The sequence below is a fragment of the Platichthys flesus genome, chromosome 3, assembly GCF_949316205.1.
Source record: "Platichthys flesus chromosome 3, fPlaFle2.1, whole genome shotgun sequence".
NCBI classification, from domain to species: domain Eukaryota; kingdom Metazoa; phylum Chordata; class Actinopteri; order Pleuronectiformes; family Pleuronectidae; genus Platichthys; species Platichthys flesus.
In genome coordinates this window covers 20,003,725-20,292,082 of record NC_084947.1, presented here as the reverse complement: position 1 = coordinate 20,292,082, position 288,358 = coordinate 20,003,725, and the positions used below count along the sequence as shown (strand labels likewise).

Sequence of the window (288,358 nt, the reverse complement as noted above, 5' to 3'; positions counted from 1 at the left end):
AACTTTTTTCTTGAAATATTACGACTTCATTCTCGAAATCTCAGACTGCTACCTCCTTTAAGTGGCCTAACTACTCTTGTATAACCCAGATTGCTGTGCTGTCCATGGCTGCACTAACAGGCTGAACTCCTACTTGGCTCTGTATGTGCTTTGACATAGACAAGGCCGTCTTCTAAATCCTTTAACAAAACAGGTCCAGACTTATCACAATGGAAGGAGGATACATGAGCTACATGGACAAGCTTATGCTAGTCTTAATAAGAAGTTACATTGGAGTGATATCAGAGAGAGAGAGAGGACAATGATGTTCTATGTAAGTGCAACGGCTTACAGCAGACTCGCCTCCTCAGGTTTGTTAAGATGCTGCACAGTACTCTATAAACCTTACAGCCTCTCAGTTTGTTAATCAGTTCCCTGTCTGTCGCTACAGAATCAATAAATAGCTAAATATAACACTGTACATTATCCCTCCTCTTCAGGTCGGAACCTTGGCTGCAAAGTAGAAGGCTGAAAAAGAATCACATCATCCTGTTTCAGATGTAAAACTTTGTCTCTCTCTTTCTAACTCGCACACACACACACACACAGACTCACACACTCAAACACACACACACACACACACTCACACACACACACACACACACACTCACAAACAGACGCTTTTGTAGAGCCTGGTCCAGTATTGCAAAAGACGACCGCTCCACCAAGCCAAAATCTCTGCTTAAGTGCCGGAGGAATCAATGAATCCAAAAATGATGAAAGACTTCTCAGTGTTATAACTTTATGTTCTGAGCTTTCGGATAAAACTCAGAGATTACATTTAAAACACTGCATAGCAGAGTGAGGAGATGTCTCTTATCAATTCAGACCTTGGTCCAGTGAAAGAAATAATTCCTAAGTATTCTCTCATGGGGATAGGAATAACACATGTAAATTGCCTTATCATTCTTAATTCTTAACTTACTTAACTTTTGTTAAACCGGTAGGTCAGTCAATGCCTGTTACCTTGGGTTCTTGTTTTTTTCCATTTTCACAGATTTCCCAGGAAATAATTAATGGATCTTGATTAAACAACCAGACATAATTAGGGAACAGATTTCAATCTGTGAGACTTGATTGAATTAATGGAGATGGTTTGGCCTTGGTGGACATGAACGCTCTACTGATTGCCACACTAGTTTAAAACTTGTATCTATGAGATGGTGTGTGGCTGGAGCTAGTTTCTTGTTGGAAGAATCCCTGAAACAAGCCGAACTAAATCTTAAACGCAGTTGAATGTAAAACTAGGTTTATTGCATTGGATGGAGTGGGGTGGATTGATGGGGAATTTTCACATTGCATAGCACGAAGTGTAACTATAATCCTGAAGGGAGCATGTGTCTGGTAAAGTGAGTGGCAGTCAGCCTTTAATACAATGCCCACAGACACAATACCGGCTTAACTACGCCTCTGCTCAGCATAATTGATTTGTATTTTCAACAGAGTGTGGCATTGATGGAGATGGATTCTGCAACTATTTAAATAGCATCAAATTGACAATGCGTTATCCGGCCTCTCAGGTCTCAGCACCGAGAGCAGAGACAGTGACTGAACCAGCTGAACGGCACAGTCCTTTCAGCTTAATTTAATTGTTTACTGACTTTTTCTTTCATGCTATTTCTTTCACCTCTCGTACCAACATGCTCCAGCTCAAGCATCAGCCAGCATTTCAAACCGGATTCCTGTGGGTGTGTCTGCTCTGCTCTGGAGATCTGTGGAATCAATTCCGTGTTCCGAGCTAGATTAAAGTAGTAATCTTCACAGAGTAAAGATGAAATCCTTGTTGTGGATGTGTTTGTGAGTAGGCTTTGTGTCTGATTAACCAGATGACAACGTGTAAGGGTCTCTACAAAAATAATCAGGGGGCAAAGGGAGGTCAGGCAAGGGAGAGGGTATTGTCATCTTTCTTTCTTTCTAACCACAACCCTTCAAAGAGCAGGGGGGGTTCTTTATATTTTTCTGGTGCCTATATCGTGTTCCAGCCTTGCTTAGTAATTCAGTTAAAAGCTACATAAATAGTTACAAAAACAGAAAGACAGCCTCCACTTGTGCCCTGGTTCATAAAGGTGCTCTTTGCCACCAGGGACAGCAACAGTCACATCATTGTATCCTCACAGCAAGAAGGCTCTTAGTTCTTTCTGTGTGGAGTCTGCATGTCACCACGTGTCTTCTCGTGTCTGCGTGTGTTTCTCGATGTAATACGATATGACCTGGCCAGGGTGTACCCCGCCTCTCGCCCAATGTCAGCTGGGATTGGCTTCAGCTCCACCTGCAACCCTCAAAAGATATATGGATTATGAAGGGATGGATGATGTTTTCGGTACATTTAAGGAACACATAAGATGTTCCATTAATATTAGGTTTAAATTGGGGTCTACTATGTTGATTTACGTTGCACCGAATAAATATTGTTATATTGATATTATATTATTACATACTCTGTATATATAATATAGAGAAAAATGTTCAAAGAAAACCTTCACAATGGGGAAAGCCTTACTTTTTACCCTAAGTGAAAAAACGGTTTTAGCCCCACTCTCTCCACACTGATAATGTTTGCACAGTCCCTAAATGACACGACAGAGAATTGAAAACTAATATCCAACTGTAAGATAAATTTAATTTGTGAAATGGCGGCTGCTCTAGCTTAATATTCATTTTTTTTCTTACTTCAAAAGGCTCAATAATGAAAGTGGCTTGAAAAGAGACAAATACAGCTATGAGTCACGGGACATTTAAAAAGTGGATGCACCTTTGACCCTGAAAAGTATCAGGAAAGTAGTCGATTGCCTCGTGTTTAAAAAATATACTAGTTGCACCAGTGTCATAGTGGGCCTGTGAGATGGGAAAGGTAATCTTAAAGTGTGGACATAGCAGAAGTTTAACTCTCCAGGGAAATCAAAGCGTTCACAGCTGCCCTTCCCGGCAGCAGCTGCAACACAACTCTAAAATGACAGGGCAACGTGCATGTCGGCGTAGACACACAGAAACTTGCGCTTGACCTTAAAATCAAAATACTTCAAACACACCATAAACTCCAGGGTGAAGCGGAGCAAGAGACAAAGATGAATACACTGCTGCTGGAGGTGCAGCCGCACATGAAGGCACCTTTTCCTCTGCGAGGTCTGACATGAAGCAAACAGCTGTAACTCTTTAAAAGGTAAATAATCCCATTTGTTTCGTTTCCCACTCTGAGGGAGATAGCAGACTACACAATGAGAAAAAACATCTAGTGTTACTAGATTTTTCATTTGAATAAACAGGTGCAAAGAGTTATTTGAACCGGAAAAAAGTTTGTAAAGAAGCGCAAAAAACAACCCTGAAAGAAATGAACCCTTGGAAATCATCTAGGTTTTCCTAATGTTTTGTAGAATGTGACCTGATCATTGGAATCGCAAGTGTACAAAAACACAACATGCTATAATCAAAATTTCTTTAATAGTTGAATTAAATAAACGATTGAACCTCCTTTGGCAGCAACACTTTTAAACCAGAGATGCTCAATCAAATCCCTTCACCTGTGGGATTATGTTTTCATGTTTCAATGTAAATCCCCCTTTATGTCACACATAGTGCTGCATGCACCCTAAAGCTGTTTTCAGTCATGAAGTGTCTTCACATATGAGCAACGCAGATGGAGATTGCCCGGGTCAGATGTGAGACAATTATCAGGAATAACTGACTTGGAAATCTTTCTCCTCACACAGCTCCTCCAGACAATTTCAGGAAAATTCAGTGCATATCTAGAAGCAACTTTAGTTTCATCAGCCCACACAATATTCTCTCAGTACCATTGTAGAAATACTTCAGTCACACTGCGATGGTTTTCTTCAGAGAGCGGTGGTCTCTCTGTGCCGTCCTGCCGTGGACACTGTGCTCCATCCAACCAGTTTTTGTCTATGGGACTTTGTTGTGTGTGACTGTGTATGAACAGTGACATTATCCAGCTCCAATTTAAGCCTTTTACTGCTTTACTCTTTTCTACATCATTCTGCTGTGTGCCTTTGGAATAATCTGAGGTGGACACCTACAGAGTGAGTTAAAACTGAGCTAAATCATCTTGCAAAAAAATGTTTAAACTGTGGATTCATTAATATTGTAACTCTTTGGAGTCACTTTGTAATCCTCTGCAGTTTTTTTGCCAATACAATGCAGCTCATCTTGCCTGTAAATCTGAAATCTCTTTTTGTTTAAGGCACAGGTCACATCAGCAGATGCTTTCTGTGAATAGTCCACTCATGATAAGTGAGTTATTATTATTTGTCAAAATTGGTTTCCAATGAAGCCGGTTAACTCTTAATACATTTAGCTGAGGGATTCATTACAAATGACACTGAGAATGTTTAAATAATTGATTAACATCCTACACGATAACAATTACTCTTAATTGTTAAAGTCAATGGTATATTTCATGATTGTAAATCTGATAAAGATTTGACATAGTTTGAAAACATTTATACTTAAATTTATGTGAGGGTTGAAAGGTTATTTTTCTTGCTTCTGTAAAATGAAAAAGCGAACCCCCCCCCGCTCCCCGGCTTTTCATTCATAGGGGCTTTTATGAGTTTTGTAAATGTGGAGAGCTCTCTGGATGAATCCCACAGACGGAAGATCACTGGATGAAATCAATGGAACAGAATGAGGGATGACAGGATTTTAAGCCCACATAATATAAAGTGTTACATTGTCTGGCTCACTTTGACAGCTCCAAGGAGCGAGAAAATAGCTTGTAACTGCTTTCCAAGAAAGTGCCAACAGATTGTCAGAGGGACCACTATGTTGTCCAAATAGATAAAATGTCAAGTGAATAACAAACCAAAAAACATCTCTTGCCATTACCGTGACACTTTTCAATTTTCTGAATTAAGCTTGTTATGGGATATAATGTCAGTCATCCTTTGTCTGGAGCTTTTTGTTCCTGCACTGTGCAGGCTCAGACAGAGTTCTTTACAAAAGGATTTTCCAGAGTGACCTCTGACATAAATGTGAATACTCAAAATTATTTAATTTCATTCTGTATTCCAGGCTTTTGTAATCACAAGGTTTCAGAGGACGGCATCTGTTGATTTGAAAAGATTCTCCCCATCCCAAAATAATTTTGTGATGTAGAAAAATGTCAAGCAGCAGTGCCTTGGTTCAGGCAATCTCCAGATTGTCAATATTTCGTACTTCTCTTGTGTTTCTATGACTCAAACAATTGATTTAGGATGTGATAATTACTTTCCCAGTTTGTGAGTAAATTTGTTGAGACAGAACTGCTTCAGAAGTTGTTATTGATGCCAGTCATCGGCCTGCTGGTGTGAATGCCTGTGAACCCGTACTGTTCTGTTGCATCTCCTGCTCGTCCCTGTCCTGATTCTCTCACTCTTCTGAACACGTGAGGAGAGTGCCATGCATGCATTCCATCAGTGTCGTTAGACTGATTCCTCTGTGCTGCGACAGCGCAGTTAATCCCCCAGCAGCATGAATCTGTCATGTGTCAGAACGTGCAGGTGTCATAAGCTGATATATTTTCTGCACTTCCTTTTTTTTTTACCTTTCACATTGGAACACCAGGCGGAGCATTTACTGTGTCTGTTGTTGAAGATTCATTGAAAATCTGACATACAATTATGCACACAGTCAAAGCTTCACTCATTTGTAATCATGATGTCGGACACAATCAGCTTTAAAATATTCAGATTACACTTTATGCATGATTGACAGAGCCTTGACAATGACCTTGAAATGTAGCAGAATATTGTACATCCCTCAACATGTTATGTCCCCCTCAGGAAATAAAAGGAAATGAATTCTCTATAAAATTCAAAAAAGCAAATATGTGATAAATTCATCAATATGAAAGATATTGATGCCTTATGTCACATGTTCATAAGCAGTTTGTTTGATGACCAAAGAAACATTGTGAAAAGACATTCAGCACTATATAATTGACCGCTGGCTAAACTTTTCAGTGATAATTGGGCAGATTTAATTGCTACTGTTCTTGGTAATTCAATAAATAGGTCCGTGATTTAAACAGTAGAACACAAAATAAGCCTCTCATGTCGTTACGGTGAATATTGATTTTTCCCTGTTGAAATGATGTTGTTAGCAACATTTAAATGTTATTGCAAATTTGATTGTGTACACAGCCGGATATAAAATTCTACTAAATCACTGAAGCCGAAGCTTGTTATCTCAGGCTAAACTTCAGAATCCTCACCAGCAAATAATCAATGCAAATGTAGAAATCAAGAAATTTAGTAGTTCTTATAGTGTATCAAGTTAGCCCTTGTCTTGGATATATTTTTATAACAAATCTGACATAACAGTGTTGTTTATGCAAAGCAAGACATAAGTTATATTAATGCTTTATTGATTGTATTTTTGAACTAGTGTGAAGTAAAGTATGTGTCACTTTTAACCTAAAAAGCGAAATTCAGAAGAGGACGGTGCTGAAAATAATGATCTCTCTGGTGGAGGATTTGGTAGATGTAACTGTATGATGACCCTAAATCCAACAGCACAACAGCTGTTGAAAAATACAGAGAGGACAGAGCTAATAACGTTACTTCACTAGGTCAGCATCCAAGACTGGCTTCCATGCAGTGGGTAAATAGCATACACTGGAAAAAAAGATGGACGACATGACAGCTTACAAAAGTGAAGCCAAAATACATCTGCAGTGTAAGCCTTAAACCTTTCCTCCTTCATATTAGTGGCTGGGACATGGACCAAACTAAAAAGTCAATTACATATTTATCAAAGAGGGTTTTGGTCATTTTAGGTATAGCTCTTATAAGACTGATGCTTGTTCAAATGCTCATATTTCTGGCATATGCTTTTATTTTGTTATTTGAGGCTATTGGGGTGAAACATCATGACTGACAGAGAAGACTGACTCTTGATCCGTGAAGCGAGTGCATCAACGTGAACGCGTAGACTGTGAATATTGGGAGGAAGTAGACTCCATCTTAGTTAACTAATAAAAAGCTCCTTGGTCTCTGGAAGTATGATCAGTACCTGTCTAGCTAATACGCTATTTAGTCAGGTAAACTAACATGTGCATTTTTTTTACATACAGCAGATAAAAACACAGTTGAAGAGGGTTAGGGTTAATGCTGGGGACATTTTTGATCTTGTTTCAGTTTTTTTTTAAACTAAATTAAACTTGTCAAAATTGTCTAACTCTAATATGGTGCGTTACAGGTCAAGGCACAATGTTTCAACATGTGCGGACATTTAAACCTTGAAAGATCTGCTATGACTGGACTATTACTGTTCAGGAGAAGGGTTTAGCTAGCGGTCAATTCTCTGCCGACAAATGTTCCAATTTTATCTTTTAACTTTTAATGGCCTACTGTGTTGTGCATGTGTGAAGAACATGGAGTCGCTGTCTATTGATATTCAAAACCTTAATTGGGTACCGTGTTGAACACAGGCTGCTTCCCTGGTATAAAAGCCCATGAGTTGAATACACCGTTTTACATCAGATAACAGTCACAGACGGTCACAGGAGGAGGAAAAAAGCAAGTGAAAGGTACCATCAGGGTCTTGATCACTCGGGCATCATTATTATACAGTCTTGCCTTCAGTGCTGTGCTCTTCAGTCGCTCCAGCCTCCTACGCACTGTCTAAATACAGCAGACAGTTGTTTGGGCTGATACCACCGATCCTGATGAAAGATACTGTTACTGGTCACTTAACACAGTTTATTTACCAAATATGATCATATAACATCTCGTAAAAACCACACATCTGGGTATATGAGTCAGATAATTTGTTGAATATCACATTTTCAAGAACAAAAACCATTAACTACAAGTCATTAAAATGGTTGATGAAAGTAAATATCTGCACGTCCCAGCGCAGCAAGATCTGTTCTCTGTGTTTATTTTCCGTTTCTTCGTCTCTCAGCTTGATTAAATGAATCATAATGTGATCCACATCACAAATCATTAAAGAAATCAAAAGTCACCATGTAATTTATACTTACTGCCAGCAAGATGTATAGGCTGTACATTGTATTTGACAATTAGTGTCCACTTTTTTCTGACTCGTTTCTCTCGTCTCGGGTAATTGCATTTGAGTGGCTCATTTCTCAAGTTGAAAAACGCTACAGGGACTTGAGTCAGGGAGGGACCTCTTACTGACAGCGTGATTAGAAAAAGCAGCAGAAGACGTCTTAGCTTGGCTGATCTTTCATTTGTTCTGCCACTTATTTGCTTATCGTGCTGTTTCCCTGGTCTGTTTATAGCATTTTGCATTTGATTACTTTACCTGACGTAAAGCCAAGAGGTGCCCAGATTAGGAGAGGTTGAGGAAATATGTTTAATGAGATTAAGGAATCATTCAATTATTATCCTTAGTACTCCTTAAGAGGCAGGGCAGAGCGTGGAAAGTCATGCTGCTGTTCAGCATCCTTACTAATTGAGGACATTGCGGGTCAAGCAGGTCATATGCTCACTCATCAATACCGCTCTACCCCGTTAGTTCCAGGGAGAAATATTTGAATTTTCATTACCCTGGTTCCAGGATGTTCTGCGTTGCATGAATTGTCTCTTTTGCTTCTTTACCAGTCCCAGTTCCCTCCCACGCAGACTGGTGTCTCATTTGGGTGGTCCACTGATTGTGTGCAGCACACGGACAGTATTTTGGACACATTGAATCACAGTGTGCACAGCTCACTGGTGGAGGGAGTGGGTCTGGGGGCAAGGCAGCACAGGCTTGGAGGGGATTATGCCCGGGTGGTACTCGGCTGGCCCCGGACCTCCAGGCGCCTGAGTTGGGGGTTCCATGCCCACGTTGAGCTGCAGCGACAGGTGGGCATGGCAGTAATCCAGGAGTGACGGCTCACACCTGTACAACGTCAGAGCACTCAGCTGCCGTGGTATCTAGACAGAGACAGAACGCAGAAACGGGAAGAAGGGAGAAAAAGAGCAGAAGCACACGTAAGCCTTCTGAGTCTGCCAAAAAAGCCTGGGCTTGAACATTTTATCTGCGCTCCGATTATTAGGAATTGGCTTAATTTACTTCATGCAGCCCTGGCACCGCACTGTCATTAATGCAGCCTCGGCCAGTGATACAGTGCACGCCCTAAGACCCGAAATCTGTGGTGCTTTAACACCCACTTTCAGCTGGAGTAATTTATATGCAAGATGAAAGCCTTAAGCAAGAGTGCACACATATTTTCTGCCCTCTTTTAAATGGAGTCAAGGCTCCATTTAGAAGAGAGTGCTTATTACATTACAAGCACTTTGCTGATTCAAAGACCCCCTCAGTTTTAGGTGCTACTGTGGTCTGAATTATGTCAATTAAATGGCATAAAGCTGCATCACAGCCTGTGTGATATAGATATTAATATACTAATGTCTATTAATGCTCTCATACGATGCACTCATGCAGCTTGAAATGGAGGACGCGACACAATACAGTGTACAGGAACATTAATATACATAGGATCAGAACATAGGACACGTGAAGCCCATGAGACAATGACAGTCAACTTCTCTCGGCTGTGATACTCACCTCTCTGCTTCTGCAATAAGAGTTAGGAGCAGAACATCTATTTTTTAATAGGTTGTCTTGCATTATTTCTATTTGCTTAAAGCTGTTTAGAGTCAGAAATGGCTTTTCGATAGTATTTCTCTCTTTCTGTTAATGTCCAGATTCACAGAGCTGTCACGGCTGAAACACAGCTATTTAAAGGCTGTAATTTTTTTTTTCCTGTGACTATCAGGGTCTATTTGTTCTCCACTTTAAGAGGAAGATTAGTTGAAAACACTCTATTGTCTAATTAAACAGATGAATTTTGCACAGTACTTCAACAGACTTAATAATGAATTCATGAGCAACAATGCTCTGAATGCGAAATGAGATAAGTGTGTGTGGGACCTGGGAGTTCTCTTTACAAAGTATAAAGGGGGAAATGCTACATCGAGGACTTGTTTTGTCCAATTATCGCAATAGAAACAAACATGTAAGTGGTAAAGTCAATATAAATTTGGTTGGTTGGCTGGTTGAGACAATAGCCCTCGGTCTCCATCGCTCCTGTGTGCACTCACAACTCTAAACTGCAAGTTTTTACGAAATAAGAACCGCAGTTACTGAGATATAAAATTATTTATTTCATTTGCCCATTGCTGCGAAGCTCTGAGGACAGATCTGTAAATAGATAAATATATATATTTTAAAAGGTATAGTGCTATTCTTATAGGTCTTCTCACTTTAAGAGTATGAATAGTCCAGAAGGGATAAAAAGACTCATGACCTCTAACACCCTTACAAATCTTTCTTTGGTACTAAAAATAGCATTTTATGATTATTGAAGGGTTGTTTATCAAAATCGTCAAACGCAGATACTGTTTTGTTTGTTGTGTCAGGCTGAATCTGTTGTGCCACAAACATGAAAAGTACTTTCTCGTTTGTAGATGTGCATTCTGCGTCAAGTAATGTCAAGGCCTGTCTCTGTTTGAAACAGCTCCTTTCAATAAGCAAATACATTTGATGTGAGTGATTAAGCATAACATCCAGGTCCAAGTCACTTTTGTAAGGGTCCAGTTTGAAGCAACGTGTGCAGTATTGCCACAGCTTGGCCTGAATGCTGTAATATTGCCACATTTTCATCCAATAAGTGGATACTTGGAAATCTCATTTTCAAAAAAGAATGCATGGAATTCTTTTGGTTCATTTGATATAGATTCGTATTCTTGCATTATAAAAAGCATACATAAACATACACTCAAATATATGCAGTATTACTTGCCCGCAGCAAATTAAGTGATGAACTCGATAATAAAAAAAAAACACAGTACATCACAGCCTTTTTTATGTATTGCCTCCTCCTCAAACACTTTAGTCAGTTGAAGCCTTTTCCTGCGTTTTGCTTGAACTATCACCTACTGTAGCTTACATAAAATGCACTCTCAGCCCCCAGTTCACTAAGTTACACTCACATTTCATCCACATGGAGCCTCTCACCATGAATTAAACTATCATTTCTATTTCATGGGCAATTTTTTCACTTACAGTGGAGAGGGTGGTATATCTGCAGCTTTTAAATGTTGTGCAGTCGAATTGAAACAGATGACTTGCTCCAGATCAGCCCTCTGAAGTCACACGCCACAAATGCTGTACTGTTCATTATATGAATTCATTGGGTGTGAGGCGTTCGACAGAGTTGTTCGATTCAGCACTTGTGACTTCGAGTGGCATTCAGTGAAACAGCAGCTGCTGGAAGCTGGGGCGCCACACATCACAGTATGAAATGGCCTATCAACCTTTCCTGATCGTCCTCTGCTCTGCTGCATATCTCAGCACGCTCTCATATACAAATATTCGGTTGTAATCTCAGACAACAATATCTGGAAAGTTATCATAGTGGCAATTATTTTATCTTTGTTATGATGGTCATGAGGTGAAGGGTAGACCATTTATGTTGGATAACGATGGAACATTTGCATTTCATTGATCGCATCAGCCAGTCTTGATGCATTACAGAACAACCTGACCTGTTGATCCCTCTTTTCTTTTTTTTTCTGGACCCCTTTGCATTTCATTCTGTTCTAAAAGTCTGTGAGGCTGTTCACTGCAGAGGACTACAAGTGTAATGTACATATGAATTAATAAATAAACGTCATTGTTTCTTCTAGGAATTTATGCAGCAGCGGCAACAAGTCAACAAGAGTATCTGCTCCTCTGCTGTTTTCTAATCACTCACTCTTGATCTTTGTAAAAACCCGTTGAATTCATATTCATGTTCATGCAACATGAGGTTAAAACCCTGTTTTGCGTCTTATTTTCTGCAGGAAGAATTTGTTGCCTGTCTGCAGGAGTGTGTTTGTCCGTCTCAGTCTCTCGATCAAAAAATGATCACATTTATTCAGTAATTAATGAATGATGTCGGATCGTGAATCCAGATCGTTCCAGTCACTTTAACCCTGATGTCCTGGCTGTGTGGTTCTCGTCTCGTCTTGTGTTGTATGTAGCAGGGGATCTGCACATAAAACGTTGGACTTTTTTCCAATGGGTTTAAAAACATGTCTCATAAACAAACACAAAGTAAAGTTCAAGTACTTGTATGTGTCCTAATAACCTCTATCTGATTAACATGGTGTTTATTGTTAAAGTGTAAAGTGAGCACAAGAGCAGGCTACACTTTGAAAAACTGACAGAAGAAGCCGTAACTCGCTCATTAAAGCCTCTAGCTGTCGCCTGTGCTTCAGCAGCTTATGTCTCTTCAGCTGAAAACTCCGGAAATGTGTAGTAAGAGCACGGCAGGGTGGATGCCGGCAGGCAGGACAGTTAGTGACAGGCAGGTTCACCAGCCAATCATTTCATTTGAGGATCGGTCTTGCTTGTTACAAGGTGCCACTGCCAGGTCCACAGACACCAGCTTTTTTTCAGACAACTTAATTTATTGATGGTTATCAGGATGTGAGGAGGATTTCAGCAGAGGGTTAAAATTTTTTTTTTCAGAAACAAATAACCAACCCAACCTTTAAACTATGATATGATGGCATTCTGTATGTATTTATGAATAAATACATTTCAATGAAAACAAAATAGTTACGAATTAATGAACTGCTTTAATACTTTTGGTGACTCGTGGAGCTTCACTGACCAACATGACCAAGCCACAGATAGTCTGGTACGGCTGAATATTATCAATGAACGTTGCAGCTTTAAGACGTTATAATTACAGATGTGTCTGGTGTAGTGATTATAAAAACACTCTAACAAAGTGTTGCTTTTTAAAATTCCTACAATGTCTTAATATCTTTAAGTCAGACAACCGATTATTAAACGTTTCCTCCTCCAGTGTTTTTGTGCCAGATATTAAACAGCCTTTCTCCGTCATTGTCATTCACTGCAGATTAAAAACGTCAACTAAGGATTAAGATGAGTAAAAAGATTTCTCTTAACAAGTGTGATGAAGTCTCCAGTTGAGTGTAATTATAATCAGATAAATAAAAAAACTGTGATATTGTAAATCACAAATCAACACAGCATTCAAGTAAAACAAATTCAGTGTATTTCCCATTTCTGATGAGCAAGATAAAACATTTAAATATCTGCATTTCTAAAGCAGTTCACTCAAAACGTATCCGTTACGTATCTTGACATAGATTAAAAGAAAAGAATAAAAGCCTTTTTGGCCAACCCGAGCAGAGTGAGCATTCAGGTTTAATCAGGAATATTGAGGAGATGCTGGCTGTTGTGGATGGAGCTCTTAGAGAGGTGAGTCATTGGCTAGCGTAGCTTGGAAGGCCGCCAGCGGAGCTGCTTAGGGCTGAACGCCGCATTCAGTCGGATTTCGCCGGAGGCACGATCACCATCTTTCCTCAACTTTGATGGCTCAGGAAGTCCTTACCAATCGAGTTCTGCAGCACCCAACCGGATAAATGTGAGATGAATTCAAATCTCTTGATTACAATGGCTATCTGAGAATAGCCTTGTTTCCTCTTGACAAGTGTAAGTCATTATTCAGTGAGTCACTGGCCACCGGCCAAAGTAATAAAGCCAGCATCTGGCATCGGTCCGATCTTGTCCTCACTTTATGTTAACTGTTTAAACTATAGCTCAACATATTTACCCTCAGGTAGAGAGAAGAAAAAGAACTGGGGACACTAAACCATTCCTCCTACACCCTATTTTAAATTTACATTGTAGAAAGCAGTTACACCTGAGGTGGGATCCCATTTCAATTTGATCATATGCTTCCCTTGTTGTTTCATCTCCCTCTGAGCTAATGTCACCCATCACTGGAAATTTGTTGAGTTTAAAATGATAAGAAATGATATCAGTGGGTCTGCAGTTTGTCACCTGTTATTTTATCTCATATAAGTTTAGATCTTTATGGGCTGATAATACAAAAAAATGAAGTGGCTAAAACTTTGATAAAGAATAGTATAAATTACATAAAACATAAAACGCAGGGGGAATCAGCAATAGATACAATTTAGAGAAAATCTATTGCAGTGAGCTGGATGTAGAGACAGAAATTGGCCTCTAGTGATTGTGTGGGCGTCATACACTTCTGGTCTGCCCTCAGCAAAACATAAGCACTGAAATCCCCACCCCTCAGGCTATAACACAAATTATGCCCGACCACTTCTATTGAGCATTTCTGCTCAACACGGTTTAGCACACAGCAACTCATTTGGTGATTTCACAGAATTTCTGAAACCTGTCTAGTTATTCACCACCAATGTGTAAAAACATGAGACATTTTGGGAATTCTTTTCTCTGTTTCCACAACAGAAAATGTATACTACTTTTGTGTCCCTTTAGTAAATGTGCCCTTAAATATAAAAAAATATATACTATAATATAGTCTGAAATAAGCTTCACATTTTTCCAACTTGAGACTAGGGGAAATGAACAACTCTGAAAATCTGGAAACATTTTGGCGGACAAGTTGCCGTGATGCTTATGTCATCGCTTTTAAACAATTAACATAATGGCACAATCAGCTTTAAATAGTAGCTTTTGGTGCGAAACTTATCAAATATTACACTTTTGACACTTGTTAACTGCATGTACATCTCTCACTAGCACCTAACATCACTTTTTAGCTTATACAGACGTTTTTATGATAGACAGGCATACAGTACATATTGAATTATTCATACGCCTGAAATATGCCTCTTTGTTATAGTGGATGGAGGTGTCAATGTGTTGTTTAAACACATAAATACAAAACACCGTGTTGACAGAGTCAATGTTTTTCCACATTTTGACATCAAAGCACATGAGAACATGAGACGTCAGAACAACGACATAGAACCTTAAGCATGTAGAGTATAATAAAAACCTTCAATGTTACATTAAAAAAAAGCAGATTTAGAGGAGGACAATAATAGAAACTCATGTGACACAGCACAAAACAATTAATACTAATTCCTGAGCTAAACATTTGCATATGTGCCCCCCCCCCCCCCCCCCACTTTGCCCTGCTCTGAATGTAGGTCAAGCTGCAGCTAAATGATTCCCAATTAGGTGATAGGCAGCTGCACCATGCCAGCATGCCTGAGACTGGCACGGGAGGCCCGAGCTCTCATTGGCATATTAACAACATCCTCGGCCCGAGCTGTGCTGCTGCTCCCTGTCAGCAGGATAATTCACTCAGTGGTCAGCGCTGCGGCGGGGGAGTGCAGACAAGCCTCTATTATCATCACTGTCTATTAGGCTACACACACACCATGGATGCTGAACGGCAACGGCCACACAGAAGACCCCCGTCCCTGGTCGTTGATTAGCATGAAAAAACTAGCATGGATTAATTAAATTATGTAGCACATATTGTGGCTACAACACAAATTAAGATTTGACTATTATGCATATTCATTAATACTAATGCTTTGAATGTGCTTGAAAACCTAGGAAGGATTTTGCACAATAAAAGATAATAATTAATAAACCATACAACAAATATTACTGAGAGCAGTCCATTAGTCCCTTCACAGTGAGGTTTAAAAAGTAATCAGCAGAGAGAAAAAGGTCACCATAAAAAATAAATCTGAAAGGCAACTTAAAGTCTTTCATTGTAATATGGTCTATGCTGGAATTCCAAAAAGATCATCTTTCGCTGACTTTAATATTCACCATGTAATTACATTTCTATTTGAAAAGCATTTTGCATTCGTCAAAATAACCATAATCCTTCAGATGTGAGGATTTATCGTCTCCTAATGCTGCTCATCCCATTTTCTGCTCATCAATGTTGGCAACGCATACTTAGATTTACAGTTATTTACTGGATGGACAATTTACTACAGAGCCTCTCCTGATATATGTTGATTTAAGTAAACTGAATATAGAAGCCAAGTAATACAGATGCATTGATTAATCCATATATAGCGAGCAGGAGGCATACGGTGAGAAGATGTGTTTGTGCCGCAGTGTTTGGTTCATTATCGCCCCACACAGTCCTGAGTACACCCACACACCCACAGACACACACTAACACACTCACACACTATTTGCTGATGCTGCTTGTCAAAACAACCATTAAATGGCTCATTCCTGAAAAAATTAAAATATCTCACTTCTGAGGTCACAGTTGTTTACTTGGGAGGGTGATGCTATCACAGAGTGGTTTAATGCTCTTTCATTTTTTTTTCTAGGCTTCATAGGTGATTTATGTAACAAACATTGCACTTCTTTTACTCTGTGACTTGCATCGCAGTAGGACTAAATATAGCTGTCCTTGATGCGATCCCACTAATCTTTTTAACAAGAAAAAAAACCTACAGTATAGGTTGTTTTTATTTCATTCAGAGGAGGAACAAAAGTAATCCAATTTGACAGTAGGACAGATGTTGTTCTAACATACCCACAGTGTACAACATGCAACATGGAATATAAACTGTGAGGGATTTTTGTTCGTAAAGTACGACTGCTAGAAACTTATGTCGGTATTATTTTTTTTTAAATATAGTTTCATGAACAGATGAAATCTGATTTACAGACGAAAATGGAAAAAACTATTACTATGGCCGTGGCCTGTCCAATAAATCACTTTTGTGATCAGTTCTTCTTTTCTAAAGCGAGAATCCAAATCCAGTTACTCACTTGATATAGCAAGTTGTTTTCAGACTCATAGACTTATACACCCAAGTGCAGGTGTGATATAAATGGTCAAAAAGAAAAATAATTACACGTTTGAATGACAAACGAAATTGTCTCTTAATTTAATGACAGTGAAATGAAGCATGTGACAATCCACCTTTGCAGGTGGATGGATAAAAAAACTATCCAGAGCATTATTCAACATCAACTCTTATCACAGTAGATGTGACATTTTGCTTGTTTTTCCTACATTATTCTAAAGTTTAAGTCCATTGAGTATGACCTAAAGTTTTGGTATGCTCCTGCAGACAGAGTGTTAACCTAGCAACAAGGGTCTGATAGTGAGGCTTTTCAGCTGATCTGAAAGAATAGCCACTGCTGGTTTCTTGTGGAATAGGACTTTGCTAAAGTCTCTTTCCCTAACTAGACCTGTTGAATAGTCTTCAATGTAATTTTAGAAACTTCAAAAACACCATCTAACAGAAGCTTCCTGGAGTATTTAAATATTACAAATAAGGTACACTTAGTTTGGTATTTAACTACAAACTGTGACTTGTTTCACCTGCCTATAAGCAACTAGACTGGTTAACTGGTATTTGGTACATATTTCTACATATTTCTTTGACTTCTAAAATGTAATCTATTTATCTTTGAGTCCAAGTGACAAATGATATAAAGTTGAGGAAATTCCCTGAAGCAGTCTTGAGATATCACTTTTCAAGCGGCCACAAACAGGCCCTGTGACGTTTGACCACCAAAATACAAACTGTTGATCAGTGAGTCCAAGGCAATATTCATATTTGATACGAATAGTCGTATCAAATTTGAAGACATTCCCTCAAGGCTTTCTTGAGATAAGATGTTCACGGAAATGGGACAAACAATCAGAAAACATAACGCCCACTGACTGTTGCAGACGCAGGGGCATAAAATTAAGATCAGAAAAGAGACTAGGTGAACAGCTGGAAAATCTTAAAAGGCAAACAGAGTCAGTTTTAACTGCTTTATAAGGGTGAACCAACCAACCAACCGACCAACCTACGTATGTGCCTACCTACCTACGTATGTACTTAAAAGATCAGTCTTCTGTTTCTTCTGTTTCAAAATTCTACCAAAGGCATCCATGTATATTCGTCTCATTAGCCAAAATCCCCACGTTCCTTTCTGGTGTTAATAGTGGGAGGTCTGTACTACTGACAATGTGGGGAAGAAACTTAGGACACACCAGTTACCAGGGCTGTTACTGTTACGATTAATGCAACACAGGGAAACCTTCCTTGTGTGAACACTCAGTGGACCGGTCTGTTCCTTTTGGACATTTCTTGACCATCATTGGTTTTGCAGGAAGAATTTCATCTGACACAGTGGCAGCAGGAACAGGCAGAGGGCAAATCCCTGACAGCGCCATTTGAGAAATGGAGAAACAGATTTTCCAAGAGGAAAGACAACCATTTCCAGTCCTGTCTCCATCTAGCATTACACTTGATGGGTGCGGGACTGGTCATGACCGTCATTGGTTCTACGTTCTTCTTGGAAATCCTGTTTTCCATTTCTCAAATGGCCCTGTCAAGGATATTTTGCAGGGATGTTTCAAAGACTGACAGGGCATGATGGTGGGATCATCTGTATGATCCAGAGCTGAGAGCTCAGCAATGTATTTTAGATGTCTGTAGACAGATGGGCAGGGCCCCATTTTAACATAGAAAGGTTCATTGTCTTTCCATAAGTATTTTGACCTACATTACAGCATTTCTCTGCGTCAAAAATATGCAATTTATTGTCAGAATGACAACTACAGACATTCCACTTTAACTAGCAGAAATTACATTTCAAAATCTACAACATTATTGTGGTAATTTTAACATTAAATTGCTCCAATGGATATGCAATTTATTCGTAAATATATCAGCAATTGCTTTGTTTTTTTATTATTATTATAAATTATTCTCAACTTTTATTTAACCGGTCATAAAATAAATTGTGAATATCCATAATTTCTTTCTTTTTTTTCTGCTCACAAAGTATGATTGATATTCAAAATCACATTGTGGATATCTGGGATGGTTTTTCATTATGGACGGAAAAGGTTTAGTATGTGTATTGTGGAGGAATGAAATTGAAATCCCAATAGACAATGAAAAAAAGTTATTTCATTTGTCCTGGGAAGAATGGCATTATGGAAATCTCAAATGTTTCTTTTGTAAAGGAAGAAGTGAATTAAAGATATCCACTACGAGTATCAAATGTAGAGACAGTGTCTCGTTCTTTTTAAACATTTTAGCATGAACATTTTATTGAATCTTTAATTACTATTCTGACTCCTGGATATCTAAATTATATTAACAAATAGAGTGTGGTTTGATTAAATGTTAAGCCAACTGAACTAACGTGTGTAACAAGAGATTATGCACCTCAGTGATCAGACCAAACAGCTTATCATGGGTCAGCACGAGGAGTGATTGATAAGTTGGTAGTCTGAAGTAGAAGGAGATGAGTTATAGATCTCAGGTTACATGCTGCATATGCAATTCAACTATTTGAGTGATTCTGCAGAAAGTTTAAAGCTAATAACTTTTGTGGTATTTCTATTTTTTCAGGTAATTGAACATTTCAAGTAAGAGCTGTCTGAGAAAATGTTCATCGGCATTCGTGCAGTCATGCGCTACATTGCTCTCAAGGGCTTCTTGCTTGAGGAGGTCCATGAGGACATGGCAATGCTAGAGGAGGGTGCACCTTCGGCAGAGGGAGCCTGGAAGAGACCTCCATCATACAAGTTCAGTCATTTTCTGGAGGTCAAAGACGCTGACTCATACAAAGCAGGGATTCATAAGTCCCACAGCTAAATAAATAATGATTAAAAAATGTGCTAGGTTTTCTAAAATCGACTCTTTCTATCTCAGGTCATGAACTAATCATCTACCCTACTATTCCAAGTGACCAGTGGAAACTTCCCCGTCTCCAAAGTCTCAATAGCCAACTTGTCAAGTGAGTGTTCAATACTCGTTAGCATGTAGGGACGGTCGAGTGTGCGCTAATCACGGTCCTTTGTTCACAGGACTGCTGTTTTGCACACTGTGCGGAAATGCTCCCTTGTGATTTCACTTTTACGCTTAGTATCCAGTGTGCTTGTATCATGTGCACATGCCTGTTTTCTATGTGTGGGGGTTTGGAGACTAATTAAATGATGTAAACACCGTGCAGAGGATGATGTTGCTTCAGAGCTCTGTGTTTGAGAAAAGGTGGCGACTTCGGTGGCTGCGGGCTGACCACCCATTAGAATTCCGAATTTTAAGGAGGGGCAGTAATGCTATATCTGTCCTATTTTTTCACTAAATGAGCAAGTTGTTCAACAGAATAACATATTTTGAGACTCAAATGCAGGAGCAATAATTTTCACATTACAAGTCGAACAGAAATGGTGCAGAGAAAAGGTAGCTAATTAAATGTGAAGTTTGACCCACACAGTCAGGAAGGTAACACCAAATAGGAGAGTGCCATGACTACACTAGATTTCTGTCAGATTTTGGTTACTTCAGCAGGAGCCAAAAAGAGTGTTACCAGTCAGGCTACACTGGATGTACTGAAAAAGCGGACTCCTTGAAGCATGAAAGAACTCAGGTAATACCTTTAATCCTGCCATTCAACCATCTGAGAGCTCGGGACGGATTCAACACAAGAACCAGTTTGGCTACTGATGTATAACTGAACGGTGCAGCTGAGGAATTCCCATTACTGTTGTCACTGTCACATTTCTTTCGATAGCATGACCTCTTCTGACAACTCAGGCTTAACTGCATTTACTCAAGAGAGAGAGAATCCACACGTTTGGTATTTCAGAGGAGTCGAAAGGTAGTTTATGCGCCGTGGTAAAACATCTCATATAAATTTCATAGAGTAGGACCCAGGATGTTGACGTGCCGTCGCTCCGTCCACCGCAGAACAGGCTCTTCACTCCTGTCCAGTTTCCATGGTGATACGTCTAAAGAATGGGCTGTATGTCTAACTCTTGACACTGTGGAAGATTGCATGGTGCTCACACGCATCTGTGCATGCCACGTGGTATTTTACATGCTCTTTCATTATGTGAATATCTCCTTAAGTTTATACTCAGATATTATTACTTGAGGAACACATACACACACACACATACACACAATTGTCCTGCCTTAGATTTGATTTCTCTCCTGATGATTGGTTTAAGAACCAACGCATCGACGAGGAAACAACTGTACGATCTACTCACGATATAATCATGACAATGAACTACACGAGAGCAAATATCAGACTTTGTTAATCCCTGTTCGGTTTCCTTCAGAAGGGGCCTAGAGGACAGCCATCTGTTTAAGTGCTAGAGTCTGAAACAGCCTCTGAACTTGAACAGACTTGTCCAATATCGATGTTGGTGAATATGTGAGGCGACAAGAGATGAACTGCAGCCAGCTGTTGGCCTCCCGTGATATTTCCACAGAAGAGCGATGTGCACCAGGAGGGCCGGCTTGATATTAAAGAAGGCCAAGGCCCGAGCAAAGCTTCATCTGCCGTAGTGAGATGTGAATATTGCAGAAGGCTAATAAACGACTCGCCAGGCCGGCGCTGCGATACAATGGATGCTGTGTGGAACCATACGTTAGCTTGTCATTCTTCTCCCTGTCAAACAAAAGGGGCCGATGTTGATGACAGCGCGTTGCCCCACTTTTAGTAGTTTCAAACTGTCATCTCCACAGAACTGATCTGCAAGATTAATATTTATTCAATCTCATTGGTTCGTGAGCTTCCTTGGAAGCCTGGGACATAGAAGGACATGTTGGGCTTGTGGTTACTGCTATTGCATCCACAAACAACTGTTTAACCAAACAACTGTTTAACCATTATACTGTGAGTGGCACTATTCAATCATGTACACTCTAAATAACCTGTCTTCCTCTGCTTGACATGTGAGGTCATGCAATGAGCTAGACATACACACACACACACACACACACACACACACACACACACTATGTACTACAGACATCTTGCATTTTAGAGGTCAGCCTGTTAAAATATTATTTTTTATGTAAAAGCACATAGGAACCACAATTAGTGGTATAATAACAATATTATCATAATAATATTCTATCGTTCTAATTGACCGCAGGACTCGAGGAGCAAATTACTGACAAAACACAAACTATTAGAGAACATTTAATATTATTTATCTTGCTGTATAAAGCGGTTTTGCTGCAAAACATGGCAATAGAGTTAAATCTGAAGATGCCCTTACCCCATCAACCACAGCCTGACCCAACACACAGATTGGAAATATGTAGCACCAGTTATAGGTGAGTTTGTTGAGCGTATACAGTGTAAATTATTCTGGACTAGATTTAGAGCCACAGATTCCCTTAACCAACAGTTTGGGGCTCCGTCAGAGCCCTCGTCCAAATGAACTACTTCTATCTCTACCCCTGCAAACTACAGTTACCCGAATACTTTGTGCTGAAGCTCTCTCTGTGCCAAAAGCTTTTCACTTTCCACTCATGGCAAACCCCAGAAAAGGCTTTCACTGTGAAGTAGCTTTGGTCACCACGGATAGCCTCAAACTGCTTTCCTACTAGTTCCACACAGGGGAGTTGTTAGGATCATGAGACATCGGGGGCTTAGCCCAGGGGCGAACATTGACTTTCCTCACTTAGAGATGGTTGCTATCTATGCCAACGCAATGTGGATATGCTGCCCGTTCTATGGCCAGGGGAGAAACTGGAGCAATTCATCTAAATTTTCTAAAACATACATGACTGCTTTGGAAAAACGTTTGCTTTATAATCAGCGAATGTTATCGCGGGGCTATAATTAAAAAAAAAAAAAAAAAATTAAAAAAAAAAAAAAAATTGATGCGAAATTGATCCGGGGCTATTCATAAAACATCCGGGGCTAAAGCCCCGGACGCCCAGGGCTAACGACGCCCCTGGTTCCACACATATTATTCAGCACCAAGATGGAGACATCCATGTGTGAGGTGCTTTCTTTCAGGTCATCAGATCAGTCTTAACAGAAATAGAGGGGGAAGCAGCTGCTTGAGCCTTTATCTCATGCATCAGTGTTTTAAGAAGAAACTACAGTGGCTCCTGAGGACAAAGCACAAGAATGTAAGAATGAACAGAAGTGATGAACAGCTTTAGGGTTCTTGCGTACTGAGAACTTTTACAGTTTCAGAAATAAATCTGCAACCACCCTCACCACGGGGCCAAGCAAACAGTCATGTTTAGAACGGCTCGGATGTCTTCAGATATGTCAGGGCGGGGTCATCTCAGCTGATCCCAGTCCAGATTTGACTGGCCTTTCAGAGTAGTGCCGTCACCAGGGAGTCTTATCTCCAGCAAGCCCCATGGTATTCATAGCTTTTTGAAATAAAAATAATTTAAGGTGAAGCTGAGTGATCAGAAATGCAGAACTTTGTTCATTGAGAGGTTCTTCTCATGTGTGCATATATATTACCACATTTAAGTCCTGGAGTATTGCCGCTAAACTCTTGTCCAGTGTGTTTTCCCTTTTGTGTTTTGGTATTTGTTGCCTTTTCTGAATTTTGAAAATGTTTCCCTCAAAGTTTGTTTTTTTACTCTCATATGTGCTTTGTTCTTAAGGGCCATGAAAAACACCCACTTGCACAGGTGTTTTTCCTTATTAGTATTCAGGTTATTTTTTCTATATCCAACATCAACTTATTCTTGTTTTTCCTGTTTTCTATTAAAGTTGGTGAATTTCTAGCTTCTGTCTGAGGTGCTAGTCTCCTTTTTTGTTCACTGCTTGTGCTAACTGCTGAGTATTTATTACCAACAAACTGCTGGCAACATAAAATGCAGCGTTCCCTGTATGCCAGAAGATGTCTTATGGGAAAGACCTCACAGACAGTGGGTGTTTAAAACTGGACCATAACTGTCTTCCTGCAGTGACAACACTTTGAATCACTGCTGTGCCACAATATGTCAGCCAATAATGTGCAGTAGCACAACACGTTTTTTGCTTTTTTTAAATGAAAGTGTGACCGTTTTTTGCTTAGGAGAATAATTGTGAAGCCAACCATTTGGGAGTTACATTATTATGTGCAGATTGAGACAAATTGAGCTTTTCTGCTAGGATGTTACCAACAGGTAAAACCTGTGTGGCTGAAGCTGGGAGTAACTATACGCTTTGTTTAAGCCTTCCCCGTCATCCCGTCTGCTTCACTCCTCTCCTCTCTCTGCCTCCCCGCATTTCTTCCTTCCTCTGTCTAACCAGCACCTCTGCAGCCACATCAGTTTGATGGTCCACTTTATTAAGATGAATGAATCTCATCCCTGTGCCGCCTTCCTTCATTTTGCTGCGGAACATTCCCCGTGTGTTGTGTGGACATTAGATGCTCAGCTGTCACCTTGGGTAGCCTGACAACATCTCCCTGGAGGTCACCTTGGGGGATGGAAGTTCACAGTCCCAGTGCAAACGTTCTGTTGCCCTGACAAAACTGCTGCAGCATGACTCAGTTCCACCGGCTGTCTGCTGAACATGGTGCAATGTAGCCGGCACAATGTATCAGTAATAAATCACGTAAAGAACGAGCGGAGAAAGAAGGGAACAGGGGAGTGGAGGTCAGCAACCTCAATGTTTTCTGAACAACATATATTTAAATTCATTGATATGGTGAAGGATTCATTGAAACTGATGTCGGTGGGGTCTGTCTGTGTCCTGCAGTGTTATATGAGATGAGTCTGGGTTTTCTGAGCGAAAGCACAAACCCGGCATTTGTGCTTTAATCCTGGCAGGATTGGAGACAGTAAATGTAACTGAACACAATATCTAATGGTTCAGTTTGATTTCAGTTTGATTATCATGTGGTGCTCACAATGGGGAATAAACAACAAGCAGATTAAGGGTTGACTCTCTACTTTGCTCAGCAATCACATAAATTGAGAAACTTCCGCCACTGCTGTGGTTTGAAATGCTTATTTTTAGTCATGCTGCTGGCGTCACAGGGGGGGCGGCAGAATAGGTCGGCTGATTTGTCAGTACAACCTTAAGCCTGGAGCTGAGTTAAAGCTGCTTTGATCCAGATTTTTGTATTAAAAGTGGATCAAATGAGGATGTCCAAGTAATGAGGACTACCTCGTAGTGATGACTCCACAGAGAGACGGCGTCCAATATTACACTTCACCTCAGCTCGACAGCTCATTGTAGTGCAAACCTAAGCTGCTTTCAGACATGACCTCCGGAGGAACTCTGTAAAATTGGTTCCCGGCTTTCTCCAGAGTTTGCCTTTTACACATAAACAACGTGGCTGGAGGTTCTCAGACGCTTTCACAGCAACACAGAAATCTCTTGAGCATTCACGCGTGGGGTGGAGCAGCAGATGGAGGCACGACGCTTAGTATTAATTTGCTGCGGAGATCACTTGATTTTCTTTACATCATGTCGATACAGAGGCGGCTTCTATCACCACGAACTCTCTTGACATCTTTGTCTGTGTCTTCTTCATGGGTGGCTCTGCTTTTTAACCCTGATATATTTGTTTTATTTTGTTAATTTTCATTTTTGCGTCTGTTGTGTGAATGAAACGCCATCAACCCCCCCCCCTCTTGCTCAGAGAAAATCCTGCAGAGGATCCCCTGTGCTCTGCTCACTCTACACTTGGGGGCAAGGCAGAGAAAGAGCGCCGGAACCCCGGAGGCTCTAGCTTGGACATTTGTTTAGTGATCAGAACCACAACTCCAAATGAATGTGACTTCATTCCTGTTTGGTATGTAACATGTTATAGCTAATGGCAACATCTCTGTGATGTTATAATATGTCATCAGTGTGTTGGCAGCTTGCGTTACTGCCCCAAGTAGCTTTAAAGAAAAATATGAAATTAAATATACTCTTTTCATGTGTCCTGTTATTTATTGCATATGCAAGGAAGGGATAGTTCCATCTGCGTTTGTTTTGTTTGTTGTTTTTTTGTCTGTCAGTTTCCAGCATTGCACAAAAACTACAAGTATGGATTCAGATCAGGAGAAGGATCCATGAAATATATTTTCACATTCCTTTCCATTGCAAAATGTTGATGTTTTTAACACTTTCCCAGATATTATATTATGAATCTGAATTAAATCAAAATGTGGGAACTGAAACCTATGAGTGTGTTCAACTTGAGTGAATTTCAGGGGACTGTTGGGCCTTGGCGGAGGTATGTGCTCCTCTGAATGCCTTTATACGTTATTCATCTAATTTATCATCCATCTCTTTTTGCTAAAATCTCTTTTCTCTTCCTGTAAAATCTTACAAACCCTCAAAGACTTAATATGTTGAACTTGCAGGAGTATTCACACATTTATTTAATCAGCATACAATATGCGTGCTTAGGTCAAAGTAGTCCAAAACATAGACACTTGTATTTATATCAGTAGTTTATATTTCTTAGGACTGTGGTTGAGTCAGGATTTTTTTATTTCTCCTTTATCTAAGGATGATTTAAAGAAGCGGTTTATGGAGGTGTAGGTGACGACCTCCCTAGTCCTCTTCATTTGTTCTGTTTCACTCAGTAATACGTTTCCTTTGAATGGATAAAGATGTTTCAAACTTCTTTAAGTTCTTTAAGACCTTAAGTCTGACATTGTGAACTTTCCACGCTGCGTCTCGTCCCTGTTGTGTGAGGATCTGAGAGCAGCGGAATTTTTACATTTTTCATCCCCGGATTTTCCTTCCTTGTGTGTAATGAGCATTAAAGTCTCACATGGGCCTCTAGTGTGGCTATCGACTTCAAGCTTTTTAATGCGATGAAAACTGGCACAACAGAGCACTTTCATTAGCCAGTGTCTAAATTCTGTGTGCATAGTCTATTAATTACAAGATTACAATGCCTGTTCCAGTCTGTTGTAGCAAAGATCATGGAGTACTGAAACGAATATAACAGGAGAGGGGCTTCGGCTAAATAGATACATGTGAAGAATACAAGCAGCTATTTGTATCGTACAAATAAATAACAATAAGATGTTAAAAAGCAATTAAATCCATCTGCACCCTCCTCCTAACAGCAAAGGCCAACAGGCCTAATAGTTATAAATGATAGAGATCAAGAAGGGGAGAATATATCCTGCTTAGAAATAGGTTGTCTGTTTTTCCTGAGCCAAACTGGGGGTTTGTCCTCTCTTTCTTTCTCTCTTTAGCTGCTGTCACACACAGCTGACATTAGTATTCTGATAAAGCCTCCTTCGAGCAGTGTTCGGTGCCAGCCACTTAATTTGTCATTTATTGCTCCATGACAACTGAAGTAATTGAACCTCTTGCCCATGGATGAGATCTGCCAGCCTCGTGGCCATTTTCTCTCATTCTGGGAGAGATGGATCTATAGGACCTTGGTACAAATAAGGGCACAGATCTAATTTTATGGGGCATTGAGATGGTTAGTCTGTAGCCAGGCCATGAAGGCCTTTGAGGTGTTTATTACATGCCTCAGAACTCCAGCAGAGGCTAAGAGGGCTTCAGATAAAAGGAGGAAATTGGAGAGTATAAGAAGCTATGAAAATAAAGGCGCAATAACACAAGAGATAAAAAGGGACCTTGTGGTTCTTTTCAACAAAACGTTTTGTCCAAATAAATAATTTTGTAACAGACAATTAGGACCCAGGCTGATTATGTAACTACAGACTGGTTTGATTTAAATGATTATCTCAACATTATTCACCAGGAAATGAAATTGATTGAGCATCAGATTACGATACAAAGAATTAAAGATGAATCCCTCATCCGTCGATTATAATTTTTGTACTGCAAAGAGGAGATTACTTTTTGTGTCTGACCCACACACTGATCTCCGCTAGGGAAGAATATTCAAATAACAAAAATAAAAGAGCCTATTGATTTTGATGACCTCCGAACTTTGTTGGAGAGCTAACAGAGAGGCAAACTGTGATACTTAAATTATTCTGCTTGACTGTCTGCGAAGGTAATAACTATACTTTGTACATGTGTTCATCCATCTACGCAGCTCACTGTTGACTAAATTTGTGTTGTCATGCACCTTGAGCAATCAAATTATTTCTGGATAGAGATTAACGCTGAAGAAACCAGGCAGAGAAAAACACTCAAGTTGCATTAAGAGTGAATTGAAATCTAATTCATTATAATCCTGGAGGTGGTTTGAGACACATTCTAGTCAAGTGTTATTCTCTTCCAAATCAAGTTTGTGTCATAAAGCAACACAATTCAAATTTTAATTTTCTTAGTTTTTTACCCCTAGCTAAATTGCAGCTTCAAACGGATTTGTATGCTTCCCTGGCTTGGAATAGAAAGAATGGAACCCAAGTATTTAACTCGTAAAACCTCATTAATTAGCTGAAAGTTACAGAGTTAAAACTGTGGGATTTATTGTTTTGATTAGTCACCACAACTGACACGTTCTATATCTCACATACTCTCCTGGTCCAGTGTTAATGTAAAAACATTAAGAAGTTCAATTTTATTAAAGGTTATCGCTTGAAGCACAGGGACAACATGTTGTGTTAAATTAATGAAACTATTTACACAGTCCCGGGGAAATGATGTAACCCTGTATTGAGCTCCATTCAGAGCCAGTGTACCTAAATATAACCATGAATGAGATACATTCCCTTCTAGGGAAAACTGATTACGATAACAACACGTCCTGTAAAAAATACTAACCTTTTTCTCCCATTTTAGATGAGAGGGTCTCATCTCAGAGAAATGTATCAAACTAGGCCTTGGAATTTCTTTCTGCAAAGCGATGTTACATTTTCTTGTTTTAGGTTGTAATTTGCTCCCCCCCTTCGGGCCAGTCAGCCCTACTTGAAATGCTGAAATGCAATGGTGAGGATAATAATTTCCCCAAGGTTTGGATCAGTGGAGCTATTAGCACATATATTAGGAAACAAACCATATGCATCGCTTCAGGATGCATCATCAGCGATGAGATGCATTCTCCCTTCGAGCTAACGAGTAATCAGGTATCAATCAAGTGCTCAGAGAATCCAACATTTTTCCCAGTAAGCCATTACCTGCACAGTCCATGTGTGAAAACTTAGCCTTGAGTTTTGACTTTTTCTTTTTCGGACCAAAGGTAGATTGTGGCGCAAGTGGAAAGGTTGCAGGGTCACTAAAAAACAATTGTTATCCTTCTTTTGGGAGTATACGTGCAGCTGTGAATAAGCAGTGTTGTTTGTTTATCTGAGCTTTTGGAGGCGACATTGAAAAATAGAATAGAAGAATCATTTTTAATATATCAGTCACAAACCTTTGAAGCTGAAAGTTACAGCAACAAGTAGATGTAGCTCTCCAATATAACCTGCTTATGCTTGGATTTGCTCGGCATGTACTCAAATTGTGCGCTTGCGCTCAGAAATCTTTTGTTGCTTGGACAGATTTCCTGTGCTCCAATTTCAGCTCTTTCTCCCTAAACTCACACCTTTGCTCTTGGATTTCTCCTCTGCTGATTTTTCAGTTAGCTTAGTTCTTTAAGAGACCCATACGTGCGGTTACTTTAACCGGCTAACTCTCGCTCTCCGCGGCTTGCATCTATTTCTAGTCAGACTGCTTGAAGAAAGAAACGTAAACTCGTTCATGGAGCAGGAGTCACACAGATCCCTGTTCAAGGAGCGACAAATGATGGACCTTGAGTTATTTAACTAATTGAAACACTGTTGCTAGTAACTATAAAGTCCAGATGAAAGCCATTCATTTCCCCCTGTATTTTACGGGGAACAGATCCAACAAAAGTAGCCAGAATCATGGTGGAACAATTTCATTCGTCATCCCTACACCTGGCTTTTCTATTGGTTGGTGAATTTTGACAGATGTTATGTAGAGTACAAGGAGAAGAGCTGGCTGAAGTAAAGGAAATATAAGCACAAGCAGGATATATTGGAGTGTGAGCTCAGGGTTTTGAGTGAGAGCATTACAAATTATTTTACAACTGAACTCAAATAGACCTGCTCTCAAACTGAAAGTCTGCGCTTTTGAATAAAGATAGAAAAATAAAAAACATAAAACACTGCAGTTTCAATTTGCTAAAATCTAATTATGAACAATTTCATGTAAGTAAACTAACAAATAACAGGAAGGACTGGGCTATATACAACATGCACTGACAAGATAAATGGTGATGAATGTGATAACAATGTTAGAAAATACTTAATAAACCTGAGACACCTTAAGGTCTCCATCCATCAATGACCGTGTAGCTGACACTACTTTCAACAAGTTATTGTTCTCACCATGTGCCATCCGGATGAAGTATTAGCCCTGTCTGTCATCAAGGACTCGAAGAAATCAAACACTCTGACATCTTTGTAGTCCAAAAACAATCCTAAAAACTTCAAGGCTCGATTCTGGCACAGGCATGAGTCCTCACATACTTTATTCCTTTGGCAAAGTCTCTGCACTCTTGATATCAATCACTTCAGAAAGACTAATTATCCCTGTGGTCTTGGCTCTAACCAAGCTAATCAGCGATGGGGGAAAGGTCGACAGAGGTGAACTGACTCATGCTTTTCTCAAATCACAAGATCCAAGTTGAGGACCAAGGGCCTGTCCCAATTCACCTCTAAGCCCTAACACTTGGCCCTGTACCCATTTTGTATGCATGTAGCTGTGAAGGGGTTAGTGTTGTTCCATTTCTCTATGTGATGGGTAGTGGCCCTCGAGCCCTTCCAACACCCCTTCAGTTCTAGTGTATCCAGGAGCCCATTTTTAGGGTAGAAAAAAATTCTGAATGCTTTATGAACTGATGAAACAAATCAACATGGTGACTGCAGCGGTTAAAATGCTCCTAATGTATATAATTTTGCAAAATAAATGAATCAAATAAAACATTTTAAAGGTCCACTGGTCCATTTTAATCACTATTCACGTCGTCAAACTGTGTAAACAGTCTGAGAGAGAGTAACGTTGACTGTGTATTGATCAATAAGTCAATCTGTCCCATCTGTTCTGCAGTTGTCAGATGTGTCACTATTTTAATGTTGGTTACTAACGTTGGTTGATATGTCACTGTGATAACGCTGTTTAGGTGCTGATGTAGCGAGTGGTATCCCCACTCATGGGGAAAATGTTCTTACCCTCTCCCTGTGGTTCCTCTTGGAGGACGGGCTCAGGCCCTAAGTCCCATGTCCACGTAAAAATCACTTGTTTAGTCCAGTCAAGCCATAATAAGATAAAGTAATGGAGCTCTGCAGAGATGCAGCTTATACTATTTGTTGCAGCCTTTGTCAAACCAGGCTAATTATCTGTGTTTGGGTCGATGATGAAACATTTTGGTGTCAGCAGTATATTTTCAGACAGCGGTGCAGACACTAGGACACGAGGTGAGGCTTGTTATCTTAGGAGCATAAAAGTGTGTCGATAATTATTTGATATGTCCATGTCTTGTTACTGGTGTCGCTCCAGACCCCTAACTCTATTTAGATTAATACATAATTATATTCAAGCTAGCCTTTCTCATGTGAAAGATGAGTTTGGTCTGGGTAAGGTGCATAGAGCTGATGATTTGTCCCTGAGAGGAGATAAGTGTGGACAGCCATTTGTCTCTTTCAATCCACTCCAAGTCATTGCATCTTTTCTGCTGTCGTTTCTTTGCTTCCTGTTAGCAGGAAGATAGCAAGGTGGGGGTTTTTGCTGTATCCTCACATCCCCTGTTCTGTACAGACCGACCAGGACATGAACTCTCACTCAATACCAGCTCTGCTAGATGAGAACAACAGACTCTGCTTTTTTCCACATTTTTTATTTGATTCAATTTTTTTGAAGATCACTGGCCCCAAATGGGTGTTACTTCACTTTCATGAGAGAACTGTGTGGGAGATGGACACGGTTTGTCCACCACTGCTTTCATCTGAGCCTTGTTAGACAGACCAGACATTTGGCTTCATTTCTATCTCAATTTATCTTCAAAACTATCAGCACCAACCAGATTATAACACCATCACATATAGGCTGGCACATTCAAAATCTATGTTTTATATGTTGTTATTGCTCCTAAAATAATTAATCTCATCCATTGAGTTGGACACAACATGGAGGCAACAATCAAGAGTGTGTTGGCAATTGGCTCACATTGCAACTGAGTTTTTCTCTCTCTACAGTGCAGCCAAGTGTTTGCTCTTTATGGGAACTGTTGGGTTTCTCTATAATTTTAACCTTATTATGATATATGCCATATGATAATGCATGTTGTATTTGGTGCTCCACAAATAAGCTGAATTGAATTGCATTCACATTTGTTGTAAAAAATGCATTATCAGCATGAGAGGAGTATCTGCTCTCACCTTTGCATGTTTTACTTTTCAAGATGCAAATGTGCTTGACTTGGATAGTACAACCTTTCCACAATGACAGTAAACATCTGTTTTCATTGTACTGCATTGTAAGTCCTATCCATGTCCAATGGCTGGAGCCAGTCCCAGTGTGCGCTGAGTAGAAAGGAGGAAAACACTGTGGACAGACCTCTTGTCCATTGTACACACACACACGCATACACACACACACACACTTGGCTCAGTGTCAGTGTTTGTGCGGGGGTTTTGTGAATCCATGATGAGATTCATGTCCAGTGTGTGCAGAGCAGGTATTGTGTGTGACATCAGCTCGACATTTACATGTGTGTTCTGACATGTTCCTCAGTGACAACAAGGAGCGCTGTTTGTTAATATTCATCGTGACAACCATTTACATGATGAGAAAACTCCCTTGTAGTGTGCTGCTATTAAACAGCTGCATGTCAGAGGTTATAGATGGAGGAGAAAACAAAGAGGCAGCGATGGGGACGTAGCTCCACTGTTTGTTCTGCTGCTGTGTTACTATCAGGAGAATTCACATGCTGAGTCAAACACTGGTGCAGACGCAGAAACGCCTACAAACATAAACCCTCTGAACACCTACGCTGATGAGTATAGCACAACACAGGAGAGGAGCAACTTCTTAACAAAGATTACATTTTTTATCTGTCAGTGACGACACACAAAGAAGAAAAATCATATAGATGTTTGAAATTGAGTGTCTCTGCTAAAATGTGAATTATTAAACACAATTAAATGTTTAAAACTTTATTGGAAGGGGATTTTAAGAATTTGGGAAATTAACAACAAGCTTTCACAAGTGAATGAAAAAAAAAGCGTTTCGGCAAGTGTAACCATTGGTAACAGAATTAAGAGAGAGGAGGAGGAGAGACAGAAATTTATAACACTGAAAATTCTCTCCATTCAGCATCTTTCAAGTACATTGAAAGCTGGGGCTCTGGGGCTCTCGCAGCCAGGCTTCGGCAACCTGACTCTGGTTCAAAACGATATAGTTGCAAGATCGTATCTTCGTCTCCAGTAGCCATATTTCTACAGAGATAATGGATGGCAAAAAATCTGGGCGCTTGTATCTCGTTAAGGAGGGGGGAGGGGAGAGGGGGTGAGGGGGGGGCGGGGCACTCAAAACAGGTCAATCTGAGGAGGGCTGTTTTAGACAGGGTAAAAAGGGTGCTGTTTTAAATTATCCTAGCGGTATTTTGACCAAAATATGTTACAGACAGTTCATTAAGACCCCAAGGAGCCATATCATATGTGGTAAAATGGGCATACGATAGGTCCTTTAACAGGAACATGATGAGGTGTCAGCTGGCCCCTTTGCCAACACAGAAGCTTTAAGGGCTGCTTTGGAGCCATTGTCCGGGGTTCCCAGTATCTGTTGCCGTAATTGTCACTGGTAGTGGAAATGCAGTCGGCACCAAACAGGACACTATGAAGGGTTTATTCAAAATTTTCGTAACTACGTAACTGCCGCCCTCCCCACTTCACACTACTCTTTAGTGATAAATGTTACTGTGATGTGTGTGTGGGTGTGTGTGTGTGGCTGAGCCAGTCAAATCCTGCATGAATCTCTGTAACTTGTGGTTTGATGTGAAGCAGATTTAAATTGAAATTCGGCTGCTCCTAACAAGTCACATCAGCAGCCATGTTTTCTGCTCACTGGAGACATCTGAATGCATGAAGCCCCTTTATCGTCCGCTTCAAGTGTGTTGTATAACCCAAATGTCAAGTTGGAGCAACAGGAGATATGTTACAAAGAGCTGTAACAGACCAAATGTGGCTGGAAAATCATTCAGATTTAAAGAAGTGTGAGCACCGTAAAACTCTGCTGGGACAATAGCTTCTACAATTGATCCAGTCAAATCTTTAACAAGAGCGTGAATTCAATATTTGTCTGATTAACTTTGACAGTTGATCGGAAGAAAACGGGTTTAGGTCAAAGGAAGAGCAGAAAACCTAGAACAAAAGAGCATGGAAGCCATTGCATTTGAGGACAGTGTCTGTCTAATACAGCGGGTCTATTACAAAAAAAGGGCCTGAAACAGCTTGACAGGTGGCTAGAAAAAAAGGAGAATAAACTACCTCAGGAGCAAGATAAGCACATGACCTCGCCTTTCTGCCACTGCTGCGAGCTCACACCTCTGTGCTCTGTAGAAATGGGGATTGACTGAGATCCAAGAGTCACCAAAAACAGGGAGGTTTCAGTAATGTCAAACATGCATAGGCCGAAAGATCAATAAAAAGTCCTGATCTCCAATTGATGAAATGCCTCTCCCCCTGGCTCCAGGGATAATCTCAGCTACTGATTTATCTGTGGTAGGAATGCTCTGCAGAACATGCACTATCCCTGCACTTTGTTCTCCTGTGTTTAGATGTGTGTGACACATCTAAACAACATCAAATTTAACATAATAATCACACACAACGCAAGTCTACAACTACTTATTATTTTAAACAGAACAATGAATGCTGCCAAATCTTTTAAAACATTAAAAGGACATTACTGTGTAACAGTTCGTGATTTGTGATGGTTTGAGGGTGCCTTGACAACTGAAACACAATATTACGCATATCGGGGGCTTCAGATCAGAAAATACTTAAATGTGTCATTTGGAAGAGAGTGACAATTTATATATTTTGTTATTCAGTTTTCGGGAAAATTGTCGTTTTGTGGCCTGTGTGGCATTTGTGTTTAAAGAAGACAAGCCAACATGTGCAGTACTGCAGTACACAAGCACATGAGGGAAAGAAATATATTGATTCAATTTATTTCTGGCACAGTTAATGTTCACACTGGCTTTTTATAAACAAACATTTTTACAGATGAACTTTCACAGACTGAAAAGTAACAAGTGGGCAGTTGTGCCGCCTGTTATCGTGCATCATCAGTGGTGCATGGATCCAATTGGGGAAATCAAAATAGTGAATGGCAGCTTCTCTAATGTTTTCTATTTACTTTCTCGCTGGTATAACGCAGAGTTCACAAAGAATTAGACTGCAAATAAACCCACGTTAAAAACAGGCAGAAAAAGGACGACATTTAATATACTTTATAAATCAGAAGGACAAATGTTCAGAAGTTCAGTCTTGTTTGACTGTCATCTGTAGTTTAGCTCTGACAGGAGTTTAGTTAGTGGCAATTTACAGACTGTGGCACAAGGTTTTCTATTTTATATCTATTCCTTTAGTCGACTCCATGTAAATTGAATTTTATTACCCTTAAATCATGTTCAGATTCTATTGCCCACGGCGAAGTTGTAAAGTACAGCATGGCATCAATTCTCTAGGTTCACTTTAGGAAATGTGACATTTTCAAAATGTATGTAAAGCGATTACATCTTTCAGCATCAGTGTTTGAAGAGTGGCTCAGAAAAACTGATATCCATTACATCATTTTGATGGGAAAAATGCAATGTGGCTGACTTCCCCTTAGAACCAAGCTCCTTCTCTACTGGCTCTCAATGTTTGTATTATAATCTTTACCATAAAGCAGAATTAAAACCAAGTTAAATTGTTTGAAAATCTGATCTAATCTGATTGTCAAGTCTTTTTACAAGTGGACCGAGGTTATTAAAGCCTCAGTTATGAATAACTGTAGGACCATATACACCTATGTTTGCTTTTTTAAGATAATTGAAAAGGCAGTTCTGTTTCTTGGCACGATGCATTTTTCTGCTTTATAGTCTGAATTTCAATCACAACATTCCCCTGAGATGACTCTAACAGTTTAAATTGTCATCTTAATAACATATTTGGGGTTTTGGTATGACTGGATCTCAGTGCTACATTTACCATGGTTGACTGTTAACTACTGCTTGACTGCAGAGTGGATGGGACTTTCTGACTCTTTTGCTTACTTTTTTAAAAGGTTATTTCACAGAAGGGACTTCTCTCTGCATGTCAAATACAAATCTGATCAAACACGCATGGAGTGCCTCAAGGGTTTACTCTCGGACCTCTTCTATTCACCATCCACGTGTTCCCCCTTCTTGAGACTAGAATATTACAACATAAAATATGCAGATGACATACAACTCTACATAACAGTGTCACTCGGTGATAACAAACCTGTTCGTCAAAGGGATGCATTGAATAAATCTTTAACTTTAATCTTTTGTAAATGGTCACAGTTGAACTGATTGAATGAAATAAGTTTTTTCTTCACAAAGAAAAAAAATGAAAATCACATTGAGCCCATCACTCTAAAATCTACAAATGAAGCCAAAAATATTGGGGAAGTTAATTTTCTAAATGCCTAAATTTCAATCAATAAAGCCAAGCTACCACTACCTTAAGTACAGTAGCATGAATTAAAGGATTTCGGTGAAAACATGATACACAAAAAAAAATGTCATGTATTTATTTTCAGTGGGCTAAACTACTGGTGTCTTTAGAGTTGCAGCTCACACAGAAAGAAGAGCACATCACTTGTCCCTAAATCACTGGTTCCCTGTTAAATCAGACAGACTGTTAAATCCGGTTGCTAGTCTGTTAGGGACAAAATGGTCTCAGGCCAAAATACATCCCTCAGCCCTCAGGTCGACTCAGGTCAAACCAAGCAAGGTGAAGCAGCTTTTGGTTTATGTGCTCCCTACCTGTGGAATAAGGTTGCTGAATACCTGAGGTTTGCTAAAAACTCAGCTCTTTTAAATCAGAGCTTACGTTTTTGGTACTGAGGCTCTCCACTACCATTACCTCCGCCATGATATAGTCTGTTTTCACCCCGGCTTTGTTTGTCTGGTTGTTAGAATAATAATGCAAAAACTGCTGAACAGAGTTCCATGACATTTGGTGAAAGGATGGGACATGGGCCAAGGAAGCCCCCAATGTTGGTTTTTAATGATTTTTTTTCAATATTTTTTTTTTTAAATGGATTATTAATGTCATCTTAATGTCTTGTTTTGGAATGTATTTCTATTGCTCTGAAAAGCCTTTTGTATTGCCTCGTTTCTAAATGTTGCTGTTACATTTTATAAATACATTTGCCTTGATTGTAGAGTATAATGGAAAAAACCTATGCTTGTCTGCAAGATAATTGGCTGCTCTCCTGTGAGTTAATTAAATGAGTCCCTTTTGCAAACTTTCATCAGCCCCTTAGATCTTTGCTTTTTGACTAAAGCACTATACTACACACTGTATATATCCATGAAAGTACTGTGAAGAGGAGAATACAGATTTGAAATCCTGCCGGTAGTCACAGCTTTCTGTCTTTTCTCTCTGTCTACATGGGGCAGTTTACTAGGTTTGATTCCCTGTTTTTTTCACTGACTGAGGATTGGTTGGAAGAGGACGCTGGTGAACAAAACACATCACTAAAGCATGGGGACAGGGTACCTGGGGAATGGTGAATTGAGGAGAAGGATCACCTAAGAGTCTTAACTCAGCTGAGGTCTGTTTAAATTCTGCTCAGTTTAAAATCTGCTTCTGCACCCTGTTGATAGTGTTGCTTTTCTTTTCTATGGAAAAGCAAATTAAGCATCATTGACCCAGGACGGAGATAAACATAAGTTTAATATTTGCCAAATGTTTTTATCCTGCTATCTGAAATCAAAACAACGTTTTAAATTTGGAGCCCTGAAGACCCCGGCTGATTGGAGAGCATTACATGCCTTTTAGATAGGGCAAGTAAAAATATACCGCTGGAACAAAGGGCTGACCCATTTGTTTGATTTTAAAAGGATGCATTGGCACACAGAGTGAAAACTGAGAGATGAATCCCTCCTCTCCCTCCACCTGTGCACAATATGTGTCACAACAAATTATACGGCAGCAAATATTCAAACATCTCTACAGCACTGGCTGTCATTTGCACACAGAAATAATATGTGACACTGGCAGCATCTCTCTGCCTGAGACAGCACACTCGGATCGCTGGCAAGGCTGTGGAATGTCTTTACAATTTAAAAACAAGACTGAGATTAGAAATTTGATAAATTTGGGGAACGAGGCTGGTTCTTGCCACCGTGTTTTATAGCCACACTAAACCCACACGAGCAGCATTGGATATCTCAACAACTATAAGACGGATGATCATGACATTTTGTACAAATATTAATGACTTTTCCTCGAGCATTCCAAGACTGGCATGTCGTTTTTTTGTGTGTGAAATGTCTCGACTTTTATGACTTTAGAATGGATTGCAGTGGTGCAGCATGAATCATAGTAACTGCTACCTGCTACATATTTTATACATCACCAGGCATTATCAGGTCAGGGTTTCAAATTGTCCAATTATTATAATTGTTATGGTTAATTTCATTATTAGCATGCTAATGTGCTATAGGATGGGGAGCAGCTGAGCCTGTTGTGGTGCTCACAGTTAGCTGGGACATTCTCTGGCTTTCACATAAGAACAACACAGCAGGAAAGTGCCCTGGTCAGACGTTTTCATAACCACATAGCAGTGTCTGGAAAATAATGCATGGTGTCTTCGTAGAACATGCAGGAGGGTGGACATGACGTATTGTAACATGGAAACCGTGTGTTTTTGTTTCAGCACATCAGGTCTTGTCGTCGAAGGATTTCGAACCTCATTGTCTCTCCAAGTTGTCATATTCATCTGTATCTTCTATGTGAATATGGCCTCCTGAGATATTGTATTCTTTTTAGGTTTTGGTTGGTAAGTTAAGATTTGTGTCGGTCGCATGTTACAAATGTCATCAACATGCCGACTTGCCTGCTGTGAATTCTCCGGACATTCACCTTCGGCATTCACACATTGGCTTTCTTGGACATGGGAGAATGTCCAGAGCAATTGACTCAGACATTTGTGTTCAAACAAACAGTCCCTCTGGATAATTTCGGTAAATTATCTACAACTCAGTTCATGTATGAAAGCATTATTCATCTTATTTAAGTGTTTCTTAATAATTGTTTTAATTTTGGATGTACCTTTATTGCGAAGAACGCTGTCACTAGTCAGTAGCAGAAAAGCCTCCGCTTATTGTGGGGAAATCTCTCCTCACACATCCAGCTGATTGACAAGCATTCACAGGAACTCAAGGGCAAGTTGGCCCGAGATGCTGCACCATTTTCAGACTCACCATTTTGTCGCATTTGACAGGTTGTGTTGTTGTAGCAACTCGACAAAGCATTTAGTTTCAGGGGAAATCACAATAGTAATCTTCTGGACTCAATATAACATCAAAATCCTTGCCTGTGGAAAATATAAAATAAACTGTAGTGCCTCTTTACTGAGGGTGGAGTTACAAATTACGGTCTACTAACTTAGTAGGACATAATGTGCCAAGTCAACGCTTCATTCTCCTGTAAGTATCACTTTCAAGTTTTTTTGCAGAGAAAGGAAGCGACGCAGTAGGCAGAACCACAGCCTCTCAGTCATATTAACTTAATTACCCTTATTAAATGATTTATAATAAAACGAGGAGCTAAGAATGCAGTAACCGCTTCAAGGTGACTTGAAAAATGTACATGGCCGCCGTGACCATAAAACAGCATAAAATGTTATATTTAATATTTTCATGTTATATTATTCATTCTGTCTGCTGTGCCTAATTTTTCATAAAGTGCTAGATAAGCTGTCAAATCCCATTACAGCAAAAATGCAACTGATTGAGTGAACAGAAGCTTATTTCTGAGGATATCCAGGGGATGTGATTACTGATTGATAGATCCGCCGTCATAATAGGACAGTCGATGTGGGATTCAGATTTCTGAGGATTTATTAGAAATTTACACATTTCTGCAAAAACAAATTTCAAAGGAAAAAATGGTCCAGACGACCCAAGAGTTAACATAGTTCTTTTGTCCCTCAGATCTAAGTTAGACTGAAGACTTAATAGAAAAATCCTCCCTTGGATACACTTCTACTGCTGTGTACCGATGCCCAGTGCATGCCAGGAGTAATTTAGCAATAAGGTGACGTAAATTATTTTCCACAAACCCAACTTCCCACAACTCCCCAGATCTGCTTCACCTTCAGTTAGTGACTTCCTGCACTTCCCAAATGCCTTTCGACAACCACCAGAGAGTGAGCGTGAGCTGGTTGTATTGCGCTGTTCGTTTTCGACAGAGATTATAGCAGCATTGATAGCATGTGAGAGGAGCAGAGTCCCACCCCTCACTCACACAACGGCACACGATGATGCTACATTACATTGTGGTCTATTGAGGCAGCCGTCAGAGGAGAAATTGGTTTCTGGGCCTCTTCTATAATCCATTTCACTTTTATGATGGATTGTTGAGTGCCAGTGTAAAATTGTGAGCCAATCTTTCAGTGTCTGACACAAAAAACGAGATGTTCACCTCAGAAGTTATAGCCAACAGGAAATTTTGCAGTAGATGAGACATTACGTTTTGAAACAGAAAAATCTGAACAATGTATATTCTTTAGCAGCGAACATTAAAGGTGCTTGATGAAATGGTTCCTGTGAGGGCAGGTATACACTGCAGTTTTAGGCTGTCCCAGATGAAATATGACCAATGTGAAATAAATGTGGCGGTATCCATTGTTATGGAGCCACATACATTTAAAGATTGGCCTTACCAGTTTTACAGATGGCCATTTTCACGGTCCTGCAAGAAAAGATAGCCTGAGACAAAATTATAGTAGTGTCAGATATTTTGTGTGACCAACTCACAATATGACTGCTGCTATCCCCTACGTCGATTAATCAACCAATAGGAATGCAGCATGAAATGACAAACTGAATGATGAAAGCCCTTTTCCCTGTAACCATATGAGGGCCATGACCTGGTCTACATTATCATCCTTCCCTCCTTGTTCCTCAGGGAGGAGTTGGAAAAATGTAGTTTGAGTCTGCATGCTAATCTGCAAAAACCACCAAACTGTAACTATAACTCTGATCATCAGTTTCATTTCAGCCATGCCAGGGACGTGTAATACTTGATGACACTGTTGATCAGCTTGACAGTCGAGCACTTCAAATGCACTCATCTATCTGCCAGCACAGACATTCATGGAGTCAAGTGGATGAATCCCAATGACACAAGGATTCCTTGACTTTTCATCTATGCCACCAATTCAAAGTTTTTATCTATCCAGTGACAAAGCTCCATGTGGATAAATCCTAATGTTGCAGAGTAACCACATTGTTTTATCTCTAGAACCAAAACGAGGTGGATATTTGAAGCATTAGATTGAAAACAGCTATAATAAGGTGTTCTGATAACTCTGAGGATCCCCTTGGATAAACACTTTTATCACCACTTTTACTTACACTACTCAAATTCAGTTTATCTAGTTCTTTAGTTTATGAAGAAAGACTTGTAAAACTAGTTCCCATGACGAAAAGATATACCTGTGTATAATGCTAAATGTTAGCATTCAAACAAGCTAAATTAGATGGGGAACATGATTGATACCTTCCCCATGTTAGCTTTTTCATTGACAGCACACCAGCATTAAGTCAGAGCATGGCTGTAGACTTTCCTGCTCATCACTTGTTTTCAGTGACGCAGCCAGATGATGATGTGCATCATTTGCTCTCACCATCAGAATGTGAGATTTTCCCTTTCAGAAAGGATTTCCAACAAAAGAATTCCTGCAATTAACGCAAAATTGGTTTTTGCTGGATTCTTTATTTCATGAACAAAATGGCCTTGAACACAATGGAGCGGGACGTTTATTATCACATTAAATATTCATCAGGGTTTGTGTGTGGCTGCAGGAGGGGATGGCCGCTGGAGATTGTGTGATGGCAAAGGATGAATTAGTTTGATTTATCTCATGCTCATATTAATTTATACCTAAATTAGTTAGGGTAAAAATAGGATGGATAAATTACCTTTCATAATATCATACGTTTTTTATTTGTACATTAAATTATACAGTGTATCCTAAGATGTACTGACTCTCCTGGTTGGCTGACAGATAAGTTAATTTCATCTTGGCTTAAGGTGATTGTTTGATATCAAATGCATATCGGAGTTAATGATGTTGTCAATCAATGCTGACCTCAATTTAAAACGGGGTTTGGAGGTCGGCAAAGCCATGACTTTCATTTATTTTTACTCTCAGCAGACAAATGTTTTGTGATCTACCTTCAATCATCGCTCGACTGGCTTTAGGCTCCTGCAAGATTCTATAATGATCAGTCAGAGACACAACAAACAAACAGCAGTTCATCGTACATGTTCTGTTAATAAGTACATCTAACCCAGAGTGAAATTCAATACTGTCTGTGTCGGAGTGTGGAGGAAGAACACTCATATTTCTGCCTGCTCCAGAATAAGCTATTAGTAGGCCAAGATATATGCTACGAGTACATGTTAATATGAACAATAAAATTGTGAAAACATCAATTGGATGAAAGAGGAGATGCTTTGATTCATTATTATGAAACAAAAGAATTGTCATATTCATTTTTAAAAAGCCGTTTTAGATTACCGAGTATTATTTCACAGATCTTGTGTTGCCTCTTCTCGCTGCTGAGTTCGTTATATTTATTCCACCTCCTCACCAGAGCAGACATCACACCTCCAAAAGGAACATCTGTCAAAAGTCTGAATCAGACATATTGTAGAGTATGTTTATCTGGAGGAGATATGGCCCCATGCACACAACAGCCTGAGAGCTGCTTAACACCAAAGGTAGGTCTGAGGTCTTATTATAAACATTTGTGTTAATGAATCCCACTGCCACGTTTTAACACAGCATGAAAACACAGCCTGAAGGGGGGTTTATTCTATATAAATTCAGCTGTATGAAAAGGTCTGGGCGCCCCTCAGCAAATTTCACATTTTGTTGATTTGTGAAGTGGAGTAAATACAACATCTGCGGCAATAAAACATTAAAAATGTGCTTTTCTGGAAGAGACTCTTCATGCTGTTAACAGCATCGCCCGTCTGATTGTTAAGCTTTCAGGAGGCAGTCAAAATTATGCATGCATGCTTTTTTGTTGATTCTAGTTTAGCTCTGAACATCCGTCAGCCTTATCTACTGATTCGGAAATGAAGCGGATGACAGATTATTTCAACCCATTTATCTTTAAATTGGTTCAGACAGATCCGTTCCTATATGTTAAGGTGAACACTCTCTATGACTCTAAATCAATCAGAACAGTTGCCCTCAGTTGTTAACAAATGCTAAGCATGTACATCCCAACCCACTTCCCACTTTTAGACATTAGTGTGATGCTACAACCACCTTATGTGGATGTGAAAAAAGCTTATGAGATGGTGTTTGACCCTCTGGAAGTATGTGACCATAACCTGGTGATTATCCACAACACTTCCATTAATCAGGTATTTTCCTGTAAGTGTCTTGGTCTCTTTATTCATTACTTATTCACCTGGCAAGCCCGGGTTGACAGCTTATGCACCAGGCAACAGCGGTTGCAAAATTTAAGAATACTCTGAGTTTGTGGGATTGACCAGAAAAAGGTGTCTGTCCATCAGGCATTTTTGGAAAGCCTAATCAGGTATGGGATACAGGTATGGCATGGTAACTTCTCAGCAACGTTAGTATGCATGCTTGTCTTGTTCAGACCCCCATGAAGAACACCAGCCCCTTCAATCTGTGTAAAAGCACTGAAAAGAGCACAGAGAATACTGGAATATCCATTAAATGTCTTTCACTCTGTGGATACCCAAGTGGAGACTCAATCATTTTAAAGTAATTCGTACCTCCTCTTATTAATTTTAAACATTAATGTCATAGTTTGAACCGTAGAGGCAATATTGTCCTAAGAGACATGGTGTTAGAATGGAGAGATTCTGCAATATTTTGTATTAAAGTTTTGCAATATTGTTTTCACTAACGGCACTTAATTGGAGATGCATATGGAATGTGGTTGACTGATCACAGTTGTTTTATAGAATTACAGAAGACAATCCAGAATCATATTATCTCTTATCCCATTGCATTGCTAAACGTATCGTCTTCGTACATATCGCACACTGGGGATTTTTATCATATGGTATTGTACATATTGAATTGTACAGATTTGTATTGCATCTTATTGCATAATACCGTATCACATTGGAAATGCATGGCATTTTATTGTATTCTAAATCTATGACCTATCACTTTTGTATTGATTGAAATAAGAGAAAACTGCTTAAAAGTGCCCGCTAGGCCTTTATTGTAACTGTTGGACAGAACCATTCTGCTCTAAGGTTAAGTAACTGGCTGCTCGATGTAGCAACACATGTACCATACACATGAAAGAAATATCACAGGAAAGAGACTGAATACATGTATTTCCCCCAGGTGTCTAACTGTACCTTTAAACGTTAAAATATGAACCATAACCCTGAGACTGTTGCTGTCAAGAGCATTTTTATTTGACTTGTCTGCCATATAAATATAGATATAAATATATATTAAACAAAACAGGAACAAAATCCATAATTATATGCATATCCCCAGTGCAACAAAGCACCTCTAATCAGTCTGATGTGCTTGATCATACACAGGAATCTGTTACAGGGATTAAGTATGTAAGTATTATCACTTAAAAATGGAAAGGGATACAGGACACAAAAAAATGATGTTGTGTAGGAGTCATTTCAGACTCTTAAATTGGGTTTCTCCCTGCATTTATGTTGCAGGAGAGTTTGAATCAAGTTGACCAAAGCCCATTTTTCACAAAATCCTCAGGCATGATAAAAGCTAAGTAGACTACTTCTGTGGGCCCATGGATCATTGCCATCCAGTCTTGCAGTTACAGTCATTTTCAATTCCACCAAAGAAGAGGAGAGCCAAGACAATTTTGAATTAATGGCAAAAGATATAGCTTTCCTACAGAATACCTAAAAACAAAGATTGATGAGTCTTTTTTTTTGCAGCGCTGTCATTAAAGTTGTGTTGAAGTTACACCAGTGTGTCCCACAGCCCATGGTGTATTGAAAAAGGACACACCATTCTCAGACACTCTCAGACACTCATGCGGTTACCCTTTACTTGGCAAGTGAATGACAAACACTGAAAGCTGTCAAACTCCCTTCAAATGATGGAAGTCTGCCTTCTGTGCATTTACGCATGATGAAGTGCAAGCTGCCATCTTGGCAAGTAGAGGCAGCGTATTTTGATTACTCATCGCTCTCATTCCTGACATTATGAAGAAAGCCTTCATTTTCTAGCACCTAAAAATTAAAACAAATGTTTGTTGAATCAAATGTACCCACAGCTGCAGGAGTTGTCCGGGCAAACATTCCCATATGTCTTTAGAGGCCATTACTTTTTAATATAGCCAGGAAGGGGACACTGGGTGTAAATCAGGAAAATGAAAACTAATGAATGCATGATTAAGGCTGCTGTTGGCAGCATTATTTTATTTATTTTAAAAACTGCTTGTCAGTGTTGACAGCCTTTCAGCTTTGACAATTAGTGCACTTAAAAACTGACATTATTAGTGGAGTCTCTCTGTCTTCTGTGGTGTCAGTTGGTTAGATGCACCAGTAGGGGCCAAACTTCCTTTCTCCTCACTTCATCCGCGCTCTCACAGCTCATTTTAATTATCTGTGAGCGGATCTCTGCACCTTGTTAATACTTGAATATTCTGCCCGAGCACTTGAAATGCCTTTGGCTAAGATCTTTGGGATTTTCACCTTAATATTTTCGGAACTAATTTCGCAGGGGATGATCTGTGGGTGGATGACAACTGCCGCAGCTGCTCTGTGAGCGCAGGGGTGGATGGCGTACAAGGCAGAAATTGGGCTCTTTTTAAAATGATGTGCCACGGGAAGACAGTGAAAACCACACAGTTCAAAGTGTTCATCAAAATTTCACATTCGGCGAGTTCAGTTTGCATCATCCAAGTCAACCTGCTGAGCGGTGCTGGGGGGACTTCTATAGAAACAAATTAACTCCAAGTTTGTAGGTCTGGGCATGTGCAGATGATAACGGGCTTAAATTACAAAGCTCTTTCTCCTAATTGAAAATGCAGCTTATAGCGTAAGTGCTGGTATCTGGGATAGCAAAAATAATGTGCAGGGGGCTCGCCGAGTTTAGGAATTTACAATATGCCTCTGACTGTGGGGTTTGAACCACGGAGCAGCTTTTTTCATACACTCCATCGCTCTCACTTTCATCATTCTCGACTCTCTCTTCTGCGTGCCATTCAATAAAACCTAAAACTCCTCTGATATATCAGAAGAGATTGTGCTGTACTGTCCTTTATTGTGATGCAAATAACCCTTGGCACTATCAATGCACATCATGGAGTTCTCCTCTCCTGCAACCTCTGCTGTATCAGATCAAATAATGTCAAACCCTACCAGGTTGAAAGTATAAATGCAGCACTCTAAACCTAAACATGCATAAAAACCTGATAGGGATTTTACTCTATATTCTTACTTTGCATTGCGGCATTTGGAACACAATATATGTAACAAACACTGGAAAAAACAAAAAAAATCCCATTACATTTTTAACAACTCAGGCGGCTCCCTTGAGCTGTAGAGGGCAAGGAATAACAAAGCAGAGGAAGTCTCGGCTCCTTACCTCTGATGGGCTATTAGTTATTCCAGCTAGTGGAAGCCCCATTAGGTCTGCCATTTAATGCTCCCACGCCACATTCTCTTATGAAAGTTACAAGATTGATAAGCTGGCCATCTCACCTCAAGCTTGTTTGAGAAATGTGCTGCCACAGATAATCTGACAAAGAGCTGATTTAGCTACCTGTGTACCTCGCGGCATGTGACATTACTGAAAACAATGGGACATATTTGTGCAAGACTCTCCAGTGACTTCAGGGGGAAGGACACAACAAGAATGTAAGTGGTGCTTCAGCTCGGCCCCCCCCGACGTAGAACATATTCTAAAATGATTTATAGTGTCCACGTGGAATATAGGAAATGAGCTGTATGGCAGTGCAAGATAAAACTTTGTCTCTGAGCTGCGCTGACAGATACAATGGAGAAGAAAGATGTCTCCGGCTCTCCACAGCGTGTCTGGTTAGCCTGACAAAAGGTGCAGCTACGATTCCAGTGACACTACATCTTTCCCAATGCAACGTGACTTGTTAATCATACTTAACCATACTGCCAAATGGGGGAAAAAAGCAGCCGGACAATGGTAGACAGATGCATGGAATTATAGAATTTTTTTAAAAGGAAAGAGTACACAGGCAATAAAAAAAAAGCCTTATTAAGCATGAGCAAATTGATTAGTCTTTCTGTCAAGGCTTTGTGTCTCAATCCCTCCTGACGTACAGTGGCTCAGAGTCACTCACGTGGAGTCTGGTGTTAGAGTGAGAATTTCAATTTAAAGTTTCACTTGCGTAACTGAATAGTTTCTTTCTCTTATAGTTTCCAAACAAAAGTAGTTTGTAGCTGCAGTAGCACAGAAAATCCAGATGGAAATCGAGCCCAAATGCATAATTTATCTTGTATTTGGCTTCAGGCCTTCAGAGCATTCTCAAGCCCGCGGTGACTGTTTGAACTTTGTAAATGAAAATAATCCCTAAAAGTATATGATTGCTGGAGGCAGAAAAAGCAGAATGTGGTATACGATCGGCTGGTGCAATTGTAAATATTAATATATTTAACACAGTACAAAACAAACATCAAAACTCACATGACTTGTGCGTTTGCTCTTACAGCTGCTTTAGCAAACACACAGGATAGAAGAGGACCACCAGCACGGTGACTTGATCCAATACATTTTGATCATTCTGTTCAGGACAGCAGGCCATTTGTGAATACATATCAGGCTGGCTGATAATACATAGATTCATCAATGAGCTCTTGTTGTGTCTGGAATGAAAAATGAATCTACTTTGTGTATAATGCATCTTACTGTATGTAAGTTATGCAGGGAGAGGAGCTGCCACTGCAGTTTCGGCTAATGGGATTCCTATTTTGCCATAAAACTGCATGATTCAGAACAACAGCTGTGTAATCACATGGAACTGAACAAACCCAGCAAATTTTGAAGCAAGTCACCATGCACTGACCTGTACCTCCAAATCCCCCAAAACAGACAAGTGCAGACGAGGTAAAGTGAAAAAAATTACTTTTCTCCACAGATCGTTGGGAAATTTACCTCTCATGCCTCGCAGTGGAAATGGATTTTTGGAGGGCAACGGTCATACCTCGCATTCCCTGGAGCCTGAGATGGTGTATGTGTAAGGTCCTGTCCCATTAACCAGCACATCCATAGTCTCTGAGTGTGAAGGTTTGTAGTCCACATAGTACTCTTGCAGGGGGGAATTAAGGGAGCGCTCAGTCTCCCGAGCCTTTTTCTGGCGCTTTTTAACCGTTGAGCGCTGCTGAAGCTGCTTGATACTGCTGGGATAGCGCTTCCATGACACATAGATCACCAGCAGAATAATAGCCACAGATAAGAGGAGAGCCACGCTACCAGCTATGATCTTGTGGAAGGACACAAACTCAGTGTCTGGCAGGGGGATAGTGGGGGAGACCTCGGACGAAGCTGGGGAGGCTGTCCTGTTCCAGGTCAGCGTCTTGTCCAGCACAGACAGCGTAGAAAGAGGCAGCAACTCAGCTGGAAACGAAGAAGTGAGGGGCGATGTTGTCGACGGGAAGGGACTCGGTGTCGCTGTACAGATTTTATAGGACTCCACCACATCAGTCACTTTCTCCCCTTGTGCCTCCTTAGGGGCGGCACAAATCAGAGTGGTCTCCTTGTTACCCTTAAAGGCCTTGAGCCAGGCCACCAGGGGACAGATGTTAGGGTTACAGTACCACAAATTACCAGCCAGACTGATGGTAGTGAGGGAGATCCAAGTCTCCGCCGTCTGCTGAGACACATTGGTGAGTTTGTTGGAGTCCAGATTAAGTGTCTGAAGATTAGGGAGGCATTGAAATGTACTTGGCTCCAGTTCTTGGAGATCATTTCCAGAAAGATCCAGCTTTTGCAAGGAAGTCCACATCCATGGCAGGCCCTGGGTTAGCAGCTTGATACGGTTCCATTGTAAATAGAGCGCCCTCAGGTTAGTCAGGCGAGGGAAATGAGCAAAGTTTATCTTGGAGAACTGGTTGTGCTCCAGATGAAGCTCGATGAGTTTAAGGAGCCCTGCAAAGGCATTACGTGTGAGGCTCCGTAGCCTGTTGTAGCCGATATCAAGAAACTCCAGGTTGCGACAGTCAAGGAAAACTCGCATTGGGACAGTTTTTAAGGAATTTGACCTCAAGTGTAAACTCAGCAGCTTCCGTAGACCCACGAATTGCTTGGGTTGGAGAACCTGCAGTTTATTGTAGGAAAGGTCCAGATTACGTAAATTGGGAACGTCATGAAATGTATTGTTTTCTAGCTGTGTAATCTTATTCGAGCTCAGAATCAGTTCTTTGAGCCTGCGTATCCCATGGAAAGCCTGGCCGTCCACAGCACTGATGTAGTTATGGTCAAGGTAGAGCCAAACCAGTTGACTCAGTCCTGCAAACTGGTGAGCTCTGAGGTCCATGAGGCTGTTGTAGCGCAGGGACAGACCCTGTGTGCCTACAGACACATTGCTTGGCACGCCATGGAAGGCATTGGATTCGCAGTATATTATTTTCCCATCACACCTACAGCTCTGGGGGCAGGGACGCTCACGGATGGCGCTTGGAGCAGCGAGCAGCCAGGTGGGCACCACTACTGTGAATACAAGCCATCTGTAAACCATGGGAAGTCCTGCAGACACAGAAAAGTGGCACAATTGAAAGCATAAATGTGGAGCAAAGACTAGAATAAGGGAGAATTGGATGAGATCAAATTGAAATAAGGATCAAAATAGTATCACTGTGATCTGAAGCACTTGGTAGCAGAGGGGGGTGTTTGCAGCCTGCGTTCATGGAAATCCCACACACATACACACACTTACATCCATTATTACACAGTCATGTTCCTGGGAGACAGGGAAAAGGTGATTGATAACCTCATGCATCAGGAATAATCAGTCAAACAGTTTCTGAGCAGGAAGCTTCCTTCAGATCCCACAGCCTGCAGTCATCATTCACAAACCGCAGGGGAGCACAAAATTAGCTTTAAGTGAATAATAATTGGCAAACGACTGAGGACTTAGCGCAGAAACGAAGGGGAACTGTCCACATACCCATATTTGCGCGGTGTCGGCTCCTCCTCATGCTCGGGGCTCTCTGTTGAATTTGTTCCGCGTCCACATGTTAGATGCACTCGGCTTGTGTTGGTCCGGATGGGTCCGGACACGCACCCTTGGAGAGCTTGTACGCACTTTGCGCCGCAGCCAGGTCCGCTTTGCGCACAGCCGCGCAACTGTCGGATGAGATGAGAGCAGCTCCAGAAGGTGAGCATCCACCTCAGCCTGTAGTTTCCCACGTTACCGCACAACAGCCCGAGCTTCAGGCATATTTGTGACAGCCACATGAACAAAAAGCTCTTGGATGGTTGCACTCAAGCTCTGTGTCCTCCCGAGAATGACAGTGTTCAGCGCGTGTTTTTTGAGAGGCGGAGGAAAGAAAAGAACCCATTTTAAACACCCGTGTCGCCAATTGTTGAATCTAGGTTTAGTGGCAGCTAAAAAAAAAAGAGGCTGGAAACCGACCAAGTGAAGAATTTTGAAAGGGATTAAACTGTGGTCCAAAGCCGACAAGTTGGATGTTTCCCAAATTCAGATGTGGATAGTGGGAGGAGAAGGCGCAGTCTGCTGTGGATTAGACCCGTTGACCGTGGCATCAAGAATAAATCAGTTGTATAGCAACAGGAACGATGTCGGTGGAGGATCAGACTGAGCTTGCTGCTGCTCGTTTCAGGACTTGAGATGCCCTCTCCTGGTCAACCAGTGCCTCTCCGCAGCCCACACTAAAGTAGACTTCATTGTCCCCAGGTACAGAGCCTGCATATCAATTCAGGCACAGGGATGGGACGTGGCTTTGCACCGCATTTACATATGTGTGAAGATACACTGCCAGCCATTGGCTCTCATTAAGCCTGTGTTCACATTCATGTCCCGCTCTTTGCAGGATTAGGATCCTCAAAATTAAAATTGAATAGAGATCTGAGACATGTTAGTGACTTTTATTGACTCCTTTTTAATAGAGGCAGGCATGACTGTGTCCAAAACTAACCAAAAACCTAAAAGTGAATGATCTATAGATTAATTACACTGTTGGAATATTCAGAGTTGTCACTATTTACCTGCTGTTTTATATATACGACTGCAGACTCCATCCAAATTGAGTGGAAACACCTTGGTACACATTTTCTTAAATCACTGAAGTAAATACACTGTCCATATAGTAAAATGTCTTAATATTGTAACATTGCATGTGTATGTCACTGTATCAGCATAATATGCCCCCCCCCCCCCCACACACACACACACATACCAATCCCCACCCAACTAAATCCAATTTATCCTCTTGAAAAATTGCAAACAGTGAAAATGTTGGACTTTACTTTGAAAAATCTCCAAATATATCCCGTAAAAATTGTTGATATTCATGTATGTAGGTAGTCAGGGAGGTCCTGAACACAGGCATATCAGTCTCTCTCTGAACTTATTGAGCAAAGTGTTTTTTCAGTACTCTGAATTATCCTGAAATGTTCTATTCCATAGTGAAAATGTTGGATTTTACTCTGAAAAATTGTAAACAGTGATAATGGTGGACTTTACTTTGAAAAATCTCCAACTATATCCAGTAAAAATCGTTGATATTCATGTATGTAGGTAGTCAGGGAGGTCCTATACACAAGCGTATTAGTCTCTCAACTATCACACAGTTTGAAAATGAACCAGAAACAGTAGAAATGGATTTCAGATACTTTTCACATGTGGGTATTGTATCCCTTTTATGTGGTTTTAAATGTTATACTTCAATTCATGCAGAACTGGGTAGGAGAGGTTCTTCTTGTCTACTCATTGTTGCATGTTGACACTGATATGCACCGTGTGTAAACAAAGGGTGCACTCAAGGCCTCATAATGGGACTTTGAGTCAGGGTCAAAATCATCACTTCTAATGGGTCCCCCTGCTTCTGTACTTAATGAGAAGTGTAATTACTGGTAATGGATGTTAATGAACATTTGAGTTCAAATTGCAAATAATTTGTGACAAAGAAATCGGTGGAAACAAAAATAAAACTGATGAATTCAGCACATTAATGCCAGGCACTGATTTAATTTTCATTGTTAGATCAATCAGCTAACGGGAGTTGAAGGACAGGGCAGGGACTTGGTCTCCCTATCTCTCTCTCACACACACACAAACACACACACACACACCAAGGTGACTGGAAGAGTGACAAATGCTATTACCAAGTAAACTGTACGCAGCTTTGAATGTAGCATAACCTTCAGTGTGCATCGTTTATTCTATCAAACGGGCTGAAGATATTACCAAACCAATCCTGGCGAAAAGCAACTGACATTGATTATTTCACCAATTTCATTCACTTTGGGTATAGATTTAAGTGTGTAAGGTACACACGAGTAAACTAAAGGAGAAACAACTTTAAAAATAGAAATTCAAAGCATCAGACTTTAATAACACTAAAACATCTTCACAAAACACAGAGGCATGTGTAATGCAACAGACATTAATGTCTCAGTCTAATATTACTGGCACTAAACTAAGAAAGATACATTTTGCCAGTTCACTGTTTGGACTGTTGCATTAATCATTTATTACATAAAAATGCACATATCTGTTGAACTACATTATATTATAATTTGTCAGAGCAAGAGAACTCTCATTTGTTGGATCCCCTTGGTCTCTTTTTTTATCATCCACACGCCAAACATGTCATTTTAATAAGCATATTGTTAAATCTTTATATAGAAAGGAATAGCCACAGATTCATATAGGGGGGGATGGGAACTTCTTTTATCCTATTGTAATACAAGGTTTCAAATCCCTGCACGTTGCTGTTGTGCTCTCATCCCATGCTGAGTTCCTGTAAATTCCCTGTGGTCTGCGCATCACTTCTTATTTATGTTGTTACAAGACCCACTTTCTGATTTCATTCAGCTTTTGGGGTGTTTGTTGTAATGACTTGTGCCAGCAATGCAGAGCTGCAATGGATCAATAATTGAGTTCCACAGTATATTTAAAGTCATCGCTCTTCGATGGAAAGCATGCCAACTTGTTTTAACTGCACCGACTTGAATATTCTTTTCTTACAGCTATAATTTGACGGCTTGTTAAAACCTTCTTCAAATAGAGAAATGACCTATGTTTAGATTCCATGACGTGCTGACTCATTAGATGATCGTCCCCCACCAGGTTCGTCACGCTCGTGTCCTGAAAAGCAGAGAGAGACAGACCGTAAACAACAAAGGTATAGTACCTCTACGAGCACTCACCTCACTTTGCAAATAAGACAGTCACCAAATTGCTTCCTATGAAACTTTAATGACTGTCTGTGACTGACTGGGTCCTGAATAATAGAGCAAAGGAAGGACCTGCTTTTTTGCAGTATAATGAATCTCACTGAAACAGGGAGCAGGGACGTCTAACTACTAAAACAATTAGGACAAAGAGAGACTTTAAACAGTGCTGAAGCAGCTTGCATTTACTCTGACCCTGACTTTTAAACTTTAATTACTCTGCAAATTACACAGACATAGCAACCCAGCAGCAGGTAGATATTTCGGAGACAGAGGACTGGTCCCAGAACATCTGGCTTTTTATCCTGTATATGACTCTAAGGAGAAAAGAAAATGCTACATATACTTTTATTTGTCTTTTGAGGTACAAGGGGCTGTATAGGTTTAGCTTTGATCTGAAATCTGCGTCTCTGCTCAGGAAGCTGAACTGAAGTCAGAGCACTGAAGAGACTCTTGAAATCTTGATGATTCATATTCTGTTTTATTCTGGGAACCTTTTTTCTTAGGATGTATTAAATGCATATTTTCTCTTTAGAAATATTCCATATCCTGAAACACAGAGGTGATAGAAGAACACACCGAACATTAATGATTGATAGCTGAATGAACAAACCATTAAAACACTTAGCTTTCAGAGGTTGAACCAGAACTCTTCAGTTTTTTCTGCAGGAAGATTTTACAGAATTTTCAAGACAGGCAGTCTTCACATGTCTGTCTGCCTTTTCAGATATTGGTCTCATGCATAAAAAATAAACACTTCTGCAGGGAGTTCTATGAGGATCAGTCGGTAATGCATTATAGAAATTATGGTAATGGGTTGCTACACTTAAATCAGAGTCAAACAACCTGGCCCATGAGCGATTGCGATAAGAAATCACGTCATGTTCTTGTTATAATTTTCAGTACAGTAACAAATGCAACTATAAAATAAAACGTTTATGTTTCAATCCCTTTCTTTTGTTGTCTTTTTGGTGTGCAAAAGATTACGCAAAAATTACTGAATTACAGAGTTCCACTTTTCTTGCTGAAATGATGGTACATTGGCCAAGAAAGAACCCACAATACTGGAGTGGATCAAGGATTGTTTTTTGTTTTACTTACTTTAACATTCACCAATTTCCCCCTGAATAATTGATGGATCTCCAGGATAAACATCGGCCTTGGTGGAGGTATGCACTCGCAGGTATACACACTGCATACAGTGTGCCATTCTAGTTTATTTTGTGTTTACTTTCTGTTACACTCTAGCTTTTTATTGGTGACTGGATTCAAAAAGCTGGCTGGCTGCTCCTATGCTGTTTGCCTTTTATGTGAAAATAAAAAATGCAATTAACCCCCGAGATTTAGCAAATGAGAGATATGTATTTGCATGAGCGACACACATTCACCCACCACACACACACTGGCAGTCTGACAGTGGGTACCATGGGTACTCTGGCCAATTCAATGTACCTTGTCTTATAGAAGCACAACATAAAAATTCCAAAGGTTAAAGTCATTACATAATATACACATAAGAAGGAAAAGTTCTTGGTGGATTACTGCAATGTCATCCCCCCCATCTCAAGGCAAAGGCCACTGACTTTTATTGAGCGATAAACTTCCAGAGAAGATATTTCAAATATATGTAAAGGTAGTCTTGAAATTATAGGGATTGATTATAATCAAAATTATTTTTGATGTTTGATTACAACATTGGTTCTGAGACTACTGCACTTCTTGGATTGGCAGTCATGGATTGTAAAAGGTCAAACGTCAGTAAAAGAGGGTTGGGTGGATGAATCAATCCAATTGCCCCTCTCTCCACCAATCTGTGTGTATATTACATTGGCAGTATTGACAAGTACTGCAGATACAGTACCGTGTGGTGCACAACTCACTAGCTAACCAGTTATACATAAGGATTCAGAATGCAACCCTTTATAACCTCCTTCAGCATTGTCATCTCGATTAACATAATGTAGTTAAGGTGGACTCACAATGATCTCACGTTATGGGATGTGATATTTCAATGGCAGTTAGAAGACTGTGGCTATCTGAGGTTGATTACGTTGTCACTGCTAATTGTCCCTCTCAAGATGAGGCTGGTGCACACGCACACACAGTCGCCGTCTATGCAGGATCCAGCTGATAAAATGATTGTGATCATTGTCAGTGCAGCACATCCCCCTCCACAGAGTGCAGGTTTCAGTTTCTGCTGCTCTGCCTAAATGTTGTGAAGCAGCCTCCCCTGATGGCGTGATTGTTGAGCAGCACTTCAGGTGCACATTTCTCCAATATAAGATGCCTCCCAAGACACATGTGAGACGGCGCAGCCTTTGAAGAGCAGAGTTTGTTGGACAATCAATGACACAAATGTGCTACTATATAAGTCTGAGCGGTATTATCTCAACAGAACGTCTCATTTTCATAGCTATCGCATTAACCCCTGCTGTGGTGCCCATGGAGTGGATTTTATAAGTACATGTAATCTTAGAGCAATCCACAGGCATCAGATGATTCATGTTTGACCAGGATTATTAAATGTTGATATGACTTCATCAGTGACCTGGATGCGGATTTCTGTCTTGTCGTTGCTGGAGTCATGATCAGTGTCAGCAGCTCTGAGAGCAGGTCATTCCTCTGTGTGTGCACAAGGGGTTGCTGTTAGCACACAGTACAACTCAGTCTCCCCAGTGCACCGCTGTCAAGTGTGCTGTTTTTCACACATCGTGTTCCCAAAGTGAATTAGGTTTTACCTTCTTCTCCTGCTTCAACATGCTCCCTCCATCCTCCATCTGTCCACTGCCCACTTCACAGGGGCCATTCATTTGAAAACCAGTAATCCCTCTGTTGCCTCCTCCTCAGCAGCATCTCCAGATACAGATGTGTTAACTGTTTATCTGCATAAACATCCAATCCATTGCTTGCCCCAGAGTGTGTAGATGATGCCTCGCAGCCTCGCACTTAAGCTGTTGCCATAATTATCATTTAAAGAAGCTGCCGAGGCAGGAAGCAAAACTCCTGATTACCCAGCTTCCTGCTGGTTTTTGAATGAATGATTGAAAGTATTAGCAAATAAATGGTGGTTTTGGATAATGTCACCTCCACATCTCGTTTAAGGAAATATCCATCATATGTAGACGATGTGTTATTCCATTGTGTTACCATCGTTATACTGTGCCACCACCGGTCAGCCTCATGTCAGCAAGCTTGGATTATACACAGATAAAACTGAAATATGAAAAACCTAATCGAATTTTACGCACTGCACATCACACATCAAATTTTATATCAATATGAACAATTTAAAAATTTGTATACCCATACTGAGTAGGGTGAATATAACACTTTATATTACTTTTGCCTACATGTCATTTATAGATGTGATGCCCATATAACACGGCATCAAACAAATGGAATTAAATAAAACTGATGATACATTGAGTTAATAAATGAAGCAATAGCTGTGTGTGTTTGTGTGTTTGTGTGTGCGTGTGTGTGTGTGTGTGTCAGAGAGAGAGAGAGAGTTTCGGATGGCTCGAGAAAAGAGTATGAGGCAGAGAGATGGGAGGGGGGATACATAGAGGAAGAGAGTTAGAGAGAGAGGGAGAGGGATACAGACTGTGTGGAGTGGAGGATTGCGCATCAGTGTATTGGCGCTCAGTCGGTTAGTGCGCACACAGCAGGCTCAACCATAGCGGCGACTCCAAAGTGTAAACGCGTCCTATTTCTGAGCGTCACAGAGAGAGAGAGAGAGAGACAGAGACAGAGACAGAGAGCGAGAGAAAGAGAGAGAGAGAGGGGGGGGGTGTTGGAGAGAGAGAGAGCGAGCAGGGTGCTTTGGACTGATGCGGTGAAAAACTTGCCTTTTTTCTTGTTTTCTCTACTAAGAGATGCTCAGGATGCGGATCGGCTCCGAGGCTGCGTGAACTGCACAGTTTAATGTGCTGTTCATCCATCTCTTGCAGAGGATTACTCCTTCCCCCAGCAGCGATGGGTAAGTAATTATGGTCTTTCCAATTTAGAGACAGTTTCTTCCTCTTGAGGCTTCAGCTACAGTCAGATTCTCGCTGGCAGATTTCTTAATTCTTCAACTTGATGTCTAACATCTGAACAATAAGATGATCTGCTCATCTTCTTCATTTAAGCACCACTTTGCATTGCTCTATTCCCTCCACATGTGTATCTGCGCCTGACACCATACCATAAAAGTAGCAAACGCCAGACTCTGCCATCAATTCTTCATGAAGCAGATCTGGTGTCTCAGACGTCAGCGCCCGAGGTGCTCCACACTACATTGTCTCCTGTTTGAAGAATGAATTTCTCACCTTTACTTATTTAAATGTCTCTGAGCACACATTTTCTAAAGCCGTGTCATCCCTTTGATTGCCTGTGCCTTGCTCTATACCCCCAACAGGTTCAGTGATGTTGGACTGGAGGTTATCGTGTCTTCTTCTGCAGGCAGCTGTGCTGCTGTTGCTCAGCAAGGGGGAGAGGATGTGCCCCTTGAGTTGTCGCTGTGAAGGAAAGATTGTTTATTGCGAGTCTGGCATCTTCCAAGACATCCCAGAAAACATCACCACGGGCTGCCAAGGTCTTTCTCTGCGTTACAACAATCTGCTGGTCCTGCTGCCGTACCAATTCGCCCACCTCAACCAGCTCATTTGGCTTTATTTGGACCACAACTCCATCAATGCAATAGACGCGTTAGCCTTTCATGGTGTGCGCAGGCTCAAGGAGCTGATCCTCAGCTCCAACAAAATAAGCCACCTGCACAATAAAACGTTCAGCGCCATACCAAACCTGAGAAATCTGGACTTATCCTACAATCAACTGCAGTCACTGCAACCAGAGCATTTGTATGGTCTGCGTAAGCTACAGAATCTTCACCTTCGATCCAATGGACTGAAACAGATCCTCATTCGATCGTTTCTGGAATGCCGCAATCTGGAGTTTCTAGATTTGGGTTATAATCGCTTGCGAAGCCTCACCCGTACAACGTTCTTAGGTCTGTTCAAGTTAAAAGAGCTTCATTTGGAGCACAACCAATTTTCCAGAATGAATGTCTTTATTTTCCCACGCCTTACCAACCTCCAAACTCTTTATTTGCAATGGAATCGTATACGATCCATCAATCAAGGCGTCCCCTGGACCTGGCATAAATTGCAAAAATTGGACCTGTCAGGAAATGAAATCCAAATCTTGGATCCAGCAGTTTTCCGGTGTATGCCAAACTTACAAATACTCAATCTGGAGTCAAACAAGCTGAGTAGTGTGCCTGAAGAAGCCGTGGCCGCGTGGACCTCCCTGAACACCATCAGCCTGGCTGGTAACTCCTGGGACTGCAGCCCCGGCATCTGCCCTCTCATGGCATGGCTCAAAACCTTCAGAGACTCAAAAGATATCAGCATGATATGCAGCAGTCCCAAGTCTGTGCAGGGAGAAAGAGTCGTGGATGCACTGAGAAACCTCTCGACATGTGTGGATGTTTCGGGTGTGTTTACAACCACAGCCCTCATCATCCTGACTTCTGCCCAGGTCGTGAACGCCACAACTCACCCCACTCCCTCTGGTGTTACAGATCTGACTCGTACTGAGTCACCGGCACAGAGATTAACTCCTTCACCTGTCCCCCATAGCTGGACGGCCAGAAAGACAACAGAATCCACAACCACGAGGTCTACATCGAACATCCCCCCTGAGCCCTCAACATCAACCATCCCAGAGCTACAGTTTGAACATATGGCTTTCCACAAAATCATTGCAGGCAGCGTAGCCCTGTTCCTGTCAGTGTCATTGATCCTTCTGGTTATTTATGTCTCATGGAGGCGCTACCCCAACACCATGAGGCAGCTGCAGCAGCACTCAGTCAACCATAAGCGCAGGAAAAAGGCCCGAAAGCAGGAACAGGATCTTAACTCTCAGCTGCAAGAGTACTACCTGAGCTACCATTCAAACTCAGAGACTATGGACTCTTTGGTGACCGAGACAAGGCCTTGCACATGCACCATATCAGGATCCATAGAATGTGAGGTCTGAGCTCCCGGCTCCATTTTAGGAGACTAGAAGTGCAATTGCAAAGCAGAGGTTAATGTTTTTTTCCCACTGGATTAAGTGATTAAGTTTTATCTCTAATGTGAGATGATAGATTCTGCCGCACTGAAGGAAGTACATCGTACAACGTAATTATGTTCACAGAGAAGAAGACTGGAGCGGAGAGATGTAAAGTATTCGGACAGAGCTAATTATCACCCTGACTGACACAGGAACAGCGGGGTGAGCCAGGTTAGCTCTGTGCAATTTCATGTAGCAACTGGACCTCTGCTACAGTAGGAGCCAGCTCTGAAGAGAGAATGACCATATTCTTAGTCAAACTGTATTGCCATGAAAAAACAAAGCCACTTTTACTTGCTCGTTTTTCTATTTTCTTTATTTTTTTTAGTATGTAGCTTGTAAAGCATTTAGGACTTATGTGTGCATCTTTGAGTGTATGTGTGTGTTAAGGGGATCATCTGATGATCTCCTGGTTTACTGACTTCTGGTAAGATGAGTTACAGAGTTACAGAGGCTGTTTGTTAAACCACTGTAGTGCAGCAATTAGAAGAAGCGCTACCACAAAACCAGAGGGAGCAATCACAGAGAGAGCATCTTGTCCTGAGATCGTTTGCATGAATTCATTCTCCTTCCTCTCTGTCCTATAAAATGATAATTTGTTATTGACAGAGAAACATTCAGTGTGGTCCCACACGCCACACAAACCTGATATGTTTAAAACTCATGAGTCTGATCTCAGGACTGATATTAGCCAAGCTGTAAAAATCTGTCAGGTTGATGTGTGGAAAGCGTTGATTTTTCATACAATAACTTTTGTATTAATTATTTATTTCGTTATGAGTATGCATTCTTTGTGTAAAGACATATTATGGATACCAGGCATTCTATGTGATGATGATTGTATAATTAAAGGAACCACTGACAATTGATGCCAAATTGTGTGTGTGATGAGGTGCATCACGTGTAGAAGAAGAAATCACTCCATATCCATGCATTGTTCCCCCTGATATTACACACTTCATTGGATTTGCTGCCGCGTCTGAGGGAAGCCGACACATTTTCCATTATGTGTCTTGTTTTCTGGCTCTCTTCACTTCTGTCGTATCCTGGCACTCCAGCTTCAGCAGCCCTAACGATTGTATCTGTGTTACGCACCTCACACTCAGGGAAGGGGGAAGGGCTCTGTGTCTGTCCCAGAGAAATAAGGTGTAGAAATTTGCTTTTTTTTTCTTTCAGTCCGCTTTTTGTCAGGGGCAGATCCAGGGGTGGGTCCAGGGGGCACTGGCCCCAGCTGAAATATGAAAACTGCACCAGCCCTATGAGCATAATTTTTTATGAAATAAACTAGTCACTTACCACCAATACTAACAATAAATATGAAAATGTACAGAATTTTTATTTTCTCAGCTTTTTACCCTAGTAATGAGGGCCTGGTCACACATATGAGAATGTAATGACAACATGACGGGTCTAAAGTCACCAAAGTTGAACTCCATGTGAAGCCATGCTGCAATTTGCCTCGCCACAGGAAGCAAATGTATTATTCTCCCCCTCGCCCGCACAGATTGGAAGTGAACGGAAGGGAAAGGTTCACCAAGCTGAAAGATTGGCGTATGTGTGACCAGCCCGCAAGTAAGTAGATAATGTGCTTGAACAAGGAACAGTTTTCAAATGTATTCAATGATGTGTGGATTTGCTCTCAGCTATAGAGCTAACAGTACACAGGGAATTACTTAAATGTGCACCTAATAGGACATATAATTGGCCCCTCTGTGTAAATTTTGGCCCCTTTATAGCAACGGATATAGAACAATCCCAGACCCACCACTGCTTTTAGTGCAAAGTAGACGATGCCTGTCTTCGCCTGTCAACGAGACAAAAAGAGTTTCCACTTCCTGAAACCAAAAACAGATTAGTAATCTGCCTTTATCTCCCCATGAAGTGTATGTCAGTTTTGAAATATTGCTCTTGTGCAGTGAAAGGCAAGAAAGAATCAAGATAGGCTACTGAGGGACAGTGGGTTTTATGGTTCATGGCAGATATGTTATTAAGAAGATATCACCCACCTTGGTGTGGCTCCCCCTGCTCCTTCCTTCCGTCCTATTTCTGCCTCCTTTCTTCTTAGTCTACCCGCTGTGAGGAAAGAAATTGTGTCAGGGGACACAATGTATTAAACCAGGTAGGTTTAGGTAGCGCCGGTGCCACCACATAACAGCTGACGTAACGGCATGTTTTTCCCTGTGTGAGTCCTGTTGAAAGCAATAATCCACAGATTACTACTGTCTTTCATATACATTAAACCACAGCTGTTAGCTCTTTGCTTTGGCTTGTTGTGAAGTAAACTGACACTTGTCTCATTATCATCCATTAACATGTTCACACATCTCCTGTGTAGTATAACGTTTGTGACTACTCAAAGGTTGTTCAGATACGGATTTATGATCTCCCACAATTCCTTTTCTGAACATGACTCAGGCGTTCTGTATCCTCCAGGCAGGCACAGAGGCACGCTGCCAACAGAATTTATATCCATATATTTAGTTTCCAGGACTAGCACACATGATGAATTTGTTTTCCAGGCCGACGGGAAAATCTGCGAGGTCCGTATGCAAAAAAAGTAACACCAGCACGACAAATGATTTGTTGATCTTTTTTTGTCAGATATTGTAATTAGTCTTTGATTTGTCATATTGTGACTGATGAAAAGCAATTTGCCCCGTTTTGAAATGTTTTGGTGTTGTGGAAAAATAACTGCTGTGGTCGGCATCTTGCAGATCATTATTGAGGGTATTTGTTTGGATGAAATATTGTGGTAGTGCACAGTATTGACTTAGAACAACAATGCACAAATAGAAGCAAACTCCACCAGTAAAATCAGAATCAAAAAGAAAATCACCAAAAACACAGTTTATGTTCTCAAGGAGGGGAAAGGTAATTTTGTATCCAATCAAGGCAGCTCACGTAGGATACCACGGGGCACTCTGCAAAAGAAAAACACAGAATCAGTGAAATCATGCCTGGAAACACCTCCTGTCAACACTCTCTGTGTGAGGTAACATGCTCAGCCCTTACTCACAGGCACAACATTTTGGATTTACATATCCATCTGTGGATCTTTTATAAAGTCACATGCGAAACATTGTGTTCATCTTTTCCAAGGTAACTCTTTCCATTTAATATTTGATTTGAAGCAATAACTTAACATCTACTTTCCATCTCAGAGAAAATTGGAACCATTCTAGTCGTTATCAAGCTGGAAACAGCAAACGTTTCCTCAGACAGAGCTGAGGAACCAAATCAGTGCAGCTGTACAACTAAATAATATTGACCCCTTTAAAATAAAATAAGGGAGAAAATCCGTTTTTTGTATTTGAAATGCCACATCCCCCAGGTCATTCAAAAAACTACTCAGAACTTGTCTTATTATAAATTGATATGACCAGATCTGATACAATCTTTCCTTGTCTTTGTCTCTGTCACTTTAATTATGTCCTCCTTCCTCACATATGCAAAGCGTCCTTGGGTCCCTTGAATAGAGCTTTACAAATTTAAGTTATGTTTTCATAATCTAAATCAATATGTGGCAGTCATTGTTGATATAATAGTGCATGATCACAAATAAATCAATCAAACACTAGGGCGAACGGTGGCAGGGTAGATCCCTGAGAACTTCGTTGCGGAAATCACGTTTTTGTTTACAGCACCAGTGCCTGGCCTTGTTGTCAAAAACTTCTATGTGTACGACCTTTCATCATGAGACATTTGTTTTGATTTTGTGAATGTCTGAAAACACCTATTTAGCAGATGTGAGTGGTATTGAGCTTTTCATCTAATCTCAGCAAGGAAGCGACTTTTCGAAAATGTTGAACAATTACCTTGAGCAAAGACTTATTTTGAAATAACTGCGCATGTTTTGTGAAGTTGTGTAAATGTTTTCAGCACCTTTCCTCGAGCATATTTCATTACTGCGCTGCTTATTGCTTTTGTACTTACCAGTCTACAATTCACTGGAAGGGATTTCTTCAAGGATGATCGAGCCAGAGAGGTCTTAAATTGGAGAAAATGAGCTCACCACACAGAAGACTGTCTTTCTTCCTTTCTCCTTCATTCTTTCTTTCTTTCTTTCTTTCAACACCTTATGGCATCTACATCTACTCTCATACGCATTTAAGGATCCTACAGTAGCTTTAAGCTGGCTAGTCAAAATAATGAGTTCCAGGCTGTTAAATTCAAATGATTAACGTCAGCTCAAAATAGAGTCAATGAAGTATGAAGGCATTCAAAGACACTTGTCACAGTTCGGGGGGTAAAGAAAAGTAGTCTCCTGTCTCCTGGGCTCCAAAAACAGTATTTCTTTGTTTCTCCACCTTTTGTGCGCCGTATGTCACCTGTAAAACTCATCTGAATACTGATGTTGTACTAATACTCTCAGAGAAAAGAGCTGAGCCTTATTTCTTCATGCTGTGGAGGTGTTGGTCTGCGAGAGTCTTGTATACTTCAACAGTTTTCTGAGTAACATTGTTGTTCCCATTAGATGACAGCAGAAGTTTTGGAGAGAATTTTGAAATAATTTCCATTAAAATGATTTTGTTCCATAATAGATTCTGTCCCTTTTATCTTTCCAATCCTTTACTCACTTGAAACTTGAAGATGTACAGGGTGCTTAATGAAGAAGAAAGAATTTAGATTGATCCACATTTCGTCTTAAAGCTGAAAGGAGGTTGAAACTCACATTCGTCAACATATACATTCATTTTCTGATCTTGTGTGGTCAGTGTGTGTATTCGTGATAACATTATTAACAAGGTTTTTCACAATAAAATAACTTTCCAATACAGTAAAACCCTTTCAGCAATATTGCATTGAAGTGGAAAGGTTGTTCCAAACATCTGGTATAATTTATGACATTTTATGAATGACTTTCTCCTGTGAGATCAGGGATCACGGAGCAGCTTTGGTTGAGGTCTACTTAACATCAGGAAATCATCTGAAGCATAAACTCAGTTAACAGCTTGACCTTTACAGCTGTGGTTTTACTTCCTTTTGACAAAATGTCTGCTACAGTCACAGCCCAAAGTGATATCTATATAACTTGCAGCTACCGATTTAGAGCCTGGGTTAAATTATCTTGTCGCTAACACAGCCTGTACATGCAGACTCTATGATGTAACAGTAACATAGTGCTTCCTTTTGAGGTCTTACCACATTGTTTCATTGTTTCTTTGATTTATTTCCTCGGATGCTTCAACAGCTCTGCCTCCCACACCAGGGAAATCAAGCAAAAGCCAACAACAATTAAATGTATACGATTTATACGCAGCACACCAAGCCATGTTGTTGTTTCCTGAGTAATAAAGCATCACTAAGGTACCTATAATAAAGACACTGTGGCAGTGTCCGCGGAGGATCCACCATGGAGGTAAATGAGGAAAGTCATTCAATTTCTGCGAGAAACCTCTGGTAGCTTCATACTGTAATGCACACACACACTGACACAAATGCAGAAACACTCACACACACACACTCACACATGCGCGCACACACAAAAACACACACACACAACTCAAACTCTCCTTTCAAAAGACAGTCTTGTCGTTTGACAGCTGCCTGTGTGCCTGACAGACAAGCTGACACAACAAAACTGGAACAAATAAATAATAACAATAAATAAATCATGTGAAATGTACACATCCCATCCGGATCCTCTATATGGACACTGTTGGTACCTAAATCAAGTGAAACTGAGATAAAATGCAGCATGACCGAACATTTGGAAGCAGAATACATATTGAATTTGACTCCTGCAAGCACACGTTGAAATTGCAAAAACCGGCAATAAAGAAATAAATAAATATATATAAATAGATATATATATATAGACCTAAGTGATGTGATTTCAAAATGCTGCATGTAAGAGCGTAGGCACAAACACTGCCATTATAAACGGCTGTAAAATATTGCTCTTATTAAGTTTTTCCTGCTTAGGGTCTCGTTTTGACAGAAGTCCCTCAGGCTCGGCGCCGTGGGCTCCTCCGCTACTGCATGAATGATGGCAGAATTAGTGCAGCAGAGGCACACACTGCCATGGCACTCTGAAGCACCCCAATAAAGATAAAAAGTACCAAACCTTTATTACCACCGGGACCTCACATTGAAGGTTGTTAGAAGAAGAAAATAAGTTACACAGGAATGAATGGGCGCTGGATTGCTGTTGGATCATTGAGGTCTCAGAGCCTTTAAGAACTTGCACCTGACAGCAGCCGGGATTTTCACCCCACAGGACCCTGACTGATCCCTCTGTGGCACATTCTTCTTGAGATGTTTGTAAAGTGGCGTCGATTAATCTGTGCCATCCATTGACCTCCACTGGCAACAAGAGTTTTGTGACAACATAAGCGATGGCTGGATGCAGATGACACCCTGGCAAAAATAATAAAAGCTCGTTTTTATTTATAATTAGAGCAAAGATCCATCAGCAGAAGTGCATGAATATCATATTGTAAAGTAGTGTCATAATAATCCTGTTTTGTCATTTGATTTTTTGGCTTGAGACAAAAATCTCTTGGTCTCATGAATCCTTCTAGAAGGATTCTTTCATTTTGGCCAGTGGGACGATAAAACTTGACAAATAACTTCAGTCAACAAACGGAACTGTCTTTTATATGATTGAGGTCCAAGGTGTGACAATCCAAACACTCATCTGTCATCACAACTGTTGTTATTGACGACCCGCCTCTTTGCTGCTGATTGAAATTGCCAGTACTTTTAGTTTTTCAGGTTTTTTGTCAGAGTTGTATATGGATTTTTCAAAAGCTGCCTGTGAGGATGTGTCTTCTGGTGAGAGCTGCTGTGGTTTGATAACAGTGATTATGTAAGTTTTCAATCACTCCAGAGTGAGAAAATGCTGTTCATTCCATGCGTCACATATACAATTGGCTTCAATTATATATTTACACCCAGTTAAAGCACACATTCATAATTTTATATTGCTCTATATTTCATTTATGAATGAGAATTTGATTATAAAAGAGTAAAGATAGATCATCATCACTGTAATTTATTACTGTGGCAACAAAAGTGAAATAATTCATTAGTGGCTCGCTGAGGAGAATTTATTTTTGGTGACACCAGTGCCCTGATTGCTTTTTCCCTGTTAGGCATCTATTGAATTATTTTCATTCGGATATAATTAGCATGATTTCCATTTTAATGTCTTATACAATATGTAAATATTTCTTATTAAAACATGGCTGTAATATTCATGCAGTCATTTCAATAATATTATCATAATTTGTGTAGTGATTTGCAGCGGGTGCAGTGAATTGCTTTGCCTGGTTACATTAGAAAAAGATATTTAACATCTTAAACAGATTACTTATTTGAATTGAGACGTGCACACATGTAAAAATGCATGTATGCATGTGTGAGCAGTGGGTGAGTCGACATTATCAAGAGGCGGTGCTGATTCATTTGGTATTTGTTGAAATGTGGCAGCTTGACATGTTTGTGGCTCTGACCTCTCTAGAACAACTCTGGAGTTTGAGAATTGCTTGGAGTGTTTTCCACTTTGTTGTACATGACATCGCATGGAAATAAATAAAACATGCTCATCTAATAAATGCATGAATTAGTAGCCACACTGAGCTGCATGCTTAAGAGTTTGATTTAAAGAAACGGCGGATGATTCACTTTGTTTGTATCATCATTAAAGCCGATGAATAAATAAATAAATCATAATGAAAATATATACATCATTTTAAAGAAGACTAAAAGTTAACAGCCAAGCCAACCGCTCTTTGATGCTGTATTTAGGAACAGCATTGCTTCAAGCTAAAGGCAAATGTCAGTGTGTATAATCTTAACCATGTTCATTATCTTAACTTACTGTTAGGACAACAGCATTAAATGAGAGGCTGGTGGGGATGTAGACTTGCAGGTGTTTAGTCATGAATCTAAAAAAAACTTGCAAGTTAATATTTTAATAAAGATAGAGAACTCCTGAGGGCAACACACTTCGTTAGTATGTTTATTTGAAAATTACATTTTTGTTTGAAAATACGTAAGTTCTGTCAATGAACTAAAGTGAATTGAATTTAATAATAACTATATTGGAATACTGGATATAATAAGCTTGTATTCTAATGCTAAATGCAAAATACAGTGCTGATCTGCTTGAAACAATCTTTTGTGTTTTATCCCTCATGGAAAGGAATTAGTTGAATGCTAACATCAGTTGTTGGGCTAATTAGAGCTTATTGAAACTTGCTCCCATGTCCCTCCAGATTCCTATCTACCCATTGTCCTTCCTGTCGAGGATCAGTTTGAGAGCAGTGTAATGAAAAACGTTTGAGTTTCCCACCCTGAGTGTAACGTCAGAGCAAAATGACTTACATGTGAATGTGAGCTGTGTCTCAATTCAGGGACTGCATATGGAGGCTGTCCCATTTCAAAGGCTCCTTTAAATGCAGCAGATGAATGTGATCTTTCCATTCGCTAGAAAGAAACAAAGGCTCCAATGAGTGGATCCATCCAAGTATCACGCTCCAACCCAACTGAGCAGCATACATGTTAAATAACCGAGGGGTATCCAAACTTTCTAGACGTGTCCAACTTCAGCTCTAGGCAGGCCGTGTCCTCCCAACGATGCAGTCCCTGAACTGAGACGCAGCCAAAGTCTATGGTGCTGCAAAGACTGAAAGTCAGGGGATCTCAAAAGTCAATTACAATTCCTCCTGTAGCCAACAAACTGACATTACCAGCCCACACGGCCATGTTGCGAGCATGACTAAATAATTAACAGCTGGGCTCTGTAGATTCTACTTAACGTTACACTGGAGTGTAGAGTGTTTAAGGAAGCCAATTCTTGCAGCAGGTTTGGAAGTCCATTGTGTATTAACAGCACAAGGATGCTGTCTGTGTCAAACAAAACAAAAGTGCCCATGTCTACTACAATGATGGAACATGTCACCCAGCAGCAGCAACCAACAGTACAGCTCATTAATGGGTTTTTAGATGAAAACGGCAAAGAGGAGTCAGCTTTAACAGGCTGTGGCTACACAGACAATACACACAGCTCTCTGCTGGTTTGATCCTCTCACAGAGTTTCTTTATAAAAAGACAAACTTAGAAATCCACCAGAATTAAAGTTAAGCCTGGCTTTAAGATGCAGATATTTTACTAAAAGTTTGGCTTGGAAATGCTCTATTAATGACTCCCTCAATACATTTTTAAGTAAATCCATCTAATTTAATAAGCAAGTGATATAAGTTAAATATATCCAGTGGCATGTGCTATTTATTTTACACAAATAATGAAATAGTGCAAGACAGACTAACACCATATACTTGTAGCCAGAGCACAATATGCCTGCTATCACCCGGTTAATATTTAATGCAACATAAGAACAATTTAGATCTATATTAATGAAACTTTAAATGCAGGAGATTGAAAGACTTATCAATAAGATGCGTAACACTGCAGATTCAAACAACTGCATCGCTGTAAGTCTGTAACCTTATGAAAGCCTCTCAGCTAATTTGTGCTGTGTGTCATTAAAACACTCATTAAACATCCTGATGAGGATTGACCCAGGCAAGCACACAGTACACACACTCTGGATATTGAGCTCCTTGACAATGATGTTTCAGCAGAAACATAACAAATGAGACCTTGCTGTTCTGAGAGAAACAAAGAGCTTTGTTTTTCCGGAGGATATTAGCTCGGCTGTAGATGAAAATAAACCTTTCGGGGACCAACGGATAATGTTTCAAAAGTAGGGATTTATTTCACCCTTAAAATATCAAAATACAAGTTGATGAAAATAAGCAAATTTGAGTATATACCTGGGCCCATAAGAGGTCAACCAAACCAGACTCTTCTCAAAAATACCTCTGAAAAGACATCCTAGATCCCCCACTGAACAAAACACAACTCAAAGTTTATGCAAAGAAACCTCATTCTCCCCATGCTGATGCTGAAGCTGAACTTGGTCTGGTCTCTTTACCGAGGTTGCACTCTCAGACACATCTATTGGTCCAAACCCTGAAAAAGCACTGATGCAGCAGACATGGTAACTGAGGGTTAGGGTTAGTGTGGTAACAATACCTGTAATTAATACTGTAAATGATGCTGTATATCACAAATATGCAAACAAATCATTGAGAGTTTAGGAAACACTAGTGGATTATTCTGCTAGTAGTATGAGCACATTTTTTGCAAGATCCAGTAAACTCAAGCAGTACAATGTTGTTTTTCCAAACCTGCATTATTGTCTCTAACTGTTCGTTTGATCAATTGAATAGAGAGAGCACAGATTGGTTGGCCCTGCCCACCTAATCCCTAATCCTGCACAACTGTGCAATATTGATTGTGATATTTGGCACCTGTGTGTCCAAAGTGGAGTTAAAAAGCAAGAGCTTCTGCCTAGAGCGACAGTTCTGTAAAATCAGCAATCAAATGTGTGCGATACATTTTTCCTTACAACACCAGACCTATGTCAAAACTCTTATTTTGTTCCTTCCATTTCAAATTGGCAGCTGTGGTCAGAGCAGGCAGCTACACCCTCATTCATCGGGACAGATTGTGTGGGAGTGTTAGAATGTGTGTGAGACAGAACCTTCAGAGGATTATGTGAGGTCACTCAGTAATGTCTTCTGGCCCCGTCTCGCCTCCTAACAGGGCTGCTTTATGGTTTGCAGTTTGATTTAAAGTTAATGTCAGGATTATAGAATTAATAATATGTTAAAATGTTCTGATCCATATTTTTATATTAGTAGCCGACTAAATGTCTCTGTTTAATGTGATACGTTCATAATGGCAGGCCACACAGAGAATTATAATCCAACTTCAGCATTATAAAACTTCACTGTTCAGGTTCAGTCATACTCACTTTAACCTGTCACCGGCTCAACAGACAGCTGTTCTCTGCAAATGAGCTCTAACCCACCCTGATTAGGACCACATTTGAGATTTAAAGGGTCAATGTGCGTACTTTAGTGATATCTAGTGGAGAAGTGTCATGTTGCAGCCTTCCAAACATTAAAGAGAACCTGTGGTAGCCTTCAGTTGTCATAAAAACTCAAAAGGTGTTTAGTTTGTCCGGATTGGACTACTGTAATAAACAACGTGGAGGCCCCGTGTATAGGACCTGTTCAGGATGTAAATATTAAGTATTTAAGCATAAAAGACCCATTCTAGGGTAAAGAAAACAACAATTTGTAAATTTTTGTGATTGCACATACTGGGAAAAACATCAGTAGTTATACTGATGTTATACCAATAGATCCCTTCACCTAAATCTAACACCTCTAAGAATTGGTAGAGACAACACTGGGCTAAAGAAGAATAAATGCTGGAATATATCTTTGTCAGTTGGACAAATACTCGTCTGCAAATTTAGGCTAATGTTGTTAAATGTTTGCTGAATGCATATAGAAAGGTTAGGTTAATGGGAGACTTATATTACTAAAGGTCTCTTCCTTGCAAAGCCATTTTTTTTTCTCCATAGTCGCCTGTTTGAGCGTTGGTGGAACTATTAGAATTCTTTATAATTGTTTTAACTCTCATCTATTATGTTAGATTCATTGAGATAATCTATGTTTGGATTTGGTGCTAAATAACCAAACTGAACTGATCCCATTCAGGGTTTCCCCGGACTCTCGACTCATGTCAGCTGGGATTGGGGCCAGCGCCTCCATGACCTTCAAGGGGTACAGGATATATAATACCAACATGTTTAATCTAAACACAAACAAAAGCATACACAGTCACATTTGAGGTTTGTAGGGGAGATGCTGTTTGTTTTGATATTGGCTTTATCCTCAAATGTTGAAGTTCACCGTTAAGGTATGGTTTACATTTAAATGTAAGTTTGGTGATACTGTGAGGTCGTGTCACATGATTTATAGTCCTCACCACAATTGCCATCATTGCTGCTCCTGGTTCGGTCTTCAGTGTCAGTCCTTCAGGAGGTTTTTACCTGAAGTTGAATGATCTGCCAACGTCTCTGTCCCACCTAAACAACCAAACCAAATAAAACACAAAACAGAGCAGCATCATATTAAAACAAATCTGTCTTTATTTGAGACTGTTAAATTGACACGGGATGTCTCAAGGGCGCTGCGAGTTCAGCAGCTGCTAACATTTGCTCACCTTGTTTCTCTGACAATTCAAGATCCAGAAGTCTGATGATTGATTCTTCTATCCATTTACAATAAAATGATAAAAAACTGTAAGAGTACTGTAAAAAAATCTTGTAAAGCTAATTAAAAAAAATGTTTGATGAATTCTGGCCCAGAGAACCAGATGCTGAAATACCAGGCAACCAAATTAAATGGGCTGTTACCTTGATTAAAATAATTGATTTGTCTTCGATTGGAAATTGCTGGAAACATTTGGGATAATACAAGTAAACAATGTAACAAAATATGAATAGGTCAGGTTGTTTTTAGATATTTTAGTGTGGATGGTAAAGTTACTTATCATACCATCAAGGTTAGAATTAGCATCAGTTTCAGATTAAGATAAATTTGAGATCTGTGTTTAAAATGGTTTAGTTGAAGAGCAGCTGTAAACAGTTGGTGGAGTAGCATGAGTTTGTAGTAGCTGTGGGAGAGGTTCTTGTGTTTTTCAAGAGTGTCTTGCTTTTATTACTGCCCACTCTGCCCAGCACTGACCATTAGTGCCTGACTACAACAAAGTGGAGTTCATTCATTTGTTGCTGTGTCAGAGAACAAGGACAAATAGCATTAGAAGAATGTGAGTACTCCACAAAAAGTTTTCAGTGTTTTGATGACAAATTTCCATAATTCTATGAATGATTATGTTACTGTGGAGCGTGGCTCAGCATATATAGGCGTTTCAGTTCTGCATAAATAATTTCCTCTCCAAATGAATGCTTGTTTTTTGTCCTTATTGACTGAGGATTTCAGAGATAATAAAGCATTGCATCATGCTCATTTTCACCGCCGGCTGTTTTCCATGAATGGTAAATGGATTTACATAGCTAATGACCACTCAAATCACCATACACTACAGGTCACATTCACACATACACTGAGCACTCGATGTAAACACAACACACACAGTCACAAGCTGATTGCACTTCATCAGGGGGCAATCTGGGGTTCAACCTAAGGACGCTTCAGCATGGATCGAACCACTGACATCCCGAAGAGTGGATGAACCTCTCTAGTTCTTGATATATTATTTTTAAAGAGATTTTTGAAAACGTCAGCATTAAATTACATCATTTCATCCTAATTCCCCAAAGTGTGTGGGATATATGAACTGTGGTAGTAGGAGAGAGGGGAGATCTGAAGTTTTTTATCCGTATCCATCCCACCGCGAGCGAGGCTTGGGGGACCCTCCTCTCCACGGACTCTCCCCGTGTTCCAGTCTTCACTGGGTTTTAAGCGAAAGAAGCACAATTTATTGGATTAGGGGGTCCAGCGTCTATGCTCATATTGCTGCAGGGTGTGTGGGTTTCAATGTGTATGTGTGTGCAAGTGTTTGATGGGTAATATGTTAGTGTGCAGCTGGTGATCCGAGGGAGGGGTAGAGTTGTATATATACAGGATAATTTTCCCATTCACTTTCTATTTTATGTATGGGCCTTCTGGTGGAGCCCTGCTTTTTCATGTTCAGAGGTTAGAAGTTTAAGCGGGCCTGAGGAGGAGCGGCGTTCTGTAAACGAAGCAGGACCGGAAAGCCTCTTCCTGCTGCACACGTGGATTTAACTGCACCTGTTTTAATTGCAATCCCCCGGGAAGTGTTTTGTCTGCACGGACGGGATAAGGTTTTGGCTCACACTCTTGGCTATAGACGGACTCGCTGCTGATGATATAACTCTCCATAATTGTCAACACGCAGACAGAGATTCACAGAGTGGAAGTGATTTACTGGCACGAAACAACACTCTCTATTTGTGTCCTTGGTGCCTGTTCGGCGTAGTAACCCAGTTCACCTTTTTTTCCAGATTTCCGCCCATGCAGCGAGCGTGGGAGGTTGTATTTCCAAGCTGAAGTTAATTTCTCCCGCTTTCTCGTTCTCGTTTGCCCTCGTGCACATTTTCTTTTATGTCCTCTCATAGCACTGTGGATGTAGAAATACAATCATGATAATGTACTCTCTCTAGCCGCACTCGTTTCAATGTCTGTAATACTGAAGAATGGAAGCGTAGTTAGCAACCATTGGGATCTTGTCCCACTGTGTCCAGTATCATTCATGCACCCTTTGATGGTAGATGTTCCCTTCCCTTGGTGGGTTACTTACTGACATAAAGAATCACAGAGGCTTGGAGGATTCTCTGCATTTGCGTCTTTATTATTTATTCTTTAGCATGGCACATGGAAAGCACACAAGGCAGCAGCAAGTTAAAACACACTTGGCTTGGAAAGAAGGAGAAATCATAACAGTCTCACATTTTAACACAACAACAGCTAAAATATATTCATCATTTGACTTAAACTATTTATATTATTAAACTATTCATACTATGGAACAATGGCTTTTTTTTATATATACTGGAAAACCTGAAAATGTTACCAGAATCTGAAGTCGTAATGTTTATAAACTCCTTTTTCCGTTCTATTCTTTTTTTCTATGTTGTGTTGGATAATGTAGTTGTATCACATCTACATATGCACTGAGGCCAATTGAATGAACTTTAAAACATGGATGTGGGAAAACTTAAACAGGGACTTCACCGTTTTTCAACTGACTATAAATAGTTACATTATCGATAGTATGAAGTTGAGCATTGTTTAATTTCATGCCCTGTTGCAGTGGACATGTCGCTAGAACATTCTCTGATTTCTCTGGTCATGTTGCGTCAATCTGGATTTTTTGTTTTCACTGCATTGATGCACAAGTTTGATTAGAATGCCATCCTCCCAACAGTGAGTTACTCCTAACTTCTACTTCTAGGATCTTTTAGAATTCCTAATAAAATCATGAACACAAAGGTCTCACAGATCTTGTAGAGGCAATTTAACTGAGCTTCACCTCTTTCCTTTTTTTCCTCAGGTATTTCATCATTTGATGACCCTGTTTGTAGTCATCTTGTCTGTGTTCTTTCTCCCTCCAAATGTGACAGAAAGTAAGTGAAGACACTGGTAAGAATTGGACAATGACTGGCAAAACTTAAAACGACACTCCCTCTGTATCTCATTGCTGCACGGTGTCGCTAACGCCATCCGGGCTGCAGAGTCTATGTTTATGACGGGCAGGACATCTGTGAATAACGACCGATTGTTGCAAAGGAGACAAAAAATCAATTCCACTGTCAGAGTGGACATTTAATTGTGGAGATTCAGGGGGGTCATGAATACAGTGTGTGGTCCACAGTGTGCTGGCTGCATTCCACTCACGTAGCTCTTTGAAGGGCTGAGTGACTGCCTCCCTCTGCCAGAAGCGCCATCCTAGTCCCAGTGGCGTCCCACCTTAAAAAGACGAGTATACGAGCCTAACTGGCTCCCTGACATTGACACACGGTGACTCACGCTACCGTGCTATTTCGGTATGGATGCTGGCAAGCCCCGGCCTTTTCTCGTAGCCTCTCTCCTCCCCTCTTTTGGTCATTTGTTTGTCTCCCGTGCAAGGTTGTTTACTTGTAATTTGGGCATCTGTCAAGGTGGTCTGTTTGCTACCCTACAGTGTGATTAGGCTACCTTTGCCAAATCATGGAAGGTAGATGGGGTTATAGTAATAAGTCCTGGCTGGAAGTCAAACCGGCAGTTTGGCTGCTTCTCATTAAGCCGCCTGTAGAATGATAATTAAGAAAAGCTCTGGGTAGTGAAAAAACAGGTGCCGCTGTGACAGGGATGCAACAAGTTCTGCAGATTCAGGTCAGTGGTCACAAACGTATTCATCATGATTGTTCACAGTCTCTCTCCCTCAGTCGTAATGGTGTTCAGTGTCCCGGTGCTATCTGCTTGGTCCCGCATCGTCCTGTCACACAGTCTGTTCTGAACCGTGCTGCGGTGCCAGAACCTCTTCTTACACCAGAGGGACGGACCGGGGCAGTTAACCACCTGCTGCTGAAGCAGCCGTACACCACATAGCTCAACACAGCATTTGCAGGACCACACATACACAGATTTCCAGATATATTTACAACTATAAAAGGAGTCAGTGGAGGTAATGCCTCCACCAAAGCCCAACAGTCCCCTTATGAGAGCACGTTAGAATTCACTAGATCCTGATTTTTCAAATTGCTCACGCTCATTAGCTGCTTTCAGACATTCTCCAGACGGGCTGAATGTAAGAACGTAAATGTAAGAGTGACACACGCTGCACTTTCTCCAGAGTTTTTATGTCAGCCCCCTGGTAAAAAATTCTTAGAATGTCAATATGTGTGAATACAGCATGAGATCCCCCGTAGGATTCCAAGCGAGCGAGTGGGTGTGTTGATGAGGTTTCCAACATGCGACAGAAACAAAAATGAAAAAAACAAACAAACAAAAAGAAACCAAATATCTCAGTATGATACAGTGGTGCCACAAAGATGTCATGAGAGCTTTTGGTGATATGAGCCAACACCCATGCAGCAAATCACACCCTGCCTCTGCCTGTTCCGGCACCTTTTCACCTGAACGATGCAGTGATCTCTGTTTTGTTGGGAACTTGTCTGAGCAGAAAATCTCATGTGTGAAAATGAAACTCTGAGAAAGTCCGGACCCCACTGCAGGGACATTCTCTGGAGTTCATGTCTGAATACAGCTACCATCAGTCCCTCAAATGTGCACGCAAACCTGCATCAACATTCATGAATTATTCTCTGTGCAAATTACATAAATGTTGAAAGCATCATCAGTCAAAATGTTGAAGAAAATAAAAAATAAAATCCTGGATAAGCCCCTTTATGCTGATTAGCAGATACATTTAAATGATGGTTCTTGTGGTCGTGTCTCACACGTTCATAAAATGTCATGAATGCATGAGTATCCTGCTTATTTCAAACAAACGAAAAAGTCCAGGTATACATACAACATGCAAACACACAACGTAGTAGTAGTACAAGAAAAAAGGAGAAGGGAATGGTGCTAATTCAGTTTTGCTAGCTGATCATGTTTCACCTCGGGCTTTACTAATTTCTTCATCTTCTTAATGAACATTATTGGCAGGATTGCATTAACCCAGCACTTAAGTTTCCTAATGGCTAACGTCATGCTCCATGCTCCCATTGCACACTGTACACTCTCTCTCACAGTCAATACTGAGTAATTCCTCCAGCTTCTTCTCAGTTTTTGGGATCAGCGGCAGCCACAGTGGGATTTTATACAGCCTGTTAATACACAGGCGCTATAAACCACAATGATGGCTCATCTGGAGCTGGTTAACTGCAATTCAACGCTCTCTTCATGTTGGTAAATCATTTGTAAGAGTGAGCTGGTTCAGATTACTCCATGTTTTGGGATTTGAATGATGAGCTTAATCGTCCAATAAAAACTCTAGATTTACAGCCTGAACGTTTCAAGTTGCAGCAGTCGCAGTATAAGCGCTACACTTTGCAGCAGTGATGGCACTGAAGTACAAATACACACCTCATTGACAGTGGTTGAATGTAACTAACTACAATTTCTTAGTTACTGTAATTCAGCACAATTTTCTGGACAAGTATCTGTACTTTATTTGTTCTACTCTACTACATGATTCAATGCATTGCGTTACATGTTTACATTACTTTCTTTATTTATATTTTAAATAATTAATATAATAACTATGATAGATGAATCAGTCCACTGATCTAATCAGAGCAGACAGGGAACATTAGACCCCGCCTCCTGCAGCAAGGTCACTGGTGTAGAAGAAGAAAGACTTGAAATGGATTTGGAGGAGTCACTGATGTAGTGGAGCTTTATATTAGGCCACACCCAGCAAGTAGGTTTACCTTTTATGACGTATATTTACTCAAGTAGAAAGGTACATGTGTTACTTTTGTCCGTTTATTGAGCTTTTATATCAGTAAAATATTTTGGCTACTTCTTCCATCACAGCTTGCTTCCCGATATGACTCTGAGCAGCAGCAGTGTGTTGTCCTGGATGTGTGAGGAGGGTGTGTCAGTAAGGTGTGTCGGGGGAGGGGCTGAGCAGGAGAAAAGGAACTATTTGTTTTCATTCACACAGAACTGGCTCGTCTGTTCATCTTCCCTTAAAGCATTCCATTACATCATAACTAAATAACAGCAAAACACAGTCCTTGTTGTGCGCAGAATGCTCAGATATGTTGACCAGTATTTTAAAAAAAAGTAGTGCAGCAACATAGTTGAGGAACTACTCAACAATGGAAGGTAATCATTAATCTCATCAACTACTGTACACAAGTGTGTGAGTAGAAAACACAACCCCAGTTACCTTAAACTCTAAAGGTTTAGTTTCGTTTCCTTTTTTTAAATATAAAAGAATGACCATGTTTTCAACCCACATACCTAAGTTTCTTAATTGCATTACAGGAGCTTTGACATGTTTCCCACTTTAGGAGTGGCCAACACACGCACTATGGACAGTCTGGGTGTGGCCATAGTAACTGCTGCTGAGTTTCACCTGAGAGCAAAATAGGAAGTAGTGCTGAAACACTCAGGAGTTACGTTTACTTTGGACTCTCTTTCTTTTGAAGGTAAGACTGAGCTGTTTTATATTTTCTCTTTGAGCCTCCAGCGCTCCACAGAGGCACACTTGATTTTCACTGTTGTTTGTACTTAGAGAATAAACTAGTTCTGCTGCTTGTTTCACATTGACAGTCACTTTACTGTCTCTGAATCCAGATAAGAGCAGTAATTCTTCTACTCCAACGTGCATGTTAGAGTTAAGGGTAAACAACTCTATTAGAGATGTGGATGAAAACTAGAGAGAAAAGTAGAGGTCTTTTCTCTTAATATATTAAGAGATGAAATAAGATCATTCAAAGACAGTCAGTCAAAGGATGTTGTTTGAATATTGTCTTCACTTCACGCTGTTTTAACTCTCAGGGTCACAATGGAGCCTGTATTCAACAGTATGAAGCTAAAGGTGGCCGTGCTGTGGATTCTTACAACTCTGCTGAAGACAAGTGAGTCTAATAGCATTTCTCGGCTTCGCTTTTTCCACTTTCTGATAAGTGAGGGCAAACATCATATCTGACACGTGTTTGATTGGCCCTTTCTTTACCAGTTCTGAACATGGAGCGTAGAGAATATATGATCACTAACAGGACAGGTGTTTTTCTCTCCTGATCTGTGATTCCCTCAGCCGACGTCTGATTCGACGATCTGACAGTAACAATACTGAGTAGATTACATTGCAGACGCTCCATGAACCATGAATACATAATGTGTGTGGCAGGCAGGGCCCCCTCTGCATAACACATCTGTTGCTGCTGCTAAGGGTTCAAGCTGCTGTGTGCATTTGTTGAGTCAGACCCGAACAGTCTTTACAGTCACCGGTAGAGAAATAAGTGTTGGGCCTCCATCCAAGCTGCCGGGTTTAATATATGAAGAACATAAAAACAGAGGTAGAATTAAATCAAATGCATGCAGCTGAGAGAAAATAAACACTGTGCATAGAGACTACACTCAGAACTCTGATCGTGTTCCACAAAAACGTCCTAAACCCTAATTTTGCACGTCCTCCTCATCGTATCAGAGGTTTACTGCTGGCCATAACGAGCCTGGATTGACTTCCAACAGTAAATTGAGAGGGAAGTGTTCTGCACCTGTCGCCTGGGCCAATGAGGAAGTGCACGGGATTTTAACACTTTTAGCCCTTCAACATTAAACTCAGTGACTGCGCTCGCTGCCAAGTTAGCTTAGCTGCCGCTCCACTTCTTCACTTGGATCACAGTGTTTTTGCCCGAGGGGTCTTTCACGGTGTAAACATTTGATTGACTAATTTGAGCTTTCTTCAGCCTCCCTTCATCACATCTGCCACTTAAAGGAATTTCGTAAATACCTGCTTTGTTTTCGCCGCAGTGACATTAAAGTGCACAGTGGATTTAATGATGAGCTGTGTCAAAAGAGGGTCTCATCTGTTTTGATCATCACGCTCCATTTAGATGTTTAGCGAAGGTAAATCATCTAAATGGGAAGGAGATGACATTTTCTGAGACATTAAATGGCAATTTTGCCAGGATAAATAACTTGTGCTGAAACGTGTTGCTGCGTTATAATAATCGGCGCAGAGCTCTGTCTACAATTGTCGGGCTATCAGGAATAATAACAAATCTGTGGCCATAAAGAGTGAGTCAGCAGGGCGTGTGTCACCTCAGAGACAGCTTTAAACTGCCACTCGTCAAGTACACTTTTCATGTTTGCTCATCTACTCACTTTTCTCTATCATTTCCAAATCATATTTTCTGGAGAATTAATGAGCCTCCAGAGTTTTAACACTTAACGATAATTATGAACACCACAGGAAGGAAGACTTCTAGTATGTTATCAAATAAACAAATCTGATCAAAATGTTTCTCTCCCTTCAGATGTGATGGAGGCGCTGGACATAACATCCTCAGGGCCACAAACCATTCAAAAGCCCCTGGGTGTGACAGTCACCCTGGGGTGCACCTACACCCCCAGCCCCCAAGACACTGGTGACTTGGACATCGAGTGGTCCGACCTCAGCCCGGACATGACGCAGAAAGACCAACTGGTAGGTTTACTTTAGAGGACACGGAGGTAATTAGACTTAAGCTCTCAGTAAACAACCAAGAGTGAGGGTTTTATTGTTTTTTACCTTTGGGCTTTGTATGTGGAAAAACCTGCTTTGAAGATTACTCAATACACTCTCTGCCTCTCAGATGATGTCCTATACAGGGGGTCAAACGCACTACTATGGCGACCCCAGCAACTCCAAAAGGATCCGCTTCATAGGGGACCCCAAGGTGGGGGACGCCTCCGTCTCCATCTCGAACGTGTTGCCCTCAGACACAGGCACCTACCAGTGTAAAGTCAAGAAAGCGCCGGGTGTGGACACACTGAAAGTCACACTGGTGGTAATGGGTGAGGAGAAATACCTGAATTCCAGTTCTACCTGCTCATTCTCTCAGTCCTCTTATTCTTCCATCAGACGTTGCTCTCACCTGCTCGGAATGTTTATGTCTCTTCTAGTTTCTCAGTCGGTGATCACACCTTTTGTCTCCGTTGCCGAAACCAGCCTCATTCTGCTCTTCCACCCCACCCCCCCCACCCCCCCACCCTCCAAGAAATACAAATACAAATCTAAATAAAAGGTTTTGTGCCAAGTGTTTATATTGTTTCCTTCCTCTATAGTTCCCCCCTCAGTGCCAAAGTGTTGGGTTGATGGTGGAGAGGAGAAAGGGGGTCCTGTCTCCCTCCGCTGTGCAGATTCTCGAGGATCCAGCCCTCTCACTTATACGTGGACGAGAGAGAGCGGGGGTGCAATACCAGTCGATTCAACCCAAAGTAAGGAAAGAGCTCTTAAAAACACGAAGAGGCTTTTTCCCATTAGCATACATTCATGATGCTGAATTCACTCTCTTCTCTCCTTCAGACCAGCAGTCTGGGGAGCTGTTGATAAGAAACCACACAGAAAACAACGTTGGAACTTATGTGTGTGAGGTGAAAAACGCTGTGGGCAAGGAACAGTGTAAATATGAGCTGCATGCATACAACCGTAAGTCTATAAAAACATCAACTAGTTTCAAGTTCGTATCCTGGAGGAAGTTTGTTTTCCTCTTTCTGCTGAAGTTTGAGTGTCAGCTGCATGTGGTTGAATCACATGTACAGTCAGCTTCAATGTCATCTCTTGCAGCAACCAATAAGGCGGGTGTGATAGCCGGGGCGGTGATCGGGGCTCTGCTGCTGCTGCTGCTCCTGCTGCTTCTCATCTGGCTCCTGATCTGCTGCTGCCACAAGCGCCGCTATGAGAAGGAGGTGGCCAATGAAATAAGGTGCAGTTTTTCACTATTTCAAACAGTGCCCCCTCTTAACCTGCCTGTTTGGAGAGCATCGTTCGCTTGACCTGTAAAATCGCTCCAGTTTAGAATTATTCCTTGTCATTAGTGAGTCCCCATCGAACTGTTCTACAATACACTGTCACTTCTAATCGTTTGTGTGCTGGATGTTCTGTGCAGAGCTTTTTATAAATAGTCTGTGGTGCAGAGTGAAGTTAGAAAACGTTGTGTTCATCCTACCTGGTTTGTCTGCAGGGGAGATTTTATAGTTAATGTTCTTCATAAAATCTAAAACTGAATTTCCTGTTTTATTGTTCACATGAGTGGTTTATATATACGTTTGAATGATTTACTGAACTGGTGTTATTTTTTAGCTCATTATGTGTCAGCTATTTCAGAGGTCTGTTAATCAACTGACACAATCTTCAGACCAAAGTTCACAGCTCTACAAAATAAATGTTTTGTAAATGCGCTCGTAAAGCATTGCAGCAACGAAACAAATGTGGAGCTTTTACTTTGAAGACAAATTGCGAATTGTCCCGGTTTGAACCAGTTGTCCCCTGCTGCTGTAGTTCAACAGAGGACGAAGAGGAAGACGTGTCCACAGACTGATGGCGCACTTCCCTACCCCCCACTGACGTCAACAGAGAGCTGATCGCCTGTTTGTTTAATTTTGTTAATAATGAACGTATCATGGGACCAAATGGCACCACGTTTTGACAATGCTCTTCCCATGACCACTAAGAAAACATATGTGGAGTGTGAAGCCGATAAAATGAAAGTTTTGCGAGACATGCGTTCCACATACAGACAGATGTATTGTAGTAGGTAGATAATAATCCAGAATCAAAGGATTAACAGATTTATGCGTGATTGACTTGTCTCTGCAGGGAGGACGTCCATGCCCCAGACAGCCGACCCACCAGCAGGAACTCCAGCTTACGCTCAGTCCTGGGGTACCGCACTCACCCCGGGGTGATCTACAGCTCCGTGAGGAGCCACCTGCCCAGAAGCAGTGCACCACCGGCCACTGCAGGAAACAAATCTGCTCAGCTCCAGTACGACCATAAATACGGGTATCCTGTGTAGCTTCACAAACTTCCTGTCTTTGGTAGAAAGCTGAAGAAGAGACTTGTAAAGATTATTAATGTGTCTTGTAATGAATGTACAGTAGGTCTGTGACAAATTGTGCAATACAATATATTTAACTGGAGAACAATGGGAGTGTTGGTATACAGCTACTGGGTACTCTTGCCTCAGCCTTTCGACAAATATAAATCTGCAACTGGTTGGACTTTCATGCTGATCTGATTTTACGCACAACAACACAAATGTAAAAGCCCCTAACACCTCAATTAGACAAGCATCCATATTTTAGCGGTGATTGACTTCAATGGGTTTTCCCAAATGAAAGCTCACTTGGCCACAGTGTCTAACTCTGCGTTTTTCATTGTCGACACATGTGGCTTTGTAGTTGTGTGATGGCTTTTACATTCGTGTTTTGCGTCAGTGCACTTGTGTGAGAAGTCTCGGCCATTGCCTTTGTAAATAAGAATAGTTCTCATAATTCAAAGTCATTGTTACACTGATTATTAATTAAGCTAAAGCTGTTGTGAATGTACACATTAAGAAACTTGTATTATTTTTTTTCTATCATGCTGATGAAGCTCAATTTGTTGAGCACTTTTTTAAATAGGATAAATAAGAACAAAACTCAGTAGAACAAGGTTTGAAAGATGCAGGATGTGAGAGCTGTTAAAACTTTTTTTAGCCTCATAATAAAATCATACGATTTGTTTTGACATGCAAAATAAAGACAAAAGACAATTATCAATGTGATCAAATACGACTTAATTAAAGAGGATCTAAAAGTAGTAAACTGGATACTGACGGAGATGTTACTGATCATAACAAATTTCTGAGCTAGAGTCAGAATCCTGGCAGGCGCTGAAGTAAATTTTTCATGTGATTTTCATTCTTGTGTGAATTTTCCCTCTGGAAGTTTTCTGCCGAACAAATTGCTGTGAACTTGCTATGTTTGCGTTGTGTGTTTGCAGCCGGTAAACTAGTCATCGGACTAACAGCTGGTAGTTCAGTCACTAACCAGCACAGGGGCTGCAGCCTCGCCACGCTTCAAAAGAGCCTGCGTTGGCCTGAGTCCCTCTTCAAACTGTGTGTTGAATTAATAAGAGCTGCTGGGAGGGGTTAAGGTTGATGGGCCTCCAGTGATAAGGTTCGGCCCAGGACCTTTATTAAGGGAAGGGGCCGGTCGAGGGTGGGCATTTATTCGGAAACAGTGTTAATATTTCATAGGATTACAAATAATAAGAATCATCAAGGTTTTAAATATTTCACTTGCATGCTTCTCTTTTAAAGTAGCTTTACTTTAGAGCCACACAACCAAACACACACGACACTCACAAGTACTGTATCTGCATGTCAACATCTGTATCTGTCTCATTGCTCAATTCAATCCCAAGCCTTTATTTCCACTGTTTTTATTCTACATTGGACATTTTTTTGTAATCGGTCCAGTCTAGCATGTGTTCTACTGTTGAATGTGAAATAAAAGTGTTTGTAATACCAGTTTAATACCATTTTGTGAAAACTGCAAACATGAAATGAAATTCCTTTCTATATGTTCTAAAACAAACCGCTCTTGGCTGGAAAAACCGCCCAGACGACACTTTGTTGGATTTCAGAGAAAGTTCTGCCTTCTAGGAAACTTAACACAAAATGACGGTTGCCAGACAAATATTTGTAATTAATTATTGTTTTATCTATTTCTCCATTCCATGCATGGATTAAAGGGAAAGACTTGCATGTGCAGAAGGCTTTTGTTCACAGGGAACTGGTCGTGGACACGTACACTCTGCAGAGTGAGCACTGAAGATATGAGTCTCACTGACTGAGCGCTCACATCTAGACTCTGAATGCTCCTGCATGAAAAATAACCTTTCTGTTAGTGTACAAAAAGGAAAAATCCGGCCTTGAAATTTAACGATGCATACTCTTAACTAAGTCAAGGTTCGGGATGAAAACTCAAGGACAAGGACCTTGGAAAGACACGGTCAATGTAGTTAAGGTCCTGTTTTGACAAGATAGTTGTGTACTAAATCATTGGAGAAAGAGGAAATATAAATTACACAGAAAGTGGACGTGGTCCTAAATGTCTGTCAACTAAGTTTGTGTCCTCCACAGCACAAACTACAGTGATAAGGCTCTGCATTAGTGGAGCTCCTGAAGGTGATTCAAAGGTGAGTTGCTTTTCTTATCAGGTAAATAGATGCGTGCAAGTGTTTTTGTGTGTGTCGGTGTGTGTGTATGTGTGCATGTGCGGGTGTGGGTGTGGGTGTGTGGGTGTGGGTGGTGCGGTGTAGCGTTTTTTAATATGCGACCGAGCTGCAGGAATAAGCATTTGCATGTGTTATGCTGCACAGAACAACATACTGTACAGTAAAGTCACTGCATATCCATAATGGGCACATGTCCTGCCCACCCCATGTCACCTAATGCAAATAAAGCTCCACCACTACCTGCTTTCGTAACTGATGCAAATCATCACCATTTCTCATGTATATATATCCCAGTCAAGGAACGCTGAAATCCAACTGCTTCTCCTTGCTGTGTGCATCCTAAAGCCGTCTCCAAGCTAAACTTAAGGCTCGGATAAACAAAAGGAAACAGAGGATTCTTCAGCTGAAGCCAGAGATATTGAGTCAGATAGCACATTGAGACGACGCGCAGGCAGAAGAATTTAAGCAGAAACCTTGAGTAGGATTCAGAGGGAGAGAAATCCTCATCCAACCCAGGGGAGCTTTGTTTGAGGTAAAATGACAGATGTTTCTGACTCGTAACTGCTCTTAACTTCTTCACAGCTTAGCCGCACATTGCATGTGACCACCCAAATGGTGGGTTTCACTGTATGTTTTCACCAAAATAGATTTTATTTGAGCCCATTTGGTTATGTTGAGTGTATTATAAAAGCTGAACGTGTGCATCTTCTCCCCAGGCCTCAATGACAAACTGGGACTGATTCCATTCTGTGGAGGAAACTACGAATCGTCTGGTTTGGAGTGTGCACGGATCATTTCAGGCCTCTTCTCTGAAAACAGCAAAATAAAACACTCCCCACACACTCTGAGGCTGTGCGGTGCACTGGTTTAAAGATTGATTTATTCTCATAAAGTTTCATTTCATACATTCGGAGTGAAGATTATTATTATGTTGGGGACAAATAAATTGGTGATCTGGGTGATGACAGGTCTATTTGCTGTCACCACTGTATTCTTCAATTTTTACATCGTCTTGATGAGTCTATTGAGATACAGGCAGAAAAAGCAGTGGAGTCCCAGTGAAACCATCATCATGGCTCTGTCCTTGGCCAACGTGGCCCACCAGGTGGTCTGCTACATCTGGATGACCATGGATGAGGTGGACATCAAGTGTCTCATCGCTCCGACGTCCTACACCATCGTTCTGCTCATCATCTTCAGCCTCAAGTTCACCATCATGTGGGACACCAGCTTCCTCACCTTCTACTACAGCACCAAGCTGGTGAACACGCCCAACGCCTGCTACACCCACATCCAGACCACCATCCTCAAGCACGTAACCTTGGGAGTTTTCCTCATCCTGCTCTTAGGCCTGGGCACCTGTATGCCAATGTTTGTGGTGTTCCACGCTGACAACAAAACCAAGACGAACAAAGATTGCGGCATTTTGGTGCCCGACACCCAGCCTGGCCAAATTTACGAAGTCATCTATCTGCTCCTTTCTGATGTTTTCCCAGGGTTGCTCATGGCGAAATGCTGCATCTCCATCTCTTTGCACCTGGCCATCCACCTCCGTAACATGAAAGCTAGCAGCAACGGAGCCCACCGCCCAAAGCTGGGCTCTCAGATGAGAGTGATCCAGATGGCTTTATCTCTAGTGGCCATCTTCACTGTCTTCCTTGTTGTTGACCTGTACGTGAACTACCAGATAGCTGTGAACCACAAGAGCGCCATCGGGCTCACGTTCCTTTTCACGTCCATTTACACGACCGGCGCTGCCATGGTGCTGATCTACGGGAAAAAGACCATGTGGAAACCTCTGATTCACGACTTCAACGTGTGGCTGGATATATTTCCTTGTCTGTCTTGTCTGAAGGTGCCTGAAGAAAAAGCTACACCCAGAAATGAAGCTACACCCAGCGCTCCTGCATAAGTAGAAAAGTGAAGTGAAGAAAATGTGTTTCGCAATCAGTAATTGCAATATTTTTTTTCATCTTTTGTGCTCGCAGTTTAACCCTTGCCTTACCGTCACCATCTCTTTACAATCTTCTTAAACCAACAAGCTTTTTAAGCTGGGTAACTGCCTCATTATCCAAATCATGAGCTCATCTCACTACACCTTTGAACATCCATATTTCACGAGTGCAAATACTAGTCAGACCTGCAAAATAGCTCCCGAGCATTGCTTCCTGGACATGATGTAACTCTATACCCATCTCAAAACTTTGAAAAATACATGTGACTGTGGTGAGAATACAGAGCATATCAATAAAACAAGAACTAATCCACAACCTGAATTCCTTTTTTTCACTTTTGCATCACTTTAAGAGTATTGAGTCAGGTTGCACGTGGTTAAAGCTGCTCTTTGCGGAAAGAGTGTGTGTGTTTTTAACTGGAAGGCACCAGCCATGAACTTGACAAGGGGAAAACCCTTAAAGTCAGCTCCTTATCTTGTGTATCTGCTTGATGGTCCTGAACAGAGGTCTATGTGTGCGCTTTGTTCGACTGCTTCCAGGTGTGACTGTGTGTAACTGTACCTGTGTGGGTGTGTGTGACTGGGTGTGAAGCTGGGCGTTCCTAGAAAATGCACTTAGTGGCCGGCAACCCTTACCCTGAGTAAAAAGAGGTCTAGAAAAACCCAGCAGACCTCTTTGCAATGCTCCGTTAGTTCACACCCTCTGGCACCACCTAGTGAGGTTCAAAGCAGAGATACGACAGTGCAGCTAATCCCACGCCACACAGGGGCTCAGGATCCCTCCAGCTGCTCGATGGACAAAGTGAGAAAAGGCATATTTTCCTTTGATGCAGGGGAGTTAAGTCGCGCCAAGGCCTCGGCTTCAACTACTATCTGTCTCTGTGTGTGTGGGAGGGAGCTGGCTTTAGCGTGACAGGGGGGAGAACAGTTCATTATGACTAAATAGTGGCCAATATGGATGCAATACTCATGGGGGAATATTTCATTTCAAGAAGTATTAGTATCATTACCTCTGCAACAAAAGTTATGTTTTCATCACTGTTTGTCTGTTTGTTTATCAGCTAAATCTACTAAATCGATTTTCAAAAGAACTTGGTGGAAGGACGGGACATGGACCAAGAAAAAAAAAACCTTAAATCCAGACAAAGGGGCAGGTTCAGAAATCTTTTATCACTTTTTACAATATTTACATTTTTCACTGAATTCCCAGGGAATAATTCATGAATCTTCATGGGGAAAAAAATCATATTGAGGGGACTGGTAACTCTTGAACAGTTGTGGAGGTATATGCGCTCTCCTATTCTAGTTTGTAGAAAAACAAGTAAAAGTCCTGCATTCAGAACTCTTATCAGTTCAGAAGTATTATCTGCAAAATGTACTTTTTAAATGAAGTGGGACCATGATTCACAAAATAAGCATCATACTTTAAACTACCTATTAAGAAAATATAGTGCGGTTATTATTGAAGTGAGAAGTGAGGCTGTCTCCTCCTAGACTTCTGCAGAAACTGACCTGTTTTTGCAACCAGTGGAGTAGCCCTCCGCTGGTCGTTTGAGAGAATACAGGTTTCAGGCACCGGCACATTGGCTTCACTTTCCAGACCTTTACATCCATTTTTATACACCTCTACTCACCAGATAAATCTGAGTGGTTGTGAAGTAACAAATTAATTTGTAGTGTTTCAGTTGTATTTATTGCGTATTTGTTGCTTTCTTTTTTGTCAGTGGACATTGGATCATTTGACCCACTTGGGCTTAAAAACATCTCGGAGTAAATACTTGTTTGACAGAACAGTTAACAACTCAAAGACGTCTGAGAGGTAATAAGGACCAGGCACTTCTTTTTCACGAGGGTTCAAGTGCCAAAAAGGTTTGGATGTGCTGGTTTCATCTCAGTGCATCGTACTGTATTTCATATTTTTATGTGAAAGCTTAATCTGGAGAGTAGCTGTCCGATATAAACGTAGTGGAGTAGAAAGTACAGTATTTCCCTCTGGATTTTAGTGGGATAACACAGCTATATAAAAACTGCACTTAGGTATATGAGAGTTCACAACAATCTGCAGGAAGTAGAATTGCTTTCAATAAGGGCTGTTTGAAGGTGATCCAAAGTGTGTGGCGTATAACAATACACAGTGGACATATACAGTAAAAGTGTCAACAGCCTATTGTCAGTTAAAGGGAAGCTGGAGCGACGTGAAATGAAATTGAAGGAAGGAAGCTGTAGTGATTGATGGCCCCAGGTTCTTTACGGCATGAAGTTGTAAACATATCAACAATATGGAGATTGTTTCCATGGAGATTTTCCCGAGCATCCAGCTGAAGCAACGCGGCTCTCGCTGCTCGGGGGAACATCACTTGTAACAGTCATTGCTCCTGAGACGTGTGCATAGAGCAATATCCCGTCGCCCACAATCTGACAGGAAGGAACAGGCAATTAGCAATCCAGATTAGCAAGAGCAGCACCCATCAAACAACTCCTGTAAACATCTCGTAAACTCCTCCTGCTGCACAGCTTCCCCAGATAATGCGTCCCTAGCTCGTGCATCAGAGCTGGAGGCATCATTTTCCTGCACCTCGTTGTATTTGAAATACATAAATCAGCAGTTTTCATGGCAGCGTGTTGGATGTTTGAAGCTTGAAAGTGTCATTTTTTGGTGCCATCAACAGCATCAAAATGACTGTTTCCATGTGGGAACACAGAGTTGTCTGTTTACTCCTTGAGAAAGGATTGTACTTAAGAGACGCCTTTCTAAAATAATCGATGTACCAAATCACAGGAGACACAGGTCTTTCAACACGTCTTTATTTTTGTTCAGTCAACAACGTTTGTTCATAAAAAAGGATTCACTATATATCTCTTGAGGCATTTTATGTCTAATGTTCTTCTTAAATTCTTAAATCCTTGATCAGAAAATGTGTACTGTACAAAAACAGTTAATCCCTTGAATAGCAATTCAAAAAAATCTAAAAATAAACCTATAATATCATAATTGTAAATTCAATGTGATCATTTTCAGAACATGCATAGATTTGGCACTGTTAAGTCATATACAAATTTAAAAAAAATGTCAGCAGTGCACATTAGAGCCGTTTGCTGAAATTAGACCTAAATTACTCTGGATACAAATAAACCATCGGTATCCACACTACATGTGCAAAAATAATGGAGACATTAAAATTCAATGAATAGCAATAATTTAAATTTCAATAATGAACGGATAAAAAAAAGAAAATGGAGGAACTCCTGAAATATAAAACTACAGTGAACTTCAAAGACACTTTTACAGAGGCTCCCATTGATTAAAGGACCAGTTCGACATTTCCCTTCCTTACTCAGAGTTACATGAGTAGATCGATACCTATACCTATTTAATGTCTGCATATAAAATACATAGCTGGATGCGACAGCCTGTAAACTTAGCTTAGCATAAAGACCAGAACTCTTTATCATAGAGAAGAAAAATCATTTATTGGCGCTGATTAATTACACCTTTTTGTAATTGCTTAATTTGATCAAAGTAAAGTAAAAACATCACGTTGTGGATTTAGAGTTGGGTGGTTATGTTCGGATCTAATTCAGTTTAATTTTTTTATTAAAGTTACCCTCCATTTCCAGGCTAAGCTAAGCTGACCCGTTTCTAGCTCCAGCTCTGCATTTATCATACACATATGAGAGTGGTATCTATCTAACTCTTGACAGGAAAGGAAATAAAGAGCTTTCCCCAAAATGGCGAAAGCTGAACATCAACATCAATGTGAGGCAGTGGAGAAGCATCAGTTACAGTATTCAGTTGATCATAAACATCGCAACACAGTTCGTACCACATTCAACAATGCCATCCAGTGTTTTTGAAACATCGCGTTTTAGAAAAATTCTGCTTGATCATAATGTGACTCAACGTCATCATCAAACACAAAAGAGACAAATAGCAGTTACATTCTGTGCATTGTATTCCCTGCTCTTGAACAAGTTTAACACGTGTCTACCGCAGCTTTATCCTGTTCAAATATGGAATGCCAGTGAACAGAGAGTGGGGGGGAAATAAGTCATCCAGTGTCACTCCAACACATAAAAACTAAACAATACATGGCAACATTGGTCGTTCCTTTTCCCTGCGAGTGGTAACAACACCATGGCAACTTTCTTCCAGAATAAAAACATCTAATCAATGTCTCATTATCTCTTAAAATGCAAACTGAATCCAAGGCTGGAGTGACCTCGTGCACCCGACATCTTTGTTCTATTTTTTGCCCGTAAATATCTTTCCTCGCGGCTTCAAAAATAAAACTGCTAAAACTCCACAACAAAGCACTTCTTGGAATTATAACCGACTTGCATCAGAAAGATTTTCTGCTGAGAATCCTGCGCGCAGCCCACGTAGACGTTCCAGCATCTGTACACTGCTGTGGCATTTCCTCAGTGCACTTTCACCACTGCCAAATCATAGCATTAGTGGCACTCTTGTACTTTGAGACGTAGGTGTCGCCTTACTGCGGGGTGGGGTCATACGCCGGGAACATGGACTTCCGCGTCTTCGGAGGAGGTGGCGGTGGCTTGCTCTCAATTTTCATCGGCAGCGGAGGAGTAAACTGTGGGGGGAAAAAATAGTTTAAGTTAGGACTTCAAATAAAGAATAAAAAGCTGAATATTTTAACATTTACCCGCCATTAAATATGCAATAGCGTAGGGGTGCTATTTTCTGCCAGCAGATATACCTCTGAAGAGAACCTTGTGCTGTCAATCTCGTGTGGGTGTTTCTTGGGAGGCATGGGTGGGGGGGTCCCTGGGGTGTCGAAGGTATTGGTATCACAGTCGCTGAGAAGTGACGAAAAACCTGACACATGGGAGTGAGGAAACAAAAGCTTATCAAACAGCATGCATCTGTGAATATGCCCGCGTGTGTGTGTTTGTGTGTGTGTAGACCAGAATGTTATTACACAACGTTAGCAGGCATGATATCCCTCCTTTCCTGTGTGTGAGGTGTAATTCTTGAGAGTGATGCAGTGTGTGTGTTTGTCACAAGAGTCCGTACTGGAGCTGCGTGGTGTGTGCGGTGTGTTCGGAGAGGCAGGTAGCGGGCTGAGAGGGATAGAGATGCTGAGCTTGGACGAAACCCCCTGGAACAGCGAGAGTGGAAGACGTTTGTCTCCAAACTGTAAGCTCTTGGGCCTCTCTGGAGGCGTCTGGAATAAAAGTAGGAAAACAAAGATATGAGCATCCATGCTATTCCCCCATTCACAAATAAATCACAGAAACATATACAATCATCGGAGTGAAACCTTGGTATATTTAAGATGACAAAAGTGTTTTTATTTAAAAAATTGCTCCTGCACATAAGGTTGTACCTCATCAGTGTCGGACTGCCTCTCCAGTAAGACCTGAGATTTGCTCACACTCCACTCCTTCCTGTTCTTTCGAGCAATCCTGTTGTCCTCCTCAGAGCGGGACAGGATGGAGGCCCTGCGATTGCTGGGACGGGACAACAAGGCACTGCTTGTGAATAATCAGACATAAGAGAATCAGAATGACAAACAATGCGTCAGTGATAGATGTAAGTCGTCTCTTATAGGGAGGGCAACACAGGCACACGATATGAAAAGCAGACAGGTAGAGAGGTAGACTAAAGGAGCAGGGAGAGGATGCACTGATGCGAGGACTGACTCTTGGGAGGAAATGCCGGAGGGTCCGTCTGAGGATGCAGAGCCGCTGGAGAGGCCTGAGGAGGCGGAGGAGAGGGTCGAAATAGTGGACATGCGGCGCAGGGTGGAGGACAGGATGTAGGGCATCACCACTGAGCCCACGCGGCTCTTCTTCTTTTCAGCAAGGGAACAGGGCTGGGACACACAAATGGGATTAAGCATCATCAGGGAATCTTGGCAGGGGAGGAGCACAGTGACAGGCAAAAGCACAGGTCACACCAGGCTGGCTAAAGGAAGATTTATGGTCTCGGGCTAATATAATGTACACTCCGCTTTGAATGAGAAGCATTTGATAGGAAGGCAACAGGGCCAATATCTAAAGTTGGCACCCTTTTTACATTAAATTGAGTTTGGAGTTGGCAACACACCAAGGTTATGACGCCATAGTGCTTCTCCACTTTCTCCCGAAGGTCTTGGAAGCAGGTAACCATTCGGTTGTGTAAGGGCTTCAGCTGCTCCGTCGTCTTCTCCCCATGGATGCGAATCCCATCTGCCAACAGAGGGATCTGGAGGGGGGGGGGGGGGCACATAAGTGTCATAAACCGCCTTCTGCTTCGGGGTCAATGGCTGCGATGGTGGAGGGATTTACCTGCAGAGCGATGAGCTGTTTAAGGATCTCAATACTCTCGTGTGCCTCTGGATGCTCTTGCATGTAGGTGTCTGTAAAGAATGCCTACAAGAGGATAGAAAAACAGGATGAGTAGGTTTCGAAAAACGCAGGCTTTAAACAAGACAAACAACAATGAACAGGTTTACACAGCAAGACAGAGAGGCCACAGTGGTTCCCTTGGGAATAAAACTCTGTAACAGGCCTGAAGCCGGGTTCAAGTCATGAAGAGGAGATCAAACATTTATATTATGTTTGCAGTTGTATGATTTAGCTTTGTTCTTTAATAGCAGTTTATGGTTTTCCACATTAATAATTTAAACGAACTGTGCACAAACCAAAACCTGATTTAGTAAACAGCTACACCCTGCAGAGGCACAGTGACATAATTTTTGTGGTTGATGGTTGTGACAAGGGGGTTACACTTCATCTGTGTTTATTTATTTGTTTGTCTGTTTACAGGAGTACACAAGAGCCATTTATAGTTCTGGATCAGTGGGCGGATCCAGGCTATTTTTATTCACTTTCTTTACAATTGTGATTTCGTGATCAACATCAAAATCTAAATCTAGTGAATTTAAATGTAATGTCATAGGGAGACTGTTTGGCTCGAGGTGCCCTCTTTACTGAGGGCCATTCTAGTTTCATCTACATATATTTGTAATTTAGCGGGATTAAGCAAAAACTACGAGACAGATTACCACGCAACTTGTTGGATGTGGTATGGGTCTGGAAGGAATTATCAAACGTTGGTGCGAAACCAGATCAGGGGATAACGGAATTATTGTCCAGTTTCATGGACAACATGAGATAGAGCTTCTTTTTGACATTGTCACTTATTTCCCATGAAATATTTCATATATTTTACAGAAATTGTTCTTACACTAAGAGAATCCTTATTTATAAGTGTGAGCAATTTGGTGCAGCTTGATTGAATCTAAGGGAAATGTTGATCCTTTGTCGAGGTATGTGCTCTACTGAGTGTAATTCTAGGTTCTCTATGAATCTGAATGATGCATTTAAAATAATGGTCTTTTTCACATTCGTTAGCTCAGAGGATACAAGATTAAGATTAAGATTAAGATATGTTTATTCATACCAAACACATGCACAACACACCCATGCAATGGCAGGCAAATTCAACCTCTGCTTTTGACCCATGTGGTGCAGGACACACAGAGCAGTGAGCGACCATTTACGGCGCTCGGGGAGCAGATGTTGGGGGAGTAAGGTGCCTTGCTCAGGGGCACTAGACAGGGTAGGGAGACTCTTGGATTTTTGGACAGATCAATCCAGGTTCGTCTTTTGTTGTCTCTCCGTGGAGTTGAACCAGAGACGAACCAGAGACCTTTTCTGCCCATAGTCCAAGTTTCTGCCACTAGACCACTGCCTGATTATCCCAATCACACGACCTGATTAAATAACAGACAAAGAAATATTCACATTGAAGACAGAAATCAGACCTTCTCATAGTTGGAGAAGCCGCCCATGACTGCTGGGTCAACGATGCCGCTGAGCATCATGGACAGTGGGTTGATGGACAGTGAGCGATCGCAGGCTTGCTGCTGCACCAGGTTACTCAGCTTTTCATTAGCCATCTCCATTGTTTCGATGGCGTTCTCCAGAGGACTGATCTCTTCCTGTCCATCAGGAGAGTCACATAAAGAATGATGTGAGTTAGAGGAATGTTTACTATGAAAATAGAGTCTGAGCTTTGAGTCTGCCTCTTACCACTGAAACAGATTTGACTTCAAACCATTTGAGAATCCCTGGGAAGCGATAGGCAGTTATGTAAGTTGTTCTCTCAATCCACATGGTCTGTTGGGCAGAATATCAATAAAACAATAAAGGCTGACATTTTAACATCTTTAATCTTCAGGGGAGAGGTATTTGCAAACACAGGGGGGGTTTATGTTTATTTACATGTATGAGCCTCGTGCTTAAAAGTGAACTTAAAAAGTGCTCACCGCAAATTCATTGTCTGGGTCCTTTTCACCTTTCCGGAAGGGCCTGGAATACTGGAACTTGTCCACTTCATTGGTTCTGTAATAGCTGCGAGAGAACAGTGAAGAACAGCAATGAGTTAGTGGTTTGACCACAGAACTATAAATCCCAGGGTGCATTCACGAGAAAATAAATTAGCCTTTAAGTGTTCTGTTACGCACTTTAATATCTGCTCTGGAACACCCTTGTCTTTAAACTGCGGCGGCACAGTGAGAACAGGCTTGACAGTAAAGCACTGGATATCTGGGAATTTCAACTAAGGACAAGAGCAGTAATAGTGTGGATGTACAGATAGAGACAGGTCTCACTGGATCCGATTTTCTTAAATCTGTAAGTGTGAAACAAGCCCAGAGCCATGTTAGCAGCTTTGTGAGGTTAAAATTGGGCACAGCGATGCTTTGAGCTACATACTAATATCACACAGACAAAACTTAAATACTTATGTTAAGCAGTGGTACTATTTTTCATGTTCATCATCTTAGCAAAGCATATTAGGACGCTAATTAGGAAACCTCACTGCCATCCCTGGGGCCAAATTGTTAACATCGCTTAAAATATGGAATATTAAATAGCTTTTATGCGTGGCTAATTAATTAAGGATACGCTGTCCAGGGGAGTTGATGATGTTGTCTCCAGGGGGCGCTGTGCTGGTCATCCGGACTGCGATTGGGAACTGAGAGAGCAGCTTCAAGCTGAAGTCTTCAAGCCACTCGTACTCTTTGCCTCGGAAGATGAACATCTTGTTCTGCAGCGGAAACATTTCAGCTTATTTTCACTGATATATGAGAGGTACATCTGTGCAGCTTCTTGACAGGCCTGTTTTAAGTCTGACATTCTCTTGTGTCATCAAAAAGCCAATAACCTTTATCTGCATTATTGCAAATTGTCCAGAGAAATGCTTCAAAATGCCAGCTCACTGGATAAGCAAAGGCATATTGAGGTTTCTCTAAGTCTCTATTTATTGAAATACAGCAGGTGATCACTTTCTTACCCGGAGGAAGGAAGGGAATCCGAGGCCATAGTATCCTACAGCAAAGTACTCTGGCTGTGGCCGCATCGCATGCATTATGTTCTCATAGAACTGGGCTTGTTGTTTCTGTGACAGGAAACAGGGAAGATGAGCTGCATTAGTGGACATATACACTCAGTTGAAATTAGTCTTTTACTAATTACAAAAATGTTTATTAATTATGGACAAACAGGTTCATAATTAATTAATTCAAATAAAATAGCAATGTATGACGACTGCCATTTCATTTTGTTAAATCTTGGAGCACAATCATAGCAAAGACTTAAATACATAATAGATTCCAACTCCACAGAATCAGCAGAGAGAAAATAGAGAGAAATAATAGAAAATGAGACAACAGGCAAACACAAATTTATTTCTTGTCCCCTTACCAATTGTGCAGAATTCTCAGCCACTATTAATCATAGTGACCAATTTCTATAGTGCTAACAAGGCACCAACAATAAAAAACACCTCCATTGAAGATCTTTTCATGTCATTTCATACATCTGCCTTGTTTTCCGAGGCGTTTTAATGTTTTAGGGATGAAAGTCTTTTGTTTGCGTGGCTGAATTGCAGTGCGTGCGTGCATCCTCTTACCAGAAGCTGGCTGAGCTCCATGAAGTCAAACATGTGGGTCTCGTGCATCTTGGCCAGCTGCTTGCCCAGCTCAATGGCCTTCTCCCACATCTGACAAGACATGTACAAAGCTCAGTTAAAAGGAGGTAAAAAATATGAACACAAACACACAGGAGAACAAATTGAACTTTGGCACTTGGCTCTTATGGTTGTCCTCTGTGCTCACAGCTTAGAGGAGGAAACTGTTGATGTGGATGTTGCAGCCAGAGAAGAATCCTTAACACTGACACAACTAGAATGACACTCAGAGCATGCTCTCACCAAGGATCATTGGCCACTTATCACCATATTGTATACACATCGGATACATAAACCATGTACAAATATATTGTCTGCAAACTGTCCAGATTAAAGGCAGGACAAATATCCCGATATAGATGAAAGGAACAAACCAAAAGATAAAAATGCGGGTAAATTATATATCTCAAAATATCAAAGAACTAATTTGAAAATCTACCACATGAAACAATTAAAAACTGAAATGTACAGGGACATAGTGCAAATGTGTCATGGCTACTGTAAAGTAACTTGATAAAGATCACTCCCCTAAAAATAATAATTTTGATTCTGAAAACATTGATAATTATCTGCATCCAAAATAAATGGTCTGTTTTTCAACAGCAGATCACAGACAAGGCAGTGGACACTCACCTTGCCCTTGTCAAAGTAACAAATGATCTCCTGGAAGAGCCTCTCTTTCAGCTCCTGTTGGGTCCACACCCGGTCCCCATCTCGAGGGATGAGGTGAGATGCACAGGGTTTGTCAGACCACTGAGGAGGCAAATCAATTAACTTAGAATGTATCACTCACTGAACATTTGAAAAAGATGGTGATATTAGCACAGGTGAAACAACTCAAACTAGCAAAAAAAATACTGTGATGTGTTAGAGACCTCCAGTATTTCGGCGTGTAGTAGCAGAGTGTAGGATGCCTCGGTGTAGTTCTCACAGTCAAGGTGCAGATCTCTCAGCTTGTACAAGTACCTGGTCACATGAGTACATGAGTACATCATTCAGAAAAAGTTTGGCCCTGAAACCACAAACTCTGTCTCTGTATAACTCACCGGATGTAAATGTCCTCCCTCTTTTTCTCTTTGTAGAAGTTCTACAGAAAAAAATTATAAATACCTTATTTCTGAAAACTGCTTGCTGTACATGTACAAACTGCGAATATAATTCGGAGCATACCAGAACATTGACAGTGCAGCTCATTCGGTGCTCTGTACTTTCATCATGTGTGATGGTGCGGTACGCCAGGAGATTCTCCAGCAGGCTGCTGAGCAGCAGAGCCAGCTCCTCCCCCGACTGTGACAGGTATCTGTGGCGTCTGCAGTGCTCCAGTAACCTGCACATATAAACAAATGTCCTTCACAGACTAATCCTCAGCTGTAATGGGCTATTTTTATTTTATCAGTTCCCCAAAGCCTTCCTTTGAATCTGACCAGAAAACTGAAAACTTGTTTTGGCAGTTGTCTGGGACCGAAAAATTCTGTCCTCAAGAGTTTTCTATTGATTAGAGGTTGTTTACAATTCCAGTAGACCATCTTGTCCTTCTGGCTCCTTGCGGACTTTCGGAAAAAACTCAATCAGAAAACCTGCTCTGTGTTTCATAAGCAATCTTATGTGAATTTCCTTTTACACAGTATTGAAGAGGGTTTTATCGGTGTGCTGCATTACTTGAACAAGTCTGAGTAAAATTTATATTTTTGTCTTGTTGATCTGCTCCTGAGCCTTACGTTTTCTCCAGCAGGACTTTGTACTGCTCATCCCCTTGACCTCCTTCCACCTCTTGATCCAGCTTTGTTATCAGTTCATTCTCAAACTGCAAATACAAGAAGGTGATTTAAAGAAAAACACAAAAACAGCATTATAAAAACAAAGGTCTTATTTATCCAGGAGAATTGTGGCATTTCAGAGCTTTTTACCGTCTCAAATGTCCGTCCGGGGTTGAAGTTGTGCTCACACTGCATCATATCAAAGAAGATGGGGATGGTAGCTTTTCTCAGTTCAGGCTGAGGCACCAGTGTGACCGCAAGGATGGGCCCGACCATGGCTGGGATGAACTTCATTTTGTGGGGGCCTGGGGACAACAGAACCTTATCACACCAAAATATCATAGCATGATTTGAGAAGGCAATAAGCTGCATCTGCGTCATTCAACAAACACAGGCCAGATCTAATAATACAGTAAACAAAACAACAATACACTGTGAAACTGGACAATAAAAAAAATATTGTCTTGTTTTTCCACTTGGCATGTACCGAATAAACAATCCCACTAACTCTGTGATGATAGTAGCTTTATCAGATGGTGCAAAAACACTCACCGAGATTGTACCACATGTCTCTTATTTTAAACCCAAAAGTCTTCCTCATGTCTCCATATCTGTGGTAAAATGAAATTAAAGAGATGTACATTAGTTTCTGACATTACAATAATCTTTTTGATGAGCTGGGAGTTGACTCACTTGTTCAGTATCTTATTCCGCTTCTCCTGAGAGAAGGATTCCAGCTGCAGTGTCTTGTGGGTGAGGAATGCCACAGTCAAATGAAAGTAGTTATTCCAAAGCTGCGAGGGGGAAGCAGGGTTTTCAAATATTAATGACATGATTACGTCTCATAATATTGGCTTTTGATTTTGTGTTGAATAAAAAATGTGACCTCTACTCAGACGAAGGAGAGAGGAGGGAGGAGAGGCGACGCACCTGTAGTTCGAAATGTGCCTGGTCCAAGAAGTACATGTTGAGGACGTCCGAGTACTGGTCGATGGCCCTGAGGAAGACCTGCATCTGCACCAGGTTCATGATCATCCAGTCAGCCGGGAAGACGTTTCCCATGAGGTCTTTAAACATGATGAATGTCTCCATGAGAAAGTCCTGAGGGCAGAGAGGAAGCTTTACTGCAAGTGTGCACTCTCGCTTTAAAAGAACTACAATAATATCTGAAAGATAAGTAATTGAACCAAACTAAAGCCTCTTTTCCACTGGTCTAAAAACCCACTAACATCTGGCTTCTGTCTGCAATGAGAATGGATACAATCAGCATTTACTCCAGAGTCAAATGACCCTGAAATGACACAAGTTTTTAATCGGCTGCGGCTCCGATCGGCAGTGATGGAAACAACCGGGTGAACATGCTAATTTGACAGCGAGGAGAAAGCTCCTCAGTTTTTGGTGCATTGGGGATGTTGAACATGGTGCACTGGGGGGAGAAGACTGAAAGGCAAGCATCTCTGCTGTTAATGGGAATGAATTTAATCGCCTTTTTTAACGCGTTAACCTACATTTAAAAAACCTGGTGTATACGAGGCCTAAGCAAATCCACAACATGTCAGGCACACACAATGCTCCTTAATGGAAGCCTTACAGACATCTTCATCATGTCACCCCAATCCACTGAGTGAAATATCTGTAATCAATATTCTCTTAAGGAGCAGTAAGCGACATTGGTGGTTTAATGCCTGTTATTGATGAGATCTTTCAGCGGGAGCTGTAGGCAACAGGGGAGCAACAGCGACACTTACTATGATATCCTGTCTCGTCTTGAAGGTGCTGATGTAGTGGGCGTAATGCATGTCATCCATTTGCTTCAGGATGGCGGTCATGCAGGCGAGATAGTGACCCTGCCAAAGAGAGGTCCACAATCACTCACACAGTAAAATATCAGTTAAAATAAAATTCACCCCAGCACGTTCTTTGTTGCTTTTGGTGTATTGTTTTAGGGGATTTCACAGTCATTAATTCTATGATAAAGGCTGAGGTTGCAATCGTCAAGGATTTGTTTCAACTCCAACATCACACTGGGTCTTACAATGAGAAGGGACGACCTGTCCATGCTGATGACTGTGCGATTAACCCTGCGAAGAAGCCGCTCCATTATCAGCTGAACGTGCCCTCTGGTTGGACCCTGCAAAGACAGAGAGCGCCTCAGGTACAGTTGAAACATGGTGGCACAGATATTAAAGGACCCGATTCAGCCAAATTACAAAACCCCCTATTTTACTCCTTTATTTTTAGTGCTGGCTTTATTTGCCAAGGTCAGTATATACAGTGGAGGGGAATGGGATTTCTTTTGTGATGGTCTGAGATCTGACAAAAATACAGCAACCTGCTTCCTACAAAGACTGTCCCAATTACTATAGATAACCCTAGTTCTTCAGGTGAAATGGAAACAAACAAATTACAAAAAATGTAAACTACAACCATTTAAATAATTGATTATTAAAAATGTCATCATCTACATGACAACGCACCATATTATCTAGACTATGGCGACCTGTGACTGTTTCATTATGAAAAGAAATACGGCAGCAGTTGTAAGCCTCCGCCAGCCAGTGCAGTTTCCGTCTCCATACATTTTATTTCCAGATTCATATCAGGTCATTATGACCTTAACCTTTGCCACTGAATTCTAATCGGTTCATCAGTTCAAGTTGAACAAATTCCCTCAAGGCAGTCTGATCACATTCAAGAGGCCCAATCATGTTTTGTGAGGCCACCGTGACCTTGTCTTTTACTGAAATACTGTGTTCACAAGATAAAACGTGTTTTGAGAGGTCACAGTGACCTTTGACCATCAAATTTACATCAGGTCATCAATGAGTCCAAGTGAAGTGAATTGTGCCAGATGTGATTAAATATATCATATTCATTGGAACGTGAGGTCACCGTGATTTTAACGCTTCCCCTTTCGCATCAAAATCTAATCAGTTAGTCGTTGAGTGCAAGTTAATATTGGTGCAAAAATGTAAAAAGATTACTAAATGAGAGATATAGCATTCACTAGGCTAAAAATTTGCTTTGACCACAAAATCTAACTCAGGGCATTCTTGAGTCCAAGTAAATAATTGTGCTGAGGAAAGTCCATTTGGGCATTCCTGAAATATTCTATTCACAATCACGTGAGGTAATCTGACCTTGATCATTTGACCTTCATACTTAAATCAGTTCATCTTTGAGTCAAAGTGAAATGTTTAAGAAAAGATTCCCTCCGGCCACAGGCTGTCGTGGAGGCATAACACATTTGTTTACACATCTCATTGTAACAAATTAGATCTCCGTGTTTTGCTCAGTTGCTGCATTGTATAGCTGTGTGCAGGGCTATTCGCAGAGTACAATTATAGAGTTGTTACTGTCAACATAGTCTGACCTCATATTGTGTGCGCAACTGCAAGTGGCAGGCAATGCACCCGAGAGCTTGTCTTCCAAACCTTACTCTGTATGTACCTATCACTGGTTGCATGTGAGTGACGTTCGTGCGGAACGGCAGAGCACCCTCTAATTAGTGTACTTGATGAGGACTTTCCCTGAGCTAAATTACAGTAAGGTAAATGTCTTTGGGTTTTGACTGACAAAAGTTTTTAATTGGAATTTTTTTAAGTAAGGTCTCCTCTCGAGATTCAATGCCTTCATCGTATTGTGGTGGTGAAAACAGATGAAAACCCGCGTAAATAATACAAAAATAAGTTGGAAGGGGCTAAACAGTGCAGCCCAGAAGTTTTCTCACCCCTCCTGGGGAGACCCAGTGAAGCTCCCAGGCATGATAGGATATGTCATTTGAAAGGGACAGCTCTCTGGATCTGCCTAAGGAATTCCTTTCAGCTGAACGTGCCTTAAAAACCTCTATATAGATGCCAGAATCACCTTAACTGGCTCCTTTCCATAATAACCTGCGGCTTTGCTCACATTAGTTTATCTCTGCCAACTTGTGCATGAAACCCATTTTTCTGATTTGCATCAAAAACCTCAATGGGATTTTTCTCCCCCTGTAATTTGAGTGTAATGAACCTTTAAAGTTATTATCTTTGCGTGTCTGAAAGTGAATTTGTTCTCCTCACCACGTCCTTGCGGTCCAGGTTGTCCAACACTGTGCTGAGCAGCTGGACGCAGGCCTCGTGGTCGGGTTTACACGAGTGGTCGTCCAGCTGCCCACTTAGCTGGTCAGTGACAAGTGGCAGGAGTACATCTCGACAATCTGCCGCAAAGGAGTGGAGAAGAAAAAGAAAAAACAGAGCTTGTTGGATCAAACATCACATTTTCTGTTAATGGAGCTGACCTGACAAACAGGTACGTAGGTGTAGCAACGCATTGTTCCCTCCATCTTGTATGAAATGTCATTATGTGGTTTTTGAGCCTCGAGGACTCCTACCTGGCTGCCTGAAAAGGTCACTCTCCACCATTTTACACATGCAGCCCAGCTTCTGACGCACGAGCTGCGAGTCTGGAATGCTCTCGATGAACTTTGCTAGGAGAACGCTGTTTAAGAAAATGAAAGAAAGGAGCCAAAAGAGCAGCGGGACATGTATTAATGTTATTCACATTTCACATCTGCTAATTATTTTCATAGAGGACTAATGAGCAACAAACATTATGGGTTAACTCTACGGCGTCAAGAAAGGAGAAGCATGACCCCTTAACTCTAAAAAGAATATGATCATTTGCACTGAGGCAGGCAATTATCATTTCCTGCTGTGCAAACCCTCTCAAGACTTACCTGAGCTCCACGGGATCAAACGCAGACTGGATGTCATTAATGATGCTGGGAAGGTATTTTAATATTGCCCCCTGAAAAAACAAAGATTCAGGTTTCATCAGGCTGGAGCTTAGTGATGTTGTTTATTCTCTTGTAAACAAGCTTTTCTTCGACTTACAGAAGCTGCCAATGGGGAGCCTACACTCATACTGCAGTTAATTTGTAAAACTTTTCAATAATTTGTCCATAAAACAGTGCCACAGATTTTCACAGCTTGACTGATGAAGTCCATGAAATGTTTATGCAGCACTGAAAGATGATGAGACTGAAGATTAAAGCATCTTTATAGTGTCTGACTGAGCCGCAATTTAGTCTTATTCTCAAGACTAAAACAAAAAAGACAATTTAGTGAAATGTTTATCACATAAATTACAAGAATCAAACAAATAACAGACATAAGCAGTTCTTGGAAACACTAACTACTCAGCTGTGATTCAGTTTACCTTTATCTTCACTCCCTCATCAAGAGGTCTGTCCATGAGGGTGTTGAAAGACAAGAAAAGGGTGCGAATGGAGTTGAGGAAAGCATCCCCATCTTCACTGTTCCCATAGAATCTGAGAATCAAGGGCAGGATTTGCATCACAAGAAGCAAGCCTTCGAATATGAGAGTGCTAAGCGGATTCTTTTTTTCTTTTATGGCAATGTCTCTTGATACCTGAGATAGAGGACCCGGGACTGTACAATAAACCTGAAGAGGTATTTTAGAGCTTTGAGTGCCATGTAGAGCCTCTCGGTCAGGGCAGGCAACTCGGCATGGCTCACGTAGTAGTTAAGCACCTTAGTTAGCTTCCTGAAAAGGTAAATGAGTCAAGTATTAAGGTCCTCTGTTAATTTCTGGCGTGGGTTGAGAAGAAGAGCAAATGGAGTACTAAAAATAAACAGCATGCAGGGGCATAAGCCATCAAAGGTGGAAAAGATAGGGGAGACTCACATGTAAGCCAAAGTGGCACTGAAGTGCTTGTTGATGTAGGTTTCCAAGACTGGATTGAAGTGCTGGAATTTGATGTCTCCAATAAGTGTGATTATAAATACCTGGTAATAAAAAAAGAGAAGGAAACAAAATGAGAAACTGGTGTAAGTTGACACATGTACAGAACTCTATATTACTTGTTCCAGATGTTTCTTATCTAAAATACCTAGGATGATATCTTATTCACGTATTTCATGTTCATGTATTCGTAGTAAAACCTTAACATGTAGGAAATGCATGATGTAAGCCTGTAATACCGTTTAAAATTCTAATCTTTACAAAGTCTGTGTCACATAAAGATTATTATTCTTATTCCAAAGAAGTCACGTATGAGTACTTTGAATCTTCTGCTGTTGCCATGGTAATCAACTTCCAAATAGTATTTCAATGTTGCATGTTTCATTTATAAATAATATCACATATGCATTGCCCAACATACCTCAATTGCCAATGAAATGAGAAACAGCAATTCAACATTATTCATTATACATCTACAGGAATTATTATTAGTTGTTCGCAGACATGGACATTTTTAATCTACGTGATAGCTTTGTGAGGTGCAGTTGTGATCATCTAACGTTACAAGCACTTACACAAAACACTCACATGCTTACAAGCTGTAACAGTGCAAGAGAGGAGTCAACAAACTGTAGGAAAAAAAATTACAACACCTAGAAAGTTAAAATAAAACTGGCATATGTGAAATCTATAAGTTTGGCATTTCAGTGAAAAATTGTAGGCAAGCCGCCTTACAACTTCAAAAGTGCTGCAAGCTAACAAAGTAAAATAACATTCAGGTCAGTTGTAATGTGTTGTTCAACCATGTACAAAGCCAAATGTGGTTTAAGAGGTGGCTACTGATGTTTTCATTTATTTTTGTCGTTAGTGCTGATGCAATTATTTCTCAAAAATGTGTCATGATCATTTATTTAAATGTAGTGTTAATGAATGGCTTTTTCAGAACAAAAGTCATGGCTGATATGATGTACGAAGATTGTACCTGTCACAGCTGTAAATGACTGTATGTATACTTATAATGGTGTTTTCTTTTTAACAATTGTTCCCACTATGCACACATTTTTGTCAATGCAGGAGACCTATCAACATCTGGCAAAGGGACTGACGAAGAAGAATAGCCTTTAATTTACATTTGTAGGAATGCTTATTAATTGTCCCAATTAAAGAATTCAATAAAATATTAGTAAAATATTTTCTCATATGTTTTTGTGGCACAATTCAGTTTCATATCCCTGTGACCCTTTAGACAAATGTTATGACCCTTTGTGGGGTTGTGTCTTGCCGTCCTGTCATGGACACGTGTGCATTGCATAATAAAATTGATCACACAATGGCTTCATCACAAACTAACCAATGCATTGAAGACCAGGTGGTCATAGGTGTCCTTCTCTGAGGTCTCCATCATTATGTTGAACAGGGCATCCAGAGTGTCCTGGAGAAACTGTGGACAAAACAGAAGCATGTCACATAACTCCCATTATAGAAGACATTTTACATAATTTATTAAATCGATCAGAATGTTATCTAAGCTGTTTTCACACATGAATTCTGGAGAATCGCCGCAAAATTAGGTATGGACTTTCATAGGAGTTTACCATTCACACACAAACAACAGAGCAGGATATTTACCACTCTGTGTCACATTCATAACAACATTCATAACAACAAAATCTCCAGAGCGCTGCAGGCGGAAGCAGGACTCTAAGACTGAATGCCTCTGCAGAGATCACATGTTTACAGCCTTGCCCCTTATCGCCAAAAGCTCTTTTGACCCAGCGTGGCATCTGTCTTCTATGTGTACGGCTCTGTCTTTTCACCTCGAGATATTTGTTTTGTTTTTCTGCATCTGTCACATTAGAGATAAATCATTAACACACCCACTTTCTCAATGTGAATCCTAAGGTTTTTTTTTACCAGAGTTTTACTAGTGGTGCTGGCAAGAAAAATTCCAAAGAAAGTCTGGTCTTTTAATTAGACATTTGTGTTCTTGCATACAGCCCCTCCATAGAATTTCCGGTGATTTCCGGAGTTGAGTGCATGTCTGAAAGCAGCTGCAGTATTTGTGAAACAATGGTAACTCACTTTCACTATCTCCCCACCCTCGACCTCCATCAGTCTCTGAAGAATCTGGTCCAGATCTCCGGGGTTAGACCTCCAGTTTAACAGGCCGAGAAGATCCACTGGGAAAATAACAATAATCCACAATCAGAATAAATTCAGCAGTAGCAACAGCTCATGTGCTACAACATCAGGTAAAGATAATTGGGTTAACAGCTGATTAGATTCGCGTCAATCAACTGTCCATACATCAGCAAAATATTTGCAACACAGATGAGCCTAAATAATTTAAAATATGATCTGAGGGGAGGAAACAATGAGAACAGTGCACCTCAATCCGCTGCTGTAGAATTAGTTTCATTTCTTAAAAACTGTGACATGACATCTTTTAATTATCTCAGAGTTATGCGGGCAAAACAGAAACGTTCCCTGCAGTACCGTTCTGGGTGAGTTTAGTGGAGCAGGTGAGTGATGCAATCTGGAAGCTGTCTTTAGTCACAGGAATGACTACTGAATGGTGGAACTGCTTCCCCGTCTGCTTCTCCTTCTCCCCCACTTCATGCCAGGTCGCCGGCAGAGTAAGATAGACCTTTGCATCCTCAGCCTTTTTCACATCAACCTGAGAAATTCATAAAACAGGCAATGAATCATGAAGCATATTGATCAATGGAGATCTAATGTCATATTTATTGACTGTGGAGGGGATTCATGGATAATCTCTCTGCCAACTGTCAGCTTTTCAAGACATATTTTTTGTGTAATTAGATAAAAGCAATAAATAATATCCTGTTTATTTTAAAGATAGATGCAATGAGATACACTTCATACAAGATGAGAAATAAAAAAACAGCACCTTATAGACGATGAGTTCATGTATGCCGTCTTTTAGCGTGGTCCCATCTCCTCTCATGAGACGCACGAACGCCATTCCAAAGGGCTTCTCCGATTTGTCTCTAGCTGAGGGATGCACAGAAACATGACAGACAGGAGCAGATTCACCAACAGTCACTCCGGCTGTATTTAACACAGTGACAGGTTTACATGTGGGTGTTTGCCATACAAATAAGTCACAGTGACTCACAGTCCTGGGAAGACCTGTGTCGAAACATCACCCTGAGGTGACAGCGGCACACGTCTTCAATGGGAATTGTGACCTTGCAGGGGAGGGGGACAAATGAAGGAGAGTGTGAATACAGGATTATAAAGTGGAAGAAATGTTATCTGGTGGGAGATTTGTATGAGTATCACATTCTGAGCCAGTATCCTCCCCAGAAGATTATTTCATTATATTGAGCCACAGTAAATCCATTTAAAGAACTAATTAGAGAACGTAAGATATCGTGTTGGAAGTGCAGAGTTGCACATGTGGGTCCTTGACATGAGCCTCACCTTCACAGTTTCATTCCAGCAAGGCTGCTTCACCTGGTAGTATATGACGGACTTGTACTCTGTGATACCATCATAACCGGCCCCAGGAAATATGGCTTTCTACAGATGTTGAAGGACAGAGATTTAACGACATGATAGGAACATCAATTCGCTTCTCATTGGAAATCAGAAAAGTACCACAGTCACAGAAGTGCAAGATAATGATCCAAAAATGAGTCATATAACCTTTAAGAATAAGAATCGACTGTATATGAAGATGGATGACGTGTCTTCACTTCCTCCCAGTATCCAGAAATGAAGCACAATTATCCCTAATAAGAATGCTGCCATATAATACAGTTGAAGCCAGAGTCTGTGCTGTAATAATCAGGGGTACGGAGAAGCTTTAGCAAATTTCCATCAATAATCACAAGCTCAACCAATCCTGTGTGTATGTGTATGATCGACAACCATGCATCTCGGTGAGGATGTACCGAGCTAATTGCTACCATTAGTAGGCTAACATGCTTACATTGAAAATGCTGATATACCGATGTTTACCAGATATAATGTTTTACATGATTACGTTTAGTGCCAGTTAGCATGTTAGCATTTGCTGATAAGCTCTTTATAACATTGTGAGTCAACGTATCAAACAAACTGAAATTTTGATCTGATGAAAGTGCAAATTTAAATGTTAGAAACTCATTCTTGTAATAATTCACCCAGTGTGGCATATCCGTCTGTATAAAATCTGATCCTAAATTTGTTAGGAGTTAACTTAAAACAAACAATGTAAACCTTGTGGAAGAGCTAGAGGAAAGGTCAGGGATCAATATAGTCAGTTGGATTTATCCTCTGAAGACAATGAATGTTGGTACAACATTTAGTAGAAATCCATCCAGGGGTAAAGCGGTTGATATGCTAATCCATTGTTCATGCAGCTAACAAGGCTGAAACACTACAATATTTAAAGCAAAACTATAAGAATTGCTATGAAAAGATGCAATCAAAGTCACATAAAACTTGATTAGAAAATGATTTGTTGAATTTACTCGTCTGTTTTACCTCCATGGGATTGCCTTCATCATCGTGCACAGTTAGTATGACCTCTACGTTTTTCGGGGTCTTTTTTTTGCCTCGGTCAAACTCTCCCTGCAGCAGGGTTACGTAAATATCATTCCTCACATTACCTAGAGGAAGTAGAACAGATGATTAGGTGGATGCGCTGGCAATTTACGAGCCCTTCTTGCTTTTGTGCAAGCAAGTAAAAAGGACACAAACATGGCACATGCACAGCAGACTTTGATCCACCTGGGAGGATGATTTCTGGAAAGCCCATTTTCCTGACGATAGCCGTGCTGCGGTCCACAAAGTGGGGGTAGTCCTTTCTGACCTGGGCGAGATCCCCGGGGAGGAGTTTCAGGGTCACAAACAGCCCTGCCAGGGAACACGGAAGGAAATTCAATGAGGCAGACGCCGCAAGCATACACCCAACAGACCCCTCACACATCAATTATTTTCCTCAAAACAAAAGGGTCAATTTGGAGTGACCCTCCCGAATCACAGGGGGACACACTGTCAGAGAGCACTTCATTTTACCCTGGCCTTTGTGATTGACCTCCCGCGTGGCAATGACTTTGTTGAAGACAGCAGTGAGCGGCTCATTCTCTCCTATGACTCGGGATGGCATGAGCGGAGACATGATGAGTTGCCTCTGACGGATGTAGGTTTCCATCGCTATCCTGAGTGAGAGGCATCGGGAGAATAAGAACAATCAGATGACAGCATCTCTGACAGGTGACAAACACACGGACGGAGGAGCAGCAAAAAGGCAAAGTTAAGAGGTCTGGATCTCTTGACAAGCTGTACCATTTCTCTTTCCTCACACCCCAGTGACTACTACAGAACTGACTAACACAGTGTACTGGTGCTATACTGACTTTATTAAGCACAAGACTGCATGTGAATGTCTATAAACAACTTAATTACCAGTTGAAATATATCAGAGTTATGTTAAGATATTTCCTCTTACGCGTCTCTGATGCAATTGTCAAATAGAGTGTAATTTGTCAATCCACAGTTCATGTCCTGTCATCAGTCGATGCTTTCTTGTTTCTTTACTGCATAATTCAGATATATGAGTGCAATAATATCTTCAGCTGCTTTCAATGTGCACTGAAGTTCAAACATTTTCCTGATGTTTTTCCAGAGGGTATGTTTGTGAGAACACAAATGTCTCAGTCAGTTACTCCACACATATCACAGAATTTTCCTGCCAGACCTCCGGAAAAACGTAAAGAGAATGTAAGAGTGAGCCCATGTGAGAACCCAGCAGGAGCATTTCCAAAAAACTCTCATAAAGTGAGTGGCCATGGTTGATGACATATCTAACCTAAAAAAAACGTGAATACAAATATTCCAGGATGAAAAAGAAATGCCAGACACATAGAAGACATAGACAAAGATGTCAAATCTGAAAGACAATGAGATTTGAGAGGTTTTGATGAGAAGGGCCGACGCTGTTGTGGATGTGCTGTAAACAAAAACACTGTGCTTTCCACAGTAGTGATTAGATGTCATGTCCTGTTTTCTGATTTGATGTGGGTGTGTGAACACTGTGCAACAGATTTCTTCCTTCTACCTTTGTTCTACAATGAATGTTACAGAAATGCTCCTGTTGTAATCTGAATTACACAATTTTCCAATGAACTCATGGTAACGGAGAGGCTCTTTTAGAAAATGCTCATGCAAAACATTTTGCACAACTGTTCTAAACCTTTTAATCTCATCAACCTTGTAGAATCACAACAAATCAGCAGGCATGATAATGGCGGTGAGAGGCTTCGCTTTGATCTAAATGCTAATGTAAGCATGCTTAGATGATGACGACGTTACAAAGATATGATATTTACCATGGTCAGCATTGCAATACAGTGTGTTAGCATGTAGATAAGCACATACAGAGAGGAATATGTTAATGTTAATGGAATCTAAACTCATGTGTCAAGGCTGGGGAGCTTAACAAGCTGTTCTGTGTGTTCTGAAAGGAACACACTTAGACGAGTGGCAGTGACTGAAGAATAGAAAAGACCTTACAATAATCCTCCAGACATTCAATGAGTCCTTTTTTGTCTGTAGCACTTCAAGAAGACAGTGAACTGTGACACAGTGTGCAGAGATAAATGGAGAATAAACCTCGGTAAAATTTGGTTCAGATGTCAGGAAACAGTTGAGATATTTTTAGGGGCTCTTCCAAACAGGATCCCTGAATTGAGTATTATCTCCCTCATACCCCCACTGTGCTGATGCTATGGGAACACGGCCTTGAAGCCTGCATTTGAGAACACTCTGTATTGTAAAAAGTTTTTTTTTTATTTAGATATCTGCACTTGAAATGCATATTATGCACGGATAATATTATTTTCCAATTTTTGGTGCTGAATTGTGTTGCTTTACAAAACATGGCAGAGCCTGTTAACAGCAGGAGTGTGACAGCATCAAAAGACTCACTGCTGAAATGGGATGAAGTGCTGTTTGTCCTCATCGTCGGTTTTGCCATGGGCGACATCTGTAATGTCCATCACTGCAAACACAGAGACATTAGGAGCATCACAGTGTGGCCAAAGACTCAAGGGTAAACAAACCTTTCAGAGGAAATACAGTCTTTAGTTGTTGCCAAAACAACAGTAAAATGGGAATTCGCTGGATTTGACAAAAGTTAATTAGCTTTTAGTTCTGCTGGGAAAGTTCTGTTTGTTCTACTTTTGAAACAGGAGCCGAGCCAAGCCATGGATCTCACTCACCTGTTGCCTGGCAAGCCAGACTGCCGCCACAATGCGACAGATTGAGGGCTCCTGATCTCCAGCTTGCAAAATGCCTCAGAGTTGTTCATTCTATCCAGCTCTTTTCCCAAACAGTTTAATTTTGTTCTGGCTAAAAACAATTTGACTTCTGTGTTAAACATTCTTTGTGACTCTGGTTTCAGTCCATTTGCTCCAACACCCGAGGAAACCGTTCCTCATAAAACCCACTAATCATCTGGCCAAAAACAAAGACCATTGCTAAACCAATTTCCAGCCACTCTCTTTGCCAAGGCAGAGCGAAAAATTTTCCGGGGCAGAAAGCTGGTGTTACTGTTTCATTTAGCACACGGATCCCTTATTTTTTATACCTCAACAGAACAGTTAAAGCAATTGAGTAGACTTTCATATTCCTTAAGCAAAAACTGGGACAGTAGAAAAGCAGCTCACCGGCCACACCAAACGGCCTCCTCAGTCCACTGGTGTGTTTCTTGCCCTCTTTCAGCTCCATGCTGCCCACTCTGATGATCTGACACACCAGGAACAGTCGCTGCCTCATTAAGTCGCTGCTGCTCAGGTCCTTGATGCAATGAAACAAAAAGTTAATTTATTATGGGATGTTAACTTATAAGATGGATACAAAAGGCAGTGGACTGTGTCTATGGCCGTACTACTGTGTTTTAGTTTGAAAATGGCATTTTTCTCTCTAAACAAGTGATTTGCCTCCTAATCACTTTTAATCCCTTTCCATACAAACATGCTTGAAACTGCATATTACATGACCACTAACAAACACTGGGCATGTGCACCATAGCGCTTTCAAACTTCTCTGTTTTAGCGGCTCTAAAAACTAGTGTGGATGCAGGCGTATCAATAGCAGAGTGGCTGTCTTTTCAAATGAAATAGTTTGGCTGTAGCATGTATCACTAGCCTGTCATTATGTGCCTTCACAGGGATGGAGCTGCAGACCAGATGGCAAATATTGCAGGGTGAAAGAATGCAGGGAAACTCTCTCTGACATATCACCTCTCCAACATCTTAATGCATTTGTTTTTCTGGACGCTTTTTCAAGTCAAGGAGTCTATTGTGCTTCGAGGAAGCATATCTAACCATAAAATTACAGCTCCTTGCCTTGATTAATGTGCTTTCATTACACTCTGAACCACTCATTCCCAGTGGCACACATGCAGGATAAAACAATGACATGTTTACGGGGCAACGGCTGCCTGTGTCATTAACATAAACGGCAGCATTATAACTGGGGCAAATGTATTACAATTTCCAAAGATGTGCCGTGAGTGTGAGCCGTTCACTGGAAACCTTTAGTAAATTAGGAAGAATCCAGGAGTAAATTGTCGTCTTTGTCATAGATTCCAGGCAGCGTGTGGATTGTTTCAATCCAGAGAGGAGGGAACACAGTCAGTGGGATTCAGTTACCGTGAATAGCGCTGGCAGGTTGTTGAGTTTTTCAATTTCTTTGGGCATCCCCATACTGTCCCAGCGCACCAGGAAGTTCTCACTGCATGAATTGAAATAAGAGTCACAGTTAGAAATCACATTATCTGAGGTATCAGGAGAAATAGAAAATAGAAAAGTCACTAACGTGAAAACTCTGCAGGGTGTAAGCAGTTTTATCAGAAATACAATGTAAAGAGTCAAAAACATTTGCTAGGGTCTATTGATTCTTATAGACATTTCTCATATTAGATATTTTTGACATGATAAATACAGAGGTAATAGATGAAATGCCTGACTAAGACACACAATCATGAGAAATGCTTATTTATTATCTAGGTATCAATTAGACGTGTTATGTTTCTAACCAATTTGAAATTTCAGATTGTCTGTTGTGATGACTGCCCCTTCAGGGAGGTCAAAGGTCATCTTACAAACAGCACGCAGAATGAAAGCTGGAGTTTGAGATATCAATTAATGAATGACACATGCATGTCCTTGTCAAAGGAGTGTACACAAAGCAAAATCTCTCTGCATTTTGCGGCGCAAAAAAGTTTTATCTCTGCACTGGCCCACTAACAAAGGTGCATTTAACGTCAACCCAAATGAGTGGTTGGCAAGATGTAAGGAGGGGAGCAGCAGTGGGCTCCTGTGGGCTATACAACTATGAGTATGTTGCAGTCTATAGTGGAAAAACTTGGAAACCATCCAAGGAAAAGTTTCTGATGCTCAAGATAAAAAAGAATCTTGGTGAACAGTGATCAATGGCGCGGACAAACCCGGATTATTACTGGTTGGAGAGCACTGTTTGTGTAATTACTCACACTGCCAGAAGAGGGAGATAACAGTTTAACATTCAAAAGACTTAGTTTGTAATCGATTTGACATCTTATTAAAAGAATTCTGTTCTTGTTATCATTTCTAATATTTATGCTTGCACCAATTATACAACGATTGGAACAGACACACTACTTTTCTACTACAGCAGGAAGGGGAAGAGAAAGCTTATTATTATTCTTCATTCCCTTCCTCATAGTATAACTTCTCATTATTCAGAAATGTTCACCTTGTCATGATAAGTAACTAAGTAAGAATACTACCAATTATGGTAGTAGTTTTCAAAAGTAGTCTTCAACCCTTCCTAATCACCCATCTGGTAGACGTCAGCATCACATTATGATAAATTCTGTCGTTCAAAGTTTTCATTTCGTCTGCATCATGCTGGAATAAACATAACTTTTCCATGTCACATAACATAGTGTAAAGATGTTCTGCTTGCTGGCTTCAAAAATGGAAATCTGTGCCCTGCAACTCCTCAGGGAGTTTAATTGTTATTGTAACAAAAACCTTTTATAACAGTGAATTGCACGACTTGCTGGTTGCATATAAAAACTCCACTTACAAATTTAATGAACCAAAAAGACAAGTAGCCTTGGCCTGATGCTTAATTGTAGAATTAAAAGTGAGTAGCAAACCTGATGAATTCAGACTGGTCAGGGTCATACAGAGACATGAGCAGCTCAGCGTCCTCTCCAATGTTGCATACAAAGTTCTTCAGGTTCATGAGCAGACTGTAGGTGTGCACTGTACTGAACAGAGTCTGACGCCTCATTTCCAGGTTTTGTTGCCGCGTCTGCATGAAAAAAAGGCCCCAGGCAGTGCAAGGACATAGATATGAGTTGAAACTGACAGACACTGTGGAGTAAAGAAAGTGATCCGTAACAAAACAATTAGAATCATGCCTTCTCTTCTTGTATCCTGTCATCAACGCTACGGGATGCAGTCTCGTGGGCCCGGAACAGACTGACCGTACTGGTCCAGTCAGGATCCAGCGTGTTCCCTGCATCATCTCGCACCACCAGGTCCAGCCCCAGAATCCTGAGCAGCACAGGGTGGTAGACCGCATCAAACAAGTTTGCAGAGAGAATCTCAGAGTTATGACCCAAGCACATAAAACTTCACAATGGTGTTTATGTCAGAAGGCATTTCATTGCAGTACAAGAAGGCAGCAGGACTCATACCGGTTTCCATAATCAATCTTTGCTGTTACTTTCTTTTTCAGCTCTACAAGGTCATCCTTGGGCAGTGTTCCTGACACTATCTGAGATCGATATTCGATGAGGCTGTAGGCCATCTGCTGAACACCGCGGAACAGTGTTGTCTTGTTCGCCTGTCAGATAAAACAGGAATATGCTTAAAGCAATAGAGCCATCAGAGAAATGAAACAAAACAAAAATGATTAAAAGTGATGAGAATCAGGAAGGAGAGGCATGTGGATAATAGAAACAAGAGAGGATACTAAAAGAGAGCCAGCCTACACATACCACAAAGAGCTTGTGCCATATCTGGGACCATTCTCTTAGAGTAGCTCCAAGTTCCAGGACCAGGGGTAAATCTGCTGGAACAATTATTTCCTGCTGGCTACCAGCCACGAGGAGAGAAGAATAAGACTTTGTAAAAAAGTAGCTCATCACTCATAGATCATGTCATATAACTTGGACAGACACAAGTGCAGTTCTATGCATGATAAATAGTCGGATGGTTTCTCTACACAGCCAAGTAATGCATTACAGAATCTACACTTTCGAAAATTACAACTGCACTGCCATGTTATTAGTAGCAAGGCAGGGTACATCAAAAGTCAAAGCAGATAATCATCAGGATGATATGTTTACTGATATGTGATCTCACCCTATTCCCTCAACCGTAGCCTCCTTTAAGTGGATGTAGGAAGCCGGGAAAATACCCTGAGGAAACAAAGAGGTAATGTCAGAGTGTGTGTGTATGAGTTTGTGTATGTGAACAAATATAAGTAACAGTGTTGAATATAAGATAACACGGAGCTAATTAAACCCTTACCCTCTGTGATTTCTTGCGTAGCGTGTAGCCCCTATACCAGCCTGAGGAAATACAAATTAATAGAGAAACATACAACAGTGAGGGGGGGTGATGAAAATCCAACCTGTCAGGAGGACAATGTGATTAACTAATTTATATTATTACGTACTGCATATTAAGCACTGGTGCTAGTTTAACATTTTACCTAAGTTCCCAGAGTCATATTGCATGGAAGACGGATGTGTCGAGCGATGTGTCCGGGCGTGTTGTGCGTTCAGCTTCACTCACCTTCCAATTTCTCAAGTATGTGCACCGTGTCCCCGACCTGAAGACACAGCTCCTGCTCACCACTGGGAGCATAATTGTAGATTGCTGAAGGACAAAGCAGGGCCGTCTCATTATGAGTGGAAAACAAAACATTCAGAAACGTACTGAAGTTTGACAAGTTTTTGTTCCTCCTTAAGGTCCAGTGGATAAGAAAAAAAACTCTGAATCCCCTTTTCAATCACTCACAGAGGAGAAAGTACATTTTTTTTTAAAGTTTTGGATCAGAGGTAATTGCAGTCTCCCCCTGGAAACGGAAAATGATTCACCCTCCCCAGCGCAGAACTCGGACGTGCAGGCAACGAGGATCTTGATCTTTGATTTATTCCTCATCGGACAGCAAGGGTGTGTGTGTTTGTGCAGGAGGACTGTGTGACTCAAACCTCTAAAGCATTTTGATGATTCTTAATTGAAACGGATGCCCGAGGCTGTGTTTAACGTTCCAGTAAATGTACTGTTCTGGAGCAGGTACCCTCAGTGTCAACAGTGAGGGGAAGAGCTAAAAAAAGGTGATGGTATCACACTCGTACAGCTGTGGCCTTTAGTAACACTCTGCATGATTTGTTTCAGCCAAATGGCCCACTTGCAAGAAGACCTGCTTTTCCCTAATTTTAGTTATTAACAGCTTTCATTGACACACCTCCTGTCATTCATTTGTCTCTAACCAAGACATGTAAGGGAGAGATCACACAAACACACACATGCAAAACCCAGACAGACATTGCAAAAGAGACACCTTGCCAAACAACACTGTAGCTAAGGTCTAGTCACGACTTGAAGGAGCTGCAATAGCATGCAGCCACTCATACTCATGGCAAGATAGAGGAACTATGAAGAGAGCTCTGCCCTGACTTGCATGGTGATAATGCTTCTTGCTGGAGGCAAGATTTCACAGCACGCTTCAACTGGCTCAGCTTATCACACCTCCGTCTGAATACCAAAACTTGACAATACATTGAATGCCACTGCCCTTCCCGCACCATGACTTCCTCCTCAACGATATATTTCTCTAGCTTCCCCAAAAAAACAATTTGCACAGACAGACATCACCGTAAAAATCAGATTTTAAGCTCAAATGGGCTCTTAAAGTACTTGGTTTGGCCCATGTTGGATATGTTTAAAGCCTCACCTGTACAGGTTCCTGTAAAAGATTGTTGAGGCCCTTTACCACTGGTCCAAAATCCACTAACACTCAAAGACATCTGGCTTTTAGAAAAAGAGTAAATCGCCTTAAATTATATTTTCTTTACTTCCTCTCTTATTCCCTTAAGTATTGCTTCTGAATACACAAACCCCACTATAAAGACATTTGTTTTGGTCCCATAGTATCAACATATTGTGTTGTTGAATTTAATAGAAGTCACCGGGTCCGGAACACATAGTTTCACCAGTCAGAGCAATATTGAATGAAACGTGCACTGAAGAAATTACATCTTCCTCTGGTCATGCTGAGAGTGACAATGGTCCAATTCACAAACTTGACACAGTGTGACAACAGCATGGCAATACACCAATGACTGGAAACCAGTTGAGCGCGTTGTGATACCACACTGGGCCTAGGCAGCACCGCTCATCTGGTACAACTCTGAGACACACTATCTCCGTCTTCAACTTGAAATACTGACGGCAGAGCTGTTGTTGTGAATTCCGATAAAGCCCCTATCTGCTCAGGTTTAACTTAATGTGCATACTAATGGTGAATCCAAATCGGCCTGATTCACTCTGAATGATTTATCACATAAGTGGATTTGATTAAATTAAAGTATTTAAGAAACACCGCGGCTGAGCTGTTTGAGCAGCTGCTGGCAGCTCATCAACATCAACACAATTCAATGACAGACTATTGTTCTCATCACTCACTGAATGTGAAAAGCAAAACCTAAACAAATATTACAAGTGGTGACTATGATAGAAAGCAGACACACAAAAGTGGAAATGGTACAAACTACAAGAATCAACGCTGAAACATAGAGATGTTCAAATACCAGAACCAGCATCGGACATGACGCCCCCAAAAATGTAAGTGTTCGGCGAAAATGCAAATATCTCCTGTTAGGTGCCTTCGAAGTATATTAGTTCCATCCACAAATCACTACTACGCTTTTCCGAGATAACTGTACTGCCACTGACAAGTCCTGATTTCAGAGTAGCAAAAGAGAAGTGATTTCCAGTAGTGTAGTATTAGCCAGAGCAGCTATTTGATCATATTTGACGCTGGAAAGTCCCACAAATAAAACTGCAACGTGTACCATATTACAACACTAGCAAAAGGCAATAATCACTCACTTCCATAAAAGGTCACTAGCATTACAAAGTTAAAATATTTCATGTAAGTTGTAATTTTCTCAAATCGACTGGTATGAGATCGGTACTGAGTATCGACTCCAGCTATCAGGAAGAGAATAATGGTACTAGAATATCTCTACTTGAACATACAACTGTAGAGAAAGATGGGAACACTTAATTCATTCTGATTATCAGGTGAAAAACCTTCAGTCTATAACCTGAAGGAAGCTAGAAGCTGATTGGTCACTTTATAACCATATCCTTATACAAGGTGTTGAGATCAGACACATAATATTCACAGACATGTTCTTCTCACTGCAAACATTTAACGCAGGCAAAGTATCCATTCTACCTGTGTTAACGTAGAGTAACTGAATAAAGATTACCTTCCGCCAAAATACTTATGCTGATTCACAAAATCCAGATCATTGTCAGATTATTGGAATTGCACCAAATGTTACCAGTTCATTCCGATATTAGCACATGCCAGATTTTTTCCCATGGAGATCTCTGTATTTTTGTTGAAAATTTGACATATCACTTATAAAACACTTCCTGTCTATATAGGTGAAAAATAAATTGCCTGGACATCACCCTTAATAGAATCTGCTCTGAAACTTCATGCCCATACCCAACCCTTCCAGTAAGGTTTAATACAATTGGTTTAGTAGTTTTTGTGTAACTCTGGTAACAGTCAGACAAACCGCAAATAAAAACATAACCTCACAAAAGCCATGCAACAGCAACACAAACAAACTTAAACTCTATAATTTTCTATGTACCGAAGAATTACAAAAAGAAAATCGTTTAACAGACTAAACTAACAAACTAAAAATCCCAATTGAAAACACTGTATTACACTTCACACCAAATGGAGACAGGTATTAAATAAAACCTGATTAGAGCTATGAATATGTTCAGGTCCTCAGCTATTTCAGTGAAGTTTAGCTCATATCTTATAAAACCTGTGTATCAGTGCGTATTAGATGACTAATTTCAAAGGCTAAGAAAAGTATGGAGATGTATGGTATCTCTACAAGAATCATAAGGTAAAAAGCAAGTCTATTAATGTTGGTTTTTGAGCAAATTCTCCTCAGGCACGACATTTAAAAAAGAAAGCCTTTCACCTCCTCTCCACTGTCTAGACAGCGAGAATGATCTGTAGCTCTTAAAACAGAGCTCCAGCTGATAAGACCAGTGTGGGCTCAGATTTAAATTCTGTTTAAAACCCTGCTTCAACTGAAGGATAATGTGTGTTATCTAAACGGGAAGAAGTTCCAGGGTCCTTAAAGAATTAAAATAATTATTCTGAAATTAAGTTTTAAAAAGGTGAGTGACAAACAATCTGGTCAGTGTCATCAAATCTGTTGACTGAGATCAAGGTCAACACTAATCATCATCTGCTATCAGGTCTGATATCCAATATGAGCTATCAAGGATGTGAAGATTTGGACCAATGGGGCTTTAGATTTTTTTTTTCACGCCCATGCAGATTGTAACAGAGATCGAATTACAGTTGCTTTCATTTTAAGGAAACTCATTTACTATTCACTGCATAATTTCCCCACATGGAAGTTGTGGTTGAGCAATTGTAACACAGTTCCCACGACACTGTGGACGAGCAAGATTCAGTCTTCGTGACTGGAATGGTTTGCATGATGGCTCCCTGCAGAAAACCTGTGGTTATTATAGGAGGCAGCAGCACTGCTTGTTAAGTATTACAATACTACCAAGGCTTTCTAATCATAACAGTACAGTACAATATATATACAATATTACCCAAGTAAACCCCATGAATAATTTGAACAATTACATATCACAGGTCCTCTTCCACTCAGACATGTCTTTTTCGTATTCACTTATCATATTCCCAGAGAATATAATGCAGAATGATGTTTGTGCAAGGGTTGACAGTGGGAGCTCGTCTTCACCTTCATCTGCTGAAAGGACAGCGTCTCGCTGCACACACTCTAAATCTGAGCTTATATGATGTTTATGTGGGAGGAGGATTTATGACATCGTAACTAGTTCTGTAGCCAATCAGGGTCCAACTGAAACATGCAGAAACCTGATATCTCCAGCGCACCCACACTGACACTCCACATTTCAGAGTAGAAGGAGAATCCAAAGATTTTTGATTTTTTTAAATGAGGGCAAAGAAACAGGTGGGAATTTTGAAAAGGCTAAATACAGCACATTATTTAACATTATCTGTAAAGTTGTAAGACTAAAGATACAGGTTTTGGAAAAGGGATGAAAATCGATACAACAAGACCAAATATGTGTCTTTTTTTATTCCACACATTTTTTGTCCTTATGAAGACCTGGCACTTACATTAAGGTTCAGTGTGTAAGATTTAGGTGAAAGGGATCTATTGGCAGAAATGTGTGTAATGATCTGAATTATACGCCTTGTGGTTTTCTTTACCCTAGAATGTTCCCTATTAAATACTTTAAACATACATCTAAAGAGGGTCCTCTCTACAGAGGCAATCATGTTTTTTGCAGTTGTCCAAACTTGAAAACTTGAAAAGCGCTTTATAGTTTTAATGACAACTGAAGACTACCAGAGGAGTAGAAACACTCTTTCATGTTTGGAAGGGGAGGATGAGGTGAGTGGTATTCAGCTGCAAAATACAAATCCACCACTAAATTCTACACACTGAACCTTTAGGGGTTGACCATACTTTCAAATTTCAATCTCAGAGGTCACCACATCTTTGCATACTCTAGCAGATGTAGTCGGATGACAACATTCATATTTTGATGACCACAGCGGACCTTATCAGACTGGTGGTTGCAGTTACTATGAATCGGCCATTACCCACAATGTTATCGGATGCTTGTGTAGCCTCAAACCTAAAGCAGAACTGAGGAGCCAGCTATATCAGTCAGGTCACTTTCTTACTCTGGAATCAATTATTTTTTTTATTCGCCAATTTATAATCATCAGCTTCAGCCAACGCTGATTTAAGTGACATTACTTGAGGTGATTTATCAAACTTCACAGAGCTCCCTCTGGAGCCCCAAAAGGCTTAAAACAACTTTTCTAACATATGCAGTAAAACTGCCCGACACCTCTAAACACACTTCACGTGTAAAATTCCTTTCCCTTGATCACTGTTCTTCAGTTTGGACATCTGTGGGCCATAAATGTATAAGGTTCATGCCGGCTGTCAAAGAAAATGGTGGGGGGGGGGGGGGGGGGGGGAGGGGGTATCTGTTCAAAAATCATGGCAGCATTTACACGACCGATTAACAAAAAAGCTGCACATGTTCTTCACCTGATGATTTCACTGCCTCATTTCAGCCTCTGGTGCAGTGCTTGAAAATTAGGGAGCTATCCTATTATAATGGTGTCACAAATTCACCATAAAAGATATGTGCTATCTTAATCTCCATATCCGCATTTCCCGGTTAGCTAGCATGATATAACTGATATGATCAGGAAGCTAGCGACCTCCTCTGTTATCCCCAAATGTAGTTGCCTATACTCGAGCACAGGCTGGCTTGACTAATCGGATTAAAAATGTAAAGCCTGGTACAGGGTCCGATGGCATTTTAAGGATGAAGCACAATGTCAGTGACTCCTGCCCTGTTTCTGAGGTGAGTGACAGGAGAGGAACTCAGTCTAGAGACTCAAGCAGACTAACTGTGTTGAATGCCATACTGGGATCGAAAAGGATTAACACACAAAAAAATCCTCACCATCAGCTGCTAAAACAAGGACATATATGGCCAGAAGGAAGGTGTTTCTACTGCACACTGGTACATATCCACCGGAATATGTGTGTTAAAAATATTGCTGCGTCACAACAGCAAAGAAAAGCCCAAATCACTTTCTGTAAAACCTGAGATGAAGTCACCGAGAGGATCCAGGTGAGAACACAGCCAAAGTGCTTTCAGTGCGGGCCTCTGATTCACACCCACACTCCACAACGAAGAACCCTGTACACTGGGCGTATTCAATTTAACACATTTGCTGCAGACCAGGACACCTTGTGTGTGCAAGTGTCTGTAGCTTTAAGCTCAGGGGTGAGTCAGAATGGTAACTGATGACCAGCCAGCCTGCACTGACTGTAAAGTCAATGCTGTAAACCACAGAGGGGATTGAGCCAACAGTTGTGCTGATTTACCTTGAGGGTGTGGAGGTCTACCTGATAGCATGCACACGCATGCACGGTAGTTTGCGAGCCCACAAACTCACACAGATTCACAGGTGGTGGAGCCACACCTTGTTGCAAATAAAAAAAAAAAAAAACAGCTCTATAAAGTTGGAAGGAGCTAGGCCTGGGGAGCGATACAACAATATTGATAATCATCAGAATATAATTTTCATAAATAGCCATAAAGAAAAAGACAATATAAGGCATATGCATTGTGTAAGCACAGAGAGGAGGTATAATATTTCATTGATCTAACTCAGATCTGAACAATGTTGTGTTTTTCATTCCCCCAGGAGCCAAAATCTGACTTTCAACTTAAAAGGAATGATTATGTGGCATTAATCGTGATAACTACAGATATCGATTGGTATGAAAATCCTTATCTAGATACAATCTTTCGCCAAAGTGACTAGCTCTATAAAGGAAGACATAAATATGATTCGTTGTTCTCCACAGTGGTTCCAACACACTGGTGCAGGGAACCTCTAAGAGTACAGTTAATACCCCTGGAGTACCCAGTGTCTCTGAGGCCCATGTGGGGCCCTACAGGATCCTTCAAGGGGACTTTGAGGGACCGTCCAGCTCAGGGGGGATTCACGTCAGTCCACAATAACTCCAGCAAGTCTGCTCAGGGAGACTGAGAGCAACAACGACTGGAATGCTCCTTGAACTCTTGGCTTCTTTTTTTGTGCACATGTTTTCCTCCCCTCCACTTCAGGACAGCAGCACAACTCATTGCTTATTAAACGTGTGGAGCCCCTGACACAACACGGAGGTTGTAAGAAGTGGAAGTTGAGTGAACCCCCGGTAGCAGCCTCCACACACCTCGGGAACAACAACAACAACAACAGAGTTGTTGAGTCCTAACTTCACTCTGTCCCGTTTTTCTCCTGAAGTTACCGCAGTAACTCGGTTGGCTCTCTCCAAAAGTCACGCAGCCGCAACTTACCGACTCCGTACTTCTCTTTCTTGGTGGGAATCCAGCGGGTCATTGCGAGGAGGATAAAAAGATGGTGGTGGAGCTGGCGGGATAAATAAATTAACTATGTACAGTTGTAGTTAACCGAGGGACGGGCGGCGCGATACCTCCTGCTCGTACCGAGGGCTACAGTTCCGCCATCATGACTCTCAGTGTGGGGAGGGGAGGGGGGAGGACAAACACGGCTGTGGGTGAGGCGAGGGGGGAGAGGCGTGAACCACACTACCACCACACACACACACACACACACACACACACACACACACACACACACACACTTTATTATCTGAGTGAGGACACTCAAAGGCATAATGCATGTGCCAGCCCCTTACCCTAACCTTAACCATCACAAATAAATACCTTACCTAAACATAATCCTATAACCCTAACCAAAACATAACTCTAACCCTAACCTAAACTTAATTCTAGCCCCAATATAACCCTAATTCTAACCTTAACCAAAATCGTATTCTCTCCCTAATCTAACACTTACCAAAACCTTATTCTAGCCCTAATTCTAACCCAAAATGTAACCTAATTCTAACCCTAACCTAAACACAAACCTAACTATAATCATAACCCTAACCTAAACTTAAGTGTAACCCTAACCCTAAAATCAAGTCTTAACCCTTTAACAACCAAAGCCAAAATATCTTCACTTTCCAAAAACTTACCTCACTCTGTAAAGTCTATGCCTACAAGTACACACACACACACAGACACACAGACACACACACACACACACACACACAAACATACACACACTTTATTTCATCAGAGGGTCGTCTCCAAGAAGCTATTTTGCCCCAGACACCAGTCAATCGATAGCTGTAATAATTGCTCATAAATCCTCCAATGAGCTAAAATTGAATTCAGAGAAATTACAGTGAGACTGAGTGGACTGGCCCTTGCACTGCTACAATGACTCCTCATGCTGTTCAACAACCACACATGTGACAACGTGCAGGAGGTTTTAATTATTGTGAACCCTAGCTATAAATCAACTGGTGTGTCGTTAATAAATAATCACCAGGTTATTGTTTTTATCTAAAATGAGGTTGAATTGCAAACTCTATGAATGCTGCACACTCTGGCTGACTTCAATGAGCCCCTATTGTGGTACATATGAGGGAGAAATACTGGGCCTGTCGACCTGAGGCATTTTAATTAAAAAATAAGTATGTGTTTTAATTAACCCCACTGTCTCTTAGAAGCAACCCAAGTAATTGTATGGTAAAGTAAACGGCCAGCAACGATTGTGTTGGATCCACCATAAGACTGTTGGCTTTAATTTAAATGTCATTTAATCATGGTCAGTATATCATAAGTGAAGCTCAGCGACCTTTGTCCGTAAAGTAATTTACAGCTGCTAGCCGAGACCGGGTTGCCCACTTAGCCTTCTGTTTGCCCATGTTGTGTGTGTGTGTGTATGTGTGCGTGTGTGTGTGTGTTCTGCTGCAACTGGTCAGCCAAATGGTGCTGTCAATAATGTTCAGCCATCCACTGCTTATGTTGTTGTTCACCTTTGACGGATTGATGTCAGTTTTTTCCATCTATTGTGTTGTGGCTGCTTTAAAATACAGCTCATCCACAACACAACACAACACAACAGGGTCTGACTAAAAACTCAAATAGAATTGTGTTATTTTGCAGGATATAGCTATTAAACAAATGGAAAATGCTAAACAGCATTGTCACTGACCTTTTACAGGCTATACCTTAAATTGGAAGATTGAAATTCTAACTTGCAAATAATGACAAACTAGAATGACGCACAGCAGAGTGCATACCTCTGTCAAGGCCCAACTGTCCACCATGAAACCACATTTAAATGATCTAAATCCAGATTTTTATCTGGATCTGCAACAAATGGCACACGCTCTTAGGCCCCCCAAATATGCCTGATTTCTTTTTTCAAGATCCATGAATTACTCTCTGAGAAATAAACAAAATGTTGAAAAACATCCTAGCTCAACATGTAATGTGAATGTAAAGAAAGTTGATTTCTTGATCCTTATGTTCTGTGGTTATCCGTACTTTAGTCGTTACGTAATCTTGCTAACAAACAAACCAGCAAACAAATGGACAAAGGTGAAAGCATAACCTCATGTGCCTTATGTTTTCCCCACAACACATACACAAATCTGGGACAAAACAGCAAATCTGTGATCCTGATCCTGTGACCTGACAGTGGCTTGTCTTTCTGGGAAACACGTTTGACAGATCTTACACGACCAAAGAAATTCACATTGATAGAGCACATCCTGAAAATCTGCTAAGTGAGGTGTAATCTGCAACTGGATTTCTAAGGTAACAGGACTTGAGCTGCTATACCCAAGATTACAGTGACCTACTTCTGGCTGAGCTGTAGGAGCTCACTGTGTGGTTGAATTTAGTTGAATAGGTATCCTCTGGTATGCTTGGGCTTTTATCACCCCTGATTCTCCTCAGTCCTTTTGCAGAATCTCACACAAGTCATTTCAAAAGTGAAAAGTTATTAGAAGTTGAAAAAATCTAAACTCTAAAAAGGAATACAATATTGCCATCACCTGACTGCATTGTGCTACTGCATGTAAAAGACTGGCGTGTGATACAGAATCATTAAAGATAATTCATTAAATTCAAGTGGTAGTGTCATGGTCATGGGTGTGTGTCTGCATGCATTATTTTTGTGTGTGGGAAATCCTTAACAAATAAAGTTGAACTCAAGTACATCTGGAGTTGAACGTTCAATAATTGGAGTCGAGAACCTGAGCCTCTGCAGGAAATCCACACACATCTAATCAGCTTTTAAAAGAAAAGAAAAGAAAATGTATCACCTATGAGCGAAAACCATGCACATGTATGTGCAATCATGTGTGGATATATTAATGGATAGATAGATAGATAGATAGATAGATAGATAGATAGATAGATAGATAGATAGATAGATAGATAGATAGATAGATAGATAGATAGATAGATAGATAGATAGATATGCAAAAAGGTAAGAGGTTGATAAAAAAAAGATGAAGCTGCATGCTGCCTCTGTCCTGAAACAAGTTTGTTTACTTTGCCTCAGGTCCCCTCAGTGTGTCGCCAAACAGAAACACATATAAATGAACAGTTAAAAGGAAAACTGAAATAATAATGCATTTGCTTCATTGCCCCCACCTCCCTGCACTGTGGAGCAATTTGTGTGCTTATATGCTTGACTGCGTGTGCTTCTCCCTTCTTCTCTCTGTGTGTTTTGTATGTAGGAAGGTAGGTGGTAGGTAGGTAGGTAGGAAGGTCGGTAGGTATAGGCACTGGTAGGTAGATAGCTATTTAGGAGATAGGTGTGTACTGGTAGGTGGTAGGTACTTATTTAGGGAACTAGATAGGTATGCAGGTAGATAGTTATTTAGGAGCTAGGTAGTTATTTAGGGAACTAGGTAGGTAGGTATGTATGTAGGAGCTAGCTAGGTGTAGGTGGGTAGTTATTTAGGAACTAGGTAGGCAGGTAGTTATTTAGGAGCTAGGTAGGTAGGTAGTTATTTAGGAGCTAGGTAGGTAGGTAGTTATTTAGGAGTTAGGTAGGTAGGTAGGTGGGTAGGTAGGCGTGTCACCAAACATACACACATATAAATGCTCATTTAAAAGAAAACTGAAATAATAATACATTTGCCCCCTACCCGCCACCTCCTTGCACTCTAGTGCATTTGATAAGTGTTTGTGTGCGTAAATGCTTGACTGCATGTGCCTCTCCCTTCTTCTCTCTGTGTGTGAGCTTTGTTTTTATGGGATCCACGAAGATGAAGCACACCGACGATCTGCGTGAAATGTAGCATATAAAAAACCTTGACCTGCCTGCACTGTTATTCAATGGCTAACATTACTAAAGCCAGTGAACTGCGATGGTAAATGGACTGCATATATAGCACTATTCTACTGATAACAACCATCTTTTTTCTACAAATCATATCCACCCATTCACAGACTGAGGGACATCTTAAGGATGAGGACACTGAAGAAGAGCTGGGGATCAGACCCACTGACCTTCTGATTAACGACCAACCCACTCTACCTCCTGAGCCAAAGCCATCCACATAATGCAAGGAGCTGTACGAAACTTGAAATGCCTTTGAGAGGTAGGGCTCTAAACGCCGGTCGTAGCTCCCTCCGAGGTGAGACAACAGCAGACTAAAGGCCTAATGGATTTATGGGTCGGCTGCCAGGACTTCAGGACGCAGAGGCAAAAGGGGGCTCAGCATCCACCTGGCTCTCTAGCTGCAGAATCAGGTGATAGCTGAGCTGTCGTGTGGATAGGTCAATGCACTCACTATCTGTGGACAAAGACTCAACATCCTGTGGCAATTGATTTGCATTTAACTCTTGTGGCAGGAATTCAAATCCAAACTTTTTTGCTTTTATAGAATGTGCTTTTCTAGTTCTAGGTGCATGCAGTCTGATATAGCACATGTGTCACCGTGTTGACTGGGTGATGAAGCAAGCCAATGCATATTTTTCTTCACTTCTATTAAAGAACAGATTTTTGAATACTTATCTTTTTGCATTTTATTTGTCAGAGAATTGCAGCCTGAAGAAAGACCGTCAGCATGACTTAGTGTTAATGAATGTGATTACAGCACCAGCCTTCTGCAGGTTTGCCGCGGTGACCATATTTATATCTTAATATCTAATTCCAAGGTTGTGATGCATGAGCGAGGATGTGCCCTGAAGCCCCCCCCCCATCCCCACATTGGTCTCCATCTGACTCAGTGAAGCATCCTTTGTAACACAGCGGTGGGTTTGCACCCCAGGTAACGCAATTACCTATTTTTAGAGGCAGAGTGCCATATCTTCAAATGAAACAGTCTGATGTCTTCTGTCTTCGGGGCCCATGCAAAGGCTCGTTTGACAGAGGCTTTTAATTAGGTGGCTCCCTGAGATCAGCAGAGGGAGCCACAACTCTTATCTGAGACTACCTTTTCTCTCTGTGGAAACAAAGCGTGGGCCATGTGACAGGCTGAGAGGCGGACTGCAGCGTGACCAGCCGTGTCTGCAGCCTGGACAACAGCCTGAGAGGAGTGCACACACCGCACCCATAATTCAAAATAACATAATGAGGACAAGTGTTTCCCTCAAGGTGAAGAAGAGATTATCTCCCCCAAAGAGAGCATCAACTTTGTTTGCTTAATGTAGTCCCCTATTATTGATTAAAACGAATGAATATAAATAAATGTTTTCTTGTGCCGGTCTCTACATCAGGGTACAACACAATTGGCTACAAACTTAAATGTTGTCATGTGGGCCTGACTGCAAAACAAAAAAAACAAGCAGCTGCTGTTTCTCAGAATTTCAGATCAGATTTCTGACTTAATCCATGTTTCATTGTATCTGTATCCTCCGGAAATGTAATATGCGTTCGTTGTAATGGAAAGCGAATATTCTGTTCTTATATAGATAGTGTTTCATGACTCCAGGACCAAACCCATCATTAGATGTGTTCAGAAATTGTCCTAGGCATTTAGTTGCATACACTAGTCTCTTAAAAGACTTCAGAATCCATAGATCAATACAAAAGTGTCGCTTTTTTATTATACTGTTGCTATAACAGACCGCCCTACATGATTACATAATGTATTAATATCTGCTTAATGTGGACTTAAAACATCAACTGAAGAGATCATAAAACACCTGTGGTATCTAAAGTGAGATGGGAACTGTATACTGGCAGGACAGTGTGACTGCTGACCATGAGAGAAAGCAATCATGATCAATTATTAGACACTGTGAGGCCCTCAGGAGGTGGTGACCTCAGTGGAATGGGAGGCATGGGCATGTGGTGGGCATCAGGTGGGAGTAAAAGGAACGGTTCAACTTCAGGAGGGGGGAGGGACTGGCAGTGTCGTTTTCTCCATTATGAAGCGAAACTGCAGTAAGAACTGTTTTGCATTGAAGGTCAGTGGTTCGATGCCAGTCTTCCCCATTCTGCATGTCCACTAAACTTACCCAAATTGCCCCTGATGGTTGTGTGGATGTATGATAGAGCAAGTGCTGCACAAAGATGCGTTGTATGATTGTGTGTATTTGAATGCTAGGAAGAGATGACAGTCAGTTCCTGAGTTTATTTAAAAATAATTAATTGAATACATTTCCTTGCCTTAATTTACAGCAGGGGTCTTCAACGTTTTTCAGGCCAAGGACCCCCAAACTGGTGTAGAGATGGAGCAGGGACCCCATACTATATATATTGTAAAAATGCTTGTTTTATATTGAATTGGGCCTAGTGCCATGTATAAACTTAGATTCCCTGTTACTGTGCATTCAATACTAAATTATTCAAATATTACACAGTTTCATATATTCATGTTTTTAATTTAAACATGTGCAAGGTACAGGGTGGCCATGCCACTGCCTTTTATAAACATACATCTTGCAAACAACACTGGGCTATTACAATATTTCACAGGTTCATGTTTTTATTTTTAACATACATGTAGAAGAGACAGTGAATCCTCAAGGTAAAATACATTTCTGTCACTTTTATTTCTGTTCTATCTTTTTACAAGAATCCCAGCTGCTGCTGAAGCCTCCTGCTGCATCTTCAGCTTTTTGTTTTCCATCAAACGAGTGATGCATATTGGGTGTCTTGGTGAGACTCAGTGTTTCTCAGTGATGGGCCTCTGTGCCTCTGACATAGTGTGTGCCCACAAGAGGCAGAGAGTTATGAGCTTTATATACCGGCCTGTTCACATCTCAAAATAGGTGGGCAAACTCAATATCTAAGGGTTGAAAGGTGATAAAAAATAGTACAGCATTTGCTTTGATATGCTACGTTTGCAGGGGATCTGTGTCCCACTGTGCCCTGAGACACATACACACACACACACACACACACACACACACACACAGACACACACACACCCCTGCAAGCCTCCCCTAACTGTATGCAACACCAGTGATAGATATGCTCACCTGAGGGACTATCTATATATCCTGCTGGTGGTTACAGTTAGTATTTTGCAGAGCTCTCAGCTTTTGCTCTCAGCATTACATCATTAGTGCACTTTCAATCAATAAGGAAACATTTGCAATATTGCTATCTGTTCCATTGGTGAGAGGTGTGTGTAAGAGAAGCCAAATTCGATGCAAAGCAGCGTTTCTAATGATTAAACTGAGTGCTCTGCTGGACTGGCTCTGGTCTCATACTGTAGCAGCCGGCAGCAACAGAAGGAGGAGGATAATGTAGTCTAGCTCTTGGCTGGGTTAACTGAGGACATGGGGGATGGAGGGGGGGGGGGGGGGGGCATGGAGAAGCAGAATGCATATAGTTTTGGGCATTGCCTTGACACATGCAAGGTTGGCTAGAACAGGTCCTGTGTGTGTGTGTGTGTGTGTGTATGTGTGCGTGTGCGTGTGTCCAGGTGCCTGAAGGAAGCCCCTGGCCTCTCCACCACTTTGTTGAGTAAAAAATCGTCTCTTTCAAGGTTTAGTGCAGTTAGCACTTCACTCTCTCTCTCTCTCTCTCTCTCTCTCTCTCTCTCTCTCTCTCTCTCTCTCTCCCCCTGATTTGTCCTCCATATCTCTCCTCCTCTCCCCTAATGAAATCATGAAATTACTCTCTTCCTCTCTCTCTCTCTTGCTGTCCTGCGTGAGTTGACACTTGGCCAGATTCTTTGGTGCAGCAGACAAGCTGAGTCATAAAGGTTTCAGTGCGGCCTGATTAAAGGACAGTGGGGTGGACGAGGGTGAGGCAGCAGGAGAAAAACACTGGTGTCAGCTCCGGCGATCACACAGGAGACCCTACACAGGTGCAGAATGGGACAGGGACGACCTGCTGACTTGAGATAAAGAGTGCAATTCACCTCTTTCAGACCAGACTTGGATTTAGCCGAGTCGAGAGAAATATAATGAGGCTTTATTGGTAGATCCTGTCGATGTTGTGAAGTTTTATTCTGTCTGAAAGTGATACAGGGATTTCATGCTTCATTAGCTGTGGTTTATGTGTGTTATTTTTTTTTCATTTCAAAGAATCCAGACTTGCTGATTTTGCTGCAGCCCTCTCTTCTGATCAGATTTATCATTGAATATAAACCAACTGTGCACTTCGGCTGCAATGTGCTTTTCCCATTTACCCCAATGGACACTGAATAAAATATCTCTACATTTGCTTTTAAAAGTAAGTCATAACGCTGAAACATTGGAGACGATCTTGCTGTTGTCTTTATTGTTTTTGCTAAACGTTAACTGTAATAGTTCCTATATGTACATGAAATGAAAAGTTCGACTCAAACTCTATGGTTGACAAGGCTTCAAGGCTTTATTGGAAATCAAGGCAGCACATCATGGTCACACAGTGAGGACTTGAAGTTTAAGGCATTTCAAACTTGGTATTGCATAAACAGAAACTCGTACAGGCGTGTTATTGATGGAAGTAACACACACAGATGTTTGCAAACAAATCTCCACAAAGCAGAAATTCTACTCCAGACATATCCGTGTTTTTTCAATTAGTTGATTTGCTTTTAAGTTGTTTCTTTGCACGTCTGCATGTGTGCGTACATGCAATGTATCAATCAGATTAATCATATTCAGGTGAGGTTCACTTATTTGGAGATATTCTAATTTGGTCGCAACAGCATCTCTGTGACGGATTTCCTTTAGCTGCAAGCTAGCAGGTGTTTTTCTTTTTATAAAGCAGGTACATTTAAACTTTTTTATCTGTTGCTTTCTCCACCACCTCTTTTTTCTCAGTTTCTAGCTCCTTCTTCTCACTCTCTTCATCACCCTCTTCCTCCTTCTGCTCAGCATCATCCTCTTCCTCAGGTTGGCTCTCCTCTCCTCCTTGCGCCTCGTCTTCCTTGGCTTCATCCTCTGCTTCCCCCTCTTCATCACCTAAAGGAGGAATAAAAGTTAGAATTAGCTCACATCTACACAAGTGCATGTGACAGTTCAATATAATTACTAGGCCCACCTTGTTCATCTGGTTCTTCCTCTCCCTCCTTCTTTTCCTCCATCTCTTCCTCCCCTTCCTCTCCCTGCTCCTCTCCCTCCTCTTCCTCCTCCTTCTCTTCTTCTCCGTGCTCCTCTTCCTCCTCCTTTTCTTCTTTTTCCACCTGATCCTCCACCTCTTCCTCTTCCACCTGCTCTTCCTCCTCTTCTTGAGGAGGGCTGGCCTCAGCTTGATGTGCTTGGCTTGCAGATATTGTCTCCTCTGTGGAGAAGGATGGAGAATAATAACGGGAGCTCTGCAGGTAAGGCGGTGCCGATCTCAGCTGAGACTGCATGGAGATCTGTGTTCTTCCATACGATGGAGCACCATACATGGCCTGGGAGTAAACACTGATGGATCCGGGGCTCGCCACATTGAAACGGCTCTCTTCTCCTTCAAGGAGCTTCCTAATGGAATAAGAGACACATGAAAGAAGTTAACTTTTTATTCCCCAAAACAGGCAAGAGTCAAATATTAATCTATGATACTTTATTATACCTGTAGGCTGCTATTTCAATATCCAAGGCCATCTTCACATTCAAGAGGTCCTGATAATCTTTCAAATAGCGAGCCATGTCATTCTTGTTTGCCCTCAACTCGTCCTCCAGCTGACTAATTGCATCCTGTATAGAGAAAAAATAAGGTGATATTAGTGGCATATTATGGGATGATTGCCATCTGAGTAAGCTACAATTTCAAAGATACTTTCAGCCCTGTTATTTATTTATGTCTCTCTGTTACTCACCTGCAGTGCAGAGATCTCAGCACTCTGTTTTTCCTCCACTTCCTGCAGTTGATTTTCAAGAGCATGGTTCATGTCACGGCCGGCATCAATCTCCAGCATCCTGGCTTTGAGGAGCCGGCGGTATTCTCCAGCCTCGTCTTTGCCTTTTTTTATGCTCTCAGTGTTGCGAGCGGAGCCAACTGTCATCACATTCATCTTGTTGCAGAACCACTCTTCAGCTGACTGCAGGTTGTGTTGTGCCAGCTTTTCATACTGCACCCGGATGTCCCGTAGAGCGGCAGACAGGTCAGGTTTGGCAACCTCCATCTCCACCGACACCTCAGCGCTGTAACGGATTTGGGCCTGCAGCTCTGCAATTTCACTCTCGCAGAGGCGCTTCAGGAAGGCCAGCTCATCCAGCAGGGTACTGACTCTTTTCTCGAGCTCGGCCTGGATCAGGGCAGCATCATCTGTTCCCTTTCTGGCATCGAGCAGCCTTCCCTCTGCTTCTGCTCTCCCCATCACTTCATCCTCGTAGCATTTTTCCAGGTTTCTCAGCACATCCTTCATCTCATCCCTGCGATCTTGGGCAGCTTGCTTCTCATGGCGAGCATCTTCCACAGCGGCATGGAGCTGGCGGAGCTCATGGTCATACAGGGCTCGGATGTTGGATGGCTCTGTCTGCCTCTGCCTGAGCAGCAGAAGCTCAGTCTCCAGCAACTTGTTCTGCTGCTCCAACTCATGGACCCGGTCAATGAAGTTTACAAAGCGGTCATTCAGGCCCTGCAGCTCAGCCTTCTCCTGGGTCCTCAAGGTTTTGAACTCAGAGCTGACCTGGGCTGCTTGCTCAAGGCGTAGCTCAGTTGCAGCTGCAGACACCGGAGCAGAAAGCGCAGAAGAGTAGCTGGAGTTAACTCTTGAGTAGGCTGGATAACTTCTGCGCGAGGATGCATAGGAAGATATTGGGGCAGAGTAGCTTGAGTATGCAGACCTAGATCCAATTCCTCCACCTCCTCCATAACCTGCACTGCGCACAGCCACTTTCCTCTTGTAAGTGGAAGGAAAATAAGGGTCAAAGCCGATGGAAGTCATGATTTCAGAGACAGACTGCTCCGTGTCTGGGAATGTAGCTGGGTTGTCTGCACAGTGAATCTGCATTACTCTGGCTTTTATAGAGCCAGTAATGACTGTGACGTAAGCTATTTTTTTTGCAGGCATGCTGACAGAAGGAATTGATAACGGTGCCAGCCAGCCAGTCTCAGCCAAAGAAGATATGGGGTGTGGTGAGAGTGAGTGTGCGGGATGGAGGAGGCGGGGATGGGCGGTGGACAAACACAGGACTGCAACACACAGGGTCAGTGAGGACAGTTTACTGTTACTCCTAAAAACTACAGGAAACTGTTACTATTTGCCAACATATATCTTCACAAAGACATAAAGTATCTGTCATTGAACAGGGAAAACTCCTCAAAGAGAGCATGATGGAGGAGGAGGAGGGAGGAAAACCACCTTTTGGAGAAGAGGACAATGTGTTGCACTGCAATGCATCAACTGCTGTAATTAATAATATTAATAATAATATATAATTGTGATCTCAGTATCGAAGTTAAATTACATGGTCACTACAGAGCAACTCAGCTGAAGATGTAACAGTGTGAAGGACCTTGTGAATAATTAAAGAACCACCTCTAAGTCAGCGACAACAGCTAAGAACTATGGTTATTATAATTAAAGTTCGCCCTCTAGTGGTCATCTATTTTCCGTGCAAGTTACACATTATGATTCCTACTCTATTGATTCAGTCCATAATAACTACATATTTGACCTGACGTCTCAGAAACTTTATTGAGGCTGTATCCTACATGCCGTAGAAGTAATGTGGCTTTAGAAAAAGTTGTTGCATGATAGAACATTTTGAACAAAATAAATAATTAAAAAGACATGATATTGTTTATATAGACTCGTACCTTCTAAATAGATATAGATTTATGGATTGGTTCGGGCTGCAGATATCCCACCCCCCACCACAGTGAGAATTGAATGAAAGCTGCTGATTTAATTCAGTTTTCTCTTAACATTGTGTTTATACCACAATAAAGGCAAATATTTATATCCTGACTAATTTCCCAGATTTGAAAACTGGACACGTGAAAATAAAATAAACAAACTGAAAAGTTTGAATTAGTTTTATTAAGATACGATTTCAAAAATTAATTTGGGCTGCATTTATTTGATCTACTCATTTAAAATGTGTTTAGTGACTTATATGAATATACCTGTGTTGGTAAGTTACTTTTCAGGGACGTGTGTGAGAGGCAACGCCTTCACCTAACATCAACATACGCGATTGGTCACATGAATACACCAGACAGTGTCCTGACCAATGAGAAAAGACTTAACTACTTGGCGGGTAGCGGGTGCCGCTGTGACGCAAATCGCTTCCCTAACATTGACAACAACAAAGGATGATGAATAAATGAAGTTTGAAACTTGCTTTGTGCTTCATCAGCACTAATGGCCGCAGTGTTAACGGGATGAGCCCCGGTGCTTCAGTTATAGCGTCGCTGCTAGTGCAGTGAAACCGGGAATGAGCGGTGAGTGGTGGAGCTTTGCAGGTGATGGTCAGCCGGTGAAACGGGAGCTAATGCTAGCTACTGTGATGGGTCAGCTAATGTCAGCCAGCTGAGATTGGATGGAGTTGTTAGCTAAGTTGAGGCTGCTAGCTCCTCGGTGAAATGCACGTAGCCACAGCTGTAAGATGTGTTTGCATTATTCACCGGTGGAGCTGAACACCAGCACCCGACAAAGTGCAGCACCGTCCCGCTGCAGAGCTAAGCTAACCAGGCTGACACCGTGCTAAGTTGAGCCAGTCTGCCATAACTACACTACACTGCGCTGCATCGCTGTCGTGTCTGTCGAATAAAGGCTTATTTATTTCACTGAGCGCAGTTCGAGACCGTTCGGCTTGTTTACGTAAGGCAGCAGCCTGGGTCAGTCTTTGTAGGTAGCTGATAACAATATATTTATTGATCAATAACAACACACCATAAGTATTTTTTTATATGACGCTTATGACGTGTGAAGCACATTAGGGTTCCCATCATTGGAAACCTGGAAATGTAGACAGTACTATTTTAGTCATGGAAATAATCTGTCCTTTGATTCAAATGGCCAAATATCCTGAAAATAACATTTATTCTCCTTGAAATGTTTTTAAAAAATTGCATCGTCTACGTCAATTTCAGTGCCTCTTTTTCTTTTATTAACTAAACTAAAAGGAAAACCACAGATCTTATAACTGACTTGATGACATTGTAATGTGAGCTACCCGGTAAAACAAGTTTAAATACAGCCTTCTCAGCTCCAATCTCTTAGACAGAGCTGTCTAATGTAAACATGATGTGGTCAATTGTTGACACCTGGGTAAGTTCTGAAAACTTTGGAATTGTGTGCACTCTGACCGAGAGGAGGAGGTAAAACACAGAATTGATTGTTCAAACTAATTGAATTTATCCTAATAACTATTGACGTCAACTGATCGAACATTTTTATCTAGATAGAATTTCTGGCGTTATCACCTAGCCATCTGTCTCACATGTTTTTATTTGTCTGTGTCTTGTTTCCATTCATTTCTATAGATCCAGTCGCAGTCTATAAACCGTGAGAGTGGAAGCTCTGATTTCCTGATATCAAAATGGTACATGTTAGTGTTTTATCGTTGAATGCATAGCTTGCTAGCTCTTTGTTTTAGATCATACATGGTAGACTGGGATTAAGCTGCTCTTACGAGCTCCACTTCCTGAGTGATATACCTGCTTGCTAAAAGATTTTGAATCTTCTCTTGTGTTTTTCTTTACAGATTCGTATAGCAGCACTGAATGCTGCTGCGGCAGCTTTAGATGAGTCTCAAGACCCCTTGAGAAGTAGCAAGAGTCAGACGAAAGAGGCTCAGGTACAGAGTATATAATAATGAATCAGCAATATGTCATCTTCACTGGCGCATCCATTTTTTTCTGTTGAATAAATGTGTTATATTTTATTTTTGTCCACAGGAAGCTGAAGCTTTTGCTTTATATCACAAAGCTCTAGATCTTCAAAAACATGACATGTTTGAGGAGTCCAGCAAAGCCTATCATGAGCTTCTCAAAACTCCACTGCTCAAAGAGGTGAAATATCACAATGTACATGGACTATCAAGGCTGACAAAATATGATTGTTAATATGACTGTGCAGAAGACACAACATACTGTGTATCTTCAAAATAGTATGCTCACATATTCACAGTTTTACAGCCATTCGAAATGGTGAGGAGGATCACCTGCTTTGATAACATACCTTATTTATATAATATGAAAACAAAATCTAATTCACCTACATAAACAAATAATTCACATTTGTAACATAGAGCTCTTAAACCAGAACCATTCAAATACTGACCAGTAATACATTTTCATTGGAACAGTCATTGAAATTCTGTATGTAATAAGAATATTATAATTAAAGTAAGAAAGCACATATTATAAATATAATTCTTAATTATTTTCTGTAGCTACATGTTCGTTTAGGACATTTGTTTGGTTCTTGGAGAGATGATTAGTTTTCTCCCATTGTTTAAATATATATTCTCTAAATGTGTCCTTATAAAACTGTCCTTATAAAGTACTTCTTGTACCACATATTTTTCAGTTTTCAATGATGCACCAATGCTCTTTGACCTTTAAATCCGGATCAATTGTCAAACATTCAGCTTTGCTATTAAAATTAAATTTGCAATATGTAATTAAAATGTACCTTAATGGAAGCACACACCCTGCCCAGTAACAGCAGCTCTGTGTGTTGTTATTCATATTGCTTGACAGCCTTAAGATGAATCTGTTACGCTGATTGTTTTTATATTTTGATGTGTCCTCTGCTATTGTAGGCTCTGGCCTCAGATGATCAGAGGGTGGGTCTCAAACATCCTGGACTGATGTTAAAATACTCCACGTTTAAAAACTTGGCCACTATGTCAGCATTGCGGGATGATCTGGAGACTGCTATGGAGTTTTATTTGGAGGTAAAACGACAACAAAACAGTGCCAGTTTAAAGATGAATTATCATTTTTGATATTGCACTGCTCTGTTCAAAGAAATGCTAATTTTGTATGTATATGTATAGCACTGCGGTAAATGTTCATACCATATTTTCTTCTTGTTTTTTTTCTCAGGCTGTTATATTGGATTCCACTGATGTGAACATGTGGTATAAAATCGGTCAGGTTGCTGTGCGACTGGTGCGCATTCCTCTGGCTCGACATGCCTTTGAGGAGGGATTGCACTGTAACCCAGATCACTGGCCCTGCCTGGACAACCTCATAACTATTCTTTACACACTCAGTGACTACACTTGTAAGTAATACATCATCACAAGCTTTTTTTCTCTCTGTATCCACTGCTATTATCAATGCGAGAACTGAAGTATAGAAAGAGAAGTAAGTCATCTCTGCACTTTCCTCTAGGCTGTTTGTACTTCATCGCCAAAGCCCTCGAGAAGGATCATTGTTACACTAAAGGCCTGGTGCTGAAGGAGAAAATCTTCGTGGAGCAGCCATGTCTAAAGAGAGACACCATGCAGATGTTCATGAAATGGTGAAGCCAGCTCCCTTTCCCCATATGCAGGTTTCCCCATATTTTCACATCACTGACGGAACTCTGTGCTATGGTGTGGGTTGTTTGCAGCGATATGTCCATTCACTATGTGGATGTGGAGGAAGAGGAGCGCAAATCCATTGTGGAAGAGGCCCTGGAGATACGGAAACGCAGGCAGGCTCTTTCTCACTGTGAACCTAAACCCGACCTTGTCCTGATTCAGCCAATCCGGTCCCTCTCGTGAGTGCTGTGCTGTTATGTTCCTGTTACTGTTCATTAAGACACCACTTATCGTGATCCTGTTGGTCCCGTGCCAGAATGATTGGTTGTTCACTATAAACAAATTGTGTAGCATTCATATGATAGACAAGTTTCTAAACCCTTCCTAACATTTACTGCTGAGGGTTGTAATACCTGGTTTGAGCTAATACCAATGACCCCTTTGTTTTTTCAAATTTCAGATGGAAGCATTTGGGTGAAAGCCTACTTGCAATGTACAGACATCAGACCACATGTGAGTCACCACGTCCGAGTCTCGGCCGCAGGATCGACTTGTCAGAGTACTCAGACCCGAACTGCCTCCAGAACCTCCCCCAACCCAGCAGTCCTGTTACTATGGGCCAAACCATGGTGCTGAGCAGCAGTCCCAGCTCATCCCTGCCGCCAGTCATTCTCTCTGAGCCAGTAATTCTACCCCAGCCCGGCATGCAGCCTCAGATTGCCCCCAGTCAGACCACTGTGGAGATCACCACTTCTGCTCACATTGTTGGTCAGTTGTTCTCTAAAAGATATTAAAGTCTCTTTTTGCCTTTATATGATACACTTTTTTTTTAAGCAGTTACTGTCACAATATTTAAAAAAACTGTATCCTACTGTGTTCACAGCTACAGCCATAGACGTTTCAATGACAGATAAAGTGAAGAAAGCGCCAAAAAGGAAGCGTGTGATTGAAGATAGCGGGGAGACGGCCAAGCGACGCTCAGCACGTGTGCGGAACACAAAATGCAAGAAGGAGGAGAAGATTGATTTTCAGGAACTGCTTTTTAAATATCTTCCTTCCAGGTAATTCCCACTAAACTTAAGACATACTCTATGAATACATAGATCAACACAGTCATTGAGATTCAAATGCTGTTTGACTGATTTGTCTCAGGCTAAAGAAGTTTGATCCTGATAACGATGATGAGAGCTTGAGTAATCTGGAGCCACAGTGTGATGGGAAGGAGGACAAACAGCCTCTACATGGGAGTTGCCTGCCTGTAGACTCAATTGAATACATGGAATCTGGTATGAAGTGCATCATGTATATGTATTTACAATACACTGTTGTTCTGTTTGTCATACTGAAAAAGTGTGTTTTGTAGAGCAACAAGATGTCCACAACTTCCTGCTCAACAATATGAGCAATGGTGGTATACTGGAGCTGATGATGCGCTACCTGAAAGCAGTGGGTCAGAAGTTCCTGAAGGAGTGGCCTCGGGGGCTGACGTCTGTGGTGCTGGAAGTCTATCAGACCTGGAGGAAGCATAGCAGCGGTCTGCCTAACCCTTTGCTCCGGGACTGCAGCAACCAACACATCAGGGTAAACGAAAAGAAAACGCACATTTCTTGGTCAAATGTGATTTGAAATTGATTTTGTTTAATTCTGGGGCGGTGTGGCCTAGTGGTTAGAGTGGTGGCTCTCCAACAAGAAGGTTGCTGGTTAAAGCCCCACTCTCACCCATCTGCATGCCGAAGTGTCCTTGGCAAGATACTGAACCCCTAAATGGCCCCTCATAAATGTTGAGTGTACTAATTGTAAGTCGCTTTGGACAAAAGCGTCAGCCAAATGACATGTAATGTAATGTAATGTAATGTAATTCAGAGACTCGCGAGACAGAAAATATCACTGGCTGCAATATGTACAATAGTGTCAGGGCACAATCTTACATCTTCTGGAAAGTCTTTACCTACTTGTCTAAACTCCAGCTTATATTACAAAAAGCTAGTCAGATGCTTTTAAGTCTATTTTAAAAACTCACTTTTAGATGTGGTTTAAATTTTCCCTATTGATCTCCTTTTCTTTCCCTGTTAACTGTTTTCCTCTGGTATAACAAAGTTTTGTAAACCGAAAAATGTATTGATTATTATTATTGTTTTGCTTATCTGCCACATGTTTAGGAAATGTTGGCGATGAGTCTTGCTTGTATGGAGTTGCAGTTGGAGCAGTGGTTACACAAGAAAGGCAAGAATGGTAAATACCCTCATCTTTCCTGATTGGATTCTGCAAAAGCATGGTTGAGGGATGGAATATAGTAAAGTACTGTGCCACAGTATTTTGAAGCAACAGATTTAAGGGTGCACTCTGATTACACCATTTAACACAATGATGTACAGAAGGTGTTAAGTAGTAGAAGGTCATGAGAATAGCATGTTTACACTTGACTCATTATTATACTGTTCCCACTTATCCAGTCTCTCCAAGAAGAAGCTGTATTGGTCCTGGCAGTGATACAGCAGACTCAGAATTCCCTGGACAGCACTTCCAGAGTGATTTATTGCTCCTGGCCTTGGGTTCGTCCCAAAGAGACCTGTTTGAGAACGACTGGCTGGATGTCATGGTGCGGGTCTACTGGCTCAAGGCACGATTCTTGGCTCTAGAGGTAGTGTCTCTCCTTCATTCTTTTATTTTACATTTTTTTGGTCGCCATTTTATTATTATTTATTATTATTCCATGGGATTTTACCACCTAGCTCACCCAGTCTGTCTGTCTTTTTCTTTGTCAGGGGGACATGGAGTTGGCACTGGAGAGCTATGATGTGTGTACAGGCCTGTTGCAGAGCAAACCAAAGTCCTGTTTTCCTGAACAGAAAAATTACACCATCAACTTGCCTAACCTACGTGTAGACGCAGCGATTTCTGTGGAGGAGGTTAGTGTTACCTTTACTTTAAACATTTTGAATTATGTTAATATACAATTATTAGATATGTTTTACCAGGTGTGCCTTTTTTCGAATATGCTTCCATGACGAATAATTCAATACACCACACAAATAATCAGATTGATTTTATACGACCTGCTTTTTATTTATAGCGTTATAATAAATTACTTTTAAAAATCAACGATTGGCAAGTTAACAAGGGTTTTCTAGCTGGTTTGCCTGTTGGTTTAATTTAGTTTTTTCTCTTTCTTCTCCAACAGATCGACAAGAGGTTGAAGTCTCTGGAGCGTTGTCAGTCTTTGGAAGAGATCCAGCGGCTTTTTGAGTCTGCAGACTTTGAGTCTGTTGTGCGTCTGCTGCAGCCCACTCTTAATTATGGCAGCAGGAGCAAACCTCTTGAGTTTGTGAGCTCAGCACCAGAGCGGCCTGCTCAGCTAATGCTACTGCAGGTAAGATGGGCTTTAACAATACTAATAAGCCTGTATATGTATTGAAATGTGAGATGTTTGACACATGTCATTTTCTGAATTAAAATGTTCTGTCCTAGAATTCTCTGTTGAAGCTGCAGGACTACCAGCAGTGTTTGGAGTGCAGCGATCTGGCTCTGAACGAAGCGCTGCAGCAGCTCAACTCTGCCTCAAACCCCTCTCCCCCAAGTAAGGAGGAGTGGGTCAGCACAATTGGAACACTGCTGGACGGCATCGAGGTCTGCTTCACTAAGGACTCTGAGCTGCTCAGCAACGTCCCCCGATTCTCTAGCATGGCTCGTCTGGCAAACAACCTAATTCAGGTCAGGGGAGAGCTAAAGGCAACATTGGGGTTCATTACGAAACAATTAAACTGATCCTATCAGAGACCTTTTTGGAAATGTTATTGATTGTGTGGTTGGTGTTGTGTTTTCAGCTGATTGATCTCAGCATGAGCACATCCGACGATCCCAAGGAGCCTTATTTCTTCTCGGTTCTCCCTTGGATTACACTGTATCGCATTATCAAACACGAGGAGGCTGCGTTTGACTGTATGCTCCGACAGCATATGTCTGTAGGGGATGATGAAGGTTTGTTTACTTGAGTTTTCCCTTGGTGTTTTTACCATGATAGTTGTTGCCGTGTGTGACCCTATCAAGTCTAATTTTCAGATGACTCCGACACCCCAATGCTGCCCTCCTCCCTGATGCTTCTAAACACAGCCCATGAGTATCTGGGCCGTCGCTCCATGTGCTGCAGCTCAGACGGGGCCCTCCTCAAGTTCTTTGTAAGTTTATTTGTCGAATTCTCCCCGCAAATACTGTATTCTGATGAAGGTGATGTGTGAATGTACATTGTCATAAATTCCTTTCAATTGAAAGAATGGCAATTATTCCATATGCTATGCATTGCTCTTGAACATTTACATTTACCCTCAGACCATTTTAACACTTTGAGCTTTACTCTTATGTTGTTGCAGCTTCGAGTTTTGGAAAAAGAGTTTGCAGCCTCTTCCAGCGTTGGCTCTCATCCGTACAAAGAGGAGTTGGAGATGGCATTGGAGCAGTGTTTCTTCTGCCTCTTTGCCTACCCCAGTAAGAAGAGCAAGGCCCGCTACCTGGAGGATCACACATCTCCACAGGTCTGATGCTTCTCTAAAACATTTTATTTGTCACTGTGTCTTGTTGTGTCACCTTATTTCACTAATTAAAGCTGCTTTCAGACATGCACTGAACTCTGGATAAATTAGAGGGGCTGTATGTTAGAATGCAAATGTATGCGTTAGTTTCTCCTGCCAGCCCCCTAGTTAAAACTCTGGATAGTATCTGAGTGAGAATGCAGTAGGAGATTATACAGAGGATTCACCGCAAGCAAGTTGGCTCGTTGATGATGTTTACAGCAGGCGACAAATGCAAAATTGCAAAATGAAAAAGACAACAATTATCTCAGGATGAAAAAAAAGGGCCATACACGTAGAGACACCAAAGAAGATGTTAACTTGGAAAGACGATGACAAACAGGAGTTTTTGTTCATAAGGGCAACCATGGGTGTTGTTGTGCTGTAAACAAAAGCTGTGACCTGTGCAGTGAAGTTCATACGTTACATCCTTCTGCTACATTTCTCATATGTGAAAGGCAAACTGTGGGACCCATTGTGCGGGCAATTTTAGAGGTCAAGGTCCCTCTGCCATTCAGACGTCAGTCAAATTAGTTGCAGAGCACAAAAGTCATTCCCAGCTAAGCTTGCTTGGGCCATTTTTTATTCAATATATTATTTAATTGAAAATGTAGAACAAGAAACTACAGATGCGGCTGAACAGATTTTTACATTCTATCCAAACAATGGAGCAGAAATAAAGAGGTGATGATAATGGCTTTGTGTAATTCATAATTTCTAACATTTGGTGACAAACCTACATAAATAGTGTTTCAACTAGAGCAAACTGGCGATGACGCACACATTTGCCCTCATTAAGCCTCATAACGCAGAGGAAGTCTGCTTTTCCCATTAATGTTGTTTTGTTGGTTTGCACAGTGTACATGTCTGGTGTCATTGAAACAAATTGAGACCGTGAAATTGCATTAATGGTATAATAGGATTCATTTACTGAGTGAGAAATGTGAACACATTGACATACACCACAAACAACATTTGCAGTAATTTATTCTCTCCCTGTTTATGTACTGTTTCTTCTTTATCTGCCTTTAGGAGCCTTTTATTTTCTGCTAAGAACAAAATAGTTTTGTCAATCTAGAATTTGTTAACTTAAAGAACTATTTCTCAAATTATTCTTTGAACAGCTAGATTAGGTCTAAAATTAACACAGTTAAGATTATGAGAATATAACCACTAGAGTGACTTGTTGTACTGGGAAGCTTTGTGCCTACAGCGATTGGTCTCTAATATTTCTGTAATGTATGTGTCTTGCCACCAGGAGGGTGTCACTACCATAGCCAAGTGTCATTGCATTTAAGGACATTCAGAGTTATTATGCAATACCAGAGTGCTAGAGAGGCGTCCTCAGGAGACCTTGTTTCCAGTCTTTGGCTCTGGCTCTCTGTGTAGTTATACTCTGACACAATGCAAAACGCTAACATTTCTTGTTTTTTGCAGGTTGACCTGCTGTGGAGTGACGCTCTCTTCATGTTCCAGTATTTAAAACCAAAGACACTGCCTGAGTTCGACAGCTATAAGACGAGCACAGTGTCTGCAGAGTTGGCTAATCTGCTGAGGAGGTTCACTGGCATCACACCCCCAAGTGACACTCCCATCCTCACCATGGATGAAGTGGCAGCCTACATTGAGGGCATGACGGAAAAGGTCAGTCTCTGAGTTCACACTGAATGTGAGGAGCACAAATTAGTCAGATACAGTTTCCTTAGTTCAGGCTGTTTATTGAAATTTTAATGTCTCTCTACATAAATGACAAGTCTAAACTGACATGGATGTTAACGTGACTTAATAGCATTTGCATATGCCCATGAGCTTTTAATTCTAGTTTAAGTTTTGCTCAACTTATTTCACCCTAAATTTCATTTGCAAATTTGTACTTAAATCATGACAATTATTTTCTTTTCTTCAAGGCCCCGTGCCTTCCTGAAGGCAGCGCCCCAGCACCTGCAATCATTGATGAGATCTACTACCTGCTGGCTGATTACCATTTCAAGAACAAGGAGCAGTCCAAGGCCATCAAGTTCTATATGCACGACATCTGTGTGTGTCCCAACAGGTAACCCATTCAACTACACCAGTGTCAATGCTCAGTCAAATTATATTGTGAATATTAGCAATTAAATACAAGGATTGAGGGCCGTTCACATTTGAACCGGCCCCATCAGTACTTTTTTCACTACTTTATTGTTCGAAATGTCAACACAATATCAACTCTGATCGTCACATAATGATCGATACTTTTCTTCATGAGTCAAATCTTTCTTAATAGCTGCGCATTCATTCACTGATAATTCGGCTGGGCTCTCTCGCTGACTCGCACTCACACACACAAATAGTGTTATCGGACACGTTTAAACTCAGAATGGTTAAGAACAACAGAAATTGTGAATTTAGACAATTTATAGACAGCTGGAGGAGATTGGTTGGCAGTGCGAATGAAAGAGACACAAAGAAGAGCATTAAATTACTGACAGAGCCAGTAAAAACATGTATGAAAAGACCTAAATCAACAAGCTGTAAGCTAACACAGTTGTGCATGGCTCTCTGGGTGTCTGCGGCATTGACTTGCCAATAGTTCTGACTGTATGCACTGATTAGAGATGTGCCTGGCTTGATCAGGTTCCAGGGTTGAGTCACATGGTCTTGCTTTCTCGCTCTTTATCTAACGTATACTCTCACTATATACCTACTCTCTCATCCAGATGTGCTCACAGGTACCGAAGTTTGGGTTCGGTTCCCAACCCTGATAACTGCTTGTGTGGTCTTTGATTTCTTGTGTTTCACAGTAGCACCTCAACCACAGTGACTTTTGATAGAGCTGTGTATCTTTCCTCCTCAGGTTTGACTCCTGGGCAGGTATGGCGTTAGCTAGAGCCAGTCGTATCCAGGACAAGCTCAACTCTAACGAGCTGAAAAGTGACGTTCCCATATGGAAACACTCTCAGGCTGTGCTTAGCTGCTTTAAGAGGGCCCTGGAGATAGACCGCTCCAACCTGTCCCTGTGGATCGAGTATGGTACTATATCATATTCTCTGCATTCGTTTGCTTCGCGGCAGCTCAAGCAGTGGCGCAATGAGCTCCCCCCAGATGTGGTTAAACAGGTGAGACACATGTTAACACGAGCAGAGTTACATTGTTGCTTGTCTACATTCCCTGTCAATTTATGTTAACTCAGCTTTTTCCTATTGTCAGATTTTCAATGTAAGCTAAACAGATGTCACATCCTGTCACTTTTGATTGTTACGTATGTGAATTTCCTGTAGAGTCAATTAAACTCCCGCCTTGAGCTAAATCACTCATGAAGGCTCCACTTTGTGTGTGTGCGCGTGTCTGTGTTTGTGTGTGTGCGCGTGTCTGTGTCTGTGTTTGTGTGTGTGTGTGTGTTGTTGTTCCAGATGGAAGAAAGGAGAGACTCCATGTTGGAGACAGCGTCCCAGTGTTTCCAGGGTGCGTCCCGTTGCGAGGGTGACAGTGATGAAGAAGAGTGGCTCATTCACTACATGCTCGGGAAAATAGCAGAGAAACGCAAACAGCCTCCAGTGGAATATCTGCAGCTTTATAATAAGGTAAACATTTGTGGAGACTTCAGGCGACACATTAATCAAAGTAGCTCCATCAGCAGTTTATTATTGATAATGAATGTTGATTCTGAGGTGATCATTTAATTTGGAAGCAGCTATAATCTGTCAGTATCTAAGTATGTTGACTGAATCCTGTTTTAAAGGTTTAATAATGCGCCTATGGGAACAAAGATCAATTAGTCATAGCTCTGTTGTTCGTTCCATTTAACTGGCCTATATTGAATTAATATCACCAGATGACTGTGTTCAATTATTGACACCATTCTGTTTGTTTTCATAGGCAGCGCATTATCTGCATGAAGAAGCTGCCAGGTACCCCCGCAAAATTCATTACCATAATCCCCCTGACTTGGCCATGGAGGCCTTGGAGGTAAGTAACCTGTGGCTGGAGCTCAAATAGTATCTAGTTACAAGATGTCTGGTCACTTTGGCCTTGTTGAAGGGATAGTTTGCATAAAATCTTGTAAACTTTGTTGCAGCAGAATCCAAAACAATTGAAGTAAGTGGAGACTTAGACTACAGATGTAATAAATCAACAGAAAAAAGATAACATGCCGCCATACTGCTCATGTGGTGTAATCTTAGTCTCTGCAGGTCCTCTGATATCTTCCTACGAGGTGAATTCACGGACCCTTGGCCTCACCTTTGTGTGGCTACCTGCTAGCTTAGCCACTTCCAGTGGACTTTTAGGCTTAAAAAAGGTGTAAATGATCTTGTTTCGAGTCCATATGAATGTCGAGGGTTACGGATTCTGCTCTAACAAAGTTCACCCCTGAGAAGTATTTTGTGGACTCAATCACCTCACTCACCCTCCATCTGCATAGTGGTGAGCAGATGAGTGAATTATCCGGTAAACTATCCCTTTAAGACTTGACATCCGTACTGAGAGATCCAATCAAGTGGACAGCGCTAAGTTTCTGTTGACACCTGTCACTAAAATGTGTTTACTGTGACCACTTCCCCACATAATTATCATTATGAGGTGATCAGTGTTGATATTATAGCGGGGGCTTTAAACAAATGGACAATGCATTTAAAGATGCAGCGGGTCAGAGGACGTCCGCTGAGTAGGAGGTCCTTCATATATGCGTTCATACAGCAAAAATAATGTGTGTCCCAGACCACCTCTAAATATGGTGATCGAATCTCAGGAGGCATTTTGGTACTTTCAAACCTGCAACCTAGCGATGACCACTTGTGATCAGATTACTCAGAATGGATGTTGATACCAGGTCTGAGCAGGGGCTTGCAGTCACTGAACAACATTGTTATCATACCTGTGAACCATTCATTTTTTTTTTTTTACTACTTTCCTCCAGTTGCATTTTCGTTTGGGCGCCACCATTCTAAAACTACTAGAGGCTCTGAAGCCTGATCTGGAACATGAGCATTTGTTCAATTTGCTGGTCGAGGCAGCTACAGGGCCGTTTGCGAGGGGGGAAGAGAAGAGTATGCCAAGCATGCCGAGGTCCAATGAAAAGTAAGCTTTACAGTTATAAACTTGCAAGAGTTATGATAATAATTAGATTTTATGGCCAAATATTCATAATCAACATTCTTCTTGGTTCATTCCAGGGAGAAACCCCCCTCCATGATGGATGAAGACTTTAACTGCTCTTCAGTTTGCATAGGGAACGTCCTCCGCTCCTCCCCCCCATCAGCTGCCACCCCAGGTCTGGCATGCCCTCCTTTCGTGGCCACGCCGTTTGACCACGATTACGCCAAACGCAAAACACTTCGACGGCAGCAGTGGCAGCAGCAGCGGCATGAGGAGCAGCAGGCTGATGGTACAGTCCAAGTCCTAGACACTGTCTCTGGGGTTGGGCTTTTTGATCTCTCTGCATAGGGACAGGAAGCCCAGCGGGGAGTGCTCCAATCGCTAATCACCATACTTAATGGCTTCCCTTTCAGTTCCGATGATCCCCATGCACCGGGTGATTGGGATGTGGTGAAATGGGCAATATGGCTACTGATTATTTGACTAAGTTGCTATGCCTGATAAAACCACAATGTTTACACAAATAGCAAAGGAGTGTGTGTGGGTGTGGGTGCGTGCGTGCGTGCGTGCGTGCGTGTGTGTCATTTCTTGTTTCTGCTTTGTTGCTGGTCATATTTTCTTTCCTTAACAATCACCTTTCCTCTCCTATTTCACATTTGTTGATTTGTTCTAACTTCCCCATAACCTCATGTGGATTTGTGCAGTTTGGGGCTTGTGTGTTTTTGTTTTAGTCTTAATCAGGTGATTTAGTGTCACACCAAAAAAGTTAAGAGTCCATGTGCTAATCAGGAGTCTTTTTCTAATAATTGTTAAGTGTCAGATTGTTTACGAATTAATCAGTAAAATGATAATAACAATAATAATTCACTATTTATACAGCACTTTGCACAGTCACTGCATTACCTGGTTGAAACAGGATTGAAACATTTCAGGACTAAGGCAAATAAGATCAGGGAATAAAATAACACAGAAACAAACATTTAACCTTCAAAATCAATGAGAAATAAAATAATAAGGCACACTACACTTGTCAGTGAAAAAGTATAATAGGATGCTGGATATGAAAATATAAAATTTGTGTTTTTGTCTTAGAATCGGACTTGATAATTGCAAACAGTAATGTGCTGGATGCACATGATTGCTTTCGGTGATGAACATCCAGTGCAGATGGTAGAAAGAACATTAAGTCTGGCCTGTTTGATTCATGCACATTAACTATCTTTTATGTAAGCTGTTGTTCTTGCAGTGTTCAAGTCATAACTGTCGCTGTTTGAACATTTAAGTATGCCTGAGTTTGAGCTTGTGTTTTAACCAGGATGTCAGAATGAACCAAAAGGAGCTCCACATAATCATAATGCTGTGTGGAGAACTTAAGTGCTGACCCTTATTTACAGTGACATCCGTCCATGCAACCTTTTGTTATATTTAGCTTGAATGTGCAAATAACGCAGCCATATTGCCCATGTTGCCAGTTTTGTCACCCTCTCCAGATTCCTTCCTATGCCTACCTGCCTACCTGCCTGCTACCTCTTTGCCTGCTTGCTTTTTACCACCTGCTTTGCCATTTATATGCATGTAGTTCTGATGGGGTGTATGTCTTCACGACTGGACGACGTCAGTCCTCTGTCACAATGCACTAATTCTCTGGTGTATCATGTGGTCTACTTCTATCTGACTTTGGTGCGGTCCTCATTTGAGGAAAAAGTCAAACTCCTCTGAGATGTTCCAAAATCTCGTCTGAATCATGTCTTTGCTACTTTCAACTAATTGCGTGTGATTTCCAATTATGGCCAATTAGTGGAGAAAATGTCAATTCAGGAATGTGGCTGGCCTGTGATTGGCTTACGACTGCAGTAAGGAAATATCCCACCATGCACATGTTTGCTTGTTGGTGTCTAATCTCTCTGGCTGGAGTCCTGCTTAAAGCACATCATGGTGGTTATACTGTAGGGCCAGATTCAGACATGCATTTATAATTATTATTATTAGCAGAAATCCTCATTTTATAATCTCATCATCATCTGCAATTTATTTTTACCATGTATTATTTCTAAATTTGAGAAAAGAAAAATTTGGCCAAAAGAAGAAGCAGGTCAACTTTTTATTCACTGATCATATCCCAGAGTATGATCTTAATTTGCAGGCTGCTGGGATGCTTATGTTAATCCTTGTACAAACTGAACTGAAGACCTTCAGAACGATAACTTAACTCACTGCACATTTTGTGTGGTCTCACAGAAAGAAATGTCTGTCTGAATTAAGTCCTACAGTTTTAAGGGAGTGGCATTAAATCTGTACTGCAGGCAATTGCTAATTTCTTTAAATAAGTTTGGAGGTTCAGTTTTGCTTGAATATATTTTAAAACCAGCTCCCCATATCTCCAACAGCCTCACCAGAGTTTGACCATGATTACTGCCTGCCCAGGTCTTCAATGTGGCTGGCTTCCCTGAATGGTACTGATCTTCAAACCCACCAGACTCTTTAGAGGCTATGCTTTGTGATCCAAAAGAAAGTGTATTCTCTTAAAACGCACTGAATACACAGCTGCCAGTTTTACACAAATCTTACAGTACCATAGTTTCATTGCTGTGAACTCATGTTTGTGAATCTTGTGGAAAGTCCCATGTGTGTATTATTCTCTGGAAAAAGCAAAAGCTTGTTGCCCCGTTGATTCTGTTATTTTCAAATCCTGCCAGAGACTATTTATTTTTTGCTGATGCTGCACAGCACGGCAATTAAGAGGAATGCTGGCATTTAGATTTTTGGACCACTTACAAAAACAAATCAGATTTCCTTCACAACACTGAGTCATTAGTAATGCACTAATAAGGATTTGTGGCTCACGAACTACTGTACTCGCCCCTCTATCCCAGCCCACTCACATGCACACACGCACACCCACATCAACTGGGAGTTTTTGGCTTGGAAAAGGACCACACAGAATGCTAGGGTTTGTAGTCCTGGATTCAAATTTATTTAAGGATATCAAACCTGAAATTACAGTTTAATCCATTTTTTAAAAATAGTCACACATTGACAATCATTTTCTATGTTTTTATTCACAATATTCCACATTTTAAGGTTATTTTGTCTCTTATCTGCAGCCATGTTATTGGCAGCATGACCCATGTTGTCTTTTGTTTTGACAGAGCGAAGTCAGGACAGTGAGGTGGTGTTGCTCTCTGACTCCAACTCCACCCAGGATGCTTTCACAGATCCCACCAGCTCCCAGGACAGCAGCCACAAACCGGGCTCTGGGAAAGTTGGCCAATTATTGTCAGAGAGTCCGACCACTGTGAAGGATGGTCAGCATGCGTCTGAAGACACAGGTATAGAGGGATTTAAAGGATTGAACATATTCTTGTTGTGTTAACCTGCACAGCTGCATTGTTTTTGCTCAGTGTAATTGATCTGTATGACAGTCTTCATTAAATTAAATGGTCGGAGATGGTGTTAAAGGGCTCCACATTAATAAAACGGAGAAACTGTTTTTCCAAGACAGACTTTTAAAATATTGACAGTTTATTCTCAGCGAGTTTACACACTGCCCTTATAGACAAAAGCTTTTGAATCTGATCTCATATAATTTTGGTTTGTTTTTTGCATCCGTGTTAGAATCGTCAGTTTTTACAGAGGGGCTGGCAGGAACGACTTTGGAGAACCAGCCCCTCCACATAAATATCATGTCTGTCTTTCTGTCTGTCTTCAAGTCTTAAATTGAATTCTAACCTCACTTCAGCATCACGTGGAGAGCATACTGGCATCCAAACCGAAGAAAAAGTTATCGTAGAAGCTGTGGTGGTGACAATCCCTGAGCTCTCAGCCCCCAAGGTCTCTGCGGACACTTGTCCTCATCCGCTTCCTGTCCCAGCAACGCCTCCAAAGCCAGCCCCCTCTCAACAGGCCACTCCTCAGACCCCAGCCAGTGAGGGGAAGAGGAAGCCGGAGCTCCCCCCTGAGGTGATCGAGGTGCCCCAGGCCCTTCCTACAGAACGCAACGACCAGAGGAAGATGCTAGTGGAGATGTGTGTCCGCTCTCTCTTCCTCTGCCTCAGCCGCTTCCCTCAGCATTACAAGAGTCTGTATCGCCTGGCCTTCTTCTACTCCAGCAGTAAGACGCATCAGGTCTGTCCATCCCCTGTGAACTGCTAGTTATAGTTTAATCTCATTGAATTTCAAAGGTCAGGTCATCTATAAAAACCCATTATAGGTGTATGGAACATGTAATCAGTCTCCTCTGCCTTCTGCCAATAATGGTGACTTTTACAGAAGATGAATCTCACAAAAAATTCTATACAATTTCCTCAGAAGTCACACTTACCTTTACAATGACCGTATCAAGTGTATCCGACCTGATGTGGTCATATTTTTTTCTTGGATTATCTGGTAGATCTTTAAGGTCTCAGGGTTTTTCACTCGTGCAATCGCTTCACATTTTTCATGCTTCCTTCTTTTTTATATAATGTGGAGGTGGTAATAAACTGCATTTAAATTAGCAGAATACTTCCTTTCATGATATTCAGCTATGGACTATTAGCAGAGCTGCTGCTAACATTAGCTCAGCTTGTTTCTAAGTTAGGATTCCTGGGAATCTGTGTTCTTCATTGAAAAGGTTTTTACTGGGAGATGAATTATCCGCAGACATCTCCTTCTCTCCAAAATAAGTTGATTAAAACCAGGTAAAAAGACTGAGTAGAGATTAAAAACATTTACAGTACCAGTCAAAAATTAGGACACACCTTCTCATTCAATGGTTTTTCTTTATTTGTATTTCTTTCTACATTGCAGATTAATATTGAAGACATCCAAACTATGAAGGAACACAAAAATGCTCAGCAAACCAGAATATGTTTTGTATTTTAGATTCTTCAAAGTAGCCACCTTTGGTAGACTACCTTATTTACCACATACCTTGTTTAGCTTGACTACCTTGTTTACCACATAATTCCATATGTGTGCCTTCACTATTAATCTGCAATGTTGAAAGAAATAAAAATAAAGAAAACCAATGAAGGAGAAGGTATGTCCAAACTTTTGACTAGTACTATATGTGACAAAATAATCAGTGTTTATCTGACAATCTTGGGCAATCACAGGATGTGGGAAGGGACTGTTTGCTCAGCTTGTGTCTCTTGTAACTTAAGATGCAGACGTCCATGACTAAAATCATTCATCACGTAAAAGTTTGTTGTTAAAATCAACTGTGATGTGACAGTGAAACGAGTTGTCTGGAAAATGTTTTAATTTCCGGGCATCTAACGAACAGCTGGCGCTTATGGAAAACTCTACAGTGATACACGAGTATCTGAAACAGCCTGTGTTGGCTATAAGACTCTGTGGGCAGAGGTATGTGTGGGTGGTAGCGCAGTGCTCTCTCAGCCAGTTTGGCACAGTGAGGTTGTGTTGAGCTTTGCTGTGGTAGCATCCTTCTGTCAGCACTCTGTCGAACCTTTTAAATTGAGCCTTTTCTCCACAAATCGACTTAATAGGGCTGATTTGGCCATGGAGCTCTTTTATATTTTGTTCTGCCGTTTGCTCATTTGACCTTAAATTTCCCTATTTGAAGCATCATTGCTTTTATTGCTCTCAGAAGTGGTGTCTAAAGAAAATATCAGTATTTCTCTTTAGTCTATATTAATTCTCTCAGCAGTCATAAGCTCTGAAGATCATTTACTTGAGGCTCAATGAAGTATTGAGTAAGTTTTGATTGAGGCATACACAGTTGGTAAGGTTTCCCTCAGTGTCAGCCTCCAGTGAAGACACAGCAGTGTGCCTGGCTGAAAGCAAATTGCCTTCTGCCAGTGACTTGATGAAAGAGTCACTTGATGTGATATTAATGACACCTGAACATTGAGAAGTAAAAGCCTCTGTGTCCCATTCATTCTCAAGACGAACTGCTCCTCTCACATCGACTGGCCATCTTTATCCCCACATCCAAACATGGAGGGAGAGGGAGCTGGAGATTCATGCTATAGGCTGGTGGAGTAATGGTAAAGATAACAAGTGTTGTGAGCTTGCTATCTTTTGAGAGAGGGCACTGCCACGGATTTGTGAGTCATCATGCTGTGAAAAGAGGTCTGCGTTTTCCTGATTGCAAATGAGCATAATTTTTTCCCCTCGACAGGAATGAAATACAGTACGCTACGATGTGTTTATCATTTCTGTCAGTCTATTCGAGTGAAAGAGGGTAACCCCCTAGTTTTCCCGTAAGGGATTCTATTGTGTAATATATAGCAAAAAAGGTTTACATTCAAATGTGTGCGTTTTTTTTATTCATTTATTTATTTTTCAACACAGAACCTACAGTGGGCCCGAGATGTGTTGCTAGGAAGCAGTGTCCCATGGCAACAGCTGAAGCACATGCCAGCACAAGGACTTTTCTGTGAAAGAAACAAGACGAACCTGTTCAACGTAAGTCCGAGTTCATCATACCTACATGTTATTTTTTCTGCTCTACATGTATCATAATGTCAGCTTGCATATCACTTAATGATGACACCTGTCGGCACTGGAATTATTGGCATTCCAGAACGAGGATGCCTAAAATCTAGAAATGTTTACTATATGAAAGAACTGAAAGGTGATGAAAATTCAGCCATGCGAAAATGTATAATTTGATAAATTAATATATCATTTTTAATAATGATCAAATTTGTAATGACAGTGCAGGACCTTTTAAGGACACTAACAAATAAAGATTTTGAAGTTATTGACATATATGTGAATATACGTATATATATATATAAATATATGTGTGTGTGTGTGTGTATATATATTGCAATTTATCTGCCTTCAATTCTGCAGTAATCCAAATGCCAAAAGAATATGCGTCATTCCATCTGAGTGTCTAGAAATACATTTGATTTCTTGGTTTCCTATCACAAAATATTCAAATACTAACTTTATTGTTTAAATTTGATACTGATATTAAGCAAATACACCCCTCCCTTTATTGACTTTTAAGAAGCCCCACCCCCCATGGACATGCATTGCCAAGCCAAAGTTACAGTGGTGTAATTCAGAGTGTCTCATAGGGCCTGGGAATGATCTTTCTCATAGCTGAAGCAAAACTAACCTTATAAAATGTCATCAAACTAACAACATTCGTGACGAGGCTTGAGACACAAATATGACAACAGTACAAAACCATAAACAAAACTGACCTATTGCCTCTGTGCAATTGACAGAGCCAAGGGTTTGTCGAGACATGTTTCCCTAACACAGACAGAACATAACACAGTTGAGACAAAAAGCGTGTTGGATAATAACAAATACACCCTTTAAAGTTAAAAAGGATGCTGGTCCATTCTAAGGTTATTTGATAGACAATTCAGTAGCTATCACGTGACTCAGTAAGTGTTTCCATAAGTGATCTTTTATTTTACAGTATATGAAACATTGTGGCTTTGATACATGGCACATTTCTGTGCTCTGCTGTCAGGTCAGTACGTGTTAGTTTTCCTTCTGGACTAACTCACTATCACCTGTGCAGGTTGCTGGGTAAGTGTGTTCAATCTGAAGTTATTCTACTGGTTCTTTTTAAACCTCTGCTCACCTCCGGCTACTTGTCAAAGCACAGATGTAGCAATTTCACACCTGCTAGAAGGTTTGGAAATAATGTGATCTCAACCGGATCTTTTTCCCTATGTGATACAATAAGTACTAGTTTGTAAATCCCTGAAGTATGACCACATGTATGTATGACCACATGCTGGTGGCTAATTATCTGTCTCCATGATCGCTGAGCGTGAACAATTTGTGCACTTCTGTCAGATTTAAGCTCTTCCTCAAATATTATTGACATTATTCAGATAGATGCAAGAATTCAGTCTTAAATCGAGATCAGTAGACACAAATGCTGCTATAAATTGAATCACACCTTGTGAGATAGAAATATCAGCCCCTCAAGGCCTCTGTTGGGTTCCAGTGGAGGAGATTACTCTGCATCTGTGATCTGCTTTGCTTGTTGTCTACTTTGTTTACCTCTTTCCGCTTGAAGCAAATATAATGTGATTTTCAATGTGTGTACAAATAGGCTTACTATTTTATTTGCTCTCTGTGATTCGTCAGAATCTAAATGTGCTCACTTTTGTTACAGAGCAGATAAAACCAGCAGAATGTCAGATCAGGTCAGGACGTTGTATCAGTCACATGTCAGGGTGTATTTTGGGAGTGCATATGATTTTGGACATGTAGAGTCAAACGCTGACTCCAACAGGCGGCTAACAGACTGTAGAAGAGATGTGGGCCAGGTCTGAGCTGGAGGAGAGCTCTGCAGCGCTCTGGCTCCCGCTGGGTTCTCACAGAGCCCCGTCTGGAGGCAAACCTGCCACCCCAGCATACCAACTGTTGGAGATTTACTGTTCTACACCATAGGTCAATGCAAACCCTTCTAGAAGCTGATCAAACCCGCCTGTTTTCCAAGAGTCTGTGAGGACAGGGCTGTTGTTACCTCAATGAAGGATTTATGGTTATGTTTTTATTCCCTTTTTAAACAAGATTACAAAAATGACTACTCAACCACGAAACTTGGTGGAAGGATACAGTATGCGTTGGTATGGGTCCAGATCAGGGGGTGAAGCCTCAAACACAGTCATTTTTGTATTTGTTTTTCCATGATTTCTCAGAGGATAATCTAAATCAAGGTGGTTTCTAAAGAGGACTGCCGAGCCTTGACGGAGTTATGAACTCTACCATTACCATTCTAGTTCCATTATTACCATGCATTGTTAGGGCCTTACTCAATTGTTTATTTTGAATCAAGTGAAGGATCAAGTCACTGTTTTTACAGTTAAAAGTAGGTTTTGAACCAAAAGCCTTTAAGTTCGCTTTTTACACTTGATACTTCAGACAGGTCACTCTCAAGCCAACAGCTCCATTTGAGCCTAACTAATATCTCTATCAGTTCCATAAATACATTGATTGTATATCGGTAATTTCTTCAGTGACAGTGTGACCATATGAGTCCAACATATGGTACAAATCACACGGCACCTTGAAGTCGACTTGACTGCCGGCTGAGTGTGCACCTCAGTGAGGCTGTTAGTGAATAGTAAGTTCCCTAATGTAGGTCATGATGCCCTACTTTTAAAGCCCTCTTGCTTTGGCTGGGTAGCATTAACTGGGACCTACATTAAGTAACCTATATACTGCAGATAAAATATGATCCAGATGAGGTTGTGCTGCATCATTTATTGATGTGGGTATCTCCTGCTGCATTGTTCATATGTAAAAGGCAACCTCAGCAGAAAGTCCAGACCCAGTTCTCTGTGCTCCAGCTTCATTCTTCTCCTCGTGCTCACACTTCTTCTGAAAATCACGTGTAACGTCTGCTCTCAGATTTTCTTCTTCAACAAGACTAGATTACCCGACCAATGGAATGCCAGGTGTACTGTTGACTAATGTAATTGTCCGTTGTGATTGTGTTAAGTCATCCACTGCTGCATTACGATAACACCAGCTTACTGTTCGTGTGTTGGAGGGAAAAACCGAACATTCTTGGAGCAGCACTAAAGCCAGATCAAGGGCGGCACAATTCCATTTGTCAACACCACACCTGGCATTCTATTTGTTGGGGAACACACAAAAAATGTAAGCGCAAAAAATAAATTCCAAGAGCATTGGGAGAATTCAGAGAGCAGAGGTTTGAGTGAAAGCATCACAAAGTCCTGCTCTCACACGGAAAGACCACACTCTTCAATTAAGAGGAGAGAAAAACTTAAATTAAAATCATAATGACAAAGATGAAGTGAAGTTCATATTTTCAGATATGGGATGGAAAAGTTTTTGCTATTTTAACTAAGCAAAAACTTAATTTTATAAAAACTATGAAGGTATATCTTCCCCTGATATTAAAAAAGCGGTGTAGCATAGCATGCTACCGCTCAAATTGCAAAATCACCTTGTGCGTCAATAAAGTCATTGATTATTTAGTGGAATCATTAGCTCATTATTGCCTTTGTATGAGAAGGCTGTATCTAATGTTCTTGGTTTTGACGCTGCCGTCACACCAGAGCACCTATAGCTGCTCAGAACTGCAGTTAAGGGAGCGTGTGGAGTTTCCCGTGTGTTCACTCAGGCTCAGCGTTACCTCCTTCCTGTGCCCCCGCCCCAACCCGACACACATACTCTTGCTTACATATTCTTCCACCCACTCACTCGTTCACTCTCCGCAAAGCTCCAGAGAAAATAAACGTCCTTGTTGATACATTTAATACAAACATAAATCCATCTTGGTCATGTAACTTTTCACAGAACGTGTTTTGATCTGATACTGTCTATTCATAAAAAGCGATCATGTTTGATTCCCCTGCTTGAATGCTACTTTGCCCATAGGTAGGCCACTGCGTCTTGTTTTATTAAGTTAGAATGGTCTTCTGGGAAATGGTTCCACTTGCATTACTTCCCTCGGTTTGATGTATGACTTGAACCTTTGTGTGTTCAGCTGTGCAATTTGCTGTAGGTGGAGCCCCAGAACCTTGTTTTTAGATATTTTTTTCATATGAGGAGGCGTATTTGTCCAATGAAAATATTTTGTAGATTCTGATTAACATCTAGAAGGGTAACCCTGGCTCTCAGTAGGCTTCTCACTGCCTGCCCTGCGGTCTTTACAGCCTGACATTTTTCAGCAGTTTTTTTCTCCTCACTAGCAAAACAGGAAGCAGGAAAAACAAGGTGTGTTTTCTCAGTATGTTTGTGCTGTTGACCAGCTGGAGAGACAGGAGCAGAGTTGAAAGAGAGGAAAGGAGAAAGGTGAGGGCTGTTGTCACTGATCTGCTGGCTGAGGAAATACTGTGTGTGTGTGTGTGTGTGTGTGTGTGTGTGTGTGTGTGTGTGTGTGTGTGTGTGTGTGTGTGTGTGTGTGTGTGTGTGTGTGTGTGTGTGTGTGTGTGTGTGTGTGTGTGTGTGTGTGTGTGTGTGTGTGTGTGTGTGTGTGTGTGTGATAAGCGTATCTGCTCTGCAGTCTGGGTTTTCTCTGGTTAATGGAGACTTTTATACAAACCTGTCTTTTTTCCCTTTTATGGTTCTCCTCCACTAGCGGTGTGCCGTCCTCTTCGTGCATCCCACCACATTGATATTGATGAGTTGATTGTTCAGCCAGTTTTTTGCGCTCATGTTCTTTTCCTGTTGCTCAGTCTTAAGGGCGATCACGCTTTACCCCTCCCCCTGGCTTTTATTCGCCCTGCTCATCTCTCCTCTCTCTGTTGCACTCGCTCTGTTTCCTCATTACTCTCTCACTCCTCTGTTTGTGTGTATATTGTGTGGGTGTGCACTAATGGGCGGGAGTTTCTCAGATCGCTCTCCATTGGCTGGCAGAGGCCTAGGAGGGTTGGCTGTGTGCTGTGTATAGTGAGAGAGAGAAGGCAAGAGAGAAGGGGGGGGGGGACAACTCCAGCAAGCCGGGGTCAGGGGAGAGCGGAGATAGAGTGCGTGGGTGTTTTTGTTTTGAGATGGCAGTGTTTGAAAGCAGGGGAGAAGCGAGTCAGCTTGTCCGTCAGTGGCATACTGAGCTTATAGGCCCCGACTCCAGTGCTGCTTCTCCTCTTCTCCAGGCAGCTGCCATTCTCCCCCTCATCTTCTTCTTCTCCTCCTCCTCTTCTTTCTTCTTTTTCTATTCCTGTCCTACCGTGTGCAGCTGTGCTTTCCTCCTCTCCTCTCCTGCTGCTGTCGCTGCCCTAGCACCCAAATGCAGCCCACCCTTTGCTCTCAAAGCCTGAACCTCTCTCAGGGTGGAGGCGCTGCTAGGGCTGCTGGTGCCGCTGCCGCCAGCAGGAAAACTGTCCAAGAGAAATACTAACGCTGGTGTCGTGGAGTAGCTTTCTTTGGTGATGGTGAGTGGCTTTCTCTCTCGCTTTCCGAAAAGTTGGTTTTGATTTTGGTGTGAGCATTGTTCCTGTATCATTTTGTGAGAGTTTGCTTCGGACCTGGACTGCCTCAAAATAGTTGTACTGTAGAATTGGCCAGATGCTGGTCGCACTAGCAGTTAACCAATAATTGCTGATGGTTAATCTAAAGTTGTATCTCGCTGGCAACATGTTGACATTGTAGTTTGTAAAGATGCAGTTGTGACTGCTGGTTACTACTAGACATTTGGATGCACAGTGTCCAACTTTCCTGGAGTTAATATTTTAGGCCTTTGGCTTTCCTGTCATTGATGCATGTGAATTCATGAGTAGATGAAGCAGATAAGACAAGGTCCTTCCTGCAAATAGCAGGCAGCATGTTGTTTTGGTTCAGTGTTGCCCCTGCTCCTTTCTGGCATCCTCCAGCAGTATTCACGTCATGTTGCTCTTTTTTAATAGTTGAGTATGGCTTCATCATACCACATTTTGGTTTGAAATGAGCATTTCAAACCAAAACCATCTAGCGTTTTGGCTCTTTATCATTTTGAAATCCTGTCCATACTAATGCATTGCGGGCATGCCACTGTTAATGGTACGGCATGCCCGGCCTGGTTTACACTGGAGGCATTTAGTTGTTAGGTGCAGAAAGAACTAGGCTTCAAACTGGAAGCAGGGATTTATTTTCCGGACAACAGCGATGCTTGTAATTGATCATCCATGTTGCGCTCTCCACTGGTGGCCGAGGTTAATGTTGGTTGTTTTCTTCCGGAAGTGGGTCATGTCAATCCGCAAGCAGTTGTGAGTGTCTATTTTACTTCATCTCTGTTTCAACCCGTCCACTTTAAGACGCTGCACAGGAGGTTTCAAACTAAAAAAGGCCAGCAGCATTTTCCGATGTGTGGATGAGAGCCGTATCTGTGGCAAAGTTGGTGCATTGTCAAACTTAAATGCAGTTTTAGGATGTATTGTCTGATTGGGATAAGAACTTTATAATAAGGCCATAAATTGTTCAATTCATCTTCTCATACCATACAAACAAATACATTACTTTGGACCTGAAAATTGTTTAAGGAAAGAGCACTTTCATTTTGTACGCTTTCTAATCATATATATCTATTTTTCATTCCTGGTTCACTATGCATTTTTAATTTCTCTCTGTGTCTGTGATGTATCGGCCACGTCTGTGCCAAAGCTGTTGCTCCATATATCAAGCAATGATCATATTTTCTCTCATAAAAAGGGGGGGGGGGAGAGAAGATGCTTAAAATCATTGCAGTTAAAGTCTTATAAATCTGCTTTAGCTGTTGTGCTACAGCATAATCTGTGTAAAGCCATGGCTCTGCTTTCCCTAAACAGATTTGCTGTGGTTGGATGGCTGTCTGTTGAAGAACAGCTCTCCTGCTTTAGAAATGTCTTTCTAAGTGAGCACAGCCCACCCTCTCATCAGACTTTTGTTAATCTGTGCATTGAAAGGTTAAAACCTTCCCAAGCCCTGGCTGATTGCATTATATAATAACAAATCTTTGCTCACACGCAGGAATGAGAGCCATTTGCTTGTTCTTCATAACCACTGGCTGTGTGAAGCGGGATCATTATACCAGCTTGATCCTGTAACATTTGAACAATTAATGAAAAATCTGCATATTTACAAATCTAATGCAATTACTATTTAGAAAAAGTAGCCCCCATGAACTAAGAAAGAATACTAGATCCTTGGTACATGATTTTACTGGGAACTCTTGCACACAAGCAGCATACTTTTTCTGTGACCATTTTGGATGGTCAGATATGGGTCTGTCCTGAGGAATGTGTTTTGTTTTGTCTCTTGCTGTTTTCCTCTACAAAGGCTTTGAAAATCCCCAAATAATCTGGAGGTGTCTATTTAGGAGGAGCATCAGCCTCCTCTGGGCCTTCAGCGGCTGGTAGAGCCAACTCATTTTTGTTTTTGTTCCTCCATCTCAATATGGTCATCTTTGTTTGGTCTCACCCACGTTTTTTTCCGAGGCCTTGGCTATACTCTGTGCCATGTGCTTTGTGACGTTAGACAGCCTAGGCTACCATCTGCACTCGCTTCAGTAACTTCAGAGCGCAGGAGCTTGCCTCGCTGCACCTGCTGAGAGGACATGTGCTAGCTGAAAAAGCTAGACCCATCAAAAACACACCTCCTCGCGCTCTCTGCAAAGGAGGACTGTGTTTGTTGGCAGCCAGTCTGCTGCTCTGTAGCATTGCTTGGACAGAGCTGAACACTAATGAGTCTGCCTATCATGTGTGCCTAGAGAGAAACCCTCCCACCCCCTCCTCCTCAACAGCTCCTACATGGTCAGTCAGCCTGCAAGATCTCTCCTGCAGCCTCTCCATTCCCTCTTCAAGGCTTTCTTCTTTGAATGCCATGTTTGAACTCACATTACCCTGATTTCCCTTCTTTTTTCTATTTTGTATGTCTCTTTGTCATACACTCCATAGCCCTTTAAACATTTGGAGTGGCAGCAGACTACAGCCATAAGAATATAAACTTACAGAAATACACTAATTAGCCTGTTGGCTGGTCCAGTCAGATGTGAAATCAGTAACATGCAGACAGCAACTCCTAGACACCATTTTGGACTGCTTGCTCAATGTTTTGGTAAAGTTTGTGACGTTGGAGGGGGGGCACATAGCTCACCTCAGCCTCTAGCTCATCTGGTAGAGCTGCCGCACCAACGTAGCTGTGCCTCATCCTAAGCGCCCCGGGTTTGATTCTGACCCGTGGCCCTAAGCTACATTTCTTCCCCCTTTCACAGCCTGCTCTCTGTCCTCTCCAGAACTGAAGGCCCAAACAATTTATTTAAAGTAGGCGACATTTTCCTTATTGTCTATTATCGCTGAAATCCAGCAATAACTATGTGTGTGAGGGACAGAGAAACACTATCTCAGTGTAGCTTATATTAACTGTATTGGGCTCAGGTCAGACTCTAAAAACAGAATACCTATGGGTTTGGATCTGGCTCAAGTTTTCTCTCAGGCCTGGGTCAGATTTGGACAAAAAAATGTGGCCCCAGCCGCTCTCTATTCTTTAGAAGTGATGTTTACGGAAGAGTTTCACCTCCTCCAACCTGGGGTGTCATTCTGTGAGCAGGACGAAACGTAGACCAGTCTGGGTTATTTTCTTGGTTAAAGATCATGTAGCATATTACCCCATCCCCTGCTGCAATCAGTCATGTAGTATGAATTCACATTCATACTTCACGACTGACTCCCATCACACAATGGCGTGAACTGTAAACTTAACTTAACTGAAACCATGTTTCGAAATATTCTTTTTTTAAATTATTTCTAAACTAAAAACAAAGAAGAGAGTGTTTGTGTCATATTTCATTTCCAGTTTATTGAAAATAAGTATTTTCTTTTTTCGTTGTGCACAATCTGACTCTGCCTCTTCTTCTTTTTCTTTCCAGGGAATCTGGCGAATTCCAGTAGATGAGATTGATCGCCCGGGAAGTTTTGCATCTCATATGAACCGATCTATTGTCCTCTTGCTGGAGGTGCTGTCTCAGCTTAAGGATCACGATACTCTGCTGAAAGTCTCTTTCATGCTGCAGAGAACCCCTGACCAGGGAAAGTAAGGACCAACTTTGTTTGCAACGACTGTTGTAGTTATGTTTTCTGTATTTGTTCCATCTATCCTCACTTCTTCTTTTCTTTCATTGAAGGAAGTATTTACGGGATGTTGATCGCCAGGTTTTGGCCAAGAGAGCATTTTTCCTGAATGTAAAAGTCCTGGAGGACAATCTGAACAGTCTCACTGGGGTAAGAAAGCACAACTCACAGACATTCACTCTTAAAGATGAGAACTGCTCAGTATTTCAGAGGTTTGCCATGCACGCTCCACATTGTTTGACATGTTTTGTTCTCTGTCAGGTGTCTGAGCAGCTTCTCAAAGCGCCTGCGCCCTCCATGGGGGAGATGACCACAACAGACACATCCAACAGGCCCAGTTCAGAGGACAGCAAGCATGCACTGCCGAAGAAGCCTGTGCTCACTGAGGGAGCCACTGACACAGGGCCCAGGGATCCCTTACAGACACATCTTACCCCAACACCACCATCCACAGATAAAGGGAGTAATGTGCAGGAGCTCTTCCCTGGGAAGGTGGAGACCGATGGAAGTATGGAGCACAAGTCCGTACCTGAGGAACCCATGGATTTAGAACCTGGCCACTGGAAGTCCTCCACCACCACTGACTCACAGGGCAAGCTGATGGAGGCTGGGACCTCCCTGAATGCTTTGGAGCCCCATCAGAAAATGATGGACAGCAACAGGACACCAGAGCTGTCTCTGGAGGAGCTAAGTATCAGTTCCAGGCAACAGCAGCTACAAGCCTCAGCACCCAAGGTCACTCTGGCAGCCAGTGGGACAGATCAGGGGCTGCTACGGAGGCCGAACAGGAAAAGGAAGCTTCTGGAGGACGTGGAATCTGGAAAAACGTTACTGCTTGATGCCTATAGGGTCTGGCAGCAAGGCCAGAAGGTCATGACCTATGATCTGGCACGCATTGAGAAGATCATGTCAGAGACTTATATGCTCATAAAACAGGTATTCCTCATTCCTTATATCAGAATAAGAATCAGAAGTATTCTATTGCCAAGTAGGTTTACACCTACAAGGAATCTGCTGCTTATTGGTGCATACAATGAACATAGAAACATAAAACGCAATAAATACAACATACATAGGAAAAGTAATAAAAAATAGAAAACCAGTATATATTTACTCACTGTTTACTTCCTATTTACTCACTTTTTTCCAATATTTATACAAAGTAGCATTTATTTTGACATAAACATTTCTGAATAAAAATATATGGAAGATAAAAGATATAAAAAATGAAGTAAAAAGTGAAATGCAAAATGCAAAACAGTAAACATTGTCCGATTGCAATATGCAATGTAATACAGTATAATATAATATGAGATAATGTGTTAATTTATTAATTTAACACATCACCCCGGATCCCTGTGGTGTATACACACAAATAACATTATTACTGCTGGAATATGTGCTGCTGAAATTTGTCTCTCTTTTTAGCTGTTGTGCGACATGAGTGAGTGAGTGAGTGAGTGATACTCCTTTTCCAGTAGAGACGTTTGCCTTCCTGGGTTATTTTGGTTTATTATTGAGTCATGTTTGATGCCATGAAAGTGCTGGAAACCAAAAAGCTCTCACGCGCTGGGTGCTGCATGACGGACTGAAGTTAGACTATTGGTCAGCTGTCTGATTTGGCGCAAACAGTTTCAATTATCAGACCTTTTGAACAAACCTTACAAGCTACTTTCAATGGAAGAGTCACCAGTAGCCTACAATGTGCAAGTGAGAGGTATGTCTCTCTTGGTGTCTACCCTGCTAAGTGATACCCAGAGATGTGGGGAAGCAGTTTGATACCTGTTTTGGTTTTGCATTGTGTAAGAAACAACATCCTCAATTTAGCATATTAACCACACGCGTTCCAGCAATATTCCAGGTTTTTACTTAATCTTGCTATTTTGCAGAGTCATGTGTGGTTTATACGAACCACTCTAAAATAAATTGGGAAATCCCTCTTCTAACTGAACTAGTTACAGGAAACCCACTACACAACAGGGACTTCCCCTCTTTACATTTCAGACATTTCAAGAAACCAGCTCAAAGGGTTGTTGTGCTTTGACTCTCAATAGCCTATCTTAAACCTCTTTGACTGAGGTCTCTCTGCTGTTTCTTGTTGCCAACTCTATTTTAAGCACCACTGAGTATTTTTAAGATTACGTCTTACTAGTTATGTCACTTGTTTTAAGTAAAGTTGTAAAAAAAATGGATGCATCTGCGGAAACTGCATTCCCACAATTTATACATTTCCCTGATTGGCCCTGAGATAGAACTTTCGGGCCTGTTCATACGTGGTGTTTTCATCCGTCTCACAAGTTATCAGCTCTATCTTCAGGTGTGAACGCAACCAAAATGCCTTGAGGACACTTTGAGATCATCACTCGGACCACATTCTTAAATAGTCTGGACACATTGTTGTCACTGTGAGAACACAAATGCATGACTTTCTCTGGCCTGCTCCGTTTCATAATACACCGAATATATTTGTATACTTCTCAGTCTTTTATTACATGATTTATTTGTGGCCTCTACAATATCTACACAACATTTTTATTTTCTATCTTTTTCTAATGGATAAAATCTTATTTCATTGTAAAACGTACTGATAATATCCACCTCCCATCACATCACTGGAGACAAATGTTCATACCAGTTCTGAACAGGGCTGCTGATTAATGTTCTGTCAATATCAGCCGGTTATTGCTCTAATTTAAAGACTGTTGAATGGTGAAAGAAATGCTACTTTAAATGTGAAAACAATGTCATAATTCTCTCATTTCACTAAGATAATCCTGTCCCTGGATGTGTTTTAGATTGCCAGTATTGCATATCAGCAACTAGATAATGTAGAGTTGGAATCACTGACTGTACTGACAAACTGCAACTAGCTAGATACCTCGGTAAAATTGCAAACAGATGTGAGGACCATGAATGATATTGCGGGTTGCCAGGCACAGGTTTCTCTTGCACTGACCAGTTTTATATATGTATCAAATAATCAGTCAATCTTTAAAATTTGTATCTGCATTGGCTCCATAACTCCAGCATTGGTGTGGCTCTGTTAAGCATGTGTATTGGTAAAATGTGCAATACTTTACTGTAAATTCTGACTACCCCTAGTTCATAGTAAGAGCAGGGAAAGGGCTACTATTTGTATATTTATGATTATTGTTTGAACCAATCAGTGTGATAACACACATTCATTCTCAATAGAAAGTTACTTTGTTCCTCAGTTAATGAAAGTCAAGTTTCAAGTGCTCTCTCTGGCACTGGTGAGGTATTTGGACAGCAGCCCACATCAGTCCATGAGGCCATATTGACGTGTAAATCAATGTTCCATACAGAAGTTGCCATGTCGCTCTGCGAGGGACAGTAGGGTAGACATAAGAAATCTGAGGACATGTTTCAGCATCCGCAGCATTTGGCCATTGTTCTTTTTAATGTTTCTGGTACAATATATAATAAATATTGTGTCAGACACACCCTTGGAGAGAATCTAGAACCAGCCATGACATGTTTCCTGTAGCCAGATGAGCTATACAATTAATATGCCTGGACATTAGGCATTTTCCAGAGGCATCTTCTGAGTGTGCAACTCCTCGCACAAAAAGCAGATGCTTTTGTGGTTGTGTGGTCTGCTGCTTTGCACAGCTGCACATAGTCGAACTTTAAATCTGTACTGTGCATCGTTTTCAGTCTTGTTTTCTCAGGACAGCTGCATATTGCAGGCTGATAATTCTCTTTCTTACAGCTCACCACTAAGGTGTTAAAATTCAAAGAGCCTCTAAATTGTGTAGTCTAGACAGACAGATCGAGAAGTTGCCGCCCGCCATCCCAGTATTTTCAACTTGACAATTGAAGCATAAATTCTGCTCAATTGTGCCTTTTTAGAGGTTCAGCTACGTGTCATCATGCCGGTCACTACTACTACTGTACCTTTTACAGCCCAGAACAGTGCATCAAAAAGTGTTGTAATAATATCTTGTGGGTGTTATCAAACACTGCCTGTTAATAACTGCATTGTTTTAAATGTCCCTCCATTTCTAAAAAAAACCCTGTTAATCCTTCAGACCTCCCTGAGGCTTCTGTGTCTCAAGACCAATACAGATCACTAGTCTCATTCTAATAGTAATCATTATGTAACACTGAGAAGTCTGCACTGGAAAGTCTGTGTGTTTTGAAAGGGAAAGTTTGCAGGGAGCCAGAGTGAATAGAATAGATAGCAGAGCACCGTCCAGCCATGCGTGACGCACTGGAGCTCGACTCAGTCCATTTAACAATTGGCATCATTTGCAAAGTGGGATGTTGCTCCTGTAAAATCCCTCCTCTTGGGGGGTCCCTGAAACGCTGCGTTTAACGGGAACATAACAGCTGTGTGAACAACAGCTAAGCTCACCAACTCACTGAACTGGGTGCTAATGTGAGGCTTTCTTTTTCTGCTGCTATGATCAGACGCAGGAGCTCAGAGGATAGTTCCTACCGGCTCACACAGCATCAGGAGAGTTTGTTGTTAGTTTGGCACCAGTGTGGAGATGTAACGTGATGCGTACTAAAGACAGGTCCCTTCACAAATATATGATGAATTTGCAGCTGTGCCTTCACTGCTCCACTGTCAGTTGAGGTAGTTTGTGACACTGTTGAATATGAAGCTCCGTAGCTCCACCCTAACGTCCTTGTTTGGCTTGTTCTCCCGACAGGTTGATGAGGATGTAGCTCTGGACCAAGCCGTGAAGTTCTGCCAGATACAGTTGGCCACTTCAGCCCAAAGACAGGTAAATCATGTTAACTTTTCTGATCGTCTGCCATTTTTTTTCTGCTTCCTCGACAGTTTCTTTTTCTCCTGTGCATTAATGTAGATTATACAGAGAGTGGAACGTGAATTTTGTGACTACCAGCACGTTGATGCCAAATACTAGCTTTTTCCATCTAACCCTAACCCCATGTGTAGGGTTTGTTAATCCTGGAAACACTCGTGAGAGCAGGCTACACTTTAAAAACAGCTCCATCGTTTCAATAGGACTGATTTGTCTTGATTCTTACAGTGCTCCCACAGATATCCAAATTTTTCCAGTTTTTTCAGGATTTCCACAAATAAGATAAAGTGTTACAGAATCAAGTTTACCGATCCTACCTTCAATGATACAGCAGCATTGTTTTAGTGACTTGATGAAGACTTTAATGGATAAAAAGACAAGCTGTCCTCGTGAATTATCGTTAAAAACATTATGCTTGTGTTTGCAGCAGGTAAATGTTTAGCCAAGCTTATATTTTATTATAAGACGTTACTACTTTGGCACTGAACTGGAAAAACTATAGATTAATTAAAGTGTTGTCTCCAGCAAACATATCCTTAACTAACCAGGCTGAAATGATCTATCAGAGGTTGTACAATGTACACCCCACTCACCTGTGATTACTAGTAGTAAGTCAAATGCTTATTTTACTTGTCTGCTATACATCTCATGATAGCCAGTGTAAGGATTGATGTTCTGTAGTTTGTTTAATATGTGTGGACGTAACATGTAGCATCTGTAGTAAAATGTGCCAAACTGATGAGTAACTCTGTAATTCCCAGACTTATTCAAGTCTATCCTACTCCAGCGTGCCCGGACTAAATATAGCTCAAAGTGTGATGTAAATACTCCCTTGTCCCTTTAGCTCCACTCGTTTGTTGCCCAATTTATCATCGGTTTCCGCTGAGCATTGATATGCATGTTGCCTAATAGCATGGACAACGTGCGTGTGATTTAAAGGGCAAAACAACAGGGTCATCTGAAAACAAAAATAAACATAAATTAAATAAGGGTGTCTAATTGTAGTATAGTGCTTTGTCCTCAAAACTCATAATCGTCATCAAAACAGGAATTGCTCAGGCTCATCCTGTGACTCCCTCTTCCTCACATCCCCCTCCTGCCCACACAGGCATCAAGGGTCTCTCTGCCCACATCTTGTTGTCACGGTGATGTTCCCCCTGAAACCTCCGGCTCATGAGAAGTAGCTAAATAAAATCCCTGTTTCTCTCGTTCACTTATCATATCATCTGGTTTTTCCGCGTGATCCTCTTTGTCGCCTTTTGTTCGTTGTGTCTTTTCATTCATTTGTCAAATTGTCACGCCTTAACCAATGGCATGGAGATTATGGTGCAGCGGAGGCTTCCTCTGCACACAGGCTCGATCTGCAGTGTAATCAAACTGCTGTTTATGTGTAATTATTGTGCGAAAGGCTCTTGTCGTGGTTTGCACTCACTTGTAATTGTATGTATTAGGAAATGTGAGTAGGCATGTTGGAGATCTCAGCTTGTGAATATGAAAAAGTCTGGCCTGCTTCTTACGGATTCACATGTTCCTTCAAGCCCCCACAAGAGCAGAGGCAGATCAGCCTGTATGGTGCTGAGCCGGAAAATCGACTGTGTCGTGATCTGTGTTTTGTCTGCTCCCCCAGTTTGATGCCACTTCAGGGAGAAAGAATGTTCAGGTTGAATGACCTGTGCTCTTTGTTACTGTCGAGCAGTGAATATCTGATTTATTTTCTTTGGTTTTGACTCACTTTTTGAACAGAGGGTTCGCTTTCCAAAGACAAAAACATTCTAGTCCCACCCTCTGTAGATGTAATTAATATTTGTCACAACATTATCAACATCAGCTCAAGGTATCAAGCATATCCTATTTTATGTTATTCTGGTAAGGATTTGGTTGTGAAAGAATTTGGATGTTTGCTTCACAAAGATGCTCCAGTCTTCTTTTGGCAGTCACTTTAATTAACATGTTCTTTCCAATTGTGTTGAAAAGATGACCCAACCTGCACACACCGTTTTACAGCTGCTCCAAGCGGATTTAAAAGCAAATCTCAATAATTGCAAAGAAGTATCTCTTAATTCACTTTGTGGGTTCTCCGTCCAGTTGCCAGAAGCCCACTTGCACCACTCTGAACACTTGAGGAACCTACATGCAGGCTGCATGCCATATGTTGCTATTTTCTCAGGTACACTGCATTTTCTTATGCACATGGTCCTGCCGACTTGTTGGTGTATTTTGTTGGTGATGTTTAATTCATGACACAAAGCATCAAAGCTGGCTTTGGAGTTGTGGTGCGTGCTGGAAGCTGCTGTGCTGCTCTGCGTTGGGCTGAATGATCTGTTGCGGTCTCAGGTTTTGTGAGGCTACCATTGTTTGCTTGATTTGCCTGTGCTCGGCTCTACGTCAATCCCCACGGGAGCTTCATCAGTCACCGCTCTGATTCAGAGCACAATTTGACTTCATCTCCCAGCAGAGAAATAATGCTATGATAGCTCTGTTCCTGCCAAATTACCTTGTGCTAATACAGTATCTGTCAGAGGCAGCTCATCATGAAAGTAGAGTAATATGCACCTCACCACTGCCTCAAGGTTTTTGAAATGACGAAAACCGTAGCAGGTCTGATCATCACATCTCGCTCAAAAGCTTTCAGTGTGGCACATATCATGTCATTTTTTTGTCTGTGACATTGTGTGTTGCCATATAGAAACCGAAAATTCTTGAGCTTGTTAAAGCTTTTATATAAGGTAGTAACAGCCACTAGATGTCGCACTGGTACTAGCATTACTGTACACACCTCTTTCATCTGTTGTTGTTGTGAAGCCCAGTGAACTTTTTCACAGGGAGGGACTCTCATGCACTAAAATGAACCTGTAGTAAGATGAAGATGTGCCCACATCTGCTAACAAAACAAAGAACACAAAGCAGAACGCAGGGAGAGGGACTTCATTCTCTTCTCAGGATGCCATTATTCCACTATATCTTTATGTAGAAAACAGTTGGCGGCTAAAATAATGTTTACAATCTCATATATATAACACGACCACAGTTAATATATGACTGTAGATCTTGGTTTTAAGGCTTAGAAAGTTCTTCGTCCAGCTTGTGATCTATTTGAAATTGAAAACTAGGGAAGGTGCATACTATTCACTTCTTTTACCTGTGCTGCTCTGTGTTGCCATGACAGCTGCCGTGGGAGCCGGGTGGCTGTTGTCAGAGGTTGTTTGTGCAGCTCTTGTGTTTGTAAGTGGTCCTCAAAAGGACGCCCTATAAGGGGGCTCAGAAGGATCTAGTGTGGTGTAGTGCTGGGTGCTGGGGTGAAGCACAGCCCCAGCAACCAGCGTCCAGCAAACAGCCCTGTGTACAACAAAGCCTGTGAGCCCCTGAGGAACGACATCACAACTCCGTTGAGGATATCATTACCTTGTGAAGGAGATGTGTGTTGTTTGGAAAGTTCATCAGTATCGACAGTGGCTCACTGTGTTTTACTGCCACGGAGTCTTGAAGCCGATTCGGGCTCCGGGGAGGACGATGAGCTCATCTCCGAAATCTACCTGAGCAGAGGATGGTTATTACTGCAGATCGATCTCCAGGGTCAGTTTCACCTCCTCACGACCCTGCTCTTCCTCTGTTTCCAACAGTCTGCAGGAGATGCCCCGACCACCCCTAAGTACCCCAAGGATCACAGAGACCTATTCTTCCCCGCCTCCTTGCCGACGCCAGTCCTTCTCAGCCACTCCGTCTGCCACCCGCTGTCCATCCAGGACGGCCAAGCCAAAGTGGTGTACGAGCCCCTGAGCAAGGTGTCCAGGCCTCAAGCCTCGAGCTTCCACGATCAGCCACAGCACAGGAGAGCAGCGAGCCACCCTGCTGCAGCCATGGCCTTCCTACCACACACAGGTACAGCGACCCTCATTCACACCATCTGTCATCACTTCATGGTATCAGTTAATTAAATGCACATACACTTTAACAAATGTTAATACTCCCTCTAAACACATGTCATTGAACCCTCGTATCCTAGAAGGATTTCACTAATTAAATGCTCTGTTTTGTTAACATTGTACTCCTGCTGATGTGGAGCTCTGCTGTTGTCAGCTCACTTTGTAAAGATCCTAATAGTCCTGGAGAGCTGCAGGGGGCGCCTGTCGAACGGCTCAGTTATATAACAGCACTCTCTGGCCTGGTTATGTTTTGCCTTTTGGGTTTTGTCAGTTCCCCAGTTTTAGAAATCAATGTCCTCCAGATTGTGAGTCTTCTCTCTACCTTCACAAGCTTCTGGCACAATCCATGCCCATCATCATAATGACTTTTCTGCTGGATAAATATTATGTCTGCGTCATGTTTAATATCTGAAGATGTAATTCATACACTTGTGTCTTAATTCTGAGCTCTTTTTATACTCTGGATGGCATGAAATGGAAACATAAAATCACCAGATGAACGTATGAGGCTGAATCTCCACCATGTAGTAATTGGTTGTGAATTCTTCCTAATATTTGCCCCCCGTCTTTGCTCGAGGCCAGAAGAGCCACTAGAGGGCGATAAACAACATTTAAGAAGTGAAGTGAAGTCAATCCTGTTGTTGTTAAGGCTGTTTTCATTTTTTTCTTTCCTGTCTGATACCGTAAGTGCTCAGTAAGTGGAGCTGTTGCATTTGACTCTCAACCAGATGTCTCCTCTGGGTTTCTCTTTTGTTTACAGTAGTCACGCTCTGAATCATTACCTTGACATCTGATGTCAAAACAATCTTTATTGAGGTCAGTGGCAGGTGACAAGATTGTGTCCATGGCCTGATTTTTATATATTTAAATATACATAGACATGTAGGTCTCTGAATTGTGCCCTGTGACGGTCTGTAAGGCTGATCTCTACAAACAGAAATTCACAAATCAAATGTAATCATAGTGTTAGAATAAACTCCACTCTCACAATCTTAAGCTCCTCATTATTTTGTGTTCTTGGTTCAGTTTCCTCTCAACTGTAATTAATATTTCAGAATATTAAAGTGAAAAATCGGCCCAAAAAAACAAAGAGCTACACTTGAATTAATGAGCTGTCGAAGTCTGCAACAGGGCGAAGGCACTGAAATAGAGAGAGAGAAAAGTCCATTTTATCATCTTTCACACAGACAGAGTTTCACGGCAGCCATTTTGACATGAAACAGAGATACACTCTGGCGTTTCAGATCACATTAATTCAAACTCTTTACATTAATAAATCATAATGTTGGTTAATGTGATCTGTGTCTGTGTGAAGAAGCTCTGACAAACTAAAACTGTCTGCTAGCTTTATGACAGTCAATCAATCATTATATATCTTTATATCCGCAGACACTGAATAGATCCAGAAATTTAGAGTTAAACAAAAGTCTGTAGCCTCCAGCTGCCCTGGTTTGTGAGAAAGGGTGTAGAATCAAGTTTGCCTACTAACACACAAACACACACTCACACACACACACACACACAGGTTAGTATCAAGCTACGCTGCACCAGTTTGTGTTATGTAACTGTTTCCAAGGCAACATTAAGGGAGAAGCCTGAAAGAGTGTCAGTGTTTTTGTCTGCCTGAGCTTAAGGAATGCAGTACCTTGTAACCTTGCTGTCATTACAAGTAGTACATACAGTTCAGTTATAGATATGGGACTTATCTTTTAGTCTCTCATCGTTCCTCAAAATAAAACAACTTTGTTTGACTCATGTGGTTTTATGTCCAATAAGACAATTTGTGCAGCCTAAACATCTTGATTTAAAAGAAAATAATGCATAAAAATTGTAATGCCTTGGTATTCTTTGGGTTCTTCCTCCTCTTATAACAAAAGATAACATTGAACTCCACTTGCAATGTTATAAATGTATTTTCTTTAAATTAACAAACTACAAAGCTGCCAATTACCTGGATTGTTCTGCTGATGTTGAAGTTTTAACCTGTATTTTTTTGGTTGTGCGTGTGTTTTTTGTTTTTGCCCACAGAGGAGCGGGAGGAGTCCACCGAGGGACTTGTGTACCGTCAGCAGGAGTCGCACCTTTGTCAGCAGATGAAACTCGCCACTGTGTCCCAAGGACAAGACTCCACAGTGGGCTGGTTCCAGGAGGAAACTGCCACATGTAGCACAGCACAACCTTGTCCAGGTCCGAAGCTCTGAACCAAAAGCATGACAGGAATGCAGCTGCTCCCTAAACGTGTAAATATTTAGGAAATCTCATCTCCTCCTCCTCTCGCAGATCAGCAGCAGTATGCCAGCAATGACCAATCCAAGCTTCCAGACCCCGGCCGAATCCGCTCCCGTGTCCCCCCCAACATGCCAAAGCTTTTCATCCCTGCCACAGTAACCAAGTTCCCGCCAGAAATCACAGTAACACCTCCGACACCCACTCTTCTCTCCCCCAAAGGCAGCATCTCAGAGGAAACCAAACAAAGACTTAAGGTACGCAGTCTGCCTGTAAACATGTACATCTGTGAGTGTTTTTGTGTGTGTTTGTGAATACAACCCTACACTCAGTACAGTATCTGACTGAGCTGTAGTCTCAACAGTGCCCCCTGCTGTCTGCTCCCATACAGAACGTCATCCTGTCATCTCAGTCTGCAGCCACAGTCAAAAAGGACACTCTGAGCCAGCCGGCGCTGGAGGTGCAGGAGACGTCGAGCCAGGAGTCGTCTCTGGAGAGCGAGTCTGACGAGGAGGAGGAGGAGGATTACATGGACATCTGAGCCTCTGGAGGCCTCGTGCACACACCGAAACTGAACTTTACTCAGCCTGACTGCCAAACCCTCTGCCCCCGTCTTTATAAACAACCCAAGAAAAAACAAGTGCTGCACATCACTGCAGCGGTGTTTGTTGATGCTTTTGTATCCTCTCATGCACACACGCAGTGTTGTCATTGGCTGTCATGTCACTGTGTTGCTGTGCTTGTCAGCAGTGATGGTGTGCATGACAGACGTCGGCTGCGGCAGCTTTAGTCTCACAGCATGTCTGTAGCGTGCCAGTTATGCATATCACTCATCAGCTTAGTGAGCTCTGGTGCACCAGGCCGTACGCTGGATCTTGAGAGAACGACTTGTCGGTGGTCGAAGCCGGCCTCTCGCGTGTTTATGCATCTTTCTCACTGTCGTGTGCTGACCTTGTCTCACAGCTGCAGCTAAATCCCCCATAACTCCCCGATCTGAGGTGCCTCAGTGTGGACTGACGCTCAGCAGCACGGACCTGCTGTCCTCCACTTTGACCTTTCCCTCCAGCATGAGATTTTAATCTGCAACACACAGTTTTTGATGATTGACATATTTCAATGTACACAAAGGTGAAATGAGGACAATCGGCTGCAGTCGAGGGTCGTCTGTGGAGCCTCACAGCCTGTAGCAGATTGGAAATGTTTACACTTAATATTTGGGATGTTTCTTTCAGTTAGCACTTAACTTTGTGCTATTTTTGTATGCACTGTATTTCTTGTAATAATAATTGTCCTGATATATATTTTTCTTTTTGTTCTGTGTGCATTTGTAGCGAAGACGAGCAGTTCTTGTACCAGGAAGACATCCTGTCACCAGCACTGATCTGAATGATATGGAAAATTGCATTTTGCTTATTATGGAATTAGATTTTCTACATATCACAATCCAAATATCTTTCCATACGTTTTGGCTTTAATGGGTGGAGGAGTAAGCTTGAGGAGTGTGTGCATGTGTGAGAGTCGGGTTGAGCTAAAGGCCGCTTTGATTCCAGTCAACTCAGGAAACGACTCGGCGTTAACAGACAGACACTCTTTCCTGACTTGAGTGGAATTGACACGCATGCTGGGGCAGACTCTTGATTACAGATGCCTTTACATTCGAAACCACTTTGGTCAATTTGTCACAATTCTAGCTTAACTCAGAGGAAGACAATAGAATGTTTTTTACAGGTTGTTTTCTATAGAGATATTTACTGATTTTTGAAAGATGTCTAAAAAATTATTTTTAAAGCAACACACATCTGAATACGTGTTAACTATTACCCTTGATGGAGGAAAAAAATGGTTTTGTATTTGATTTCATTATTTTGTTTTTAGTATTATAGTTTTTTTACTATTCCGCTGCCTTTCAGCGAATGTACCTCGTCTCAAGAGGAGACCAGGGGAAGGCTTAAACTTGTCTCCCCTGGCTCAGGCTGCTGGAAGGGAACTGTTCTCTGTGTCTGGGCTGAATACATTATCGATGTCAAACCAAAATATATGTTTGAGAAACCAATTTGTTCCGTGTGCTCCTGAGAATATTAAACCACAGAGTCCCTTGTATCAGACAAGACGGTGGTTTATGAGCCCTCAGCAGAAGGCTCCTGAGCTCAGAAAGACAGTAAGGGGTAAAAGCACCAACTGCTATTCTTCCATCTATGGTTTTTTTATACAATCTAATCACGCAAAATTCGAACAGATTCTGGAAATCTACAACAATATACAACACTCGCATGCACTTTTTCTTTCCCTGGGATCAACCTTAAAGATCAAGCTTTGTAGTTTGGCACCACCGACACTTGTTACCTGTACAGTCTTTCAGGAAAGTGAATATAATGCATGAGCAGACACTCCATGTTGTTTTAAATTCCTTATTAATGTATTAAAGCCTTCTGCATCACTCTTAACAATTCACTGCAGATGTGGTTGACGTTTTCCTGCCAATGTGAGCACCTCTAACACAGTTTACAGCTCATGAAGAAGACTAAACGGGACGACTTTATCCACCCAACAGGAATAAATGCATAAATTGCAGATTTATCTTATCATGGGTCAGTGATTTATTTTTCTGTAACTAAAACCCTCTGTTTTCAATCAGAGTGGAAGACGGTGGTAAAAATTACTCGAACATACACTAGTTATTTAGTTGTCGGCGTGGAAGCAGCAGCAAAAGAGAATCGTTTACGTGAAGCCAGTGTTGCCTGAGAAACTGAAACCATGTTATTTAAGTTAATCACCTGCACTGAACCTGACAGTGAATTTCATTGCTGCCGAAAACCCCCACAATAGACTGACTTGTCACTGACAAACCCTAAAATGTTTGATCACAGTGTGAGATAGTGCCAATGATCCCTCCTTGAAATGATTTTGAACTCCAGACTTAACATCAGGAAAAGTCCCTCACTCTGGTCCTTGTTCTGTATCTGTAGGACCACCCCGCTGACCACAGACCCCGCGGTCAAAGGGCTCGTACACTCTGGTGTGAAGTCTCCGACACGAGGGAAGTCATTAGTCTTCATTAGCAACTTCCAGGAGTGTCTTATGAAGTTGCTGTGAAGTTGTCATTTGGCCCCTTTGCCGGGCAAGCTAGATTTGAGGTTTGTTTTCTTATGTGCTTGACCAAATGTGAACCCGCCCGGCCCCCTTTAGTCTGTGTGCGTGAGATCATGGCCACTCTGCATTAAGAACAGGGAAGCTGCATCTCTTTTATATTTTTATTTTTCAAAGCTTCTGCAGTTTATAAAGAAAATGATGTATCCAGGGGTCATTTATTGAGATTTGACAAAGAACAGCACAGAAAGTTCTCAGCCAACAGAGTCTCTCAAATGAAACTAATAAACAATATAAAAAAAACAACTAATAATGATAATGATCATAGAGAAGAGAATGTAAAGGTACTCATATATTTTTTATTTAATCAAGGGCACGGGACATAATACCACAATTGTCTAAATTTGATAAATTCTTAATAATAAAAGTTAGGAAAAGAGAAAAATATAGAACATGCATTGGTGCCATCTTGGGGATTTGCATTTGCTGTTGCAACACAACCGCTCTAAGCATATAAAGAAAATATGTAATGGACTTGTCGGGTGAAGGCATTTTTCCTGTCGTGTGATATTGTGCAGTCTCCTGTGACATCATGTTTCCAGCCACGGGGCCGCTATCTCTACAAACCTCTCAAAGTGGCCAATTAAGCATCAAAAGGGCATGCTGCATGGCTAATGTGAGCGAAAGGTGTGAGATTTCTCGTCAGTCCACTCCGGGGGCTCTTTATTGGGCTGCTGCAGAGCCGTCTGATCCCCGGGCCTGGCTGTATATTGGCAGCTGTTAAATGTGGAGCACAAGGGAGATCTGTGCAGTTAAAGCAAATGGCCAAAGACTGACACCTGAGAGATGGAACGCCACAGCTACTGAAGATGGTCCAGGGGGGTGTGGGGGGGGGGGGGGGGGGGGGGGGTGCAGTGGAGTCAGGCAGGAAATGTGTGGATTCAAGTGACCAGGGGGTATGAGCGGTGTAACATGACTGAAGATGTTTATCAGAGTCCCTTTTAAATAAGTAGCCTCCTTAATACGACATATTTGGACATTAGATAAAATCCACCTCATCCTCTCTCCTTCCTCTGCGACCTCCCTGATGTGTCATCGCCTTCATCTCGACCCCAGGCCGCCTCGTTACACACGTAGCATCGCTCCCTTGCCCCCCCAGGCCACGCACCGAGGCCTTTTACCAGTCACGCCTGTCACCTCCAGAGCCACTGTGTAATGGGATTGACGCGGCTGCTGCTGAAACGTACACCTCAGCTCTGACACTGACACGCTCCCCCCCCCCCCCCCCCCCCCCCCCCTCCTCTGCTGCTGAGATCTGAAGCTAATCTGCAGGGAGTTCATCAGCGGAATCTCTCAGTATTTTGTGGCATCTCCCCCCCCCAAAAAAAGAGGCTGTGTGACCTCTCTGGCTCATGTGAAACAGCTCAAGCGGGACCCCAGCATTCAGGGCTGGTGAGGAGAGCCACACTGAACCTGTGACTACTAACTCCTCCACAACAACTGGCTTCACATAAGGTGGATAAAAACACATCCTCAAGGCCAATGTTGTGCCTCCACGCTCAGACAAGGGGGGGGGGGGGGCATCGGGGGCCATTAACATACTAAAAACTAAAGTAGCTCTCTGCTTCCTTAAGTGCACCATTAAAGCCCCGATGTTATTATCCTGTTTTATTCTGCATTGACCCGGCACTAGAGGACCTGGTCAATATTTTCACAGGAAAGACTTTCTTGCTGTAAACGTGTCATTATGCACACTTCAGTGCTGATGCGACAGTCTGTTGCACCTCCTCAAAAACCAGGCGACCATTTATCTTCAGTGAAAAGTCGACATTGTGAGTTACACGTGGTTTGTGATCCAGGAGACTGAAAGCGAAGGATGCGGTACCTTTTGTGTGTGGCTGTCGCTGAGCAGAGTGGACAGAGGGCACTGTATGCAGTGCACAGACATAAGAATACAATGAAAAGGTGGATGTTGAATGAAATGTGTAAGACGCCTCAATTCAAATTGTGGCAACAAGAAGGCAAACTGAGCTTTAATTATGTTCCCTTCCATGCAAACACTTCCAGAATTTCATTTTCATTTGCATTCATTCGTTTCCTCTGCAGTGAGGCGGTAAGTTCCAGGCCGAGACAGACCCGTGAATATAAAGTGACGGCCGTGGATTCTGCGCTGGATGTGGAGGGGGGGTGGGGTTGGGACCTGGGTTTGTTGCAGCATGGTCTTTATGCCCCGACCCCTCGTGTCCCATTCAAGGCCGACTTGGGCCTGTGGTGCTAACTGGCCGTTAATTGCCTGCCTATACACGGGGGCCTCTCTCCACATGTAGAAACCAGCTCCTTCAAGGGGAAACCAGCTTAATGAGATTATCTATCAGAGCAGGGGCCTGTCTAGACACCCCAATACACAACCCCCCACCTACACATGCATCCACCACCTCCAGCACAGTCCTGCAGGCCTCTGAGGACGCCCCCAGGTAAAAGTTACCTGCAGAAAGAGTGTGCATGTTATCATCACACCATGATGGGTTTACACAGCGTTTCCCACCCACTGCGTCATTTCTCTCTAGGAGAAAGCTGAGAAGAGGATTAAGGTAATTGTTTGAAAACTCTATAGTTTATGCATTTTAATCTAAATTTATTGTCCGGTAAGTGTGAGAGCAATACTTTAAAAGCCTGTTTTGACTTGATAATACTGAGGTGCCCATATAAATCCCAGTGGATCATTCTGTTAAATGCACCCTCGATCTCCCACTTGTGTCAAATAGATCACACTGGGTGTTTAGCACATTGCACAAACACACTAAATAGCATTTTCACGTGTGGTTGCATGTGTGTGAATGGTATTGACACACACTCTGGTGCCGCTGCGAGCCACGCTCTGCAGCAGGGGACTGCATCCATATTTGTTTTAAAGTCTCTTAGCAGTTAATAAAGATGCATTTCCTCCGCAGCCCTTCCTGTGGGGATGGTGTCAAGGCTCTGTTAAGTCTCTTTGATTTCCAGCCCCCTCCAATCACAGCGGGGCATTGACTCATGATTGTGCCACTTCAAAGCTTGAGAATGGTCCTCCTGACCCCACCCACCCCAGGTCTCCCCTTAAAAGTCATGGTCACCCAGTCCTGCAGGACTTTAGATCCGTGAACAGCTCCTGCAACACCACTGGGACTGAGTGACCTCTTCCCTTCGCTGCTGGATTTCTATTCTCTTTGATTTTACTCTCAACGTGAAGGAGGGCGAGTAGAGGAAACACTGTGGATATCGCTGACACTTGGAATTTTCACTGACCCTGCATGAACCCTGCCAAATTTCTTCTGTGCTGCTCCTGATCCTGAAATATGCAGTCCATCAGAGGTGAGTTATTTCTCTTTATTTATTTACACAGGGATTCTCAAATTTAAAGCACTGTTTTACTTTATCAGATCTCAAGTTCACATTTCACTCTTTGGTGAAGCAATCCTAAGAGTAATCATTTTTATTTTGTAGACTTGAAGCCCAACTTCGGTGGACCTCCTCCTTCCTCCATGGCTGCCGGCCCCGATGCTTATCTCCAGGGTAACCTCCGGCTGACTCTGGAGGACCCTGAACTCTGGAAGTCCTTTCATGAAATAGGGACAGAGATGATCATCACTAAACCTGGAAGGTAAGAAAAAATCAAATATGAAATGCAAAATGCTGGTTAAGGAGCGCCCCCCCCCCCCCCCGTGTTTCTGTGTCTGCTTCTTCTTATACTCATCATGTTTTCACCTCTATGTTCTACAGGAGGATGTTCCCACACTGTAAAGTGAATCTCTCCGGCCTGGTTCCATGTGCCAAATACATCCTGCTGGTTGACATGGTCCCTGAGGATGGATTCAGGTATAAGGTGAGACCGAAATTCATCAATCTCTCATATATATATGCGTCAAGTGTTAAATTAAGTATCTCCATCTATTGCACTTCTGTCCGCCCTGGAGAGGGACCCCTCATGCGTGACTCTATCTAAGAATCAGAATCAGAATCAGAATTATTTTATTGCCAAGTATGATTGCACATACAGGAAATTGCCTTGGTGTCGTTCGTTGGCGCACTGAACATAAAACAACAATATGGAACAAAATATATACAGTACCAGAGTTATGGGCATGAGGTGCTAAGGTGCATAGATTGGTGATAGTGCCAATAATATATCAAGTGGTCCAAGGTCTCTACAGTTTATTCCATGCTAAAGTTATAACTCTTGTCGAGGGTTAAGCTGTTATATTGAGCTATATAAATAAAGTTTTATTTATTAATGTGCAGCAGTCATGGCTTTGGCCCGAGAACTCACGGAGGGGTTACCACAATCCCCCAGACAAGACCCCCCCTGTTTATCACCCCCTCCTGACATTGTACATCAAAGGCTCCTATCTCTTCCTGTTTTCTATTCCCTGCTGGGAGCCCACTGTACCGGCCCCTATCTCTGTGGGTGGTACCTGCCGGCCGTCACTCTCCACTCTACTGTGCTCCTCACACTGTGGGAATGGAGGAGTCTGTAAATGGCTTGTATTTCTATTATGACAGACTGACTGACTATCTGTCCCTCTTCCCACAGTGGAATAAAGAGAAATGGGAGGTGGCAGGAAAAGCGGAGCCCCAGCCTCCCTGCAGGACCTACCTCCACCCCGACTCTCCGGCCCCGGGGAGCCACTGGATGAAGCAATCTGTCTCCTTCCTCAAGCTCAAACTCACCAACAACACGCTCGACCAGCATGGCCATGTAAGTAGGAGCACTAAGACGTGGGGCGCTAGACCGCAACTTTGTATTTCATGATGATTCCACATGGCGTCTTTTGAAGGATTTCAAGTTCTTGATTGATAATACAGTGATTACTTGAAAGGATAAATCTAAATTGAATCCCTGTCTTCTCCTCTGCAGATCATTTTGCACTCCATGCATCGCTACCATCCGCGCTTCCACATCGTCCAGGCAGACGACCTGTTCAGCGTCCGCTGGAGCGTTTTCCAGACCTTCACCTTCCCAGAGACTTCGTTCACAGCTGTCACCGCCTACCAGAACACCAGGGTCAGTCACCAGCACCTAAATTAAACCAACATAAGCTGCAACATGACTGCCACAGATTTTTAACTGAACTGACATCTATTCTCTTGCAGATTACAAAGCTGAAGATCGATCACAACCCTTTCGCCAAAGGTTTCCGGGAGGAAGGCACCAATAAGAAACGGTGGGTTTCACACTGGTCAGATGCACGTAGTGACTGGGGCCCCCATAGCTGCAGAGGGCCCCCGTTTTCCCAGAAATCCATCTGCAGTATATCAAAGTGAATGCCCCACATGTAGAACTGTTCTAATGATGTTCCTCTACAGGCGTGCAAACAAGAACCCAGGCTGCCCCGAGAAGAGACCAAAGGCGTCAGACATCTCGGACAGGGACTCGGAGGAGGACAGTCCACAAGGTTCGTACTCTAGACTCTCTTCCTCCTCCTCTCATGTACCTGCTTGTCCTGTAGTTGAGCTAATCATCGTTGTCTCTTTAGATTTCTGCCAGTCATCCTATGAGGCTTATGATGGAGAGGAAGGAGAGCTGCCAAAAAGGAAAGGGGTCAGTGAGGTCAAAGAGGAGCGCTACTGCCCGTGGGCCGCTGACAGGGAGCACAGAGCGAGGACTGAATCTCCCGCTGGGGCAGACACCAGAGATGTGTACAATGCAGAGCAGCTGGTTCCTGCTCCTGCTTCTTACCAGCCATACAGGTGAATACCAGTCAAGTTGTGTGACATTACAGAGTGTTAACTCATCCTTATTAGCAAATCACTGACCCCCTTCCTTCTTCTTCCTCAGGTTCCACGAGTACGGGAAGTCTCCCTCTCCTTCCTCCAGCATCGGCAGCAGCAACAGTGGCACAGAGCGCAGCAGCTTCGAGTCCAGGGTCCCTGATGTCGCCACCGTCCCCGAGCACGACTCTTCCAAGCCCCGCACACAAGAGATCGGGCCCTCCCCCTGCGGCCCCCAGCCCCTCCCTGCCCCCCAGGACTACACCCCAGGGGTCCTCAACATGACCATGGCCCAGGCGGGCAAGCCCGGTGTCATTGGCCACCACATCTACAGCCCCTATGGCGCCGAGCAGCCCTTGGGCCAGTGGAGTGGTCCCGGCCCCGCTCAGTACCCAGCTCCTCACCACCTGCCCGCCGACTACACCACGCAAGCTGTGCACCACGGCTATCACCATGGCAACGTGGCCGAGTGGAGCCAGTACCCGCTGTTCTCTTACTCTTGCTGGTGAAGGGAACCTAGACGTCATCTGACAGAGTGACCTTAAGTGATGCTGTGGCGCCATCTTGCCAGAATGCTGATCCAGCGCTCGCAACGAGGAAGTGCATGTCCAGACGAGGCTGAGGGCCCGGGGCCTGCGACCACGATAGTAAAAGTGAAAGATGAAAAGCGTGAGCAGGGACTGTCGCTGTCTTGTCTTCAGACCGGCAGGATTCAGACTTCTGTTACTGTGCTGCTGCGCCCTGCTGATGGATTGTTGAGTTAACTGTCTATTTATTTTGTATTTCATCTCTCGTTCAAGTGTAAATAATATTTTTGTAAAGAAAAGAAAGAATAAAACAAAGTGTGTAAGTAATATCTTCAAGTTGTGATGTGATCTGAAAATAAAAGACTAAACGTTACATTATTCTGCCTCGTGTGATTAAATAAACATAATATTTTAATGTAATTTCAGATTAATTCGACAGCTGTGTGTTATGTTATGAAAAACAATCACGTGATAAATTATCCAAACAGGTAGAACCTTCTAGTTTATTTATCTGACTGGAGAGACAAATACTCCAGACAAATTAATTGATGGATTTAATTGTAGCCAAGGACACACATCCTGGGTTTTCCTTGTTATAATATTTGAATTCAAACATGAGCTGACAGACAAGCAGATGGTGTCATTGTTTGTTTTCTTGAACATATGACTAAAAAAGAAAACACAGGACATAACTAAAGAACTTTGAGAAGGAAAACTAACCAAGACAAAACTCCTTGTCACTTCGTGCGAGGTGCGTGTGGAAGTAAGTGAATGAAAAGGGCCAAAATCTTGAAATATGAAAGCTTGTCCATGAGGATGTAAGTTAATCTTTCAAAATGAAGTGTATTTGTGAGGAATCTCTGTTTTTTCAAGTGAGTAAGACGTAGCTTCTTTGCAATAATGAGTCTATAGCAAAAGAAACACTGTTGTGTATTGCTTGATTCTTTTAGGTCTTGATATATACCCAGGGTGATCATGAGGGGATTGGTTTTAATCGTATTTGGAATAATAAAGATACTGAACCAGTAATTCTGAACTTAGGGCGAAGCTATGGGGTGTCATCTGCCAATAAACATCTGTTGCATGTTGTGGGAGTTTCAGGTTATATTTCCTCGGTTAGTGAAGGTGGTGTAAACTTTTAAATTGAATTAAACAGTACCTGGCATTATTAGAGCATCGAGGAAGGATTGTTTTTTGAACATCTGCATTCTTTGCACAGGGTCAACTCTGATAAGCAGCATATTGGTTGGTGGTGATTGTTTGTATTTGCTCTTTGTTGATGTAATGGGGACCACTCTGTAGTTTGGACAGGCCCAGCATGCATTAAAGACGTTGTGTTACTGTGACTGCGGCTCACCTGCTGGGGTTTACCCACCAACATCATAAAACACCGCACGACTCTCGTTCTCCATCTCAATGAGCCTTTAGAAGCATTAAAATGGGGGATTGTCTGCTCCCTTTCACCACTAAAAAACACAGACTGGGCCCATCACCTCCGTCAGGGATGGATATGAGCTTCTAATGACTGTTGTAAAGTTCAGGGGGGAGGAAAGGGGAGGTGGAGGAGGAGGAGGAGGAGGAGGAAGAGGAGGAGGTCATCCTTCAGGAACAATCCTGGCCTGATGTGGATTTACTTTTCATGGGATTCATTATCTCTCAAAGGCCTCTTGAACCAGTACATCCCTAACCCTAACCCAACACATAATGCAAACACTTCATAGACTCATTTTAATGAGGAAGAGGAGGCAGATACAGTATCTGCATCACTGGGTGAGACGGTCACTGGGAGGAAGTTCACATTAAACAAAATAGTGAGATTACATCTCCCCAGAAGCCAGTTTTTAAATTAAACCCAGTGAAGATACAATCATGTAGTAATAAACTGGGGAAATGAAACCCTGGTTAAGATATTGAAGAGCTTGTGACACAGAATATTGATCAGAATAATACATTATCATGGTTTTGTACAACATAGATTCATGCACTGTCAACACTTTCAGTACAAAACGATAAAACAAGTTCTTAGGACAACAGAAAAATATAAAATATTCAAACATCATTAGGGAATGGTAACTGAAAATATACATAGATCTGTCTTTCTAACAAATAAAATGCTTTCATGTGGAGAATCTTTCATAAAAGCAACACAGCTAAATACTTTCTTCTGAAATTAAGTCTGTTATGAATCCTAGTATGAAGCGACTGTGCTTTGATTATGGTAAACACCAGTTGAAAGTTAGTGGAAGGTTATTTTGCTTGAATGAATTTAAGAAAAATAAAATCCTGGACACGTTAAGCTTTGTTAATTTGATTCTGTGGGTTAACCTGAGAGTGAGCACTATACTTCATTTATGTTGTTTGTATAAGCGTCATTTAATGTAAACACTCTCACCACATTGATGTGTGTAGTGTAAACGATGTGACCTTTTTAATAAAGATCAATAGACAGTGGCTGAACAGGTTCAGGTTGATGTGAGGACAAAGGACAGACTGAGAGGGAATTTATCAGGTAAAATCTAAAATTATGAATCTGCAGTGGAGCATCACTGATCGACTTGAAGAGCTGCTACGGTAAAATGCTTTTTGAAGACAAAGTATTAAGATAACTGAGTTTAACCAGGTTTAATACAGAATTCAACTGGGCTTGACAAAAGGGTCTGAAAGATATTTGTAAAGCTACGTGATGGAACATTTTCTGAAGATTGTTCGGGGCCAAGTGAGATGTGTTGAATTGATTCTGTAAAGCTTTAGTTTCTTTTTGTAAAATGTTTCCTCCTGATCTATTAACCATAACATTTTCTTAATATTGTAAATCATTTTTATTTTATTTTCATATATATTTTACAACGTTGTGTTATTGGTACATTTCTGAAATGTGTGAAAAAGCTGCTGTGTGGAAAACTAGTATAACAACTCGACCTTAATGTGCAAAGCGGCTTGAGATAATGTATGTTGTGATTTGTTGCTTTACACGTCAAAATTGAACTCAATCAAAAGGTCAGTGGGTGCAGCGGTCAGGCTGCTCCACAGATGTTCAGCAGGAACATTGCACTGTATTGTCTGTGACACTCAGAGATGAGGAGCCTCTCTGAGTCCAGATCTCCATCCACAGGTGATTTTCTTTGTCCTCTATCGACTCATTGCCAGACGTTGGACCTCCTGCTCTCCCACACAGCAGTAGAAATAAGAATGAAAGCGAGCACTTAGTAAAATTCCTACAACACACAACTCCACTGGGCTTAATCTTCATAGCTGCATGTCAATGGGGTAATTTGGGGCTTTTAATTGCTCTGATAATGGTCCGGCAAAGAGCAGAGGATCGACCTGCGCTCAGATGTCTGTGGAGGCCGCTGACGTGGTTAAGTGCAGGACATATGTCTTTAAGTATCCCCCCGGTGGCAGTATGCAGCAGTGGAATGAAAAGGACTGATGCATAAACAAAGCAGACAGTTGATCCTGTGGATGTCCAGTGCTGGTGTCAGCACATCCAGGCAGACAAGCTGGACGGGGGCTGGCACAGTGGTGTGAAACACAAAGGGGTGGGGGGCCACTCAATTAGGGCCAGTGGGGGGTGACAGATGTAGATGAAAAGGCCTCGCAGAGGAAAGCAGCAGTCGGCCTTCATAAAGCTGACGGTGTGTAGGGACAAATGGAGAGGAACTGGTGGAGACTGGGTGGAATAAAAGGGCACAAGGCAGCTGAGGAGTTCACACAAGGAAGGTCACCTGTGGAGATTTTACACTGTAGTCATCTCACTGTGAGGTTATATACAAAAAGGTAGTGACACAAACTTTTCATTCAAGAGTGGAGATACAAATTATACAGGAAAGGGCACAGCAGGGACTTTAAACAACAAATAAACACTCACTAAAAAAACTGCATTGTGTTTAGATTAAAAATGTTTTGCTTGTCTCTGTGTGTGTGTCTGTGTAGATATTTTTTCTTCACACAATGCCCTTCAATAACAGTTGCTGCTTTGTGTTAATAATTAATGTGTGTGCGTCACAGCGCTGTACAATCTCACACCTCTATTGATAAAAGGTCTGATAAGACCCGCTGCCTGTTGTGGTTAACTGTGAATCTGTGACATACCATACACTGGGCTATAACTTGTTCTCATACTTAACTCTTTATGTTAAAAACATAACTCCCTTAGATTCATTCCACATCACACAGAGTTCAACCAGCTGCCCAAGCTTCAGGAGGGCAGATAGAAAGGCGTTGTTTTGTTTGGAAGGTGGGAATGTTTACACAAACAGAACATACAGCCGATAAAGCAGGAACACAATATTCTTATAAGGCGTCAGCTGAGTCAAGGCTTGTTTATTTGAAGATTTGCCCAGCAACTATCAGAGGAGGAGCGATACGGAGAGGCTCCTGTTCACGTTCTGATTCCAGAGTGTTGAGACTCAAAGTGGGTAGAGAGGAGCAACATGTCCGCCGTGCAGCTGCTGCGGGTGTCGGTACATGAGCGGATCAGCGCAGCCGCTGAAGACTTCCTGCTGCAGGTGGAGAAAGGAGGAGGAACGATTCAAGTCCCGGCGCTGAGAGCGCTGCTCACCGAGCGGCTCACAGCGGCGGGGGAGGAGATCCTCGCGGGGCTTGAGGAAACCTTGGCGGAGTATGAAGACAGACTGGAGCAGTCAGAAAGGTCCGAGCGGGAGATCTGCCGCCAGAGGAGGCTGCTCGATGCCGTGATGCAGCCCGTAGTCCGGCTGCACAGAGCAGGTCAGTCGCTAGAGCAGGGGTGTCAAATTTGAGTTATGGGGCCACATATTGCACACTTTGATCTCAAGTGGGCCAGACCAGTAAAATCATAGCATATTAGCTTCGTACCCCCCCCCCCCTTTTTTTTTTCAGCACCGCCGCCACGCCCCTACGCCTGAAACATGCTTCTGCGACTGCGTCTGCGTCTTTTCACGCCGCTGTGGCGCAAGACTCGTTTTCATTCATGCTTCCTCAACCGTTGCGCGTCTTACAAAGCAATTCCGCGCCAGAACACTAGGCGGAGTAATGCTTTTTGTCGAGACGACCTTAGAGACGCCTTCTTTCTTCTTCGTCGATTGTTTATTTACATAGCCACTGCGGCTCCTCGTAGCCTTTTTCTGGCGGACAAATCCGCCAGTCAGTGACAGGTTATACAAGTGATCATACTATCGGATATCTTCTGCCAAGTGCTCTTCTATTTGGTCCATATTCGTTCTTCTAAATCTTCCGTGATTTCTGCCGGTATTATGGGGCATGAAACCGGAAATGCAGCTCCAGAAGGGATGTAGAGCAGACCAATCACCACCTTGTGGGCTGAGTGAGCTTGCGGAGCTTTGCCGTAAATTTTAGAAAAGGGGGTCGACACCCGTCAGCACGTAAGGAGGGATACATAAGCACGTAAGGGACCCGGAAGGGCTCTTGCGCTTACGGGCCCGTGAAAACGCAGAAGCATGTTTCAGGCTTTACTTCGGAAGACTTCGCGTCGCTCAGGGTGGGGGGGAAGTGGCGAAACTGAGAGCTACTTCACAGGTACTGAGTAGTACGAAGGGCTACTTGTTTGATACAAACTTCCTGAATAACAAAGTTGCAAAGATCGCATTTAATAATAATAATATATGCGAAGAGCCTATCTGATCACGTCAATGTTAATTATTTCTCACAATAATTATTAACCATGATTGCCACACAATGATGGTAGGAAACAGATACATTAAAATATGCAACATGTATTTCTGTTAATCTGTTTCAATTTTGCTTATATTCAACTTAATTGAAGTTATTTTGGTGACATTTATCACTACATTCCTCCATCACTCTGTACTTTTTCAAAAATAGAGAAAAAATTCATTAAATTATAATCACTTTGTTACAACGATGATTAAGCTCCACCAAAAAGAACACATGCATTGGACTGGGGTGTAATGTTTCGAAGTGTCTTTTTAATTTGTTGTGTCTCATACTGTCAGCTGCCAGAGTTTTCAGACCTATAAACCACACTGTTCTCTCCTAATGTCCTCCTTCATTCACTGTGAAGCAAGACAGGCTTCATGGTACTTTCTTTTCAACTTGGTTTTTGAACACTATGTCTTGTTTGTCCCTGACCGTCTTCTTCACAGGAACAAGCTGTGATCTCATGTGTGTGTCCCTGAGCGAGCGAGTGGGGGCAGAGCCCAGGGGCCTGTGTTTGTGTTCTGTCCGGAGACACACACACACATTTTCCGCTTCTGGTGTTTCATGCTGGCCTGATACGATGATGATTTGACAAATTAACGTTCTTTAATTTGTTTTTTAATTTAGAGCATGCCTTGCATCCGTTGGGCCGAGCTGGACCCCCTGGCGGGCCCTAGCCGTATGTTTGACACCCCTGCCCTAGAGGAACTGCTCACAGGCTAACGTTAGCTAGCATCAGCTCAAGCAGCGGAGTTAATACGCCACTTACTTTCTCTGTCTGCTCCACCTCTCACCTGAATAATGAGGAGGATTTGATGCTGTTGTGAAATAGTCTGTGCAGACAACCCACTGCTTTGTTGCTCATGTCTGAAACAGAAAGACTGTACACATTTCTCTGAGTTGAAATGAAAAACTTTTTTACCAGAAACCTACAGTGGCCCTGAGAGCTCAACGAATAGCAGCCTAAGAAAACACATGCAAGTTGACAAAACACAAGCAAAATAAGAAAACATCTTCATCAATTTCACAACACAACACAACACATTACAGAAACACGCAGCAAACAGAGAAACGCACTGCAAATAGAGGAGAAACCACAACGGAAGTGTTTCCAGAGGACAGCTAAAAGGGATGGACACTGCTGCCATAGGAGACAAATGTCCAAAACATCAAACAAATTCAGTTCTACACAGGGTTCGGCAGTGGCTGTCTAATGTTGTGCACTTTTTTCGTGAACGCGGAACTTAACAAGTTTGTGTGTTTGTGTGTGTGTGTGTGTGTGTGTGTGTATGTGTGTGTGTGTGTGTGTGTGTGTGTGTGTGTGTGTGTGTGTGTGTGTGTGTGTGTGTGTGTGTGTGTGTGTGTGTGTGTGTGTGTGTGTGTGTGTGTGTGTGTGTGTGTGTGTGTGTGTGTGTGTGTGTGTGTGGCGAACGCACTAGTCCTGGACCCCGCCCACTCGCTCAGAAGAGGCAAAATGTCTCTTTTGATAGTAAAGGTTTCAAACCCCTGCACACTATGGACAATACATGGCCTCACAAACAGGTTCTTGCCTGTTAGCGCTGTTTATTCAGTTTAACAGGACAAGACGGCATGTCTCTAGATCAGCTAGCTATATACCCACACTCCTGTGGCAGCAGTGTCCATCACTTTTATCTGTCCTCTGGAAACACTTCCATTGTGGTTTCTTCTCTACTTGCAGCGCGTTTCTCTATTTGCTGCGCGTTTCTGTAATGTGTTGTGTTGTGTTGTGAAATTGATGAAGAAGTTTTCTTACTATGCTTGTGTTTTGTCAACTTGCATGTGTTTTCTTAAGTTGCTGCTCGTTGAGCTCTCCGGGCCACTGTAGAAACCCTTTGTTGTATGCTACTTCCTTTACGAGCTGCATCCTTACACCAACCATAAATTACCTCAACATCTCTACTTCCTGAATGTGATCGTTCAAAAATCACAACAATCGACATTAAATGACACAAACACAAGTTTTTCAAAACACTTCAGGAAACTCTGAAATGATATATATGTGTATTTGTTTTTCAGTGTATCCTGCAGCTGTCCAGCAACTGATGGTGTATAAAGAAGAGGTTCCCCCTGAGGAGGAGCAGTGGAGCCCCCTTGTGGACCAGGAGGACCCAGAGCCCCCCCACATTAAAGAGGAACAGGAGGAACTGTGGACCAATCAGGATGGACAGCAGCTTCAAGGACTGGAGGAGGCTGATATCAAGTTCACATTGACTCCTGTCGATGTGAAGAGTGAAGAAAATGAAGAGAAACTTAAATCTTCAAAGCTTCATCTGAGTGAGACGAAGGAGAACAGAGCGGACTGTGGAGGACCAGAACCATCCAGAAACTCAGGTCCTGATGGACATTTACAACCAGGTCCTGAGGACAAGACTGAAGATTCTTCTGACACTGAACACAGTGAGGATTGGATGGAGACCAGGGAACCTCAGACTGGTTTAAATACAAGAAATAACAAACTAAGTGAAATGGGACGTAAGACAGAAAAAAAATTGTTTAGTTGCTCTGAGTGTGGTAAAATATTTAACCTGAGGGGCAATCTAAATAGACATATGATGATTCATACAGGAGAGAAACCGTTTAGTTGCTCTGAGTGTGGTAAACGATTTAACAAAAAGTGGACTCTAAATTCACACATGAGGCATCATACAGGAGAGAAACCGTTTAGTTGCTCTGAGTGTGGTAAACGATTTAACCACAGGGGCAATGTAAATGCACACATGAGGAGTCATACAGGAGAGAAACCGTTTAGTTGCTCTGAGTGTGGTAAAAGATTGAGCAGTAAGTCCGATTTAAAGAGACATACGACGTGTCATACAGGAGAGAAACCATTTAGTTGCTCTGAGTGTGGTAAAGGATTTAGCCACAGGGGCCATCTGAATACACATATGAGGAGTCATACAGGAGAGAAACCGTTTGGTTGCTCTGAGTGTGGTAAAAGGTTTAACCTAAAGTGCAATATAAATAAACATATGATGAGTCATACAGGAGAGAAACCGTTTAGTTGCTCTGAGTGTAGTAAAAGATTTAGCCATAGGGGCAATCTAAATGCACATATGAGGAGTCATACAGGAGAGAAACCGTTTGGTTGCTCTGAGTGTGGTAAAAGATTTATCCAAAGGAGCAATCTAAATACACATATGAGGAGTCATACAGGAGAGAAACCGTTTGGTTGCTCAGAGTGTGGTAAAAGATTTAACCGAAGAGGCCATCTAAATACACATATGACGAGTCATACAGGAGAGGAACCGTTTAGCTGATCTTAGTGTGGTAAAATATTTAAGAGTACTATAAATTGTAATTTTAAAATTTAATTGTTTTTGTTTCCATCTCAATTTGAAGTTGATCTGATGTGACCACTGGTACAAGTACCTGAAAGTAAAAAGTGGAACATGGCCAAAATGTCCACTAAATGCAAAATGGCGGGCTAACTGTTGTGTTTTCCTAATGCCCCTTGAGACCTTATTGTTTTTCTGGTCATGATAGATCGGTCAATGGGAATGCGTTCCAGTCTCGTTGTATCTTATTTTTTGTTCACAAAAGTTTGAAATAAATATTTACTTTGTGCCGTCTAGTGTGTCTTGTTAGGCACAGCTTCAAGAAGAGTAAAGCTCAGCAGTGATTCTTTTCCAGTGCCTTTGTTGATGAAACAATATATTCCCTTAATTCGTAGCTGCAAACTCTAGGAGAATGATAATTATGATGAAATATTTTATTTTCAAGACATCTCTGAAAAGAAACTGAGCAGTGGTGGTGTCTGTTTAAATGAGGATTATTTATCAGTGTACCGATCAGGTTTCCATTTCAAAATGCATCTTAATTGGAGAAATAAGTAACTGAATGAATTAATGGATCACTCTCCCTTTTTCCTATTTGCTATTCAACCTGCTGAGTCATTTAGCTTCTCCATTCAACCTCTCAATTCAGTGACACTTTGGGCCTTGTTTAATATAGTATCACACGACTTAAACAAACTCACTCAACCAGTCCAATTAAAATCCATCTGGATTTCATATCAAAACACATATTAGCTCTTTAATTAAATTTGAAACGTTATCTTGAGTACCAATTTAGCATTTTTTGTGTGACGGCAAGTACCAACACATTGTTATTATCCTTCATAAGACATAACTCTTAACCTATGAGAAACAAAACCGAGACTGCACTTGTTCCTGGAGGATTTTCAGTGACAGATACTGTAACAATCTGTTCTGTTTGTTTCTGTTTGTATTCACTTCCTGTTTTATTTTGCTGTCCGGGCTGTTGTGTCTTGTGTCTAGCTCTACTTCCTGTTGGTTTCCCCACACACCTGTACCTTGTTTGTCCTTAAGCACTCCCTATTTATTACCTGTGTTTCAACTCACCCTCTGCCAGATTCTCATTGTCTCTATTGTGTGTGTTCATGCGCTCCAGCAATTTCTTCTGTGTGTTTGACTACCTGGTTTTGGACTCTACCTGGATTTACGACTTAGGATTTTGTGCCTTATCCATGAATGGACTGTTAAAGTAACGTTTTATTTTTATACTTTATTTGCTGTCTCCTGTGCTTCTTTTCTGCAACTGAGTCCCAGCCTTTTAAAGGACCGTACAGAAACAAAAGGTGCATAGTGAGGAAAGTGTAATTTAAAACATCTGACTATAATCATAAAACGAATAATGTTAACCGTGAACTGAGGCAACAAACAGAAACATTGGAACAGAGGTAAATTAACAAATTATAATATTATACTACTCTTCGGATTCTGCAATGGAATAACACACACTAAGGAAGATCAATGGAAACAGAAACAACCTATTAAGATAATGTTTAGGTTTACATCACACACACATAAGGACTTCATTTATAATTAACCTTGAGACGTGGCAACATATTAGGAGTTGGGCTTTTCATTCTGTAGCACCAGTGCTTCATCATCCAGTTAAAAATCACTTCCGAGGCACACTATCTGAGGCTCATCTCCATCTAATCAGACACTGGTAAAGATATAAATAAAAACTTCACAACAGAGACTCGTGTGTTACAGCAGAAAAAAAATGCACAGTCTTAAAATGCATTAAATATTATTCTGTATTTCGGAGGTGATGATACTAATTAACATGTGGCTTGTTTGATCTGATTATAGGTGGAAAGCCCTGAGTGTGTGCGTTCACACCTGGCATTAAAATGTGGCCCCACATGTGACTGAACCTGACCGACAGAGATGCTGCCCCTGTCCTACGAGATAGACGGAATCCAGAGGTCCCAAACGAACCGACGAGAAGAGACACAATCGTGTTCACGCTGCTAAAATAATGTTGACACGTGGCCCAGACCAAGCCAAATGTGGTCTGATGGGATCGGATCTATATCCGATCTGAGTATGTTCACCCCCGTATTTAGAGCTTTCCATTTGAGATCGATCACAAGAAGCACATGTTAGCACCAGGTGTGAATGGGGGCTCAGACCTTGTTTCGTAGGGAAAGTTCACTGAAACATTAAAACGCTCTCAACATCTACTCAACAAGCTGTCATCCAAGTGTCCACAAGCCCCGACAAACATAATGTTCTATAAATAACACCGTGTTTTAAGCCTAAATGTCTTTAGCCCAAATGTGGACACTTGGAGGACACCACAGGAGCCGTATCCAGGAATGTTAGTTTTTTTCTGTTGTTTTATACGTCTGAAGTGTTAGGAATTAAAATTTTAGCTGAAGTCTGTGTCTGACTGAAACTCTACATAAGAAAGGAGGTGGGAAAGCAGGAGCCGCTTGGGCCAGATATGAGGCCTTTATACAAATCATTAATAATAACCTTTTGATCTTTGTGTTTAATATTTGGAATTAGCTAGAAATGTATGTGCGTCAAAAACGCTGGTCAGTCTCACACCTGTCTTGATAAGAGAGCCGAGGGATTTTGTTATGGTTCATTTTGTGCAGCCGAAGGAGCAGGAACATACAATTTTCTACTCAAGGCTAAGTTATGAGACACAATATCAGACTGTCTGGATAGGGTTGCCTAGCAACCAGCAGATTAGAATAGGAGGGTTACGGAGAGCGGCTTCTTGTCACTTCCTGGTTTCCGGGACAAGAGGCGTGTGCCTACAGCTGTGGACCATAAAGGGAGAACCAAATTGATTTGCTGTGAAACCCCTCCAATTTTTTAACCAATCACATTACTTTCTACTGTTATAATTATATCAAATGCCTTCTGTCCGGGGGCATTGTTTACTACCCCTTGCTAACTGATTTAGCCGAGGCTGTGCATGATTGCCTATAGCTACGTTGTTCTTGTTGTACATTTCATTGTTTCTTAATAAATACTCTAATTAGACCAGACTCTTCTCATCTTTGGGATAAACGAACACGCCGACAGAAGTCTCGGTCACCATTGACTTTAATTGTATCGGATTCATCTGCTACAAAGTTTACTTCTGGGACTCCAGAAGTGTCTTGTGGACTCAAGCACTTCAACCACCCCTCCATCAGCATAGTGGTGACTAGATGATCAGTGTATTTACATTTCTCAGTAAATTATTATATAACATTTGTGCTGAGTGCTCACATCTAAAGTGGTCAGCAGTAAGAACAGGTGTGAGCGCACCCGAATGCATCCTGGGCCAGACTTAAAGGACTGCCTACATGGCTGAATTCCTCTGACCTGCTACAGGTTCACATGAAACAAATTTATATTGAACCTCTCAGTGACCATACATTGGTTTATATGTGGCCACAATATAAACATTGACACCACATCATGACTTCAATTTTGTTTTTCAAATGGAAAAAAAACTTGTTCCACAGTAGAGCAGATTCCCTGATCCCCTCCTAACTTCACTCTCTCAGATTGGCCAATCCCCGGGCGACACTGGGTGCGTGAGCAGCGAGTGTGCATCGTGGAAACGTCTTGGGTTTTCATTTTGGCGACCATGTTAAACGTGAGTTGTGCTGCGCTTGAAGAGACTCAGGGTTTTGTCTATTTCTCCATATGCTGCGTATGGTTCACAGAAAAATAGACAGTGAAAATAATCTTTCACCACATGTTTAAACTCTATATCTTCAAATATGCTAAATAAATAAATATTCTTCCTTCACTTCCTGTACCAGTTTCAAATAAACCTCACGTAGCAGCTCTGCAGCAGACACAAGCTGTATGACCTGTAAGACCTGTCCACCAGTGAGTGGTTCTTTCAGGACAGATGTTAATACCAGTAACTAACGTTGTAGCTGAGATGTAACAATAAATGTGCAATGATCCTGAATGACACTTTGGTTCAGAGGTACTCAAAGTGTTCAACATGCAAAACGGACATGATGCTGTTATAACCGCTGCCACAACGACATCCTCAAAGCACTTCACACTCACCATGCTGAATTTGTTTTAAAAAATGCATCAACAGTCTCCATTAGCCAGACATTCAGTTCAACACAGCTGCTTCAGTCCTCACTAGACTCCTCTGAGGTGTCGTTGTCCACGTCTTCCCATGAAGCCTTGGTGTGCTGCTCCCAGCTCCGGCCCTGGGCGATCACATTAGGGGGCATGAGCACCACGCAGGCTGCCATGCCCGAGACACGCTCCTTAAACTCAATGTCGTTCTCCCACTCGTCTGCGTTGGTGTTGTACACGTGAATCATATTTCATCCTGTTACTCCTGTCGTGAGAGCGTCCACAAAGGATGTAGATGTAACTGTCCAGCACAGCTTATATCTGTGACTTAGTTTACACATGATCTATCATAGAATCATGCACTGTCAACACTTTAGGAACAAAACAGAAGTCGGTTTAAACTTGTTTAAACCTCACAGAATTATTATAAATTATTCAAACACCATTATGGAATGGTAACTGAAAATATACTTCGATCTGTCTCTTTAATAAAAGTAAATGCTGTCGTGTGGAGAATCTTTCATAAACGCAACACAGCTAAATCTTTTCTTCTGAAAGTCTTCTATGAATCCAAATATGAAGTGACTCTTTTATAGTTACATTTACACATTTACTTTTGTTAATTTGATTCTGTGGATTTAGCGGAGAGCGAGCACTGTACTTCATTTGGGTTGTGTCTGTATGAGCATCATTTAACGTAAAAACTCTCATCACATTGCTAAGAATGTAAACGATGTGACGTTTGTAATAAAAATCAATTGACAGCGGCTGAACACTTTCAGATAGATGTGAGGACAAAGGACAGAGGAATTTATCAGGTAAAATCTAAAATGATGAATCTGCAGTGGAGCCTCACTGATCGACTTGAAGAGCTGCTACTGTAAAATTTGTTTTGAGCACAATATATTAAGATAACTGAGTTTAACCAGGTTTAATACAGAATTCAACTGGGCTTGACAAATGGGTCTGAAAGATATTTGTAAAGCTACATGATGGAACATTTTCTGAAGATTGTTCAGGGCCAAGTGAGATGTGTTGAATTTATTCTGTAAAGCTTTAGTTTCTTTTTGTAAAACATATCCTCCTGATCTATTAACCATAACATTTTCTTAATAATGTATACGATTTTTATTGTACTTTCATATATGTTGTACAGTGTTGTGTTATGGGTACATTTCTGAAATGTGTGAAAAAGCTGCTGTGTGGAAAACTAGTATAACAACTCGACCTTAAAGTGCAAAGCGGCTTGAGATAATGTATGTTGTGATTTGTTGCTTTACACGTCAAAATTGAACTGAATCAAAATGTCAGTGGGTGCAGCGGTCAGGCTGCTCCACAGATGTTCAGCAGGAACATATCACTGTATTGTCTGTGACACTCAGAGATGAGGAGCCTCTCTGAGTCCCAGCTTCAGGAAGGAAGATAGAAAAGCGTGGTTTTGTTTGGAGGATGGGAATGTTTACACAAACAGAACATACAGCCGATAAAGCAGGGACACAATACTCTTATAAGGCGTCAGCTGAGTCAAGGCTTGTTTATTTGAAGATTTGCCCAGCAACTATCAGAGGAGGAGCGATACGAAGAGGCTCCTGTTCCCATCCTGATTCCAGTGGGTTGAGACTTAAAGTGCGTAGAGAGGAGCAACATGTCCGCCGTGCAGCTGCTGCGGGTGTCGGTACATGAGCGGATCAGCGCAGCCGCTGAAGACTTCCTGCTGCAGGTGGAGAAAGGAGGAGGAAAGGCTCAAGTCCCGGCGCTGAGAGCGCTGCTCACCGAGCGGCTCACAGCGGCGGGGGAGGAGATCCTCGCGGGGCTTGAGGAAACCTTGGCGGAGTATGAAGACAGACTGGAGCAGTCAGAAAGGTCCGAGCGGGAGATCTGCCGCCAGAGGAGGCTGCTCGATGCTGTGATGCAGCCCGTAGTCCGGCTGCACAGAGCAGGTCAGTCGCTAGAGCAGGGGTGTCAAATTTGAGTTATGGGGCCACATATTGCACACTTTGATCTCAAGTGGGCCAGACCAGTAAAATCATAGCATATTAGCTTCGTACCCCCCCCCCCCCTTTTTTTTCAGCACCGCCGCCACGCCCCTACGCCCAGGAAGACTTCGCGTCGCTCAGGGTGTGTGTGGGGGGGGGGGGGGGGGGGGGGGGTGGCGAAACTGAGAGCTACTTCAGAGGTACTGAGTAGTACGAAGGGCTACTTGTTTGATACAAACTTCCTGAATAACAAAGTTGCAAAGATCTCCTTTTAATAATAATAATAATATATGTGAAGAGCCTGATCACGTCAATGTTAATTATTTCTCATAATAATTATTAACAATGATTGCCACACAATGATGGTAGGAAACAGATACATTAAAATATGCAACATGTATTTCTGTTTATCTGTTTCAATTTTGCTTATATTCAACTTAATTTAAGTTATTATGGTTACATTTATCACTACATTCCTCCATCAGTCTGTACTTTTTCAAAAATAGAGAAAACATTTATTAAATTATAATCACTTTGTTACAACCATGATAAAGCTCCACCAAAAAGAACACATTTATTAGACTGGGTCTAATGTTTCTAAGTGTCTTTTTAATTTGTTGTGTCTCATACTGTCAGCTGCCAGAGTTTTCAGACCTATAAACCACACTGTTCTCTCCTAATGTCCTCCTATTGGAGGATTTAATGCGAAAACCTATAGTGGCCCTGAGAGCTCAACGAATAGCAGCCTAAGAAAACACATGCAAGTTGACAAAACACAAGCAAAATAAGAAAACATCTTCATCAATTTCAAACCACAACACAACACATTACAAATATAGAAACGCCCTGCAAATAGAGGAGAAACCACAACGGAAGTGTTTCCAGAGGACAGCTAAAAGGGATGGACACTGCTGCCACAGGAGACACATAAACGTCCAATACATCAAACAAATTCAGTTCTACACAGGGTTCGGCCCACGCGGCACTTCAGCCCCTCTGCAGTGGCTGTACAGTGTTCATATTATTTATTTATTTTTAAAATCATCATCGTATCAGGCAATCATGAAATACCAGGAGCGGGCGTGTGTGTGTGTGTGTGTGTGTGTGTGTGTGTGTGTGTGTGTGTGTGTGTGTGGCGAACGTACCGGTCCTGGACCCCACCCACTCACTCAGAAAAAGGGGCAAAATGACTCTTTTGATAGTAAAGGTTTCAAACCCCTGCACACTATGGACAATACATGGCCTCACAAACAGGGTCTTGCTTGTTAGCACTGTTTATTTAGTTTAACAGGAGAAGACAGCATGTCTCTAGATCAGACCATCATCCGTGCTCAGATCTCCCTGTGGGTCTCTCAAAGCGAGTGGGCAGGGTCTGAGCCCCGGGAGCCTGTGCGATTGCTATACACCCACACTCCTGTGGCAGCAGTGTCCATCACTTTTATCTGTCCTCTGGAAACACTTCCATTGTGGTTTCTTCTCTACTTGCAGCGCGTCTATCTATTTGCTGTGCGTTTCTGTAATGTGGTGTGTTGTGTTGTGAAATTGATGAAGAAGTTTTCTTACTATGCTTTTGTTTTGTCAACTTGCATGTGTCCTAAGTTGCTGCTCGTTGAGCTCTCCGGGCCACTGTAGAAACCCTTTGTTGTATGCTACTTCCTTTACGAGCTGCGTCGTTACACCAACCATAAACTACCTCAACATCTCTACTTCCTGAATGTGATCGTTCAAAAATCACAGCAATCGACATTAAACGACACAACAAAAGTTTTTCAAAACACTTCAGGAAACTCTGAAAAGATATATATATGTACATTTGTGTTTCAGTGTGTCCTCCAGCTGTCCAGCAACTGATGGTGTATAAAGAAGAGGAGCAGCAATGGAGCCCCCTTGTGGACCAGGAGGAACCAGAGCCCCCCGCCATTAAAGAGGAACAGGAGGAACCGTGGACCAATCAGGATGGACAGCAGCTTCAAGGACTGGAGGAGGCCGATATCAAGTTCACATTGACTCCTGTCGATGTGAAGAGTGAAGAAAATGAAGAGAAACTTAAATCTTCAAAGCTTCATCTGAGTGAGACGAAGGAGAACAGAGCGGACTGTGGAGGACCAGAACCATCCAGCAACTCAGGTCCTGTTGGACATTTACAACCAGGTCCTGAGGACAAGACTGAAGATTCTTCTGACACTGAACACAGTGAGGATTGGATGGAGACCAGGGAACCTCAGACTGGTTTAAATACAAGAAATAACAAACTAAGTGAAATGGGACGTAAGACAGAAAAAAAATTGTTTAGTTGCTCTGAGTGTGGTAAAATATTTAACCTGAGGGGCAATCTAAATAGACATATGATGATTCATACAGGAGAGAAACCGTTTAGTTGCTCTGAGTGTGGTAAACGATTTAACCACAGGTGCAATCTAAATTCACACATGAGGAGTCATACAGGAGAGAAACCATTTAGTTGCTCTGAGTGTGGTAAAGGATTTAACCACAGGTGCAATCTAAATTCACACATGAGGAGTCATACAGGAGAGAAACCATTTCGTTGCTCTGAATGTGGTAAAGGATTTAGCCACCGGGGCCATCTAAATACACATATGAGGAGTCATACAGGAGAGAAACCGTTTGGTTGCTCTGAATGTGGTAAAACGTTTAACCTAAAGTGCAATATAAATGCACATATGAGGAGTCATACAGGAGAGAAACCTTTTGGTTGCTCTGAGTGTGGTAAAAGATTTAGCCGAAGAGGCCATCTAAATACACATATGACGAGTCATACAGGAGAGGAACCGTTTAGTTGATCTTAGTGTGGTAAAATATTTAAGAGTACTATAAATTGTAATTTTAATATTTAATTGTTTTTGTTTTCATCTCAATTTGAAGTTGATCTGATGTGACCACTGGTACAAGAAAAAAAAGGGAACATGGCCAAAATGTCCACTAAATGCAAAATGGCGGGCTAACTGTTGTGTTTTTCATAATGCCCCTTGAGACCTTTTTGTTTTTCTGGTCATGACAGATCGGTCAATGTGAATGCGTTCCAGTCTCGTTGTATTTTATTTTTTGTTCACAAAAGTTTGAAATAAATATTTACTTTGTGCCGTATAGTGTCTCTTGTTAGGCACAGCTTCAAGAAGATTAAGGCTCAGCAGTGTTTCTTTTCCAGTGCCTTTGTTGTTGAAACAATATGTTCCCTTAATTCGTAGCTGCAAACTCTAGGAAAATGATAATTATGATGAAATATCTTATTTTCAAGACATCTCTGAAAAGAAACTGAGCAGTGGTGGTGTCTGTTTAAATGAGGATTATTTATATGTGTACCGATCAGGTTTCCATTTCAAAATGCATCTTAATAGGAGAAATAAGTAACTGAATGAATTAATGGATCACTCTCCCTTTTTCCTATTTGCTATTCAACCTGCTGAGTCATTTAGCTTCTCCATTCAACCTCTCAATTCAGTGACACTTTGGGCCTTGTTTTATTTTGTTGTCCGGGCTCTTGTGTCTTATGTCTAGCTCTACTTCCTGTTGGTTTCCCCACACACCTGTACCTTGTTTGTCCTTAAGCACTCCCTATTTATTACCTGTGTTTCCACTCACCCTCTGCCAGATTCTCATTGTCTCTATTGTGTGTTCATGCGCTCCAGCAATTTCTTCTGTGTGTTTGACTACCTGGTTTTGGACTCTACCTGGATTTACGATTTAGGATTTTGTGCCTTATCCATGAATGGACTGTTAAAGTAACGTTTTATTTTTATACTTTATTTGCTGTCTCCTGTGCTTCTTTTCTGCAACTGAGTCCCAGCCTTTTAAAGGACCGTACAGAAACAAAAGGTGCATAGTGAGGAAAGTGTAATTTAACACATCTGAGTATAATAATAACACTAATAATGTTAACCGTGAACTGAGGCAACAAACAGAAACATTGGAGCAGAGGTAAAATTAACAAATTATAATATTATACTACTCTTCGGATTCTGCAATGGAATAACACACACTAAGGAAGATCAATGGAAACAGAAACAACCTATTAAGATAATGTTTAGGTTTACATCACACACACATAAGGACTTCATTTATAATTAACCTTGAGACGTGGCAACATATTAGGAGTTGGGCTTTTCATTCTGTAGCACCAGTGCTTCATCATCCAGTTAAAAATCACTTCCGAGGCACACTATCTGAGGCTCATCTCCATCTAATCAGACACTGGTAAAGATATAAATAAAAACTTCACAACAGAGACTCGTGTGTTCAGGCAGAAAAAAAATGCACAGTCTTAAAATGCATTAAATATTATTCTGTATTTCGGAGGTGATGATAACTCACCCATAGCATCAACCAGCAGCTTCTAGGCTGGAAACGAGAACTAAATCGTACTAGAATAATTGACTTCACAGAAATTTGACTAGCTTAAGAACAACATTACAACAGGTAACAGCTGCCTGTAAAACTCTATACCTCTCTCCATATACTGTGCCACCATATTATTGCATAGCCAGTAGTCTACACTGCTTTACTTTGAAGATAGGGTTTCAATGACAAACGACAATGAAACAGCTACAGTGAAAAATGAGGGAGTCGGCCAAAAACTGTCGCATTAGTATTCGAACAGGAAAGGTTTCATATTCATAGTGGGATTCAGGCCGCGTGCCCACCTGGTATTAACATGTGGCTTGTTTGATCTGATCATAGGTGGAAAGCTCTGAGTGTGTGCGTTTACACCTGGCATTAAAATGTGGCCCCACATGTGACTGAACCTGACCAACCGAGATGCTGCCCCTGTCCTACGAGATAGACGGAATCCAGAGGTCCCAAACGAACCGACGAGAAGAGACACAATCGTGTTCACGCTGCTAAAATAATGTTGACACATGTGGCCCAGACCACTCCAAATGTGGTCTGATGGGATCGGATCTATATCCGATCTGAGTGTGTTCACCCCCGTATTTAGAGCTTTCCATTTGAGATCGATCACAAGAAGCACATGTTAGCACCAGGTGTGAATGGGGGCTCAGACCTTGTTTTGTAGGGAAAGTTCACTGAAACATGAAAATGCTCTCAACATCTACTCAACAAGCTGTCATCCAAGTGTCCACAAGCCCCGACAAACATAATGTTCTATAAATAACACCGTGTTTTAAGCCTAAATGTCTTTAGCCCAAATGCGGACACTTGGAGGACACCACAGGAGCCGTATCCAGGAATGTTAGTTTTTTTCTGTTGTTTTATACGTCTGAAGTGTTAGGAATTAAAATTTTAGCTGAAGTCTGTGTCTGACTGAAACTCTATATAAGAAAGGAGGTGGGAAAGCAGGAGCCGCTTGGGCCAGATATGAGGCCTTTATACAAATCATTAATAATAACCTTTTGATCTTTGTGTTTAATATTTGGAATTAGCTAGAATCGTATGTGCGTCAAAAACGCTGGTCAGTCTCACACCTGTCTTGATAAGAGAGCCGAGGGATTTTGTTATGGTTCATTTTGTGCAGCCGAAGGAGCAGGAACATACAATTTTCTACTCAAGGCTAAGTTATGAGACACAATATCAGACTGTCTGGATAGGGTTGCCTAGCAACCAGCAGATTAGAATAGGAGGGTTACGGAGAGCGGCTTCTTGTCACTTCCTGGTTTCCGGGACAAGAGGCGTGTGACTACAGCTGTGGACCATAAAGGGAGAACCAGATTGATTTGCTGTGAAACCCCTCCAATTTTTTAACCAATCACATTACTTTCTACTGTTATAATTATATCAAACGCCTTCTGTCCGGGGGCATTATTTACTACCCCTTGCTAACTGATTTAGCCGAGGCTGTGCATGATTGCCTATAGCTACGTTGTTCTTGTTGTACTTATCATTGTTTCTTAATAAATACTCTAATTAGACCAGACTCATGTCATCTTTGGGATAAACGAACACGCCGACAGAAGTCTCGGTCACCATTGACTTTAATTGTATCGGATTCATCTGCTACAAAGTTTACTTCTGGGACTCCAGAAGTGTCTTGTGGACTCAAGCACTTCAACCACCCCTCCATCAGCATAGTGGTGACTAGATGATCAGTGTATTTACATTTCTCAGTAAATTATTATATAACATTTGTGCTGAGTGCTCACATCTAAAGTGGTCAGCAGTAAGAACAGGTGTGAGCGCACCCGAATGCATCCTGGGCCAGACTTAAAGGACTGCCTACATGGCTGAATTCCTCTGACCTGCTACAGGTTCACATTAATCAAATTTATATTGAACCTCTCAGTGACCATACATTGGTTTGTATGTGGCCACAATATACACAAACAGAACATACAGCCGATAAAGCAGGGAAACAATATTCTTATAAGGCGTCAGCTGAGTCAAGGCTTATTTATTTGAAGATTTGCCCAGCAACTATCAGAGGAGGAGCGATACGGAGTGGCTCCTGTTCACATCCTGATTCCAGTGGGTTGAGACTTAAAGTGCGCAGAAAGGAGCAACATGTCCGCCGTGCAGCTGCTGCGGGTGTCGGTACATGAGCGGATCAGCGCTGCCGCTGAAGACTTCCTGCTGCTGCAGCCTCCTCTGCCGCCAGAGGAGGCTGCTCGATGCCGTGATGCAGCCCGTAGTCCGGCTGCACAGAGCAGGTCACTCGCTAGAGGAACCCAGTGCTGTGCATGAACGAACGTAAAAGAACGGTTTCATTGAACACGTTCACTTTTTTGAGTACGATGAACTGAACGCAACTCATAATTCATATTATAGCGTCCTCGCGTATAGACAACAGGAAACTTCTCTCTTTATGTGTAACTTTATTAAAGTCAAGCGAACACGACACCCTCGTTGTTCGTGACTTTCCTATCATCCACCACTGTATTCTTCACTCCCCTTCCTCATTGACCCTTGATACGCCAACTCATCAGCCAATGAGAGCCTGCCATCCCACAAAACCCTACAGCCATTTGCCGAGAACTGTCACGTGACCCACCCCTACCTTTTCTCTGACCCTCAGGACATTTCAATACTTTCTCCTGAGGAGAGACGCTGTCAAAATCGAATGCTTTCACCATGTCGTTGCTCAGTGCCCGTGAAATGTCCGCGATGTAGCCTAACCTAAAGCAACTAACTCCACTTCGCACTACGTTACCCATGATTCATCGCACACATATGCAGACCAAACAAGCAAAATATTCCAAGTGTTTTCTTCTCTGGCCAGTGTCTCGGCTCTGAACCGTAGTCTGGATTCTCAGCTCACGGGTTATCTTGGCTCGCTGTCTGGCCGGTAACCAGCCGTCCGGACCGCTCCGTGAATAAGGAGGAGGTGGTCCGTCACTTCTTGTTATACACACTCTTTTAGCGTATTTTCTCCATAGACTGTATATATAAATGGAAGGAGGGTCCGTGACGTCACCCATTGGTTTCTGAAGAGTGAGAATGAGGCTACTAGGAGGCGTTCCCCCATCGCCATCTTGCCGGTGCTGACTCCTCCTAGTTCCTGTATAACCAATCAATGGGCAAGGACGAGGAGCACTAGTGACGACTCAAAGCTGAGCGATGGCAGCAGAGGTCTATTTGCCTGGTTAGCTCAGCCTACGGCTAACCGGCGACATGCTAAAGGCCAATGTATGCTACTCCGAGTCCGTTGCGGACTGACGGACGGACGGAGCGGACGGACCCTTTTTGATTTATAGTTCTACGAGCCTTTTTGTTGTGAAAACAATTCACCGCCAGAACAGTAGATGACGCAACTGAAGTCGAGCTTAGAGAAGGCTACCTCATGAGGTATATAGAAGAAGTCCACGCTGGTTTATTTACGTCCTCCCGGCTCCTCACACACAGTGAACGATGGCAGCTTACAGAAAAAGGATGTTGAGGACGCGACAGTTTTTGCTGAATAAAGTGACACCCAGCGGGTCATAATGCTTATGTTATCGTGTCTTAACTCAGCGGTACCCTGGTCTTGTTTCCAAACTGCATTGCTAATTCAACAGCTGCAACAGCTTGAAGCTACACGAGGCAGCTAGCTTCCTCCCAGCTTCCACACAGTCAGCAGGGACACCCGATACTAACTACTACCGTTAGTTAGTATCGATCTAAAGTGTTTGCTTCTAACCTGACGGTGTTTGAGAAACAGTGTCATGAGCCGTGGGATTAAAGTCAGTGGGTTTTTGTGCTGTTCCCACCGCAGTTAGCATGGTGGTTAGCCCGCTAGCCACGTTATGAAAGTTCGTTATAACAGTATGTGACCGTACACACATGCCGTAAGTGCTCTAACCAGCCACCGTCAGCCGGACAACGCCGCTGGCTTAACACACTTGTCACATTAATCATAGAGTCGTAGTTGTGATTTTGGTTTATTGTGATGTAGGGAATGGAACAGGAAGATTCCATTCCGAAATGCTGGCGTTAGCGGACCAATCACAGCCAAGGGCTATCCGTGGGCTCTCCGCCATTTCGACGTGTAGTTAGAAAAAGGAGAGCTGCACGAAAAGCTCTCCGAGGAGCCGCGGAGAGGCACGGAGAGGGCGTTCCACGTTGGAGAAGGCGGTCCTATCTGTCCGTGTCCGTCAAAACGGAGAAGCATATATTGGCCTTAACCACCGGTGCTAACGGATAGCGCTGCCCAGCCGGAGGGTCGCGATCTGTGCCATGAACTATAGGTAATCAACCTTGAAACTATACAACAATAACTATTGCTTTGTCTATTATCATAATCATAAGCTAACATGCCTTAAGTGGATTTTAATATGTAATTGTTATAAAAGTTACCGTTTATTGAACACGTTTAATGAACAGATTGAAGCAAGTTATGTACAGAGTCATGTGTTTAGTTGTGATTTTTTATTTGAATAAGTTAATGTCAATGAGCTGCCTGTTTAAGTTGCATGTGATGGTAACAATGTTTCACAAATATTCTGATAAAGGCGGATATATCCACCATTACTATTGCCACCTCGTTTATTTAGCCTGTTATGGAATTAAAGAGTGAATTAGACAGTTTAGACAGTTCTCATATTAATTATGTAATTATGTTTTCACACTGAGGGAAGTGGAGAGACTTGATGTGGACTGTCATCAACAGCTCTGTGAGAGATTATCACCTTGAATATTACAGATGAGGTAGAAAGACCTTATATCTATTTGTACATTTTTTATTTCTTTTAGTACTTTTATTAAAATACTAAAAATATGTGCATTTAACCATGAGGGTACAAACCCGGTGTGCAGAACATCGGTTCTGTCCGAAATCTGTGGTGCTTCATACACAACACAAAACAGTCTTTAACAGTGAGATTCTTCTTCTCATTAGATGAAGCACTGCAGCATCTGATGTCTTCAGCAGCAACATGGTGGAGATCGGCAGCTTCAGGCTTCAGGCTGGTCAACACGAGGAAGACTGCACCAGCTTCATGTTTTCGTCCCTTAACTAAAGATGGCCTGCAACTGTTTAGAGTTGCCTCATTGCTAAGTGTCATGGATAATAGACTTATTAGAACAATGTTTATCTTTTGCTTTCTGATTTGATACACTTTAGATAAGAACCCAGTGTTTTATTTTTCTTCTTTGCCATAAGAGACAGAACATGGTCATCACAGCTGTGTCCTTCAGGCTCGTCCGTCCCTAATAAAATGATAGGAAACATAAAAGTATAGCATTATTGTAGAGGAAGTGTTAGTTATGAACAAAGTTTGTATCCATATTTTCTGTGGATATTCAACTATGTATTTGAATATGCTTTTGGATTAAACTGTGCACTACCAAGACAATGAATGTACAGTATGTAGTTATTTCACATTATAAGTATTGCATATATTATTTATCCATTATGTACAATACTTTGCTTTGATTGTTTGTAAGTAATGAAAACAGGTCTGTACCTGGAGTCAGTGTTGAAGTGAAGACTCAGTATTCACTCTGGTTGGAATCCAGTTGTGTCTCATGTTGGACATCCTAGAGGAACATTCAACACAAATACACAGATATGTAAAGTCATACATGTGCTAGGTTAACTCCTTAACAGACTTTTACATGGTAAAAATAAAAGTTTATTACTTAGGTTCTCTATGAGACTGTCTATTCTGGTAAAGTTACACTTCCTATAATTTATCTTTTTTTAACACTATAATTCAGTGAAGACTGCCTAAGATTAACAATGTAAAAAGTGAAGGTAGCAGACAAGTTTATTTTTCACTGTAACACGTTACAACACATCGACACCAATACTCTGAATAAAGAGCGTATGGAGACGTTATGCTACTTTACACAGCTGCTCTTAAAATGCAGATATGACTTTAAATACTCAGGTTTCAGTTGACCACAGTAAATCTGTTTCTGCAGAATAAGAATCTGTGTAACGTAGTCAAGTGAAATGGTTTGGCGAGTGAAACAACTTTACATAACATTATATATCTTACGGGCTGGAGCTTATTCTCCGGACACATACAGTCGCCTGTCTCCGTTTAAAAGATTCATCATCAAACTGTAACGCTTCTCTCTGCTGGGCGACCGGCTGATGTCGGTGTGTCGGTAATAACTCCGGTTTGCATCGCCATTACTGCTTGTATTTTGCCTCAGGGCTAGTGGTACTAAGCTAATAACCCAGATACAGAGACCCCTTTACCTGCGAATCACTTTTAACACATCTAAATAAAATACTAAACTGTACTTACCACAGTAACGGGGGTGCAGACGTCTTTAACTTATCCGTCAGGAGAACAAGCAGAACATCAAACTGTGTTATTCATCATATGTGTGTGTGGAAGCCTCTCCTCGGTCTCATGAGTTGTTCACTGACCGGGGGTCAGGCTGTTAGCTCCGATAGAGCCGAACAGGCAGCACGCTATTAGTCGCAGTCGTCGCGCTGACTGTGACGTCACGTGAATTTCAAACCTCAATATCGCAAAAGGGGAGTTAGAAAAAAATTCACCCCCCTCAGAGTTGTCATGAAGGAAGAACCTCACGATGAGACTAAAACCAAAAGTTGTACAATGCTGTAAACAGGTTTAATTCTGCTCTAAAGTTGGGCCTTTTAACATGGGAGTCAATGGGACTTTCTGTTTCTTGGAGCCAGCCTCAAGTGGCCACCCAGTGAACTGCAGCTTTTTACACTTCCGTATCAGCCTCATCGCTCAGCCCAGGATATTGCTCCTTGCTTTTCCCACAATACCCAGGTGCACTACGTCACACACTACAATCTTTCCTTAAAGGGGTAGGCCATACCTGCAACTCAACAGCTCTCGGTCTCATATACAGATGGCACGTAAAAGAGGGATTTTTACACATTGTCTGATAAAGATTCCGACAGTAAAGGCAAGGGGTAGTGATGGATAAGGTTTTCTTTAACAAGTTAAGTCTTTCATTCTCACTTTCCACCTTAAAACCATGAAATGAACTGAACTATGAACTAGTTCAGAATTTAAATGGTGAACTATGAACGTGAACTATTCATGTTTACTTGTATGAACTGAACTTTGAACTAGTTCATGAGAGGTGTGAACTTGCACAAATCTGGAGGAACCGCTCACAGGCTAATTTTAGCTACCATCAGCTCGAGCAGCGGAGTTAATATAATATGCCACTTCCTGTTTCTGGCTACTCCACGTCTCACCTGAATAATAAAGTCTGGACACATTCCTCTGTTAGTGACTTAATTGGTTTATTTGGTCTCAAAATGAAAAACTTTTTTACCAGAAACGCTCTGGTGTATGCTACTTCCTTTACGAGCTGCGTCATAACACCAACCATAAACGACCTCAACATCTCTACTTCCTGAATGTGATCGTTCAAAAATCACAACAGTCGACATTAAACGACACAACACAAGTTTTTCAAAACACTTCAGGAAACTCTGAAATGACATATATCATGAAGTGTATTTGTGTTTCAGTGTGTCCTCCAGCTGTCCAGCAACTGATGGTGTATAAAGAAGAGGTTCCCCCTGAGGAGCAGCAGTGGAGACCCTTGTGGACCAGGAGGACCCAGAGCCCCCGCATATTAAAGAGGAACAGGAGGAACCTTGGCCCAATCAGGATGGACAGCAGCTTCAAGGACTGGAGGAGGCTGATATCAAGTTCAGATTGACTCCTCTCGCTGTGAAGAGTAAAGAAGATAAAGAGAAACTTAAATCGTCAAAGCTTCATCCGAGTGAGACGAGGGAGAACAGAGCAGACTGTGGAGGACCACAACCAGCCAGGAACTCAGGTCCCGATGGACATTTACAACCAGGTCCTGAGGACAAGACTGAAGACTCTTCTGACACTGAACACAGTGAGGATGATTGGATGGAAATCAGGGAACCTCAGACTGGTTTAAATACAAGAAATAACAAACAGCCTCTAAGTGATATGGGTTGTAAGACAGGAAAAAAATTGTTAAGTTGCTCTGAGTGTGATAAAAGAGTTAACCAAAAGTGCTCTCTAAATAGACATATGATGATTCATACAGGAGAGAAACCGTTTACTTGCTCTGAGTGTGGTAAAAGATTTAACAAAAAGTGGAATCTAAATTTACATATGAGGCATCATACAGGAGAGAAACCGTTTAGTTGCTCTGAGTGTAGTAAAAGATTTACCGAAAGGGGCAGTCTAAATAAACATATTAGGACTCATACAGGAGAGAAACCGTTTAGTTGCTCTGAGTGTAGTAAAAGATTTACCGTAAGGAGCAATCTAAATACACATATGAGGAGTCATACAGGAGAGAAACAGTTTAGTTGATCTTAGTATGGTAAAAGATTTAAGATTCAGTCCCATTGTACGAGACATGAGGATTCACAAAGGAGAAAAGTAATTCAAGTTGCAACCTTTGCAACAAAAGAATTCATTAATATTTATCATCAGATATTCATATAATACATATTCATAGTTCACTGCTTAAAATACACTATTAACAGTTTTTATGTCCTTAGAAACTCATTGAATAACAACAAGGTTTTTTTTTAAAACATATTGTTTTTCTACTTATTTCTACATAATGTATCTCTTTTTCATAATGTCCTTCATGTCATTTTAAGGTTAAAGTGTGTTCCTCACACAGTATTAATGTGTGTTCTTAATTAGTGCATATGATTAAATATGTTTGTTTTAGAGCAATGGTTTCTTGGTTCGTGAGATTCAATGACAGTGTGTGTTCTTAGTTATAGATTGAATGTATTTCCAAGAATAAAAGTTGAATTAAAAGATAATGTCGTCGCCCTCCTCCTCTTAGTTTCTGTGCGAATGGTAGCTCCACTGGCTACAGTTGAATTGTCTCATCACGAGACAAATTAATCAGCTTCTCACAGTCAGACATGTTGGTTAACGTTTTACGTAATGTCAGAACTGGGCAATTTCAGGTCAGAATATCTGACACAAGTCGTCTGGAACGCAGCCTTACACTCACACACACGGACAGTGAAGCAGCGATGACGGAGGAGCCCTCATTTACATGAATGACGGTAAGTGTGAAACAGCAGGATTGTAAAATGTAGAGATGGCTGTCATGTCCCCAATAAAATTTAAGATAATTATTTTGATATGCTTGTATTTAAAACATAGATCATAGGGCAGTAAATCAAAACAAACATATTTAATCGAATGAGCAATTAGCAGGCAAGGATGGACATCCCGTGACGGACAAAGGAAGTGAAGCGTTTATCCTTGCCACAGTGCGTAAAACGCATGCCACTCTTCAAAATGCATGTGATCGGGCACGTTCAGTGCTGCTCTGCCGTCCTTTAAATTGTCATTTTAATGTTTAATTATTTTTGTTTTCATCTCAATTTGAAGTTGATCTGATATAAGCACTGGTACAAGTACCTGAAAGTAGAAATTGGGAATATGGCCAAAATGGCCACCAAATGCAAAATGGCGGGCTAACTGTTGTGTTTTTCATAATGCCCCTTGAGAACTTTTTAGTTTTTCTGGTCATGATAGATCGGTCAATGTAAACTAGTTCCAGGGGTCTCGTTGTCTTTTAGTTTTGTTCTCAAAACTTTGAAATAAGTATTTACTTTGTGCCGTTTAGTGTCTCTTGTTAGGCACAGCTTCAAGAAGAGTAAAGCTCAGAAGTGTTTTTTTTCCAGTGCCTTTGTTGATGAAACAATATGTTCCCTTAATTTGTAGTTGCAAACTCTAGGAGAATGATAATTATGATGAAATATCTTATTTTCAAGACATCTATGAAAAGAAACTGAGCAGTGGTGTTGTCTGTTTAAATGAGGATTATATATCAGTGGTCACATCAGGTTTGATTGTATTATTTATTTCAATATTTTTTGTGATCTGAAAAAACATTTGAAAATGCATCTTAATAGGAGAAATAAGTATCTGAATGAATTAATGGATCACTCTCCCTTTTTCCTATTTGCTATTCAACCTGCTGAGTCATTTAGCTTCTCCATTCAACCTCTCAATTCGGTGACACTTGTTTAATATAGTATCACACGAAATAAACAAACTCACTCAACCAGTCCAATAAATCGAACTGGATTTAATATCAAAACATATTTTAGCTCTTTAATTAAATTTGAAACGTTATCTTGAGTACCAATTTTGCATTTTTTGTGTGATGGCAAGTACCAACACATTGTTTTCCTTCTTAAGACATAACTCTGAACCTATGAGAAAAAAATAATGAGACTCCACTTGTTCCTGGAGGATTTTCAGTGACAGAAACAAAAGGTGCATAGTGAGGAAAGTGTAATTTAACACATCTGACTATAATCATAACCCTAATAATGTTAACCGTGAACTGAGGCAACAAACAGAAACATCGGAGCAGAGGTCAAATTGACAAATTCTAATATTCTACTACTCTTCGGATTCTGCCATGGAATAACACACAGTAAGGAAGTTCAATGGAAACAGAAACAACCTATTAAGATAATGTTTAGGTTTACATCACACACACATAAGGACTTAATTTATAATTAACCTAGAGACGTGGCAACATATTAGATGTTGGGCTTTTCATCCTCCAGCACCAGTGCTTCATCATCCAGTTAAAAATCACTTCCGAGGCACACTATCTGAGGCTCATCTCCATCTAATCAGACACTGGTAAAGATATAAATAAAAACTTCACAACAGAGACTCCTGTGTTACAGCAGAAAAAAAAGGCACAGTGTTAAAATGCATTAAATATTATTCTGTATTTTGGAGGTGAAGATAACTCCACCATAGCATCAACCAGTAGCTTCTAGGCTGGAAACAAGAACTAAATCGTACTTAAATAATTGACTTCACAGAAATTTGACTAGCTTGAGAATAACATTTACAACATGTAACAGCTCCCTGTAAAACTCTATACCTCACTCCATATACTGTGCCACCATATTATTGCATAACCAGTAGTCTACACTGCTTTACTTTGAAGATAGGGTTTCAATGACAAACAACACTGAAACAGCTACAGTGAAAAATTGAGGGATCGGCCAAAAACTGTTGCATTAGCATTTGAGCGGGCAAGGTTTCATGGTCATAGTGGGATTCAGGCCGTGTGCACACCTGGTATTAACATTTGGTTTGTTTGATCCGTGTGTGTGTGCGTACACACCTGGCATTCAAATGTGGCCCCACATGTGGCTGAACCTGACCGATCGAGATGCTGCCCCTGTCCTACGAGAGATATACAGAAACCAGAGGTCCCAAACGAACCGACGAGAAGAGACACAATCTTGTTCACGCTGCTAAAATAATGTTGACACATGTGGCCCAGACCACTCCAAATGTGGTCTGATGGGATCGGATCTATATCCGATCTGAGTGTGTTCACACGTGTATTTGAGATTGATCACAAAAAGCACATGTTAATACCAGTCGTGAATGGAGCCTCAGACCTGGTTTCACAGGGAAAGTTCACTGAAACATGAAAATGAACTCAACATGTACACAACAAGCTCAAAAGCCCAAAAGCGGACACTTGGAGGACACCACAGGAGCCGTATCCAGGCATGTTAGTTATTTTCTGTTGATTTATTACATCTCAAGTCTTCTATGATCAGCACCCAGTGTGGCCCGGGTGTTAGACCTGTCCACCAGTGATCGGTTCTCTCAGGACAGATGTTAATACCAGTTCTGAACAGGGGCTAAGGTTGTAGCTGAGATGTAACAATAAATGTGCAAAGATCCTGAATGACACTTTGGTTCAGAGGCACTCAAAGTGGTCAACATGCAAAAAGGACATGATGCTGTTATAACCGCTGCCACAACAACATCCTCAAAGCACTTCACACTCACCATGCTGTATTTGTTTTAAAAAGTGCATCATGAGTGGCCAGACATTCAGTTCAACACAGCTGCTTCAGTCCTCACTAGACTCCTCTGAGTTGTCGTTGTCCACGTCTTCCCATGAAGCCTTGGTGCGCTGCTCCCAGCTCCGGCCCTGGGCGATCACATTAGGGGGCATGAGCACCACGCAGGCTGCCATGCCCGAGACACGCTCCTTAAACTCTGTGTCGTTCTCCCACTCGTCTGCGTTGGTGTTGTACACGTGAACATATTTCATCCTGTTACTCCTGTCGTGAGAGCGTCCACCAAGGATGTAGATGTAACTGTCCAGCACAGCAACGCCGGGTTCTCCGTGTCCAGCAGGGAGAGGGGTCATTAAAGACCAAGAGTTGGCAGAGGGCTCAAAGCATGCAACCTGAGGAGAAGGGGGGGGGGCATAAATTAATGCAGTGTATTCAACACTGTAATACTAGTAATTTAATTCATTAGATCAACAGGCTTCTACAGAGATACTGCACATTTAAGAGGTTTGAGTTGTAAATAAAAGGATGTGACTTTTGTTGTTGAAACACATTAATGCTGGTTTTGATATCACCAAATTTATATTACCAAATTTATGGATAAATCTCCATAGAATAACATTTACAACATGTAACAGCTCCCTGTAAAACTCTATACCTCTCTCCATATACTGTGCCACCATATTATTGCATAACCAGTAGTCTACACTGCTTTACTTTGAAGATAGGGTTTCAATGACAAACAACACTGTAATACTAGTAATTTAATTCATTAGATCAACAGGCTTCTACAGAGATACTGCACATTTAAGAGGTTTGAGTTGTAAATAAAAGTATGTGACTTTTGTTGTTGAAACACATTAATGCTGGTTTTGATATCACATACCAAATTTATGGATAAATCTTGTACGTGGCTCATAACACCACCTCTGTTTTCAAACCATCTTGGACCTTTCAGGGTTGTATCTTATGTAAGACCACTGTGCGTGGGAGAGAGCGATGTGTGAGTGTGTGTGTGTGTGTGTGTCCGTGTGTGGGTGGAGGGGGTGTCTTAGCCCCAACTCCCAATCGTAGCCCCGCCTTCCAACACTGCGTTCTATAGCACACTTTTGAATTTCCAGGGAGAGACGGTAAATTTGAAACATGGGGTGAAGTTACACTTTTAACTCATCAAAGCTTTCAACAGAATGTAAAATAACTTTGCCCTCAACAGATCATAAAATATCTTGAACTGCAAAAATAAAAAAATTGAATAATTCAAGGATAATTTCTGTGTAAAGCTTAATAACGAAATACTGGAGTGCATTATTAAATCAGAAATTGTGTGAAAGACTGTGAGGTTAATGTGTGACACACTGCCTTCAGTGAGCAGTGTTAACACCATTAATCACTTGTGACATCGTACCTTCAGGACATCACGCCGATATCCACGCTCATCATTGCTTCCCCCTATGACATAAACGCGTCCGTTCACAGCTGCCATGCCGTGCCAGGCCCGCTCTACCGGCCCCTCCGCACATGGCGTCCAGTGATTTGCCTCAGGGTCAAAGCAGTACGTCTCTTTGAGGTAAGCCCCACCTCTGCGGCCACAGGTTATATAAATCTTTCCGCCTGCCACTGCTCCAGCATGCGCATACACCTAAAGAGAAGGTTAGACTTGTATTAAAGAGATTTTAAGGAATGGATAATACCTGGTCAACAGCAGGACAGTCCTATCACCAGATATCAGGGTGTGTAGCAGCATCATGTGGATGGTACAAGTATTACATGCTGTTATTATTTCCTCTCATACCTCTCTTTTTAGAGGTGACACAAACTCCCACTTGTTGGTGTGCGGGTCATAGCGCTCCACTAAGTCCAGTTCGTTACTGTAGTCCCGCCCTCCGATGGCGTAGATATGGTCGCCCACCACACACACGCAGTGGTCAGCATGCTGCTGCTGCAGTGGCTGGATGGAACACCAGGTGTTGTGACGGGGGTCGTATCTGGGAAGAACGGACAGAAAGAAATATGACTCTAGAAATTCAATCAATGGGCAACAAATCTGTGCGCAAAGTAGATATCGAATAAAATTAACAATGAAAATGAAAAGTCTATTGGAAGAAATAAAATCAGATGAGTTACATTTAGCTGCAGGGATTAGAACGAAGTCTGTTTAGTAGCTCCTCCGGGCTTTTAATCGGATCATATGATCTTCATCAGGAGATGGAATTTCATGGATTTATAAATGTCCAACGTAAATAGTTTTTCTGAGCACTTTACACATCTGCTAGTAACACAATTAAGAGCTCAAGAGCGGCTACGATTGTTTTCTCAACTGTGACTTCCAAAGTCAGTTAAAAGGTTTGGACCTCAGCCCTAAAAACAAAATGTAGATCCAAACATATTTTCAGGAGCTGATAAAAAAAATGGAAATTCGACATATCCGTGAAAACACCAGCTGATGAAATTCATATGACATAATTGAAAACTTCAGAGCAGTGACAAAATATAATTTTTTTTCAATTTTCAAATGAGTTGGTCAAAGAAACAGTTAAAATGAGGCATAGTTTCTACAATAGGATGGTTAATAGAATTCATGGGGGGGTTGAGTCGGCATGCCTTGGCTCCGCCTTCCAGCACTGCGTCCTAAGAGAGACATTTCAGCAAAAACTACGAAGTTACAATTAAATGATTGATGAAAAGAACTACTTGTTGTAGACTTGAAAAGTTTACAATATGAAACAATCTGATCTGTGTCCGTCTGAAGTAAGCAGATATTCTGAAGGGATCTTACCTCCAGCATCGAGTCTCTGCACGAAATCCACTAGTGTTCTTGTCTCCGCCAATAAGATAAACAAAGTTGTTGATCACAGCGATGCCCTGGTTGGACATTCGCGGCGCAGATGCTGCAGTGAGAGCCCTCCACTCCCCCCAGCTCGGGTGGAACACCTGAAACAGGTGCTCGTTGTCTGTGAGGGAGCCGGAGGTGAACATCCCGCCGAAACCGAGGATACAATGGAAGGTGGATCGCGGCTGGGTGAGAGGAGTCTGCAGGACGGGTTGCCAGATCACCTGCTCATGGTAATGCAAGGCAGCTGAAACGAAGTCCTTCAGCGGACACTGGTTCAGTCTGCCGTAGAGTCTCTGCAATATTTGTTTCTCAATCAGGCAGAAACGCACGGCATCAACCATCCTGAGATTGTCCTTAAGTTCATAGAAATAGCAAAAGAAGCAACTGTTATTAATAACTTTCCTGCACAGCAAAGACTTTGTATCTGATTGAGATGGAGAAGAGAGTATAAAACACAGACACACCTTGGGACTGACCTGCAAGTACACCTGGTCAGTTTCCACCTGCTCGGGGCTGTAGTGGTAGTGCAGAGCCGCCTCGTACACCTCGTTTTCACTGTTTACCTGAAGCTCGTTGCTGCTCAGTGCTCTGAACACTATGTCTTGGGGGAGCTGTCGGTACACGTCGGTGCGAGACAGAGTCTGAATGTTCCTGAGGATGTAGGAGTGGACCCGGTCGTTAAGCTGCTGCAGTCCATACAGATCGGCGAGATGATGCACCTCTAAAATGTTGCCCTCATCCAGCCAGGAGAAGAGGAAATCACAGCAGAAGCCGATGACATTCTCAAGCTACGAATCACAAAAGAACAAAGGTCAGCCGACAAATAAAAAAAACATAATTTAGCAAAAAAGAGCAACAACTATCTCACCTGTACGAGTGTGGCAGCGTTCAGGACTTCCTGAACACTCTCCAGGTCCAGCTCAATCTCTGAGGTGTAGATGTAGTCAAGTATTTTTTTCATGGCCATGTAGGAGACTCCATGAATTGCTATCTCCTTTTGCTGCGACTCCCGAAGGCCTCGAGCAAACATACCCCTGGTGGAGGGGAGAGTGTTATGTTGTTGTTGTTATGGTATGGTTATGTTGAATCAATCTGGTGGCACAGTGACGATAAATGCCTGTTCTAATGACCTCTTTTTGAAATATACGAAATACTGCTTTCCCTGCAAATGTTCTATCATTATGTCCTATCATTATGTACTAGAAACTGTGTAATAAATACAGCGGGGAAACCCCCTCAATCAAATCTATGTTGACAGAATTGAACTACGGTTTTTATTACTGGTAAACAGGCACATTGACCAGGATACTGTGAAAGCACACCCTGCCTTGTCTCTACCTACTTTTAGCAACATAATGGGATTTCAGGCCTACCTACAAGTAGGGCTCTGGTTTAGCTGCACAATGCAAGAGAAGCATCTTTCTTCCTCCCTGCACGGTAGACTACAAGACAGTGTAAAGTACAAACTGATATACTGACCCCTTCACAGTCAATACACCTGCATCACCACTCTATGTCACAAACACACAGTATACTGAAGGTTGTGTGTTTGTGGACCTCACACAGATTTCTGGAAAGATCAATTATGTCTTGACGTAAGCAGACAAGGAAAGCACAAGGAAACGCAAACAAAAGAGTCAATTGACGATGACTGCTGATCATATGACATCGTTGATAAGCTGCGGGGGATGATGAGCGAGAGCAGAACTTTATTCCTAACTGGACTCTTCACCAACTCTTGTGACGTGGGGTCGGGGACACCTGCACTCACTTATTAAATTGAGTATTTTTGTGTATGTAGATGTAGGACTGTAATAAAGTAAAAGTAATTGTGTCAAACTGCTTGACTTGTGATATATTTAGTTGCCAGGAGGACTCTGGCCGTTTGGCCACGGTAATTGGCTTTCATGTGAGTGCAGCTTGTTCTTCCTGTGCTGTTATAGCTGCACATTTGTCCAAAGTGAGTTTTGACTCGTGTCCACGTGCATGAGTGAGGGGATGTGGAGGGTCTTGCAGATGATGTGACACCAATTATGAGATTAAAAAAGCAACTCTGCATCCTGCTGGGGGTCATACTTACCTAAAGTAGTCGCAGGAGGCTGCCAACAGGATACGGTGGGCTTGGATGGGTCGACCCTCCACCAGCAGCACCACATCGAACAGGATGCCCCCCTGCCTGAGTGCCAGCAGGCCGTCCAGCAGGCTGCGGAAATGGGCTGCACTCCTGTAGGTCTGTCGGCCCGATGACCCAGCGCCTTCTCCCACTGGACACAGCTCTCCATCCTCAGCCATGGCAAGACACTGGTGTTCAGGCTTCATCGCGTGTCTCTCTCTCTCCGGAGCGGACACCATCCTCAGGTTCTCTCATCCTCTTCAGAGACCCATGACACCCACATCACCATCGCTGCTACTGCCACAGGTAACAGGAGGATCAGGGCAGTTAGCGGATAAAGCTCGGTGGACACGCTCCCTTCACAATGAACCGTCACGTTCACAGCTACTTCCACACCTCAGCTTAACACACAGACCTATAATAAAGACGTGAGACTGTAAAGTAACATATATTTATCCTCCAGTTGACCTCCTGCTAGGTGCCAATACGCCGCTAAGCCGTCAGCTAATGTGAACTTGGGACGTTAGCGCTAGGAGGCTAACAGCTGTTAGCCAGTTAGCTTATGTGAGGCTATAAAAAGAGCGAGTTGTTCCTTAAACCCAGACACTAAACAACTGCAGGGACTTAACCTCGTGGTCGCCGGGAAACAAACCGTCCGACCACCACAGCTTGACACAGTGACACTGATCCGTTCAGTCACATCAGCGGCTCAGGGGCCCGGTTGGGTTTTGACAGATCAAAACAAGTCTGTTTACCTTTTGATGTCAGGCCGTGAGCTCAACGACTATTGGTCGCCGTGCTCCTGTAGACCAGCCTCCTCTCCAAGAACGAGCCAGTCAGATACTATGTGTTATAGTTAAGAGTTATTAAGTTATTAGTGAGTGAATAATAGGTTATATAACTTATCATAGGGCATGGGAGTTCTGGCAAAATACTATTTCCTGAATATTACAGTTGCAACCTTCATATAATAAAGTTTAATTTAGCATTTTACTCTTCATTTTTGTAGTTTGTTTTCATAATTCGTCTCTAAATGTGCCATAAACGTGTCATGACTACACAGTGTGTGCACAATCTTTATTCTGTACGAGAGCTGCATCACAATGATGCATGTAGACGCTGGGAACGTGTTGTTTAAATCTATATGTTTGATGTTTGTTTGTATATATACATGTTTTTGTTTTTTTGTTTGCTTGTTCAGTTTTTTTTGCGGGTGATGCTCGGATCACCATTATGCTGTAGGCCTTTATTGGACGTTTTCATATGTACACATTTCCATAACTCCTATGTTTGAGGCAACTGTATTATTAAGGAAACAATAAAAGGCAAATCTCAAAAACTATTGTAGAACTTGTTCTTTTCTTTTCTTAATCCCTTGTTTATATAATGATCTCTCACACTGATTATTCGGTTAATCTGTAAGTTATTAAGTAGGTAAATAAGTAAGCCTTTAGTCAGTGTGACTTTGTCTGTCAAACACAAGAGGATGCTGTTTCCTGATCAAATGTCTGTGGGGATATTTCTTAAGGATCTTTTTTTCAAATATAGGATTAATTGAGGAACGTAAGATTCAAATATATCAGCACCAGAGCTTGATAGTAATCCCAAGTACACACACACTGTGCTTTACTTTGAAATAGATACAGGATAACATGATATTTGCAATTTTTCTTCCCAGAACTTTACATTCTTCATTTTATCTGTCAGTGTTTCCACTCACTAATTTATACAGAGACCAATGAACTGCACAAGTACTTAGACTTAGGCTTCAGTAATTCAGTATTTACTGAATAAATAATGATAAATAAACATTTAAATGATTTAAATAAACATTATAAACTTCAACTTTTACCCCAGATACTTTAATACAATTGATGAACACTATTTCTGTATTTATTTGAACATGCAAATACATATGATCTTTGTATTTGAGTCATATATTTACATTAAAAAATGTGATCCTTCTGTGATGATTAGATTAAATTTTGATATGATAAGACTGATCTTACTATAAAATTATAATTATTGTTGTTCTTTATCCTTGTCATTAATATGTATTTTTCATGCTTTCCTCTTTACCCTCCAACATTCGGCCTCCATCTGATAGAGTTACGTGTTTTAGATGGATCTTATGTGATATGTTTGACAACTGTCTGAGCGGCCAGATATATTTTCTTATGTCAGGGAATCATGATACTCCTTTTTTATTATCAGCTTCCATATTTCTCAGGTTTTATGGTCTCGTTCATCTTATGCTGAAGCCTTTTTCCATTTGCATATATAATTTCCTGACATGAAGAGGAGAGATTTTTTTCCCCACTTGCACAAACACTGCTGGAATGATCCATCACTTGATTTATTCTCTAGTCTAATATACGCAGCAGAGGAGAGCACAGGGAGGATTGAGGGGGAGAGCTCTTCTGGATTTTTGTCTTGGGCGTAGATATGTTTTCTTTTTTTTAAAACAAATTTGTGATTTTTCGTTGTGCTTTCTGGCTTATGAATACAATAATTACTGCCAGTGATGGAGCTATAGTGCAACTTCCTACCCTGAAAAGAAAATAGTTAACATAAAAAAATAGTTGGTGACACATAAATGAATTACATTTATTTCATTATATCAATTTAGTTGCTTACTTTAATGTTAAAAACATTATGAATTTGTTTTAACCATTTAAGTGATTTTTTTAAGTTCTTTTAAATTCTTTTCAGTGTTGAAATTAAACACAGTCTCTACTGGTACGCACTGCACATCAATCCACATAAATCCACTGAAATTAATTGTCACTATATCAAGCTTTGTTACAAATAAATTACTGAAACAGTTGCTTGATAATTTGATTAGTCAATCGGAAAGAAATTAAATTTGATGAGCTGGTAATGTAATTTTGTAAGCAAAAATTACAGACATTTTCTCATGCCATTGTAAACAGATTATCAATTATTTATACAAAACAAGACATTTCTTATGAGAACCTTTGGCATTTCACAATATGTTCTAACCAAATTATGAATTTTTCAATTTAGAAAATCATATACAGATTATTAGTATTATTAGTATTTTAATTTCAGAAATATTATGGCAGTGTTACAGTGGTAACAGCCATAACTCATATATAATACTCATCTCTCACAGACAATAAAGGTGCTCATGGTTCGTAATTACTGACTTGACAGTTAGATTCTTCAGTTACTCTGCTAATGTGCTTTTATTTCCTAACAACAGTGAATATCACCGAGCCATTTGCAGTTCACTCTTTAAATCACACATCGCTTTCTAATGAAGGTGCCATAATCACAGGTACAAAAACCTGTGTGGTTGATGGGACTGTGTTAGTGTACTCGTTGTGTCGTCCGTCAGTGTGAAAGACTGAAAGTGTGATATTTCTGCTGAACCTCCCCGGAGATCACAGAGAGCTTGGTTCTGCTATTAGTCAGGCTGGAGCATTCCAGGACATTAGCATCAAACTGTCTCCTCTCATCAGGTGAAAGACTCTCCAGCAGCACAGGGGAACAAATGACAAAAACCAGCGAAAACAAAGTGGGCTACATTTACAGAATTAACTGTCAGTCTGGGCTACTGGCAGTGGGGATTTAAAAGCCATGTTGGCTGCAACAGTCACCAAGACACAAAAAGCGAACAACCTTGAGCTTTTAAATGCTGCAGGGTAAGTCCCTTAACCTTCATTCAGATAATTACTGAAGGAGACCATCTAATGGTGCCATTACTGGGGATCCAATGATGAGGAGTGTATTAGTAGTATGTGTATGGCTGTGGGTACAATGGGCTCTGACAAGGAATGATGCAGTGCATCCTGTTGCTGGAAAATATAGTGATTGTACCAGCCAGGCTACACAGCATGGGCCGCGTATCCAAGATCTGATAAGAGAAGATATTGGTAGAACAGAGGACAATACAACTGATTAGTTTGGGACAGCAGAGCTCCAGTGGTGCCATTCATTCTTCTCGTACCCTAGGTGGTTTCCATGCCAACTGTGATTGGAGATTTCACTGCAAAGAACATGGTAAAAAAAAAGCAACATGAAAGAACAACAGTATACTTGGCTGTGCTTGACATATAGGAGCTGTGATTTGAACAGCCTTCCCAGCCTCTCCCTGCTCTGTGATTCACAAGTTGAATGGTTGATAGAAAAGTGACTGAGGTGCGCCCCTGACAGGTGCAATTTTCCTGTGGCTGCTCGATGATTGTGTAGCGAGCAATCAATTTTCCTCTGCACCAAAACCCTCCAACACAATGACCAGTGCTGCTGTTGACGGAGCCTGCCAACCTTCTGGAGATGGCTGCAACTCGTCATTTACACGGCCACAGGATTTGGAAAGGATCTGTATATTTTGTTGTGATTCTGAATGATTTTGTGAGAAGCTGGAATGTAACTCCACCGGATGATGGTTTGAAACAATGTGATATATAGACCATATTTAAAAATAATTAAAATAAAAATGACATGTCAATGTTTCAACATTTATTATTTGATGACAATCGCAACTCGCAAGACAGCCAGGGTGGTGTCCTTTTCGACTCCCCCTCTTTCTGTTCCGAGGTCAGAGTCCTCTTTGAAAAGAGGCTGGGAGATTTCCTCCTGCTCACTGGGGACTTAAATAATAACAAACCCGTTTTGCTTAACCGTTTAGGCCTCCCAACAGTATGTGGCTCTCCACAAGATAGAAAGGATTATCAGTTACATGAAGTAAGAAGCTGTTCTGACATGCTTGTTCATCATTGTTTGTTCAGATAGATGGATAGATAGACAGACAGACAGACAGACAGACAGACAGACAGACAGACAGACAGACAGACAGACAGACAGACAGACAGACAGACAGACAGACAGACAGACAGACAGACAGACAGATACATATAGATAGATAGATAGATAGATAGATAGATTACACACTATAAAAAATATAAAGGAAATTTAAAAATCTAAACAATTCAATGAAATAAGAAAAAGAAAAACCCTGATATAAATAGTGTGCAGGTGGACACAAACTGAAATGTTAAAAGTTGTAACAGGTTTGACATGACTCTATACTTTCTCTCTTAAAAGACATAGCGTGGCTCATCATGTCTTTTTTCCACATGGCAGAGACATGGTAGGAAACCGACATTTCCCAGTGGAAAGTATTATACGAGACAGCAAGAAGAGACTTGATAGCTCGGCTGGACAGTGCTTGACAGCTGCTCTCCAAAGAGGGGTTGGTGGAATATTAAATGCAAGGGATAAAGCCTCCAGTTTCCTTGAGATGTCTCCAGTTTTATAGTGACATGAAGGGATTCTTTTACTTTATGTTCGTCTTTGCTTGATCTGGGCACATTTCGGTGAGATTGCAGAAACCCAGCCATATACAGTAGCCCTGGAAACCTGGGCCCTGCAATGAGGCAAAGCAGAATAGGGCTGATGGTGGATCAAATTTTAATTGGGATAAAGCTGCGGTGGCCAAGAACCTTGATGGATGGTTGGTCATATCTGGACTCTTTAATTGACCAGGGCTTCTGGGGATCGATAGAAACTTGCGTTCCTCCTTCCGTCATTATTCTGCCTGTGAATTCAGTTTTCACGCGTAGCTATCGGGATGCACGCTATTTTGGTATGTGACATCCACCGTCCGATTGGCTGTGATGATGTTAGTGAAAGTTCTAAATCGAATGCTTACGCCAAGGAACTCTGAGGGAAAAGTGAGGCAGTAAGAAGTGTTGTCTGTGCTGCACACAGATGCGACTGCAGCTGAGCAAAATGTTGCCTTAGAAAGCAGGAGGGATGTGAACATTTATACCAATTAAAGGAGGCGGGTCAGCAGATCTAATGCACACTTGATTGATTCTAGCTTTTGGTCCACTAATGCAGTTGTGTTTTTAATAAACCCCAATCTCAGGATCCTCTCTGGTCTATTTCTCTCTCTTCTCTTTGCTCTTTTTCTCTTCAAATCAGTTTATTCCTCCACACTTAATACAATTTTGAAGAAGCGCGCAGCATAAATTGATATTAGCTTTTTTTAGCCTTGTTTCATTTCATGCTTGGCAGACTTTATGGTCCAAGATGACAGAACCGACTTTCCATTAAAAAAACAAAAAAAAAAAGATATTAGACATGAATGTGGAGAAATTCAGTTCAGAGAAATAGTTTGACACTTTGGAAATATGCATTAATAGAATGTTAGATGAGAAGACTGTCTCTTGCTACAGCCTGGAGATGGTCAGCTTAGCTTAGCACAAAGAGTAGGCAAATGGGGGGATTTAAACTAATTTAAATCAAACTTATCAGAAAAGATGAAAACATGAACCAACATCAGCGATAACAACTTAAAATGACATTAATGACACCAATTAATTTGCAGTGTACTTTGACTTTTAAGTTTGGTCCATGTCCCATTTACTGACAAGGATGAGGCAGGACTGATGATCTGTACTGGCTCTATCTTTAGCTATATTATGTTGTAGCTGCTACTTCCTAACTATGTTCGTGGTGTATTTATTGTATACAGTGGATTTATCACTGCAGCCTTTTGCATCTGCTTCCTGATGCAGGCAGAAGACAAGGTTGATGTGAGTGGTGGGATGAACCAAAGAATTAACTTCATCTCAATTTATTAATTGTCATTCAATAAATTAGAAATATGCACCAAAAAAACAACAACAATGGGCTGCAAGACAACAAAGAGTTTTGTATAACTGAGGGGAACTGCAGTCTGCCTTGATCTTTTTATTCTTTTTATTTTACTGTCGATCATATAAACCGTTGTTTTGTAATACTCTCCAGCATGTGCTGCTCCCAAAACTCCCATTTTAACAGAGGAGCATCGGGGTGAGCTCCGTGTCTGATGTGATCTGTGCAACTGATGGGGGTTGTTTGTCACCCATGACTACCTGAGGCACTGTGGCATTTGTTCTTAGCTGGGGTTATTTAAAGCCTCTGGGATTTATAAGACCGTGCTGCAGTGTCGGTGTCAAGGATCACTTCAGCCTGGCTCGTGCACGGGGCTGAAATACTGCCGGGGAGGTGGCCATTCGCTCAATGAGTTTCTTTGAGAACACAATGTGTATGGATTTAGGGTCTGCGGTTACTATAGTGAGGAGTTGAATGCAGAACGGAGCCGGTTGATCAATACGGTTTCTGTGTGTTCAGGGATGATTTTAGTTTACTTGAAAAGTTGAAAAGGTGGAATCAGACTTCAGGTGTATTCAGATTTTATATTGACAGCTGTCATCTTTTTGATTATGAAAAAACTACTGAGGGGATTTAAATTGGTGTACGGATGTGGCAAAGTGTGTGTCAGGAGAGAACTTGTTCAGTTTGGGTCAGAACCGGATCTGGGGGCAGATCAAGGATGGATTTTTTTTATATTGAAAGATAAAGTTTTTCGACCATTTCACTGTTTTTCGTGGGAATAATTCATGGATCTTGATGAAAAAACTGGCACATGTAGGGGAATGATATAAATGAGTGAGTGTAGCTCATTGCAGTTTGGTGGAGACGTGTGCCCTTCTGAATGCTATTCTTGTTTCTTCGTCCCTGTCTTTGAAACAAGACCATTACATGTCATCATACCATTATTGTAACAGAATATCATTAATGAGGAATTCATAAATCATGCACACAGTATATTTCCATGTACTTTCCCATGTTTTAAAGATGGTAATTGTCACCTAGGCTCAGAATGCACCACCTCCTCCGGCATAAGAGCTGCAACTGCTGAACAATGTGTGCAGCTTTTGATTGATTAGTGCAAGGCTTGTGTTTTTTCTGCCCTATACAATCGGCACATATATGACTGTATATGAATACATATATGCAGTGGCAAGGAATTACATCCATGTGGCATTATGGTTTGTGTTGGCAGCAGTAAATCTTTAACAGCCACACTAAAAATGAGCAGGGAATAGGAATCATGGACACCTCTTTTACACTAACATGTGAATTATACACACAACTGTGGTGCCCTGTATAATAATTTCCAGCACTGTCACCATCAAAACATACAGTATATCATCATGATCTATAAATAATGCATCTCTTTGCTCATTGCTTCCACCCATTTTTCCCCACAATTCACTGTTAGTAGCTCAGGAAATAATATTTTTCTGTCATATTAGCTTATTATTTATACATTATTCTTCTGGGACTTGGACTCATATTAAAAAAAAAAAGAATTTACTGTCAGACATATCTTATCCTTTATAGGATATCATCCAGGAACTCCTATAGTCAAGAAAAGTAGGCAAACACAACAACTACAGAGCAAGAGCAAGAAGAGCAATTTAGATGTTGAACAGGAGAGTTAGTTTATTTTTTAATCCATCTTTTTACCTAGTTGACATTACTAATTTGTATTTTTTTGTCTTCTTACAGGTTCAGACAATTCACTTTAGAACACATTCCCTTTATGGACGATAAACCCTCAAATCAGGTCCAATGATGATTTTGCCGTAATTTCCCTCACCATTAATGTCGGATGTTAACAAAGTTTTATTTCAAAGTTCGGACCCCCTTTCATCCTAGAAATATTCTGATTTCCTGAGAATTGCTGTGTTTTTATCTGTGACATGGATCTATATATGACTAATAACTGGGTTGCACAAAAGACAGATATCCTGTTGTTATCATAAGATACAATATTATGATACATATACATATCATACTGCAATATGTATTTCTTTCTTTCTTTCTTTCTTTCTTTCTTTCTTTCTTTCTTTCTTTCTTTCTTTCTTTCTTTCTTTCTTTCTTTCTTTCTTTCTTTCTTTCTTTCCCATCCGGCTCGTCTCTTTCTGACCTCCATGTCTTGCTATGTTCTGGGTTGATGCTTTTAAAATCTATTTTGAAGCCCCACTGTTGAACATAAAAAATACACAAACAATTGCTCCCCAAGCATGGATATGGGGAGCTACAGCAGGAAAGCAGTTCATTATTAATGGGCCATGAGTACTTTATGGATTTACACAAGCAGTGACACATAAAATTATTAACAATTTTCCCACAAGAACCAGCTGTACAATGTATTAATGAGTCTGTCTCTGAATCCAAATATGGCCTTATATGTGAATCCAGTTGCGTTTGGCATTTCAGAAAGGGGTAGGGGCAGCAGTCTAAACAGTTGATAGAGTGTGTTGAATAAAATAAGTCATCAAAGAGAAATTAAATATTTCATTTGACAGAGAGATAATGTTTCCAAAATGTTGGGAACATGTTATCTGTTCTTGGTCCACCTTATCACCTGTGATGGAACAAAACTAATCTGCTGTCTGTTCGTCTAAACACGTGTGCTGTGACAGAAAACTGTTTTCCTTTTTCCATTAGGTGGATATTTCTTCCTCTCCAGATTGCACAAGCTTCTCTGGCCACGCGTCACTGTGCCGAAAACAACAATTTCATGTCGCAATAGTGCTACGCAGTTGTACAGACGTTTAAGACTAACTCAATGCAATGTTCCCCTCTCCCCTTCTGTTAAATGCAAGACAAATCCAGTTGTGACTGACAGAAGCGGAGATTGCAGGAGAGAATTACAACATCCATTGCAAGTTTCAATTAATTGAGCGGCTCCATATTAGTAGCAAAACAAAATCAAGTCCTGCGTCACAGTTCCTCCCAACTTCTTCAGCTTAACCGCTCTGCTCTGAAAAGACATGTGCATATAAATCATTTGTCTTGAGTGACATGCGCCCCGAGTCCCAGTGTCAGGTACACACCCACAGAGCTGTTGTTGATGGTGGCAAATCATTCCACCGTTCTGTCTCTCTCAGACAATCGGCTATTACTGCTCCTTCCAACGGCCTCCACTCGAAACAGGAGTGTGTGGGGACGGTGTGAAGAAGCATTTAACAATCTGTTGCACAAGCGAGAGAAGGTGCAAAGGATGGGTTTAAAATAGTTCCAGGGTGTTAACTGCAGAGGGATCTGGATGGAGGGTTTAATCGTGATGATGTTGGGCCTTACTGCAGAAGTAGAGAACGTGGGACCTGGATGCAGTAAATTATTGAATCTGACATGTAAGACAGAGTTCATCAGTAGCGTGTGGTCTTGCATGACATCCCTGACATTTCATTGAGTAGCCATTGTTATCTATCGTTTCATGCTGGCAGAGAAAAATGATTCAGGTTATATAATTTATATACAAAACGTGTTTTTGTTGGGCAAATACAGCTATTACAGTGGAATAGGAGCACATGGCCGTGCTGTGTAATCGACATTAAGTCTGTGTGTGTGTACGTCAACAATCACACTATTCATTCAAGAGCCTCACAGTCTGTCCACAGATCCTGACAGGATGTGGAAACTTCACTGTGCCCTGTCCACAGTGTCCACATCCACAGGGCACTCTAGAGAAAACACATGTGTAATGTATATCCACAGGCTTCATACTGAGTATACACAATTTACACAAAGTCATACAGAAATGTTGAGCATTGCACTTCAATAACACATCACATCAGTTTTATATTACAGTGCACCTGCGTCATTACGCGTAGCCTCGCTCCCTGCATGTGCGGGGCAATAACGCATGTGATGTCTCGCACCCATTTCTCCCCTTCACGTGGGTGAAAGCAGAACCAAGTGTGCAAAATTTCAAATCTCTCAAGTTCCCCCCATCGGCCCCCCCCCTGTGTGCGCGTGCGTGCGTGCCACAGAGAATATCTTATGTAACGTGTTCGCAAGCACAGCACATCCTCGCCTGTGCGCAGAAGCTGTGTGGAGTAAGGTCGCTTTAAGAGCGGTATCTGAGCTGCTATCAGTGATCCTGACAGGACCCCTCCTGTCTCCCGCTCGACCCAAAACTCTGCGTGCCTCCCTGGATGCGAAGCAGAGCGTCAAGTCCCGGAGGAGAGAAGACCTCGGTAAGACCCGCCGAGAAATTACACGGCCGATTTCAATGTGCCTTTTGGTGTAGGAACTCTTTCTGTGCAGGGTAAACTGAGAGTAAGATGTTTCTTAGGATTTTGTCAGCATTATTACTGATGGAAGATCTGATGGCTTTGATATTTCAGTCTGTTTTTAAGAAAGATCTATCGTGTAATGTGCGTTTGGTGAGTTTGAATATCCTCATTACGCACACTGGTGTTGTGATTCCCCCGAGGTGTCAGTCTGTCTGTGAGCTGTAATGAGGAGATGAGAATCCTTCTCACTTTACTGATCTCAGTCTGACGCGCTCCAAGTGTAAAGCAGCTCTGGTTCAGTGCACGGACACCCAGCAGGTCTTCAGGGTGGAAATTAGTGATGGGTCGCCACTGCCCCCCGGGACAGGACAGCAGTAATCACACACACACACACACACACACACACACACACACACGACACGGTGGTGCACGGGAGGACCGGGGAGCCTCCTCCACCTGTCAAGAGCTGAGAGTCCACCTGAGCGCACACAGAGGATCAGCTGCGGGGACGGAACCTCTCCACACTTTCCATCCATTTGGGTTTTTCATTCTGATGGTGCCCGATGTTTAACTGTTTTATTTTGCATGAGCAATTCCGGAATGGTGGCTGTTTATTTGTGGGATTTTTGTGCCGGGGACTGAACACAGCGGAGATCTTGGGTACAATTTACCTACATCTCTATTTTGAGACAATTCTACATGCGCTTTGATTGTCTATCAATCAATAACGTCTTATTTCCAGAGCCCATATTTGCGAATTTCCCTAATAGGGCTTATTTGTATTTATAGGTTATAATACTTCATGAGTAATCTGCAGCTTGTACTTTATAACAAGTCTTGTGTTAAACATGAATTTTGTCCTTTCTTATATTCTTTGTTCCTTCATATGAACTTCCCTCAACACAAAGCATGCGTCACTTTGAGATTACATGTTCTACAAGAGTAATAATCAGCATCCAGGCTGCTGCTTGGCCTTGATTTGCAGACCACACATCCAGAAATTCACTTGTAGTCAGGCTGACTGACACCCAGGCGGGGATTAATCATCCTGAAGAACCACAGAGGAATTCAAGTGGCATCAGCTCCAGCATGTACAAAGTGTGTGCTTTGGTTATTAAAATGCTGTCTTTGGTTGTGATTAGTGCAGACGAAGCAGCACATTATAATGACATTACTGCTCATAACTGAACCAGCCACAAGCAGCTGATGTCCTGCCTGTCAGCATCTGTCATTGTTAATCTTTAGATATCATTCTGTTGTGTAGCTGTGTTACAAAACTCATTTCTACCAGATTAGCCGTGGACAAAACATCTTGGTTCATCTGATTTCACTGCTGCGTATTCACACACACAGACACACACACACACACACACACACAGACACACACACACACACACACATATAAATAAATATATACATACATATATGTGAGGGTATGATCACTTACAAACACTGATCAGATTTGCCTTAATGTAATAATAATCTTTTTTCCTGTACATCAATCTGTTAGAAACTGTAGGGACAACTTGTGCTTTAGTCCAAATGAGAGGTGGCAGTTCCTTTGTGGACACAAATTTCCTTTGTGAGAATTAATTCCTTCCGTCAAAAGAGGAGAAAACATTGAGAGGGAACAACAACGTCTCTGAAAGACAAAGCCATTATCACCATTATTGTGATGGAAATTTCAATCAGCATGCCATTATGGTGATTCCCACACAGTCTGTGCTGTTTCTTAATGATACGCCATCAGTACAAAATTTATTCTTAGAGCCTGTACTCAAGGAGATAGAAAATCTGTGTTCTGTCAACAGCCTCATGATACTGACCTTAATTGTCTGTGTGATAGTGAAACCACTGTTGACAAGTACAAAGGTGGAATTGGACCAGTGAATACACATCCGCCCTCAAAAGACACATGAATATAACATAAAATCCTCTCCTGCAGCCAGAGAATAACTGTCAGCCACACATCCTCATTTAAAAGAAGCCACAGTCTAATGAAGAAATGAGTGAGGGTCAATTTCCAAATGGGTTACATTTCCATTTGACTGATATCCCATCCCAAGGGTTTATAACATTAACAATAAACTTTTCCTGGCTATAAAATTGTTAAAGGTTACTAATTTTCTGTTCTTCTTTTCGCAGGCAGAAAATGAAGATGGCTGCTAAGACGTCCGAAGATTAAGGATGAGGGAAAGCTGAAAAAAAAAGCTGACATAATTTACGAAGCGATTATTGTAGGTTTGACAAAACACATCAGTTGAATTTGTGTCCAGTGTTTGAAGTGAGGAAGGAGAAGCATCATGGAGCTGCAGCACAGCACCAATCACAACCAGGCCTTGTGGAAAGAGATCCCTTGGGATTTTGGCGAGGACTGTTCACTCTCAGTGAGCTGCACCACGTTCCTCATTGTAGCTTACAGCACAGTGTTGGCAGTAGGTCTCATCGGGAACTCGTGCCTGGTGTTTGTCATCAGTCGATACAAGGAGATGCGCAACGTGACCAACATCTTCATCATCAACCTGTCTTGCTCTGACATCCTCATGTGCATTTTCTGCCTGCCGGTCACCATTATCTACACTCTGATGGACCACTGGATCCTGGGAGACACTCTCTGCAAGCTCACGCCTTTCATCCAGTGCATATCAGTCACTGTCTCCATCTTCTCTCTCGTCCTTATCGCCATGGAGCGCTACCAGCTCATTGTCCACCCGACTGGATGGAAGCCTGTGGTGAGCCAGTCCTACCTGGCCGTGGCTGTCACCTGGATGGTGGCTTGCCTTATCTCCGTGCCTTTCCTCTCATACAGCGTGCTTGCCCGGCCTTTCCAGAACCTGAGTGTCCCCTTCCTTGTCGGCGATCACCTTGTTTGTATGGAGCGGTGGCCTACACTCGAAGAACGAAGAGCTTACACCACCTCCCTGCTCATTTTCCAGTACTTCCTCCCGCTCATCCTCATCATGGTCTGCTACCTGCACGTTTACCTGCGCCTGAGGAGGAGGAAGGACATGGTGGAGCGCGGCAGGAACACCACTCAAAAGAAAAACAAGGGCTCCACAAGGATCAACGCCATGTTAATCTCCATAGTGGTGGCCTTCACCATCTCCTGGCTCCCTCTGAACATCTTCAACACCGTGTTCGACTGGAACCACGAGGCCATCCCGTCCTGTAGCCACGACGTCATCTTCTCGTTCTGCCACCTCACAGCCATGGCCTCCACCTGCATTAACCCCATCATCTACGGTTTCCTCAACAGCAATTTCCAGAAACACCTCAAATCCACTCTGTTGCACTGTCGCTGCTGGGTGGTGGCAGAGCGGTACGAGAGCGTCCCGCTCTCCACTATCAGCACAGAGGTCACCAAGGGGTCTATCTTGAGCAATGGATCCATCAGCATCAATTCCTAATTACAAGCCTTTTCAGTTAATGACAAAGGAACTACTCTGGCCTCTCCAGCCCTCATTGTGTCATCCTTTGGAGCTTCGCTTGCTTCGTTGCCTGCAAAAGCGAGGTTGACATTTACAAAGTTATAAACCTCACAATAGCAGTCCAGAGGGAGTGGACTGAATACACTTTAACAACATGGCACAGTTCCCACAAATCAGTCAGAGGAAGTAGCTATCAAAATGAAGGTACAAAGGTTGGACAAGTTTATGTATTGTTGAGCGACTGCAGACAATTTACATGAGCTCTTTGGCAGCTGCAGTCTGCATAGTTGTAAACATGAACGGTGGAGCCACTGGAGGGTTAAAAAGACAAACGTTTTGGGGTTGTGTTTCTGTTTTATGTTAATAGTATTAATGGAAATATCAAGGGGTTGTGAACTGTGTTTTTTTAGAGATCATCGACACAGTAGCAGAACAGAAGGAGAAGACATTAACGCGCTAAATGTGGCTCCAGGCGTTCATTTAGCCCGATTTACTCGCATCACTTTAATGCATTTCTTATTACCTGAAATCCCAGCAAACTGTGTAATAATCTTTCTCTAACAACTTTGGCAAGAGCTATGGTTAGCATCTCTGCCGTCTGCCAAGGTCTTTGTTCTAATGTACCTGGTGTGTAGGATGATTTGTTCTATACAGCAACCTTATATATGAAGGGCCATAAAACAGAATAAAATGGCAGTGAGGAACCTTGTCTTCTGCTGTATATAACATTACTAAATACATTTATGGCCTGTAAAAGATGTGACAATTTATAGTTAATCGATGTGGTCGGCAATAAAGAGCACCGTGTAGCATAGCAAATATCTCCTAGGAAACCTGTTATCAGTCACTTCTCTTTGTGGTGCTGAACTGAATTAAAACATTCCTTATTATTCTTAATGATAATGTCTATGTTGTAATATTTAGTTTGGATTAATCATAACTTGGTCTATTTGTTCTTTAATTTGTTGTGTTGCATTTTTTTTTCTTCTTTTCTTCAGGTCCATCTGGCTTTCTCAGTGTGTGTTAAGCCTAAATTGATTTTTGTTACCACCTACATGGCAGTTCCACCACATCCTTCTACAGAAAACAGATTGGTCCCAAGTATCCAATTAAAGACACAATGTTACACAGAGACGAGTTGTCCACAGTAGGAAAGTATCACAGCCCATGAGATTAAACAGCCTCGATGCTGATACACACTTGCTTGACATGGCATTGTTTAGTATGGAATGTACATTAAAAAAAACACCACTAAAAAATGTTTTTTGTATGTGTCTGAGGTCAAATTCAGTGTGCTGCCTGTTTGTGCATTATTCAGGGGGAAGTCTGAGATAACGACACATTTTAGATGCGTTCGTGTTGAATAAATCAGTGTTGTGTTTGTTGGCTTAAATGCAAGGGAATGGGGGGGGGTGGGGGGGACCTTGTGAGAGATCAATTGGGCCTGTGATAAATATTCATGCTGAGGGAACGCATGTCGACAGTTTCACTTTTATCCGTCTGATATTCGGAAGGGAGAAGAGGTAAGGAATCAGATTCCTGAGGGCCTTTCAGTCTTAATGGTGTCGTAAGAGGTCAAGTGTAGGTTGTTGCAATTTTAGACTCTGACAACGTCTCGGATAATCCTCCGACTGTTTTCCCAGAGGCAGCAGAGCTCTCAAGACGTCCTTGTCATTATAATGGACTGTTTGTGCTTCTGCTGCTTTGGCTCCATCTAACCTTTACCAGCTGTCAATTCCCTCACCTCTCCATCCGTCCTTAACCTGTCTCTCCTTTTAAAAACACCACTGAATGGAGTCAGAGTGTTTATTTTGTAAGGAATAATGAACCCAGATGCCAAGAGGTGCACAGGGACTCCGGTGACACTTGACGATGAGTGGAACTCAAATTATGCCGTTTTATGATGTTTCCCCAAGTAGCTGCGAAGGGGCTGTGGGCACATTAATGTTCTTTATAATGAGGCTCAGCTGGAGACAAACACATAATGACTCTGTGGGGCTGGACTCTCCTCGCCAGTGGAGCAGTTTCGAAAAAAAGAACATCTTGGCTCCTGGCATTTAGATTCAGAGAAATTCTCATACAAGCAATCTCCGCAGATCACAGGAACACCATGAACTGCATAGTTTGCCAGAGATTTCCTCAAGCTGTTGTTCGGAGCTCTTAAATTCGCCTCAGCCTTACAACTGCGAGAGTCGGGCATAATTCATCCGGCTTGCCTTGTTCCCATATTATAAACAGCTTTCTTACAGCTGCGGCTTCGTAGAAGAAAGTCTTTCCACCCTTTTGTGTGAATCTATCTCCCTAACCAATTCTTGTAAAGAATAGGAGGCTGCAGTATTCACCACAATCTGCAAGGTCCATACTGAGCCTGCGGACATAATATGAGGTGACATAATAGAGATATGTTTCAAAAGGATTTTTCAGAAGAAAAAAACTTGTATGCGGTGTTGTCAGATTTGAAGTAATTTGTCTTGTACACCTATGATCCCTTGTGACAGGGATCTAATGTCGCTGCTTTGGCATATGAAAAGGTCAAAGGTAAAATCTGACTCTGGAACCCAAATCATGATAATACACACAGGGCTAAACCAGACAGGGCACACAGAATCAACGCATGCAAAGGGGTCAAACACATGGATCAGCACAGTCCATAATTTCCCTGTTGTCTTATCTTTCTATTCGATTGGCCTAATCGTTCCAGTGCTTCCTGCCGTCGGATATATCAGGCAGCCGTTCAGGCAGTATTTACTGGTTTTACAGCTTTATTGTTTTGGATATCACAACAGCATGATAACCTAACAGCTCATTTAATGAGTCACACACACACAAAATCTTTCAGAACGATTCATGACAAATAAGTCCAACATCTAAAATATAAATATATAAGAGCTTAGAAATGTCAGATAGATAGATAGATAGATAGATAGATAGATAGATAGATAGATAGACAGACAGACAGACAGATAGACAGACAGACAGACAGACAGACAGATAGATAGATAGATAGATAGATAGATAGATAGATAGATAGATAGATAGATAGATAGATAGATAGATAGATAGATAGATAGATAGATAGATAGATAGATAGATAGATAAACAGACAGATAGATAAACAGACATATAGATAGAGCCTGACAATTCAAACCCCGGCCTTTGTGTCTGACCTCACATTTTTTTGGATCAGAAGGAAAGAGGTAGATCACGGTCGGCCTCAGTTGCCTAGTTACAGCCTCCTTAGGGGTTTCAGTGGGTTTCCCTCAAAACGACACTGAGCACCAAGCTGATAAACGCACCTTATGAACTACTGAGAAACAGTGATTTCCAGGGACACTTGATAATACTTAGGCTTATTAGGGTGGTGTTATGGTCCCTATTACTTTTGTAAAGGTATTTCATTTTTGAGCTTGAAGGAAAGTATAGTTATAATAAAATTAAGAAATACATTATATACATGTGTGAGTATTTAAAGTGCATTATAATAATTTTGATATCATGGGACAGACGCTAGCTGTTTCTTCCTGTTCCTCTCTGTGTGCAAAGATAGGCTAACCAATATGCAGTTTCAGTAGCTTCATATTAAGTCAGGAGAGTATAAAAATCTAATTTTTAACATAAAGAGACATAAACATACTCACTTTCTTGCTGACACATTTTTTATTTGGAAAAAGGGAAAACGCACACAGACGTTTTGGGTAGCATCATCGATAGCCCTGTTCAGTTTAAGTGCCCCAGTAGAAGATGACTGTTCGACAATGACTTCATCTCAAAGATCTTTTGTATCAATTTAGGTATAGTTCTTATCACAATTGTCCATTTTTCTGATAAGTTTTGTTTTAATTTGTTATTTAATGCTATTAAAAATTCAAGATTGACAGCTGAGACTGGATCTTGGTACCACAGCTTGCTACCGCACAGACTTTGGCTTCAAATGTGAAAGATGGCAGCGTCACTATCTGGGATCTTTTGGCCTTCATTTCTGGATGGTGAAAGGAGGTGGATATGCATCATTGAATGCCCCAATACTCTGTGAAAAAAGCTATTGTTTCCTTTAATAACCCAATTCATCATTCCTATGGTGTTTCATATTTAAAATGTAAAAGATGTTTCTCTCTGGGAGCAATGGGTCTGATATAAAGTCTCTGATTTTTAAATTGAGGGTAGATGGGCACACAGAGTTATTGTTCATGACAGAGTTGATCTTGAGTAAATATTTTATGTCCTGCTGTATCACTTTCATGTAATTATTCCTGATCATATCACTTCCAATAAAGGTTCGACACTTGACTCATATGATGTCCTGTGTATGTTCAGTGAAAGTAGAAGTGATCTCACTAACAAGATGAAACCCACGGAAGTGATTTTCTCCCTTGTGTGTGTTTGCTGAACAACAGCCGAGTGACCGACAGTGTGAACTACTTTGGAAAACACACTTTCCATTGAAGATAAAGAGCGGCGGCCACCCAATATGGTGCTCAGCAGGATATTACAGGTTGCTGTATCACTGTCACATCTCCACGATGAATACACTTCAGCTTGTTTTTCACTTTGTTTAAATTCCATCTTCTATTGGCAAACACACATGTGTTGCCTGCTCAAATAATTTTCATTTTGCTCATCCATCCATGATTAATCTCTTTTATAATCCTGAGGAGATTGTGGAGTGGGCGTGAATCAAGCCAAGCAAACAGTGATCGAAAATAAATTGAACCCAGACTCATGTCCTCATGGTGAACAAACACAATAAAGTACAGTAAATTATAATTAATTACACATTTGACGTGATTTGATGCAGGTTTTTCAAAAACAGTGTAGATAAAATCTCAGCTACAGTCAGATGCAATATTCTACAAAGTTATTATTATCACCAGCATGTATCGTGTTTCTGGAAAAACATTATGAAGTTTCATGTTGTTTTCTAGTGCCCTCTGGTGTCTGTCTGTGCACTGAGCTCCTCATAGGGAAGTGCAGGTCTGATTTATAAAGTTCTGCTTTGATAAATAAAAACAATTAAACGTAATAGGTTTTTCAAAATAAAGGTTTATATGCTCTTCTTATGTTCTGTAAAGAAGAAAACATATTTTTCACTATATCAGATTGGTCTCTCTCTCTCTCTCTCTCTCTCTCTCTCTCTCTCAGAACTGCTCCGAGATCTCAAAGAAACTTTCACATTCACACCTGTGATGGAATAAATAAAAATTGTCATGACATAGTGTATGATGTGGAAATCATACTGATTTATCAAGTTGTTTAATTCAGGTTTGACTCTTCAAATACAACAGGGATCTTTGTAACGTAAGCTGGTCCGAGAACCACAAGGACACACGGTTTGAAACACTGAAACTCTTTGCACAGCATAAATCCAAGGCTGGACTGGGCTATAGTCGGTTTTATATTCCCGAAACAAAGAGATACAGAGGAGAGATAACTACTCTCTATCACTGCAGTGTTTAGTTTGGGGTTTGAAATCTGAGATAAGTAAAGAGGAAACAGACAGATGTGACTAATCCGTGGGAAAAATCAAGTGAACACTCCCACGTCACCATCCGATCTGGTGATAATGTCCAAATCTGCATTTGTCGATGCTTTTACAGTGGAGTGATCCGATACAGATGCATTTAAGTCTGAGACCATTTACTGCTTTAAAGACAAGTCATGAGATATTAACATATATCCTTTGACAGGCTCAGGAAACATTATGCAACACTATTCTTCCTTTCTTTCTTTTACAGTTCCAGTGCAACCACCAGGGGACAATACTGTTTTCCTAATATGTACAGAAGGTGGCGCACTATTCTTCATTTTAGTTGAAGATCAATCTTTTCTTAAGATAATGTTTCATGGCATCATATCTTGTGAGTTTTGAAATTACTAAATCTGCATGTATAAAAATGTAACCATCAGATTTTTCTTGTAAATGGGTCAGAGGTCAGGCAAGATCTGAATAATCCTTTGTTTGGCTGAAATAATGTTAGTAATGTGTTCATTGTAAATGTTGTACATCAGAAGATTATCTATTTGCACTGATTGTAATGAAATTTAGCAATGTCCTGTAAATGTGTGAAATTCTACATCTGTAGCTGGATATGGTCTCGATGAAACGTTGAATGAATTTTGCAGCATTCCGTCTCATCTTTGGGGGACTCAACAGTTGTGAGCTCTGCGGAGCATGTCGGGGCGACATTTTCACAAGAATAAATGCCCCGTCAGATATCAAAACACATTTGGGGGAAATTGATGACAGAGAGAGTAATTTTTATTCTTAAATATTGATGGATGAAGAAATAATTGGGCTCCAGCAGAAGGGCACTTTTCTCATCCAGGGCAAAGGGGCCAGTGCTTGAGCACCACTAGGGGTCTATCTGTGCAAGTGCCTGTACAAGTGTGTACTTTGGTTATTAAAAGGCTGTCTTTGGTTGTAATTGTTATAATGAAATTACTGCTCCTAGCTGACACAGCCACAAGCAGCTGATGTCCTGCCTGTCAGCATCTGCATTTGTTAAACTTTAGATTTCATTCTGTTGTGTAGCTGTGTTACAAAACTAATTTCCATCAATGGATCAAAACATCTTGGTTCATCTGATTTCACTGCTGCATCACATATGTGTGTGTGTGTGTTTGTGTGTGTGTCTGTATGTTTGTATGTGTGTGTGTGTGTGTGTGTGTGTGTGTGTGTGTGTGTGCGTGTTCAGATGGGCCTTGATGTAATAATAATCCTTTTCCAGGATGTTAATCTGTTAGAAACTGTAGGGACAACTTGTGCTTCAGTCTAAATGAGAGGTGGCAGTTCCTTTGTGGACACAAACAGAATTAATTCCTTCCGTCAAAAGAGGAGAAAACATTGAGAGCGAACAACAACGTCTCTGAAAGACAAAATCCATCATCACCATTATTGTGATGGAAATTTCAATCAGCATGTCATTATGTTGATTCCCACACAGTCTGTGCTGTTTCTTGATGATACGCCATCAGTGCATCATTTATTCTTAGAGCCTGTACTCAAGGAGATAGAAAATCTGTGTTCTGTCAACAGCCTCATGATCCTGTCATTAATTGTCTGTGTGATAGTGAAACCACTGCTGACAAGGACAAAGGTGAAATTGGACCAGTGAATACACATCAGCCCCCAAAAGACACATGTGGAACCAGAGGAGTGAATTTAAAATCTTCTCCTGCAGCCAAAGAGTCACTGTGAGCCACACATCTTGATTTAAAATGAGCAACAGTCGAATGATAAAACGGGTGAGGGTCAATTTCTGCGTGGGCTACATTTCAATTTGACTGATAAGCCAACACCTTCAATATTTCAAGACATTGTAAAGTCAAAGAAGTGCCAGAACTGGAGATTTGTTTAAAGTTACTTGTTCCTTTTTCTTTTTTCAGAGAAAACTCTAGAGAACTAATGGACCAGTCCACAGGATATTACAGGCTGCTGTATCACTGTCACATCTCCATGATGAATACACTTTTGTTTGTTTTTCACTTTGTTTAAATTACATCTGATATTGGCAAACACACAAACACGTGTTTTGAACAACAAAACTCAGGTTATTGTGTCAACGGTTGTATAGTTAAGCAAAGACAAATGTTTATTTTATTCTGAGTGCTTTAATTGAATTTAAACGGCACAGGTCATGTTTTCCTTCTTTTTTTTGTGGAAGAAGCTGGAGCAAAATCATGTAAACCGTACACAGACATGAAAAGTAAATAAGATATCAGGGCCTTCGTTCTTTAGGGCGACAGTGCTAAGCACAGAGCAACTGTGCCGGCCATTAAGGTGAGGGTAAAGAGGGAGAGGGTAGACAGGTAAAGGAAGGCAGATGAAGAGAGGATGAGTAAAGGAGGAAGATGGAGAAAAAAGCAGAGAAAGCAGAGCTAAAGGATAGGAACGATACAGGAAGGCTATAAGAAAAGGAATTACATTGAAGGTGGATAGTGAGTAACAAAATATTGAAAGCAAAGGATGGAGTGAGGGGTTGGATGAGAGAGAGAATGAGATAAGACGATGGAGGGAGTGTGAAGAACAGGAGGGGTGATGAGGAATATGACAAGAACATGAAGAGGAAGGTCAGAAGAAAGGAAGAGGAAGTGGTGAAAGGGGAGATGGGGTACAATGGGAAGCAAGTAAATCAGAGTGATAGTCGCATAAATTCCAGCAATTTGGAGATGTAAATTACAGACAGAGCCAATAGAGGTTAATGAGAAAGATAAAGGAGAGATTGAAGCACAAAGGAAATAAATGAGGCCCCGACAGAAAGACGAAGAAAGAAAAGGTTAGAGAGATGCGGGCAAACTTAAATCCCCCATGAGTGAGGATAAAAAGAGAGGAGAGGTAGCGAAAAGGAGGAAGTAGAGGGAAACAGATGAGAAGGATGAAGGGGACAGAAAAGATAGGAAAGGGAGGATGGTGTGAATGAATAGGGAGATAAAACATGAAGAAGTAAAGAGCAATAATTGTTTTGCTATTGTAATTACTTATTTAAAAATAGAGTAATCATCATTTCTTATATGTTCTGCGTCCGTTCCCCCTGTCAGTGATGCTGTCCTGAAAGAGAGAAACAGGTTCAATCTGTGAGAACATTTCAAACTCTAGTAAATAGACTTGGCTTCAGAAGATTATTAGAGCCAGGCATATGGAAAACAAATTAGGAATTCCAATTTATGAAACTACTGACGTTATGAGTGTCTCTACAAATGTGCCAAGTGTGGATAAATTGGTAAAATTGTCTTCAATCAGAATTTGCAGTTTTTCTTTGAGTGCATTTATAAGTAGTGTGGTCATTAGGACTGTGAAGAGACTCAATCTGTCTGTTCATGAGGAGACTTTAGATAGGGAACACTGGCAGCTCACTCATTCAACTTCATTCTCAACATTTCAGCTTAAATCAAATTGATTCTTAACTTTTTGACTTTATTCTTGACCTTTTGACTTAGTATTCCACTTTTTCAAATTTATCTAGATTTTTTTTACTTTACTCTCAATATTTTAACTTAATATTCATAATTTTTGCCTAATTCTCGACATTTCAACAATATTCTTGACATGTTAACCTTATACTTGGTGTTTTTACTTATTCACAAAGTAAAAAATCCTTCTTCTCGAAGCGCCTAAGGAGATCAAATCTTCCTCTTCTGTATTTTTTCTTTTGTCTCAGCCTTACACTCTTGCACTTGGCAGTGCTGATGGATGCATCCAAAACCAAACACAATGAGAAATGAGTCAAACTTACAAGGAATCCTTTCATTCTGTAAATTCCAGCAAAAGGTGATTCCTCTGCACCACCCAGAACACTGCAAGGTGAGTCCACACGAGGGAACTCCTCAACTACCTGTTGAAGAAAAAAAACATCTCAATGACTATATACAAAATGAAAGAGAAACGTCGAGTGAGACTGATAAACGCTCACATTGCCCAGAGTTTGAGAAAGACTGTCCAGTTCCCTCTTCCCTCCTGGGCTTAGTCCATATGACCAGTGCTGGCAGCAGTGCTGAGGCATCAACGTCCCCACGAGGAACAGCCACACTGACAAGGTTTTCACAGCCATACTGGTGAGAAGTGGTAACACCCATGTCATGTCATATGCATTTGTCTCTTGCATGTACCCATCATCACTGATTCACTTACTTTCTGTGCATTAAGCAGGCAGCCTCTCCGATTCGTTGGTCTTCAGTCCTTTGTGAGTACTCCTGCACAGTTGCCCAAGGTTTATATGTGGCTGTGATGCCTCCACTTCTCACCGCCCAGCTCTTCACTACAGGGGGTGTCACTAACTGGGATTAGAAGTTTACCGGCGACCTGCAGAGCTGTTTAAAAGCTTGTTTTTGGCCCTTCAGCAAAAAGAATAAGTAACATGGGACATGTAACCACCAACCATTTTGAGATATTTCCGGTCATTTCGTGTTAAACAGTCAGAAAAACTCATTCATTCCCCGCTGAGTCACAATAAATATAGAGCCTTTCTTCATTGTAGTTTATTTATAACAGTCATTTATGGAAATAAAATTCCAAGGTTGAGTGCAATAATCGTACATAGAGACCTACATCATTCCCTCTTTCAGACACAAACTAACCTCTGCCCCATGTTGCATTCAGCAAGATGTATTAAAATAAATAGCCATTGCTCTTCAATTGATTCTCACACTCAAGGTGAAATACACAGTTTGATTGCCTTCATCGTTAATTCTCACAGACTGGGTACCTACAACTGAATTGAGTGAATAGTATTGCATCAGAGCAGCTTTGCGCCACGGACAGAGATTAGTAGTAACAGCTCTTTACACATGCAAACAGACACTGTCCAGTAAGAGCTGCAGAGAGAACACCTGCCCTCTCATAATAGTATTTAACATTTATTTTTCTGGGAAGATTTGGAAGCACTGGATTTGATTGATAGAAGATAACCAGCACCAAGCGTTTTTTGGTGAAAAGGAATAACACGTTATAAGTTAACATACATTTGTGCAAATAGGTTCAAAGCATGATTAAGTGATATACATCAATATATTTATGGAGCATGTTTCCAGGTAAACCCACTCTGACAACATGAACACAGAAAAATGGCTTTCTGCCCAGGTTTTCTCATTAAGGAAGAATAACATCAACAGACCACCAAGCAGTGCCACAGTTAAATGCATGCAACTGTGGTTCAGTCGCACACTGGATTAAAAAAAGAGGTAGATTCACAGAGCGCAAAACATGGAAAAACCTCGAGAACACAATATTTAAGAGTAAGAAAGGAAACACCTCACAGCTGTAAATGATGTATTGCATACCCAAACTGTAGAACTAGCTTGCAGCATAGTTTCAGTATCACTTTTAGCCTTTGATTAGACTGTGCTGTTGTATGGCTTTGGCTTGCATTGCTTATTCATAATATGTTGAATTCAGCTCAATTAAGCTACACAGTTTTTGGTAAATGACACCTTCAATGTATGCTACAGCAGCATTCAGCGAAGCTCTGAACTTCACTGCTCTGACTTTGACTACTAACAAATCATATGAATGCATAAATCATGTATAATATTAAATGAGTATAGTCATCGGATTGCATCCAGACTCATCTAAACATATAAAGAAACCTGTCCTGTTGGTGATATACAGCTTTACATTTAAAAACAATACATTTACAACCCTGGATAGATTCTAGTGCAAGATATTTAAAGCTAACATAACATCGGTGGAATGACCAGGGATGTGCATACGAGTACCTGTGCTGCAGACAGGTAAAGGGAGATGGGGAGTTGGGGAAGTATGGGGGAGGAGGACTGGAGGAGAAGAGCATTAACAGCAGCCAGCTGTGGCCCACAATGGACCTGTGGGCGCACGCCGAGTTATCTGACACTCTGTGACATGTGCAGCGGGGTCAGCATCTCTTCGAAAATGGCTCCTTTCACATTGGACCCCCTCAGGTTGGCTTCTTGTAGATCGCAGCCAGACAGGTCGCAATTCTGCAAATTAAAAAGGCATCGGGTTCAAAGCAGTAAGAAAAGCGAAAAACTGTTAAACACCATTAGTGTCATATAGAATCTGGCTGATACACATTCAAAAGAACTAACTGTAAAGCACCAATACATCCAGTTTTCAATCATGCAATCATTAATTTCATACTTGGGTTCAGCCTTGTATTACTGTTACATTACTGCTGCTGAGTTACTAGACATTAAAAAATGTTTTGGCAAAATAACTTGGATGTAACAAAAATAAATAGTGCATTAAAATGATCTATGAAACCATTTATTCAGTTCTGTATCATTTTCTCCCTGATGGCTCTGAAATGTGGCTGTAAAAAAGGCAGAGTGCCAGCTGAGTGTACATAAGTGTTTTTTAGAGTTAATCCTTTCGGAGAGCTTTAATTCACCTCGAGATCAGTCCCTGCTAAAGTGGCTCCCCGGAGGTTACAGTTCTTCAGCTTTGCATTTTTCAGAGTGGCCACACGCAGGTTGACACCGGTCATTTGGCTTCCTTCCATGTCAACTCCTTTCAAGTTGGCACCTGGTCAGAAAGACACCTGGTTAAAACGATGACTATAAATGTGGGACCAGGTCGTCTTTTATGAAGAACTGAAGCAGACTACCTTCCAGGTTGGCCTTCAGTCCAGAGGGTTCTTCAAAATTACAACCTTTGAGAGAAGCTCCCTCAGCATTGGTACAGAGCATCTTCACCCCTTGTAAGTTCGCACCCTGCAGGAGACAAACCAGACATCAACAGGAGTCAGGCTTTTCATTTTATATGCAGATATTTAGTCACGTCAACCATCAATCATTTGGTCTTAGGGAACAAAAATGACACCTGTGCATTTTTGCATATAAAAAGAGTCTAAAGAGTGGGTGTAAAAGGGATACCATGATGATGTGGCAGTCCACTTCTCATAATAACATATCTTTAAGAAGTTTTGTGCTGTTGCTTCATCGTAGAGGATTAAAAAAACGGTATCTCTCTTGATAAACAAGGGTGCTAAACTGATATTAAGAGGGTTGTATTTCTACAAAAACATGACACTGACAGTGGGGTTGGTGTAAGTTATGAAATTGGTAAAGGCCTGAACACCAACTATCCAAGTATGTACCATTGGCAAACATGTTTAGCAAGTGAATGGCCCTTCTTCCACACAACTGAGGCACCAGGAGTGCAAACCAAAAGTTTTTCACCAGCGGGAGACCCAACATCAAAAATAAACTCAAAGATACACACGAGTTGGAATGAGGAAACGTTTGCTTCCCCACTGTTTAAACATTTTTGAGTGCCTCCTGCACTTTGTATGGCCTGATACTGTGTGTGCACATGAATCATTCAGTGGAGACAAGAAGAGAGTTTTCAGACTCACGTCCAGGTTGGCTCCAGAGAGATCGGCCCGCTCCAGATTGGAACAGCACAGGTTGGCGTGAGCCAGGTTGCAGCGGCTCAGATTGGCCATTTTAAAATTGATGTAGCGCAGATCAAGTCGGGACAGATCGGCACCACTGAAATTAAGTCCCTGAAAACATTAAGAGGAATAGGATTAAATATGAATAGGATATGGGGAAATGGATCGGTAAATGAAAACACTTAAATTAAGCTGTACCTGACAGCGGAGCTCGGACTTGGTGGGCGTTGCCAGAAGAAAACGAACTAACTCTTTACGGGAAATGGGAGAGTGGTCCTCAGGTGGCTGTGAGTTCTGTTGTGGAAATGAGTGGAGTCAGAGTTCATTTTAGGGAAGCATCAGATTTCTACATGTAAGCATTCTACTCTTCCTGTTACCTTGATTGCTGCTTCCAGCTGTTCAGCCAACTGCTCAATTCCAAAGAACCGAGCCTCCTCCAGGACACCTGCAAGACAGGCGCCGCACAATTTAAAAAAAGATTTCCAAGGAATTGCTGCCGGAATTATATTAGATTATTAAGACCTTGGTCACAGTTATTCAGGTAGACTCCATCACAAGCCTACCTCTTATATTTATGCCTTCGTTGATGATGAGCTGACCGTGTCTCAGGTAGTTGAGAATAGGCTCAAAGTACTCAGGGCTGCGGTCGATAAGGTAAGCCCCATGCTCGTCCTGCTTGTTCCCCCACACATCTGGAGCAAACACAGAGGTTGATAAAACACTTTCAGTCTGGATGGTTTGTCCTTAGGGATTTTCAGTCTGAGAAGTAGGGTTTGGGATTTGCCACAATTTACCTTTCTCTCTGAACATATGAGCCAGCATACTCTCCGGCTCTTTGCTTACCAAGGTGCTCCTGAAACACAAAACACACACACAGTCCTGTTACACAGTTAACATAAACACACCCTGGGGTTGTGACAGGCCCAGTCTGTTGTGATGTGTTCATTGCTGCTAAACCCAGCTCACATACCTGGTGGTGGTGAAGAGGCGCCCGCCAATGTTGAGGGTCAGCCAGTCGGTGTGAGCTCCATGCAGATCTGCTCTGACCTTTGCTTCATTTTGAGGACCTGAGACACGAGAGAGAAGAGAGAAGGCAGAGTTGTTGAGACCACGCAGAACACTTTCACCTGCGGTGGCTGGGGGTTCCTGCAGCAGACAAGGCAGCTCTCACCGATGAATGGATCTCCCTCTGATACGTACAGCACATCGTCGTCTCTGTCAGAAACAGAGACACGGTGAGGTGACGCGTCCATTGGGTTTGAGCAACATGTTTATCAACATCACTGAGGGAACTTACCTGATGAGGGCTATGTCGTCTATCAGACCACCTTTACCATTGTATAAACTACAGGCTTTGATCCCTAACTTATTGCTGGCTACAGATAGTAAGTCAGACAAGGTCCCGTACACTGCTACAACCTAAAAAGGGAGAGGTTTAAAAAAGAATTAGTGGGTTGTTAGGAATTTAAGCCTGAAGCTAAACGGGTCACTCCTGCCTGGTACAAGATGAATGGAGCAGTCAGCAGCGAGCTAACCGCTAGGTTTCTCTTACATGTGAGTTCACGTGTGTTAAGCTACAGTGTGAGCTGAGTTAGATAGCTAACTAAATCAAACACGTACGCTGAGTGGAAAAGCCACAGTCATTCTGCGGCCCGGGGCTCACGCACTCAACACACTCACACTGACTTTCTACCCACCTTGCCATTTTTAGACGTCCCGTTGATAAACAACGTGACTCTTCTCATTCTTTACGCTTTGGTTATAATTCGTATAACAATTTCTTCTGTGGAGACTGAATCTGATGTTTAGCATCAGACAACAACACGAGACTACAGCTGCCTTCAGTGGCCGGGAGGGAACATCGGATACGTGGCTTCTTTTCCTTGTAAACGCGGAGGAGTGGTGGCTATATCAGGTGGATAGCCACACCTGAGCTTAGAAGTGTTATAAAGTGACAACATTGTATTTATTACTAGTTTATTATAAAAATGTATTTCCTGTTGGTGTAAATAAGAAAAATAAACGCAAATGGGACTGGGCTAGTCATTAATAACAAAACGATTTTTAAATATATCTGATGGTGGATACATGAAATTATCAGTGGTATAAGGGCAGCAGTGCATCTTTCATCATCATTATCCTTCCACAGAACAAAGGTTATGTCTCGTCGCTTCTTATTTGAAGAAAACTAATACACACAGAAAAGACCCATAAGCACCTGAAGGCATCATCCTGAATGCAGCTCTGTAATTGGTCTGAGTGTTCATACGCAATCGCGCTGTCATTTTGATAAGACTAAAGTGGAGCAAACAACATTTAGCCTTAATTATGTTTAATAAAACATGGTGAAATAATTTTTATGAATTATTATATAAAATATGTTTTAATTTGTTTACATATTTACTGGATACTGAGCTTTACTTCTGGGCTCGTTCGTGTGCGAAGCTGACATGTAGGTGGCGGTGTTGCACTACTAAGTAGTTCCCAAAGACAAGAAGAAGAAACACGGAAGTGTCAAACAACATGATTGTCTATGAGCAATCCAAACATCATATTTTATAAATTCTCTGGTATTACGTTTATTCAAACGTGTGACCCACAAACTAACAGTGTTCATCTTCAGGTCGGAACCAGTCTGGGACAGTTTTGATCAGCATGGCGTCTGACAAACAACATTGCTCGTGTTGCTCCCATCCTGCCTCCTCTCCCAGTGTTTACCAGACACTGGATGAAATGGATTTTGAACGAGGTTAGTACTCCTATAAAATATAATGAAATAGCTCTGTTATTCCCCAATACTATCGTAATTCTTCATTAAGTAACTTTCGCTAACAGTTATTTTCCTTCCTGTTTTGCATAATTTAGTCAAGTACAGTGTTGTGTGCTGTGTGCTGTGTGCTTCTCTCTGCAGGCATCTGGTCTGCTGCAATGGCCAGTGACCTGGAGAGGGTTAAGTCGTTGGTCCAGAAGGGCACAGACATCAACGTGAGGGACTCGTCCGGATACACAGCCCTGGTATAGTTTGCTTGGAACAAATAAGCGCAGTGCCGTCTTTTGTTCTCTTGTTTATAAATTGATGCCTCTCTTTTTTTTGTTTTGTCTCAGCACTATGCAAGTCGCAGTGGCCATCTTGCTGTGTGCAAGTTTCTTCTAGATAATGGTGCATGTGCGTCTTCGCAGACACCAGGTGGTGCCACGCCGCTCCATCGGTCAGCGTACTGCGGTCACTTGGACGTGGTCAGACTCCTCCTGCACCATAGGGCAAATCCTACGCTCTGTGATGACGACGGTGCAACCCCTTTACACAAGGTACAGAATTGGCAGCAGTACAATATGAAAACTCTTTCTAGAGAGAGGGAGAGTTGATGACCATGTAATTGATATTTGCATTTGCTGTTTTGTAAAATGCTTGAGCAGGCTGCAGAGCAGGGCCATGAAGAGGTGTGTCGGCTGCTTGTTGAGAACTGTCCAGCACTTTGCAGCCAGAAGAACAAGCGGCTCCAGCTGTCCCACCAGCTGGCACAGCAGGGAGATCTGCAGGAGCTCTTAAAACCCCCTTGGTGATGGCGAACACACACTGCATAAGGGGCATGCTGTGTTTCTAATATCAGACAAATGAAATGAACTTGAATTTACCAGGTGAGGTCCACATGACTCAGGATCACGTTGACCTGGATTCACCATATTGGACTGATTATATTTCTCAACTGCGCATCAGCAAACACCACTGAGTGAATCAGGGTGTACAAAACATAACATTTTCTATATTTATACAACAGATATCAGCCTGTTTTTTAATTGTGCTACGATGAGCAAATGAGTCATTTAGTTCTTCACGATCAACAGCATCTAGCCTCACTGCAGTATTTATGATTTTAAATGTCATGTTTGACACAGCAGTTTACAGTAAAACCGGAGGCAGTATGTATCTCAGTTAGGATTATTGTTTGTTTAATGTTATGGTCCAATGTGTAGGATTTATGAGGGGTCGAATAGCGTATTTGGACTGTAGTCATCGTTACATTTCCATTCATATATAATCATCTGAAATGTTTTCTTTACCTTAGAATTTGTCATTTTTTATCTCTGGCTGCAGGGGGCGCTGTTGTCTTACAAACATCATGTTTTTTGTTCAGTTCACCATATGAATTCACTGCCAGCTTTTACACAGTGACCTCATTGGCTCCTCTTAGTGCATTGCTGGAAAACTAAACAGAGTAACTGTGAGAAAGAGAGAAAAACATCAGTGTCTCCATTATTTACTTTGTATTAATGAAGTGGAAAAAATAAATCAGGTTATACAGACAAATAAAGTCAACATGGTCTTTAGGAACATTCATAAACAGCCCTCATCATTCCTCAGTGATCTGTGTCTCAAATTACTTTTACTGTACTAGTTGCATGTCTTTCTAACGATTTTAGCAAACACTTAAGTTCTGCTGCTTCTAGTGTGAAGCGTTGACACTTTCCTACACTGAGATCAGAAGCTGATGGTCGATGTTTTTTTTCATATTTATAGTGAGTTAACGACCTGAAACCTGAAACTGTTTACAAACGTCGAACCTCTTGCTGCTGATTTGCCACCTTGTGTTTTTTAAGAAAACTTCTGTGCTTGAATACATCATTGTTAAACAGTTCTAAAAGTATTGGCAGTAATTAGATTTGTGTCATGTCTCTCACTGACAAGAATTGTCTTCTCTTACGTTATTAAAGACAGAACATATCATTATCCAGTATTTATGTGCAAAGGGAACAAAGGATGGAAGCCTTGGGGTGGATAAAGGTTGTTGATATTTCCATATCTACTGAAGCAGATGGAATAACTTGAATCTACTGTCTCATATGCTTACTTATTCACAGCATGTTCAATAAGTAACACATGCAGAAACAAGAGGTAGATACAGATGCACAGAGAGCGAGCACTGCACTTCTCCTGTGCTCCGGCAGTCTGCACAAACAAGAAGCCACGACAGAAAACCTCTCACTGCAGCCTGTAGGAACTTTCATTGGGTCCACCGGTGGGTGGTGTTTCCAAACTACCTTCAAACCACATCCAGCGCCGTGACTGGAGGGGTGCCGGGCCACATCTGGAGCTCATTGCAGCTGACGCCACACAGCACAAAGAGATGGGGTGTCTGGGGTTAGTAGAGGAGATGGGGAGAGGGGGTGTTTTAGCTCGGAGAACTAAGCCAAGAGAGCTGTTTACGCTCACTGACAAGTTCCCTCTGCCACACAGCGGAGGAGCTGGTGCCAGGATCTCCCGACTTGAGGGCCACATGTCACTACCGGCAGTGTTTGTTTTTTGCAGTGGAGACTGGTTAGAAAATGATACTGTTTGTCATGTAAATGTCCCTACAAACAAAAGTACATTATGCAGTTTGATTTGAATCAGTAATTTTGTCAGTCAACGCAGACTGTCGCACCCACAGCCCCCTCTGATTGTTCCTCTGCCAGCTTCTATGTAACATAATCAAAGGTGATGTTTTAGATTTGCTAGCAGTGAGCGTGGTAATGAAAACCCTATGTGTCACTCGGTAAAATCAGAGGAATGTTCGAGGGCCTCATTCTTTTTTGATATTTTCTTCATGAGCTGCTTTGAATTTGAGAGCTTGCTTTGCCCCTTTATGTGGAAACAATCAGAAACCGGCCTTTGCTGGGCGAAAAAGAGCAGCTGTTTCTGGGGGAGAAAGAAAAAAAGATTTTCCACCCATTTTTTAGAAAGTTTATTTCAAGCAACTGTGCTATTTACCTCAAGTTTTATGTAATGTCACGAGGGACATCCAGACGGACAAAGAGTGATCTTTGAGAGCTCTCTCATGTAATGTGACGACTATGGGAGGACTTCACAACACGACGAATTTGGATTACAGCCCTGTTTAGTCAGATTTATTTGGAAAGCAATGAAACTTCCTGGTCCTGGAACCCACTTCCACCATAATGAGCCCAAGTTAAACCAGGACTGGATGTTATTTCCCTCAGAAATAGAAGGTGGTCTGTGTGCCATGTTTGCGTGGAGGTTTTTAGTCAGTGCTTAGGACTTTATTTTCAACACTTCAGCCCAAGAGTTGATGATAAGAATAGCTTGTTCTCTGTTTTTCTCCATTTTGAGAATATGGTTCAATTTGCAAGATTTGTTTTTATTTTGTGACAACAAATTTTTTTTAGTTCAACATTATATTCCATTGTGCCAAATGTCAATTTTCTCCATTTAGTTGATATCTGGGTTCTTATTTTCGTGGATAAAAGGGTCATCTGGTCCTTATCTTCCTTGTTTCCAAAGCCTAATGCCATTCTCCGTTCTCCCAGCTGCTCTGGTACAGCCAGAGCCGTCTGAGTTATACAAAAGTAATCAGGTAAATGGCTGGCAGATGGGCACACATTAAAAAGTGCAGTACCAGACTCCAGCATGGAGCACCGCCCCGCGTCGCCTCAGCTGCTTTGAGGGAAGCAGGAGTGTCGGAGCTGGGTGAGGTGGCGTGCGTAATCAAATCTACAGGAGCTGCTCTTCAGAGATGCTCCATAATCCAATTTGGGTCCACTTCCACTTCAAAGCAGCATGTTGTCTGCTGGTCGAAGAGATGTCGCAGATCTTATGCTCCCACCTTCTAGGTCAGTGGGTGATGAGAGACACGAGTCCTCAGGGCTGCAGCTCAGCTCCTCCAGGCAATAAGCGCTGTTGCTGTGGGCAGTGTGAGTCCTATCAGGTGATCCAGCCAAACACAAAAGGGATCATGTGATAGAATTCTATTTTCCAGCTATAATCAACTTGATTCTTTATGTTTTGATCCCAAAGGCGTTTTTTCACTCAAATCATTCATGATTATGAAAGCAGTGTATATTTGGGTTCTGGTGGCCACGCTTGGATTAAAACTCACGTCTGGACAACTTCAAAATGTCGCTACCTGTGACCATAATCAGGAAAGAGGTTTCTCCGGGAAATAGGCCTCAGTAAACATGAAGGGTTTGAGAGTGTGTGTGTGTGTGTGTGAGTAATTTTGAGTATATTCGAGGGGTTGAAAGTTTATTGTCCCAGATGTGTTGTTGTTTTTTAGAACCTGTGGTGAATGGACGTTTCTTTTTATTGATTATGGAGATGTAATCTTCTCAAAAGCATGGCCAGCAAAACAACCCATAAGCTGTACCATATGAGTCAGAGGACAATTAGTGACGCTTGTGAGATCCTATATCTAGATCCCATCAAACAAGAATGTTGTTATAAACCATCTTATTAGGCATCGTTTAAATAAACTACAGAGGAACTTTACAGACCTACCATATTTCCCTTGTTTTCCTTTGAGCTTTTCCGACATATTGTTTCACACGCCCATTTCATCCATCCCATTGAGTTTGAATTTGCATGTCTATTTTCCTGTCTGTCTGTCTTTTGATGTTTTTACTCCGCAACCGCTCATCCAATGGACTTCAGACTTGGTGGGTGTGTTGCTGAGGACCCAAGGAAGTGCATTAACCATTAAAGTGTGTTTAAATGACTTTTTGAGACCCTAAACCCTGTTTATATTTAACTGCACTTGCTGTAATAACTGATGGCGGGGTGAATCCCACAATGTTGCTTTGTGAGTTTTTAAATAGAAACCATGTCTCACATCAATCTTTTATTTTCGACGGGCATAAAACATGATTACTAGTATTGACAACTGCAGTGACAATACTCCCACTCAGTGTGAATGTCTAGGAAACGTAACACCGGGCTCCACGTGCAATTGAACAAGATGGTTACGCTGATGAACTAAGACTCATATAGAGGCACACCGTCCCTCTGTCAGTGGGTGCCCGGCACACACTGGCCCATTCATATGCGCATTCCTGTCTCTCCACTCGCAGCCCAGCAGGTTCCTCCCGTCCAGGCCACTCAGGACATGGGCCGACACACACAAAGGGTCTTCAATCTGCCTAAGACAACAGCCAGCATAAAGGCCCGGAAAGCCACAATTGCGTTATGTCAAAGAGTAGGCTGGGGGGTAGTGGCAGAGCTTGGGGGGCCCTGTGTAGAAGGGGGGCACTGCTGATGGATGGATGAGGGCTGGGCTCAGGCGATGGAGGGGAAGGCCTGTCTGAGGTTTTTGTGCGTAAAGGAGGATATTTGTACTTGCCCAGTAAAAATGGAATGCAAACACAAACGCAGGGACAATAAAACACCACTTTGGGGCGACGATCAGCCACGAGGGAAATCATCATGCAAAGCATCGGCAGGGGGAAATATTGTTCACTTTGAGGATTGCATGACTCTGAGGTTAGTTCTCATGCTGATGAGTGGCTTTGCCTGCCTTCAGTTTGTTTTTGCATAAGGTATTCCTGGGCTTTAACAGTGTCCGGCACATTTCCTTATGCTGAAAGGAAGTGTGGAGTGATCAAAAATGCCCCACCTCATCTTAAAACAGACCGCAAGTCAGCTGAGGTTTTTTCTCAGCCTTGTCAAGGCAAAGGTTCAACTGACAGTTTTACATTACTTGACCCCTGTTGGTTAGTACTTCTTTGTAAGAGAAAATCAACAGCACAGGGTAAATATTGATGTAAATCAGAAACTTTGTTTTCATTTTATAGCCAGTCTATATCATTCTTGAGCTACCATGGCATGTACGCATCACAGGGACAGGTTACTGATTAATGATGGAGTCTTTTTCCAATAAGCCCCCAGATTAAACAAGCTTTTATTGTCTTATGGGTGCTAGTGAACTTGTATAGAAGTATAGACTGTATGTCTCCACAGCACTGCTATAAACAACTGAAGACCATCTTTTATGGGTCTGCAATTTTGTCTCATCTGTTTTGCATAACTTTTACCACCTTCAGCTTTCTCTCTTCTCTGGTGTGGAGGTCTCCAACGTTCCAGATCTATCGCTCACCTCTTATCATCAGAGGGAAAAACTATAAGCAAGAAAATTAATCAACAATTAGCAGATGTCATGAATTCTGCAACGGCTTTTATCTCATGTGATGAACTTCATTAACAGCTTGATCTCAAGAGAACTCTTAAACAGTGACACAGAGAGAAAGAGAAATGTCTATAAAAGGATCTGATTTCAAACTGTTGTGGCTTCAAAGATCTCCTCAGTCGTTGTGGCTGCTCTGAATTTGTAAGATGTGGCTGATCGCCGCACATGAACGCTTAACTCTCACTATTAGTAACTCTAATGAACATGCTTGGTATGTAAGTGCTTGTCAGATTTACACGGCATGTGCTTCACAGTAAACAGCTGTCTTTGAAGCTGCACATTATTTAGAGCACAAAGAGAGTTCGAATACAAAGCCATTGAGCGATGAACCAAAATATGGCGATCGTAAGGTGAAACATTAAGACAGTATAGGCAGCTAATTGTTCACATTCAACCGCCCCTACTTGCTTGTATAAATATTTGCTGTGCTCTGGAATTTTGTACAGTTGAAAAGGTAATGTTTACATGAACATTTTGTTTACTCTTGGCCATGTTTCATGTGTGCTCTCCCTCTGCTTGACAGTGAGAGGGTGCACACGGTGAGGTTAAAGGCCTACATGTTGCCTGTAATCCTGTTAAAACTGCCTACATGTTCCATCTAAAGTCATAACTTTAATTCAGATTGTATATCTGAGTTGGATCAATATCGATTGAAACTTTGGTCAGCTTTTTTAAGAGTTATATGTATTTACTTTGTTACCAAGAGTTCAGTGAGGAATTAAACAGCACTCTTTTGTTTCTACGTTAAACATGAAGCTACGGCCGATGTTTGCTTCGCTTAGCATGACGGCTGGAAACCAAGACATGGCTTAACAATCCAAAGTCATCAAAATCTGCCTGTCATCACAGGTAAAGCTAACAATTGAAAACTTTACCTCTTGTATTTCTTTTCCATCCAAAGGCAATATGTACAAACAAGGTGCTGCTAGAAAATACTAGAACTTCAAGGTAACAGCTAGACTCAAGAAAGACACAACCCCTGTTTGAAAAAGAAGTCCAGTAGATAGTCAGTGATCAGACCACACAACCTGTTTGCTTTTTTGCTAAGCTAACTGACTCCTGGCTGTAGCCTCATTGTCAGCACACAGACTTGGAAGTGGTATCAATCTTCTCATCTGACTCTGCATGACAATAAGCATGATTTCCCAGATAGTTTGACTGATCTTGTAAAATAAATTATTATCTCACATTAGCATAGCGGTACAATGATGTATGGGTCCGCTAAAAGAATGCTAAATTCAACACAATAGAACGAGAGATATCATATTTTTCATTCAATGCACCATCCCTATGGTGAAAACCTAGGATGTACATGTCCTATAATGCAACATCATTACCGACGGTTTGCACAAAGATGCTTGTGTGTTATTATGATAGCAGTTAATGCGGCCTCCAGCTGAGATGGGGAGTAGCCTAGTTTGGAAAGCAATTTTTTTTTGAATACACACCACCACATTTTTTCCTTTATCATTTTCAGACCAAACAACGTAAAGTCTGATTACTCCCTTGAGGCCGTTAATCAGACCACACAGTTCTCTCTGGAACCACTAAAAGCTCTATATAACTATGCAGCAAAACTCCTCAACACCTGTGAACAGACTCAGATGTGTAAAACCAGCTGTGTGCTCATAGAACAAAAATGATTGACACTAAAAATAACAATAATGACATGTTAGCAGTGCAACTATAATCCACATTTTGCGCCTATATTTTATGCACATCTAATTATGCTTCCTTTACTGTATACAAAGATGGACGACATGACTGCGCCCCAAAAGTGAAGCCAAAACATCTAGATTGCCACTGACACTGATGCTAACTCATGTGCTCATTTTATTGTTTTCAAGTTTGGTTTTAATTAGTTGTTTGATGCTATAAAAACATTGTGAAATATCAATTGTTGTGCATATGACAATAAACTCTTGAATCATGAATCTTGAATTATGGCAGCTGAGATGGCAGCTGAGCCTGACTCATGATTGGTCGAGCATGTGCCCTGTAACTCCAGCCCCTGATCTGCACAGACTCAGGCCCCAAAAGAGCAAGATGGCAGCTTTCATATCCAAGATATTTTGGCTTCATTTCTGGATAGTGGTAGTCAGTATTTACAGTCAATGGTACAGAGTGGTTGAGTAAAACAAAGCAGTATCATCCGCATGTAGTAATTCATGTATCTAAAACTCTTATGCCTGCACTTTATATTTTAATCTAAGATTCTAATTTTAGATTTATCTGTTATAGTGTCTAAACTTAATCCAATCTCAATGAGTCATAAGTAAACAGGACATACATTGTGTCACATAGTGCTAGGTTCCTTCCTGTGTTTTCTGATTGGAGCCTGGTTCAGGGTTTGGGTTACAACCAAAACAACAGCAATAAGGCAAAGTTTACTTTCTCAACGGACGATTAGAATAGTGCAGCATCTACAAATGTGGACCTATATTTTTGTGTGACTGTTGTTTTTTCGTATGTGAATCTCTATGAACCTTCAGTGCAAAGAAAACATTGCATGTGGTTAACGTTGCATGGAAGATGAAAGAACAGCACATGTTGAAACACAGATCTCTTTCTTTGTGTCCCATTCTTTAATGTGACGCCCAATCTGGCCTTCACGTGTCTCTGCAGCTTTAGTCGTCAATCATCTGTCAATTTAGTCATGGAATCAAAGACCATATATGCCTCAGATATGAACTATGTGCTTGATGATGCAGATGGAGCAGAGTTGTGTTTGAGCTGAGCTGGCAGATACATTTGAAATTCTGATGCTCTTTGAAATGCTGCCAAAGCATACGATCTTCACGCCAGCACAATAAAGCCCTTTTACTGTTGCCTTGAATGGGAAGTTGATGAAAGTGCTCGTTTTCTATCTGTGAATTAGTATTGATGTTTTTTTTTTATCTAAATTGCTTTAAAAGAAAATAAATGTCCCTCCTCAGATAGAGAATCATATCACTGTCTGTTCATTCACATGCTAAACATCTCTTTACACGTCTGTTTACACTGATAAAAACCTTTGTCCTCATACATAAAGAACAGAAAGAACATTACTTTTGGTTTGGAAAACGTAGTTGTTAAAGTTCTACTAGGAAAACAACTTGTTTTTTAAATGCTCAGTGATCCTTTTTGTCCTTTCAAAGTAAATGTATTGATCAAGCCTTTGTACTCAGGTCCTCTAAGTGCATCCTGGTTACATTTGCTATCCTGTGAATTATTACATAGTGGGTTTTTTGTGATCAAATCTGATGTTATAGTTTGCACCGAGTTGTTTTTTGTGTATGTGGTTTTATCCACTGTGATAGCTGAAATGTAATTTAGGTGTGTTTCGTCTATTTGACCTTATAATACTCGGTTGTGCATTGTGTAGGTTTCTTATCCCACGATGCAAAGAGCGCGGTGAGGAGACTTGCTAAATCAGAGCTGGAGAGGTGCTGTGGATGGCAGAGGGAGCAGACCTGCAACAAGTTAGAAAATAAAAGCAGGGATAATGCCAGAATTCCGGCGACATGACCTTCAAAGTAAAATCTTCACTTTCGTAACATTAGACAATGCAATGAAGGTGAACGCGTCCAATATCTCGTACGTAATGATTAAATATGAATGAGACCTTGTGCAATTATCTTCTGTCAGTGCATCGTACTCGCATGTCTTCACAAATAATATGCACATCTCTAGGGAAAGGTGTAAACTTTTCACATAGTCTCTGTGTGTTTATCTAACTTTATTTTCTATTTTCTTGCCAACAGGCATTTCCAGATGAATTGTATTGTATTTATATAAATTGTTTGAATTCTCATGGTGTGCATTTTTCATTTCTTTAAAGGAAACACACAACATTGATTATGAATCACATTGTAACTTTGTGTAAAAGTATGACATAAATAAAACGTTGTACGTGGAATAAGTAACAGAATAGATGTATAAACGCCCTCTTTTTTGTTAGAACGATGCTTACTGTTCATTTTTAATCAAAACAACAACAACCCTCCGGCCCACCCACATGAGCACTCTCTCCTGTCCTTGATCCTGTCCACCGAGCAGAAATAGCTCACCACCTGGGTTATATTTTTAACCAGCTCTGTTTACTTTAATCCAATGGGTTTGCCCACCACGCGCTTCTTAGAATCAAGCAATTCAAAGTTTGCTAGGTGTTTTTGGTGTGGGCTTTTATTGTGCAACCAGAGACCGGATGTCGTGTGCGTCTCTGCCTGTGCGTTGCCGCTGGTCTGGAGGATGCTCGCTCTCCCAGATTTAAGGGGGGGAGGTCTGGAAGCAGCTTGACTCTCGTTGTCTCACAGCGTTTCTCTCTCCGACAGGAATGTCCTCAGTACTTTCCAGGATTCACCGCAGAGCCGTCCTGCCTGTAGGAATACACCCCGGCGAGTTCACTGTGTTCGAGCAGTCTGAGTTCACAGTTTATCGGAGGTGAGGACACTTTGGTTTCATCGCGAGCGGAACGTTTTGGGGATAAAGGGGCTGAAGCACTGGCTGCTCTCCCGTAGTTGCTCCGGCTGACCAGGTCTCTGCTCAGGGGGATAAAGAAGCTCGTGAAGAAAACAGTCCCTCAATTCTTCAAAGTTAGTTTTTTCTTCAAATTAACTGTAAGTAATTTTCGTTTAAGTTTTTCCCGCTGTGTTGATTATCCGCTTGGTTTTGGGACGCGGGGGGGTGGGGGGGGGGGCGGCGCACATTCTTTCCCTCTGCCGCTCAAGTTAGGTGAAATGCTGAGATTTTGGAATACGATTGTTCCGCACGTTTTGACTGTGGATGTACTGTTTTCTGGAAGTTTCCCTGCGTTCCGTGTGAGCCCAGCAGTCTGCTTCACAGCCCCGTGTCTGTGAAGTGAGTTCTTCTCGTTCTTACCTTTTTGATTTTCCTTTTAATGTTCGCCCACCCCGAGGTGAGCTCAAATGCCGCGATGAGTTTATTGAGAAACATCTTGTCCTGAGGAGAAAATGGGGAAAGTGTCTTTTAAATAGACACGCGTCTAATGGTTGATAACCCACCACCCCTGCTTGCTTATATAAATATTGGCTGTGCTCTGGAATGTAGTAAAACTAATTTTTTACATGAGTATTTTGTTTTCTCGTGGCCATGTTTCATGCGTGCGCTCTCTCCGCTTGACAATGAGAGGGTGCACACGGTGAGGTTAAAGGCCCACATGTTGCCTATAGTCCTTGTAAAACTGCCTACATGTTCCATCTGAAGTCGTAACTTTAATTCAGATCGTGTCTCTGAGTTGGATCAATAGTTCTCACACCAGAGTTAAAACTTACAAAGCTGCACATTGTGGATGTTATCCCTTGTCGTCATCTTGGCCTCATGGATCCACTCCACGTCTTTCCGCACTCTCTTCTGACTTAACTTGGCAGGAGTGTAACCATTTGTGTTGTGGGTCTGCAGATTGATGCAAGTACTTGTCTTGTGCATATATCTCCAAACTATCAAAAACGATCAACAATTGTTTAATTTCATTTAACATAGTGGCTTATTCTGAAATGTGGTGCAGCAAGTCCCTTATTTGGAATCTTCAGAGCACAGCTATCATTACATCTGTCCTGAAGTCTGAGGTCTTGAGCATTCAGACCTTTTTTATATATATGTCATAAGAGGGAGAAGGTAAAGAAGATGGGTGGTAGAGAGAAGCAACATGTCCACCGGGACATCACAAGTTTTTTCCTTAACCATATAATGGGAAGTGAGGACTAGTCCTGCCCTTTAATTTACTAGACTGCTCCCCTGGCAAAGGATTGACACCAGAGCTGTATAATTCTGTTTATTATAGTTTAATCAATCAGAAAAAAGTTTAAATATAAATAAACTGTAGTCACTCATGTTTCAGATTAATATTGTTTACTAGAAGTTGAGGTGCACTTTTTGAAATTTGATTTGCTGCGTGTCTGATATTAACAAAATGTATTGAGATAAGTCACACTTCCTGTGTATGTTCGTAACAACTCCAGATTCAGATGAGTTTTCTTTCTTGATCTAACACTCAGATTGAAAACACACACACACACTGAACAGAGATAAACTTACTGAAAATCCCCCTGGATCCCAGTGTCAACCAAATGGCACAGTGTCAAAGGGCTTGACATTAATTGTCTTTTACATTTGAGTGCAATCTCACGACACCTGATCTCCCTCCGTGGCACGCTGCTGGCGACCCACTGATTCCGATTGTGAGGCTGCGAGGAGAGAGAAAAAGGTGTGTTTTTGTGAAAACATTAGCCTGGGGGGATGAGGTCTGATGCTCTTATCTCCGCTGAACTGCAGCCGTGTGCAGACGGGCCTGTTGCTGGCTGCGAGTGCAGACTTTAGCTGGGAAAGGGGGCTACAGAATTTGGGAGCTGAGGAATTTCATGCATGGATGGTGGTGAACAGTAATTACGCTGCCGGTCATGTTATGGGTTAGGCTTGTAACCTTTGTCTTTGTATAATGAGAAAAGCTAAATGTGTAGTGCATCTTCTAATCAGTTTAGTTTAACCCCATTTATTTGCCAGATTTTCAGGGAAATGTTTTCTTCTCTGAACGGCAGAGAGGACTCTACCAATGTGATTTTGTACATATTTTCTTAACCAACAAATTAGCTGAAACAGTTTATTTTTTAGCTAGAATGTTTGTTTTTGGAGTTGAAACTCTTATCAGGGTTATTTCTCAGTTCTTTCTTAACCCATTGGAGATTAGATTGAGGCACCCCTTTCCTTTTCTTAGTATTTGTAACATAAGATATGTGTATTATTAACAGAAAAGGTACGAAGTAGAGCAAAACTAACATTAAAGTTATGAGCTGTTGTCGGTCCTGGTCTCATTTGAGGCTTTAGGCTCGCTTCACGGTCCTAAGATACTTAAATTACATTGGAAGGGAATAAATCTATACTTTTTTTCAACCTACCTTGACCAATCCATTAATCGTAGCTGTTGTGATTCCTCAATGTGCCTTGGGTTTATTCACTCATGTATTTACAGCTGTCGTCTTATGATCAGCTCAGCCAAGACACTTGCTATGCCAGCTATGAACTGGGCCCAACTTCATTAATTTCATAACTTTAAATCAGAAAGTGTGCTCTATTATTTGGCTAGTTAAAAAAACAAAGTCAAAATAATGCATCACCTGCTATTGGGTATAATCAAAATCACCTTCAGATTTACTTCTTGCAAAAAATACACATTTTACTATTGATTAAGAAATTCAAAAATATCAGTATACAAGTAACAGTACATATTGATCAGTCAAAATTGATATCTATAAAATAAATTGTATATGCCCATAATAATGATGATCATAGATTTTCCTTTTAATAATCAAGAGTAAGTTGGAGAGATACAAAGTGGGATATTTTAAAGTAAATAAATAATTTAATGGTAACATTATCAGTTAATACAATTTCTTGTCCTATGTCTTGATCTACCCATCCAAGTACAAATGGGTACTTCTGCAATAATCTAATTTCAGCCAATATATTGGCCTACTTATTTATCGTATCAGCTTAAATAATAACAATCGCTAAAATGTGGTTCAAACATACACACAAACGGATAATGTTTTATGAACTTTTACCATAACTTCTTTTTATACAAGTGAATGAACGTTGCTGTTGAGTAGTACCGGCCTGTTATTATGTGGGTTACTCTCTGTTCAGACTTAACAAGTTTGAGTTAATCCTGCTGTGTGTGTGTGTGTGTGTGTGGATAGTAAGAAACAGTGCAAGTATGTTTTGTATGACAAAGCGTTGTGTCATCCGTTAAAGAAGCAACTTCCTCTTGTTTCAATTATTGATGGCTGTTGTAGAGAGGGGGAACTCTGTCGGCTGCTCTTTGCTGTTCCTTCTGTCTGGCAGCAGGCAAACTTTTCTTGGAGGTCTCCCAAACACTGACTCACTGGATACAAAGCTGCAATGACCAAGCTTCTTTATCCCCCTTGGACCCCCCTGACCCAGCTCAGCTGCTAGAACACTAGACCATTCTTGGAAAGAGAAATTGAATTGGTTTTGAGCAGAACACAATGATGGTTTCAGTGATGATCGCTCACACAAGTGATTACCTCCTCAAAGAAAACACAGCTGCATCTGAACATGATGTTGTGTGAAAATGTAAGCTGTGTTGGGGTTGCGTTGACTCACATGTGACTCTTGTGGTAGTCTAGCAGAATGGACTTGGCTTGATATCTTGGATTCATTCTTGGCAACGTAGATTTCTTCTTTTCTGAATTCCCAGGTCTTAATTAAGATGAGTGAAGAAACCCTAATAACAGCATTTGTTTGACACTTCTTGGCAGCTCATGGGAGCAAATGGTTGAAGGGGGGTCATTTTAGGCTTAGGGACCAAAACCAACTGTTAGGTGATAGATCTCTCAGCGTGGAAATGATGGGGTCTAGCGGTCTCTCTCTACAAGGGTGTCATGTGGCAGGCTTTAGTTTTTTTGGCCTTAAACAAATTCCTCAAGGGGGGGTTTTGGGGTTTAGGGGCAAGTGTTAATCTCTGTGGCCAGATGCTGCAGAGGTGATGATGCGAGCAGATGTGCAAGTGAGGGTCACCCACTGCTCTCTGCCCCCTTTCAGAGGGCACTGTACATCCTTCAACTCCAAAATAAAAAAAAGAAACTTCATTTGGCAGCGTGTGAGTGTGGTGACCGTCTTTATGTGCTCAATCTTTGATGGCCACTCTGAGGATTTGAAAACGTCATGTTTCAAAGAACTGAGCTTGGCGCTCTTTATTGTCTTTGAGATATCAGAGTGAGGCTGATGCTCAGGGGCTTCTTATCAGTGGTTTTGAACAAGCAGCCCTAAATCCTGAAGTTCCTACCTCGAACAGAATATCCTCTTCTTTTTAGACGAGCAAGGAATTTCCATGGCACGTAACACATTCGTTAAAAATGAGCGTACAGAGAATATATTCCACTGAGCAGCACTTTGAAGGTTTTAATTGGCCCCGTTTCTGTCTTTCAGTTTATTTTCCTCCAGAATCTTTCTCTTTGACTTATGGAGTATCGTTTTTCTGACTGAAAACCACCTCATAAAGATATGAGGCGTGTTCACGTGGTCATGCAATTGTTTGTTTCATTTTCTTTTTGTTTGTTTTTCAGCTGAGCACTGCGAATGACCCACTGCTGATGCCCCAAAGGTCTGAATGGAGTTCCAGTCGCAGAAAAGCCAAAAGTTGTAGCTCCCTAAGCAGGATGCTGATGAGGCAGAGTTTACTTCTGTTTCTGGCCTTCTTTGCCCAAATTGTAAGGACCAAGGGTCGACCAGCCAACACTGATGAAGGTAAGTTGGTTCTATAACTTGAAGCTACAGCCACTGCGTTTGAACACTGTTTCTTAGTTCTGATTGTAGTAATATTAAATGAGGTCTAACTCTTTGAACTGATAAACTTATTAAGTCTGACTTATCTTGACTCTTGCCTTGAAAAACAGTCTATTGATAATCAAAGCTTTGTTCTTGGAGCAGGAATGTAATCCTAACGCACTCCAGGCTTTGGTGAAGTTGCTCCTTTTTCTAGCGTCACTGTTTCCAAAACCTATCCTATTTGAGTCTGATGTTGTTTAAGTGAACTGGAATCTGTCGAATGTAGCACAAATCCATTTCTTACTATTTGTGAGAAAAAAAAATGTCCCCCCTCTCCTGCCTTACTGAGCTTATTCAAATCCCTGAACTTTCTGGAATTGGGTTACTGAGAAAACATACTTTTTTTTGTGCTCTAAACATGGACAGGACAACTCTAAGATTTTATGGTTTTGGCTGCTAATCAAGTTCAGTTCTGAAAGAGGGAATGAGGCACTGAAATCGAATCCTTAAAAATGTGTTTCTTGGATTCAGTCCAGCGGTGTAATAGCTGCCTGGACTTGTGGGCAAATGGCTTTAGATGTTTACACTCTACAGTCGGAAGTGGAGAGCAGCAAAAGAATATTATAAAGTTCAGCATTATAATTAGAGTAATTATGCAAGAGGGTCTCTCTTGAGCTGTAAGCCCTAAAATAAACTTGTTGAGGCTGTGTTTAAGCCAACAGTGGGACAGGGAGGAGAAAATTACTCCCATGTGTAGCCCAAGGGCAGCCCCACTACCTAGCAGTCCCTGCCCCGTCCTCCTTTTGTAATGAAAAGGTATTTGTTGTCACTGAGAGAGGAGGTAACTGCCAGGGAAACTATAATTAAGCCTGTTTTAAAAAAAGAAAAAGGAAAGAAGATGCTACTTTGAGTCCCCCTCCCCTCCTATCCTCAAGGATAAGGTTTCTGAGGAGACTGTTTGTCTTCTAAGGTGAGCCATAGATTTTCACAGGGGTGGGGGAAGTCTGCTGCATTTACACTCCACAGTTCTTTATCACCAAATGGCCAGGTACTATCTATGCGCCTCTGTGCTCTTCCTCCTGCTCCCCCGCTGGCTTGTGCTTGGGAATGCTACACCCCCCCCCCCCGCCTCCCTGCTGGGTGACGGATAGCTTCAGCTGTCGACAAACAATCACAGCAGAAGCATTTGGTTGCATTCCTCTTTGTCTTGGGTGAGGAAACAAAATAGTTATATGGAAATGGCGTTGGTGTTTTATGCGCGCTTCATTGTTGGTCTTCGGGGGTGTTGTTGTGTGTTGTTCACATAAGAAAAGAATATTCACTGAACAAATTCAGCTCATTGGATAATTCCAGGGGCAACATGCATCGCCATTCAAATGATTATAGCCCTTTTAACATTTTGTTGTTGCGATCACAGATTGGAGAAATTCAATTGTTTTTTATTTAAATATTTTCCGAAACCCGATTCTGTATATTTTTAGCTGTGATGGTGAAATGTCCGGCCGATTTATCCCAGTGGATTTCTGCTGTCAGTCAGGGAAGAAGAGCCACTGACCCTTTAGTGTGTGGCTCTTCAGAGTTGAAGCTGCCACAGTCCAGAGACGGCCTCTTTACAGAGAAAAAGCAGAGCCCCAGTGGAGCCCAGTCTCGCAGTCAGCGAGACTGGGCCCCTCTGCTATGAGAACAGACAGTAAATTTAAGGGTTAGCACCAGACCAATATAACATGATGCCTGTCAGAAGTAATCTCAGCTGAGGATTAACTACCATCATCTGTCAATGACATTATATTGTGATGGGGCAATATTATCCTTTATATTTTCATTAATAGACCAAAGGTTATTTGATCTTTTAGTATGAACACTGGGCAGCTTGAGGGCAACTTCAAAAGTAGAAACTTGTGAAGGACTGATTGAAAACTGACTCAGAGCAAATGGAAGAAGCAGCACAGCATTATTCATTTAAAACATTAATGTTTGTCCATTAAAGACATAATGTCAGTCTAAGTGTCGCTGAACTTGTTTGAATGACAGAAGAAGAGCTTTGCACTGCATAGTAATCATTGTAGCTCCCGAGTGTTAATCCATGCTGATTGCCAGCGGCTCATTTAGGAATGAAAAGGTCCTCCACTGGAGTGCTTTCAGGAGGGACACTCGCTCGGTGAATTTTTTTTGGAGGGGGGCTTGCTAATAGGCATTGTCCTCTTCTCTTGCTTCCTGCCAGTCCTGTCTTTTGTCTCTTATCAATCCCCTCTACACGTCACCCATCCTTTCACTCTGGTATGGTCAGATCAGCAAAGAAAACTTTTACTCTGTGAGCCACAGCGGAGCCTCAACCGGTCTGACTTCACTGCATTCAACCATCACTCCTGTGAGAGCAGGAAATCCCAGAAGTCATTCACGCGGCATATTGCTTCCTATCTTTTTCGCCAAAGAAAGTTAAAAAGCCAACTCTTCCTTTTAGTTGATCTTGAATTTACAGACTAGTGACCTTTCCCCCCGGCCCGGGTTAAAACCCCCTCGAAGCTTTCGTCTGAAACGACATTCTTTTCACGATTTACATAATTAGGCTGATTATAAATAATGTCAATCAATTTTTCCAAATGGTTGGAGGAACACATGCAAGACCATTCCAGATGGATTGCTTTCTGAAAATATGGTTCTTAATCCAGTTATATAACTGTGCGTGAACAAAGTTTTTTTTTTTTTTTTTTACACTGAGGGAGTCAGGCAAATGTTAGCTCCGTCTGTTTTTTAGACAGTGGCTTGGTTTGTTTGACAATATTCGTTATATTTTGCGTGAGTTCTTAGGTAGGGTGTCACAGAAGCCCAAATGGCCGACAAAGCAACAAGCTAATTTTATGGCTTTTATGGGCGTTTTATGATTTCTGCAGCCAGATTAACAGCGGGGATGTTGACACAGTCTTATCTTTGGCATCTCCATTTAGAGGGCAGGGACAGAAACTACACATAGATATATACACACACAGAGCACAGACCTGGTGTTTATGGCCGTGTCCAGGTTGGATAGCTGTAGCCCATCACTAAATGCCTGTTCTGCTTTCACCCCCTTTAGTTTTGTTTTTGAGGAGAAAGTTGATCCTACCCCCTGGCCCCTTTTCCTTCTGGGATTAAGGGCCTGTCAGACATATGTGATCCAGGAAATACCTTTACTAGGCCCAAGTGGGGTCACCATAGCAACTGGCACTAGAACCTGCCGCTGCAGGCCCTCTCCTGCTTGCTCCTGTGCACATGCTCACTGGCTCGCTCGCCCTGCTCCCTCTTCCCCCTTTATTGTGTGGAGGCCTTTGTTGAGATGTTGGGAGGGATTAGTCAGGTTTGCTAGTGTTGTACTGAGGTTATGCTATATAGACCAGCTTCCTGTTGTGAGGCAGTGCATTTGCAAACAAACAATGAGCTCCGAGCACAGTCCAGATTGATCCAATTTTGAGAGATTGCTCACCACTATGAAATTAGATTTTCCACTTAAGGTTTCCTAGTTACAGAGCTGAACAAAAGAGGATGAGTCAAATTACACATTTTTTAATACTCTAGTTTTTGTTGTTGTAATTTCGTGTTCTACAAAACAAATTCACAAAAGTAAACAGACGGGTCACCTAACGCAGCATAGTGCAGCTCATACATTATCAGCAATTACGTTTGTGTAAAGGGTTTCATTCCCAATAGTCCCAGGGGGAAAAGAGGCAGGCAAATGCATCAACGACATGACCTCATATGAGGGTGGTCTCACCTCTATATCGTCTGAAACTGCTCTTAAACCATGTCAATAAAACGATAGGGCAGCAATTCATTACAAATATCCAGAAAGACATGAGTATTAAATATATAAAGAGGATAGGGGAGAAACCTGCCAGAATTCTTTTCTAAGCAATATTCATGTGTAGTAACCATTTGGCCACTAATGTCACATTTTTTATTCCATTGTAGCAACAGGGGATTTCTTGAGAGAAGCCACAGCAATAAGTCGAAGCTGAAGGGATTAGTTGAATATTTAGTTAGTCCACATACCATTATAAAAGCAGCTGTTTTGATGGTCTATTATTGATTGTGGTACAGCGTACATTGTATGCGTGTGTATTTTTAATATTTTTTGCGTGTGTGAACCCAGTGCCCAAATATCAAGCAGGTTGTCTTCACCTTTTGTAATGAGAAAAACAACACCACAGTGATGGACATCGTGTCAGAATAACTGAGTTACCCCCTCCCCCTCTTGGACTATGCAGTCATTTTGAACAGGGGGGCTCAGGTGTCTCATTCAGTGACGTCTCCCCTCTCTTCATCCCTCTAATTGAATTTCACCTTCCTTCCCCCAAGTACCTCTTGGCCTGCCTGCCTGTCGATGGGGCCTTGACTAATTTGGGATGCGATTTAATTTTTGGAAGGGGTTAAGCAGGCGTTGTGCCGAATAGGAAATCAGGAAAGCTCTTATCTGCTGTCTTCTGGACGCTGTTTCGTGATTGAAGTAGTTTGTGATGTGTTTTATCGTAAAGATACAGCCTGTGTTTATGTGAGAGCACTTTGAACATCGTAGACTCTCTGTATCCCGTCAGCTACTGTTTATTCAACCAGAGAAATTATGCATTTTATTTGATTGGGAATTGATCCTATTGTGAATACCTTGTAGTATGTATTCTAATGTGTTCCCATGATGTTGTTTTGTGTTCATTGGGGCATGTTATTGTGCATTATATTTGCTTAGATTTGGTTTTAAAAAGCTGACTGAGCCGATTAAGCAGAACCTTGTGCTATGTTTCCTTTGCAGGGTTTTTGGAAACACAAGCAGAGCTGTTCACGCTCTACCTTGGTGACCGTCTAGATCTTAGTTGCTCAGCCAAGGAGCAACTCCATGCTGTCAACTGGACCAAAGACCACATGGTTGTAGCTGATGGAGAACACACACACCTCCGCAACGGCCAGCTGGAAATCAAGGCGGTGGAGCTGACGGACTCTGGTCTGTACGCATGCACCACCTTTGGCAACATCAGCCTCTACTTCAACGTCACAGGTAAAGAGCAGATAAATTGGAACTTTTACATTTTGTCACAGAATAATCACATTTCTGGCTTGATGTATAAATGCATATACAAGTATCATTTTGCCATCACAAATTGATATTGAGCAGTCAAAGCATAGAAATTATAGGTTTTCTCACCTAAACACAGAAATATTGATGCTTTGATCAGTTTGATTTTTACTTTTTAATGTTATGGTAATAATGTTTATGTCAATTTTGTGTATCTTTGTCTTTAACATCACATTGCCTCTATGATCAGACGATTAACTTTTCACTAGTATTTTCACACTATGACATTTTGATCACATTTGCATGATCTGCAACCACAAAGAGTTAAAGTTGATTTGAAAAAGGTGTGAATCACCACCACTAGTCGAAGTCTGTGCATATCACTTAATCTACATACTGACCCTTCTCTTTTTGTCTTAAATTTTTTTATCACAAAATACTGCATGGATCAGTGTGAATGTAAATAATTAATAAATGGTCTTTGACCTCACAATTGTTTTCTGTTTCACTAGTTGATTTGGCATCATCTGAGGATGATGATGAAGAAGAGGAGTCTTCATCAGAAGAGTCCAAACTGTTGGGCAGTCAGAAACTGCTGCGTAAGTGTGCTGATCTCTCACATTACTAATGCTTGCCCATGCTATAGTAACCAACGGTCATTACTCATTCGCCCCAAAGTCACAGGTTATGACTAAGTGTCGTGGATGGTCAGTGATTTGAGCGCTTTATGACTCAATTATGGGTGTGTGTGTGTGTGTGTGTTACATTTTGGTGAATGATTTCACTGTGAATCAGAGGGTTTTCACTACCCCAGTGACAGCTTTTATACAAAGAATTACCCTATGGTGACTGACTTTGGTTAACCTTAGATGTATTCCAATTTGTCCAAAGACCAATTAAGACACTCAGGCTTAATCATCCTGCTGCTACTGTTCGCTCTGCCCACAAACAAGTGTGGCCAGCATTCCAACCTCCGGTCTGCTCCAACTCCCAGAGTTTCAACGCCCCCTGCAATTTACATAGCATGATATCACCTTGAGAGACAACACACATTTTTTGTTAACATACATGTCTGTTCTATGTATTAAATACACAGTTTTGTTTCCATCTATTTCAAAGCTATAATTGTACTGTTTTTCCTGTTTTATTTTAAGTTTTTTCATCATTTGAATACTTTACATAAGTCACATACGAGCTAACCACACCAACATCATACTAAAAAACAAACCAATAACACGATGCGTATATTAGTAAAACGTTATCAACAATTATCAAACAAATTGATAAATATTCAAAACTCCATATCATCGGCTATACAGAAAATATTTGTCCTAACTGTACTATCAAGTTGATAGTGTAACTGTTGATGAGATGGCCTGTTATTTTTCATCTAGTTCAAAGCCAGATTGTCAATTGCTTTATCCCATATTTGATTCTTTAGCAATGCCTCCACAATGGGCTCAGCCAGAAAAAATGGAGAAAAAGCTTCACGCGGTCCCAGCCAGTAAGACGGTGAAGTTTCGGTGCCAGGCCAACGGCAACCCTACGCCTACTCTGAAATGGTACAAGAACGGAAGAGAGTTCAAGAGAGACCATCGCATCGGAGGCTTCAAGGTCAGTAATTATATTTTGTCCAGAATGTGTTCCCTCCTTTTCCTCTAAGCGATGCTACACCCTCTTAAGCATTTCTTATTGAATCACTCTGAACTCATTATCTACAAGTGAAGAAGTGTCCGTGATCTCATCTCACATTATATCAAAGCACACTCTACCCTGGAGTAAGAAACGCTCTCTGCAAATGAAAAGCAGACGCAAGTTTCATGTTAAACCTAAGAAACAATGCAAGACGAAAAATTTGCAGTGAATTTGCCATGATACTTAGTGTATCGGTTATAAATCATGTGAATGATTACTCTTTTTGTCTGCATCTTCCAACTTCCAGGCGGGCAGTGTTCCGATTGTGACGTTAACTGCTGACAAAGTGCGAGGGTATAATGGTTGATAAGACAGTTTACACCAGTCTCTAGATTTACTCAGAAGAGGTGTGGCAGAGAAGGGTGTGGGCTCGATCTTTTGTATCACCATCATTAACTGTAAATGATACCATTAGCCCAGAGAGACCAACAATTAATCGTTTTTTAACATAATTTCCTCTCGTGCACAAGAGGGTTATGAGGGCCAGTCACTGATCAATCCACAACCTTATCATCCCAACACATAATTTGGTCATTATGTATTAGGACGGTGTAGATGATTTATGTACCTAAGTTGAGACTTGTCTATGAATGGCTGTATTTACTGGCAGTTGCGCCACAGGTGTGGGATGCATGTTCACAGAGACTAGGAAACAACCGTCTTCCTTTCCCCAGCATCCGCTCTTCCCTTCAACGTGTAGTCAGCCTTGTCTTGTGCTTCCTCAGCCCAGTCTCCCTCCCCAGCTGGGACACATTTAGGAGTTTCCTCTCAGCTGCCTGCCTCCCTTCCCTCCCCAAGCCCCCCACCACCACCAGCCAGCCAGACAGCACACTTAACCATCTGGCTGCAGTTTTTTTCAGTCAAGGTGCAAAGGTCTGCATCAGTGGCCAGGGACGTCTGTCATCCCTCCCACACTCTTGCTTTTATGGCCGGGCTTCTATTGTTCATATCGTCTGCATGGAGACGTGCAGGAGGGTGGGGAGTAATGTGGACCACATGTATATGAAGCCAAGCACAACACATCTGGCAGCAGGCAGCTGGACTCCCTCATCATGTTTTTGAGTAAATGAGGCAAACTGTATGGCTCGGTCTATGTATATGCATGTTTGATGTTGCCATTGCCTCAGAGGTTGGTTGGTTGGTTAATCACACACTGCTGTTCTTGGCAGATTTATGGAAGAAAAATTATAACGTGTCTCAGGGAAAAAAAGAGCCAGACATCAGTTGGCGCTAATAAGACCTGTTGGGGCACATGTATATTAAACATCTACCAGTTTTCCCTTTGGTCTTTGTTGGTTAGGACAAAGATTTACTGTTAAAAACATTGGATGGTGTCACAGGAAGTGGGAGTAGTGTGTTATTTTGTTATCACATCACACATCATTGAACTGAGCTGTTGCTTTTAAGATTACATTTTTTTTTGCTACACTTCATAACGGTAACACGGGTGCAAAAAAAAAGCTTCTCAGTTTTGCTTTGCTCATTCTTAGCATTTCAATTATGGACAGGAAGTAAAACTATCTGCTCAGACAGATTAGGTGTTTTGGTGAAGAAATCCAAAGCCGTCAACAAATCATCTTTTCATGCAGCTGCAGTTTGTACAATAACCAGGATAAAGTCCCTGAGCCTGACAAGTCCAACTATAACCTTGCCTATTTAAAATATAAATTGCACTATAATCACTGAGTACTGTCTGAACTGTGTGATGTCTGGTCAGCCACTGAAACCTTTTTGTCATTTCCTCCAAATGTCTAGGTCCGTGACCACGTGTGGACCATCATCATGGAGTCTGTAGTTCCCTCTGACAAGGGAAACTATACCTGTGTGGTGGAAAATAACTATGGCAGCATCAATCACACCTACCAGCTTGATGTAGTCGGTGAGTGTTAACCTGATTTCATGACAGATGTCTTGCACCAGTATACCTTCCTAACAAATCAAATGTGACTTTTTTTTTCTTGTTATGTTAGTTGAACTTTCCTTTTATCTGCCATTAGATAAATTAAAATCCTGTATTGTGGCTTTATAACGGGGTTATGCTGAGGAGAGAGGTGATTACTCCTCACGAGCTGGCCCATGACTCGGCATAACACCACTGATCTTATTAATCGCGATCCCGCTTCCTCTGTCACCGTTATCCGCTGAGCCCTACCATGACCTCAGGAGTTGAAAGCCTGATGAATTGTGAGGTCGCCATGGACTGACTGAGTTGAAACTCGGACAGGTTCTTGGCTCATAAGTTTACATTGGAGAGTTATTAGTCATCACCAAGGAGACACAAGAACATTTCATTTCTTAGGAAAGGTTCAAAATGAGACACTCACCGTTACCGACCATTTATTGTGACTGAATCATTACATAAGCTGAATTTCTACATTTAAAATGAGAAATTCTAATCTGTAACATGTTAAATTGTCAGAACAAATTATACAGCCCTCTTTATTTACCATCAGCTCTGGTAATTTCCAGTAAAAGCCCTGATGTGACAGGTTTTATTTGTTTTATTTTAGAAAATAGGTCAGCTGTGTGTACATATGATACATTTCATGTGTTTGCTATTAATATTACACGTTGGCTTCTCTACACCAAACTAACATTTGTGCACCTTTTCTGTTTGTGTTGCAGAGCGGTCTCCCCACAGGCCAATCTTGCAGGCTGGTCTACCAGCTAATCGTACCGTCGCAGTGGGCAGCGACGTGGAGTTTGAGTGCAAGGTGTTCAGTGACCCTCAGCCTCACATCCAGTGGCTGAAGCACATTGAGGTGAACGGCAGCCGCGTTGGTCCTGATGGTTTACCGTATGTCCGCGTCCTCAAGGTAGGAGCTCACTCTGACCGGTCCCATGCCCAACTTCTGCATGTGTTTCTACAAAAGTAACGACCTTGGATTTAAATGTTATCATAAGCATTGCTGTAAATGATTCCGTAATGTGCATACTTCTGCAAAGGCCAAAGATATGATTTGAAAGGAATTTTTATACACAGATTGCCACATTACTTCTGAAGAATTGGTTGAAATTTCTCCCAGTAACCCCACACAAATGTAATGGGTTCTTCTCTTAACCCTTCCTCTTCCCTCCACTAAGTTTGGCAAACAGTTCAGTAGTTTTTGCACAACAGTATTTTATCATTGGAATTAAAGTTGCTAGGGTAACTGAAATAACCCATTGTGAGATATTGTGTCCAGAGCCCGGCTGGTTTATCAGTTGGCAGTTATGATCCTTTCAGACGTATCAGTGTCAATGTTTGCTGATAGATGCACTAACCTAAGAGTGCCATCTTTTTTTACAGACCAAACTATGTAGAAAAGATATGCATATATGTTAAGGTATCATTTACATTATTTTTGTATGTCTTCCAGTATATCAGTGATTTTAAAAAAGCAATGTTTTTACTCTAATATCGACATCAGGCTCCAAACAGCCGTATTGGTCGGGCTCTTATTGTGTCTGCTTCCTTTTGTCTGTGCTGCACATGACTTGTTCTTATTTCCAGCATTCTGGGGTCAATAGCTCGGACGCTCAGGTGCTGACCCTCTACAATGTGACTGAGGAGGAGAGCGGAGAATATATATGTAAAGTGTCCAATTATATAGGAGAGGCCAATCAGTCGGCCTGGCTGACTGTCACCAGATATGAGCCCACAGGTAACCACCACCACCACCAACAGGCAGCAGCACAGGGATGACACAGTGGAGGCACTACTGGGACCACCTGGAAAAAAAACTAGGGCCATATAACTCGAGACAAGCTCAGCTGTTTCTCTCCTCCCTCCCTTTGTTTCTCCCTCCCTCTCTCCTGCCTCAGTGCTCCTGACTGTAAATGACGCTATGGAAAATTCCCAGCAGAACAGTTGAAAGTGTTCACTCTCAGGTTTATGTTTGGACCCGCTCTCATTCCTGCCCCATGCCTTTGCTGTGCCCTCCTAATAAGGGCCTCTCTTGCCATCCTCTTCTATTACTCTCGCTCTCTTGCCCTTCAAAGTATTCAGTGTGCGGCTCACAGACTCTCTCTCTCTCCTTTGTTTTTTTCCAGCTGTCCTCCTCTACTTACCTATGTTTCACAGACTTCCTGTTGTTTGTCTGATGCTCACATAGTTGGCACAAGTGTGAGTGGGAGTTTTGAGTGGCCTGTTCTGCTGTGAAGTTTTCCATGTTGCCCATCTCTTGCATGTAGAGATGAGACTGAGGTATTTGATGTGGTGATGGGGTGGACCAATGTGACTTAACCTAACCAGCTCCTCCACTAACGGATACTGGAGGGCTCTTCCTGACAGAGTCCTCTCCTGGGGGCTCTCTGTGGTACCTTCTTGGCAGATGGTTTTGGATCGTGGAGGAGAACACTCCTCTGTCACCCTTTTTCTCTCTTTCAGAAGCCTTTACTCATGGTTCTTTTTTCCCTCTTGGGCCTCTTGTTGGGTCTGCTTCCTTTGTTATTTTCTAGACCGCTGGCCTTAACACCACGGACAAGGAAATGGAAGTCCTCCAACTGAGAAATGTGTCTTTTGATGACGCTGGGGAGTATACCTGCTTGGCGGGCAATTCTATCGGGTTCTCTCATCATTCTGCATGGTTGACCGTTTTTGAAGGTATCAGTAGTTCTGTCTCTTTTCTATATTTCCTACCATTTCATTTTCCAACTCCAGCCTGGCTATCCCTCTTCACATTTTCCAGAATGAGGTCTTTTCTGACTTTATTTCTGTAAAGAAACTCTGAACGGAAGCCAGTGAAGGTTATAATTACTAAACCCCTCCCCTCTCCCTGTGCTCAGCGTGGCTCCTGCCCCATCTCTCTAGATGGATTTGTACGAGGCCATGCTCTGCTGTTTCTTAAATGAAATCTCAGAATGCCAAACAACTCATTAGACTTCTCCTACCTGGTTAATCAATCAAAATAAATCAACATATAAAAACAAGCATTATCTTAAAAATGAGCTCATATAGATGTGTACTTAATTGTTTAAGCCAAGTAGATTGTCAGAAGGTAGAGCGTGTCGTCCACCAATTGGAAGTCTGTGGTTCGAACCAAGGCTCCTCCATTCTGCGTTTCAGTGGGCAAGCCACTGAACTGTGTGTGAAGTGCTATGTAGAAGTGTTGTTTGGCAGCTCTGATCAGATTTCACTTTGAACTTTCTCCACTATTCTGCTCTATAATTGGTGTTTGCATTTGATTCGGTGTGAAGCTGATTTCCTTTGACAAGTGCTACAAATGACATGTATTACCGATGTCATTTCCTGCTGTGAGCACTGCGGCTGGCTTTGATAATTGGCTTGCTGTAGTGGATGTCTCTCATTCCTGAGGGTCGGAATGGGCATTTGTCCAATTATCATGCTGCTTGTCAGTCAGCCTCCTCACACAAGTGCAGCTCACTTGTGTTGCTGGTGTTGGTTTGGGGTGGAACGGCACACTTCAGTAAGTTCGGGACCCTTGGTTTGGGATCAATTGTTCTACATGTAGTTGCTTTCAACTAAATAAGTTGTGTAGTATAATATCCTACTAATATAAGACAACAATATTCAATATATAGTAGTTTTCAGTGGCGATTTATTATGTAATGTTTATAAATATATGTAAACAATTTAAAAACCAAGGAATAATTTCAGGCTCTGTAAAATCAAATGAGCAGTTAGAACATGTGCATTAAAAAAACTACCAAATACCAAGGGGTTAATAAGTCAGGTTTATTAATTGAGAAGTATATATAACAATGGACCAGGCAGGAATGACAGCTGTGTACAGCAGGAATTAAACATTATACTCTGTGATTTAAAATGTATAAATGTAAAGACTGTACAATTAACTAAAACCGAATGGCACAACAAATAGGATCTAAGGCCATTGGTAGATTTATGTAAAAACTAAAAAAAAATAGATTCATAGTTAGTTCCTGTTCTCAAAACTACATCCCATGCCAAGCTATGTCCCGAACTATCTATTTCACTAAAATACTGAGTCCGTTACCCCCCCAGTTGGTATGAATAAACGTTGGTGTTTTCACTGAATGGGAGGAAAAAAACAAGATCTGATAGTTTATATATATGTTAGCAGTTTTATGATATAATTTAACTCATAAATATGTTGTTTACATTACCAGCACCAACACACAACTCTTTTAAAAATACAATATGCAGGAAATGATATATTTGATATATCAAACAGTGATTTGAAGTACCCATATTTTGTCAATTTACAAGTTAATTTTAACATAGGAGTCAACCAGAATAGATTTATTTACGGTTATAATGGCACTGTCTCCACCGTACCAATTAATGTCAAGTTAGCTGATTGGCAGAAATTGTACATGTTAATTGAGTGATTTTGATGCTTAATGCTAAAAAATCTAAACGCAAAGTATACAAGAAAGGTGTTTGAGGCTCTTCAGGAGCAGTGCTTTCTGTGTGACAGCTTTGCTGTGGACTTTTTACATTCACAAAAAGCTATGATGCACAAAAGAAAAAAACGCAAAAGCATAATATGGGAACTTTAAACTACTGTTGGAGCTCATGCTTTGACGTTAGACCTACATTTAGACATGAACTGTGAGCTGGATTGTTGTAGAAAATTATTTTTCAGTGTTTTAAACATTCTGTGTAAAGTGTTGATTGTTTAAAAGTCAGATCCTTTGCACACTGATGCACACTTAAATCTAATATTAATTACTAACTTAAGCAAACCAAATATACATGTTTGTAATTACAACATGTTTCTACTGTACTTCAGAATCTGGGTTTATTAGTGACTTGAAGAGATGAGGTCTGCATCCATCCTAATACGTTTCAGTATTACAAAGGCTTTTCTTCGTCCATACTCATCTCACCTCTTGTACCCTGGGCTTGTGCATATTGGTTTAAACGGGAAACAGATTGTTAGCCAAGTTGCTCTATTGAAGAAAATACAACGAATGAGCAATGGTAATGGTGAAAAGTAAGATGAGGGATAAGAACCAATGAGCAAGTTAAAGCAGTATTTCCACACTTTTTATTGTAGGTGCTCGAAAACTGGTTTAGTGAGGATGGAAGGAGTAAATGTTAGAACAGGGATGAGTAGTCAAATTAATATGTAATAATGGGGATATAGCCTATGACCACTTCTAACTCAGACAACAGATGCAGAGCTAAACAGTGCACAAGGACCTCACTTCGAAAGAGTGTCTGTGTCAAAGGCTCTGGTTTTTAAACTGTGTGTTGTGTGAACCAGTTTTGTTTTTGAGTTTCTATGTGCCTGAAAGCATGGGTATGTTTGGTGTGTTTGTGGATGTAAAAGTGAGTTCATGCCTGACAGCTGACCCCACCCGTCCCTGCCCCCTTTCACCTTGCGTTCCCCCCCCCACCTAGCTGTTACACACTACCCACCGGCCAACCACACCTACCTGGAGGTGGTCATCTACTGCGTGGGTTTCTTCTTCATCGCCGTCATGATTGCCATCGCCGTTATCGTCAAGATTCGCACCTCCTCGAAGAAGAGTGACTTCAACAGTCAGCTGGCTGTCCACAAGCTGGCCAAAAGCATCCCTCTGCGCAGACAGGTAACAGAAAGTAGATAGGGGGTTTGGAAAACATATACCTTTTCAACTTTTCTTTCTGCAAACTCTCGGATTTTTGTGAATTCAAAGTTTACTATGTGTTTGACTTGTTTGACTCCCCTACAAACTCCCCTGAGTTCATGAAGCTCTCAGGTTGATTGTAGAGACTTGTGATCTTGTCCAGAAGGTAAGTTTTCAAGGAATGATTAGACTGATTGGCCGGACGCATCAGAGTGCTGTGGGTGGGCTTGACATGGTCTTATTCATATTTAGATTTCATTCATCTTCTGAACTCTGTTGACTTAAATAAGCAGCTGGTGTCTGTTTCATTACGAGGGGAGTAATTTCAGTCCTCTTTACCTCAGGTATCTGTGGACTCCAGCTCCTCCATCCACTCTGGAGTGATGCTGGTTCGCCCCTCCCGCCTCTCTTCCAGTGGATCTCCAATGCTGTCAGGGGTGTCCGAGTATGAACTGCCCCAAGATCCCCGCTGGGAGCTTTCCCGGACCAGGTACGTGCTGGACAACAACAGCTTAGTGGCTAGAAAATGATCTTCTGAAAGGAACAAAATTGTTATTCTGTTTGGGACAGAAGTTCAACGATTATTTCACTCATCCGCAAGAAACGCATGTAGCGGTTGTTGTGCAAGGCAACTTTATTATGTGTGTTAAACTAGAAGGGTACCCAGGAGCAGATGCATCCAGCTAGTTCAGGGGTCGGCAACCTTTACTATCGAGAGAGCCATTTTGCCCCCTCTTCTCCCAAATTAAATCTGTATGGATCCGCAAAACAAATTTGATAACACAGGTTAAAAAGTTATATATATATATATATATATATATATATATATATATATATATAGTTATAATATAAAGATAAAAACTATAGTTTGTTGCATTTATTAAATTATAGAATGACAATTAAAAAAAACTGTTGACATTTAACATCTATTTTTACCTGTTACAAAAAATGAAAACACCGAACTCTTATGAAGAGGAGAACAAAATACATGTGTAGGCCTACTTTGAAGTAAATGCAACACATAACTATGCTTATTTTGCTCATCTCCAGCTGGTACTTTTCAGCAGATGCTTTGTGTTTGCTCTGGAAATGTCTTTTAAACATAAAAAAAATTAGTTTGCTAATTTGTAAGTAAACCTGCATCGTTGGCAATGTAAGCAAATTAATCTGACCACGCAGAATTAAACCCTAATTTCTTCCCAGACTTTTTTTGGGGGGGATTTATCCATGGTTAGTTAACCTAGGGCGGGTGTAGGACACTATAGTTGACGAAATATTAAAACAAAACTTGAGAAGAGGTCAGACTGGAGGCGGACACAGAAACTGAAGCTCGGTACAAACCAAATGCAGCTTCTGCTCTGATCAAAAAGCTGCGGCGCTGATCTCTGAGCAGCTGAGACCAGAGAGACTCTGTGTTTGCGGCTCCGTAATAGCAGGTTGCCGACCACTGGGCTAGTCCTATCTTGCCAAGCACACACCCTCTGAAGTAGAGCTTCAAAAATTGCCAAATTTTTTTACTCACATAATACAGACTCCACTATTGTCAACAGTTGTCTCTTGTGTTTTCTTACCTTCACAGACTTGTTCTTGGGAAGGCCCTGGGTGAAGGCTGCTTCGGTCAGGTGGTGATGGGAGAGGTGCTGGGTCTCGACAAAGAGAAGCCCAACCGGGTGTCCCAGGTTGCCGTGAAAATGTTGAAATGTAAGTTGCATCTCGGTCATGTGAGTGTGCAGTCGTTATGGATTGACGGATACTGAGATAATTAGATCTGGTTGACTAAGTTTGCAAAGAGGAAAAGTCATCAGTGTGTAGAATTTAACAGAAGCCTTAAGTCCAGGCTTTAGGAAAACTTGTCCCACACTGATGAGCACACACTAAGAGACCTTGGATCCAAGCCACCCTGCAAAATTTATGAGGACCCTTGACATCCCATATTAAAGAAGTGTTTATTCAAATGGCCAGAGGAGTGAGGTTGCAGAGGAAGTAGTTGAAGTGCCTTCCCCAAGGGAGCATTTTTCAAGACAAACGGGAGCCAGACTCTGCAAGAGTGTACATCCTCTTCACTGTGATGTTGTGAGTCCTAGTTGGAACAGTACATCAGCTAATTACTCATGATTTATTTCCCTCTTCCTCCAGCTGATGCCACAGAGAAAGACCTGTCGGACCTGATATCAGAGATGGAGATGATGAAGATCATTGGCAAGCACAAGAACATCATTAATCTGCTTGGAGCCTGTACACAAGATGGTAAGACCAGACAGGGGGCCTGCTGCTGACCATACCAACACACCTCTGACCCACAGCGGCACAATGAGCTTGAGAAAGCATGAGAAATGATTCTGATGCCAGCCTCTGAGCTTATAGTTTGAACCACCCACAGCTGCCACCATTTCTCACCAGTCATCCCTGATGTAAAACCTTGAAGTCGCCCTTCAGCAGCTTATTATGTTAAAACTCTCCTTTGTTCCTCGAAATCACTTATGCCGACATTATGTCAGGAAAAATTGCCCTGATGGGCTTTAAATGGCTTTAATCTTCCCTTCCCTGTTTTGTGACTCGGATTAATCATTGTGCTGACATGGCGCCGCCCTTGCTCCCCGTCTGCTTGCCCCCCCACCCTCACAGCCCCACCTGTAGTTAACAAGCCTTTTCCAGCCGTTGAGCTGGAAGGGATTGGTGTCTTAGGTTTGTGACATCACAACCCCTGACTGTCTGAATCAGTTTTTTTTTCTTATTCAATCTCAGTCACACAAAAAGCTTAAAATGGGCATGAAAACAAGTTTAAAAAGAAGATTTTCACTGATACACGCGGTACATTAAGGAAAGCTAACCCCTAATGACCTTGTGTTGCACAATCTTTGCCCTACACAGACAATTAATATTTTTTGTTCCACCTTTACCAACTGTTAAAGCTTTGAAATGCACTTATCAGTTGAAGTATTTATTAGCTCTACCAGTGAGTACAGCTCAATTCCATTTGCTTGGCTGTAACCCCAGATTTTAAAATGTTAGCTGGACCTGTATCAAATTTTCACATTATGTCATGTTTTTTTTTACGACTAAGTGATCTTTTTTGCTTCCATCAGACATGTTTTCCGTTTTTAAATAATATTTCATAAAGAGCTCATTGCTTTTACTACATAATTGTCCTCCCAGCAGCAAGTGATATTCAGATCTTTGCTGCTACTGTTACTTTTTGCTCAGTACTTGTATCAGAGCTGTTCTGACATACTACAGATGAATCAGTTTAGTCACGTGGCATTGTTTTAAAGTGATCTGCTCTAACATTGTTTTACTTGTTTCCAGGTCCTCTGTATGTGGTAGTAGAGTTCGCATCCAAGGGGAACTTGAGGGAGTACTTGAGGGAACGACGCCCCCCAGGCATGGAGTACTGTTACAACCCAGACCAGGTTCCTGTGGAGAACATGTCCATCAAAGACCTGGTGTCCTGTGCTTACCAAGTGGCTCGAGGCATGGAGTATTTGGCCTCTAAGAAGGTAACTACATCATACAGCTATAGACATTCTCAGCCAGTCCATGACTAATACAGTCAGCAACTGAAATTGTCTTGAAAAAGAGTTTGGACTCATTATTGAGAGATTTGTTTTTGTATTTGAGACACATGGTTTAATTGTAGTAATGTCAGTCTTTTTTTGTACAGTGCATCCACAGAGATCTTGCCGCCCGCAATGTTTTGGTAACAGAAGACAACGTTATGAAAATAGCTGACTTCGGCCTGGCAAGAGATATCCACCACATTGATTACTATAAGAAGACCACCAACGTGAGTCCTCCTCTCATTCCAGTAATGCCATTTATAAATGTGAAAATGTGCTGTGGCTGGTTGTAACATGCAGACCTCTCCCGCAGGGTCGTCTACCAGTCAAGTGGATGGCTCCCGAGGCGCTGTTCGACCGGATATACACACACCAAAGTGATGTGTGAGTATTCATGCCATTCCATTTCCAATTCAGTCTTGTTGGAACGTGAGGAAGACATTTAATGGTGTCTCGTTCTGCCTGCAGCTGGTCATTTGGGGTGCTGCTCTGGGAGATCTTCACCCTGGGAGGCTCTCCATATCCCGGCGTCCCAGTGGAAGAGCTTTTCAAGCTGCTGAAGGAAGGTCACCGCATGGACAAGCCCTCAACATGCACACACGAGCTGTAAGTTAACCTTGCACACCTACAGTCAAACATGTTTCCATCACTGTTTCTCTCTTTATCCTTTTCTCTTGCATTTCCTGTTGAAGAAAAATCAAAAACTGAATGTAACTTAACTTAAATATGCCATTTTGAAAAATATCTTTCAGTTCACTAGTTATAACAAAGTGTGAAATGATAACTTTCAAGGCCATACCTATGAAATTGAAATTTTTACTTGAATAAAAGTTGCATATATAAACATTTAGTTCACACAAATCTGAAAAGAGATGGCATTTGAAGGAGTCATGTTCTACTTGATATAGCACCAGACAATGTGCAAGACTTGAAAGTGAAGACAAAGCATAGTCACTGCCGTGTCTCATGCTTGCCTTGCCAACAGAGAGTTGGCATCTTTATTTATATTACCCTTGTTCTTGTATATCAGACGAATTCCGGTTACTAAGCAACGCAGGGCTTAGCCAGACTGTTTGTATGAAAGCTGAGTGAGCTACGAATGAACATAGCTGACATGGATGTGTCTGCTCCTCACATGAATTCAACTTTTTTAAAGTTCTTTTCTTTTTTAGAAATTCAATCAAAGATAATTAAAAGCAGCAAAGGCAGACTTTGATGTTGTGAATCTCTGCAGGTACATGATGATGCGGGACTGCTGGCACGCTGTGCCCTCTCACAGACCCACATTCAAACAGCTGGTAGAGGATCTAGATCGCTGCCTGGCCATGACGTCCAATCAGGTCGGTTCTCCTCTCCTCACATGCAGAGATTAATTAAAAAGGTCTGTTTTTGGAAGCAAAATATTGATATTCCCTTCTCCTTTTGTGCCTAAAGGAATATTTGGAGCTCTCAGTGCCTCTGGACCAATACTCCCCCAGCTACCCAGACACCCGCAGCTCTACCTGCTCCTCCGGCGAGGACTCGGTCTTCTCCCACGATGCTGCAGCCGAGGAGCCGTGCCTCCCAAAGTTCCCTCCCCACGCCAATGGGGCAGCCATTAAGAAACGCTGATACCTCATCTCTCTATTTAAACATTGACGTTTTCTCCGCTCCCTGCCTCGTGGGGTAGGACTCTTCCCCATATTCCCAGAGATGAAGCTAAAAAAACACTGGTGCTCTGTGAGAAAAGAGCTCTGAGTCACCTTGTAGAACTTGTTGGATCACACGGACTGAAGTGTGCAGCGGTTTTCCAGCTCTCAGCGGTGACAGTGTTTATGGGGCACTCTGTATTAATGGGGAGTGGCAGCTTGTTGGTGACACTCACTCTTCTCTCCACGTGGACCTTTCCGTGGTTCAGAAGAAATGGAAAGGAACAACTGTGATCATATCACACTTTTTTTTAGTTTTTTCCCCCCTCTATCAGTAGTGAAGAACTTTTCTGCTTTTCAGACCAAATCCAGAGAAAACACTACCAAGGGACATAGAGCACCACGGTTCATTGCCTCATTCACTCTATTCTTGTAAATACAGTTAGAAAATTATAAATATGAATATATATTTACACTGTACTCTTATTTTTAATACCATAATTGATTTATTTTCCTTTTGTACAGGGTGGCTTTCGTTTTGATCCATTTTTGAATGTAGTCATCAGTTGGGGCAGGTGTCACAATGTTACAATGAGAATATCTTAAAATTGCTGAGGATTACATGGCCAGTCATCAATGGGAAAAAATTATATGTATTGGGTTTTCTATTTTTTTTTTTTTTTTTTTACTGTAAGTGCTTTTCACGACACAACCTGCAATACAGTGTAAGTCAGTGTTTGGGGTATCTCTCAATGAAAAGAGATGGATTTAAGGAAAATTGTTGTGAGTTTGCGACTGTGTGTGTGTCTGTGTGTCTGTATGCTGGGTCCATGATTTTTTTTTTCCTAAATCAAGTTAATTTACTTCAAGGATGGTCACAACTGTAAATATTCCTGGTTGTACGCCATGCCTGTTTAAAAAAAAAATTCCCTGAGTAATCTGCTTCCGTCAACGTCATGCACTTCCACTGTGCATGCCTTCCATGTGATAAACTTTTACTGTAAATGCTTAAACAGGAGTTACATTTGCTGCCATACAGCTTCTGATGAAGGGTTGCAGAACACGTATGTCATTGTAAAAAAGAATTACAATTAAATAAAATGCTATCGAAAAACAAACCGACAGAGCTTTCAGATCTTGAACTCCACTCCATAAACGGGTCTATAAATATCCTGATTTTTATGTTTGTGATGTAAATCATCTTTACGGCAATGGCCACTTCAATCCCCCTCCCATTTAACACGGGTGGCCGGGGGCTGATTAAATATGATAATGCACTGCTGACATCATAAGAAATGTTGGCGAGCTTGGAGAGCCACAGCCGGCAGTAAACATGTAATTTATGTCCGTGTGAATGGCTTGGCAAGTGCTGGTGCTACGCTTCCATCAATCAGTTGCACCATCTTGATGCCTGTGTGTGGCTCTGGCCTCCTGCCATTGGCTGACGCATCACCTGGATTGCAGTCTCCATGCAACAGGCTGAAATCAGCGTTGAGACCGGCTCTCGACCCTTTTTAAAACCGGCCTTTGCAGCTCAGGTCAATGCAGTCAGCAGTCTGCATGTACTATATTACAGCAGGGACTGAGAGCAGCTTGTTAAGTAAGTCGAAGAACAGATCGTGTCATTTGTATCCCAGCAGTCCCATGAATCACGCTGCTGGGATTTGTAAGTGAACACCAACGGCACATGTCATGGCCTTCAGGGATACAGGTCACGTCTGTCACCTCCAGATTCCCAGGCCACACTGCCAAGGATTCAAACAAACACACAACCTTGTTTTGGGGAGAAATATCATCCACTCCTGGAAACGGGGAGCAATAAAAAGTATTGTGTGCGCCGTGGTTCAGGTGATGATGAAGAGCTTTATTTAACAACAGAAAGGATAGGAAAGGCCTTGCTTTATAACCTGCTAATGGTGCGGAGCAGCGAGCAGGTGGTGTTAGGTGGAGGGTATTATCACTTCTGACAGATGGCACAGAAAGAGTTTGGTGGAGCAAAGTTCATCGTCCAGTATCGCTGCAGAGATGGTGCTCTGATGACGGCTCAGTCACTGTTTGTCTCTGGTGGTGATGCATCATATTATTAGCAGATATGATTGGGGGCTTTGACAGCATCTAATTAGCGGCTTCTTATCAGTGAGATGAAATTAAAACAGGCTGCTATGTCCTGTTATTGTTGTGTGAGGGAAATCACCATCTGATGACTGATTTGGAGGAAATGTAAATTGATTTTGGAATTCGGGAAGTTGACCCTAAAAGTGTTAGACCAGCAGAAACAGCCTAACACATGGTTCTTACCAGGATTGCTGGAAACCGCGGATGAACGAAATGACCAAGGGATCTTTGTTTGCATGGGGAGAAATCATAGATCACGCATAAAAACAAATAACAGTAAATCTGCAGTGCTCTGAGTTCAATCACTGTTGGATACAGTTCAACAAACCCATTACAAAAATAACATAAATTACAGTAGCTCTTACTTAACATATTTAACACATTAAGTAGCACTTGGGACAGAAGATTTCCTGTAAATATTTCTGGTGGCTCATGGCAGTTTAAAACAAGGAAGCAGTGTTTGGGGGGGTTATTCATCATAAAGCTGTCGCTTAGCTACAGCTGTCGTTTCCCTATGATAAAAATAAAAAATGTCTTGAAAAGCAAAAGACATATTTTCTGTTCAATCTCACAAAAATGGTTTAGAACAGGTTAGAGAGCAGTTGTCTAAAAGTCGGGCTATGAAGTAATTTTCAGTCAAAGTCAAAGAACTAAGGTTGTGATTATTAAAACATTATCTTTATATCTGAAAAGTAAAAAATAACTACTGGTATATAGAACTGTGTCGATTATATTATTTTAATATGACGATGGATCAGTGAGGTGATATCATAAACACTGGGTCCCATAGAACCTCCAGTATAATTACACAATAGTCGTATTGTAATGCTGTTTATCTCACGTTTTTTTTGTTGGTATTACCACTGGTATTAATGGTTATGACAGATTTAATGAACATGCTCACATGAAATAATTACAAAAACAGTTGTAAATTCCCCCCCCCTCCAGATTGTTTGTCAGATCAGACTGATTGAATGTGTCTGACAGGCTGAGTGTGTGTAACAATCCATCTAATGACTGCACACAGCTTTAAATCTGCCTCTTGTGACTTGACATGATGTGTGGCACAAAATGGACGGAGTGAAACCTTCCAAGAGGAAACATGATTCATTTCGTAGTCACACATTTCTGCATCTTGAAAAAAATAAAAAATGAGGGCGTCATCTGCAGACTGAGTAACTTTCCTGAAAGTCAATAATATGAGCAAGATATGGAAGCACGGATCTCTGCTTGGTGGTCTGCGTCTTGTTTACCAGAGATGGTTTGATTTATTTCTGTTTCGGGGAGCATCATCTCCAGGTCTAGAGAAAAGCCCGGGCCGCTGCATTAATCTCCAGCCCGACACAACCTGACAGATGACCCGCCCTTCAACTCCCTGCCACCCTGCAGGAGACACGTCGTCAGTCAGGTTTCA

The 288,358-nt window shown here is 41.5% G+C and overlaps 16 protein-coding genes across 20 annotated transcripts; 10 read left to right on the top strand and 6 right to left on the bottom strand.

Moving 5' to 3' along the window:
* Positions 1–5,696: 5,696 nt before the first annotated feature.
* LOC133949947 (leucine-rich repeat transmembrane neuronal protein 4) lies at positions 5,697–49,901 on the bottom strand. The gene is made up of 3 exons (XM_062384067.1): positions 49,871–49,901; positions 47,909–49,449; positions 5,697–8,915 (listed from the first exon to the last, which is right to left on the bottom strand). Exons 1-3 carry the CDS (start codon positions 49,899–49,901, stop codon positions 8,706–8,708), a joined length of 1,782 nt encoding a protein of 593 aa, XP_062240051.1. The 3' UTR covers positions 5,697–8,705.
* Positions 49,902–56,977: 7,076 nt separating this feature from the next.
* lrrtm4l2 (leucine rich repeat transmembrane neuronal 4 like 2) lies at positions 56,978–60,072 on the top strand. The gene is made up of 2 exons (XM_062384078.1): positions 56,978–57,100; positions 57,521–60,072. The coding sequence occupies exons 1-2, from the start codon at positions 57,046–57,048 to the stop codon at positions 59,140–59,142; spliced, it is 1,677 nt and encodes a 558-aa protein (XP_062240062.1). The 5' UTR covers positions 56,978–57,045; the 3' UTR covers positions 59,143–60,072.
* Positions 60,073–77,651: 17,579 nt separating this feature from the next.
* Positions 77,652–83,629, top strand: vsig8b (V-set and immunoglobulin domain containing 8b). Of its 2 annotated transcripts, none has more exons than XM_062384090.1 (8): positions 77,652–77,773; positions 78,126–78,205; positions 79,610–79,779; positions 79,928–80,129; positions 80,400–80,552; positions 80,641–80,763; positions 80,902–81,040; positions 81,934–83,629. In XM_062384090.1, exons 2-8 carry the CDS (start codon positions 78,133–78,135, stop codon positions 82,130–82,132), a joined length of 1,059 nt encoding a protein of 352 aa, XP_062240074.1. In that variant the 5' UTR covers positions 77,652–77,773; positions 78,126–78,132; the 3' UTR covers positions 82,133–83,629. The 2 variants fall into 2 exon arrangements, with proteins under 2 accessions (XP_062240074.1, XP_062240081.1); XM_062384097.1 differs by lacking the exon at positions 77,652–77,773 and adding an exon at positions 77,834–77,968.
* A 1,506-nt stretch (positions 83,630–85,135) lies between these two features.
* Positions 85,136–86,533, top strand: LOC133949979 (uncharacterized). The gene has a single exon (XM_062384110.1). The coding sequence runs from the start codon at positions 85,268–85,270 to the stop codon at positions 86,249–86,251; it is 984 nt and encodes a 327-aa protein (XP_062240094.1). The 5' UTR covers positions 85,136–85,267; the 3' UTR covers positions 86,252–86,533.
* A 2,548-nt stretch (positions 86,534–89,081) lies between these two features.
* On the bottom strand, positions 89,082–123,184 carry dock5 (dedicator of cytokinesis 5). Its single transcript, XM_062384052.1, has 51 exons — positions 123,022–123,184; positions 115,585–115,668; positions 115,318–115,358; positions 115,150–115,205; positions 114,783–114,879; positions 114,480–114,628; positions 114,201–114,336; positions 113,934–114,091; positions 112,441–112,522; positions 111,454–111,583; positions 110,714–110,786; positions 108,803–108,945; positions 108,515–108,640; positions 108,269–108,393; positions 107,222–107,320; positions 106,914–106,986; positions 106,686–106,789; positions 106,271–106,451; positions 105,857–105,954; positions 105,126–105,215; positions 103,718–103,818; positions 103,442–103,576; positions 103,229–103,340; positions 102,747–102,817; positions 102,402–102,508; positions 102,091–102,227; positions 100,065–100,160; positions 99,778–99,876; positions 98,960–99,130; positions 98,723–98,823; positions 98,582–98,640; positions 98,180–98,334; positions 97,991–98,076; positions 97,443–97,599; positions 97,319–97,359; positions 97,148–97,238; positions 96,906–97,025; positions 96,216–96,305; positions 95,598–95,702; positions 95,210–95,351; positions 94,768–94,849; positions 94,570–94,654; positions 94,334–94,420; positions 94,066–94,242; positions 92,585–92,668; positions 92,364–92,501; positions 91,958–92,130; positions 91,642–91,765; positions 91,329–91,479; positions 91,012–91,130; positions 89,082–90,885 (listed from the first exon to the last, which is right to left on the bottom strand). The coding sequence occupies exons 1-51, from the start codon at positions 123,062–123,064 to the stop codon at positions 90,784–90,786; spliced, it is 5,586 nt and encodes a 1,861-aa protein (XP_062240036.1). The 5' UTR covers positions 123,065–123,184; the 3' UTR covers positions 89,082–90,783.
* An 8,124-nt stretch (positions 123,185–131,308) lies between these two features.
* On the bottom strand, positions 131,309–133,889 carry neflb (neurofilament light chain b). The gene is made up of 4 exons (XM_062379828.1): positions 132,753–133,889; positions 132,506–132,630; positions 131,990–132,414; positions 131,309–131,910 (listed from the first exon to the last, which is right to left on the bottom strand). Exons 1-4 carry the CDS (start codon positions 133,887–133,889, stop codon positions 131,723–131,725), a joined length of 1,875 nt encoding a protein of 624 aa, XP_062235812.1. The 3' UTR covers positions 131,309–131,722.
* A 1,277-nt stretch (positions 133,890–135,166) lies between these two features.
* Positions 135,167–177,007, top strand: cabin1 (calcineurin binding protein 1). Of its 2 annotated transcripts, XM_062384029.1 has the most exons (39): positions 135,167–135,325; positions 136,370–136,428; positions 136,591–136,683; positions 136,784–136,897; positions 137,653–137,787; positions 137,939–138,119; positions 138,230–138,359; positions 138,450–138,599; positions 138,821–139,128; positions 139,244–139,421; positions 139,513–139,646; positions 139,724–139,941; positions 140,520–140,592; positions 140,814–141,001; positions 141,126–141,269; positions 141,542–141,730; positions 141,829–142,071; positions 142,185–142,338; positions 142,420–142,535; positions 142,728–142,889; positions 144,363–144,569; positions 144,833–144,978; positions 145,762–146,023; positions 146,318–146,488; positions 146,784–146,873; positions 147,823–147,983; positions 148,079–148,290; positions 150,389–150,454; positions 151,151–151,330; positions 151,741–152,126; positions 154,299–154,412; positions 163,279–163,442; positions 163,534–163,630; positions 163,742–164,416; positions 168,160–168,234; positions 171,897–172,155; positions 174,228–174,386; positions 174,480–174,682; positions 174,817–177,007. In XM_062384029.1, exons 2-39 carry the CDS (start codon positions 136,426–136,428, stop codon positions 174,964–174,966), a joined length of 6,690 nt encoding a protein of 2,229 aa, XP_062240013.1. In that variant the 5' UTR covers positions 135,167–135,325; positions 136,370–136,425; the 3' UTR covers positions 174,967–177,007. The 2 variants fall into 2 exon arrangements, with proteins under 2 accessions (XP_062240013.1, XP_062240024.1); XM_062384040.1 differs by lacking the exon at positions 150,389–150,454.
* Positions 177,008–180,847: 3,840 nt separating this feature from the next.
* tbx16 (T-box transcription factor 16) lies at positions 180,848–184,103 on the top strand. The gene is made up of 9 exons (XM_062382155.1): positions 180,848–180,863; positions 180,996–181,152; positions 181,272–181,374; positions 182,083–182,247; positions 182,407–182,553; positions 182,643–182,713; positions 182,856–182,944; positions 183,026–183,239; positions 183,328–184,103. The coding sequence occupies exons 1-9, from the start codon at positions 180,848–180,850 to the stop codon at positions 183,767–183,769; spliced, it is 1,404 nt and encodes a 467-aa protein (XP_062238139.1). The 3' UTR covers positions 183,770–184,103.
* A 3,913-nt stretch (positions 184,104–188,016) lies between these two features.
* Positions 188,017–194,012, top strand: LOC133949912 (gastrula zinc finger protein XlCGF57.1-like). Its single transcript, XM_062383993.1, has 2 exons — positions 188,017–188,515; positions 191,483–194,012. Exons 1-2 carry the CDS (start codon positions 188,221–188,223, stop codon positions 192,721–192,723), a joined length of 1,536 nt encoding a protein of 511 aa, XP_062239977.1. The 5' UTR covers positions 188,017–188,220; the 3' UTR covers positions 192,724–194,012.
* Positions 194,013–200,052: 6,040 nt separating this feature from the next.
* On the top strand, positions 200,053–211,537 carry LOC133949919 (oocyte zinc finger protein XlCOF6.1-like). Its single transcript, XM_062384005.1, is given in 2 exon segments — positions 200,053–201,609; positions 211,153–211,537. Coding segments are annotated over 2 exon segments (1,341 nt in total). The 5' UTR covers positions 200,053–200,608; the 3' UTR covers positions 211,493–211,537.
* A 211-nt stretch (positions 211,538–211,748) lies between these two features.
* On the bottom strand, positions 211,749–220,730 carry klhl22 (kelch-like family member 22). 2 transcript variants are annotated; one of them, XM_062383981.1, is made up of 7 exons: positions 219,918–220,730; positions 218,706–218,871; positions 218,314–218,625; positions 217,781–218,190; positions 216,797–216,989; positions 216,410–216,643; positions 211,749–215,399 (listed from the first exon to the last, which is right to left on the bottom strand). In XM_062383981.1, exons 1-7 carry the CDS (start codon positions 220,187–220,189, stop codon positions 215,058–215,060), a joined length of 1,929 nt encoding a protein of 642 aa, XP_062239965.1. In that variant the 5' UTR covers positions 220,190–220,730; the 3' UTR covers positions 211,749–215,057. The 2 variants fall into 2 exon arrangements, with proteins under 2 accessions (XP_062239965.1, XP_062239955.1); XM_062383971.1 differs by having other exon boundaries at positions 218,302–218,625; positions 219,918–220,729.
* Positions 220,731–230,664: 9,934 nt separating this feature from the next.
* npy8br (neuropeptide Y receptor Y8b) lies at positions 230,665–235,541 on the top strand. Its single transcript, XM_062385055.1, has 2 exons — positions 230,665–230,800; positions 232,985–235,541. The coding sequence occupies exon 2, from the start codon at positions 233,143–233,145 to the stop codon at positions 234,244–234,246; it is 1,104 nt and encodes a 367-aa protein (XP_062241039.1). The 5' UTR covers positions 230,665–230,800; positions 232,985–233,142; the 3' UTR covers positions 234,247–235,541.
* A 6,336-nt stretch (positions 235,542–241,877) lies between these two features.
* LOC133941998 (progonadoliberin-1) lies at positions 241,878–243,989 on the bottom strand. Its single transcript, XM_062381765.1, has 4 exons — positions 243,893–243,989; positions 243,675–243,813; positions 243,498–243,596; positions 241,878–242,812 (listed from the first exon to the last, which is right to left on the bottom strand). Exons 1-4 carry the CDS (start codon positions 243,901–243,903, stop codon positions 242,765–242,767), a joined length of 297 nt encoding a protein of 98 aa, XP_062237749.1. The 5' UTR covers positions 243,904–243,989; the 3' UTR covers positions 241,878–242,764.
* Positions 243,990–244,224: 235 nt separating this feature from the next.
* On the bottom strand, positions 244,225–248,971 carry kctd9a (potassium channel tetramerization domain containing 9a). Its single transcript, XM_062383960.1, has 12 exons — positions 248,828–248,971; positions 248,428–248,549; positions 248,302–248,345; positions 248,101–248,197; positions 247,925–247,983; positions 247,694–247,822; positions 247,508–247,575; positions 247,329–247,424; positions 247,092–247,241; positions 246,342–246,447; positions 246,126–246,259; positions 244,225–245,715 (listed from the first exon to the last, which is right to left on the bottom strand). The coding sequence occupies exons 1-12, from the start codon at positions 248,873–248,875 to the stop codon at positions 245,599–245,601; spliced, it is 1,170 nt and encodes a 389-aa protein (XP_062239944.1). The 5' UTR covers positions 248,876–248,971; the 3' UTR covers positions 244,225–245,598.
* Positions 248,972–249,622: 651 nt separating this feature from the next.
* ankrd39 (ankyrin repeat domain 39) lies at positions 249,623–251,856 on the top strand. The gene is made up of 4 exons (XM_062379446.1): positions 249,623–249,879; positions 250,042–250,145; positions 250,236–250,439; positions 250,548–251,856. Exons 1-4 carry the CDS (start codon positions 249,786–249,788, stop codon positions 250,692–250,694), a joined length of 549 nt encoding a protein of 182 aa, XP_062235430.1. The 5' UTR covers positions 249,623–249,785; the 3' UTR covers positions 250,695–251,856.
* An 8,494-nt stretch (positions 251,857–260,350) lies between these two features.
* On the top strand, positions 260,351–285,947 carry fgfr1a (fibroblast growth factor receptor 1a). 2 transcript variants are annotated; one of them, XM_062383945.1, is made up of 18 exons: positions 260,351–260,682; positions 265,168–265,348; positions 270,150–270,392; positions 270,923–271,009; positions 271,852–272,024; positions 273,861–273,984; positions 274,731–274,921; positions 276,546–276,690; positions 279,436–279,626; positions 279,989–280,134; positions 281,224–281,345; positions 281,781–281,891; positions 282,951–283,141; positions 283,306–283,428; positions 283,515–283,585; positions 283,670–283,807; positions 284,436–284,541; positions 284,636–285,947. In XM_062383945.1, exons 2-18 carry the CDS (start codon positions 265,195–265,197, stop codon positions 284,810–284,812), a joined length of 2,493 nt encoding a protein of 830 aa, XP_062239929.1. In that variant the 5' UTR covers positions 260,351–260,682; positions 265,168–265,194; the 3' UTR covers positions 284,813–285,947. The 2 variants fall into 2 exon arrangements, with proteins under 2 accessions (XP_062239929.1, XP_062239921.1); XM_062383937.1 differs by lacking the exon at positions 276,546–276,690 and adding an exon at positions 275,599–275,749.
* Positions 285,948–288,358: the final 2,411 nt, after the last annotated feature.

Excerpts from the sequence above, each read along its gene's own strand:
- cabin1 (XM_062384029.1), top strand. Across the intron at positions 142,536-142,727 it reads GGGCCCTCCTCAAGTTCTTT|CTTCGAGTTTTGGAAAAAGA; the intron begins GTAAGTTTATTT and ends ATGTTGTTGCAG. Across the intron at positions 146,024-146,317 it reads CCCCAGATGTGGTTAAACAG|ATGGAAGAAAGGAGAGACTC; the intron begins GTGAGACACATG and ends TTGTTGTTCCAG.
- vsig8b (XM_062384090.1), top strand. The coding sequence starts at position 78,133 with ATGGAGCCTGTATTCAACAGTATGAAGCTAAAGGTGGCCGTGCTGTGG. Across the intron at positions 79,780-79,927 it reads TGACGCAGAAAGACCAACTG|ATGATGTCCTATACAGGGGG; the intron begins GTAGGTTTACTT and ends TCTGCCTCTCAG. Across the intron at positions 81,041-81,933 it reads GAGGTGGCCAATGAAATAAG|GGAGGACGTCCATGCCCCAG; the intron begins GTGCAGTTTTTC and ends TTGTCTCTGCAG.
- fgfr1a (XM_062383937.1), top strand. The coding sequence starts at position 265,195 with ATGCCCCAAAGGTCTGAATGGAGTTCCAGTCGCAGAAAAGCCAAAAGT. Across the intron at positions 274,922-275,598 it reads CGTATGTCCGCGTCCTCAAG|CATTCTGGGGTCAATAGCTC; the intron begins GTAGGAGCTCAC and ends TCTTATTTCCAG. Across the intron at positions 280,135-281,223 it reads TGGGAGCTTTCCCGGACCAG|ACTTGTTCTTGGGAAGGCCC; the intron begins GTACGTGCTGGA and ends TTACCTTCACAG.
- neflb (XM_062379828.1), bottom strand. The coding sequence starts at position 133,889 with ATGCAGATTCACTGTGCAGACAACCCAGCTACATTCCCAGACACGGAG. Across the intron at positions 132,631-132,752 it reads CTGAGATCTCTGCACTGCAG|GATGCAATTAGTCAGCTGGA; the intron begins GTGAGTAACAGA and ends TTCTCTATACAG. Across the intron at positions 131,911-131,989 it reads GGAAGAACCAGATGAACAAG|GTGATGAAGAGGGGGAAGCA; the intron begins GTGGGCCTAGTA and ends TTCCTCCTTTAG.
- dock5 (XM_062384052.1), bottom strand. The coding sequence starts at position 123,064 with ATGACCCGCTGGATTCCCACCAAGAAAGAGAAGTACGGAGTCG. Across the intron at positions 114,629-114,782 it reads TATGGCACAAGCTCTTTGTG|GCGAACAAGACAACACTGTT; the intron begins GTATGTGTAGGC and ends TTTATCTGACAG. Across the intron at positions 103,341-103,441 it reads TCCCGGGTCCTCTATCTCAG|ATTCTATGGGAACAGTGAAG; the intron begins GTATCAAGAGAC and ends CTTGATTCTCAG.
- ankrd39 (XM_062379446.1), top strand. The coding sequence starts at position 249,786 with ATGGCGTCTGACAAACAACATTGCTCGTGTTGCTCCCATCCTGCCTCC. Across the intron at positions 250,146-250,235 it reads CGTCCGGATACACAGCCCTG|CACTATGCAAGTCGCAGTGG; the intron begins GTATAGTTTGCT and ends GTTTTGTCTCAG. Across the intron at positions 250,440-250,547 it reads GTGCAACCCCTTTACACAAG|GCTGCAGAGCAGGGCCATGA; the intron begins GTACAGAATTGG and ends ATGCTTGAGCAG.
- klhl22 (XM_062383971.1), bottom strand. The coding sequence starts at position 220,189 with ATGGTGTCCGCTCCGGAGAGAGAGAGACACGCGATGAAGCCTGAACAC. Across the intron at positions 218,191-218,301 it reads ACTTGCAGGTCAGTCCCAAG|GACAATCTCAGGATGGTTGA; the intron begins GTGTGTCTGTGT and ends TATGAACTTAAG. Across the intron at positions 216,644-216,796 it reads TGTCACCTCTAAAAAGAGAG|GTGTATGCGCATGCTGGAGC; the intron begins GTATGAGAGGAA and ends CCTTCTCTTTAG.
- tbx16 (XM_062382155.1), top strand. Across the intron at positions 181,375-182,082 it reads AGGATGGATTCAGGTATAAG|TGGAATAAAGAGAAATGGGA; the intron begins GTGAGACCGAAA and ends CTCTTCCCACAG. Across the intron at positions 183,240-183,327 it reads GCTTCTTACCAGCCATACAG|GTTCCACGAGTACGGGAAGT; the intron begins GTGAATACCAGT and ends CTTCTTCCTCAG.
- LOC133949912 (XM_062383993.1), top strand. The coding sequence starts at position 188,221 with ATGTCCGCCGTGCAGCTGCTGCGGGTGTCGGTACATGAGCGGATCAGC. Across the intron at positions 188,516-191,482 it reads AGTCCGGCTGCACAGAGCAG|TGTATCCTGCAGCTGTCCAG; the intron begins GTCAGTCGCTAG and ends TTTGTTTTTCAG.
- LOC133949947 (XM_062384067.1), bottom strand. The coding sequence starts at position 49,901 with ATGAGGAGGAGCCGACACCGCGCAAATATGG. Across the intron at positions 49,450-49,870 it reads CCGACACCGCGCAAATATGG|GACTTCCCATGGTTTACAGA; the intron begins GTATGTGGACAG and ends CTGTGTCTGCAG. Across the intron at positions 8,916-47,908 it reads CAGGCTCCAGGGAATGCGAG|ATACCACGGCAGCTGAGTGC; the intron begins GTATGACCGTTG and ends GTCTCTGTCTAG.
- LOC133941998 (XM_062381765.1), bottom strand. Across the intron at positions 243,597-243,674 it reads TTTCTCAAACTCTGGGCAAT|GTAGTTGAGGAGTTCCCTCG; the intron begins GTGAGCGTTTAT and ends TTTCTTCAACAG. Across the intron at positions 242,813-243,497 it reads ACAGAATGAAAGGATTCCTT|GACAGCATCACTGACAGGGG; the intron begins GTAAGTTTGACT and ends TCTCTCTTTCAG.
- lrrtm4l2 (XM_062384078.1), top strand. The coding sequence starts at position 57,046 with ATGTGCTGTTCATCCATCTCTTGCAGAGGATTACTCCTTCCCCCAGCA. Across the intron at positions 57,101-57,520 it reads CCTTCCCCCAGCAGCGATGG|GTTCAGTGATGTTGGACTGG; the intron begins GTAAGTAATTAT and ends TACCCCCAACAG.
- npy8br (XM_062385055.1), top strand. The coding sequence starts at position 233,143 with ATGGAGCTGCAGCACAGCACCAATCACAACCAGGCCTTGTGGAAAGAG.
- kctd9a (XM_062383960.1), bottom strand. The coding sequence starts at position 248,875 with ATGAGAAGAGTCACGTTGTTTATCAACGGGACGTCTAAAAATGGCAAG. Across the intron at positions 248,198-248,301 it reads AGAGGGAGATCCATTCATCG|GTCCTCAAAATGAAGCAAAG; the intron begins GTGAGAGCTGCC and ends CTCGTGTCTCAG. Across the intron at positions 245,716-246,125 it reads TAGCAGGGACTGATCTCGAG|AATTGCGACCTGTCTGGCTG; the intron begins GTGAATTAAAGC and ends TTTAATTTGCAG.
- LOC133949979 (XM_062384110.1), top strand. The coding sequence starts at position 85,268 with ATGTTGGGGACAAATAAATTGGTGATCTGGGTGATGACAGGTCTATTT.